Below are 234,020 nucleotides of genomic sequence, written 5' to 3'. Positions count from 1 at the left end.
AGGTTCCTCATAAATGGCCTCCCTCTCCCCCATGGGGGACTTATCTCTTCATCCCCATCCCTCATTCCCTATATCTCCACACCCTCTCTCTGCACATCACACCCTTCCTCATCCCCGCTTCCCATCTGCTACATGAATGCATCCTCCATCCCTTGACGGTCCCCTCTCCCATGCCAACCCAGAGGGCCTACTCCCTTCTTTTGAGACCCCCCAGCTCCTGCTTTCGCCAAAGCACCTTCCCCCACCTCCTCACACAGTTAATCTCCAAAAGGCTCTTTGGCCCCAGAGCCCCCTCAGTTTCCTACTCCTCACCCCCATCCCCTGTGCACCCTCCCTCCCCACTGCATCACTTCTATCTTCACCATCCCCCCCTTTCTCTCCTCACCCCAGTAACCTCCATCCCAGCTTCCTCCCGCCTGCACAGGATTTAAACTTCTGCAGATGTGCTCCCCCTCCTCATCCTGCCAAGGGAACATATTTGGGGGAGGGCAAACAGACCCCAGATGCCCCTACACACAGAGAGCTGATTCTCCAAGCAGCAAATTGTTATCTGAGCACCCCTGGTCCCTCCTGCACCTCCTTAAGGTCTATGAAAAGGAACTGGAGAATCAAGCGGTGTTTGGGGGCGGTTGTTCTGGGGAGACTTAATGTACATACATACATATATATTTATATCTCCTTTCCCAGCACCCGGAATCACAGAGGTGCTTCCAGGCCACAGGCAGCTGTTCCTGGATTGCTTCTGGTTTATGCAATATCCTCTCTCCCCTCCCATCCATAGTCCAACCCCCCCCTTCCCTCTCCTCTGTGCCAGGCAGAAAGTTGGGAGATCATGGACCAGGGTCTGCCCCTCCATCTTCCCTCCCACAGCACCCCCCTCAACACCCCACATCCCCGCCCATGAACAGCACTAGTGTACAAAGAGGAAGCCGGGGAGGGTGGGAGGAGGAAGAAGGATGAAAACATTTGGGATTGAAGGAGATGGGCAGAAGGAGGGAGGCAGCCCGCCAGCAAGCCTGGGAACTCATCCCTACCTCCTCCTGGGCTTTGGCAAACCCCAAGGCTTTGAGTTCCTGGCCCAGCTCCCAGGGGAAAAGCACCCCCTGCCCCCCCCTTTGTAAACGCCACAAGTGGGACGTGGTCAATCCAATTCCTTCAACCTCCTGCTGCTCCAGGGGAGGGGAGCTGCAGGAATCAGTGGGGGAAATTAGAAATGGGCTTTTACAGAGGCCAATCCACCTTCTTCTAGCATGAGTGGGTCTAATCTGATGCTGCCGCCTGCCTGGTGGTGCTCACCACAACCCACCCGCTTTCCTGCCCGGGTGCAGCACAAGGATGCTTGGAACTGCACCAATCTCATCCCTCTCCCAGGTTATCACAAAGGCTATGGGCACAGAGTGGGGGACCCACAGCACAGCCCCAAAAATGGGCTGAGCCTGGCCTAGCACATCACTGGAGGTACCACTAGTGGTGAAATCATCCCAGTGAATAGACTACAGGACGTGAGGGATCCAGTGCCCATAAAGCCAGTGCTGGCATCAGACCAAGGATGCACTGGGAAGATGCTGGGTGCCTCACACCTATCCCTCGCCCCAGGGCATCACCTCCTGCCACCACCCTGGCTTGCTTACCCTAAAACCGGCTCTGCCTCCAGCTCATCCCCAGGGCAGTGAGACGCAGGCTGGAGGCAGAACTGAGGGCCACGGGCTGGAAGCAGGGAGGAGGGACTTGACAGCACCAGGGTGAGGGGAGCTTGGTGAGGCCACGCTGGGATGCACAGTGAGGCAGGGGGCCCTAAGGATGCCCCTTCCCATCATGGCAGGGGTCTGGCCCCCACGCCACTGCTGGCAATATTTCCCATACCCATGCGGTATGCGCCCTCATGGCCGCCGCAAGGAGAATGGAAACATCTGGAAGTCACCCGCAAATGAGCAGCGCTCCCAGTTAATGAGGAAATATGAGCCGGAGACCCTGGGCAGCAACAGGATATCTGCTTCTTGTGCACAGAGTGAGGCACCCCCTTCCTGCTGAGCCCCCTGCCTGCCCTCCTCCTCCTGGAAATTTCCTGGGCTGGAGCTCTGGTAGCACTCCCAGAACCCCATCCCTGGAAATTTCCCAGGGAAGGACAGGCGGGAGGGCAGCAAACAGAAATAGCAGGGGCAAGCACCCCATCCCCAAACTGGGATGCCCCTATCACCTGCCCTCAACTCTCCCCAGTAGCTGGGGGAAGGGAGAAGGGGGGATTTTCCTTCTCCAGAGGGAATCCTGCATCAGCCTCCTTCAGGTGTCAGGTCTGTGAGCAGCAAGGGCTGTAAAGAGAGATGGGAGGAAGGACCAAGCACCTGGGGGTGTAGGGCAGAGACCTCATCTCCCCCAGCACCTTCTGTCCCTCTCTCCATCCCTGTCACACTCAGCCATTTGTAAGACCTCAGCCCCATGCCAGAGGGATGAGCACCAGGAAGAAGGGGGAAAATTTGTGCAGCTCCATCTTTGATGTTGTAGGAATCAAAGCAAATCCTCAGCCAGGAAAGCTGTGGGGCCACTTGTCTGCCTCCCATGATAAGCCCAATGGTCGGTCTCTCTGTAATGGCGAGACTAGTACTACTGCCTGGGGCGCAGGGTTACAGATAGGATGAAAGGTTGGGGTGACTGAAGGTAAATGAAGTAGCTGGGCGTCTGTGGCAATGGGGCTGGGAGGGGTCCAGGCATTAGCTCCTGCCCAGGGCATGCACGGGTGGTACAGTGGCTCTGCAGCACCGTCCAGCCCCACAGCCACCTCTCATTTATCAACCAAGGCAGATAAACAGGCTTTGAGGCAGGATTGTATGGATTTGCTTTCCAGGCAGCTGTATATGAAAGAAGGGGGTCTTAGGAGGGTGCAACCCCTGCTAGGGTACAGCTGGAGGGGCTGCACCACCTCTGCTCATATCCAGGCAGCCAACGGCCAGGATGGGTACTGAGTCCCAGAGCTGGCATGTACCCTGGAGGTCTCCAAAGCATTTCGGTGCCCGCCCCAGAAGGACAAAAGTCACAGCCCAGCTGGCATGGCCACAAGACCACAAGGCTTGGGGAGCGGTGCTGAAAAGGGGGGATTTCCAGCTGCTTTCCTGGAAATGGAGCCCATTCTGGCCCAGAGTGCAGAGATGCCTGGAGCAGGGGCGAGGAGGAGGAGGAGGTGGTGGAAAGCCAGCCACCCTGTTAGGAGCAGAGCGTGGCCCCTGTCCCATCTGGAAGAGATTTGTTCTGCATTCCCCAGCGGAGGCGGCTGCCGTCGCCCAGGCTCCGCTCCCCACCGCAGCCCCTGCTGCAGGGCATAGGGATGGGGATGAGGAAAGTGAAGGGGAGCCCCTTGGGCTGGGGGTGGGACATGCCCTTGAAGGTCATGCAGAGGGAGAAGACCCAAAGAAAGGGTCTTTTCCTGCCTCTCCACCACCCCCATTGGCTTCCTCAGGGTGGGACATGGGGGAAGAGATGTTTAGCGCACCTCTGACAAGCAAGAAGGATGCAGGTCACAATTTCTTCTTTTCCCTGCTGGTGGCACAGCTCATCCCCCTTCAGACCTGATCTTCCATCTCCTGCTGAGACATAACTCACTTAGAAATACCACCAAAATGCACAGTCCATGTGCTCTTAATCCTCAATGGAGAAGACATCCACAGAAGGGAGAAAGCCCAACTATCCCATTTCACAGAGGAGAAGCCTGAGGCTGAGAGGCTGAAAATGGTACTGAAATCCTACTGCTGCTTAGCAAAACTCTGAGCAGCAAGGTGCTCCTGCCTGGGCACCTCAGCACAAGCCACCTGAGCCTAGCAAGAGACCAGGCTCCATTTTGACATCTACTCTGCAGACATCTTGTCATCCCTTGTCAGGCCCTTCTTAACCCCAACAAGTCTCGTCTCGCCTTCACCAGCAGAGACACCTCCCTTCTCCTCCACAGGTCCCTGAATAGGTGCTTGTGCCTAGCCAAGTGCTCCCCAGCAGAGCCACCAAGTCTCGCCTGGAGGTCATGAGGTCCACTGATGTCACTGGTGATGCCTTACCCACCAGCAGGTTGCCCCTCATTGGCACTGATAGGGTCTTCTGCCCTGTGACCAGCAAGGGACAAAGAAATGAAGCACAATGCCAGAGGGATGCGGTGTCCCATGTATGGGCAGAAACCCTCCATGGTGCCACCAAGGACTACCTCCTCAAATTAACCTAGTGCCACCCCTTTACCCTGGTCTGATGCCATGACACTGATATGATGATTGTCCTGACCCTGTAATGTTTGTCCTGACCCCATAACACCCATGCGCCCCATCCATCCTCCAAGGAGGCTGTTAACCTCTAACACTCAATGCAACACTACCCACAGTTCCTGGCCTGACTGCCCACCCCCAGACCCCATTCCTGGTTGGCATTGCTACTTCACGGGCACTGGGGTCTTCCCAACCAACGTGGGATGGGGTGACTCCATGTGGTACATGAGGGGTCACACACACAGCAGTCAAATTTTTCCTTTGCTCCCTGGATAGACTCCCCTAACCAGGTTAGCCAGTGACCTGGGCTTCCCCCTTTCCCCAAATTCATTGAAGCAGGCACCCGGGAGCAGGAGGCAGCAAATGCTGGAAGACGGGAAATGGCACTGGGGAAGCGGGGGTGGGGGTGAGGGGGAGCGGCAGAGAAGTTCCTGAAGTTTTCTGTCCTGGATAGTTGGAATAAATCTCATTTTCTCTGGTCTCCTTGCCGAGGCAAGGATTGGCTCAACAGTGCTGCAGCCCGCCCTCCTCCTTCCCACGTCCCCTCCCCGCCAGCTTCGCTCCCTCTCTCCCGTGGCATCGGGTCGTCAGCCTGGGAGAGCCAGCCTTGGGGGGACAACCGTGGGAAAAGGGGGGGGGGGCACGCCTCCCCTTTCTCCCCCCCTTCTCCGGAACACAGAGCCAGTAACTCCTGGAGAAAGTTGCACGGGCTCACGGGGAGCGTCTCCCAACTTTTCGGCCGGAGGACGGGAAAAAAAAATAATAACCCTGGTTCGGAAGAGGTAAATCCTGAAAGTTTTGATTCCTCAGTTTGTAGATCTGGGGCAAGGTGGGGGGTCGGGAGCAGAAGGAAAAGGGTGGAGAGGGTGGTAGGAGAGGGGAGAAGCGGTAGGGGTGGCAAGGCGATGGAGATAGGGAGGATGGCAAAAAAGAAAGGGAGAAGAAGGCAGGAATGCAACAGGAAATGGGTAAGGAAAGCAGGAGCGAGGAGAGGGGAGACAGGCCGGGGGGGAAGCCAGGAGAGAAAGGGTGTGAGGAGGGGTTCCCAAGAACGGGGGAAGGGGGCATGGCACCCCCCCCAACCCCCACCCCACTGTGGATATCCCTCAAAGTCCTGCAGGCTCTCGGCACCTTGATTTTGGGAGTTTGGAGGAAAAAAGGGAGAACTTTTGGGCAACGGGGCAGGAAAAAGAGGCTGGAAACTGCCTGCCTTTGGAGCCCGGCTTCCATCCACATGCCAGTGTGTCTGCTTGGAAAAATACCCTCATTATATGGAGAGATATAACTATATATATATTAAAAAATATATAACTCTCTATATATATATAGCCGGCAGCACAGGAGTCGGACTCAGGCTTGTCTGCCTACTCCCCGGCACTGCTCCAGGGAAGCTGGAGGAGGCCCGGCCCAGCCAGTCAAGCCCCTTTCCCCCTTCCCCAAAAGCCTGTCCCCACTGGCTTTCCTGATCCCCAAGCAGTGACCCAACAGAGGAGCCTCTGCCTCCCTTCCTCCAGGGAAAGGGAGGTTTTTCAGCACTCAGGAAGGTTGGGAAAGCCTTCCTGGCCGCCCACAGCCATTTCCACCCGCTCGTCCCGCTGTTGAGACCACCCCAAATATCTCCTCGCCCTCTTTTGGAGTATGTCCCCTTTGGGGGGGGGGTTGTGTAAGGAGAGGAGGAGGGAAGAGGCTGCTTTCAGCAGCCCAGCCAACTAGACATCTGGATTATTTTCCCCCCCTTTCTGGTTTCCGCTCTTCCCAGCAAGCAGAACAGCTCTGGCCATTCCTGGCGAGTGGAAAACCAGTGGAAACCAGATGAACTCGGGGGGGAAATGGGGGAGGCCAGGCTGGGAGGAGGAGGACTAGGTGCCAGAGATTGGTCTTTAAGGGCAGGGGGCTTCCCAGAGGAGGCAAGGAGGGAGCCAGGGATAGGAAGCCAGGGAAGGGGAGGTCAGGATGGGCTGTGGGCTCACCATGTTGGGGGCTGGTTTATGCGGCGGGCTGCCAGACAGAAGAAGCATCCAGACAGATGGGTGGCCAGACAGGGGGGTCGCCTTGCCCAGTGGAGGAAAGGAGAGCACATGGGTCACCCTTTGCCCGCAGAATCACGAGTTTCCCCAGCATGGAGGAGTCCACTTGGGCAGAGGGGAGGATTCAAAGGGGCACAGCTGGCAGGGAGACACAGCAGGGGCAGAGGGAAGGAGGAAAAAGGGGGAGATTGGAGGAAAAAAATGCCCAGCACGCCTGCCAGGAACCTGACATCCAGGTAGGGTTGGGCACCAGCTGCCTCCTTCCCTCTTCTCCCAATGCTTGCTGCCTGCCAGCAGGCAGGGAGAGCCTGAGGCCAGGAGGTGCTGGCTTGCGTCCCCGTGGTGGCCAAGGGACAAGGAGGGAGAAACACTTTCCTTTTCCCCTCTCCCTGCTCAATAGCTCTCCAGGCAGGGAACAAGGGGATGCTTTCCCTCTGCATCTCCCCTATGCTTGCCTCCCCACTCTGTCCCCAGGGTGATGCCAGCCCCAGTGCCCCGCAGGGGTCTGCAGGGCAGCTCTGCTGTGCGGGAGACCTGGCGGGGGGGGTGTCCACCCCTCAGAGCAGCCCTGCCTGGTGCTGCACACACTGAAGGACACAGTCCCCACTTTGGGTTTCTCAGGAGCTCCAACATGCAGAGGGAAAGGAAAACTCAAGAGCTGTAACTCGCCTATTAACCTCTTCTGGGGTCATGTGCCTTCCTTGGGCACCCAGTGACAGCTCAAAAATAGGGTTTCATCTCTCTATGGTCCCAAGACCCCCATTATGCTGCAGGGACCACCCCAGTGGTTTCCTTGCACTCCAGGAGAGCCCTGACCCAGTGGCTATGGGTGGGCTTCTACCAGAGGACATTGCTCCCTAGTTGTCCTCCCACCCCAAATCTGCCACATGCCTGGCCCATCCCAGGTGCAAGGCAGCACCACATGGCCTCTGCGAGCAGGAGGCAGACATGGGCTGCGTGAGCCAGGGCCAGCAGGAAGGTAACCTGCCACCGTCCCTGCTGCCACCAGCTACTGCCACCCCGGGAGGCAGCCAATGGTGCTGGGAGCTGGCAGGGGAGGTTTGTTTTCCCTTCCCCAGGCAGTAACCCCTGGCAGATAAGAGGGGCCCCAGGTGAACAAACAAGGCCAGGGCAAGGCAAAAACACATGTAGCCAGCCAGGAAACAGCTTCAAGTCCAGGGCTGCCCCTTGCCAGAGACTTCACCACCCTGGCACTGCCTGACTGCTCCGAGGTGACCCGGGGACAAGCAGGGGAGGCAGGCAGCATGGCAGGGCAAGATGGATGGAGCTACAGAGCAATGGGGGTCCCAGCACACAGGGACCGAGGGATGCGAGGCTCCTGTGTTGCCTCTTGGTATGTTGCCCTCCACAGCCAGCCCTGCTGGAGGAACCCAGCTCCATCCTGTTCCCTGGCCCCTGAGTGGAGACTGAGCCGGGGGGGACACGTCCCCAGGCGGGCACCCAGACCACTGATGTTCTGAGGTGCCCTGTGTCCCAGATCTTCTCCTTTCCCCAGCCGACCTCCTCCCTCTTGCCACAGACTCCAACAGGCATCTGCTGATCTGAGTGTCCTCCCTGTTGACTGGGGAGGTCATCGCCCTTGCCGTCATGAGCCTAGCCGCTGCCTCCCCATCCCCCAGTGCCTCCAGGACCTGCCTGAGTGCAGGGACGCATCCCGCCTTCTCCTCCGACCTCGAGCAATCACCTCCCTTGCCGTGCCTCAGTTTCCCCTGCCTGCAAAGCAGCTGTCTTCCCCGCAACCCCAGCTCCCTGCTGCTCCGACATGTCTGGCCAGCACCTAAGGACCCAGCCAGAAGAGGACAAACAAACCAATATACAAATATTGCATTTTCCCTCCCCACCACCCCGCCTCTCCAAGAAGCATGCGGTCCCCAGGCCTCACCCGCTCCCCAGGGGTTCATCTAAATAGCAAAAAGGAGGGAGAGGTTTCTCACCCAGGAGCCGGGGCAGCTGGGCAGGGCACCTCTCTGGGAGGAGGGGCTGCCTGGGAGGGAAATCCTTAGCCTGCATTGCAGCATGGGTCTGGCAAAGCTGCTCTGCAGGCAGGGGAAACTGAGGCATGCCAAGGAAGGTCAGAGGGGTGAGGGAAAGCACGTGTTTTGGGGAAAAGCCTTTTACTCCCCCCCCCAAGAGGAGGGCCAGGCAAGGGGCACAGCCAGTAGCAACCTCGCCACCATTGCTCATGCATCACCTTCAGCCTCCTCAGCCAGTCCCAGGGGTACAGCCAACATGGTTGGGAAAATCCTCTCCAAGTGCTTCACCATTCCTCTTACCTTCTTTAGGTGACCGCCGAGGGGACCGAGGTGCTTGCCTTGCCAGCCCACCCCAAACTCCTGTCACCCACTGCCCCATCTGTGACCGGCTCCCACTCATCCAGAGGCAGCAGAAGACGGTGGATTAACTCCTAAGCCTGCAGCCAGACGCAGCTTCCAGTGACCTCCGCAGCACCAGAGGTGACCCCAGACACCCCCGGGGGACACCTCCACACTGCCACCATCCTTACCACAGGAGATGTACCCACTGTGGGTGATCTAATGAGTACAACATAGTGCAGCAAAGCAGGGGGACAGGCTGAAAGCCACCTGCTGAAAGCCAAGGTGACATGAGCCATTCCCCCAGGAGCATTGGAGCAGGAGCAATGGGGAGGCTGGGGATGTGACAGGCCATCCCAGTGCTGGAAGCCCGGTGAGGGCTGGTTTTTAGGGCTTTTTCAAAGGCAGGGGCAAGGTGAGGGGTGCAACATGAGCCTGGGGAAGCTGCCGGTGCTCAGCTGGGTGTCGGGGTCCCATGGCAAGCGGCGGCTGAAGTCAGAGCTGACGCCAGACATGATCAGCCCACCGCTGGGGGACTTTCGGCACACTATGCATGTGGGACGTGGCGGAGATGTCTTTGGGGACACCTCTTTCCTCAGCAACCATGGTGGGACTGACACAGCCAAAGCTAACAACTTCTTCACCCGGACACTGCGGCACGTCCGCCGGACACCGCTGAGGAGCCGGGGCAGTAGGGGACAAGCAGGAGCATCACCCGCCCCCCCAGCTGTCTCGCCGATCATCAAGAATGCCATCTCACTCCCACAGCTCAACGAGGGGATGTATGACGGCAATGGTGGCCGGGGCTTGACCAGCAAGTTCTCCTTCAAAAGCGCCTCCAACAGCTTCTCCAAAACGCACCAGGCCTATGGTGAGTGAAGCACAGGGCAAAGGCTGGCGTCCAGGCACAGCACCCCCTCTGCAACCCTTCTCCATTGCTTCATGCCTCAGTTTCCCCACTGAGGGACTTTAGGCTCTCAGCAGATACAGAACATTTAAGAGTCCCCAGTCCTGGTAATCAATGCAAGGAGATAACCCTAACCTTGCTTTCAACCATGAGGTTGCTCCTGCTCCTTGCTCCTGCCTTTGGAGGGTCTCCTCCCAGGGTGCCCCCAAAGTGGAGCATGGATGATTTCTCCTCCTCTCCCTCCCCCATAGCGCCACACAGCTGGCAACCTGTGTGGAGTAGTTGTAAGGGGGTGACCCCCATCTCTCATCAGCTCTATGCCTTTCCCAAGATGGTGCTGGGACAGCAGGGCAATGCCCACACCAAGGCTGCATGGTCAAGGAGACCCATGGCATGGCCTTCCCCACCTCCATGCAGATGCTCTAACTCTGTGCCTAGCTGTGCCAACCCACCCATCTCCATGTGCTCCTCGAGAGACTCCATCTCCCCCTTCCCCATTGTGCCCACGTCCCTCCCTGACGGCAGGGATCCAGGAGGGACCTTTGGGGAAGAGTTGTGGGAAGAATAGGACAGGACAGCTGGGTGGCTTTTCTCGGGCCTCACAGCACTGGGCTGCGGTCCAGCTTTTCCCCAGGGAGGGAGGTCTGGAGCAGAGGGTTTCAGGGCCGGAGGGATCTGGGGGGCCTGCAGCAGCCGGGAGAAGTGGCTGAGCTCAGAGGGAAGGCAAGCTGAAGCAATGCTGCCATCTCCTGGTCCTACCTGCCTGGCTCAGCCCCCACCAGCATCTTACCAAGCCCAGAGCCCACCTGGAGACCCTCCATGGTAACTCTGGATGTTGGTGATGTCCACACAGACACTGGCCTGTTCTTTAGAGGCCAGTGCCACTGACAGGAGTGTGACCCGCGCCACTTCGGTGGCAGCATCCCTTGTCCTCTGCAGATGCAAAGCAGGCTTCCTTCCACATAGCTGTGCCCTCCCTCACCATCCCTTCTCCCTCACAGGGCTGGAGTCCGGGTTTTGCACCATCCCTCGTGTCCCTCGCGTGGAAAAGGCCCAAGAAAGCCCCTTCCCTGGGGAAGCAGAGCTAAAGCGCTCGGACTCCCTGCTCTCCTTCCGCCTGGACCTGGGGCCCTCCCTGATGAGCGAGCTCCTCCAGGTGATGAGCTTCACTGAAACCAATGGGAGCGAGGTGGGGGAGGATGGCCCAGACCTCCCGAGTGGTGAGGGGACCAAGGACGGGGTCCCTCCAGCATCGGATGCATCCCATGGAGAGGACACAGCAATGTCCAGTTTCTGGGACTGCTCTGGGCAGAGCAGCCTGTCGGGGGCCAGCTCACTGCCAGGACTGTCAGTCCGTGCCAACGGAGAGGCACATGCCATTGAGGGTGCTGGAGAGGACCCTGCCTGGGCTTCGGGGCTGGGGGCAGCACCCAGGGGGATGCCATGGCGGGGGCACTGGAATGACTGCACCATCGAGGCGGGAGAGTTTGACCGGGCAGCCCAGGTCCTGGCCCGCCATTACGGTGGGACCAGCACCCCACGGAGCTCAGAGAAGGGTGAGGGTCCCCAGCAGGCCCGGACGCAGACCATGTGGGAGAGCCCCAGCAGCAGCTCATGGCGGTCGCAAGTGACAGGGGAGAGCCAGTCCCCTGAGGCCACCTGGAACCAAGGAGAGGAGGAGGAGGAGGAGGAGGGAGAGGAGGAGGAGGAGGCCAAGCTGTCCAGCCTGCAGGAGGGGTATGCTGGTGCCCGGGGGAGACACAGCAATTCCTTCGAGTATGCAAATGAGGAGGAGGAGGATGATGAAGTCAAGGTGTGAATGGCCATTCCTCCCATCATGGCCCCCCACCAGAGGCACCGGTGTCAGGGTCTTCACCCTCCTCCCCATCTCCCACCCTCAGGTGCCAGCATTACTGGCAGACCCAGTGGGCAACCTCCTTGCCAAGCCGGGGCACTGGGGGGCAGCAGGGGCAGGAGGAGAGTCCATCTCCTGGGGGGCTCCCCGAGACTGGGCCAGCTTGCTGAGGGGGGCTGGTGAGGGCTGTGCATCACAGCGCTGGGCACCTCAGCCCTTCCCCAGCCTTACTGCTGTTAGATGCCAAAGGGCCATTCCCATGTACCAAAGAAACTCCAAACCTCTTCCCAACCCATCCCGTTCCTCCTGGCATCCTCTCTCCCATCCCTCAGCCTGGCCCTGCTGGCATGTCTAGGGATGTGCCCCAGCTACCCTCTGCACTGGCATGGGTGCCCTGCCAGAGATATTCCTACTGATAGCTCTGGGATGTAGGGGGACTGGGGTCTCCCCAGCTCCAGCTGATGTGAGACCCTCCTGAATAGCACATATATCTACCAGGAGAGGTCAGCTGTGGGCTCATGGGGCAGGCAAGCTTACAGAGCTGGGCTTTCTTTTTTTTCTCAAGAAAAAAAGAAAAACAAAAAACCCAAAAGCCATGAGCTCAGCACTAAGGAGGTGAGAGCAGACACAGAGATAATTGCAGAAGTCTTTCCACTTGCCTTGTGCTGCTGAGCATCACTTAGGACATCTTTTCTGACCCACATCCCACTGCAGTAGGGAGGGAAGAAATTTCTTGGCTGGCTGGAGGCAGAGGCAGGGTTGTCAGGGCACTAAAGTGTGCAGCTTGGGCCCTAAAAATCCCTTCCCCTTGCCTTGGAATAAGGAGACTCCCTCTGCATCCACTCAGTCTGTGCCACCTCTTCCCCATTCTTGCCCTCTTTCCCCATCCCACACACACGTACCCCTCTTTCCAGTGTGCCCCTTCCCAGGGGTATGCATGGAGGACAGATAATGCCCCTCACCAAGTGGCCCCAAGTGACATGGCCGCCCTGGAACAAGCTGCCCCCTACGCTGCCCTGCGTGCAAACAGGCCCTCACAGAAGCGCCTTTGTGCTGTGGCGTGGAGCCGAGATGCTCGGGGGCTGAGGTCACAGGAGAGACCCTCACAGGACCCCCCTTGTTCTCCAGGACAGGAGGGGGTGTGCAGTGGGGGGAGATTCTGGACCATGGCTGCAGGGCTCCGCTCCCACACGGCTCACCCGCCGCCTGGCTGCTTCTGGCACAGAGCTCTTCTGAGCAGAATAAAGAAGCTCTGGCGTGCATGCATGTTGTACGTGGGAGTGCCACTCGCAGTCAGGCCATCGAAGTTATGGGTAAGCTGATCTCCCCAGCCTCCCCAGGCAGCTGCCTCGCACCAGCCAGCAGCAGCAAGCCGGGGCAGGCAGCAGCTTCAAGGTGTCCCCACCTCTGGCCACTAGCACCCAGCAGGATCAGCCTTCACCACTCCTGCTCCCTCTGGGATGGGGACCCTGGCTCTCAGGATGAGGTCCCCCTGTCCTCCGCTTCCCAGACCATAACACAAGCTCCAGACCAAAGACCCACATCCATGGAATATCCTTTCTGCCTCCACTCTGTATCCCATGCACTTATTATTGCCCTTATTAAAGCAGTTTTGATACTAACTTCTCTTCCAGTGCCTCCCCTCAGCTGCAGCGACCTTATCATATTCCTTGCTATGTCTGCCAGTGCCCCAGCCAGAAAATCCCACCCTCCCCACTCTTAGCAGGATTTTCCAGCACCTCTGAGATCCCTGGAGTAACTTGCCCAGTACTTTGCTACTCACGGTGGCTAACACACAAAGCAACGTCCTATCCACCCAGCCCCACACAGCACACAGGAGCGTACAAAGCCTCTTCTCCAGCCTGGCAACAATTCACTTGCAGCCTGAAGCAGATCAGTACCCTTCCCAAAGCTGGCTTGGCTACAGCCCTTCCAGCCCCTGGTGCTGCCTGAGTGCTCAGGCAGCAGCAAGTCCCATGGGTTGGGCAGCAAGGAAGTGGAGAAGGAGGGCAGGGGCCCTGTCACCTTGCCTCGGACCCAGCTCTCCATAAGATGCTTTTCTATTCCCCTCTCCTCCCACCCAGCCTAAAGAGCCCTGATGTTTGCTGTCATACATCGGTCTCACTTAAGGCTGGTGAGACACTTTTTAATTAGAGCAGCAGCAGCATCTGATAATCAGCACTAATTGCCTGTAGTCCTCTGTGAGGGACACGGACTGGGAAGTACTGAGCCACCTAACCCAGCCCAAGCCTTGTCCTCCCTCCCCACTGCCTTCCCCACGTCACTTTCACTGAGTAGGGTTCGGTGCAGAAATGTCAGAGTAATGGGTAACCCAGCTGGAATGCGCCAGCAAATAAGTGAGATAATGGGTAAGTCAGAGGAGATAACTCCTTATCGCTGGCAGGAATGCTGGCTCAGGGGCACACTGCTGCCTTCCCCGTGCCACCACTTCACATGGTACCGCTCCTGCAAGAGGGCAAGGTACCACTTCCTCCTGCCTGCTGGCTGTAATAGCATCCAAGAGGAACTCGTCAAAGCCATGCCCTGAGGTTCCCAAACCTAACATTTAATTATGCGATTTTGTGGCACCAAATGCCACATCACTCATGTCAATACTTTTCTTCCCCTTTCTCCTACTGTCCCTCCCTCCCTCCCAAAAACTCAGGTGCAGGAAGAAGTGGTGCATTGTGAAGAGACTACACAACCATTCCCTGAGCAATCACATATATCCTTGCCCTCCTGAACCCCACCTACAGCCTGCTTTGCCCTACCTACTATCTGTTCAACCCCACAACCTTGTCTGAGAAGCACCTGGCATTATCTGGGAGTTATTTCCATCCAACAAGGGTTCCTTTCCTGTTGGTGGAAAAACCTTGGGCTTTGTCAGTGTCTTACACAGAGCCACAGAGCCAGAGATCTCACAGAAGCCAAAGCAGCTGGAGCAAGCAGTCTCCCACTGCTTGAGTTTTTATTAGAGCTAAGAAGCTGCACCCATTACTCCAGCTTGAAGGAGGTGACCCTGAAGTCTCCATTGACACTCAAGTAGCTGATCTTGCTGTAGGAGTGCCGGTTGGGGAATTCCACTTCATGCCCATCTGGTAGTTTCACTCGGAATTTGTCTGCCATCATTTCAACGATGATCTGGGAGAAGAGAGGGGAGGAGGGGCAGGAATTGGGGACAAGGAGAGGATTAGGAGGCGAGCATCCAGGCGAAAGGCCTGACTGTGTTACACATGAGGGTCAGTCCTGGTCCCTACAGCCTTAAGCAAGGTGCTGGGGGTTGAGCTGAGTGTCGTGTAGGAAATAAGCAGTTGATACAGAATCATAGAACCATTAAGGTTGGAAAAGACCGCTAGGATCATCAAGTCCATCTGTCAACCCAACACTACCATGGGTCTGAGCTGGTATCTAGTCTATGATCTGGGGACCAGATCTCTCCTGGGGCTGTTTCAACTACTCAGATTGTAAACTTAGAGCCGTTAAACCCAAGTGTGTCTTTATCCACAACATGGCTTAGATCTGCTCTGAACAGGGCAGAATAAACCTGACACACTAATGCTCTCAGCAGCTTATGGGGACCTGGAAAAAGGAGCTTCGCTGATAAACACACGCAAGCAGACAGGTCGAGAACGCATTACTGATCATTGCAAATTAAAGGGATCGTTCCCCAAAGCCATCACCTTGCCACCCCTTCCGCAAGAGCCAGCCATGACTGAGGAAACAAGCTGCTTCTCCACAGCAATAGGAAGCAGACTGCTCTTAAATGCAGCCCTGTTAAACGTCTCAGGACATCAGATAGGGTAAGGCAGCAACTAGGACAGCATCCCTGGCAGGAGGAGAGGGAGGACAGATTGGCAGTGTGGATCCAGGAGTAGTGAGGACAGAAGAGCTGAAGGAGAGGTTTTTGGACATTGCTTCAAACTCAGGGTTGCTTTAAAGCCTGTCAGCCTTAAGGCATAAGAAGGAATTAGGGAGAGAAACAAGGTAGAGAGCAGCAAGATCCTGCTTCTTGGAGTCCCCCTTTACCTTCATACATGCCCTTGGTTCACTCACCTGCTGAGCAGGTATGGGGGGCAGGATGCACTTACAAAGCCTGCAACAGACAGGGCTCACGCAAAGTTCCCAGAGGAAGCGCTGGGGTTTTGAAGGAGGGGTGGAAATGGCAATCAAGACCAAAAACCCAGAGGATGAGCAGCTGATGGGAGGCAGCAGGAGGCATTGCATGGGACTGGGAGGACTAGGGTACGGGAGTCTGCTAACCAGGGGCTTTCCACCACCACACACACCTCCTACAATCTCACACCAGCACAGACACCTCACCTTGACAATGGAGCCCTTGGAGAAACAGAAGTGGTTATCACGCTGCTCCGCCTGCCAGGCTTTGGAGCACTTGGAGTTGCAGACAATGACAGACTCATTGAAGCGGGGATTGAAGTGAAATCCCAGATCCGAGGAGCTGTTGCCGAGATTGATGCTGAAGCTGAGAGTGAACAGGAGGAAGGTCAGCTGCACAGGCAGGACAGGGTCTTGGAAGACCTGAGATCCAACACATGGCTCTGCACCCAATTCCTCCATCAGCATTGTAGGTGCTTAATGCCTCCCCTTTCCTCATTCTGCTCAGGAACCAGGGGAGTTTGCATGGTGATGGCATAGGGGCTCCCCTAACACTGAGCTACGCTCACATTTTCGAACCTAGTGACTCTGGAAACCACATCCCTCTGCAGCCCACCTTCAGTCCTGGCAAGTCCAGGTAGTTTCTTTGTACTTACTTGTCAGCATCATCAGATATCTTGCCCTTGAGCTTCAGGGTATCCCCAGTCTTCATATCCAGGTTGAAGATTTCAAATTTTTCCTAAGGGAGAAAGAAAAATAGTCTGCGGGGCTCCTTCAGCCATTCATCCCCTGCCACCACAAGTGAGAGGGTGCTGCTTGGCAAAGGTGCCCCAGCCAGGAGAACATCTCATGCTCTCAGCTGGTGTTCCTCTCATGCTCCATGCTGGAGGTCTTGCATGGTCTTCTTGCATGAGGGAAGAGTGGGCTGAGTGAAGCCATCAAGCAAGCAAAGACATCAGAGAGGGGAGATGAAAACAGGCCTGTCCTCAGCAGCAAAAAAGGACAGCATGACAGCAGAGTTACAAAGAGAGTTAAAGCAGAGGGGGACAGCCTAGGATTTGGTGGGCAGCATTGCCTGCAGCCCAAGAAATCCAAGTGGTGAGAATGGAGATAACTGTGGCTTGCCAGTCCCTCGCTCAGCCTTGCTGAGCTGGGGACCCTGGGTGACAGAGGACAGGAGCAGCAGGCCTTACAGACATCTTTCTCAGAGGGCAGAGTAACCAGGAAGCAAGCCACCAGCAGTTTAGCTCAGAAATGCTTTGCACAGAGGACCTTACATCCCTAGACTTCCTTGTGGCTTACACATTAACAGCACCTCCGCCTCTGGAAGGCCCCACCAACAGCTATTAAGCCAGGAGACTTTGATCCATTAGGGACTTCAGGAAATTTAACCAATTCCCAGCCTCCCCAGTAGGCTCCCAGTGGAGGGTCCACCACACACAGCCCTTAGGGGTGCTACTCCAGTTACCACATAGGACAAGCATCTTCCCAGCTGGACATGGAAGTGTGAGACCACCACGTTCACTTCTTTTCTGTGTGTAGCAGCTCAGCCAAAACAAGCATCCCAGCTCCTTCCTTTTGTGGCAGGGAGCAGCCCCCAAAACCCACACCAGCACACCAAAATGGTCCCCACCATCCCTCCCCATGCTGCTCTGAGGAAGTACTCCAAGGGGCTCAGAGGAGAGGACAGCCGACAGATCCCCTTTACATGACACAAGTTATTCATGGCATGAATTTTGGGGTTGTCCTGTGCAGGGGCAGTAGTTGGACTCGACGACCCTTGCAGGTCCCTTCCAACTCAGGACATTCTATGATTCATTCTGTGAACAGTCCTTTGCAGGAGGGGCATGAGTGGCCTTTTAGCTCCTTCCCTTCTCGTGGCTCTAGATGCAGCCCCAGCTGCATGGATTGCACTAGCAATACATGGGAGGTCTCTGCAGCCTCCTACCCAAGCTCCATCAAGATGTAAACCTTTCAGCGCAAGGAGCCTTGCACATCAGGTTCAATAGCCCCATCCTCCCTAACCCTGAGACACAGGAATGTTGTCCTCAGAGGGGAGCATCACCCCTGCTGTCTTCTTCCCAGGTAAGAGCCACAAGCCAGTAGACAGTGCCCCAGATTTAGTTGAACAAATCGTTGGTGTTTTGTCAGGCTCCAGACGTCAGTGGGAAAGCAAGAAGGAGGAGGAGGCCAAGGCTCAGGAGACCAGCAGTCCCTCAGCCCCCCTCCCAATCCCTGCGGTGAGCAGCTGAATGCAGTCATCCTGCTGCTGCACAGCCAGCTGGGAGACAGCTTCTGCCCTTCCCCAAAACCTCCTGAAGAAAGCAGAGGTAAGTGCTGATAAGCACTCCATCCTGGGAGGTGCTTCCTCTTAGCAGAGGGTCATCACGCCCAGCAGGCTTGGGAACTTTGTTTGCTGTTGAGGTCACCGAAGTTGTTGGTAAAACTTCCTGGGGATGAGCACGGAGCCAGCAGAAGCAGGTGCTGGGCATGGTTGTTTCTGCAATTGGGTCTGTTTCCCATCACACTGCTGTGTCCCACCCGCACACATCTTCATGTCACTGCTCCCCCGCAGCCATCCTAGGGAGAACACAGAGCCCAGAGCCCCCCTCTCAAAATACCAGAGCATCCCACTGGCTGTGAGAGGTTTCTCTTTCCAGCATCTCACATTGTCCCTTTGCATGGACAAGGGCAGTACAAAGACAATGTTTGCATAGCCATCATCAGGATTACTTGCCTGAACTCACTTTAAGCCAGCGGGGAAGAACAAACACTTCTAGGGCTCAAGATATTACATCCCAAGACAGACCCTAAACTCGCTCAGGAATATCCTGTCCTACATGGCTGGCCAAAGTGATACAGGAATGTTGTGGCAGAGACAAGACCCAGGTGCCAGGCCAGCAACATAGAAGAGCCTTCCCCCCACTTCCCACACAGACCAGACAGAAACATCACTCTCACTGGGATTTATCCATCAATTCCACTGGCAGAGCATGAGGCTGCCCAGGTGGGAGAGCAGCATGTGTCTGAGGGATGGGGAAAACTACCCGCACAGAGAGTTACGTGTGGAGCCGCAAGTACCACAGATGTGAGAACATGCAGGGAGGGAAATGGGCCAGAAAGAGGCATGAACTGCTCAGAGAGGGGCTGTGAGATTTTATCGAGATAACATTAACCCCCCTCTTATAATGCTCAGCAGGGGTTTTCGCCCCCCACCCTTTTTATTTGCCACTGGGAACAATAGTGGGAAACCAGACAGCAACTCTGCCAGTGTTGGCAACTTCCTTCGTCTGCAGAGCTGAGTCTCTGCACGGTCAGACACCAGCCCTGTGCAGATGGCCTCCCTCATGCAGGGCTGTGTGCTCCCCACAGAGGAAGGGGATGAGACTTTAGGGACCCCAGAAGAGCCGAATTCTCTAGTGCAATTGGAGGTGGTGACTGGGATGTGTGAAAGGAGGGTGAAGGGGACAGGTTGATACTTCCCTGTAGACACTGGAAAGCAGAAAGCCTGAGGAAATGGTGATATGATGGGAACATAAATCCCAAAGACAGAGGAAATCCGGCTAAAGGGCATCTGCAAAGAAGGTGGAGGGTCTGTGCAGTGGTTATATAAGCAATGGTTATGGAAGCTGGCAGCCACTGGTGCAAGGGCTCCAGGAACCCTTCACCTCCCAGGGTGCTGATCCTATAATAGGGTATCTGCCTGGGAGTGCCTCTCCAGGGTCCCATATAGATGTTCATCCTGGCCAGAGGGCAGTTAGTCTGTACTGGTGTGGGACGCTCATGCTCACACCACTGGCACCGGAGGAGGCTTTGCTGTATTCCCAGAGGGTGCCTTGGGACAGCAGCAGACACCCAACAAGCAGTCACTGTTGCAAGGGTGGGGGCCATGCCTGACCCAATGGCAAGGTGAGCTTCCAACAGGGAGCAGGAAGGCCTGCAAGTTTGCATGGAGAAAACAAAAAAAACCCTACCCTGTTTTAAGAAGGGAAGAGACCACTGCAACTACATCGGCTTTCAGCCAGAAGGGTGGCAGGGCAGGCCCTCTAGCAGGGTGCTTTCACCCCTTGAAATGTGGCAGCTCCATTTGCAGAGGTCCCATAAGGTAGGTTTTGGGGTTAACACTCCTTCCCAACCTTCCTGCTAGTCCTGGGGAGATCTCAGGTCACCCACAGCACCCAGGGGATCTCAGGACCCTCAGGGAGGTGTCAGACAGCAGGACCTCATGTACCATAGCCTAAAGTCGCCACCTACCACAGGGCACCCACACAGCTGTTGAGAACAGACTGAATGCCACCCTCCCCAGAAGGCTGCCAAGATCCTCAGCAGCATCATTGCTGGCAGCAGTATTTATTTTGTCTTCTTACTCAGGCAGGAGATAAGCCAGCTAGGTGTGAAGCCCTGAGGAAAACCACAGGCTTCCCCACTTCCCAGCCAAGGTAACCCAACTGCCCTAGCTGTGAGAGGTTTCTCAGGGGCTTTTGTGGCAGGGACAGCCCCCAAAATCACACCAGCACTCCAAAATGGTCCCCATCATCCCTCCCAATGGTGCTCTGAGGAAGGGCTTCAAGGGGCTCGGAGTATAGGACAGCCAACACGTCCCTTTAGATGACACAGTCTATGAATAGTCCCTCACTGGAGTGATATGGGTCTTCACCAGGTGTGATGCTCAGTCCAAAAGAGGGAGAGGAAGGCGAGGTGGCCATGCCAGCTGCAGGAATACCTCAAACCAAGCCCTGTGAGAAGAGGCAAAAGAACCCCTTAGCACCCTAACAAAAGGCTGTCGTTTCAGCTTGGCGCCAATTAGTGGCACCAGAGGAGGACATCGTGGGGGGAAAAGGCGCCTGTCCCATTTTGCACCCAAGGCACCAGGGAGCCTGTGCTGTGGCCCAGGGATCGGCATCTGCTCAAGGCAAAGGGAGCTGGAGAGAGCAACCGTGCATTCTTTCTCTGAGTAGCAGCTGCTCACTCTGCTATTATTTCCTACTGCTTCATATAATTTGTACTCCACAGCAAGCTATTGTCCCTTTCCACTGGCTATTTATTTCCTTGAATAGCCTCTGGGGAAGGATTTCAGTGCAGGAGTAAAGAAAAAAGAAAAACTCCACACAATAAATATCGAGCGGTGACCTGATTTAAACTGTGTTCTCTGACCTCATCTGGGCCCTGGTTGCGGTTCCTCCCGGCAGTTGCGACTAAGCCACATTTCTGACTTGGTTTCCCCCTTTTATGAAGCCTGGCGAGGAATGCTCCCTGTCTTAGAGGGCTGTAGGGTGGATTTCAAGAAGCTGAGCTCTGGATTTTCAGAGGCCAGGGCTCAGGACAAGACAAAGAAGAGGCTTCCATCACCTCCCAGTGGAGCTGCTCAGTTCTTCTCCTGCCAGTCACAAAAATTCCCAGATAGGTTTGACAGGACTGGTTTCCCCTTTAGTTGAGAGATGTTGGTTTGCCTCTCAGCAGATAGTGCTGCAACCTTCACCCAACTGATCCCTAAGCTCTGAAAGCCAGCCAGCTTCCTAATGGAGGAGGACCAAGAGAACAAAAAAGTACTTACCTCAGCCAAACACTGAGGTAAGTAGGAGACTGGATAAGCAGGTCTGCGGATCTGGAGGGCGTGCACAGGAGAGGATTGTCCAGGAGATGCAGGAGAAGCCAAAGTGATGATGAACACAAGGAAACTGGTGCCCATGAGCACTAGCCTCCTGCCCAAGAGGTTAACCAGAGTGGGCGGCTCCTCCAGGGAAGGTATTGAAGTCTCCACATTCTGGTCAACTGAAATGAGACGGAACAAAGGACTGGAGGTGAATCTCCTGCCACCCCTTAACCCCAGCTCCCTGACAGTGCATCATCCAGAGTCCCTGTGGGAAGTATGGAAGCAGCATCCATGCTCTGAACCTGGGGACAAGGGATTAGAGGCCATCAGCCTCTGGTAGGTTCTCCACCAGCGTCACCCCACATCATCTGTAGGGAGCAATTTCTCTTCCTTATGATGTTGGGAATAAGGAGGAGGAAGGACAAAGCTATCTGAAGGGCTAAAATGTGGAAAAAACCCCACCTTTCTTCAGGGCTAGGGGCAGCAGTGAAGGGAACCTGCACCAAGGAGTGGGGCAGTTCAAGAACACAGGGGAGAGGTGTAGCCTCAGACTCCATCCCTCTCCCTACCCTATCAGAAAGGCAGTGGTACCACGGTGTCTGGCATCTCCCATCTCCATGAGAAGTTCAAATGCACTCTCTGATGGATGGTTTCCATCCCCAGGGCCAAGTTATGTCCTTATACCTTTGCAGGGGGTATCTCTCTTGGGCAGCTCTCAAGTCTGTGGTGACACTTTTGTGTGCTATGAGTTGTGCACAGAGAGCGGAGGAACGTAGTTCATGTGCACGGGAGCTGGCTTATAAGGCATCAGTGCCATTTCATCAATGCAAACAGATGAGTCACATCTTAAGGGTCCTCAGCTTGCCTGAGAGCAGGAGAATGAAGCGAACTGGCAAAGGGTGGGGAAGGAAAGTCAGAGGACTGGTTACCTGCCACCCAGTTCCATTTCCAGCCTTCATTTCTCTCATTCTTTCCCTCATGCGGGCATGCCAGAAATGTGGGTTGTGGGAAAGGCTTTCAAAAACATGCCTGGAGATAAAAATGCACTTGCATTGAAAGCTTCCCTACTGGCAAAGAGAAGATGCATAGAAGGCTCATGGCTTCCTGCTCTCCTGGACTTTTGGGATCTCCCAGCTTTACCCAGACTTCCTGGATGAGATATTATTAGCTTAATGGGAAAAGGGTCTTCCAAAAAGCTGTCCACAAAGGATCAGCGCCATGAGGTCTTATGCTCCACTTGCATCTTACACCAAAAGATTAAGATCTCCAACAGCTTTATCTTTCCATTGAGTAAGGAAGATGGCAGCCCCCTCATCCTGCACATGGGGAAACTGAGGCACAGATACCTAAGTTCCCATCCAAAAAACCCTCTTCTTGTTTAGATTCTCATCTTAAAGCTCCCGTGGACAGATTTTAAAAAAAATTTTTTTTTTAAATCTACCTTTGCAAACCTGTCCTAGAAGCTAAAAGGAAGCTGGGCTCCCTTGGCTAATGCAGCTTGAGTATCAGAGAGGCTGATCTCTCACCACACCATCTACTGTCAGTAGGAGGTACGGAGGCATTCAGTGCCTCTGAAAAAAATTAGCCCTTGGGTGGGTCCAATTAAGTCCGAAAACCAGAGGCATTAAAAAATGAACTGACACCTTCCAAGAGTGGAAGCCAGGGGACTTCCGAGATGCCCCAAGCCCAACTCCCCTGACTTCAAGGGGACCATTTCCCACAACAAAAACAGCATGAGGCCAGCTGGCTGGAACTCGAATAAGCAAAAAAGAAACGCAGTGTTGCACCATACACAAAAGGTCCATGGGGACCTCCTTCCATTGAGCTCCAAGCAGCCATCCTGGATTCAACCCCACAGGACAGTAAGGGCATGCAGCAAGAGTGACTGCTGAGTCCCTGCGCGCAGCGGTCCATCCCGCACAGGCAGAACAAGGCTGCTGGCACTGCACGACTCGCTTTGAGTGTGTTTCTCACGGGCTCCAGCGCTGAGCCCAGGCGGGTTGGGCAACTCTGAGGACTTGCAGGAATCCTTCAGACAAGCAGAATCTGTCTGAGTCACACGCACGAGGCTCAATGCCAAGGGTGGCTCATCCACTGGAAAAAAAAAAAAAGAGAGAAAGAAATGCTAAGGGAGAAATAGCAAGTTTTGAAAAGCCACAAGAATTAACAGCTCATAGGCTGGAAAAAAGGGGAGCAAAAAAACCATGTCTGTTCTCCCATGCTCACGTCCCTAAAGCCAAGTATCCTCCATCCCCACCAGGGAGCAGCAAGCCACCTTACCACCCATTAGCTTTGAGAGGGTCTGAAGGGGCGTCCCACCCTGGATCTAAGGCCATGGCTGAGGTCTGCAGAGGAAGGGGTTGTCAAGTCAAAACTATCTGTTGCTCCAAAATCAGCCTGAACAAACTCCCTTTGATGGCCCTGCAAAATGAAACAGTAAAAACCAAACCAGATGGAAATGGGAAAGAAAAGCTGCCAAAGAAAAGGGAATCCAAATCCCGAAATGACTGCTTCAGTGCAGGAAATGGGCATCTAAAGAGGGAACTGCAGGCATCTGAAGGAGACCTAAGAAAAGACCAGGCCCACACAACCAGCTCTCTCTGATCCTCTCCTCCCTGCTTCCAGAGGGAAGGGCACCAGAAATACATGAACCCGTGGACCTTCAGAGTGAGCCACAGGTCAAAAAGCTGAGCCTGCCCTGCTGCAGGAGCTCCAAGGACAACCAAAGTGCAGAGGAGGTCCCAGCTCTCACCGGCACAAGGAGTGCTAAATTACTTTTTCCCTGCTTCCCAGTGAGGACCTACAGCCACAGCCTTGCTTAGAGTGGCCACCAGGGTGAAGGAGCTTTTGAAGCCAGCACTTCAGCCTGCTGGATCTCAGCACTGCCCAGAGATGTTTCTTCTCCACACAGTACCGCAGGGAGCAGGGCAGCAGCTGCTTGCAGCTGCTCTGCACTGCTGGGACACCTCATCTCCCTTTCCAGCACTATACTGGGTACTAAGGGACACCCCATGCAATTGAGGACACCCTGTTTTGCCGACCAGTCCATATGGGCATCCTGTCCCTCCTCTGGACTGCTCCTGTGAGCCTCTACTCCTGTTTCTGACCCATCCCACGTAGCCAGTAGTACATGGGCCATCACTTGACCACAATGGATGTTTATTTTGTGTTCCCAGCAGTCATGCTAGGCTGTTTGTTCTCTCTGTCTGGCTCTCTTTCCCTTCCCTCCAGTTTGTGCCGCTTCTTGCTGTCCTTATTTTCCCCACCACCGGTGACGCACCCGTGCCAGAACCTGGCTGTGTCTCTCCGGCTGCCCCTAGGTTTCTTTGCACTGCTCCCCTCGAAAGCCCCCCAGCAGCAAAGCAGACACCCAGCTTTAATTGCAGTCAGATTCCTGGATGGAGAATGTTTGCTCCCTAGAGGGGAAAAGGGTATTACAAACTAAATGCTTCAAGCAGGACTCACACCAGACAAATCAATCTTACTGTATCCCAGGCTGAATAGCCCCAAACACATTGCCATTCACCACACAACAGACTTGCCAAGCCAGGAGATCTGATAAGAACAATGCGAGGAGGACCAGTGGCTGCAACTGCTAGGCAAGTTCCCACCCGCACGCAGATAGCTTATCTCTTCTGTCAAGATGGGACATGCATCAATGTCTGCTGCACAACAGCAGCGAAAAGCTAGTGGAGACCTGCTCTCTGGTCCTGGACATGCACGTAGCACTCCTTACAACATTGTCCCTGAGGAACGTCTTTATTACTCGCTCGGTCTCATTAGGAAAGGGGTGGGAATTGTTCCTGAAAAAGCAACAGCAAAGATGCAGCTCCCCAGGGACCCAGCTCAAGATGAGCTGAAGAGCGCCTAGCGCCTGCCCTGGACACCAGCAAGTGGCTGGTCGGCTGCAGGAGCAGCACAGCAGCTGGAGGATGGCTGGAGGGAAGATGTCTCATAGCCCACTCTTAGGCCATGTTGCGACACTGTTGCTTTTAACCCCATCAACTCCCAGCACGCATCCTCCTCACAAAATTCAGCCAGAGTGCCGCTACTGGGAGGCGAGCTACACAAGATGCAAAGCTACTTTGTGCAAGGAGGGAGGTGGAAAGAGGAGCAGCCTGTGCTGGGGAGCATCTCCCCCTCCTGCAGAGAGGAACGGGACTTAGGCTGCAAATCAGGGGCAGCAAAGGTGCAATGTAGTTCGGTGAGACCTAGAATGTGGACACTGCCTTCGAAACGCCTGCTGGCAGCAGCTTGCCGCTGGACCGCAGCCCCTCCAGGCAGAGGCAAGGCAGAGGCTGTTCGAATGCACCCAGCGGTGTGCGCCTGATCCTCCTCCTGGCTGGGGGACTTGTCTGTCAGCAGCATATTAAATGGGGGATGCACAAGCTCTGCCCTCGTTCTGCTCCCCCAGTGAGTTCCCAAACCTGATGTAGTTTGGGGTGGCAGGGGAAAAGGGACAGAGCTGTATGTGCATGGGAAGCCCTTTCAGAATCATGTTCTCCACAGGCAACATGATGGGTTCCTCACTCTGCCTGCTCAAGGCAGGAGAGCCAGAGGGGCAAATTCGACATGGCTGTGTACCCAGGCCTGTCTGATCCCTGCCTCCACAAGCTGGCCCCCACACCCCCATGACCTCATGCACTTGGGCAACGTTTCCTCATAGCATCTCTCCCACCCCACAAGGCAGGAGGTCAAACGTGGCCAGTGATCCATAGCATGGGGTATAGGACACTGAGTCACAGTCCTGCGCTCAGCCGTGCCTGGCAGACAGAGCGTTTCCCAGTTTCAGTCTGGCACTCACATTCCCACCCCACACACTCACCTACAAGCTGCTGCATGACATTTCCCATCTTTGGAGCAGGAAAAGTGGAAAATTAGGGGTTAAATATGCAGGCTGCAGGGCACTGCACTTCAAAAGCCTGCCGTCAGGACCTGGGCTTACAAGGGTGTAGCTATTTCGCTCTTGGCCCCAAAAGCAAGGAGCAGGGCACAGCTCCCACCCATGGGGTTAAACGCTTGGTGACATCAAGGCTCTGTTGGGAACAGTCCCCAGCCCACCCTGTCACCGAGCCATGCCTGGGCACTGCGGCACTGCTAGCTGGCACAGCCCAAAACCACGCCAGGGAGGGTGCTAACAACCGCACTGCGTGAGCCATCATCCCAAAGCAGCACTTGGGCCTGGCCCTGCTCCTGTTGTGTTTACTAAGACAGACAAAGCCAGAGGGACCAGAAAGGAGCCTATGAAAGGCCAGGTCCACCCTTGAGAAATCTGCGTACGCAGACTCTGTGTCTCCCTCCTCCTCCTCCTGGGTTGCAGTTTTCTTTTTATTCCTAACCCCACATCTGCCATGCCCTGGCAGTGGGTTCACTCCGCCCTGCTGCTCCTCGCCACCACCAAAAGCAGGGCTGAAGCTGGCTGTGGTGCCAAGCGGCAGAGGCTGAGCAGCCAGGCTGGAGGGAGAGCCACCGTACTGCCTCCTGCCATTTCACAGTCCGGACTTAAGCCAGTGCTGAAGTTTCCTAGGGAACCTGAGGCAGCTGCAGCGAAAGCAGGATTGCTGGCAATGGGGGATTTTCAAGCATGGGTCAAAAACCATCTATTCAAGCTCACCAGCTGCTAAACCTGAGCCAGCTGCACAGCCGAGAGCACGTGCATTCAGTGCTGGGGCACCCCGCAGCGGGAATGCCTCCTCCCTGTGCCGCGTTGTAAAAGAGAGGCTGCACACGGCTGCGTCTCTGAGCTCCCCGGGTGGCTGCTACGCTAAACATCCCTGGCAAACGCTTCGCTAAGTCACACTTCGTTGTCGCCGCAATGCAGTGATGTATTCATCATCCAGTCTTGGGGATTTGCTGCAGTTGGGCTCCCTGATTTGCTCCAGGATGCCTAGTTTCGTGTCGCTGATCTCAGCTCAGATCATGCTTGGATGCCTGTGAAAAATGCCTTTGCAATAGGATTTTTCTCCTTCTTCTTCTTCCTCCTGCTGTTCTTTAGAGTCAAACCATATCTCAGCAAAATCCAGGCTCTTAGACCATTTTTCCCCAATACTTGTGCTTTCTAATGATGCCCCTTCCATCTGCTAGCAATAACATGGCAAGTCAAGGCTGGAATGAGAACGGGTGATCTGTTCACCTTTCCAAGCGCCTCTCTCGACACCTGAATCCCAAGTGCACTATATCGGTAGCACATCTGTTCCAGCCTGGAGCTGATCTCACCAGTGGTGTGGCAAATTACTTCATCCAGGCTCCCCCTTGCAGGCCTGGGGCTTTTGATGCTTGCTTCAGCCCCATATATTTAAGCAGCACTCTGTAACCTGGCAGGTCTTCCTCTTCCTGTTCTGATTTCGGCTTACCCAGATACATAACCTATCAGCCCCCAAGCCATGACTGTGACTAGGGCTTCTGTCCCGTCAGTTTTTCTTTCATCTTTGCCTGCTGCCAATACTGTTGCTCAACAGCAAGAGAGTTCCCATGTTCTCAGAGCATCCCCTGACTGTCCTGGACTCTCTTGGGAAGATGCGGCAGCAGCAAATCCAGCTGAGCCTTGCCCAGGGGGTTAGTGAGGCACTGCCACTCCCTACACTGGCCAGGAGGACACTGCTGCACACTCGGTCAAGGATCAAGACACCCCTGAGTTGCCCAGTCTGGAAGGAGGGCTCAAACACAAGGAAGCAGCAAGCTGCACAGCTCACCTCTAACTCTGGTATTCGCTTCTCCTACTTGCTTGTCTCGCTGAGCCAGTTGCTTTAATGACAGAGCCAATGTGGAAAAGAAATTTAGTATACAGAGGTCAAGGCAATTCCCCAAAGGAAACAAGTGCAATTATGCCCATGCTAATGACCAGGGAAACTGAGGTAGCGAGCATAGATATGCATGTCCTCGAGTCTTGCTCTGAGACATGTTTAATTGCAGAGATCTAACCAGCAGGTTTTCTGATCCCTTATCCAGCATCCTGTTCCCTCATTCTGCTCCTGTAGTTGTAGAAGGATGCATTTGATCACGGGGGACAGGTCTTCCTAGAGTGAAACAGGGAAACACTGAAAGAAATGGAAGGGAGCAATCCTGGTAGATGACTGCATACCACAAGAAAGTGCTGCATATGAAAGGGAAGGACACATTTCCTATTAGATTAAAGGAGCTCAAACCTGCTCTCCCTCTAGAAAAGTATGCAACTCTATACTTGCCTCTCTAATTGCAACCCTCCGCTGGGAAAGGTGCTTAGAAGTATTGCGAAAGGAAGGAGATTAGCCAAGGTCAGGGAATAGCAGGGCTGCAAATCCCGAGGACTGCACAAGAGGTGCGTGATCCGAGGTGACGTCAGGAGAGGCGCTGCCAGCCCAGTTCTAAGAGAAAGCAGCAGAGGTAGAACTGAGCCAAAAACCCAGGAACTGGCTGCTACAGTCAGCCGGAGCAGGAAAACAAGAAAAGGGAACAAAAGACCACAGTACCAAGCTTCAGGAAAGTGAAGGTCCCTGGCAGAATGCCTTGCCAAAGAAAAAGGAATGTGACAGGGGAAAGGGAACCTCACAACCTCACATCACGGGCCAGAGCCGACAACCCAGCAGGAAGCACACAAAAGCTCTCACTGCCACGCACAAGCACATTCAAAAAAACATTGCAGGGTTTGCATAAACACACAAGGCAGAAAAAACCAAACAAATGTTGGGACAGAGCGAGGGTGACGAGGCGGTTCTGGCTGGCTGAAGACGACCTGGTGGGTGGAAAACCCCTCTCCCAGGCCACCCGGCTACTCCTGCAAGGCCGCCTTCCCTTCGCCTGTTTCGCGATTCACCTCGACTGTGCAGGCAGCAAATGCCCATTTGCTGTGCCCAGGTTGATCAGGCAGGAGCTCTCCTGCCTGCTGCTGCCCTCTGCGGGACAGCCTGCTGCAGGGCCTGCCAAACCCGGGATCCCGCACCCCCCGCGTCAGCAAGAGCTTTCCTTTCCCCGGCACGCCAACTCCCCAGGCCTCCGGCTTGAACGTAATCACTTTCCTCTGCGACCGGCTACGAGCTAATTATAGTTCCAGTACTTTCATTCTGGAGCGGTGTCAATTACAACATGGAGCATCTCACTCCATCCAAACCTCGTTTGGGATTCCAGCTGTCGGTAAAAAATAGAGGGATAGGAGAAAGGTTTTTCCTCACAAGCCATCTAATCACTGTTACCAGGAGCAAAATTCAGGCTCCTATCTCCTTTTTTTCTTTTTTTTTTGTTGTACTGAGGGTCCTTGTTATATGGAAAGCAGATGTAACCAAAAGGGGAAGAGACCCCTAAATCTATGAGAAATAAAAGCAAGGTTTGAAAAGCCGCTGCTGACACAACTGTCATGCATGAGTTCCTCGCTATTGTTTGCAACCAGCTGAAAAGAGGTGCAGCCTTCCATTCATCCTGGACTTGCTAACCACTGGGTGTTGCCAAAGAGAGGAAAATAAACAACCTCCAGACTCAGACGGATCGAAACCTGAGCAAAATGGGGCTGTGAAGCACCAGGCTGAAAAACCACTCCTTCAGAGGCATCGCTTTGTGGGTTGGCAAGAAGAGATGCAACACTTTCTACGCAGATTGTACATGACCTAGAAGAGCAATATCTAGGCCTCGGTCTCCTGGAGATGAGTTAAGGATTCTCAGAAAAATCAAAGAGGTAGTAGTGACAGGCAAAGCTGACTCACAAGATTAAAATAACTCATGTAAAAACGTGCTTGAACACAGCAGAGGGAAGGATGTGGCAATTTTCTATGAAAGGCACTTTAAAAAGGCTTTGTGATGCAAGGCTGTAACAGTTAAAAAAAGAATTACATTCAAGTGCCAAAAAGTACCTTTTAACGGCCAAAAAATCCCCCCTCAAAACAATGGCTATACATAAGGAAAAGACATTAGGCGTGACACCAGGGCAGTTCCCTCGCCTGCCATCTGTGGGATTAGCTCTGTAAATGAGTAACCCAACGCAGGACCACTCTGACTCACACCTCTGTCTCCAGGATTAGTGGCTTTGAGGCTGAACAGGCTTTATGGTACTCATGCTCTTATCGCAGAGGTTCTGGCAGGGCCAGCCCAGGCGGGTGGCTTTGAGCACCAGCGCTGATGAGGCGCTCTTCAAACAGGTGGAGGCCTGTGATCCCCGAAGGCCATCCACTTGGCACCTTTCACTGGTGTTATTTAAAAAGCAAAAAAAACCTACATCAAATGCAATAAACCACTGCAGGGACACATACGCACTGCTCCTTCCAAGACCACTGGAGCAGAGAGAAAACAAGCAATATTAAGTGACACAGTTCGGGCTGGCCTGGATTACCACAGCCGCAAGGAGAAAAAGGACAAACGGGAGTTTATATTCCTGGGGCCCTCAGTTATTTTCAGGGCTTCACCAACACCCCGCCCCCCGCCCCCCCCGCAGCTGCTCAGCCAGGCGCGAGGCGGCCAGGCCGGGCCCTGCCGGGAGAGAACCGACCAGGGCACAAAGGCTCCTTTATTAACATTTATGCCTCTAAACACCGTGAGGCGGCCCGCGGCAGCCCGAGGAGCAGGCGGGCCGGGCTGGCGGCCCCGCTTCCCTCAGGGCCTGACGGGCGCACACTGCGCATGCGTGGGGGCCGGCGGGTTCATGTCCTTTTAAAGGACACGCTGCTCCCCCCCCGGGGCGGAAGTGCTCGCTCCCCTCACCGGAAGTAGCTTCACCTGCCAATACAAGGTTCTTCCGGGAAGGGTTTGTTTCCGTGCGGCGGCTGGTTTCCGGCGCTCTGGCTTGCCCCGCTGTCTATGTCCTTCTCCTGGAGGCCTTCCGCTTCCTTTCGCTATCCCTCGCTTTTCTTTCCCCTGAGCGGTGAAAGCCGCTATGGTGGATCGGGAGTGCGTTTCGGCAGGGGGCGCGCGCTGGGAGCGGGGAGGTGGGCGGCGCTCTGCGCCGTCGACTTCCGGCTCTCTATGGTGAAGCCGACGGAGCGGCGCTCTAGACGGTTCGGTGTTCTCTCGATGGCTCGGCGGCGCCGGGCCGGGCGGGTGGGCGGCGGTGGAGTGGGGCTGACCCGCTGAAAGAACCGCCGGCGGCCGGGCGGGGCCCTCCGCCATGGAGCCCGAAACGTTGGAGGCGTGCATCAGTGAGTGCGGCCGGGACCACCCCTTTCCCTGATACGGCCTGATACGGCCCTGATGCGGGGCGGGGAGGGAGGGAGGGAGGGAGGGGGGGAGGGAGGGATGGGGGTGCAGGTTGGGGCGGGGGGGGGGCATTGGGGTGTGAGGGGACGGGGCCGGCTCGGGACGGGGCTGAGAAGGGGCAGGGGGTGACATGTAACGAGGTGTCAGGGCAAATGGGGGTGTTGGGGCTGAGTGTGAGGGGTGGGTGAGGGGTGGGTGGCCGTGTCTGTGGCCGCACCAGGGTGGCTGTGGGTGCACTTAGGTGTCTGGCCGTGGCTGTGGGTACACCTAGGTGTGACCCGCGGCTGTAGGCGCAGTTGGGGTCTGCAGGTGCGACCCCGCAGCCGAGCACGGAGCGGGGAGTGTGCTGGCAAGACCTCCGTGCGGCGAGGTTGGGTCGGTGTGTGTTGCTGGCCGGGAGGCGGTGGTGAGGGAGTTTGCGCACAGGGGCTGTACAAGTGGACAGGGGTGTGTATTTGCCTTCCATGCCATCCTCTGTTGATGCACCTGGTGGAGTTGGCAGGGAGGGAGCAGGAACAATATTGCTTCTCACCCCCACAGGGTGGGAGCCTGGGGAGGCTTTCTCACCATCCTCTTCTCCCACCCACAGACAAAGCAACAAACCCTCTGAACAAGGACCTGGACTGGGACGGTATTAATGCTTTCTGTGAGCAGCTCAATAAAGAGCTAGAGGGGTAAGTGCTTCTTCCTTCTCCTAGGTTGTGATTGCCCATCCAGTAAGATTCAGTGGGATTTTCCTGAGAGCTGAATAGTCATGAAGTCACTCAAAGTAGGGGTGGGTGGGGGTCCTGGTCAACTAGCAGAAGGTCCTCACACGGTTTTAGTGCCTTAAACTTGAAACATGGTTTTCAATCCTGCATTCCTAGACAGAAACACAGGTACTTTTCATCAATAACCAGCTAGGTTTTTTTTCCCCCCCTCGCTCCCTCCAGTCCTCCACTTGCTACCCGACTTCTTGCCCACAAGATCCAGTCTCCACAGGAATGGGAAGCTATCCAGGCCCTCACGGTAAGGGCATCTGCAGGCTGGTAGAACTAGATGGAGGGCTGGGGTATGGGGTTGTGCCAGTTTGACTGGAGGAGCACAGGAAGCTCTGAACTCCTTCTGGGAAAGCCCTGGAGCACCTGAGCCCATGGGCGGGAGAAGTGCTGAAGGTGGTTCCACAAGAGAGTAGGGGTGACTGGTCGGAAAGGCCTTGTTCCTAGGAAGGGTCATAGGCTGCTGAAATTGATGGGAAGCTTTTTGTTCTCTTAATGACATTGTGGATCCACGCTGTGAAACCCCAGTATTTATGAATTCTCTAAGGATATCCCCTTCGATGGGCTGTTGTCTCCTCCAAAGAGGAAAATCTTCTTGCTTCCCTTTAGGAAGGGTGATTGGCCACCTGGGAGGGAAAGGTGGTGTCCCTCCACACTGCTCTGAGGATGGCTACAGGCTCCATGCCTGGCGAGGGGTGAGCAGGAGGGAGCTGGCTCTTGAACCTGCTGCTGACCCCATGCTGGGGCTCACCTGGCCCCTCTCCCCAGGTACTGGAGTCCTGCATGAAGAGCTGTGGCAAACGCTTCCACGACGAGGTGGGCAAGTTCCGCTTCCTCAATGAGCTCATCAAAGTGGTGTCACCCAAGGTGGGTCCCAGGGGATGGTGCTGGCGGGGCCTAGAGCCTGGGTGCAGGGGGGCATTGGGAAGTAGTAGTGGCTGAGCAGAAAGGTCAAACACCCGCTGGGATGTGGGGGAAACAGAACGGTGCTAGTAGGAGATTTAATTTGCATTCCCTGGTGAGTTTTTCCCCCTCTGCTCCCAGCTGATTCTTGATGCGAGAAGCTGAGGGCCAGCTAGACATGATGCAACCAGCACTTGTGAGACTACTGAGCTCATCCGTGTGCCTGCAGTCACCTTCCCTGCATCTCTGTTGGGCTCTCTCTGTACTGCATGCGCTCGGGAACCTCCCCTAGCTTTGACATCGTGACCAGGTCTCTCTGGGGTGACCCAGCCTGGTTGAGACACTCTCAGAGGGCAAGCCCAGGCCTGGTCAGTGGTGCTCTGGCAAGTCCATCTGAAGCACCAAGTTATTACCTGCTCCTCTGCTGATGCTGCTGTTCCTGCAGCAGAACAAGCTGTGTGTGCTCTCCTTTTTAGTCGAGGCAGTTAAGACCAGCAAGTATGGAGTTAAGAGAACACAGGCTAAATATGACTAAGGAAAACCTTCATCTGCCAGTCACAGCTTGTGATCTGTGATGATGAATAGCCAGGGACGATGACAGCAGCATCCTAAAGTCCTCTTGCTAGGCACCCTAGAGAATGTCCTCTGTGTTAAGCCACTGGCCTCTTGTGGCACATGCACTCTTTCTACCACCAGTGCCCCCAGCAGACCCACAAGAGAAGAGTGAAGGATGATGGTATGGCAGGGGGAGACCTGTAATGTTTGGAGATCTCTGTGCTTGTCATCTGGGGCTCACCTAGCTGTAAAGGGTGCTGGAGAGTGCCCCTGAGAAACAGGGCTGGGTCCTGCTCCAAAGACCATTACTCACGGTCCTTCTCCTCCCAGCCCTGCTGTCCCAAGCTCGTTCCTGAAGGGCTGCCTTGCCAAGCAGCTTCTGTTAGCAGTACCCTTTCCTTCACAAGGTAATAGAGGCCCTCCTGAGCCTTCCTACCTGTCCCTGCATGTTGTTGAGGGGCTGCTGGTGCAGCATTTCTCCCACCTCTTGTGTTTTCTGTGGTGGAAACCAAGCACAGCATAGTACGTGTTGCAAGGGCCTCGTGAGCTTTCCTGCTTGCTTCCTCTTTCCTCCTCCTTGTGCCGTTGGGAACGGTCTCACTTCTCCTGGGGGAGGGGAGGAGAGGAACAGGCCAGGCTTGCAACGGCTCAGATCAGCTTTGAGCCACGTCTTCTCTCTTCCTCTAGTATCTTGGCAGCCGGACACCAGAAAAAGTGAAGTCAAAGATCCTGGAGCTGATGTACAGCTGGACATTAGGGCTGCCTCACGAGGTGAAGATCTCAGAAGCCTACCAGATGCTGAAGAAACAAGGTGAGAGGCAGTACTCTGGAAGGGGAAGGTAGATGGATGGTTTGCCCTGCCTCCTTTCTTGTCTGGGCAGAATCTGAAACAGACTCCCCTTTCCTATGCCCAGACCTAGCACATCCATCAGCCTGCCTGATTCAGCAGCAGGGGCAGGCGAAGGTGTGGGTGCCTTGTGGCCCCTAGCTGGGCGGAGGGGGTTGCTGGTGGTCTGAGTTGTATAATAGGTTGGAGGGGACACCTGCTTGCTCCTGCAGGAGATGTGGCACTGGAAGGGGCTGGGGCTGGAGGGCTGTGAGTGCTTTGGCAGTCAATGCTGGATTTCAAAGATGGAGAGTGGGAGACAGTTCTTGCATGAAAACACAATCCAGGATCACGGATAGTGGGAGCAGACCCAAACCCCCTCAGTCCCAGCTGGGTCTGGTGGTCCATTAGGGAAGAAGTTACCTAGGTGGCACTGCCATCCCCCAGTAGGTGAGTCCTCCTGACCTATCCATTGGTCTCTACTGCAGGGATCGTGAAATGTGACCCAAAACTGCCTGACGATGCTCCTTTTCCGCCTCCTCCCCCTCGGCCCAAGAACATAATCTTTGATGATGAAGAGAAATCCAAGGTAAGGGCTCTGTGCAAGGATAGGGACTGTGGGCAACATCTTCCCTGCTCCAGGATCTCCTGTCCTCCTGCAGTGGAGATCTAGAAAGAGTCAAGGCCCCTGCTCCATATGCTATACTTCAGAAAATGCATCACAGGAATGCTGAGGGCTTGCTTGAAAATCATGACAAAAGAAACAGTCAGACATGGGGCGTGTGGGTCTGTTTGACCTTTGGAGCACTTAGCTGCAGGATGGCGCAAAGGATAAAGTGCTTACATTAGCTCAGAAGTTTCTGGGAGGTTTGCTGCCCTGCAGTCTCCAGGCTTCTGAGTTACCTATGAGGTTTTAAGTCCCAGCCCCAGATGCTGCTGCTGTTCTCTCTACCCCACCCCCAGCACTGCAATCTGCTTATTGCCCAACTACTTACGCCTTCCTGGACCCATCCTATATTGCCTTTCCATCAGAATTGTATCGCCACTCAGGCAAACCTCTGCTGTACCAATGCTGATATATTTAAGCAAGTATTAGGCTCTTCTGGGTCTACTTCCACAGCAGAAGTGTGATGCCAGTTTGCTGCAGGGGATATATTTTGCCTCTGTGGGTCACAGTGTACAAATGAGGATTTGTAGGTGGCCAGTGGGACTGTGTGCTGACTATAGAAGGGGAGAGAAAGTGGGAGCTCTCCCTCTGCACCTGTGAAGAGGCACATGAAGAGGTCTGAGTAGGAGTCCATTGCAATCTTATGCCAATTCCTGCATAAACCAGGCTTTCTCTCTTTCTCAGTACTAGTGCTGCTGTGCTCTGGGGTCTCCATGGTGCATAATGGGCAGGCAGGAGCAGGTTTTGAATGCAGGGGATCTTCAGGAAAAGACCTGTCTTATATATAACAGAACCACAATGGGAAAAGGAAGAACAGTTGTACTGCTTCCCTCCCTAATCTCTGATAGCTCACAGGCTCTCATGGCTGGGCTTTCAAACAGCTGGCTTTGTCCGCTGCCTCTGCCAGGTGTAGGTTTGGGGCAGGGGTAACTGCTGGCTCTAGCATTGCAAGAGTGACTCTGGCTGCCACCCCTCAGCTTGGGCTCAGAGGTACCTTCTCTTTTGCAGATACTGGCTCGTCTCCTGAAAAGTTCCCATCCTGAGGACCTTCGGGCTGCCAACAAGCTCATCAAGGAGATGGTTCAGGAGGTGCGGGTGGGGAAAAGGGGAGCTGGGAGGTCATGGCCTGGGTGGCAACAGTCGGCACCAAGGGAGCAGTGGCTCTTTGTCCTCATGCAGACATACGGAGCTTCTGCCCAAAATTTTACGGCAGCTGCTAAAGAGTCCTTTTGTGATTTCTGCCATCCCTTGGCTATTTGGAGGAATGGCTCTAGGCTCTTTCTGTGGCCTAGGCCCTGCTGCAGCACTAGATGTGTGGCAATTCCATCCTGTTTGGCAAGTGCTGGCCCAGAGATGATGTGGAGTTTTCCACTGGAGTGGGAGCTGTTTTGAGGGTAGTGTTGCTGTGCCTTAGTCCGGGGAGTTGGTGTGTTGGCTGGCCCAGCCTTCTTCCTCTCCAAGTTGCAGACAAGAGCAAGGACATCCTTTCCTGTGTCCTTCCCCTCCAGGACCAGAAGCGCATGGAGAAGATCTCCAAGAGAGTGAATGCCATCGAGGAGGTGAACAACAATGTGAAACTGCTGACAGAGATGGTGACAAACTACAGCAGGGGAGAGACAACGGAAAGCAACGAGGATCTAATGAAGGTGAGGAAAGGCCATCCCAGCATCTTCCCCAAGCTTAGCAGAGATAGGTGACCTCGAGTTCTTCCTGCCTGTTTTGCACCCCCAGCTGAGCATACTGCTGCTCGCCTCAGCACCCCTTTCTCCTCTCCCTCAGGAGCTTTATCAGCGCTGTGAGCGCATGAGGCCCATGCTTTTCCGGCTCGCCAGTGACACAGAAGACAATGATGAAGCTCTGGGTAAGCATATCTGGCCTTTCTCATTCTGTCCCCTCCATCTTTAAGGGAGCCTGTGCTTGGGCTGCCCATGGCATGGCATCAGCAGCCACCACTGCTCTGTTTGGGGTGGCTGCTTCCTGTAGGTTAGTTAGTCTATGTCTTGGCACTAAGCAGGGACATGTGGCAGCAATCAGCAGCATTACAGGCTTCCTCCACCTCACTGTAGGAGCAACACTTGTGCTTGTCCTGCTGAGACTGCCACGGAGGTATCAATATACTCTGATACAGTTTGCAGCAGCAATTGAAAAAATGCTGTCTGCAGTGGGCTGCTGTCAACTCTTTGGCCCTTGCTTTGAAGGAATAAAAAGTCACTCTGTTTCTTCCCGATTTTCAAACTTACTTCCCACCTGTTCTATTTCAGCGGAGATTCTGCAAGCCAATGACAATCTGACACAGGTGATCAATCTTTACAAGCAGCTTGTGCGGGGAGAAGAGATCAATGGGGAGACGGTGGCTGGTCCCCTTCGAGGTGAGGAGACTTAGGGAATGGGGACAGGAGGGTAAAGCAGAGGCACCCTGTTACTGGTTTCCTGCAATGTAAGAGAAGACTGAGAGAAGTGGAAAGGTGAAACCTGAGGGAGGTCAGAGTGGGGCTGGTGAGATGAGGAAGTGGCTTGTGGAGGTGACTGATGCATGAAGAGAGGGAATTGGAAGGGAGAGCAGAGGGGGAATTCCCTCTCCCAGGTGTGAGGAAGGATGGGAGCTGGCCTCAGCACCCTGGATAAGGACTGGATAAGGTTGCTGTCTCAGCTTGTTCCTTCTCTACAGGCAGCACCTCAGCGCTTCTGGATCTGTCCGGCCTGGATCTTCCAGCAACAGGCCCTTCCTACCCAGCCTTGCCCACCCTTCCAGGTGGCTCAGCAGTCCCTGTGCCTGACCAAGCTGGCTCTGTCTCCTTGCTGGATGATGAACTCATGTCTTTAGGTGAGAAGGCCAGAGCAAAAGCTCTGTTCTCTCCTTGACTCTGGACAGTCTGCGTGGATGGTTCTTCTTGTGGCAGGAGCATGAATGAGGGAGAGCTCTGGGAGAGGTGAATAATGACAGACCAAGAGGTGGCTTTGACTTAGTGTGAGGGAGAAGGAGGGAAGGACCCTGCTATCATTCTGAACTTCAGTCCCATGTTGTTTTCCTGACTAGTCAGAGAGAACCTGCAGGGATGTGCCTTCTGACTTGCTCTGGGAAAACTGACCTGGCAGGTAAATCAAGAGTGATGCAATGGCCATCCCCAGATGGGATCACCAGGGTGGATCACCCCCACCTCCTTGTATTTACTCCTTACAGTGAAGTCATGAGCTAACAACAGACAAATGGGACTTCCAGAACTGTTCACATGGAAGTCTTGAGAGGTGCCAATCCTAGAAGGCTCTAGAATCCTGCTTTTTCCAACAAAGTGTCTGTTTCCTAAGATTGTTTACTTCATGCTGTTGTACTCAAAGAACCTATGTGGTCCGTGGGGCTTGTCATCCCAGTGGTATTCAGTTCTCTGCCAATTGCAGTGAGAACTAGACTGTAAATGAGGATCTCTGAGCAGAAAAAACAGCCTCCTGGATCTCCCCCATGCAAGGATGGGGGCCAGAGATGGAGACCACATTGGTGGTTCTTCCCTGCTGCTTCTGTGTCTTATTCAGGCCCCATTTAATGCTCTTACCCACTTGGTAGATAAGCTTCATGTTTGCCTTTACCCCTGGCAGGCCTGAATGACCCAGCACCGCATCCTGCTCAGGCTGGTGACAGCAGTGGCTGGAACAGCTTCCAGGTAATGTGCTGGGAGCCAGGGCAGAAGGTGGAGAGGGTGGTGAAAGCAGCAAATGGAGTAGGTAGGGGAGGGTTCCATGTTCCATGGTCGGTCCTGATATGTGACCCTGCTTGGGGGACTCTCCTGTGCACTCTTTTTACAGTCATCAGAGAGCAACGAGCTCAATATCACCCCTATCACAGCAACTCCACCAGTCAAAGCAGATGCTGGTGCATCTTCCCCCAAACCTTCTCCTTTCACCAGTGGCCTGGATGACCTGGACCTCCTGGGCAAGACTCTGCTGCAACAGTCTTTGCCTCCAGAGTCTCAACAAGTGCGATGGTAAGCAGGGGTAGTGCAATCTCACATATCTCCTCATTGTTTCCATTTCTGGGGTGCTGGATGCAACATTTCAGTACCCCCATCCCACTCCTTGCTCTCTCTCCCTACAGGGAGAAGCAGCAGCCACCCCCCCGGCTCACCCTGAGGGATCTCCAGAACAGGAGCAGCTCTGGCACCACAGCCCACAATCCCAGCACTCTGCCTGTGCTCCAGAATGTTTCCCTTAACCCCACGCTGCCCCTGACCTCGGAGCTGCCTGCCCCTGCTACACTTCCAAAAGCTGCCACCACACCAGCAGGAAGTACTGCAGTCCCACCACGGCCTCCTGCTGCTGCGCTGCCCCAGGAGATCTCGCTGGCCAACATCACTGTGCCTCTGGAGTCAATCAAACCCAGTGAGCTGGGGAGAAAGAGTGGGGCAGGCTTGGTGGGTTGGACTGTTTAGAAGGGGCCCAGACAAATCGGGGAAGAAACAAATGTACAGGTAATAAAGAAGGTGGAACAAACCATGTGCATATGGAAATAAGGAATGTGAGGAAACTTCTTACTTGTTGGATTTTGTGCAAGTTGAGGGGGAGTGGTATTTCTTGTCACTTGTACAGAGTTTGGGTGATGGGGAGAGGTTGCTGCAGGGCCAATTACTTCCTGGCTGACTGCTGCCTGTCCCTGCCTTCCCCACAGGCAGCATCCTCCCTGTGACAGTGTATGATCAGCACGGCTTTCGTGTCCTCTTCCACTTTGCTAAGGATGCCCTGCCCGAGAGGCCAGATGTGCTTGTGGTGGTGATTTCTATGCTTAGCACGGCCCCGCAGCCCATCCGCAACATTGTCTTTCAGTCCGCTGTCCCCAAGGTAAGGTGGCTGCTGGGGCTGAGGTCCCCAGACTGGGCTGAAGTGTCAATTCTCCCTTTGCAGGAAAGGCAGGGTGGGTAGAGAGAGCTCTGTGGGGATGAGAGCGAGTTGTGTTGCCTTCAGATTAGCAGGACCGGCACAATATTTTTCTCTTTGACTAGACCGTGGAAGCTCCCCAAATACAGGAGCAGGGCCTCTGTCTGCCAAGTCCCCGTCAGGAATGTGAGATGCTCTTATCTCTCCCTAGGTGATGAAGGTGAAGCTACAGCCTCCCTCAGGCACAGAGCTGCCGGCGTTCAACCCCATTGTCCACCCCAGTGCCATCACACAAGTCCTGTTGCTTGCTAACCCACAGAAGGTAACAGCACTGTCCCTGGGGCATGAGCAGACTGGTCTTGCTACCTGGGCAAAGCCTGGTTACCCTGTACCTATTCCCTCTGTTCTCTGCAGCTTCCTAGACACCTGAATGGTTTGTGCCTCGTGACTGACTGACCCTCCTTCTGACTCCTTATCCTTTTTCCCCTGTCTACAGGAGAAAGTGAGGCTACGGTACAAGCTGACCTTCACCATGGGAGAGCAAACCTACAATGAAATGGGGGATGTGGACCAGTTTCCCCCGCCGGAGTCCTGGGGAAACCTCTAGGGCTGCACATTGCAGGCACTACACTGCAGAGTCCTTGGGAAGCCAGCCCTGTGGGGCTGGAGCAGCCTGAGGAGATGGGGAGGGTGGGTGGGGGACTGCTGCTCACGCTCTATTCTCCAGATGGCCGGGCAAGGGCCAGAGGGAGCGTGCCTCAAGGAGGAGAGCAGAGATGCCAGGAGATGTTCATCCCACAAGACTAGGAATGGAGTGGAATGCTTCATGTGGGTGAACAGTTGCCTTCCCTGCTCTTCTGAAGGCATTGCTCCCTCCCCAGTCTGTCCAGCTTCTCTTCTAACCCTGTTTTCCCCCTGTGTGCAGTGGGGAAAAAGGATGGGGAGCTTTAACAACCTCAGCCTGGGGCAAGGCCTAGCAGAGGAAGATCCTTTTCTTTGTCCACTTCACGCTTCCTAGCCCTTCAGCTGCTTTGTGCTCTTCGGTGCTCACTCTTGTCCCCCTTGCCCCTTTCTTGGAGCTGGGCCCCAGTGGTTCCCTGTCTGGTGAGATCATGTTGGAGCTGGTGCGGAACAAGGCTGGACAGAGGCTCGGTGTCTTTCCAGCACCAGAAAGCAGGCAGCTGCCCTTGCTTTGTGGGGGATTGGAGAGAGATCTTCCTATATCCCCCTCCTTCCAGGTGTCAGTGGAGCTGTTGGTGGGAGGTGGGCTCTGGGGGGGGGGGGGCGGAAGCTGGGTTGCTGGGAAGGGCTTGCTCTGTGCCTCCCTGTCCCCTTCAGCTGGAGATCCTGGCCAGTGAACCCCTGCAGCAAGCATACCCTTCCCACATGCTTTATCTCCCGCAGCAAGCTTTGGGGACTGCTGCGGGACTCCGCATACTGGGGCGGGGTGAGTCTCCCTGCAACCTCCTGCCAGATGGGGAGAGGGAACAGCACATGGTCTTCCTCCCCCCTGGCTGGGCTGGAGAGCTTGGTGGAGCAGGGGGGCTTTCTTAGCTCTTCAGTGTCTTCTAACAGTGGGGTAGGTGATGGGCTGGGAGTCGAGGAGAGACGGGGGCCCAGCCCGTCACCAGGGGGCACCACTAAGCTGCACTGGGAGCCCAGCTCTGCCCCTGGGGAGTACAGGGGGTGCAGCTGTGCCTTGCCCACCTTTGCCCGCCACCATGGGCAGGCCTGGATCCCTGCGGCGAGGAGGGGGCTCGCCACAGCCACCTAATCACTGTGACACGAGAGCGGGGATCTGCAGGCACGGAGGAGACCAGGGGGTGGCACATCCTTGAGTGATCCACATCCCCATGGGACTTGCGACCACGGGAGCTGCTTCCCATCCCTAAGCTGGTTTTAACAGGGCCTCATCTTAAAAGCAGGGTGAGCTGTGCCCTGCGTTGGCTTGCCAGAGGTAGAAGGAGGCCTGTGTGAGATGGAGGTGAGTGGCGTGTTGGAGCTGGGCGCAGTGAGCGGTGGAGGAGAGGGCGAAGCAAGGTGTTTATGCTGGGGTTCTGCTGTGTCTTACTTCCCTTTCTGGTCTCTTTTCAGGGTTTTGTATGGGATTTTCTTTGCAGATCTTGTTTGGTTCTTGAACAGACTTGTATATATTTTCAGTGCAAAATTCTGTGAATGGAAGAAAACAAAGATTTAAAATGAAACGCCCGGCGCGAAGAATCTGCTGTATTTATGGGAAATAAAGAGTTCTTTCCTGATACTGTCCCTCTGTGTTTTGACCCAAGAAATGCCTTTTCCCCTCACCTTCCCTGACCACAGAGGAGCTGATTCCACCTTCTGAGGGGTCATCTCCAGCTCAAATCCTGCCCCTGCAAATGCTGTAACTCATCCCCCAGTCACATGGGGCCTTGGCATGATCATTTCCCCGCTCCTGTGAGCAGGGAAAGGGGATGGTGGAAGTCCCCCAGTTGGTCTCAATTCCTGTTTGAGAGCAGAGTCACTTCCAGGCTGGGAGCTGGGTGCTGCCTGCTTCCCTCCCTCCCTGAGGAGGGGCAGGGGGACAGTGGCTCCACAGCCCATTGGAAGCAGGGCTTGAGCTTGCTGTTGTGCCCTATGCAGCTGTTTGCAGCTTCACCACTGCCTGTAGCTGCACTTCCTCCTCATTCCCCGGTCTGCCTGTCAGAAGTGGCTCCCCAGGGCAATTTTGGTGCAGGGAGTGGGATCTGCTTCAGCAAGCAGCAGCCCAGAGCTGGGGGTGGTGGCTTGGGAGGAAAGAGACTTTGGCTTGGCCACCACCTGATGCAGCCAGCGGGTTATCTGGGAGATCTTGTCTGTGTCTTTGCAACAGGTGCTTGGGGCCCTTGCTTGCTTTCAGCAACCACACTGCCTGTTAGGAGTAGCCCCAGGGTGCGTGGCTGGGGGCTCAGGCATGCTTAGCCACAGTTTTAGAGCAACCTGGTGTTCAGGTGGGGACCACAGTGTTCACTTGCCCAGTCCCTGCTTGAAAGCAGGTCCAGGACTGTTTTGCTACACACTCACTGGAGGCTTGCATCACCACCAAGAAACAGCAGAGCATGGCAGCCCCCAAATTACTGCTCCTCAGGCTTTGGGGCACAGGTGGAGTGGCCCTTCCGCCTGCTTTTCCTTTGCTGCTTGTCTCATCTGCCCACAAGCTGACCGCTTCCCGTCTGGGCGCTGGTGCTAGTTCCTTTGCCAGCCACGTAACCCGGCTGACAGCAACCTCTTATTTAGTGCAGAAGGAGGAAAGTCCCAGCTGCAGGTAGCCCAGAGATAAGGCAAGGTTTACATCTAGTAAAGCCAGGAGCAAAGGCGGTGGTGGTGTGATGGGGATGTTTTTAGACAAAAAAAAAAAAACCTGAGCTGAGCCCTGGTGCAACTCTGCAGAGAGCAGGCAGCACCCGAGCCTGGGAACTGGGAGTTTGTGGTCTCCGTGCAACTGTGCACAGGCGCTGCTGCTCTGCGCCTGGCCCAGCCACCCTGCTTACAAGAGCCCTGCCAGCAGCAGGGGAGCAGGGAGGAAGAAGGGGGCCTCCCCAGGGTACGAGGCAACAGCCCTTGCCGCAGCTTTGTGGTGGCTCTGGAGGGCCTCAGCAACAGCAGGGAGGAAAAGCAGGTGGGGGCATGGAAGGGGTCGCAGGGGTGGCTTTGTTGCTTGCCCTCCTGCTTTTGTCCCAACAAGAGGGATGTGTCACAGGGGGAAAGAGGTTGGAGCTGCACCCACAAGCACGGAGAGGTGCCCAAGGGGTGTTAGCAGAGGTTGGGTGACCAGGAAGGGCAGGGTGTACATCAGGCACCGCGTATGCGCTGCACAGCCAGCTGGAACAGCCATGGGCTGCCCTGCAGCGCAGCTGGTGGTGGGCAAGGCAAGAGCGGGGGAAACCACCCCAGCTGAGACAGAGAGCAAGAAACAGAGCGTGGGCCCTTTGCTTGGGCTCGTCAGTGGCGTGTGCTTGTCCTGCCTTGTTACGTGCTTGCTGTAATAATATTTCCCCTTTAAGGCTGGGCTGAAGTTATTTATACTTGTGGGGTGGTGACAGGAACACAGAGCGGAGCTGGAGCCCTGAACAGCTCTTACCTGATCTGCAGCAGAGGGGTGGCCAGAGGAGGAAGGAAGCTTAGAAAAAGAGAGGGAGAAAGAGAAGGGAGTCCAAGGGAGGGGAAGAGAAAGCAGGCAGGGCATCCCCAGGGAGGGACGGGGGAGGGGACCAGCTAGGGAAACAGAAAAAGGGTGAACGAGGGAAGGAGGAAGGAGAGGAGTAAGGAGGGAGAGGCTCTCAGGGAAAAAAAAGTAAGGGGCAGATTGGCTTCGGGAAGCCAAGCGGCTGCTGGTGTCCAATGCCAAGTGTTGCCAAGGGGTGCTAAGTGGGTACAGCCAAGCGGAGCGGCTCTTGTGGTCTCTTCCCAGCAATCAGGATGATGAAGAGGCAGTTCAATAGGATGCGGCAGCAGCTGTCCCATCCCAACATCACCAGCCGGTAAGGACTTCTCCGCTACCTGTGCCAGAGGGGTGGGAGGGCTGGGAGGATGCAGGTTCTGGAGGGCTTGTACCAGGGCTGGAGTGACCTCCCAGGGCCAGTGGCCAGGAAAAAGGGGAAAGGGGGAAACAACCCCAGGTTTACAGCATCTTCAGTGTAAGCCAAGGGGCTGTGGCTCACTGGTGCCTGCAGGACAGCAAGAGAGCTGCACTGGTGCTGCTCAGCAGGGACGTGATCCCCAAGCTTGGCTACATCTCCCAGGGCCCACAGATGCTGCATCCGCCTGGAAATGAGCCATTCTTGAGTTTGGCTCCCCCAGGATGTGAGGGCGATGGGGAGGGACCTTTCAGACACATGCCCTTGGCTGCGCAGTGACCAGAGGGTGTTAGGAGCTGGGACCTGCCTTCCCTGCTGAGGCTGGGATGCCCCACAGGAGCCAGACACCCTGCACAGCTCTAGCCGACCCAGCAGTACGGGTGTCCCAGGACACCCTTCGAGGAGAGGACTGGGGATCCTTGAAGGACCCATGGAGGACTTACAGCTTCACACAAATCCCTCTGGCCCCATCCTACCTCTGCTGCTTCCTTATTTTTCTCTTTGGCTTTCCAAAGCTCTCCCCTTGCAAAACCCAGAACTGAAATTACAGGACTGGGCCCTCCCTTCCCAGCCCCCTCGCTCCCTCTTTCCTACAGCCACCTCCGCATATTCCCCAGCACTGGGAGGCTGAGTGGGACCAACCATGTCCCCTGGACCACTGAGGTCCTTCAGCCAGCCCAGCAGACCGGCCACAGGGAAGCAGCAACTACACCCTGGTATTCTCTTGCTCTTCTTTCATCCCTTCCCCAGAGGGGAACATGATGCCTTTTCCTATCCCTCCTCCCTCAGAATGTCTCATCTCATGTTGGATGCACCTCCCTTTCATTTAATGCTGGGCAGGCAGGAGGTCTCAAGCAACTCACGCAGTCCAAGAGCAAGCTTTTTACTCACTGCAGAACCTCTCTTCTGTGGGCTGCTATCTCACGTGATTTTGCTTGCCTTCAACCAAGCCCATTTCCTGCAGCTCCACGGCCTCGTCCCACGTCTGCTCTGGCGGGTGGTGAAAAGAGAGAAACACGAACTGGGGAAAAAGCAGCAGCAGCAGAGGGAAAGCAAACAGGGTCCCCAGGGTGTAGCAATGGCAGTGGTCTGTGAAGCGAGGTTTCCTCTATGGGAGATATCAAGGAGGTTTGGTCGTGATCGCAGCTAGGTTTGGTTTTGGTTTTGAGCAGAATTTGCTGCAAACCAGAAGTTTCCTTTGCCAGATTTGCTCCTAGTACCTGCTGCAAAACTGATCAGAAAGCTGGTTTTATGTAGGCATTTCTGAAGGGGCTGGTGTTGGTCTCAGTCCCCAGCCTGACTGCAAAGATATCACTGCTCCAGCACCGGTGGCCCTACACCTTCCAGCCACCCTGGCCTGCAAAGATGCATGCCAGGCTCCAACAGCACTGCCCTCGATTTGCCTTTATGGGGGAGGGGGGCAGGCAGGCAGGGGTAGAATGTTTCACCAGCAAACATCCCACCCTTGCAATGGCCCCGCTAGGCACCCTGTCTCCAAAAAACAGGCCACATTTGGATGTTTTGACTGTGGTGCTCTGAACTGGAATCCCTGTCTGATGGGGTGTCCACCAGCCAGCAGAGCTGCCTGCCTTGCCCTGCTCCTGCTGTTTTCACCTCCCCGAGTTCATTCTGCCCATAGCCTTGTGTACGATGGTCCAGGCCATAGCCAGAGTCTCCTGCTCCCCGGAGCACAAAGAGGGACAGGTGGGATGCATAAAGACTTGCCTTCCCAAGGAGGCTGGGTGGAGGTCACCCACATCTGCTGGTGGCTCTTTCTCCTTCTTCCGCAGAGCCCAAGAAGCAACCGAGCTCCTGCCGGAAGATTTGCTGCAGGTAGGGCACGGGCTGGGCCGGCAGGCATGCGCCTGCTTGTGCCTGCGCGTGGGAACCTGCTCTGATCCTGCCTGTGATTTGCACGTCCAAGTCATGGGGCTGGGACCTGCCAGCGTGCCAGAGCGTGACTGCAGGACCACAGCATTAAGGGAATGGCAGGCTCCTGCCACGGGAAAGGGCTTACCCAGTTGCTCTGGGCTGCAGTGGGATGCTGCGCAGGCTAACTCACGCCCAGAGCTGGGTGGTGGGGAGATGGCCTCGGGCACCCACAGTTGGCAAAACAGCTTCTCCAGTCCCACCTTTCCACCCTCAGATCGAGCAGAGGATCGAGCCAGCGAAGCGAGCAGCTCACAGTGTGTCCAAGAGGCTCCAAGCCTGCCTGCAGGGGCAATGTGGCTCCGAGATGGACAAGCGAGTGGTGAGTGGAGTTGTCCCTCCACAGCCTGCGCTCGCCCTGGCTCTGTCCCCTGCCAGCAAAAGGGATGTCTGGCACCTGCTTTGCAGGATTTGCCAGCTTTGCCAAAGGGTGGCTCAAAGCCCAGCCAGGGTCCCATCTCCAGCAGTGGCAGGGTAGAGCAGAGCAGGACAACCCTCTCAGCCATCACTAACTTCAGGCCTCCTGGGACAGAGATGGCATTTTTGCATTGAATAACCCTCCAAAGCCCTGTTGTCCATGTCCCTTCCTGAACCACTGTGAACCTCTGGCACCCACAGTGCCCTGTGGTGAGGAGCACCAAGAGCACGGCTAGGCACAGCGGTGCCGCCACTTCCTCCTCCTTGGTTTGAACCTGCCACCCTCTTCCTGGCTGGTGCTCACCAGCCCTCATCTGGGAAGCAAACAGTGAATCCTCCTGCACTTTCATTAGTCTCCCCATGATACTGTGGGCTCCTCTCTTCTTGGAGGCCTGACAAGCCCCAGCTTGGCTTAATTATTCTCCGTGATTAAACTGCTCTACACATTTGAAGCCGTGGCAGGGCTGGGCTGGGTGACAGTCTTCATCAGTGTCACAGTCCACCACAGGGGACTATTTTAGAGAAGGCTGAGGTTTTCTAACCACCTATGGAGCCTCGGTGCCATATTTAGCTAACTGGATCCTGGCTTTGGCTGAAGGGACATCAAGAGGGCCCCTCCTCAGCCCCAGGGCCAACAGGGCTGAGTGTGCCAGGGAAGGATGTGGGGACCCAGTGCAGGGTTTGGCCACCTGCTCCCATGCCATGTGGCATGCTTCATGGGGGGAGAGCTGTCACATGCCAGCTTACCACCCCTTTCCCGAAACATTGGCTCTGTGCAGAAGAAGCTGCCCTTGATGGCTCTGTCCACGACGATGGCTGAGAGCTTCAAAGAACTGGACACAGAGTCCAGCCTCGGGTAAGTGCCGGTGGGATAAAGGGCATGGGGCAACCCTGAAAGATGCCAGACCCTGCCAGAGCCACTGTCTTGGCTCAGGGGCTCCCATGGCTAAGCTGAGCAGTCAAACCCTGTCCTCAGAGCAAACATTTGTGTTGCAGGGGGAGGAGGAACAGCCAGTGCCTTCAGCCTCCAATTGCAGAGGGGGCCAGGGGCTGGCTCAGGGTCCCATGTGGGTATGGGTATGGTGGAGGATGTTGGGTCAGAGGGTGGCGTAGCTCCAGCCTGCAGTCATTTCATCTCTGTCTCCCACACAGAAAAGCCCTGGAGATGGGCTGCTGCATACAAAGCTTGCTGGCCAAAATCCTAGCTGAGTTTGAGATCACCCTGGAGCGCGATGTCCTGCAGCCACTCAATAAACTCAGCGAGGTAGCCCTGGCTGCCCTGCCGGCTCCACTATCCCATCCCACTTCCCCTTCTCGTGTCCCCAGGCCTCTGCAAGTCCCTCTGGTCCCTCTCTCCCACAGGAGGAGCTTCCCATCATCCTGAAGCGCAAGAAGACCCTTCAGAAGTTGATCTCTGACTGGAACAACATCAAGAGCCGGTATGGGGCACACCATGGCTGGGGGGGCCAGGGCACATGGGGCACAGCCCCCAGCCAGGTTGGGGGAGAGAGGAAGATGACTGTCCTGGGGAGCAAATTTCCCAAGGCTGGAGGTGAAGTCAAAGTGGCAACAGCTCTTTGGGAGTGCTGCCAGCCCCTCTCTGTGGGTGAATCCCACCCTGGGCTGAGCCACTGGCTCCGTGGCACAGGAGGGAAGGGCCGTGCTATTGCAAAAGGCAGCAAAGTGCCCTGGTGCTCCTCGGTGCCTCTGAGATCACCCCACTCTGACTTTTGCGGGGTAGCCCGTTCCATGATGGGTTTCTCTGGGAGAGTGGGGCAGCCATGGGTTGCCGCTGGCTCGTTTCCACACTGCACTCCCTTTGGCTGGAGGATGGAGACAAGGGAACATCTCAGGAACAGGGCTTGGGAAGGGTCCTACATACCCTGAGTGTTTCAGGCAGCTGTGCTGAGTGCTCCCCATCTTGACCAAGTTGCACCCCTTGGTGTGGCAGTGTAGTCCTCTGGGGGAGGGAAGTGAGAGGTGCTGGCCTAGGATAGCCACCACAGGGCAGTACTGTGACATGCCGTCCCCCTCATGGTCCCTGTACGCCTTCTGCAAACCCGTCCCACCCCACAACCCTGGTGCTGAAGCTGTGCCTCTTTCTTACCTACCCCAAAGGCTGAACCAAGCTGCCAAGAGCTCCAGTAACAATTCTGGTGCTGGCGCTGGCCCCGGAGCTTCTTCTGCTGCCAACAAACTGGAGATCTTGAAGGAAGAGGAGGAAGAGGTGAAGAGGAAGGTGGAGCAGTGCAAGGTGAGAACATCACTAACTCTCCTCCATGGGGCAGCTCCAGGGCTGGAGACCTGCTCCCCTCCAGCAGCTCCACCTGAGGTGACCCTACGCCAAGACAGATGCAGCCAGCTGGCACGTCCTGCCCTCTGCAAGCAAACTGGTCCCTTGAGGAGCAGAAATAGGGAGATGCCCCAAGCCCAGGGAAGAAAAAGAATAAAGGGTTCAAAGCACAAGCTGCTGCAGAGAGAAAGCTCCAGGGGCTAGAGCAGGGAGCTTATGGGGTCCCTCAGGCTGGGAGCTAGCCAAGCTGGGGTCTGTGCTGGGTGGCAGAGGTCTTTCACAACAGCGTTCTCCACTTCTGCCCTGTTTCTATGAGAAGCCTGGCACCTTGTCTGGCAGATCCAATGGGTGTGCTGGAGCTGGAATTGCAGGAACCTCTTGTCCCTGAGCCTCTTGTGCCAGGACCCTGATCGTAGGGCAGGTTGCTGAGCTACCCAAGTGCAAGTGATGGGCGCAAGGAGGAATCCCCACACGGTCCCAGCCTATCTCCCCACTGCACCCCAGAGACCCTGTCTGGGTGACTCATGGCCCAGACAGGGCTTTGTGAAGACATTCCCTCCTCCTTGGATGGCTGGTAGGAGGTGGAAGGTTGCTCTTCTCTGTGTCTCCCCAGGATGAGTACATGGCTGACCTCTACCACTTCTCCACCAAAGAGGACAGCTACGCCAGCTACTTCATCAGAGTAAGTCCTCTCTGACACTCCTCCATCTCCAGTTTGCCCTCTACCCCTCACTATAGCCATGGTCCCACAAACCCTGGGAGGTTCCCCTTGCAGCTCCCCCTTCACCCTGTCTCCATGTGGGTGCAATGTCCTGGGGATGGGGGCATCTCCAAGAGGGACCAGTGATGAACTGTGCTGTTTGCATGTTCCCTGTCTGGCAGCTTTTGGAAATCCAAGCCCAGTACCACCGGCAGTCCCTGGGATCGCTGGACTCGGCTCTGGCGGAGCTGAAGGAAAGCCACAGCCAGACAGGTACCTGCCGGCTTTCCATACAGCCTGGGGAGAGCTGCAGCTGAGCCTGGGGGAATGGAAGCATGGCTAGTGAGGCTGGGAAAGGCGGGTTTTCCCTCCCTGTGCCTGCTGCTGCCTCCCACATTGGGCTGGTGGGGTGGGGACAGCAGCCCAAGGCATGCTGGGGATGCTGCCTGCCTTGCCTCTGCTTCCACCCAGCCAGCCCTGGCTTGAAGCAAGATGTTGGCATGGTTGGATGCTAGATGGCCCCAGCAGCCACCATCCCTCCCGACATTCATCTCCCTCTTCCAGACCCCACCTTTGCAGCAGAGACCCCAGTGGCAGGGTACTATGGTGTGCCCCTAGAGATGCACCTCAAGAGCTTGGGCCGGGAGATTGCACTGCCCATTGAAGCCTGTGTCATGATGCTATTGGCCTCCGGCATGAGGGAGGAGGTAGGCAGTGCTCTTGACCCCCCTGCCACCCTTTCCTTCCCAAAATACAGCCTGCTGCATCCCTTCCCTCTTCACCCCATCCCTAGGGACTCTTCCGGCTAGCAGCAGGCGCCTCCGTGCTGAGGAAGCTGAAGAGCAGCTTGGCCAGCGGCTCCAACGCCCTGGAGGAGTTTTACTCGGACCCCCATGCTGTGGCCGGTGGGTACCAGCAAGGCAGGATGGGGGACACAATCAGGCAGTTCCTGCTTCCCCCCAACCACCATCACCCCCGCCACTCCCCCTCCCCTCCCAGGTGCACTGAAATCCTACCTGAGGGAGCTGCCCCAGCCTTTGATGACCTTCGAGCTCTACAACGAATGGGTCAACGTGGCCAGGTGGGTCCGGGCGTTGGGGCAGAAAAGCCTGGTGGGGCTCAAAAAGCCCTTCTGCCACCCTCCCTCTGTCCCCCCCAGCACTCAGAGGAGGGCTGCTCATCCTTGTTTGCCACATTGAGGAGACAAGAATGCAGCACCTGGCCCGTCCAATGCGCGGCAGAAATCCAGATTGCCCAAAATCTCAGAGAACAGCAATAAAAAACATGGCAGGGTGAGAGGAAAGGCTGCAGCCTTTTTTATTGCAGGAAGAGCTTAGTCTATGAAGACCCACTTGGTCTCAATGGTGTGAGCCCCATCTCACCGGCCCACCAGCCCAGTTTGCCTTCTTGCTTTCAGGGTAGAAGAGGTAGCAAAGGTGGCACAGCAAAAAGCCTGGGGAAATGGGCAAAGCATCTTTCTAAGGGATCATCTCAGTGCCATTGACCCCTCAGCTCAGTGCCGTTGACCCCCATAGTCATGATTGTTGATTGTGGCAAGGCAGTGCTCGCCCCCAGGCCTACCTGCAAGCTACACTTACATCATATTAAATCCCTTTGAGCCTTTGGGGTGCAATTTTGCCGATGCCTGGCTCTGCTGCCCAGTAAAGGCAGCAGCAGGGCATCTCCATCCCCACATGGCGCAGCTGACACTGGCCTTCCTCCCTTGCACACCATGTCCCTTTCTGCCATAGGGAGTGGGCTGAGATCTCTGCTCCTCCCTCTTCTCTCTTGCAGTTTAAAGGATGTTGATGGCCGTGTACAGAGCCTGAAAGATACCTGCAGCCGCCTGCCCCGGGAGAGCTACAACAATCTGAGGTGTTTTACAGGGATAGGGCTTCATCGGCCCCAGTCACTGGGGGCAGCTCTTCCCTCCCTGAATCCGTACTTACTACCCCTTTGCCCTCCTTTTATCCCACAGGTATTTGATCAAATTTTTAGCCAAGCTGGCCGAACACCAGGAGCTGAATAAAATGACCCCCAGCAACATTGCCATTGTGCTGGGCCCCAACCTGCTGTGGACGCAGCAGAGCACAGGGTAAGTCCTGGCTCAGAGGGGTGGGAAGAAGCTCAGGGTGCTTTGAGCACTAACACCACGGGAAAGGCTGATTCTGCAGCCTTCAGGCTGGTCTAAAGCACCTGTGCCTCTTCCATCCTCAAGTCCCGTCCCTTGTCAATGCACTCCCATGGCAGCACGCCCCCTCACCAAGCACATGTCCACTTAGCCGCTCTGCAAAGTAGCAAAGGAAGAGTCTGAGACCCAGAGCACTTGTGACATGGATGGCCTCCAACACCGTTGGCCTCCAACACCAAACTAGGGTTTCCAGGACAGGAAACAAGACCCACCTCCCACCCTACCACCCCCTCTTGGCTGGGATGTGTCCCCTTTGGGCTCTGCCCCCTCAGGAATGAATACCAAAAGGGTTAATTCCCCCAAAACCCTTTTCTGATCTCTCCCACCTCTGTCTCTCAGAGATGCTGTGCAACTGGACTTGGCCTCCGTCTCCTCCATCCAGGTGGTGGGCGTGGTGGAAGCCCTCATCCAGAACGCGGACACTCTCTTCCCTGGAGGTAGGGCCAGGGCTTCACTCAGGGGGCTGCAGCAGAGAGTGAAGGGGGGAGGAAGGGAAAGTGAGATTTCTCCATCCCCAGGACGAGGGAAGTGGGAGGCTGCTCTGGTTCCCCACCGTGGGGTCACCAGGGGAAGCTCTGCACGGCAAGCACTCCCTTGCAGGGTCTCCTCCTTGCTTTCCACCCAGAGGTAGATTTCAACGTCTCGGGCATGTTCACACCACCCACAAGCAGCGAACTTGGCAAAGCCACCCCAGTGGAAGAGCCATCACCTCTGGCCAGCACCCCAACTCTCCCAGATGGAGAGGCGTAAGTCCAGCAGGAGCAGGCGGCTCTGGCTGTCCCAGCTCTCCCCATGTCCTCCTTTCATCCCAACCCATGCCACAGGCCATATCCTTGCCAGATGGATGCAAGGTGCCTCACAGCCAGGACCGCCATGTCCAACCAAAGCCTGACTTGCCCTGTTCTCTGCACAGTACCTCGAGGGACCCTGAGGCCAGGTCCCAGCCAGCACACCCATCAGTGACCAGACCGTCTCCTGAAGCCACGGGGCCACCCACTCTGCAGACAACTGACGACACCACCCGCAAAGGTTAGGGTGCCCCAGATGGCACAGTGCTTGGGAGGTGACAGCTCCCAGTGCCACTTCCTCTGGTTTGCCTTCACCCCGCTGTTCCCCATGAGAAAGGGTTTTGGGGATGTCCCTGCCACCAAATGAGAGGAAGGGCCTCTGGCAGAGGCAGCATAGCCAGGATCTGGCCCCTCATTGCATGCTCCAACCACAGCTAAGGTGGGACTGCAGGGGCAGATGTGGCTGGTCCTTCAGTATGGGGGCGAACCCTCCCTGTAAAGAAGTGTCAAAGCTCAATGCTCCTTGTGAAGGGAATGGGGTGGGAAAAGCCCCCAAAAGCTGTAACGCGCTTGGGTCTCCAGCAATGGGAACCAGGCAAGGGGCAGCTTGTCTGCCAACCTGCCTGCAGCCTCCTGCTTGACCTGTGGCCAGCACCACAGCCCCCTCTGACCCGGGAAAGACCCCAGTGGAAGGGGCCCCAACCCACCCCAGCTTTCCTTCCAGGCAAGCGCCCAGCTCCAGCCCGACCCATGATGCCGCCACCGCCTGTGGCCCAGCCCCGGAGCACGGCTCCTGCCCCGGCAGCCCCCGAGCATGCAGCCAGCCCCAAAGCCCGGCCACGGCGGATGGCCGGGGTGCCCAGCCGAGCCCCCTCCGTCCCGCCGCCACTCCCCCCGCAGCCAGCACCCCGCCACATCCAAGATGCCCCGTTGTCCCCAAGGCCTCCCGCCGGTGAGGGTGACACGGACTGTGCCCCTGGAGCCGTGGATGAGGGGCAGCCATTGCCTGCGGAAAGAAGGAGCCCCCTGGCCACATCGCCGCCTGCAGGACAGCCCACGGAGAACTGAGCAGGGTGGGGAGACGTCGGGACACCTCGGGGCCGTGGAGATGGAGTCCGGTGTCCCTCGGGGACCCAGCAGGCACTGTGGAAACACCCGGGTATCCTGACGGACAGCACCCCCCTCCAGCTCCTCCATCCTGCTCCCTTGGTTCATGCCATTGGGGACACCCCGCCCGCCTCCCCTTGCTCTCCCATCTCCACAGAGCCTTCCCCCTGCAGCACCCTGTCCCTGCCAGGGAGCCGCGTTGGGCTCCAGGCCCTGCCACCCCTAAGGGATCCAGCTCCCCACCGAGGATCCCCCGATCCCAGGTGAGCCACCCGCCTCGGGTCCCCGCAGGGGTCCCCCTGTTCCCCAGGGGCGGGAGGGGGTGAGGCTCACAGGCACTGCCTAAAGTTATTGGGCCAGCGTGGGGCCATTTGCGGGCACCCAGCTGCGATCCCAGCCCCTTGTGCCCCATTTTGCCTTACAACGCATTGCCCCAGGTACACAAGGACAGACAGAGAGATATATATTGCAACTAAATTATTTAAAGAGCTGGTGTCACAGTCGCAAGCTGGCTGCAGCCGGGCGGAGGAAAGCGGACGGCAATGCGGCGCGGCACGCCTCAGCCCCGGGGCGAGAGGACCGGAGGGCATCCGGCCGCCCCGATGGGCGGAGACACGGCGCCGAGCGGCAATGGCGGCTCCGCCGCCCGCAGGCCCCGCCCGGCAGCAGGGGGCGCCCTGGCGCCGCGCCTCCACCCGAGGGAGGCGGTGGCTTTAGCCAATCGACAAGCGCGCTCAAGGTCTGTCCCGCCTCCTCACCGCCTCCCTCAGCAGCCAACAGGGCTGCGCGGCTGTCACTTCGGGAGCCGGCCTCCTGCCGCTCGGCCCCGCCTCTTCTCCTCGAGGGCGACAGGGCAGCGCGGCTGCCGCTCGCCACGCTCCCCGCTTCCCATTGGTGGCGGCCGGCGGGCGGGGGGCGGTGATTGGCGAGGCGGGACGCGGGGGCGGGACGCGGCGGCCGGGCTGCAGCGGCGGCGGCATGGCGAGCTGCCGGCGGCTGAGCGGCGCGGGGCTGCGGGAGGTGCTGGGCCCGGCGCAGGGGTTGCTCTTCGACTGCGATGGCGTTTTGTGGGCGGGCGAACGCGCCGTTCCCGGCGCCCCCGAGCTGCTGGAACGGCTGCGGCGCAGCGGCAAGGCCGCCCTCTTCGTCAGCAACAACAGCCGCCGCTCCGTGGCCGAGCTGGAGCGGCGCTTCAGCCGCCTGGGCTTCCGCGGCGTCCGCGCCGAGCACGTCTTCAGCTCCGCGCTCTGCTCCGCGCTTTTCCTCCGCCAGCGCCTCCTCGGTGGCGGCGGCGGCGGCGGCGAGGGGAACGGGAACGCGGGCGGCCGCGTCTTCGTGCTGGGCGGCGAGGGGCTGCGGGGCGAGGTGCGGGACGCCGGCCTGCGCCTGGCGGGCGAGGGCGAGCCCGCCCCCGGCCCCGCCGAACCGGTGCGGGCCGTCCTGGTGGGCTACGACGATCAATTCACCTTCGCTAAGCTGGCGCAGGCCTGCGGCTACCTGCGCGACCCGCAGTGCCTCCTGGTGGCCACCGACCCCGACCCCTGGCACCCGCTCAGCGACGGCCAGCGCACCCCCGGTGAGCCCGCGGCCCCGTCCCCTGCTGCCCCGGGGGGTGCGGGGGTGCTGGCGGCGGGGTCGGCCTCGGTTGCAGTTGGCCGTCCTAAGCATGGGCGATGTGCTTCCCTTGAGCATCGGGACGGGCAGGGCTGCCCTCACGCCTCCCTGCCAGCTCCCGAAGCCGTGTTGCCAGCACCCCGCTTGCTCGTCCTTCGGCGGGACGCAGGGTGCTGAGCTGCCCGCAGCCAGCACCCCGTTAGCCCAGAGCTTCTTCATTTTCTCCTCCTTCCCCCTCCCACTCCAGGGACTGGCAGCCTCACAGCCGCGGTGGAAACCGCTTCGGGCCGCAAGGCGCTGGTGGTGGGGAAGCCGAACACCTACATGTTTGATTGCATCGTGGAGCGGTTTGGTGTTGACCCGTCCCGCACCCTCATGGTGGGAGACCGTCTGGAGACAGATATCCTCTTCGGCAAGAACTGCGGCCTCTCCACCATCCTCACCCTGACGGGTGTCTCCCGCCTGGAAGAGGCACAGGCCTACATGGCCAGCGACAGCGCTGCTGCCAAGGATCTGGTGCCCAATTACTATGTGGACAGCATTGCAGACTTGATACCGGGCCTAGATGAGTAGCAGTCTGTACGTGTGAGGGCAGAGGGGTTGGGTTCCCCATCCCAGATATCCATCTGTTCCCATTTCTCTCTCACTGCCCTATTCCCTCGATTCCTGATTTCATCACATTCCAAAGCCCTTCTGTGGGGGCAAAATGGAGGGGTGGGAGGTGGCAGGAAGGGACAGGGCTCAAGTTGTCCCCTTTCTGCTGAGAGCTATCTATGGACCGAGTCCTTCTTTCCCTCATATGCCAGCTGCCAGCATCTCTGGGAGAGAACTGGAGGCCTTGAGGCCGACAGGGGGTTCAAAACAGTGTATCTATGTGGCCTCTCCCCCTGCAGGGATTAGGGACTGGCTGTCTTATTATTTTTCTCTTAGATAACCAGCGGCGGCCTTTTACTGCTGTCCCTTCACTCGTAACTCTCGACTTCTGAGCTGCATCCCTGCAGTCCTTGTGGGTAACCCCCTCCTTGCAGGGGGACTGGCTGGTGTTGTCACCCACCCAGGCTCCATCGGTGCCAGGGTGTGTGGAAGGAGCGTGCCAGAGCTCTGGAGTGGTGAAAGAGCACCACTGCTTCCCACAAGTGAAAGGGAGCATCGCCTCATCTCTTCTCTCCCCTGTTCCTTAGAGAGGTTTCCCTCACCATCTCCTGCCCCAACTCAGTTAATAAGTGTGCCAGTGTCCATCTGAAGGACTATATAAAGGGGAAAAGACTGGTTGGAGGGTTGGTATTTTTTTGTGCCAAACAGGCAAGCTATGACTCTGCACAGTGGGTCTGGGGGTGTACCTTGTTTTCAAGCACCCTTTCCAAATGGGCTTGTGAAGGAGAGAGGGCTCCTAGACCACGACAGCACAGCAGTAGTGAACTGTATGACTCTCCCCGGTTTCCCCTCCTCAGTGGATTTTGCCATAGTACGGTGAGAGAAAAGGGCTGATGGGGATCTGTGCTCCAGCTGCTGGCGTGCAGGTGAGGTGGTGGTGGTATTGTCACTGCTGTGAATGTGTCACAGCCCTCAGAATCATTCCTTGCTGCTTTGTCTTTCTATGGTTTTTTTTTTTTAATTTCTTGATCTTATTTATCAAACTTATTTATTGTTCAAATACCGTATTATTTGTATAAACTATGCTGACTGGTTGCACCAAGGGGACAGGGGGCAGTGCCTTTGGGCCTCCTTTACTGTCCATGTCCCATGTTGATGTTCTTACACTCACCATGTCTCTGTATATAATAAAGTGTGAGCGTAGGCTGGAAACGGCCTCCTTTTTTTTTTTTTTTTGCCTGTGGTCCCATCAAGATGACAACAGCCTGCATATCTTTGAGCCCTTGAAGTTGAGGATGTCCAAGACCTTTCCTCACTCAAGGGGGTGCTGCTGGGTAGACAAAAGAGGGATGGACAATGTCTTGTGGACAGTGTCTGTGTGCTGCTGTCTCTTACTGGGGTCTCAGAACTGGAGTTGAGGGTGGAGGTGGCCGGTGGGGTTCTGGCATAGGGCGTGGGGTCCAGCCAGGTGAATTGGAGCAGTGAGCGATGCAATCTTTGCCAACTGCCTTTGCATTTCACAGCACAGGTGATTCCCCACTAGGGAACAGTGACTTCTTGTGCTGTGCCTGAAGTCTGCCACTGCTAGTCAGGTGGACCCAGCCACAGTGGTGTCCTGCTCTGCTAGGGCTAGGGGTGAGGTGCAATCTGTCACCCGCATCTGGCTTGCAGAGGGCTGAGAACTGCCCAGGTAAGGTTTTGCTGTGGCCCTTCTGACTATGCTAGGCTTTGGGTGAAGGGGAGGTGGGCATAACTGTATCCCTGGAGGTGACCTTCTCCAGACTGTAGCTTGCCATGCCCTGTGTCCTCTCCCTGAGTTTGGCTGTTGTCCCAGGCTGGAGGGAAAAACAGATTGGGTAAGAAAAGCATTTGAAATCACTTGAAGGTACTTTGCCTCCCTTGCTCATACAGGAGCCAAATCCTTTGACCCCTTTAATGGCTGTTGGTGGTAACCAAGCATTACATCTCCCACTTGAGCGATCAACTGTTCAGCTGAATAACCAGCTTCAGTATAAGTGCTCTGTCAGCACACATGGTAGAACTATATGCAGCTTACTGGTTCTAGGATAATTCCAGGTGCTGAGTGTCTTCCCTTCTCAAATAACTTAGGAAATGGCCCTCCAAAACAAAAGAACAGCCAAAGAGCTCTCTAAGGACTGCCTGTCATCTTAATCAGTCTCCTTTGTAAGTGTCTGTCTCTCCCTTTTGTCTGCCCCATCTCCAATTAAACAACCAGAGGACTGGCACTCCCTTAATGAGCGCCTGACCAACACTTACATCATCAAGCAGAGGCAAGATCAAGACCTAATGTGTCTGCTAACTCCTGCTGCTTAATTAGAGATACCCAGATCCTGACTTATTTTTCAGAGCTCTCAGTTCTTGTATCAGGCTTAAACTCAGAGCACTGTTGTTGGGACTTGGGGCCACAGCTGAGAATGCTCAGTATGGCTGCAAATCGCATAGGCTGGGTTGGTTATGTGTGTGTACACACATAACACAGGAGATGGTGCACAGCAAAAGAATCCCCAGCAGTTGCCCTCTTTGTTTTTTTCTAGGGTGCTTTGAGGATGAGTCCTTCTCGTGTTCTCTGCCTTGTTTGCTCTGTCTTTTCAAGCAATTCCAACCAGCAGATGGGAGTTTGGAGGCTGTGGTCTCCCAGGCTGGTGCACTGAGAGGCAGAAGTGAACGCAGTAGCTAATCGGATCATAACAGCCTGCATTTGGACCCTGTCCATAGAGACTTTGGAGTTTGCCCCTTGGATCCCAAATGGTGAACCTCCAGAGTAGGTTTTCTTTTTCACACAGCTGCTGAAAACTCAGCTCAGCAGAGGCAATGGCTGATCCCTATCTCTTGTGACCATGTAACTTCTTTTGATCTGGTGCACCTCTCCCTGAGGGCTTTGCTGTGAAGCAGAGGTGGACTTGGAGCAGAAGGGTAATTGGCTTTATGTGGCCTTCCCTTGGATCTTCATGTAGCTGAGGGCACCAGGCAGGGGTGACCTGCATTCTGTAAATGCTTCCTCTCCCCAGCCATGGAACCAGAGGGACAAACACTGCCTCTAGCTACAGGCCTGCTCTTGCTTTGAATGGGGATGAGAGCAGCACTATGGGGATCCATCAGGTCTGGCAAGCTTTGGTTTTGTGTGGCTTCCCTCTGCTACTATCACTTCTGCACGTAATGAAGGCGAGTGTGAGCAGACCTTGTTAAAAAACTAGACTGGAAGGGTCCCTGAGGGACAGTGAGTTCTCCATCCAAGCCCTTCAGACGTCTGTTCAACAACTGACACTAAGGGGTCTGTGATGCTCATGGGGGTCAGGCCTTGGTTTCCTATGGGGTGGGTCTGGTGGGGTTGCAGAGCATATCTGCTATCAAAACTGAAAAAAGTGATGGTTCCTGACTGGGTAGGTTGATTTCTTCTTGTCTAAAGCAGTTTTTCTTCTTAGGTTGAGTGTTCAAGGAAGCAGTGCAGTTGCCAGGGAGCACAGGGCTGTGGAGAGTGGAGCTGCAGCAGCGCATGGGAGGGTGGAGCAGATGGGAAGCCCGGCTTGGTGTAGTGTAGGGAAAGGTATTTATTTTCTCACCCTCAGAAAACTGCATCGTCCTTTCCTGCCGTGCAATGGAGGCAACACCCAGGTAGGTGGCAGTCGTTTCATTACCCCAGGAACCTTGTATCCTTCATCCATAAGTGCGGTTACTGTGGCAACCACTGGCTGGATGATGTAAGCAGCAACCTGCCGAGCATTGCCTGCTCTGGGCAAGGCCTGGGGAGAGGCCAGGGATGCCTGTGTTCCCCTGTCTGGAGGAGAGGCAACTTCATCTTGCCTCCTGGACTCCAGCCATCCTTAAGCATGGATGGGTGGACAAGGCAGAGAGCTGTGAGAAGTCTCTCTGGGCTCTTGGGAGCTTGGGGTGATGTGGAAAAGGGTCAGATATATGAGTAGGTGAGCCTACTTCCATATGAAACTATCCCTTGAGCCAGAGTGGACTGAGCTATACTGCTCCCATTTGCGTGCAGCATTTATGATTCGATGGCAAGTAACCTGGAAGTAGTCTGTGTGTGCTCCTTCAAGGCCGTCCTGCTTTCCTCTACTGCTTTGTGACCTCCGGCTAGACTGCTGTCACCAGCCTGACTTCTAGGGCACTGAGGCTTTGGCAACCTGATGTCCCCTAGTTTGAAATGTTCTTAATCATGCTCCTATTTTCCTGGGATCAGCATATTAACAGGTGCTTCCTGTGTTCCTTCTCAAGCATACTGCTTTCTTCCCTTTCACAGAAGCACAGCATGGCTGGGGTTGGAAGGGACCTCTAGAGGTCATCTGGTCCAACCCCCATGCTCAAACAGTGGTCCCTGTGCCAGCAGCCCAGGACCATTTCCAGATGGCTTTTGACTGTCTCCATGGATGGTGACTCTATAACCTCTCTGGGTAGCTGACTGGGCAGTGCCTAGTCACCCTCAGAGTAAAAAAGTGTTTTCTGATGTTCAGAGGGCACATCCTGTGTTCCAGTTTATGCACATTGCCTCTGGTCCTGTCACTGGGCACCGCTGAGAAGATCCTGGCTCCATCTTCCCTTCAAGTATTTATATACATTGACAAAGTCCCCCCCTGAGCTGTCTCTCCTCCAGACTGAACAGTCCCAGCACTCTCAGCCTTTCTGCATAGAAGAGATGCTTCAGTCCCTTAATCATATTTGTGACCCTTCCCTGGACTCTCTCCAGTATGTCCCTGTCTCTCTTGTACCGGGGAACCCAGAACTGGACACAGCATTCCAGGTGTGGCCTCACCAGTGCAGAGTAGAGGGGAAGGATCACCTTCCACAACCTGCTGGCAACACTCATCCTAAGGCAGCCCAGGATACTGTTAGCATCCTTTGCTGCAAGGGCACATTTCTGGTCAATGTTCAACTGGTGTCCAGCAGGGCCTCAGGTCCTTTTCTGCCAAGCTGCTTTCCAGCTGGGCTGTCCCAGTGCCTGGGGTTATTCCTGGTGCCTAGGGTTATTCCTTCCCAGGTGCAGGACTTTGCACTTCTCCTCACTGAGCTTCACAAGGTTCCTGCCAGACCATTTCTCCAGCCTGCTGAGGCCCCTCTGGATAGCAGCATGACCCTCTGGTGTACCAGCCACTCCTCCCAGTTTTGTGTCATCAGCAGACTTGCTGAGGGTACAGTCTGCCTCATCATCCAGATCATTAATGAAAATGTTAAACAGGATCAGACCCAGTATTGACCCCTGGGGTACACCACTAGTTAGTGGCCTTCAGCTAGACTTTTTGCCACTAATCACCACCCTCTGGGCCTGGCCATTCAGCCAGTTTTCAGTCCACCTCACTGTTTCCTCACCTAGCCCATACTTCCATTGGCTTCTCAATGAGGGTCTTATGGGAGACAGTGTCAAAGGCCTTACTGAAGTCAGGGTAGACAATGTCCACTGCTTTCCCCTCATCTACCAAGCCAGCCATGTCATCATAGAAGTTTATCAAGTTGGTTAAGTGACTGACACTTCAGGAAGACAACAAATGGGCCCAAAGATATTAATCGGTGAGTAGATGTCTTTAATATGAGGAACTAATGATCATCCTGGCTGGGAAGTCGTTAGTGTTCAGCCACATGACGTGGTAAGAGAATTGGGAGGATCTGGAAGGCGTTGGGACTGGCAGGACTGAGGAGGGTTGGTTTGGTTTTTTTCATGGGAAAGTGCCTTTAGAGCCAAAAAAGGATCGTGATCCTAGGAACTCACTTGATACTTGCCCAACCTGATGTGAGAGTCACCTTTGCCAAGGCAGGAACCTCTGGCACCACCCTGTCCTGCAGCAGCTGGAGCAGGGAGGAGGAGGAGAAGGCAAGGAGCAGCAGCCTGTTACTGCCTGCCCTGGAGAGGCAGCCAGCATTTGCTCTTCCTCCAGCGGCAGTGTGGGTAGAAGTCCCTCCTCTGCAGCACAGCTTCTGTCTCCTCACTCCATACGCAAGGCATTGCCCCCTCCACCCATAACATGAGCTTTTGGGTACCCCTTTGCCATCCCTATGTCATTATCCATTTTTTCCTTCCTTATTGCTGCCTCATTCACTCCATGGACTCTGACTCCAGCAAACTCACCAAGCAGCCCAGGAGACTTGTGTGGCTATGCTTGTCCAGGAACTGCTGCTGTGTTGTTGGACTCTGCCTGCCTGGGAATTGTGTGTTGATGATGTATTGGAAGTGCTCCTGGCAGACAAGCTATTCTGGTGCTCCATATAATCCCTGGGAAATACTGAACAGCTGAACCTGCTGAGAGCAATTAAAAGCCATTAATAACTCCACCAACTTAGAGTTTTACTGGTCTTTGTAGCTTCAGTATACCAGTGCAGCAAAGTACTGTCAGCTCTGTAAGCCTTCAGCACGGAGACAAGGGACACACGACGCCAGAAACATTCTCAGATCATAGGGCAGCTGCCTATGACCATCCAGGTCATTCTGCCCCATGATTTAGCCTGCTAGATGTGCAGCTCCAGCAAACAGTAGTTTCCGTTCTGTAAATAGGATATTGCTGAGCACTGAGATGCTCTCTTCACTTGTTATGAGTGAGAGAAACCTGTCCTTTAAATGGACCCCATTGTCCATCAGGTTGCCCAAAGGCCTGTGCCAATCTTTCTGCCCACCAGCCCTTGCTGAACCTCTAGCCTGGCTCCCACAGAAGCTGCACAGAAAGTGGTACCTGATTAAAATCCAGGGGAAGGAATTGCTTCCCTACTTGACCAGTTTCAAGTAACCTGGAACAATTCAGATGATACTGTTTTCTGTTTCCTCACTCCACTGCTGTACTACAGCTGCCTGTGTGTGATTTAAGTAGATTATCCCTACAGCATGGATGCTAGAGAAATTGAGCCTTCCTGGGCTGTAGATTAGAGATTTCCCACCTGCTAGGAAAATGTTGATTGTGGCCCCTGCAAGGTGTCCTATCCTCAGAAAACAGTGATGTTCCTGATGTGGTGTCATTCTCTGGCCTAATACGTGGAGGATGCTGGTTCAGCTAACTTTGAGCAGAGATTAGGAGCAGTGTGGAGCAGCGCCAGTCCCTATTTGTGCACTTGTGAAGTTTGGGGGTGGAGGTGTGAAGAATGGCAATATGCTCCCATTCAGCACTCTGGTACAACTAGGGGACCACATGCCTGCCACAGCCTTGGTAACCTGGAGATTGGCACGTCTCATGAGATTGGGTGGCTGCACTCCTCTAGGGGAGAGTGTAGGCTGTGTTTAGGTTGAGCTTCCCAATGCTTACTGCCTTGTAATCCACCAGTCTCATTAGTTGCCTTCCCTCAACAATTTCAGGGGTGAAAGGACCTGTGTCATTAAGCAATCCCACACTGTGTTTGACTCCTGTTTGGCCACAAGCAGCTCTGAATGCCCTTGAGCCAATGTTGCTGGAAATCTACCTGTTGGTGCAGGTTTTTTAGCTGCTTTCTTCTTAGTTATCTGTTTGAGCAGCCTGATGTTAAGGATGCTCAGGAGAACTCTCCAGAGAAGTGGTCTTCCTCATCCCAAAGGTCACTTGCTGATGACCCAGCAGCACCAGAACAGTCGTTCCTTCTGGAGCACACTCGTTCCTCAGGTCACTCCGGGATGGAGGTGGCTGGTCACTGCAAGTAGCACATGGTCCTGACTGGCACGTCTTTTAAGTGTCAGGCTCTGAGGCAGACCCCCTGGTGCTGCTTGCTGATGCAATACAAAACTCTGCCATTACTACTTTAGGTGTGTTGTAAGCTTTCCAGAGCAGCATCTCCAGCAATGGGACACAGCAGCAGGAAAATCTGTCTGATCCCTCTAGTAACTTAGGAAGAGATACAACTCCCTGGAAAAGGAGTCTGAGAGTTACCCTGGGACAACTTCTGGCAGCAAACCTCTAAGCTCAGCAATGTGGAGGCATCCTGTCCACTACCCATATTTCTTCCTCCTACCCTGGCAATGTTCTGCAACGCAGAAGAGTAAGGCACCTGCGAAGGATCATCCTTATCTGATCCTTCTCTCTTGAACTTGGATGCTGTGCCAGGTGCAATAGGTAAATTAGACATCTCTAATAAGTCATCTGTCTAGGGCTCTCATTTTCCCGTTTCCTAGACTATTGTTCTCTGGGCTGAAAATAAAACTAGAAGTAGGCTGCTTCTGGCTTGTGTTCTCGTTACGCTGGCTGGAGTGCATTGACACCAGATTTTTCTTTCATTTTGTAATATCCATGTCAAACGTTCTCCTTCCTTTCTCCTTTCTATTCCAAGTACCAGGGGCTCCACTGCCTGTTATTTCCTTGTAAAAATGGAGCGTAAGCTGTGCAACTCCACCACCATCCATCCCACCAAGACCAGTTGTTAACCTATCCTTTAACACGCAGCTGGGTGATACCTAGAGGCCTCAGTGCTGGGCATGGTAAGAGGAAGAAATGCAACTGGATAGAAAGAAGTGTGGCTGAAATTGCTTTCCAGCAGACCTCACTTTCACTGTTGCCTGGGCCTCCTGTCTGTCTGTCTGTCTCAGTAGAAGGGAAGGAGTAGGCGGTTCCATGTCAAAGTTACTCCATAGATCTGCAAACCCAATGTAAGCTGGTGCTGCAAAAAACTCAGTTATTTTCACATTAGTCAGATGTTCAGCAACAGGAATCCTTTCACCACAAGAGAGGAGGCTGTGCCAGGCAGGGGCAAACAGCTGAAGGTTGGAGAGCAGGATGGGATGGTCTGGGCTGTCATCCTGGCTGATGTGAGCTCACTCACAGAAATATGGGTGGTAAGTGGCAGCTGGCTCGAAAATGAGTGTGAAGTCCTGTCCCTTCACACATTCAAAACCATTGAACAATTGAAAAATTGCATTCCTCTGAGTTGCTGAACAAGCCCCCTTCCCAAGAGCTGAAAAGCCAGATTTATAACCACAGACAATTTTGGCCATTCTTTGGGTGTCAGTTTCTTTCGCGGGCTATTGTTGACACTGCAGGGCCCCTAACTACTGCTGGCACCCCAAGTGCAGCCAGCCACCCTGCAGCTGCAGCTCTCTGCTCTGGAGATATTTCTCATCTCAGCTCATCCCTGCTTCCCCTCTCAGCTCCGGTCGGCAGTGGCTCAGTCACGCAAGTGTCTCTGCTCAAGACAGCCTGGTTGCTGGTGAGCAAAGGCTATGTCCTGGAGCGCAAGCAGCACACAATGTGGCTGACAGCCCTACAGTCTGCATCCAAGTCACGGCTCCCTTTTGTTCACGCTTAATCAGCTCCTTCTGTGCCGGGCTGTGCTGTGCTGTTGCTTGGCATCTTCTGTTACGCTTCCAGTTGCTCTTAGCAGGACCATGCACTCCATCTATGCCCTATAGTTTCAATGCTATGGATATATGTTTTTCAGCCTGCACATCATCGTCTCTTCAATACTTGTCTTACACAGTTCTTCATCCTCCCCTGATGAATGTCAGACACCCTGCTTGTTGCTTTACTCACTGCTCTACCAGCTGCACCAAAACAGGAATCTTATTTTCTATTTTCCAGGCCTGTAGCACATTTTTTTGCTTATCCAAGTTAAAGTGAAGGAGGACCCAATCTCTTCAGGCACTGCTGTAAAACCCTTAGCAGCAGTTTCATGTGCCTAAATCTCTGTGAATCAGACTTGAAGTCTGGAGCAGCAGGACAGGGAAAAGGGCTAGAGTGGCTCTTGCGAGAGATCTGTAACCCCTTCTAAGGGGTGCAGCAAATTTCCAGACCCATGTGGAGGCCAGTTATTGACGCAGGCTGGGTGAGCAGCCGAATTTCACAATGCAGCCAGGCAGTGCCCCTTCTCCTTTGCAGCTACACAGGCCTGGCCGGGCAGGCGGAAGGAGAGCACCTGGGACTGTGGTTGCACGATGCTGGGAAGCTGCACGTACGCAGCCTTGCTGTTGTAATGGCAGCCCTCACCTCCATCCCAGCTCATTTGCTGATGCCCTGCTGGTTTGCCCCTGAGGGATGAAGTTTCAACAGGAGGAGGCCACAGACGCGCAGCCAGAGCAGGGCAGCTGCCACGCCAGCAAGGCTGCCACCACAGCGTGCCCAGCCAGCCCAGCCCCGGCAGAGCTGGGGCTGAAGTCAGATGGCCTGCAGGCACAGCCGGCAGCAAAGTCAGGCTTGGCACCCCAGTGCTATGAGGAGAGGGAGCTCTCTGTTCATCTGCAGGCACAGCTGAAACACACTAGCTGGGCAAAGGCATACTGGGGAGCTGGGGCCTGTCAGTGCTTGTCCTGGTTGCAGATGGAGGAGGCCAGGGACTCAATCCATCCACAGCTGGTGTGGCATCGAGATGCTACCAGTGGTGGGAGCCTGGGGACCCACCTTCACAAGGTGATGGGGAGAGGCAGGATTTCCTCCAGACACCAAGTTTTGCTGTGATAACAGCTGATGTGGCAGCACTCTGCAAAACATGCACTCAGAAACTGTTCTGGGGTGTGACGGGGGGACCCAGAGCTGGGGAGGGTGCTGTGGCTACCAAAAAGGAGTGATGAGTGTCGGTGTGCCATGAACATTCTCCTCCCTTTGCTCAATGGAGGCAGGAGCAGTGCTGTATGGTACATCCACTGGGAGCAGATGCCTTGAGCAGTCTCAGAACCCCCATTCTCATCCCCAAGGCACCACTTGTTCAACCACTATCCTCTCTCCTTCTGGCCAGGCCAGCTCTGAGTCTGCCTCTTGTGCCACACATCCAAGCCTGTGCTCCCGTCAGCTCTGCTGGTGCTGCTGATCCATGGCTTTACAGTGCTGGGTGATTCTCCGTAGTGGAAGTCAGGGTGCTCCCAGAAATGTGCACACAACCCAGAAGGATGAAAGACATTGCATTGAAAAAAAAGAAAGCAGTGCATTTCACTCTGCAGCCTCTTGGAGGGACCAAAGAGTATCTTGTCTTCAGAAACACCTCCAGAAAGTTTAAAGAAAAAAAAAAAAAAAGTTTGGCTGTGAACTGTAGTGCTTGTCCTGCTTTCTGCTTTCCCTCAGGATTCATCCTTCCCTGCCCACTGCAGGTACCCTAACCCTGGAATGATGCTGGGGCTTTGCAAGGCTGAGCTGAGATGCCCTTCCCTGGGCACTCAGGACAGAGGGAGGCCCTGCAAACACACAGGGGTGTTATTCTTCCTTGGGCAGGCCTGTGCTGGGCCAAAAATCTGAAAAAGCAAGCTTTTCTGAGCCATTTGCAAGTCTTCCCTCAAAAGGGTGGGCACATTCCCAGCAAACCAAGCCACCCCATCTCTGGCAGCTCTTGCCCCTGCCCAGACAGTGCTGCTGACATGCTGCCTGCTGAGATCCTGCCTTTCTCGGAAAGCATCCCATTTCCCCATGGGGAGTATCGCTCTGAGCCAGTGGCCACCCTCCTGCTTGCAAGAGGGACAGCTGGCTCATGGCAAAGCTGGGCATCCTCACCCGCTTCTGCTTCTGGGAATAGCAGTGCAGAGCCCAGCATCTCTGTTTCACTCTGAGGGGTAAAACCATCTGTTCCCCAACCAAGCTGAGATGCAGCCACGTGCTGGGCACAGCCTGACCTTCCTGCAGTAGGACAGCACTGGTTTTCCAAAGGGGAAATGGCAACTCAGCGAGGAGTGGGTCAGCATCCAAGACCAGTCCTCAAGAGTGTCCCCCAAGCAGCTGCAGCCCACCAGCTTTGGTCAGTCATGCTCTTCACTTAGGTTGCCTGCTTTCAACAATGCTGAGCTTCATGTTTTTGAGGCTGGCCTAACCCAAATGAGAGCAACCCTGTGATCCCCAAGGGTGGGTATATGTGCAGAGGGGCTAGGTTTTCTCCAGCAGTGCTGCTCCAGCTGGCCCAGTGCCCTGGGCTTCACCGCAGAGCTCTACAGACACACTTTGGGACTATCTTTGCTCAACTAGAGGCTTATTATTAGGTTGGAAGGAGGCCTTCGTTCTGGGGACATGGTCTTTACCCCCATTTCCATGGACCTTTTCCTCCAGGGCTGAAAGGCTCTTCCCTTCGTCCCCCATTCCTGCATCCCAAAGCATGGAGTGTGATGGCTTCTTGGCATTAGGTATCACTCTCTGGGGAGATACAGTCTTTCTGCAAGCCATCTCCTTCACATGACAGCTAGCAGTTTTACAGGTGGAGTAGTCTTCATCCCAAATCCTTTTATGTGCCCAACAGGCCTGGGGAGCTATGGGAGCAGATGGTTGGAGACACCTGATGCTGACCCTCCAGCATCCCACTGCCCCATGCAGCTGGATGCAGCCTAACAAAGTGATTGCAGCAACCTGGCCTGCCTCTTCCCCCAGCCAAGGCTTTGACAACCCTGAAGCCACCCATCCAGCCCCATTGCATTCAGTGAACTGGTCCCAGCACAGATCCTGACCTTGCTCAGGCCACAATATATGCAGGGCCCAGGAGCAACTGGCTGGCTGTTCCCAAAAGACATAATTGCTCCAAAGCAAGGAAGGCTGCTGTTTTTCATCCCCTCTTGTGTCTGCAAATTCTTTAACAGCTTGCAGTACCTAAAGATCCTCTCAGTTGAGGCTCAGCTCAACTCACAGGGCTCCTCTGGCCAGTCTTGGGAACTTGAAGAGGTATTTTCCAGGAAACCTCAGCCTGATGGACATTGCACAATGCAAGAAGACATGAAGGCTGGTGTTCAGTGAGACCAGATCCCTGTAGCACAGCACCCTTCCCTGCCAGACAGCTGTACCAGACATCTGGGGATGAACACCATCATTCCTGGGCTCACTGCTCCTTTCTCTCTTATTCAGCCCCAGGGCTGTGCTTGGAAAATCTGAGTATCAAGGACAGACGCACTGGCCTTGGTGGTGCTCCTTGGAGGGTCCTGCCTGGGCCCAGGGACGTCAACCCACTCCCTTGCCCTGAGGGGTCCCTGCATGCAAGCAGAGGGACAGGGAACAGGTTCCCCAGGACTTGTGACTATGCGGCCTGTCACCAGGGTGGGGGGCTCAGCCCCATTGCCCAGCAAGTGGTAGTGCTGGCACTGGTGTGATGGGCTCCCAGCACAGCCAGAGAGCAGGAGGAGATGGGAGCACAGCAGCAGCAGAGGTCCTGAATGATCCCCAATCTCCTCTCCAACCCACCACCGTGTCACAAGGATGCTGCGTGGTTCAGTCTATGTGGAGGTTGTAGCAAAGCTCAGTAGCAGGTGTTTTGGCCAGAGAGATTTCTGGGAGGTGCCAGCTGCCGTCTGTGGTTTCTCTGCTGTGCGCGGGGTCTGTGCACGGCTGGGGGAAAGAAGAGAGCAGATAGCGATGAAGCAATGGAGAGTTTGAAGGAAGTCCAACTGAGACACCCTGAGAAACAAAGCAAGTAATAAAATCCTGGAGAAAAACAGTGCTCCGCACCCAGCTGAGCCCACTCCTGGAGCTCCCAAAAAGGCATCCTTGGCTCAGAGGCAGACAGTCATAAATGCAGGTAGAGACTTCATAGCGAGGAAAGGTTTTACCTGTCGAGCAAGTCCTGGACTACCTTCGCCCAGCAGCTGGGAGTGTTGAGCACCGTGGGGAGGTGAGGCAGGCAGTCCTCCACCACAGCCTTCAGCACAGCAGAAGGAAGAGGAGGAGGAGAGGGGGAGAAGCAGCTCTGGTTTCTCTGTGATATCCAAGCTGAGAGAGTGGCTGGGACATTTGGAGAGGGGACCAAGCCCTAAGGAAGGTGGGGTGGGTGCCTGGGCCAAGTGGCGTAACCACCTATCATTGGCGGGCAGCCAGCTAGGGAAAGCTGAGTGCCCTTGCAGGTTTTGGTAGCCTGGCCAGCAGGCTCTGTGTGTTTTCTGTCACCCTTCTTGGATTCAAACCTTCATGGCTAGAGAAGTGGTCCTGTCCACTTATAGGGCTGGTCCCCCAGCTGCCCTGTCCCACCAGCCCCGATGGGTCCTTCTCCCAGTCCCTCCCACGCTGCTCAATCCCAGTCATGGGCACAGGTCCTTCTCGACTTGCTCAGCAGGTAAAACCTTCCCTGACCACGAAGCTGAGCTCGCACCCTGAGGGCAGCTGAATAAAGTACCATGTCGGGGAAGGCCCTGTTCTGCTCTCTGCTGTTTTTCCTTCCCTGTTCCCCAAATAAACAGGCCTCCACAAAGAGAGACAAACATCTTTGTTTCCAAAGCGGGAAGGGCTGTCAGAATGGCATGTCTCCCTGCGTCTCGTTAGGGGTTAGATAAGTCCCAGAGGGCCATGGGGAGCCCTGCCATGCAGCACAAGTCCTTGCTGACAGTGCTATTGTTAAGAAGGGGTGCATTAGGTGGGGGCCGGGGCTTTTGCCCCTGCCTTGTTTCTCTGCGGGAAAGTCACGGCCGATGCCTGCTTGCACTGGGTGTCTTCCCTCCCTGATGGCTCTTACCCTGAACAGACACGAGCTTGGTGCTTACCAAGGGGTGTGCAGGGAGGCCCCCATTTCTGGACCTCTCCATGTGCCCCTGGGCTGTCAGACACCCCACAGGATGCCAAAACTAAGCTCAAAAGAAGTGGCCTTCTCTTGGGGCTGCCCAGGGTGAGGGTGAACAGGCATGAAAAACCCCTCTGGATCCAGGGGTGCAGGGGACACCACATGAACCATGTCAGTGTGATCTCTGAAACATTGTCACCAGCCTGGGTGTCTGGGGCAGGAGGGGAAGTCAGGCAGGTTTAGTAACCCTGTTGGGTAACTGTCATCAGTAGCTGGAGCCAAGGGGAAGTAATAAATGCCTCTCTGTACAGGAGGGAGCTTTGCAGGGGTCCTACTTCTGCTCCTCAATGCTTCTGTCTTGTCATGCCCACGGGGATGTGCCCAGCGCCTTCCTCCACCCTCAGAAAGTGCCTTCTGTCCTTCCTTTCCAGGCTGCACTCCCTTGCAGCCATTTACTTTGCTTTTGTCAAGAAAGAAGCTAAATGCATTAATGCCTTTCCCAGCTCTGGGGGAGCCTCAGGGATCAGCACCCTGGGGTGTAAAGGGTGAGCCTCCCACTGGTGCAACGGCCCTTGGCCTCGCGGTGTACCTGGTGAACCTGATGTGGGCAGAACAGACAGCACTGACCTGCCCCATGATGCATGCCCCACAGATTGGCTACCTATAGGGTATATAGCATACACCCAAAAATACCTGACTGACTGATAGACTCTCCCTTACCTTCTGTGCTGGGAGAGAAGAGCAGGCTTCATGCTCATGCGAGCAGCACTTGCCACCAAATCACTGGCGCACAGATGCTGCAAGCGAATGTCCATCCCTCTTCCCCCCGGCTCCTGCTGCAAAGAGGCTAAGGAGAAGCTGATACTATGTCTAACCAACCCCTTGCCCCACCTGTGACCCTACTCCCTACTGAAACATCACTCAACCAGCAGTGCATGGGCCAACAATGCTTTGTAAAATCCTTAAAGCTGTCCCACAGAAAAGCCCCCCACCCATGCACATGGCCAGGCAGTCAGCTGGCATGTCAAGATCTACCCCTCCAGCCAAAGTCAGGAGTTTGTCAGTGCTCAGCCTCAATGTCCATCATAACAAGAGCAAGACTATGATCCCATAGAACAATGCCATGTTTTTCACTTGGGTGCCAAGTGTATTGACACACTTCCCTCCTTTTTCCCAAGCCACCCAGTTCTGCTGGGATGTGAGCTGGTCATTGTCGTTCTTCCAGAAAAATTAGATGGTCCTTTGTTTGGGAAAGGCTGAGGAGCCCAACCCTGGAGCACAAGGTGGAAGAGAGGGAGAGTATGTCTGTGCTGCCAGCACTGGGGGTGTGAGCTTGTGCTCCTGATGAAACAGCTTGTATGACCACCCAGTTCACAGCTGCTGCTGTGAACCTACCCCAGCTCTGCATATGGAGGAAGGAACCAAGGAGATCCCGAGTGTGGACCCTATCTTTTCCCTTAAGGTGTGGACAAATGACACCCGGACTGCACTGAGCACCCGAGGCCAGTTCTTCCCAAGTGCTGCAGCAAAGCCCAGCTTTGCATCAATAGAGTGTTTCAGTGCCTGCTCTCTGCCCAGGGAGCAGAGCAAGCTGGAGAAGCCAGAGGTAAAGAAGAGCTATTTCTTGTGTGGGACATGATGATGGACGGGTGTGCTTGCTGGCAGGTGTAAAGATGGATCTGCAAAGGTCTTCCTCAGAGAGATCTGCTTCAAAAAACTCCTGAAAGAGTAACACAGCCTCACCACAGCAGTGATGTGCATGTACTCACCAGCCCCGGAGGGTGCCTGGGCCCCCTTGCAAGGGGGTGGGAACCAACAGTGTTGCAGGGGATGACGCGTCCCAGCACTTTCCACTGCCTCCAAACTGTGATAGCATCGGAGAGTAGCACCCTGCTCTTTCTCTCCCCAAATAGCACAAGCCTCAGGGAAGGGAGGCTGCGAAGCCGTGCCAAAACACCCTCCCATTTCAGCAGCCGATCCCAGTGGATAACAGACGGCTTACTAGCAAGAGGGTAGTTGTTCCAGTTGGCTGTAGGGTGGCAGGCAGCAACTGCCTAACAGGGCTCAGTACTACCTAACTGTTTGGGGCACCAAGTGAGGGATGGCACATGCAGCTGAAATCCCCCGAGGGATTTTCAGGGGGTCCCCAGTCAAGAAGCAGAGGGGACTCGTAGGCTGCACTGGCTTTGGGGCCAGGAGGATTTGTCCCCATTGGGGAATAATGAGCTGTACCACCTGCAGGACCCCAAGGGAGGGCAGGAGCATGTCCACCCAAGGCAATCTCTTTTCTCCAGCTACTGCTGGCTGGCGGGGCCTCATTGCCCCTCGGAAAGGCCAAGCTGGCATTTTGCCTGCCTTGGCTTTAGCTCAGCTCTGTTGATGCCTTGTGGTCTCATGTGCTTTGGAGGTTCTTCAAGCACAAGATGTGCCCCTAAAGCTGGCTCGCAGGCTGGCTGCAGACAAACTCATTTGCTAAAGCATATGCGATGGCCCATGCAGGGTACGTATCAGTCAGGAAACCCTGACGTGCTCCAGGATCCCTGCCGGCCTTGCCTCCTGAGCAGCTCTGATGCTGTTTCTGCTGTGTATGGAGACTATTACATGCCACTCCCTAGGTACAACTTTGCACGTACAAGAAAAAGTGTGTTTTCAGGCTTATTTGTCGTTCCTGCCAGTGAAGCCTACTCAAGGCAACCCTTTTCTTCAGGATTATCATTCCAGACTGGTTTTTACACACAACACTCACTGAAAAATGGCATGTGGCTGAGTTTCGGTCTCAAGGGTGTTGCAGGAGAACGTGCCTGTATTCCACAAACATACTTCTCCTGAGCACTCTCTCTTGGAAGAGCTGAAACCAGCATCTGGGTTGCTGTAACGTGTTCAAACACAACATCCACTTACAGTTTGCATATTAAGTACAGCAAACAAACCTCTGCCCAGCGCGTCTCAAAAGTCGCTTTAACAGACAACAATCCGAGACAGGGAATATGCCTCAGCAGGTTGCTCCTAGGCTTGAAATAGGCTCAATAAATGGCAGGTTTCTAAGGCACTGCAAGGACACCAATTTGGGTATTACAGCAGTGCAGAGCTGGTGGCCACAATCAGTCAATAGCCTGCAGCTCTCCTGCTCTGGCACATCTGACTCTCCCGCGTGGAGCCGCGTTTCCTTGCCCTTGAACTCCCAGCACTAACCAGCAGCCCAGGAATATTCCTTAGTGTAATATTTTAGCACAATATTCCCTCTCTCTCCTACAGTGGTGGCACTGGGCTTATGTTGCAGGCCCTCTGGAAGTCATTAGCCAATGTCCAGACAAGCGGTGGCAATGTCTTCCCCTCTATAGTCAGCATTTGCTGAGCTTGTAGCCCTGCTTTCGAAACATGTCATTTCTTCAAGGTTAGGTTTGAAGCCTTGCCTGCAATGCCTGCACAGCCTGAACTACACATGCTGCACCCCAACTCATTTTCACTTCTACCTTTTCCTTTCTTTCTATTTCTTCAACTTGATTTATTTAAAGAAAATTGGAAATTCACACCACTGCTCAGAAGTTGATTTCCTATTTTCTTTAAATGAGAAAAGTATTATCAGTTTCAAACTGTGTGGCAGAGTTGTACAAGATCCCTAATTATACTTTGCCTACAGGAGAACTTAAGCCTTACTCCATTCACCTTCCAGCTCCCCCCGGTCTGCTGTCCCCCCTCTGGCTCAACAGTGATTGTCTGACCTGCTGCAAGGCTTTTCTTAACCTGCGTTTATAGCTCCTGGAAATCCTCTATGTGTAGCAACTACCTGGTCTGGGCTGTGTCATTGCGAGCAACCTCTCTGTGTCAAAACCAAAAACATGCTTTCCTAAAACATCAGGCTGCCCCTCCTTGATTTGCTTTTGCTGTTCTGCCATGGACCATGTGCCCTTAAACTGGAATGCAGATGGGCTGAAGCCTTCCCGACCAGTCACCGCCTGGCTGGGATTAAAGATCTGCTAACTCCGCTGCTCAAGGCTCACAGTCAGGATCCTTCATGTCCAAGTTAATCAAAGGCTTGGTGCTTTTTTGCTGTGCTGTCAGTATTTCTAGCACATCAGGTAAGGAGTCCTCCCGCCCATCACCTGGGCGGAGGAGCTAACCCAAAGCAGTGGGGTGGCTTCTCACCATTCTCACATGCAAGAAGGGCACTTGAACGGCTTGGGCCAACTGTCTCTGCGGGCTGACACAGGCTGATCCATGCTGCCCATGGCTGTGACCCAGCACCTGGCTCCCTCCCTGCCCTCCCAGCCAGGGCGCTGTGCCCATCCCATAGCCACAGGGATACCACCCCAGCTGGCAGACCAGGAGCACTCCCTTCCCTGCTCTGCCCAGGGAGGGTTTACACCCCAGAGGCAAGATGGAACCCAATGTGAGCAGCCAGAGGTGCAAGGAAGGAGGTGGGGAGCACAGATTTGGGGAGCTCCCCTGATGCACTTTGAGGTGTGTCTAACACATCCTGGTGTCATTAGCATGAGCAGGAATCATTCCTGCTTCCCCAAGCTGTAATTTCAGGCTCAACCAGATAAATCACTTTGTCCAGGTACCCTTTGATAACATTTGCAGGATTATCTTCACCACTGGGGAACATATTTCCATACTGATTTAATGAAAGCAGAGATTCTAGAGTCAGCAGGAGCCAGAGCCTCATAGGTGGCTCCTAATCCAGGAAATTGGATGTGGTTGGAAATGTTTCAGCAGGCGAAGCTTGGGAGATCCTGCTGTGGCTCATTCCTGATGTGAGGCTCTCTGTCCGTGAGATAATAACTTTGAGTTTAGCACACCTAATCCTGAATTTAAAATACCACAACCCACAAAGTGGCTGAACAGGTACAAAGACACTCTCCCAGTGGAAAGATGTTGCAAATCATTGAAGGAGTAATTGCAGCCCAAACAGGCTTTTGCCAGATGGAGAGCAATGTATACAAGTGGATTTTGGTCACGTAGTCCACGGGCTTTTCAGCCAGGCCCTTTCCCAGTCCTCCAAGGCCCATGACTTGCAATGCCCTGTCTGTCGCTGCATCCCTCACAAGCAGATCTGGGGGAAGATCTTCCCTCTTTTGCTTCAGACACTTGGTTGACCAAGCTATTTCTCTGGTGGCTGCCAAACCACTTTGGCTAGATCCACCCAACAACTCAGCCCAGCAGTTCAACTCAGCCCCACAGTGTGCAGTAGCTGTACACCAGTCTTCAGCATCCAGGACCAGTCTGGGTATGCTGAGGCATACCAGTGCCTATCAGTTAGACCAGAAGGCAGGCTCTATATAACGAAACTCACCCTTAGCAATCATGTTTTCCTCTTCAACCTAAGCTGAATTACAGCTTGGAGGTTGGGAGGGGTGGGGTTGTCCACGAGGAAAGCTACAAGCTCAAGAAATGGTGCCATCTCAGCATGGAGAGATCAGCACAGGTTCTTTGGGTGTCAAGGTGACTGCAGGAAGAAGGCTGAGACCCTGGGAGAAGAGCCACAATGAAAATCATGGGCATCCCTGGCAACAGATGGGGGTGTCTGGCCCCTTCTACAGGAATGATGGGTCACCGCCAGCGTCAGGGGATGAGCTCAGGCCCCGAAGGCAGCAGCAGTTCTTTGAGGACTGTCTGGGATTGCTCACTGTACAATGGCAAGAAGCACTTTCCAAGAAGGAGTGAGCAGTCAGGGACATTGTGCAAGGAAAGGCTAGCGAGAGGGCAGCATGTCACTACCAGGAGCCAAGATGTTTCTGAAGCACAGGCCACAGGGGAGATGCCCAGAGTCAGGACCTGAGCAGAATGCCTAATCCCTAGCATAGGACATGCTTGGTGGGGTCTTTGCTATGATTTCTGGCCTTGCACACATGTGCTGGCTGTGAATTTGTCTGCCCCTGCCATGGCTGCTGGCTCTGCTGGCCCCATCCTGTCCAGGACACAGGTTCCCAGTTTGGAGAATGCAGGTGCAGGTGCAAACACCACCTGCCTCACCCTCATAACCAGAGATGAGGCACTGCTGAAGAAATACCCCACAGACATTACTCCCTTCTCCACACTTGCGGCTCCCTCTGGCCAAGAGTTTGGCTGGCCAAGGCCACTGTTTGCTGCAACAGCATCAGGTCCACTCACTCCCTTTGGCTTGGATGAAGAAGATCTTTTGCTTCCCAAGGTACAGTGCAGATCAGTGTCTCTCCCTGTAAAAAAAGTCAGGATTTGCAATGTGATGCAGGAGAACTCTCCTGGTGAGGAAGAGCCTGGCTGCAAGGGTGGAGGAAAAGTACCCTACCCCACTGCTGAGTTCCCACACAGCAGGATAAGCCTGTGCCACCAAGGTCTTCTGTGATCTGTCCTCATCTTCCTCATCGCCATCCTTTGCAGATCGCATGGACTGATAACCTGCTGGCACATCCCCTAGCTGGCTGACCTACCACAAACTGATAAGGAACGAGGTGATGGGAGTTGAGGATTGCCAGCTCTAACCAGCCTGGCTCTACCCTTCTCAAGCCACAGTAGCTCTTCCTATACCACATTCCTCCTGAAAATAACGGGCAGGCACCTCTGCATCTTCAGTGTGGTAAAGCAGGTGTCAGCATGGCTGCGGATACCGTCCCTGTCTGTTGTGCCATCATGGTAAGCAGGGACCCTCCCTCCCCTGAATTCAACCATACCTTGTGAGGACGCTGATCCTGGGGCTTTAGATTTTGTAACCTCATCATGGTGGCTCCAATCCAGAGCTAGGAAGGGAGACATGGCATTGTACTGATGAAGGTAGCCCATGGTCTACCAGCAATGGGATGCCCCATGGGCCCCTTGCCTGCAGTATTAGCCTGTCAAGCTAATGCCATTTAATTCACAGCTCCTCAAAAGCCAGTGGAGACACCTGGACTTCCAATGGACAAACATGGGCTGCCTGAGGTAGACTCAAGTCTGAAGGCTGAATTTCCTTTATGTGAATAACCCTGCAGTGTCTCCTCTGGTATGGTATCCCCTCCCTTGTTATCACCTGCTATCCATGAGTTGGTGTCTAATCTTAGCAGCATTTGGAGGATGGTCCCTGGACAAGTGTGACTGAAGGAGCTGGTGGCTACTAAGGCTGGGTTACAGTGCCCAGCTGCCAGAAACGCCGCAGGAAACACAGAATCTACCCCTGACCTTTTAAATGGCCTCCTCCATTTCCAGCTCTAAGTGAGCAAACATCTACACATTTCCTTTCCCTGTCCACCATTTCTTGCATAGGAACAGTCCCTCCTAGTCCTCCCTGCAACCTGCTAGACCATGGCTCCAGCAGCACCTCGTCTCCTTAAGAGATGTCCAGGGTCCTTTTCAGGGGTTTGGTCTCACAAAATCCTGCAGCTGAAAGGAATTTATTTATTTACACACACATTCTGTGCAGAGGAAAGCTGGCTCTGGTTACTTTTCCTCCTGCTGGTATGGAGGAATCCTCCTTTTTCTGCACCACATGGAAGGGATCAGGCTCAAGTGCTGCACCCTGAGGCAGGTTTCCAGAGCAGGAAAGAGGGAGTGGACATGTCAGAGCAGAGAAGCCCTCTTTGGCGTTTACGCCAGTCCCCTTTTGTTGAGGGGTGGTCAGCGACCTGGCTGAAGACTGGAGCCTTTCCAGGCCCTCCTCAGTTCCAGCAGGCAGGAGAGCCTCCTTGCTACCTGTGCTGGCATTGATGGCAGCAATGGGAAGCATCAATGATTGTTATTAATATATTAAATATTATACAATTATAAATAAGCACCAACCTGGAAAACACCCAGGACGCCTCTGGGGTTGTGCTCCATGGTGGTAGGGGGAATGGGGACTATCACGTCCTCAGGAGATGGGGAACTGATGGACCTCACAGAAAGGGAAGAATGAAGTGTTTCAGTGAGTTTCAGTTCTGGGCCTCTTAAGGAAATCACAGACCGTCTTGTGATTTAGACAAATATGCAAGACAAGGAGAGCTTTAAGCCACAGGCTTGGCTTACTGCCTGATTTTTTTCCCTCTTCTTTCAGTGTAATTACAGTTGAGCCATGTAGTAATTGAGTAACTTTTTCCAAAGGAATCCTTTCACCCGGAGTGGATCATACTTTCCACAAAAAGAACATGGAATCAGATAAAAGACATATAGAGCCTATGGCTTATTGTGATAGAGTGTTTCGCCCCCAACCCCTTGTTCCTCAGCACCCCAGGTGGGCTTAGGGTAGGTGCAATAGCCAGGCACTGAGCTTTCCTGGGTAATTCCTCCTCACCCCTCCAAGATGGCTTCCTCCTGGTTTGCTATACCCTACAGCCAAGATGAACTGCCTGGTTTTGAGAGTGTTTAGGGGTTCTGCAGAATAAGGACTATTTTCCCTCCTTTGGTTCCTGAACCTACAAGGGTGGGTGGTAAGGGCTGGGTCAGAAGCTGGGCAGCTTTTGGGGTCAGCAAGGCTTGATAGTGCAGCTGGGTGGCCCTGGATCCAGCTTCAATCCTCTGCTCCTGGGGTTTCACCTGGGCCACAAAGAGTTTCTGGAGTACTGTGATATCACTGTGTACTCAGTGATATTTCTTCTGCTCCTGATTTAACCAGAGCTGAAGAGCCCAGCCCTCCTCCCAGACCCTTCTCACCAAGTATCAATCCAACTGACCATTTTCCATGTGGGATAAAAGCCTTGGATAGTAAAACACTCGTTGTAAAACTATTTTCCATTGGCTTCATGGCCACACACAGCTGGATCTCCTCCTGGAGCGGCTGTCAGCCTGCTTGGAAAGGCTGGGTTTAGCATCCTGGAGAGGAGCCTGGGTGAGGATGGGAGGAGGCATCTCTGCCTGACAGGCCCTCCCTCCCCCCAAAACCAACCCCTCCCACCCTTTCCTTGGTCTCATTGGCGGGTGAGGCTGGAGAAGGGCTGGGACAACTCAGCTCTCCATCTATTTAAAGGCAAGGGTGGGGTCCCTAGAGTTACTTGCCTGGGACTGTTGCACCTTGGAGGAGAGGAGCATTAGCCTGCCAAGCAAGCACCATGTCTTGCGTGAGTAGAGAAAGGGATGGGGCACCTTTGCTTGAGGTGGTGTTTCAGGGGGTGGGACTATGGGGAATGTGTTGGCTTGGTGTGAGGGTGCTTGCACTAGCCTCCTCCAGCTGCTCATCATCCCCTGTGTCAGACAGTCTGCTAGCACTGGGTGCCTGCTGCTGGGGAGGAAGAATTCCTGCTGCATCCATTACAGAGAGGTGGCTGCTATTTCTTGTTCTGGCAGGAGTGGGTTTTTTTTTCCTCCTGCAGAATACCTTTGGGGAGGTATGTGGGGGGTCCTTGTAGGGCTGGCTCCTGAGCTGGGGTAACATGTTTTACAGCAGCTCTGCTCTGGGGAAGCAGCTGTGGTAATGTTTATTGCTTTCTGAGCATCTCCTCTTCTGGGCAGCCCTAATGCTTGCTTCCTGGCTGAAGTTTTCATGAGTCACTGAGTCATTATCTCTCTCTTTCGTGTAAGGAAATTTGCTGTATAGAAGTGTCCGTCTATGAGTGTCAAGGACAGCCAAGAAGATGCTTGTGTCAGAAGAGTGATTGCACTTCTTTGATTAATTTATCTTTCATTAGACTGAGGGTGATTAATAAGCCTGCACTTAGGGGACACTGTGATTAAAGTGGGATGGGGGCAAGACTCAGTATTCCTGGGGCCTTGTATCTGGTGTGATAGAAAATGAGTACATAAGGGTTTACCAGGATATTTTAGTTCTCCTCGAGAGAAGGTGGAGAAAGGTGTGTGCATGGAGCAGGAGAATGTTCTTGCAAGTACTGAATGTATGAAAAGAAAAAACACCAAGTGCTGGGGAGCAAAGTGTCTGAGCCCCAGGACCTACGCAAGGCTTGAAGTTCAAATCCAAGCCAGGGGAAAAGCTTGTGTGGGATGATGCGAGACCCACAAGGCACGTGGGTGTGTTTGGGACAGGGTGGGTGTGATGAGAGCTTGCCGGTACTTATGTTTCACTACTGTGAAATGCAGATATGTTGATGAGAGCAGCAGGAGAAAGGTTGGGAAATTGGGCACATGTCCCGTGTGACTGGAGTAACTTCTCTGGGATGTCCCTGGTGCAATGCCCTAGGGGAAGGGAGCTGCCCTGTCTCTCCAGTGGTCCAAAGCAATGCACTGTCTCGCAAGGCAGCAGGGAGAGCTGCCAAGTCAGAGCAAGTAAGCCAGCAGGTAGGTACTGAGCTAACACCTCTGCTTCCACATTCTCCAGGGACCAGTATGCACCAACTTGGGTCTCAAGCCTGGCCAGCGCCTGACTGTCAAGGGGAAAATTGCACCAAGTGCCAAGAGGTAAGTTGTGCTGTGCTGCCCAGGCATGACCAAGACACAACACTGAGCTGTGGGGGACGGGACAGAAGGAATCCCTCCCTTGCGTAGGAGAGGAGAAGCTTTAGAAGGGGTTAACACCAGCAGTGCTTCCCAGTGAGTCATTGTCTAATGCACTTTGCAGACGCATGCTACTGCCAAGGGGCTAAGCCAAAGCAGATGTGAAGCTCCAGTTGCATGCACTGGCAGTGACCACATCCTCTCTAGTGCAAGCTAAGGGAAATGGAAGCCGTGCCTGTACTGAGATTTGGGTTGAGACCATCCCCACAGCCACATCCTCTCCCCTGCATGAAGATGGCATAGAAGCAGGGACACTATTACAGTGCCTTGCTTCACTGGACAGGAGGACATTATAACCTAAGCAGCTGGGAGGTCTTGGATGCTCTGAGCCACAGCTCCAGCTAATGGTGCAAATGGAAAGGTTGCATGTTGCAGCAGGGGGTCTCAAGCTGTTGAAGCTTGCTTTCACCCAGTGGAGAGGCCTCTTAAGTGCTGGGGGGAGAAGGTGGTAAGTGGGCAGGTGGGAGTAAGTTGAAATGTGCTCCTAATGCTGCAGGGATCAGGGTGGCTGGGGCCCTCAGGGAAGCCTCTGCAGCAGCCTCCAGCCCTTGTGCAGGTCTGTGGCTGGTGGGGCCTCTTGGTGGGTAGCACTGTAGCCGCTGTAGCACTAGTGGTGTTCCAGGAAACATGTCCCAGCTCTTCCGAGTGCCTTTGAAGTTTGATAGCATCAGAGGGAAGCCTCCTGGGCTTTCTCTTGCCAAATAACATGCCTCCTCTCTTCTCATCTGGGTAAGAGGCCTGGAGGCAAGGTGGACACTGGGCTAGGAAGCGGCTTCCTCCCACTGCCATTGCAGATGCTTTGGGATAGTGAGTGACATGGTAATTATTTCAGCTGCCTGCAGGGTGGGGAGGAGGCAGTGGCTGTCAGGGAGGGTGCAGCACCAGCTAACTGTTTGGGCCTGAAAGGAAAATTGAAAAGCAACTGATTCCTTGGGAGCTGGTTTAGGTGCAGGATAACTCCCTGTTCAGGGCTAAGTGCTGAACCTTTCTCTTGTTAAAAGCTTTGTGGCAACTAAGCAGTGTCTCTCCCAGGGATGGTACTGAGGGGCTTGTCACTGCAGTGGAGGAGAGTACCCCTTACTGACACAGCAACACTCTTTTTTTTTTTTTTTTTTTTTTTAGGGAAGCTGTGCAGTTTAGCAAAGGGCTTCTTTTTGGTTACCCTCAGCTGGGCTTGAAGCAACAGACCCAGAGATGCTCATGGTAATGAGCAACATGCTACCATAGTATTGATTAAAACCATATTAATGTCTTTCTCTGCAGCTTTGTGATGAATCTGGGGAAGGATCCTTCCCACCTTGGGCTTCACTTCAATCCCCGTTTTGATGCTCATGGTGATGTGAACACCATTGTGTGCAACTCAAAGAAGGTGGAAGAGTGGGGTGCAGAGCACAGGGAGAGTGTCTTCCCTTTCCAGAAGGGAGGTACAGCTGAGGTGAGGCCTGGGATGCACTCTCTGTACCTGCCCTGGTGAAGGGAGGGTGTTTGGCACAAGGCACCCAATTGCAGGGGCTGTCTCAGGACTGTCTGCACAGGAGGTGGCTGGCTTCTCCTGCTTGGCCAGTGCCACCATCCAGGGCTCTGGGCAATGATGGAGGGTGGGGATCAAATATGCAAGCTCCAGCTAGCTCACAGGGATGTTATTATTGAACTGAGCAGGGAATAAGCATCCCTTGGGAGACAAGAATAACACTCCTGCTGTTGAAGAGCTGGTTATGCTGCTGAGCGTGTTCACACTGCAAAACAGAGGGTGGCACAGCAGTGCAATGGAGGGAAAAGGCTTGAGGGTGTCTTGGTAGAAGCTTTCTTTGACTCTTCTATTTGTCTTGCAGATCACTTTTGTTGTCAACCAAAACGATGTGGCAGTCCACCTGCCAGGCCACCAGTTCACATTCCCTAACCGGCTTGGTCTTTCTGTGTTTGATTACTTTGATATACAAGGTGACTTCACACTCCAGACCATCAGCTTGGAGTAACTTCCTCTGACACACAGATCTCAAAGATACAGAAAAAGCAATCAATAAATGACAATTTTGGTCTACCCAGTCTCAAATTCTAATCTGTTTCATACTGCAAGTCCTCATGGGTTAGTCACCTTGCTGGGGGCATGGGGGGGAGGCGGGTAGTCAAATTCACTGGAGTACCATATGTGGTGTCATTATGCCAGCCTTGGCCCTTTAAAGTCACACATGGTGAGGAGGGTGAAGGGCAAAGTCCTGGGAAAGCATGAGGTGAAAAGTCCAAGAAGAGTCTTGGGAGGAAACACTGGGGCTAGATGTGACTAGAGGGGAGAGTGGAAGGGTCTCTTAAGCAAAGTCAGCTGCTCTTGAGGTCTGACACCTTACCCTGCCCATTTAAAGTGGGTTGATGAAATCTATTTCTCCCTAAACTAAGCATCTGTGGCTGGCCTCAGGCAGCCTTGAGTTGCTGTGCTAGGTAAACCTAGAGGGGCACAGAGTGAGGGGAAGTCCTCAGTTGTGCCAGCTTTGGCCTGTAGCCCTCTGCAGTGGCTAGTCCCACTTATGACATCTTTCCTATGTCTTCTTGGGACCTCTTGCTGCTGCATGGGAACAGCAGTAGAAAAGGATGCTGTGGTGGAGCATACAGTGGGCTCCTCATGCAAATACTTTCTTCCAATAACTGCAGAAGCATGAATACTGTTGGGCCATAGCTTATGTGGCAGTAACCTGGCAGGGTCTGGTTTTATTCTGCCCTGTGTGCCTTTTCTGGTCCCTCCAGAGCTTGGAGAGGTAGCAATGCCCAGCTGGGTTGTGAGATGCTTAGGATGTCTCCACTATGTATTTGTTACCCCTTAACTCATTAGCCCAAATGAGCCTGAGCACTTCTACATCTAATCTGAGGAGACTAGAGGTGATGAGGCAGGTTTGATGTTACAGTATATTTCTCATTGGGCTGTGGCTGTTACCCAAGGTGCTACCCAGCAGCTGCCTCAGGGGCTATGTCAGTCTAATGCTACTTCAGCAGCAGTGACTACTGCTGTTGGGCAGGCTATGCCTGTGGGCATAGGAAAGGTGGGAGCTGCCCTTTTCACAGTGCACGGCACTTACCAGGTAGGCCTGGGATGGAAGGACCCAATCTCTGGGTCCTCACTTCCAGGCTTGGCCATGAACAACACAAAGTACAAACAAATTGATGTCCTACAAGGACTCCCTGCAGGCCTGGCCAGGCTGATTCCTCCCATTAAGCAGCTGCAGAGCAGCTGGAGCACAGGAACTTCTGTGGCAGCAGCACCTCCTGTTCTTGCTCCATAATTCATAATACTATTCCAGGTCCTGTGTCTCAGGTGCCCATGAAGAAGTAGGCTTGGCTGCTAGGAATTGTGGGGGGCTGAGAAGGAAGATAAGTTGGAGACAAGGACTCAAGATGGACTTGAGCTGGGAGGCAGGAACACTTAGGGTGTACAAGCAACTTGAGGCTTTACAGCTGGATCTCTCTTGAAGCCCTGTGTTGCGCAAAGCCAGTCTGCTCTAGATGATCACACCCTGCTCTTTGGGGCTATATCTGAAATAGTAAACACAACATCTAACATTGACACCCTGTGCATTGGCATGGCTGGGGGACAGTATAGGCTGACGACTCTTCTTATGGTGTGATGTGGACAAGGCCATCTTTTCTGGGGATGAGAAGAGAGTTTAGCTGTGTGGAAGTGAGCCATGCTAGGTTGTGTGGCCTCAAGATAAGATTCCTGGCCCTGTTTATGGAGTGGTGTTGACACAGTCTGGCAGACTGGGTTACATCTGGTAGGCTGGAGAGTTGGGGATTTCCTCAGTCACAGCAGGGACATGATGCTGGTGAGGGCCCCCTCCATGAGCTGTGCTGAGGAACATGTAGTGAAGCTCTCTCCTTGCAGCTTTCTCTGCTGGGCTGATCTTGAAAGCTGAGCAGATGTGCTGACCTCTCTGAGCTATGCTTAGAGGAAATCTCACAATGTCTCTTAACTGCACTTGGGAGTCTTTTTTGAGAAAGACTCTTTGAAGATTTAGGTTTTTTTTCTGGAGGATGAGGGAAGAAAGCTGAGTGTGAGCTTTACCACAACAAGGATGAACCTCATTCAGGTCTCCTGCTAGCGTGGCTACTTCTTGAAGTGACTCACTGATCCTGTGAAATCTGTGACTCACTGTTGTCCTGACTTTGTTATGGCTTGGCCCATTGCTAGCAAGGAGGTGAGGGGTGGTGAGGGCATCTTGGTGGTATAATTTAGATGTATCGAGGTTGACTGCTCCCTTCCACCCACTCCCTGGCCTTGCGCAAGGTGGAGGCTGGCATGCAAAGGATGAAGGACCTGAGGATGGAGTCAGGATCCCTGAGACAAGCATCCTCCACTCAGCTGAGGAAGGTGAGCAGCCTCACAAAGGGGAAGGCATGAAGGGAAAGGCACTGCAACAATGACAATGGAAGACACTGCACGCCAGCATGGAAGGTGATGCACTTTTATTTCTTGTCTCAACCCCAACCAAAGGCTGGGAGGTGTCCCCAGCATGGGGCACTGCTCACCCTTCGCTTTCCCCCCCAGACCCCAGAAACTCCCTGAAAGCTGGGGGGATGTCGTGGCCTCCCACTGAGCCCCCTGCAACCTCCAGGGAGGGTGCCGGGGGCCGTGCCGTCCCCATCCTGCTGCAGCCAGAGCGCCGGCGGTAGCTGCTGGTGAGCAGAGTGTAGAGGAAGGGGTTGACACAGCTGTTGCCATAGGCCAGGCAGGTGACACTGAAGTTGAGATAAGCCTGGGTGGCGGGGCCAATGCCCAGCCCCTCACCCCAGTACAACCCAGCCAGCTGCCAGGCCCAGAAGGGGAGGAAGCAGGCCCAGTAAGCCACCACAATGGTGGAGATCCTGGAGAAGAGCCGCCGGGTGGGGGCCCGTCCAGCTGCCGGCAGCCCCGGGCCCCAGGCAGAGGACCGGTACGCCTGGGCCAGACAGGCATAGACGACACCCAGCACCATGCCAGGCACCAGGACGCTGGTGGCGAAGAGCACTGTCAGGTAGAACCGAAAGACCACTGGTGTCCAGGTAGGGACGCAGATGCGCTTGTGGGGGCCACCCCCCTCCCGCAGCTGGGTCATCACCATCATGGGGGCTGTAAGGAGGAGCGAGAGGAGCCAGAGGACAGTGCTGGCTAGCTTGCGGTAAGCATTGCCGGCTCGCCTGGCCTGCAGCGGCCTGGCCACCGCCCAGTACCTCTCCAGGCTCATGGCGGTCAGGAGGAAGATGCTGGCGTGCATGGTGAGGAGGTCCAGGCTGAGCAAAAGCCTGCACCCCACGTCCCCGAAGAACCAGTCATGGGCGAAGTAGGTGCAGACCACAAAAGGAATGGTGGAGAGGTACAGGAGGTCAGCCAGGGCGAGGTTGATCACATAGACCCCCAAGGAGCCCGCTGAGCGGCCAGCCACCCATCCAGAGGCCACCGCCACCGTGTAGATGTTCCCCACCATCCCAGTGAGGCACATGACCAGCAGCACTGCACCCAGCGGCCCCGTGACCGGGCTGTCCCCTCCCAGGACACTGCTGCCATCACCCCCACCACTGCTTTCCTCCGAGAAGCTGCCACCCTCAGGATCCTCTCCAGGCCTTGCACTGATGAGGGAAGGGTCACAAGACATCTTTGGGTAGGGCAAGCAAGAGCAAGTCAGGCTGTCAGAGACCTGTTCCTTCCTTCTGCCTTCCCCCCTCGCTGTATGGCACACAGCTAGCCTTAACACAAGAGGGAAGAATGGTGAGAGTTTAGCAGACATAGGGTACTCCAGAGAAGTCTATTCCTCACCTCCAGCTGCCCAGTCCATTTTGCTTATCTTGTCCATCACAAGCTCCAGTAGTTTTCCTTAACCACCAATGGGCTGAGAAGGGGATAGGTGCAAAATAACCTCTGCCAGCCAGGAGGAAACGTCTCTGGTCTTTGCTAGCTCCTCGTTTGTTGCTTCTCCAGTGTTCGCTGAGCCCACAGAAACCAGCAGACTCAGTGGACAAGTGGGTTTCTCCTTCTCCCAGGTCTGTTTCCTCTCAGCTCAGAGAAACTCTGGAGAGGTGGGCTCTGTCCCCCTGCACCAGACCCCAGGGAGTCACTTTGCCCACTGCACGGAGGAATGCGTCTGACTCACAGCTTCACACACCAGTGCGAACGCAGTCCCAGTTTATACTGGGCGCTCAGCCACTAGCTGAGGAGCTGTGCTGGCTTCCTCCTCTTTCTTGCAGACGTGTTCCTTCTTTCCCAGTGCATTCCTCCAGCTCCCTCTTCCTTCTTGTTCTTTTCCCTTTCATTTTCTCATTTCCCCTTGCATGGTTTTCCTCATTTGAAAGAGGATATAGCTGAAAGCGAAGACTCCCTAATGTGGCAGGGGGAAAAAGCATTGCATTGTGGCTTTAGAAGGGAAACAAGGGCCAGCCCTGAAAGTACAATAGGCAGGGAGCTGCCACACTGCTCTCCCTGGCCCTTAGCTAAGCCAGGCTGAGAGGGCTTGTCTGCAAGCAAGCCCACCAGATGGTAGGACATCTCACATTTTCTACGATCTGGCCCTGTTCCACCCTTGTCACCCAATAAGCAGCAAGCTCCTAGAGACTCAAGAGGGCTGGATATTTTAGAGCCCTTCTTTCCTCCCTCTCCCCAGAGACCATCCTCCTTCTCTAAGCTTTCCCCCTCCTTCCCTCCAACCACCAGGACCTGCTGCCTCACCTCAGAGCAGGGAGCACTAGCTTGTTAGGTAGGCACCATTGCCTTCTAGCGGGGCATCACTGCATGACACCTGTGCCCCCACCCTTCTGCACCCAAAGCTACCCTACCTCTGAGCCTCATTCATCTCAAGGAACAGACACGGTGGGACAGAATTTGCAGAGCAGAGCAGAGACAGATGCACCATTACTAAATGTGCTCTGCTCTTAGTTCACAGGGGGTTTCAGGCCACTCCAGCCACACTCTTTGCATTGTAGCGTATTAGCTTCACTGTGGCTGAGTCAAACGCCTCCACTCATCTACAGCAGTGATAACTCAGCAGTGAAAAGGAGAAGGAAGCATCCCATCAGTACTGCCCACACTCCACCAGGATCCAAGATCCTTCCCAAGCAATGTACTGCATGCCACAGCAACAGCTTCAGCATGATCATGCCACATGAGCGGGCATGTAGTACACAGGGCATTGACAGAGGCAACGTGAGAGGCCTCTGAGTTATATCTGTCAGCTCTTGGCATGTCTGGGTCACTCTCTGTTACTCCTCTTCCCAGAGGAAAGCTGAATGTGCAGGTTGTTTAGATGGAGCGTAAGCTTTTCTTTAATGGACTGCCCCTTTTTCATGTTATCAGAACCAAAAGGCACTTCTTTTTGGAACACAAGCATTGCAAAGGCTTTCAGTTTTTAAGCAAGTCATGCTCCTAACTGGGAGAGATCAGCAAACTGCAGTGAAAATATACTGTTAGGTGGAATGCTCCATTGTGCCATGGCAGCAGGATGAGTGATGCTGCTTCTCATCCAGGAAGTTGATGCTCCCAACTCATGGTGGTCTCAGCATAGAGAAGGGTCCCCAGAGAAGCAGAGGGGGACCATGACTTTGCCCATTTGGCTCTGATGGGAAGATTCACAGTCCACATGCCCTGGGAAATGCAATGAATAGCTGTGGCTCCTTGCTCTGAATATGTATGCTTTTTTTCAATAAATTACTTCATGCCTTAGCAGTTAGCAGCTCAGCTCATTTAGGAAGTTAAAATAAATTACAATGGGCTCTTTTAATGCATTTCTTTAGGAGCTAATTAAAACACTGTTTGCTTCATTAATTCCAGTTTGTTCCCCTTAACATGTAAGATGACTACTCTCATACTGCCTGCATAAAACTGCGGACACATCAGATGCTACAGTCAGCAGCAGATCTCAGCTGGTGCTTCCAGCACGTGAAACACAGCTCTCCCAGGAGAGCTTGAAAAAATTATCTTTAAGATATGAATCATGGGTTAATTTAGTGGTTAGGACTAACTGTTACTAAAAGGACATGAACATGCCTACTTCACTGTTATACTACTACATAAAACTATATGTATATGTGATATACACTATATACATATGTAATGTATAGGGCAGAATGAAAGTGCCAGGCCTTTGACATACAGAGGAGGGAGCAGAGATCCATGTGCTACTATCTTCAGACATCAACCCCCTGGCTCTAGTAAAGACAACAGAAAGTCTGAACTCTGTATCAGACAGGCCATAAGCTGTGCTCTGCAGGACCCAACATCTCTCCATTGGTTTGGCTAGAGACTCAAATTTGAAAGCTGAACTTCAGTGGCATGAATATCCCTCACAGCATCTTCCCTAGGGCAGTATTCCACCTCCCACCACTTTTTGTTGCACACACACACACCCCCACATTATCGACATACACAAATGTATACACGCACATTGGTTTTGAGCAGATCACTTAATCTTCCCTGTAGGAATCAGAAGAAGGTCTCTACGCAAATGTGGCCTGAAGAATCTTTCAAGCCCATACACGTAGGAAGAAGCAGGCCTCAAATTTGGCTGTTAGATTAAATCTTTTACGTGACCTTTCTCAACTACAGCTCCAACTGATCAAACATCTAGATGTTTCATATCTCTGTTGCCAGCAGAAAAGCCATTTCTTGTAAAGGAACAGTCTCTCCTGGTCTAGCAGCCCCCACAACCCATTGGGGTGGAGCTCAAGCCAGGCAGCTGTTTTCTCCCATAAGGTAGGTGGCTGTCTGCAGTTTCATGCAGGAGTGATGCTAAGTCCCACATCCAACACAGCAAGTGCCAAGTTTTCAAGGCTCAAATGACAGGCAAGGCCTGCCAGCATCCAGTCAGATCACAGCAATTTAACAGTGACAGGTTTGCACTGAGGATTCAGACTCACAAAATCTTGCACTTGAAAGGAAGCAGCTTAATTTGGCTCCCAGAACAAAGTGGACCGTCTATAGGGAAAAAAAGTGCTTCAAAGAGTGCTTCAAGAGCACTGTGTTTCTCTGATGTTGATATCCTCTCCTTTCCTGACAGCCCACCCAACAGGACCAGGTGGAGTTGAGTCATAATGAGGTTCCCACATGGTCTTCTAGGATTTAAACTTGAAGTAGGCTTCAACTGTAGTGAAGGAAAAAGGTGGTGCATTAGGGCAATACACTGAACCAGAGTACCCCGAGGGGAAGGATACAGCATCCAGGCACTTACTTGCATATTCCTGTGGCGTCATGGCCTGGTTGATGACACTAGTGAAGGCTGCGATCCAGTCCAGCTGGTCAGTCTCCGTCTCGCAGGTGAAGAGGTATTCCCGGTCGGGGGTGACAATCGTGAGGCCATAGAGCCAAGAGAAGTTTCCCTGTGTCCCCGAAGGCAATCCCTTCTGGACGCTATAGCCATTCTCTCTGCTGCCCACAAATACCTCACCCTTAGCAAATGCATCCTGCACATCAGGAGGGAAAGAGAGGGATTTACAGAATCCCAGAAGAATCAGGGAATAATAGCAGTGCACCTAAGGACAGGAGGAGAGTGGGTGAGGGCCAGGGATGTAGCAGCAAAAAGATCTGAAGGTGGTCAGGAGATTCAGAAGAGCAGGGAGGCTATGCTCAAAGACAGTGGTGGAAAGGAAAATTTAAGAGCATAGATCTCAAGAGGTCTGAGAGAGGAACTGCTGCTCCTGCCTCGCCATGTCATCTCCCGTGACACTCTCCTCCCCATCACCACCTTTACACCGCTGCCCTCCCTGTTCTCATTGTCCACAGGCAGTGAAACAGAGAAAGCATGGGATTAACTAAGTGGGATGGAAAGGGGAAGACCTAGAGTACATTCCCAGAAGCTGGGGAACCTGCAAGCTTCTCTTACTGCAGAGAAAAGACTCTGGTTGCACTTTGACCCTGCCCTCAACACTGTTTCCTGCAGCTGCCAGAGGTCAGATCTCCCTCTCACCAAAGGGTCCTTGAAGTACATGAGCCTGCGGTGATCCAGCGTGAACCAGCGCTTCTTAAAAGCCTCTCTCTGCTGTGAAGGGAAGAGGTTATGTATGTAAGGAGACAGTGCCCTCTGCCGAAAGCAGTGTGAATGGATACCCAAAATTCATCCCAACCACTTGAACCAAGCCCCTGCCTTAACAGCAACCTCCTCCTCACCCTTTCTCAGCTGAGAGTGGGGAACAGTGTCGGGTTTTTCAGTCCGAACTGCTGTCCCCAACTCTTGGACTTCTGTGAAAGACCCCAGAGTCGAGACAGGAGAAATCTAGACACTAAATACCTGTAAGGTCACGAACACACAGACACATGCAGAGAGATCTGTTGTTCTGGGAGAAAGCAGGGACTCTGGCTTCATCTACTTTCACATGTGTCCTTCCCCTTCCTTTTATTCTCCCCTCCCTTGGTGCACACACACTGTTCCCACAGGTGTCTAAAGAGTCAGGGGGGAATGGGGAAACTGCAGGAGAAAAATATTGAAGTAGGGAAGGTCAGTGGCTCTTTGGCAGGTCCCTGATAGCTATTTTTTCTCTCACAGCAGCTCACCTTGGGACCAGTCTTCTCCATGTATCCCTCCTTCAGGAAGTTTCTTGTCAGCCGATTTCTGATCTGATAAAAAAAGCAAGAGTAACATTCCCTTAGCCAGGTTTCTTTGCTATTTGCTTTCACCTGCCACCCTTCCTTCTATTCCCCCAAATTCAGCCGCCTTTTAAATTCATGTTTGCATAACTGTCTAGCCAGGAGTCAATCCCATCTCCAAAGCGCCCAGAAACAGCAGAGAGCAGTTGTTCTCTGGCCGTCACAGCCACTTTTCCACACACTTTCTCATCCTTCTGACTAAACACTGCAATTTCCACTTCTGTAGCTGGGGATCTAATAGTAACTAATGGTCTCTCTTATCACATAACCGAGTACCAGTGGGAGACTCAGCACCGCGCTCTAGTGCTGCCTTACCTCATTATCACTGGCAATGGGAAATGCTACCTTCAGATAATGGAACTGCACAGAGCGAATGGCATTGAACCAGTCCACTACCTCCTGAGAATGGAAAAGGACAGGACAGAAAGCTTAGCCAGACCAACAGCGAGCCATCTGAACTCACCCAGCTGCACCCAACCCTATGTTAACTACAAATACAGCCAGCTCTCCCTCCCCAGCACCTACAGCATCTCCTTCACAGACACAAGGCCAGCACGGCTGCCCCATTCCCTGCATGCACAGGCAGCACATCTGCACATCTTCTATGGCAGCTCCTCCCACACAAACCAACTCAGCCAGTGCTCCTGCCCTGCTCCCTGCAGCAAAACTCTCCCACAGACACAGAAACACAGAGCCAGAATCCCCACCCTGTTACCTACAGCAACTCACACACACGTACCCCATTCTAGTCATGCTTCAGACTACTTAATACCAGCAGCTTCTCAAATCACCTCAATTGCTTTGCAGGGTTTGATGCTAAAACAAGATACCTTTCCACTTTCATGGTAGACAAATATATTCCGGGTCTTGTTGTCTTTGAGATAAGTGATCTGCAGGCCATTGGGGTTCCCAATCTTCACTGGCTGGAACGTAGCATTGATGACATCTATTTTAACATTGATTTTGGGTTCTTTGGCCTGAGAACAGAATGGCATTGGTTATGCATGAGCAATCCTAGTGGGAAAGAAACCTGAGTTGACTTAGTAGGGTAAGGCAGGGTCAGAGCACATTAAAAGGTAGTAACTACCCCTTCCCAACAAAACTGTAGTAGCACACGCTCCCTTCACTGTGTGGCATGCTCAAGCCCAAACAGTGGTTCAGCCCCTCCAATTCAGATTTGAGCTGTGCCTACTATGGAACTGCCAGTCGGACACTAAGAGTGCATCTGGCTTTACAGCTGAGCCAGTCTAAAGCCTAAGTGACCCCAAAAGGAAAGACCCCACTCCTGCTCCTCCCTACCTTAAGCCACTCCCTCCCTTGCAGCAGTATACTAGCACTTGCCTTGTTCATTTCAGGGAGGTGAACTAGGAGAAGAGCAGCCCTCCTCAGAGCAAACCAAACCAAACCATAGGTTTTTGCCAATTTGGCTCACAGTGGGGTAAGGCTGTTTCCAGTGATGGTGCAGGTTTACACAGCCAGGCAAATGGGTAGGGGTGAAGTGAAAGATCAGCCCCCAGCAGTGAGGGAAGGGTGTAGGGAAGTACAAAGGGAGGACATGGGGAAAATCTCACCCTGACAGTAGGAAGGGGACCCCTCTCCTCAGTGACATGTTTCTGTTATCATCCCTGGCGTGGGATGAGCAAGGCAACCTCAGAAACATGCGTAGGAAATAGGAACGCCTCTCTGACCCTGCTGCCCTGGGTGGAGTATACACTGAGGTGGGAGGTGACCACCATACTCACATCCTGCTTCGTGAAATACTTCAGGCATCCCTCTCTCTCAGACAAGAGGAACTTGCGGGGTAGGAACTGCCCGTTGTCTCGGCCTCGCTTCCAGAGGATGCCTTCCTTCACCCCTAGGAACAGAAAAGCCACTTTTAAAAGCATTCCCCTACAGGCATGGTAGGCATCAGAGAGCCACATCCAGCCTGGGATCCCAGCCACACTTCTGGGATAAAGCACATGATGGACTATTGCTGAGAACAAACACCTAAGAAGAAGAGGTCTCACCTCTGGCTTACGACTGAAGATGGTGTTGCTAGGTTTGCAGCCCAGATAAACAGTCACCAAAAGACATTCCTAGATGCTTCCCACCTCCTAGTCTGACTCCCACTACTGCCTGTGACAGCCATCTATCCTGGCCCACGGCAGACACTGGCATGGGACCAGAACTCTTCGCACTTGATTCTGCAGGCCCTTGGGCTCCAGCACCTTGTATCACAGCACTGGCTGTGACATTTCAAAGACAACCGCTGTGGTTGGAGGGGGTGGCATGCAGCAGGACAGAAATTCCTTACTGCAGAGATCTGGCTCCACCAGGACAGCAAATGCCTTTGAAAAAGGCCAGCTGGTAATACCAAGCTTGGAAGCAACCCTACGGCACTTGGGTAGTGCCAACATGTGCTGCCCACAACTTAAACTCCCCCAAAACAATGCCCTGTAGGTACCAACTGGATTCTCAGTATGTGTGGGATTTGCAACACTGACACTATGAGCTTTCTCCTCATGGTGCTCAAAAGCTTCCAGCAAAGGCAGCAGGCAGGATATTTTGATGCTGTGCTCTGCTCTTACCATCAGAATATGGCAGCTGTTTTCCTGGCTCCGTGAACTCTTTGCGTTCATATTTGGCCCGTATCCACTGTTCTCTCAGCACTCTGGAGAGAGAGATGACAGGTAGCTCAGAAACAAACTAGAGGAACCCAGAACTGCCCTTCCCCCTTTTCTTCTGTATGCAGCAACTTACTGGCAGTCATTGTAGGTTGGCTGGTAATAGTAAATAGGGATGTGAGCTTCATATGTGGCTTTAGTCACAGCATTCCCATGCTTGGCCAGAAACTGCAGAGTTAGACAGAGAGTTAGTGCCTTCCCTTTGATGCATTCTCATGTTGGGCTTTTTCTTTCCTGGCCCACTACAGGGCTAGATGCACAAGGAGCTCATGGAGCATTCTCCTTTCCTGTCCACTGCAACATCCCAGCAAAGTCTGGATACAGGAAGGTGGGTCTCAAATGCCTTGTCTACTCTCAGAAGTTACACTGATTGCACCTGAATCAACAGAATGCCATAAATGTCACTTCTGTGGGGCTGGGTGCACACACACGCTCAGTGGATTTGCTGCAATGCCCCACATCTCCAGGGAAACAGAGTTCAATGACAGCTCTGTAATGCCGTCTGGGAGGACATTCCAAACCTCTTCGCTCCTCTCCAAAGAGCGATATGATACAGATTATTTTCTTTGGATCTCTGGAAAATTTTTTCAGTTCCCTGAAGATTAATGGGTTGAGGGGGGTGTAGCGGGGAGAATTCAAGTTCCCATAAATGGCATTTTTCTCAAGAGATCACATTATATCTGAAAACTCTTCTCAGAGGACAGAATTCCCCAAGATTTTCCCTTTGGAACACTGAAACCAAGAGGAGACGTTGAGGCTGGATGGTGCTGGCAAGTGGGAAATGAGTAATCTGGAGCAACAAAGACCCTGAGCCTTGGCAAGATACATTGCAAGAGCTCTGCATTTGCCAAAAAGTAACAGGACATGGGGAGACATGTAAGGCATCATCCTTCTCCCAGTGGGTTATGGGGAGTTATCCTCACTTCAGTATCCAGAGCATGAGTAGCAAAGGGACTACGTATCAGATTAAATCTCCAACTCTGTGAGGCCAAAGGGCCGATTTTCCCAGGATGTCTTGGTGTATAGCCTATACCCAACCAACCTGACACACTAATGGGGATAAATATCTCACCTGCACCTGAGCATCATCCCAGTGATCCATCTTCAGGGATTTTACTTTGCTGATGCTAGGGATGTTGCGGTGAATTCCTGAGCAGCTGAGGCATATAAAGACACCCAAAGTAGAGGATGCCCAGTCAGGATCTGAGGGTATAAAAACAGGGTATGACTAGAGGTGGTAAATCTCCCTGGAAGATATGCCTCAACAAAGAACATAGTCTGGAGAAAGAGAGACCTGAGTGACCACAGTTTCCTCCGAACTGATTAATTAACACCCAAGGTACAGGCAGGAAAAAGTACAGCTATTAGTCCCTCATTCCCCCTGCTTCCACTACTTCCTCTGAATCTCTGTTCACCTGAACCTTGAAAAACTCTGAAGTGGTCTGCGAACTCGCTTTGCATAAAGGGTCACCCAAGATGAAACTGAAACTGCCTCTGGGAAAAGGCTCCAGGAGCTGTTTAGTGCAACGCAGCAAACCCCCAACAGTATTTAGCTCTGGAAGTGGAAAGCAGCCTTGGATCCAAAATTCTCCAGGGAATTTAAGAAGGTAAAGTGGTAATAATTAGCCTAGTCTTAATTTGGCTTGGGCAGTACACTCCACGTGCCCCTTTTAGGAGGAGTATGATGGGTGTTTTTAGCAGCACCTGTAGGACCTCAAACTGGATACCCTTTTGAGAGGGCAAGCACTTCAGTAAAAGAAACCTCTGAGGTACCTGTGGTACGTTGTCAGTTCATAGCTGAGTCACAGAGAAGACAATGCCCTCCTGAATCATGCCTTCTTTCTGGAGCAGTTAGGATTTCACCGGGAACTTTCCTGTCAGGTCCTGACTGGGCATGACCTTGATCTGTATTTGAGATCTGACATGACTACAACCCACAGTGCTGCAGCTACACAGCCCCTGTTCATCTGCACTACAATGTCCTTCTTCCCACCAGTGCTGTGGCAGCATCCCCTTCCTCCTCCCTTGCCAACTCACCTCCACGGAGAGGAAGCAAATGTCCAGACAGAGCAATATCTCCCTCTCTGCCCCAGGCTCCTGTGCAGTCAGATAGCCAGCACCAAACTGCTGCTAGAGATCAGCCCCCAGCTCCCTGCTTCTGACTCTTCCTCTAGCAACCCTTGGAGACTCACCTGGCTTCCCACAGTCTGCACACAAAGAGTTTTCTGCCCTTCTCCACACCTCCTTCAGGGCCTTCATGCTCCTCTCGCTGCCTCCAGCCATCATGTCCAAATGCTATTCCTCTGGGCAGGGCAGGTCAGGGCCAGGAGGGCAGCTGCCTGCACCTTCTGCACCTGTGGGCCAACCCACTGCGTTGCCCAGGGGAGAAGGAGACACCAGAGACCCAGAAACTCTTGCAGACAGAGGAAAAAGGGGAAGGCAGAAGCCGTAAGGTTAATGGAAGAAGTGTGGAGGCCTGACAGCACACCTGAACCAGCCAAGCACGACTGCAGGGGCAAAGAGGCTGGAGGCTGAAGTGCGCCCAGACTGTGAGTGAGGAGGAGGAGGAGGAGACCTGCCCCTTGGGCGTGGAGGGAAGTGCAGCAATTAACCACAGAACTGGTTTTTCCGCATTTCTGCTGGTTAAAGGACAGGCCAGGAAAAGAGCGCATGCAGCAAGAGAGCTGATAAAGGCGAGGCAGCCCTGGATGAGCAACCGCTGGGCCATGTCAGGACTCGTCATGCTCCGTGGGCCGGCGGGGGTTGGTTTTGGCTGCCCCCGCAGTGCTTCAGGAGCTTCAACCAAAGTCAGCTGACCACCGCACAAGCATTACATCCATTTTTAGGATAAGAACTGGAGGGCAAGAAAGGTTCAAGAGTTCAGCCGAAGTCACTTGAACCAGCAGCCAAGAACACAGCTGATGCCCCCACCTACTCACGCCGATACCCGTCTCCATCAATTACAGAAACGACAGCTGTTCAGCCAGTCCTGCATCTTGGAGACTCAAGTGTCAGAGCCGAGACGTGTCTCTGCACTTGCCTCCCCCACCTAAGAGCATCGAAGGTGCCACTGACACCAAGCAACAAGAACAGCTTGAAATAAACTCTCGGACCTTTAATGAAGAAATGCAGATGTTAACTATTTAGAGGAATAACCTTTATTAAAGATGCAGATATGAAATACTCAGAGCAGTGGCAGTGCCAGTCCTATGGTGAGAGATTGGGTGCTACGCTGAGGGCACAAGGCAGTGCCACAGGAGCCTTTCGCCAGGAGGGAGCTGAAGAGGAGTGGGAGCTGGAGGCACCCAAGCCTAAAGGATCACTCTGCCCACCCCAGGCTAGCAGCAGACACCTGTAAGGTCCACAACACCACCTCCTCCCTCCTGGCCCCAGCTTGGAGGAAAATGTGTACCAGGAGCAGGTGAGGGAAGAAGAGGACCTGATGCCAGCCCCGCAGCCAAGGCAGCGGCCCTACATGGCCAGCCTCCCTCCCACTCACCCCACCACCGGTGATACCTGAGAATCCCCTGGACCCACCCCATCCTCAGCCGACAAGGGCCTCCCACTTAACGCCTCATGAAAAAACCCGCCCCCAGCGAGGCGCGGGTGCCACAAAATGGCGGGCGGGGAAGGAACCGCCTTTCACGAGCGGGCTGCGGCGGAAGGGGCGGGCGTCGGCGGCGTCGGCAGCAGCAGCGTGGTGCCGCCATGGCCCGCAAGAAGAAGCGTTCGGGCGGCCGGGACGGGCGGCTGGTGGTGACTTTCGACGAAGATAAGCGGAGGTGAGGGCGGGCGGGACCCGGGGCGGAGGGAGCAGGCATCCCTGGGTGTGGGGGTCGCTAAAAGCTGGGGGGGTTCTGTGTTGCCGGTGGCAGGGAGTACCTGACCGGTTTCCACAAGCGGAAGGTGGAGCGGAGGAAGGCGGCGCTGGAGGAGATCAAGCGGAAGCTGAAGGAGGAGCAGAGAAAGATGAAGGAGGAGGTATCCCTCCATGCACCCCCAGACCCTCCGCGGGTCGCGCTGAGAAGGGGGCCCCCCTTCCCGCCATGGCAGGCTGGGACCGGGGCGGGGAGCGGGCCGCGGGTCAGGGGGGGTCTTCGGGCTTCCCCTGCCCCGCTTGCAGGGGGACGGGGCCGTCCCGGGCGGAGGGCGGGCGGCTGGAGCGGCAGAAGCACCGCAGTGACCTGTTTCCATCCCTCAGCGGCACCAGGAGTATCTGAAGATGCTGAGCGAGAGGGAGGAGGCGCTCGGTACGTGGTGGCCGGTGGTGGGCGCTGGGTCCCCGGCAGCGTGAGGGGCGGGAGGTGGGCGCCCGTGGTCTGACACCCTTGGCTGGGCGGTGGGAGCTAGAGTAGGGGTGCTCCCGCTTCACCCTGCGGGGTCGGCTCCTCGCCGTCCCCCTGGGAAGCTGGGCTGCGATCTGAGCCCGCAGCCCTCTGTCTCCGGCCGGCTGTGCGGAAAGGAACATGCAGGAGGATGTCTCCAAGGTGTTCGCCAGATCCCCTCTGCTGGGAGGAGGAGCTTGTCCTTCACGATTTGTAGTGCCAGTGTTCAAGCCACTCCGCTCTCTAACTCTGCATGCAAAGGCTGGGTCACCCACCCCCAGCGTGGCAGTGCAGAAACGTGTGAGGAGTTGGGCACTTTGTAGTGTAGGATTTCTTGTCTCCCCAGATGAGGCTGATGAACTGGAGCACTTGGTGACATCGCAGACAGAGTCTGTGAACATTGACCACCCAAACCACATTGTAACAGTGACCACCACCAGTGACCTGGACCTCTCAGGGGCGCGCCAGCTGGGACTGACCACTCCTGTGGTAAAGCCTCTTGATGCTTCTCTGATTGTATCAGCTGTAAGCATTCCTGGGGCTGGTTAGGTAGGACTGGTACTCCTTGCATATGCCCAAAGACATGCAGCTGCCTGGGAGCAGGTATGAAAAGGGAAACTTGTAACTTTCACATTCCTCCACAACTTATGTTGGGCCTCTAAAGGCGAGGAAATATCCTGTGTGAACAGCTCACTCCAAACCTCCCTGGAATCCTTTGCTAGTCCCAGCTGATTCTGTGTAAGTGAAAGGTGCCACAGGGCTGGATGGGGGAGAATGTAGTATATTAAAAGCAGCAAGATTTCAGACTTTGCTTCATGTACTGTCTTCAACCTCTTTCCTGTGTCCTGTCCAGGAAGGATTACTGTTTGCATGAGGAGGGATTTCTCTCCATTAACCTGTTTGGACCACATATAAGGAAACCATTCAGTTTTGGTTGTGGTGGCTTTTATTCTCAAAATGTATTTTAACTGAGATCTCATATTTTTTCATAGAGGCTTTCAGGCCCTGGTTGACTTGATCCTTTTCATCTTTATGACCCGTGGCTGGATTTGAGCTCTCTGGGGAAGTGTCTGTGTTAACCTCTTATACTTGCAAGGTCGTCATCTCATCTGAAAATCCACTTAAATTGGTTTTGGTGGTAATTTAAGAAAAAAGCTGAAACCTTCAGTTCATAGTTTAGACTTCAGTTGCATGGCCATTAAGATCATGCTGAAGTTTTTGGATCTTAGGGTAGATTACTGTAGGACTTCTTGCTGGTTGTCCCTTTCTGAGTGGCTGCAATAAGTAAGCTTGATATTTGGACAGCAAGGAATGTGGAGAACTAGAAAAACTTCATCCATGACTAGATGGTTCCCAAAACAGAATAAAACCAAGAAGGCAGCAGAAACACCAGAATCTCAAGACTACCTGTTTTAATGTGTCTACAGGGATTTTCTCTTTTCCTTCCTTTTCAAGGGAAAAAATGATGGATCGGAAGAAGAGAAAGGGGAGGAGGTGATGAACAAGCCTGTAAGAGCAATGCCCAAGAAGTCCAGAAACCCATTCCTTTCTGAAAAGTATGTATAAATTCATTCAACTCTTCGCTGCTAGGCTCTGCAAGCTGATCAGGAAGATCTTGTGTTCCCAGATCAGCAGCGTGGTTGCAGGAAGGGGGATACTGTGCTGCCTGGGCGCTGGTGAGCAGGAGCCAGCAGAGGGCACTGGCAGAGCACAAGCCTGCCCTGGTCTCTCCATTCCCCTCACATTGATCCCTGGTGACAGCGGCAGGAGGAGGAGGAAGACGACGCAGTGCAGGGTGGGCTTTGTCCTGAACTCTTTACCTAGTCTTTCTCCAGATATTGCAGGCAAGGGTGCGTTGCAGGGTGCAGAGTCTGAAGGTCAAAAGACCCTAAAGCTTTAGCATTCTCCACATTTTTCAGTATCCAGGATTTACAGCTGCTTTGGGCATTCGGAGAATTACTTACTCTGCAGTAGGTGGCTACTGCATATGTAGACTTGCAGGTTTCCTGCCCTGTCAGGATGATGCCCAGCATAGTGGAGTTCCCCTGGGGCTTACCGTGGCTGGTGTCCACTCCTGCTGGGCCATGCAGGGCTCTCCTGCTATTGTTGTGGTATTGCCTTGCAGACTTTGGTCCCCAAACATTTCTCTCTTCCTGCCCTGCACAGGATCTCTTCTCTTACTGCCACGCTGCACATGCACAGCCGGAAAAAGACAAAAGGAAAGAGACCCCAACGTGGGCAAGGCCCACACAAGAAAATCCAGAAATCCAGCTCAGGGCGAACCACTAAGACACAGCGACGGAGGCTGACAGGGAAAATGGGCCGTGACCAAGATTAACAGAGAAACTAGTGCTTGGACCAGCAGTTGAGACAGTGTTCCACATCTGGCCTGCTGCTCTTTGGAGCCCCTTGATCATGGTCAAGGGCCTCGTTTACTTGGTTTTCTGACCAGCAGTGAGCCCATTTCAGCCTTTCTCTCACCTGTGAGCACTGGCCGGGGCAACTAGACACTTTACCCATTTATTTCTGCAGTGATCTCCACCTAAGTGTCTGGGTGCCATGATGTCTCTTAACTTCTACTGAGGCTCAGATTCTCTGTTTGGCATAATCCTTCCATCCTTGGGTCTCCCCTTCCAGAGCTGATACTTGGCTTTATCAAAGGACATGATCTGGGGCTGAGTGCAACAGGCACATTGTCAGGGCACATTGTCAAGAGCTCCTCTTCAACTCATGCCGGCAGTACCCTGACATTTCTGCTGTGTAGCAAATCATTTGTCCATGGAGACATGGTGTTGTCTCATGTTTCTTCTCCAGTGCCAAACCTGAATGTAGGGGTACTTTTTCTTTGGTACCTTTGCCAGGTGAAAGTTGGTAACTTTGTGAATAAATTTTTTATGAAGTCGTTTTGCTAAGAGAAAAATATTTGTGACTTATTTGAAGCATAACAGCAACAGCTAATGCCAGTACTAGCTGGAAAGAGGGGAGATGATTCCTGGTACTTAAAGGATATTGAAATCCACTGGTCCTCGGGAAATGGAATAGTTAGGAGCTATTTCTGTTGTAACACAGAGCCGGCCAGAGCAGGAATGGCTCGTTGCATTGTCTGCTGAATGTGCTGATCTTAATTGCGATAGCTGGGAGTATGAAATGCCCTAATGCCCTTGCTGTATGTGTGTGGCCCGCTCTGGGGTGGGAGGGGCAGAGGCTGCCCTTTACCTCAGTGCCAGTGCAGTCGTCAGCAGTTAACTGCCTTTCTTAGGACCTCCGTATATGTGTTTTAGCATGGATGCCTTGCATGGTTGATGTTGAGGAATGCCAGTGGCAAAACCGGGAGTCAATCCTCTGAAGAAAGCAAGCCTAGGCAGCATGCTGGCCTCTGTCCTCGAGTATCTGTGGGAGACTCTGGCTATTCTGCCTTTGGCAGCCAGGCCCCCTCCCTTGCTGCATGTGTACTGGTGAGGAAATGACAAAGGGAAAAAGGCCTGTGTGGCCAGAACCCACACCAGAAAATTGGCAACCCAGCAGTGGGTGGGTATGTAGATTCCCCATGCCAGAAATGGGAGTGTGGGAAGAGTAAACCAGTGCCTGGGGCTTTACGGAGGAACAGAGCAATGCTGATGGCTGCCAGCTGCTAAAGCTAACAGCACCAGCTTGATGTGTATCTCCTCATTTCTTAGAGTGTGCACATGCAAACACACAGAAATTCTTTGGAGTGCACTGGGGAGGGGGGGTCTGATCTCAACACTGAGAGCAGCTATGCAAGTTCTGCTACAGCATGTTCCTCTGGAGGGAGCTGTGTGATGCACATGCTTGTGGGGAGGAATGGGGTCTGTACCTCCCTTTCTCCTCTGAAAAAGGTAACTGGCAGGGAAGTGGACACTTATGCCATGTGCCACCAGTGCCTTGTGTGCTTGGACTCTGAGTCCCATCCTGAGCTGAGGCTTGGTGCTCTTGGGCACTAATTCTGAATAACACTGGCCACATCATAGAAGTCCTCACTTCCAAAATAGCGACAGTGAGCTTCTCTTGCTCTGCTGTAATGGTCATTCCAGAAAGCTCATGGGGTTTAATGTGTGACTTGCCCACCTTCCTGTCTTACCTCGGGGTGTTGAGTGTTTCAGAGCTGCAGAAACACAGCTCGGGGGGGAAAGGCCAAAAGCAATGCATCCAAAGTGTCCCAGTGGTACCATGTGCAGAGCACAAAGCGTTTCTTGTTCTGGTTTGGGAGTTACATGCTCTAGAGCCATTCTGTGGTGGTTGGCTTTGAGAGGGATGTAGGAGGGAAGAAGGAAGTTCTGTTTGGAGCAGTGTGCCACACCAAGGGGACTGCGGCTCAAAGCTGGAGGGCCGTCCGACGCCCTTGGTCGTACAGCAGCTTTCTCCTCTCTGGGACCCAGTGCCTTGTGGAATGACTGTGGGCAGAAGGCGACTTGCACTTGCCCCCACCCCAGAGTTCTCCCTGGAGCTGGAATGGATGCTGTTAAGGAAATGTACAGTTCATGTGTTTGTGGAATCTGCTGAAGTGTGGAGTGTGAACTGTAGGTTGGGTTGCCTTACGCAGCCTGTAGATGGCCTGGCGTGCTGGCTGGGACAGCGCTGGATTACCTCTTTATAATCCTGCTGAGATGGTAAGAGTGACCTCAATAGCACTTCAGTGTTATTTTGCTGCTAGGTGATTTAGAAGAAACTCTCTTTTAGTTTGTTTCCCCAGCCCTAATAACTCTTGCTTCTTTCTCAAGTGTCAGCCTCCAACAGCCTCTGCCATGCTCTGAAGACTTCCAGTTCCTGCTGGAAGTTGTGTTTTTCACATTTAAAAAAAACAAACAACACATGGAAAAACTGAGAACAGAACTGTTAGATCCTATAGGGAGCTAACCATCAGGATTGTTTGCTGCACTATTGATTTCTTAGTTCGATCGATTAAAGCTTTATTTTGTAATGTAAATCACTGACTCAGCCCTAGCCTGCTGTCTTTGTTATGCACAGGGTGTGCAGTCAGGCTACCCCAGGATATATCGGATCGAGGATATGAGCTCCTACACACAAGTTAGTGCATTAAGTGTTTGCTGGACACATCACAGTTCATACCAGGCTGTGGCTTAAATTTTTTTTTTTTGCTGTTTCCCCTGGTTTTCATGATGGATTTGAGCATTTTTTGTTGTTTTCCCTCCCCAGCTGCTCACCAACAAGTTCCAGCTGTTCAGGAGAAAGCTGGTTCTGAATATACGATACCTGCAAAAATCAACATGCCAGTGCAGCCACTGCTCTGAAAAGGAAAAGCAGAGAGCAGCGGTTCCCTGTGTGCTCCCCCTTCCACAGCCTGTGCACACACTTTTCACGCCTGCCTCTGCAGCTCGGCCACCTCGGGCACATGCGCATTCCTCATGCTCGTGCGGGAGGGCTCGCACGGAGAGGTGCAAGGCTTTGATGTGGGCTGCCACGCTGGGGTTTCCATGCATGATGGCTTTCACTGGCTAGACTGCAATTCCGCATACATGCACGCACAAAAATATAATCAGGATTACAGAGGATCAAAACCAGTCTGGGAGCCAAAAAGGTCAGACGGTTGGGGAAAAATAGGAGCGCAGCACAAAGGAGGCATGGCCGCAGCGTGTGCCTGCACTGTGTGATAATCGGTGCACTGTATCTGTCACCCTTCAGTAGCATATCGAGCTCAAGGCTGTACCCAGCAGAGTCCCGCTGCTGCTTAGAAAGGAGCTGGGGAAAAAAGTTACTGGGAGAGTGACAAGAGCTTTTGAAGATTAATGGAGCTGAATAACCAGGGTTGTTTGGGAAAAGCAAGGTTGGAGACGGAATTGCAGACTGCCTTCAGTTGGTAAACAAAAAGTGAAATTACGCATTTTTTTTAATGCTCACCAGGACCGGAAAGAGAAGGAAATTGAGTTGTAGCAGGGGCAATGGAGGACAGGTGTTAGGCACGTTTCACTAGGAGGCTTAGGCAGGGCTTGAGCTTGGCAGGTAAAACAAACCTCTCTGAGGAGCGCTGTGGGTAGGGATGACCTCCCATTGGAGCTGTGCTGGGGACATGGTGACGTTGGGCTGTCTCAGTGCTGGCAGATGAGTCTGCTGCTTTGGCCTGAGTTTAGGGTTCAAGTTAACTAATTCTTGGGGTGATGCCTGTGGGGGAGCGCGGGGGCAGACCCCTCAGCAGGACGGCAGTGAGGTGGTCCTGGGGAGGCATGGCACGGATGAGGTATGAGGGGGCAGGGCAGGGGGATGAGCCGCTACCCCCTGGCCCTGGCCCTGGCCCCCGGCCTATCCTCCCCCGGCCCAGCCAAGCCGGGTCGGGTCGATCGCCCGCCCGCTGACACCGACACGTGCGTGCCCGCGCCCGTGGACGCCATGGCCCCGCGCGTCCGCCAGCCACTCACAGGGCGATATTCAAATCACTGATCGGTGACAGCCAATGAGAAGGGGAGGGGGCGGGGCCTCGCTCCCCGCGGTTCCCACGGCGAGCTTCATTGAGGGGGGAGCTCGGCGGGCGGCGAGGTGCTGGGAGCCATAGGGAAGCTGAGGTACTGGGGGTACTGGGAGCATTGGGCATGGTTGGCTGCATGCATGCATGCATGTTAGAGGCCCTGGGGAGGGCAACATTATCGTGGCAGTAGGCCCCAAGCACCCCATGGGATGTGGGGAGTAAGGATTTGCCCATCAGGCAGTGGGATGCTGTGGGTTCTGGCCATGGGTGGCACTCCGTGGGTGGGGGTGGGCAGGCAGCGATGTTCTGGTGTTTTGTGCTGCATCCTTGGCAGGTGAGTGCTTAGGTTCCTGCCTGGTATTTAGTGTGAATGAGTCAAGAAAACGTGCCCCAGTGCAAGGAGGGAGGCTGCAAGGTTGGCACTAGTGCAATTTGCTGTATTGCAAGTGAGTGCATTGACAGACAAAAATTATGGCTTGATTTTGGCCTTGACAGTTCACCCTGGGTGTTCTGGGGAGCAGCCATAGCCTTGATCAGCTGCTCTGGCTCAAGTGTCCATGTTTAGGGGAGCAGTGGCATGTTTACATTGGGTATGCTGGACTCACCCCACACTGATTTCCTGTCCATCTGTTGGTGCCTCCTCCGGGCAAATTAAGTGGAGCCCTCCCAGCACAGATCACATCCTCAAATCCAAGGACTTGCTCTCAAACCCTGTGGGACAGAGGAGGTGACGGTGGGCAGGATGCTTGCAAAAAGTCAGGACAGAAGTGTGGAGCCCAGCTGTTGTGCTAGCAATGCTTGTTGCCCTTCAGTTTTGCAGCTGACTCTCCTACAGGTCTCAGAATTTCAGTGGGATCAACAAGTTTAGGAAGAGTCTCAGTAGGCTTCCAAATTTCCTAAGTTGCTTATAGCTATCCCTTTATGAGTAACATAGTCAATAAGAAAGGTTTCCTTTTTTACCTTTTAAAAGAGCTTGAAGGAAGAAAACTTCCATCAAACAAAATATCAAGACATGAGCATCATTCCCTCTGTTCACAAGGACTCCCAAATTTGGGGGTGTCAGCAGTCATTTGAGGGTGCAGTGCACCCTTCTAACAGAGGTCCCTGCTGGAGCATAGCCATTTATTATCTATAATTATATGGATCACACTGATCACCTTGCACCTGGATGCCCTTTGATTCCAGTATTGCCAGCTGAGAGCAGCAAACATCCATCTGGGAATAACATTCCTGCTTCCACAGGAGCCTGAGGCTGTGGGACCCTAAGCTCTGGTCTTCTGCTGCTGTTCCTTCCTCCTTTTCCTCCTGGCTGCCCCCTGCCAGCAGCCCATCAGCCAAAGAACTTCGTCCCTGCTATGGACGATGTCTGGTTCAGTAGATGACGTGCCCTGCATGAACTTTGAAGCCAACATATTTGCAAAGAGCCTGTGCCAGCACTGCTTCCGAGCAGCAGGGGCTCACCAGCACACTGTCCAGGTGAGCTCCTCCATCTCACCTGGAGGCTATGAATGCTTCATTAAGGGCCTCTTTGTTCCGTGTTGGGACTCCCTGTGCCTCTGTAGAGATGGAAATCCCTAACACAATGGCTCAGCTGGGCTTTCTAGATGTCTCTGGGGGAAGGCTGCCTTTGGAGAGTTTTCCCAGGCATGAGAATCCACCGTTTAACCATGCAGAGGCCAGAGCTGGGGGCTGAACACTGGGTACAAGGGGCTCGATAGATCCTGGAAGGGAGAGCAGCTGCAAAGCTACAAGGACGGAAGGGGGACTGGCAGAGCAGAGACCCACTCTGGCTTAATCTCTGCTTGATGCCTGCTGGCATTTACATCCTGCCTCACTTAAAATGTGGTCCTAGTGGATGTCCTGAGTCCTGTCCCTGAAGCATCTGCAGCGAGCTGTTCCTGGAGGGGAAGGCAGGAGGGGGATGAATCTCACAGGACTTTGGGCTCCAGATACCTTGATCCAACATGGTTCTTCAGCACAGGGCCAAATGCACAAGCTGCTTGGCTGCCTCCGACCGGGTGACAGCCGGTTTCATGTTCACGGAGGGTTTCGTGTTGTTCACTGTCCTCCAGAAGCAACTGGCCTGAAATGATGAAATAGTAATGAGCTTCTCTCTCTCTTTCTCACCCTCTCCCTCTCTCGCCATGGCCCTGGGCCCTCTAAGGTTACCTCAGCCCTTCACCCATGATCTGCTCAGAGCTGTCAACTCTGAGCGAATCCTGGTGCGGGGGAGATGCTGGAGGGAAGGCAACATGGACAGCCGACTCCCTGGAGCCTCCCCCCTTGCTGCTCATAAGCCCTGCAGGTAATGGGGCTGGGGAGGATGCTGAAATGCCTGCAAGCCCCGACAGAGAGAGGCTGGAGCTGCAGCCTTCCCCGCAAAAATTGCCTCTTGGCTCAGTTGCCTCTCCCCGGGCTATCCGGGTGGCAAGGGAGAGCAGCCGCCAGCAGCATCAATGTCGATGCTGGGGGAGGGAGGTTTCCCTGAGCCTTCATCAACACGTGCTGTCTCTGGGATGCCTGCAGCATTCAGCATCAAATAGGAACGTGCTTGTTCTCTCTGGCCTCCTGAAGTAGGAGAAAAATCTCAGCACTGGGCTGGGTGAGGCATCAAGAGCCCCAGAGGCCAGGCTGCTCTTGGACGAGGGAGAAGAAGCAGGCATTTTCGAAGGGCAGCTTTCCTCCTCATTCTTAACAAGCTGATGACATCCTTGCATCCCCTTCTTCCTCACAGGAGCATGTCGCGGAGGTCGCAGGGTGCGATGTTGGCAGTGACACAGACCCAGGCAGGCCCTGGGAAGCCCTCCGCATTTTAGCCCCTCAGTGTGAGGTATACGTGTGCGTGGGCCCAGCGGAGGGGACAGAGCGGTGAGTACCAGCCGGGAGCCACACTGCTCCAACAAGCCCCCTCGGTGTGAAAAACGGAGGAGGGGGAAGCAGGAAACAAAGCAGAGGGAAATCAGATGCCTTCTCCCTGATGCTCTGCACACTGGTGCCTGGGAAAAAGGTCTGAGCTACCCCCACACCATGCCGTCTAACCCGTTCCTCTTGGCTGTCCCAGGAGAGGTCAGGGGCCACCAAAAAGGTCTCCTTCCTCCTCACTGCCTCTAAAGCAAAGCTGGTGACCCCAGAATGGGCTCTACCAGCCTGTGTCCACCCAGTGGAGAGAGAGCTGGCTTGGACTGGGCTGCCAGCACTGCCACCTGCCCCTGACCTCTGTGGGCTGTGCTGACCACCAGCTGTCCTCTCTCCCTGCCCCACAGCTGGCACGAGAGCAAGGGATATCCCCCGCTCAGCCCCGGAGCTGAGGGTGAGCACAGAGAAACCGGCACCGACCCCAGCACCTGTGCTGAAGCCAACTCCGCACTCGCCAGGGTGAGATGGGGATCTCATGATTTGGGTTATTTCAGTCTCCCCAGTCCCCTTAGCCTTTCAATACCACTTCTGCTGGGCACATTCAGAAGGTCCTGAGATGCAAGAGGGGAAGAGCTGAGAACCTTAGTCCCCACAAAGGAGGCTCTCCTGCTAAAGAGCACGAGATTCACTCCTGGATTTCCCTATGTGGACTTCCCTATGTTGTTTCTTGCCATGCCCATTTATATTGCACTGGGGTCATCTTATGCTGACCCAGCTCCTCTCCTGGTTCCTTTTTATCAGACCATTTGGGCTGAATGAGCTGTAACTTCTCATATATGCTTTTACCTCCTCCCAGCCCACAAAAGCTACCAGTCCCCATTGCAGAGATCTGTCCTATCTTGTCTCCCAGGATGGGGAAATGACCCGGTTGTGGGACAATACTTTGGGGTCGGGCAAACGGGACTTGATGAGCTACACGGGCCACAAGGAAGAAGTGCGGTCACAAGCCCTGCAGGCAGACAGACCCAGGTGGGCTCAGCCCATTCCTTCTGGATCCTGGGTGAGAACCGAGGCCCAGGGCTTTAGGAAAGAAATCTGCCCACTGAAAGCAGGTACACTTGGTTTGCTCCTGTGTGAGATCCTCATTCTGGTTTGCTTTCCACCCGGAGGTCTCTGAAGTTCATGGCAGATCTCTCTTTAGATTTAGCATCTCTTTACCCAGTTCTGGTCCCAGGAGGTGTGTGACACCTCTGTGGGCACCATGTGAAGGGATGAGGCCCAGAATCCATGAGATGGCAGCTCTGTGTGCGCTGACCATGAACTGTGGGTCTCGCGGGTGTTCTCTGTCTGCATGGTTTGGTTGCCCTCAGCTTGTAGCACTGTGTCCCAGCACTCCCACCCTGCCTGGAGGGAGTCTGGGTTTTATCTCTGCCCTCCTGGACCGTTTCTAGCTCTCCTCCGAAGACCTGCTTTGCTGTGGATGTGGTGGCATCCCACGTCGCTCGTGCCTCCCCCAGTAATGGCCTTCTCCCCGTCCCAGAGCGCTGTCCTGCCAGCCAGAAGCCTGAGGAAAGCTGGCCGAAGCACCGCATAGAGAGCGGCTATTTCTCCCTGGAGCGCCGGAAAACCGACCCTCCCTGGGCATCCGCCGTGCCACGTGTCCCCACCGGCTCCTCGCCGGCCCACAGCAACCCAGTGGGCAGTGGCAGGCGTCTCACCAGCTCCCAGGTTCAGGAGCCCCGCAAGCACCCCAGCAGCGGGGGCGTGGAGGGGCGGCACGGGCTGGAGAGGCAGGAGTACACAGTGCTGGCAGACCTGCCCAAGCCCAAGCGCCTTGGCCAGCGAGATGCTGTTGACCGCTGCAGCTCCCGCACTCTCAGTCCTGGCCGGGTGGAGGTGGAGAAGATATTTGGCTGCGAGCGCAGGTGAGAAGCAATGGGTCTATGCAATGGTCAGAGGTGGGGGATTTCCCCCCTATGCTGTTGGGGGGCCCCCACCTCTGAAATGCTGTGCCTCATGGAGAGAGCAGGGCTAGACGGCAAAACTCAGCCTTCAGCTGTGCTTAAATTTGCCTTAGAGCAAGGGCTGGGTTTAGGCTCAGCACCTCCTGGCCTGGGGAGCTCCACCAGCACAGAACGCAGGCAGCAGACACCATTGGAAAGGGAGCAAAGCTGTGCCACTGGAAGTGGAGAGAGTAGTCTACCCTCCTCATCCTCCCAGCTGCCTCCTGGAAGCCACAGGATGTGCTTTGGAGTGGGGGAAGCCACAGAAAGGGGGAAGGAGAGCAGTGTTCCCTGCTCCCAGAATCGGGCTCCTCAGGGATCCAGGGTCTGCTGTAGGAGCCGCTCAGGAAAGGATCAAGGATGCCAAAAAGTCCCCAGTTCTGCTTGGGTCTTGAATGGAGAAGCATGAGTGGCTCCAGTGTTGGTGGCACAAGGCAGGAGGGGACACAAATGGTGATGAGAGAAGTATCTTGGGGCAGGTGGGGGAGATGTGAAGGAACAGATGGAGGGAAGATTAAGGAATAGAGTGAAGAAGACATGAGAGAGGCGGCAGAACATGGAAGCTAGGGTGGTTGAAGCGATGGGGACAGGGCAAGGGAGATGCTATGGTGCACACAGTATCTGGGGCTGGTAGAGGTCTAGGGGGTCAGGCTCAGCGGAAGCAGGGTCTGTGGGTGCTCTGCCTCTGAGCTGAGCCTGGTGGCAGCCGGACAGATTGTGCATGCCCACAGGAAATCAGAGACCTTGGAGGCCTTTCAGGCCCTGGAGGAAGGCCGTGTGGACCGGCTTGATGGCAAGACCCCAGTGCCACCCAGCAAAGGCCGCCTAGTTCAGAGGCAGTTCAGCCCCAGCCGGCCCAGGGAGGTGAGGTTTGCCTGCATGGCAGGACCCCATCCCAAATCCCTGAGCTCTGTTCCTCTTTCCTGCCACGTTTTCCTATATTTCTGCCACATGCTTCTCTCTTCCATTCCCCTGCTCCCCCTTCCCTGTATTCCCAGCCCTCCCCCTATCATGGACCAGGGCTCTCTGTTCTTAAATGGTAGCAGCCCCTTCACCCCTGGGGTGCAAGAGGTGTCTCTTCAGTACAGGCTGGCTCCATGCACGAGGATGCAATTGCTGTCCGGGGAATATTTAACCAAACAATCTCCCAACCCTAATCCCATTTTGTTCCCGCTCATTGGCATGTTTTTTTTTAAGAGAACTCTGCTTTCTCTCCCCCGTGTCCCTAGGGCCAGCGACTCTCCTGGCACCTTGAGCAGCGCAGCAGAGACCCCAAGGAGCCCCTGCGCTCCCCTAGCCCAGCTCAGCACCCAGAGAGAGCCAGCAGGAACCAAGGGGATCTCCTGCATCCCACCAGCCCCAGCTGGCTGCTGGAGAGAGGCAGCCGGAGCCCACGCTCCACAAGCCCGGCCCACCGGTCAGAGAGGAGGGCAGGGGAGCCCGTGAGCCCTCCCTGGCACTTGGAGAAAAGCTGGAGGGGCCGAGGGGAGCCCAGCCACCCCCCAAACTTGGAGAGGGGCCGAGGGCAAGCCCCAGAGAGGAAGAGCCGAGGGGACACCCTGCACCCTGCAGGCCTCGGGAAGGCCTCGGATAACAGCAGGCTGAGCCGGGGAGGGCCACCGCCGCGGTCCCTCAGTCCTGGGAGACATACGGAGAGTACGTGGAGAATCCAAAAGGAGATCTCCCCTCCTGGCCCAGTGCGGGGGGCAGAGAGGCAGCGGGTGAAGTTGGGGGAGCCACTGCACCTCGGTGGGCCCAGGAAGCCATCTGAATGCAGCTGGCAGAGCCTTCAGGAAAAACTGCCACCCTCCCACCCTGGAAAGGGTGCTGGCAGTGACCGGAAAGGCCAAGGCAAGCCCTTGCACTCTGTGAGCCCACCACAGCCACTGGAGCAGGACTGGAGGGTCCGGGGAGGTGCCCACCAAGCACAAACGTGGGAGAAGGACTGGAAGCGCCAAGAGAAGCCCATGTGCCATGTGGACTTGATGCGCCAGCTGGAAAGGGACCGGAAAAGCACTGCTAGAAGTCTGGATGTAGGACTACAGCCAGACAACAGCTGGAAAAGGCCTGTGAGTCCAGCACAGTGGCTGGAGGATGACTGGAAGGCTCCCGAGCACGCCCAAGTCACAAGCAACCCAGAGAAGCCATTGGAAAGCAACTGGGGGAACAAGAGGCTTCTCATTTATCATGTGAGTAAGGCAGGAGCCAAACCTGATGGGGACCTTACCCAGTAAAACTGGCAAGCATAGAGCGGGTGGGTCCCCTGGGTTGCAATTCTGCACACCCCAGCTCCCCTGGATCCTCTGCTTCTCCACGGGAACCACACTGCCTGCCTGGCGCTGGGAGGAGGGAGGATGCTCCTCCCTCTGGCCAGTGCCAGAAGGTGGATGCTCGAATCTGGGAAACTGAGGTGAGGACTAAACCCCTGTGGCTTCAGCTCCTGCTTTTTGTCCCTGCAGCCCCAGCTAGATGGAGGTGCCTTCCCACTGCAAAGCAGCGCCAGCTCCTCGGGAGGTCTGCAGCCACGCTCAAATGCCCGTGAGAAGTGCAACAAGGTAGGGGCCAGGCCTGGGAATGGTGAGGAAAGGCAGCTGCCCTTCCCTGGAGGTCACCTCAGCCAGCACCTGCATCTCCAGCACTTGATATGAGTGGGCTCAGCATGGTGCTGCCTTCCCATGACCTCCTGAGCACCACACTCACTAATACCCCCCCTTCCCTTCATCCTTTGCCCACTTCTCAGTTGGGGAAACTGAGGCATGGAGCCTTTTTTTTTAAAAGCCAGAGAGGGGTGAGTACTAGACCTGGGACTAAAATCTCAGCGTAGCTTCTTTCCTTCCCTTTATTATTGCCTGGTGATAAGATGGCACCAAGGCTTTTATGGGGATGAAGTGGGCTTAGTAGTATGAAAGAAGATACGGTAAATTGTGTTGGCGTTCCTGGGATACCAAAAATGGCACGAGAGCAGCTTTGGAAGGCTGCAGAAAGTGTCCTGGGAGCTCGTGTAGCTGGCAGCTGTGCCAGAGTCCCTGCCTCCATCCCTTCCGTGTGCGTCAGTTGTCTTGGCCAGGTTGTCCCCTGCTAGGGCCTGGCCTTCTGCTTTAGACAAGGACAAACTGACCTGGGCAGGAGGCTCCAAAAAGCCTCTGAAACTGGAAACTGGTGACGTCCCTTGCCTTGCCTCCCTGCCCCCAGGCAGATGGGAGCCCAAGCCCTGAGCTACCCCTTGCAGCTAGGGCTGGTTCACCCCAGCTATCCCAGGTTTCTTTGATGCTGAGTTGGCTTTGGCTTGCAGCGAGCAGCATTGCGTCGACATAATTGTGCAGTACAGCGTGTGCATGATGCTCAGCCCCCTCTCCCCACGGGGACCCTCTCTAGCAACTCCCTTTACCTATGCGGGGCTGGCTTTCTGGGGGCACCAGGGCCCCCCCCCGGACCCGCTACCCCCCCTGCCAAGACTGCAGATATCTGCTTTAGGGGTTCATTTGGGTGGGGGGTTGTGTGATACAAAACCAAGCAGCTTCAGTAGCAAAGGTGAGGACCCCGCTGTGTGCACACACACACCAGGCCTGCTTAAAATCCCTGCCTGGAAGAAAACCCTCCCTGGGTAAGGGCTGGGCTCCCGGCGGCCCCTTCCTGGGGCAGGAGCGGCTCAGCCCGTCCCTCCCCGGGCTTCAGCTTTGCCTGGGCCAGCGGGGAGGGAGCGGGACGCAGCTCAGCTCCGGCATCGCCCCCGACCCGTCCCGTCCCGTCCCGTCCGGTCGGGTCCCACCGGCCACCGCCGCCCGTCGCCCCGGGGCCGGCCCCCCCGCCCCGCTCTGTGCGGTCCGGCGGCCTCTCCCGCCCCGGCGGCTCCATTGGCTGCGGGCGGCCGGGGCGGTGGCGGCTGGCTGCCATTGGCCTGCCCGGGCCCTCCCAGGAAGTTTGCGGGGGGAGGAAAGAAAAGTTTTTTGGGTGGGTTTTCCTTTTTTTTTTTTCTTTTTTTTTTTATTAAAAAAAAATTTTAAAAAGAGGAAAAAGGCGAACGGGGAGCGCGGGGCGGGCGGCGGAGCGGGCATGGTGGGGCCGCGGAAGCCGCCCCGCCGCTGAAGCCGCCCCGCCGCCCTGGCTGCCAGCGCCCGGCCCCGCCGCGACCCCGGCCCCGGCGCCGGCCGCAGCGCCCCCGCCATGACGGTGAGTTAGGAACGGCCCTCGGGGTTTGGGTTTAGGGGGGTGGGGGTGTCCTCTATCCGGCCGCTCTCCTTCCCCTTCGGCCGGGCCTTGGGGGCGCCCGGCGGGACCCCGCGGGGCTGGGAAGGGGCGGGGGGCCGGCGGGGACCCCAGCTGTCAGCCGCCGCCTCCCCGCGGTCCCTCCGCTCCCTGCCCGCCCCGGGAAATCGCAGCTCCCCGGGGGTGTCTGGCCCCTCCGGCTGTGGCTGAAGCTCGGTGCCTCCTGGCCTCCCTTGCCCATCCCGCCGGGGTCCCCACTAGGGTTCCCCGTGGCTGCTCGGTAGATTCCTTTCGTTAGCGGAGGGCCGCACCCCACCTAGATAGGCATCAGTAACGCTGCCTGTAAGAGTGGACTAGGCTGAGGCCTGCCAAGCTCACCGCACCAGTGACCACGGTTGGGTGCAAAATCCGCATCCCCCCGGGCATGGGGAGCTCCTGCTCCCTGTGGGAACCTGATGGAGTTTCAGGGCAGGGAGTGTCGCACCCCTGGAGCCAGCCTTCCTGGGCGCGGATGTCTGCCAGCCCCGAGAGGAAGGCTGTTGAGCAGAGCTGGGTAATGGAGGTAACAGGCCAGGCTGTGCCCACTGGCGTTTCACACGGGGGTGGTGGGAAAGGGAGAACCTGTCGCCCACTTGCTTTTGCAGCACGTATATATTTGGGAGCCACATGTGTGCTCTAGCTTGGGAGCAGTTTTGCTTCCACCAAATTGAGCTGGAGCAGTTTTGCTTTGTGTTTTGGCCTAGGGCCCGCGCCTTGCGGAGCAGGTTCCCTTTTTAGAGGAGAGGAGACGTTGTGCTTTCCGGGAAGCTGAGAGCCCCTTGCACCACCTCTCAGAGGTGAGAGGAAGCGGTGCTCCAGGACCTGTGGCCCTGAGGAGCTTTTGAGAGCAGGAAGGCTGGCGATGGAAGGAGCACACCTGACCACCTCATCCCTCCCCTCGGACACTGAGCTTTCTCATCCTGTTGCAGCCTCTTCTCCTCCGCTGCTTCATCCTGGTGCCTCTGTACAACCCAAGAGCCATTCCTTCGCTCCCACCCCATCCCCTTTCCTTCTTTGGTGTTTACATTCTTCAGATACTTGCAGGCTGTTATCACCTCCCCTGTAGCCCTTCTTCAGCCAGAGCAGGCAGCTGCCTCTCCTTAACCTGCTGTTGTAAGCCAGTCCTTCCAGACATCACCTACGTCCATGGCTGCTTAGGACACCCTCTGATGCCTCTACCTGGCCAGCTGTGGGGCTGAACGTACAATTCTGGTGGGTACGGATGCAACCAGGCAAAATTGCTGCTGCCACCTCCTGAGCCAAAGCCTCGCCATCCCACAGCCCTGAGCTGCGCTGCAGGGCCGTGCATTTTGCCAGGGGTGCAACCTGCCGCATCCTTGTGTCTCCAGCACCTGGATCTCTCCCAGTGGTTCAGCTTTCCTGGATGTTTCCTCCTCCCACTGCCAGGCCTTTTCCTCTGGGTGGGGTGATGGGATTGGTTTGAACCCTGCTCTCTTCTCTGTCAGTATTCTGAGCTCTTTATGCCAGATAAGGGAGCTGGATTTGGTTGTTGGGAGAGGGAGAAAAGTGGCTTCAAGCACTGTGTGCATCAGCTGATGCCTTGTCCTAAGGTACCGGCCCCGCTATGACAAGAATAGTTCAACGCCAATTCCTGAGCTGCAACTCTGCATCTGGGGTGGCACGGAAAACAGGGCCAGCAGGGAAAACAGGAGCCCTGTGCAACTCACCTGCTTGGGAGAAGCCCTCTGGGGGGATTTTCTGGCCCTGGCATTGCCTTGGGGGCAGTAACAGGGCAGCATGCTGTGGCAGCAGTTCTGGCAGGTGTTTGTGCTGGTTTTCCCAGCATCATGCATCCCTTTAATGTTCGTTATTTCAGCACCTGATGCTTTGGGAACATAAATCCTGAATAAGACAAGACCCAGCTGATCCATACAATAGCCCCAGCCAGGAATCCTTTCGCTCCCTCTCTCCCTCTAGTGTTTTTTTGCTTCTGCACAGCCTGTCTGGCTCTCTTCTGCTGAGTGCACGTGTGTCCTGAGAGGGGGGAAGGTTGTGCTTTGACGTTTCGTCTCCTTTCCTTCCCTCCCGCCGCTCCCAGTTCAGAGCCGGAGCTGAAGTCACCGGATTGGAAGGGATAATGGGAAAAAGGGTGGAGCTGCTGCCACGGGGAAGGAATTAATTTGCAAGGAACTTTTTCAGGGTGGCAGTGGGGCTGGCGAGATGTCTGGGTCTGTAGGGACGGGGATGTACACGTCCCCCTTGTCTCCCAGCCACTGGCAGCGCCTGTCACCTCTGCGGGAGGTGAGCTGTAGGAGCCCGCCGTGCCCTTTCCCTTGTTTCCCTGTCTGCCTCCCTTCCTGGGCAGCTCAGGGCTGCCGTTAGACCTTCTGGTTGGGCCTGAAGCTGCAGCAGCTGGTGACCCTCCCTTTGGCGGGCCTCCCTGTGCCTGCTTGAACCAATAGCTGGAGCGCCAGGGTGGGCTGGCATGTACTGGGCTCTCACTGCCCCATAACCTTGGGTGCAACCCAAGGGTGGCAGCTCGGGGAGACGAAAGCAGGGGAAGGCTTGGCCCGGCTGCACGGCCAGGGAGCTGGGCTTGTGGAACAGCCACAGCCGGCCACCAGGCTCATTTGGGGGGTGTGGCGTGGCCATCGGTGTGCCAAGCCACCCCTTCTCACCAGCTTGGTCTCGGATGGTGCTTGTGGCATGTGGGGACTGCTGGTGCTTCCCCAGGGTGGGCAGGTCTGGTGCAGACTGCTGGGAGGTCCAGCTCTGGCACTGTCACCCTTCCGGCACTGTCCCCACCTAGGTCGGCTGCAGAAGAAGGGGCAGATCAGCAAACTGGCTTCCCAGGGAGAAGAGGCGTTGGGCTGAATTATTTGGTGGTGCAACTTCTCCAGAGCCAGCAGGGTTGGGAGGAGGACCCGCTCGAGCCTGTTTGGCTGAGGGCAAAGCCAGGGAGAGCAGTTCCCCTGAGTCAGCTCTCCAGTGCTCCACCTTGGGAAGGAGATAAACTGGTTGGGATGCTGCACGAGTGGCGTGAGGTTAGGAGGAGGTGGGCAGTGCGGGGGAAATTTCTTTCTAGCATGGGGTGATCTGGGTGAAACTCTGTTCATCCTCATATTTGGTAGCTGTGGCTGAGGCTGGGCAGAGGGCAGGCTCTGCAGCAGGAGGGAGCAGAAAAAGCTGGGCGGTAAGAGAGGAGCCTCCAGCTCTCCCGAGTCTCAGAGATGATGGAGTGCTGGTTGTGACTCTGATTTCATCTCTACCCTGGGGCACATCGTTTAAAGGCAGTGTGTTTTCACAGCTGTTAAATTGCCTCCTGTATGTTTGTGGTGAGGGCTGTTTCGTTTGCGGTGAGGGCTGTTTTGTAGAGAGCTGCTTGTGCCTTTAATAAATGATCAGTGGTGAAGTTGCTGGAGGGACGTAGCTCTGAGGCACAGATGGCCAGGGTTTGGACAAGGCGTGTCTGGTTCTTTGCAACTTTGCCTCCATCTCTGAGCCAAGCAGGGCAGCACTCCTTTCTGCCTGCTCTCCTTGGCTTCCCCCTCTCTGAATAAATACCTCTGAGACACCTTGTGGAAACCTCCCTGCTACATATTTTCCTCTAATTTTTTTTGAAACCTCTTTCCTTATCTCCTCCTTCCTCTGCAGGAATGACTGCTTGCTGCTGAGGGCTAAATCCAGTTCTCCTTTGCCACCGGGTCCTATATTCCCATGAGTTTCCTAAAAGCGATACCTGGCTGTTGCTGCCCACTTCTTGTTCTGCTGTTGGAGACTTGCCTTCCACCCCCTGGCATGAAAAGCCCTTTTGCGGGTCACTCCCAGACAGTAATCCTCTGTTTTGTCCTTTCCTCTACAGCCAGATCTCCTCAATTTCAAGAAGGGATGGATGTCCATCCTGGATGAGCCGGGAGAGGTAAGCCTGAGGCGGGGGTCTGCCTCTTCCCCCAGCCTCCACCGCTAGAGATCTCCCGGCGAGCAGCCAGTTTCCTCCCCTCTCCCTTGCTGAAGTCACTCCCGCTGGGAAAGGCAGTGAGAAGCCTTTGGTGGAGGTGCCTCGTTCTCTGTGTAGGCATGGAGGTTCATCCAGCGCCCCTCTCCCAGATGAGGGGCACAAGGGGGATTCAGAAGGGACATGGAGGAGGGGGAAGAGAAGGCCACAAGGTCGTGGCACAGAGCGTCCCTCCCTGTTCCTACGCTTCCCCTGGTAACTGCCTATCCATTTCCCTCCTGTCTTTTCCCTTCCCTCCCCCTGCCTGATCCGCCTGCAGTGGAAGAAACATTGGTTTGTGCTGACGGACTCGAGCCTGAGGTATTACCGGGACTCAAACGCAGAGGAGGTAAGCATGGCCAGCCTTTCTCCAGCCCTCTCTTCCTTCCCAGCCAGGGGGGAGAGGAGCACAGCACTGGTGTGACCAGCCCACTCCTGGGAGAAGTGGCAGCATCCTCTCCTGAAAGGCTCCAAGGGTGGCGAGCTGCTCTCTGCCAAAGGGTGACAAGGATGGGGGGGGGCTGTCAGTGGTGGGAGGTGAGGAGAAGGGCTGGTCCTACGGCTGGGCATCTCTGACGCTCTCCATCCGCACTGCTGGCTGTCCCTCAGGTTAAAAGAGGTCATGCTGTGCCAGGGAGCTGAGACTGGCTCCAAGAGAGCTGTGGGGTAAAGGCAGAGGCCGCCTGCACTTCGGTTAGGGTGCTGGCAGGTGACGGGGACTTTTTCAAAGCAGAGTTTGCACTGATGTCCTAGTGGGTGGCTGTGCTTGCAGGCTGATGACCTCGATGGAGAAATCGACCTCCGCTCCTGCACGGACGTGACAGAGTTTGCAGTGCAGCGCAACTATGGCTTCCAGATACACGTGAGTGTCCGGCACCTCGTGGACACAGAGCAACAGCATGAAGGGACACGGGGTGGGAATGCATGGTCCCTCCCCATACCGAGATGCTGAGAGGCAAGCCATGCATACTTTGTGCTGGGGTGGTGGCCCAGCAGCGCTGGTTGATGACACATGGGTGGCAGCGCTCAGGGACACAAGTGCTGCCTGCCTGCAAAGGAAGAAGGAGGAGGCTTTGCAGGGCTGGCCAAAGGCTGTGCTGGAGGCAGCAGAGAAGCCAAGCTAAACGTCAGGAGTGTTTACTTGACCTGTTGGCCAAGGCGGCTTTTCTAGAGCCATGGGGAGGGAGTGGTGAGCACAGCAGATCTCAGTGTAGCCTGGCTGCTCTGAGTAACAGCCTGAACCCTGGATCTGGCCCCAGTATAATCCTGTACTTGGCTACTTGCTGTAGCAGCAGGAGATGGCTGCTAAGGCAGCACGAAAGCCAGTGCATGTGCAGGTTGGGCACTTCATGGTCTGGGTTTCCCTGCTGTACCCCAGCACTGGTGCCCAGCTCCAAGCACCTGAGTGACCGGGTGGCACCAGCTCAAGTTTGGCCAAATGTGCCAGCAAAGATTCAGTTGCCTTTCCTCGGAGATGGTGCAGCAGACTTTCCTGCAAAGACCATGTTTCCGCTCCCACCTCCCCACCTGACCCCAGGAGCATGGGAGTCTTCAAGACAGCACGTGGTCTTTCTAGCACTGTCCACCACTCATGTGAGCAGGTGTCCGGGGTCTCGGGGAGCAAGTGGGAGCTGCCTGCACCTCTGCCAGGTGCTGACAGAGCCTCCATCACCTCCCTGTTGCAGACAAAGGATGCTGTCTTCACTTTGTCGGCGATGACCTCGGGCATCCGGCGCAACTGGATTGAGGCCCTGAGAAAGAACGTGCCCCCGGTCAGTGCTCCGGATGTCACCAAGTAAGAGCTGCCCTGTGCTGCTTCTCCTCTTCTCCCTCTTGTTGCCCTTCTACCCTAGCAGGCAGGGACCAGGAAAGCCTCTCTTGATATCTGGCTGCTCCCAGACCAGCCCTTCCCTCCACTCCTCCTGAAAATGGCCTGGAGGCACCAACTGGTGGGAGGGGTTGAGAACCTGATGATTCTGCTCTTGCACTCGCTTTTTGCCTTGCCACATCAGTTTAGCCCATCTTATTCACCAGTATGGCTGGAACTGGGAGGAAATCCTCCCTGCCCCATGGAGGAACCCATTTCCCTGTGGGATGGGATGCTACAGACCCAGCTCCACGCTGAGGGTGGGATTTTGTAAGACTGGGCTGAACGAGAGCTGAGCCTTAGGCAGTTGGTTGTGTCTCCATCAGCACCCTTTCCTGCACAGCACCTCTCCTTCACCAGCCGCTGCTCTGCTTTCAGGCTCTCCGACTGCGATAAGGAGAACTCCTTTCATAACTGCGTTCCCCCGAAGGGCTCACACCGGACAGAGGAGCAGCAGCAGCGGGGCTCGGGCTCCGAGGGGAACTTGAAGGGCAGTCACTGGAAGGCGGACGGGCAGCGCCATGCCTTTGACTATGTGGAGCTGTCTCCCTTGCCACAGGACCCTGGGAATCAGGGGTCCTCACAGAGGACAAGAGGGAGCTTGAGGATCTCTGACCGAACTCCCAAGCATGAGGAGCTGGAGCGGGATCTGGCCGTCCGTTCAGAGGAGAGGCGGAAATGGTTCGAGACCACCGATGGAAGGGTCCCAAATAGTGATGGCCTGGTGGGGGAATCTTTGCTCAAGGCAGGGGAGCAGGACCTGCCCACTCCCCCACTTTCGGAGGACCAGCAGATTCGGCTGAATGAGGAGATAGAGAAGAAGTGGCTGGAGCTGGAACGCCTGCCCTTGAAGGACTCACGGCGGGTGCCCTTGACAGCACTGCTGAACCAGAGCAAGGTTTGCCATGGAGACACCACTGAGGCACTGAAAAAGGAGGTAAGAGCATCCCTACTCTCTGAAACTGGCATTCTGGTGGCCCCTTAGCATGGTCGCTGGCAGCAGGAGGCTCTGCAGAGGAGCAAGGCAGCGGTGTGGGGAGATGTTCATTCTTTCTGGCTCCATTTGCCACCCCTTGAGTGCATGGGAGCTTTTGCAACCAGGTAATGTAAGGCTGGACACCTGCTCTCGCATGGCTGGAGAGGTTCACCAGGCCAAGTTTTGGTCCAGGATAAGTTAGTTGGCAGCACTGCTTGCGGGAGTCTGTGTTTCCTGGGAGTACATCCGCAGCCTCTCTTCTCTGGCTGTTCTCAAGCCTGCAGGCACTTTACCTGCCATCCCAACTACGTGTGCAGCGGTGGTTTCCTCCAGCACAGATCCACCTCTGGAAGTTGGGATGTCTCCTCCCTTCCTTGCTAGCGCTTAACAGGCTGGGGCTGGCTTTGCGGTTTGGTCCCTTGGCAGGCTGCTATTCCCATGGGAAGCAGACATATCGGTTGGCCCTGCATGGTTCACCCCATCTCTAAGCCCAGGGTTCAGATGTGGCACGTTGGTCGGGTTGCGGCACTTTTCCACCCCTGGCTGAGCATCTCTCTCCCCTCCTGGGTGCAGGTCCAGTCACTGCGGGCACAACTGGAGTCCTGCCGGGCCCGAAACGAGAGCCTTCGGGAGGCAGCAAAATCCCAGGGAGATGGCCATGTGCCCCGGGGGTACATCTCACAGGTGAGCAGGGCACTAGACACAGGACCCTGGGGCCACTCCCAGTCCCAAACTGGGAAATGCCAGGACTCAGCTCATTGCTGAGCTGGTATCACTAATCACTGGGTTGCCATGGTGACCTTAACTGGGTCCACTTGTAATCAATGTTAATTACATAAAGGCTGGTGCATGCTGCCTGGCCTTAAAGGGGCCAGAGTATAAAAGGAGAGGAGGAGAATTAAGGGAGGGGTGCAGGATCTGTGCCCTGCTTTGTGCCTGGGTGCAATGCTGGCCTGGTCTGGGCTGGAGTAGTGAGTTGTCCCCCAAAACAGGAGTGGGTCAGCAGCTTTCTGCTGAGCGGCCTGTGCATTCCCCAGTGGTTTGCAGCTGTTGCTGCAAACCAAAGTTCTTGCAAACAGGATCTCCTGAATCCCTTGTTAAAAGCAGTCCATCAGGCCCTGGGGAGCTCCTGTCCCTGCCAGAGCCGCCCAAGCCCTGAAGGTAATTTTGACAGTGTAGCCCGTTTGTTTGCTGGGACGGCACGTGGGAAATCCCACAAAGCAGAGTTTGCTCAGGCTTCAGCCTCTCACTTCTCTTCATTTATTTATTTTCCCCCCCATGGACTCATCCAAAGCAAGCAGAGTCACGTCCCGCAGGGGTTTCCTGGAGGGAGGCTGCTGTTCCACCACACTGTGGGGATTTCAGGATGTGCCATATGTGTTGAAAGATACTGGGGCGGCGGGAGGGAGGAGGAAAGGAAATTGGGGCTAGCAAAGCCTATTGCAGCTGGTTGGCTGTACCTAGCCCAGAGAAAGAAACCCACGAGTCCCATGGTGCCCAGCCCAGCCAGTTACCAGTTGCTCTGTCATCTTCATTTAGTATTTGCAGCTCACAGGCCTCTTTATGGTCAAAAACAGCAAAGGAGTGAGGAGGAATGGCACCTTATCTTCCTGATAACTTAGCTCAAAAGGTCAGCGTTTCACATTTGAGGCCAAACTTGGCCGTTCACCAAAGGGCTTGTTCTCTCTCAGTCTGCTTAGGTTTGCAGCCAGCCCATGGGCAGATCACCAGATTGATCCCCCACCTTTTCCTCTCCTTTGGTCAACCAATGGTCCATCTATGAAGCTTTGCAGCTTCCCCATCTCAGTAGGGAGGAGTAGCCAGCAAAGACTTGCTTTCCCACAGGGTGTTGCAGTGCCCTTTATGTCAGCCTTTGCCTTAGTACCAGGAGAAGGAACAGGATGGCAAGGGCCTGTTGAGGGACACAATGGCTTCTTGGCTCTTAGCTGACATCTTAGAGGCCTTGGCTTTTTAAAATAGTACTCTGGCAATGTTTGGTGGTAACAGTTCCTTTCCAAGGGGCTAGGGGTGGTGCTGTCAGGGTTTGCAGGGAGAGTGGAGGCATAGATCTGAGGTGGGAAGTGCTTGCTTTGCTATGACACCAGTTAACCACAGTGCTTGGTGTTGAAAGAACCGTCCCCTTGGTCTTAGACCTGTCAGAAAGGAGGGCAAGCTTTGTGAGGAGGATCCCTAACCATTAGGCTTTAAGGAGGGCTCTTTGGCAGGCTCTGTCAGGCCTCAGGGCAGTGCAAGGTGTCACTTTGCAGGAGAAGAGGCTCAGTTTTCATTGATTCCGGGAGATGCTGCTTCATTTAAAAGGCAGATACTGAAATGTGGTTCCTGCTATTGATCTCCTCCAGGCAGGCAGTGCAGCCTGGTGGAGGGGTCTGGGCTGGGGTGCTCGGCACATTATTCCTAGCTCTTGGCCCAAGAGAAACATTCCTGTGTTGCTGCTTCAGTTTTAAGAAGAGGAAGAGGAACATTTCTTCCTCCACAAAGCATGTGGGGCTTGCAAGATGTGTGGCCCTGTCAAATGGTTGCGTTCTGTGATAAAAGTGCCACCTCACTTTCCCAGGATGGTCTTTTCCTTCTGAAGTGGTCTTGCTTCTCTCAAAATGGCCCTGAACTTGTGTGAGGTTTGCAAAGCCAAACCATCAGCCTGGCCAGGTGCCTTCTGTAGCCTGAGCCCCCTCATGCCTAGGACCTTTGAGTCCCTCATCCCTCCTTTCCTCGGCACGGCAGGAGGCCTGCGAGCGCAGCCTGGCCGAGATGGAGTCGTCCCACCAGCAAGTGATGGACGAGCTCCAGAGGCACCACCAGCGGGAGCTGGAGCGGCTGCGGCAGGAGAAGGAGCGGCTCCTGGCAGAGGAGGCTGCGGCGACAGCAGCAGGTAGGAGCAGACATCAAGCTGTGCCCTCACTTGGGTGGGTCTCTCCTTCTTCTCCCAAACATCTCTTGCAAGAAACCAGTCATCCCAGTCATCTGGAGCCACACTGCTGACCCTACTGGCGTGAGGCTGATGCTCAGTGCCTTCTTCTAGGCAGGCAGGACTGGCAGAGGTGGCAGGGAGCTCCCATGCTGCCCTGTGCTCATCTACTTGGCAGCAGTTGGTGCATCAGGATGATCCTGGGGCATAGAGAAGGTGGGGGATTTCCCAAGGGCAGAAGGGATGGAGGGGGAACCTGCAAAGACAGGTTTAAGGGCCTGCACCAGCAAGAACCTGGCTGGTTCCCTGGCTTGGTTTCCCCTAGATGTGACGGAGCTGGCACAGCCTCATCCCCCATCTCCCATTGTCCCCCTCCACAGCCATCGAGGCACTGAAGAAAGCCCACCGGGAGGAGATGAACAAGGAGCTGGGCAGGACACGAAGCTTCCAGCAGTGTGGCTCAGTCTCGGATGCCCTCCAGAAGCAGCACCAGTAAGAAACCACCTCTCACACTCCTCTTACCTGATGCTGCTGCCCTGTGCTAGTGTCATCACGCCTCATCTGTAGTTGTATCACGCAGCTGTCCACCCTGCCACCTCCCCAACTCCCTCCCCAGGGACGGTGGGTGCCCAGCCGTGACTGCCAGGGCTGCTGGAGCTGTAGGACAGGGAGGTTTATCTCCTGCTTCATTAATTTTCCCTATAGCACCTTCATTTTCCTCTAGCTTATTCCATCCGTTTTCTTTACAGAAAGGTCCTCCATTTCTCCTGCATGGCTTGAAGTTCCTAGAAGCACCATGCTCATGTGTGGGAGGGTGGGAACTGAAGCCTCGGTCCTCAGGGGATGTTACTTTATGCCAATGACTGCTAATGTGGGCAGAGGCTGCCTGTGGCAGGGGGAAAGGCAACGCCAGCGGCCAGGGGCTGGCGAGGATTGTGGGGCGGCAATGAGCTGGTGCCTTTTTGACAGGTTGGATGTGGATTCCCTGAAGCGAGAGCTGCAGGTGCTTTCTGAACAGTACTCCCAAAAGTGCCTGGAAATTGGGGAGCTCACCCAGAAGGCCGAGGAACGGGAGCAGACACTGCTGCGCTGTCAGCAGGAGGGAAAGGAGCTCCTCCGGAAAAACCAGGCAAGAAAGGGGCTTTCCCTGCCAGTAGAGACCATGGACTGTGTTCCTCCCTTGCACGGCACAGGCCCTCTGTTAAAACTCCCCTGTTCATTCATATTTCTTCCCTTCTGAGATTTTATCATCAGAAAGAAAAAAAAATTAAGGGTTAGAGGCTGTAGATGAGCCTGTCTTAACTATGGCATTAAATACCATACCAAATGAGTGTATTCTTTGCTGCTGGTTGTAGGTGCAACCGTCATGTATGGGCAGGGGATTACAAGGAGGTCTCTAAGCTGGGGCAGGGCTGGCATGAAGATAGAGAGGTCAGGACAGTAGAGAGGCTTGTGGTCTGGCTACCCTGACATCTTTAGTTTTTTCCTGCAGGAGCTGCAAACCCGCCTCTCGGATGAGATCGGGAAGCTGCGAAGCTTTATTTCGTCACGGGGCTCTGGGGACCGCTCTCCGCACAACAATGAGCGGAGCTCCTATGAGCTAGAGGTAGGGTCGTGTCCCCAGGCTGCCCCGCTGCCTCCCTCCCCTCCTCGTGCCAGGGGTCTCTTCCTCATGGCGGTTTTGGGTTGGAGCAGGCGGGAGCGGGGGTGCCGGATGGAGCAGCAGGGCCGGTGCAGGAAGGAGGTACGCAAGCTTCGCCTCCGCTGCTCTCCTGGGGCGCTCACGCCGCTTCCTGCCTTGGCCCTCCTGGCCCTTCCTTCCTTTCCCACCGCTGCGCTTGCGCTGGGCCTGCTGGCCTTTCCGAGGCGGTGGCTCTTGAGTCACCTCTGGTTCCTCTTCCCCCTCCCTGGCCCAGGTGCTGCTGCGGGTGAAGGAGAATGAGCTCCAATACCTGAAAAAAGAGGTGCAGTGCCTCCGGGAGGAGCTGCAGATGATGCAAAAGGTCAGTGTTTTCTGGGAGCCATTGGGAAAGCAGCAGGAGAGGGGAGGGAGTGGAGCACCAGGGCTGCATGTCAGCAGAGTTTGGCTGGGTTTGATGGGATGATCAGGCCAAACTCTCTTGGCACCTGTGTTCCTTGTTCGTGCTCGCTCCTGAGCACATAGGAGCCACGTGCTTCAAACAGCACGGGCTGGTGTAGACTTATCTTGTACAAGGGAAATGTCATGGAGACTTTGCTGCTGGTTTCCCCAGATGTGTGTGCATATAAGCTTGGACAAGCCAGGAGCCCTTCTTTCCCAGATGGGAAGCCTGAATGAAGCCTGCCTGGCACGCTGCTTACCCAGCCACCTTTTCTTCCCTCTGTTGTCCCCTCACTGGGTGGATGTGTTTGCTTGGGCAACGTTTCTGGGTGTGCTGCTCCCTCCACTGGCAGCAGCTCCTTCAGAGGGATTTTTAAAGACCCTTGCCAAAGGGGAACCTGAAGGAGGCTTTGAGATTCAGTGATGCTCCAGGAGTTTATAACTTTCTCACTGCAGCTTTTTGCTGTGTAAGTGGATGGGACTGGACTTTCAGCAGCCTGCATCTGTGGTGGGGTTTATTTTTTCCATATTGCTGGCCCAAACATGCACAGGGCATGGTAAAGCCCACATCACTACCTCTTTCTGACACTGCAGATCCCCACTGCTGCAGGACCAGCGACTCTGCCTTCCTGCTTGGCCTGGGGTTTGGGAAGCACTATCTCCATGCTCTGTTTCTGAATGGTTTCTGTGTGGCCTGGATTGGGACAGGCTTCAAATCTGGGGCTGGTTCTCCCCTCCTCACCTGCTGGCCCTTCTGCTGGGCTCTCCTTGCTGCTCCTAATCCCTAATATCAGCCCTAAAACCTGCTGACCCCTCTCCCTCCCTTGCAGGATAAGAGATTTGCCTCAGGGAAATACCAAGATGTCTATGCAGAGCTCAATCACATTAAGGTGCGCTCAGAGCGAGAGATTGAGCAGCTGAAGGAGCACCTGCGCCTGGCCATGGCAGCTCTGCAGGAGAAGGAGTCACTGTGCAACAGTGTTGACGAGTAACGGTGAGCACCAGGGATTATGTGACATCCCCTGCAGGTGCAGGTGGCTGAAACTGGCTGCCCAGCTTTGACAGGGGGATGGAAGCTGCCAGTTCCTCCTGCTCCAGTCAGTGCTGAAACTTTAGGCTTAAGCTCTTCCTTCTCTGCTTCTTGCATCCTCTCGTCCTGCACCCCTGACCCTCCTCTTGTCCCTGACGTTCTCCCGAGGTCCCCAGCCCCCTTCTTGCCATGCTGCTTTTGATGCTCCTGCAGCCAGCACCAAGCACTGCTTAACCAGGCTGGAGGTGGGAGCCAGCCACATGCTGGCCTTCACCCCATGGCTTGGGTGACAGCATGGGGGCAGTTATGCGCTACCTACGTAGGTGATGCTTCTGTGTTCGCCTTTGAAGTGGTTTCCCTATCGCAGCATGGAAATTTTAGGTCTGCATCAAAGCAACCCTGACTAGACCCAGCCCTCCTCCCACGCTTGCCTGCAGGCATCCCTGCCACAGCTGGGGAGGGAAGCAGGGTGACAGGAATGGGGGCATCCTGTTGTCTGGAGCACTTCTGCTTCTTGCTTGGATGCCGTGGCCATTGGGATTGGGATCACCTTGCTCCGCCAGCGCTTGCTGGTGGGCGCTGAGATGAGTGGGTCTGTAGCAGGGCACCAGAGGGCCATCTCCGGGTGGAGTCTTCCTAAACCTTTTCTGGTTTTGTCTTTCTCTAGGTCTGCTCTTCGTTCGTTTATCTGTTCTTGTTATGTATTTGCTCCATTCCTCACTTGCAGGGAGGGGGAGGTTGAATCCTATCCGTTATCGCCTTGGGAGGAATCACACCCACCCCCCCCCCCAGCCTCCTCACTCACCTCCCAAAGCTTTTTTGATGAACCCCTTTGCTGCATACCTGAGCACATTGTTTGGACTGGCTCCTTACATGCACCTTCTTCAGGATTTTATATGTGAAAATTATATTTTATAGATGAATTTTTCCCTCTGGGAAGAAGGCTAAGAGGAGGGGGAAAGCTTTTACTACATCACCAGCATTTTCTAACCTGAAAAAGAGAATCTGGTTTCCCCCCCTCCCCAGCCCCATTGCTTACAGCCACCTTCTGCACGTATTCCCACTCTTCCAAATGTCTTTGCGGCCCCCTTGGGATGTACGGCGAGGACCACGCTCCATGCCACCCCCAGGGACCTGCAGAGAAGACATGCAAGGCATAGGAGGGAGCTGCTGGGGCAGTCTGCCATGGACATGCTTGCCTGGGACTTTTGAAAGAGGAGACCTTGGCAAGAGTCCGCATGATCGAGCTCTCTCCGTGACTGTCCTTTGGCTCCTTCGAGAACCCAAGCTGGCAGGAGCCCAGAGCCACGGGGCCTCTCCTTTCTGGGATAGAGGAGCTGTGAGGCTGCTACTGCACCCACTGGAGCCAACCCCCCTGAGGTGGCAGCTGCTGCTGCTCTGCTGCACCCTTCAACTTTTAACTTAATAAATCTTCCCCTTTTGCTGAGAAAAATGTATTTGTCAAGGGGAATGTGTCCCTAATCCAGTGCGGTGGTGTGGGCAGGTGGGTCGTTTTTCCAAGTTCCTCTGTGATTTTGGGGCATCCTGGCCTATTGCTTCCCTGTCTCTGGATTTGGGGTGGGGGCGGGGAAAGCAGCAGGAGCAGCTCAGCTGGAGAGCAAGAGGAGCCCAGTGGTGCTGTTATCCAGCTGTCTGCTCTACCCTGGGGTTCGGGGGGAAAATAGTCTGCTTCACGACACCACTCCAAAAATCCCACGTGGACCCTCAGCCCCACAGAGGAAGAGCTGAGCCTGGGCTGTGTTAGTAAATCCAGTATTGGGGGGTGCAGATGGGACTGCAAATTACTGGCAGAGTAAACAGTATATATAGGTCCTGGGGGTGATTAGGGGGATCTCAAATGCTTTCCTCCTCCTGTTTTTGGGTGAAGTACATTGCTTTTTCATCAGGTTGGAGGACCTGGGGGTGACTGCTTCTTGTTCAGCCCCATCCCAATATAAATGTGAGCTGTTGCTCTGCAGAGAGGCTGCTTGTGATTACGGAGGAGCCCTAATTTTGCTGGGTCTGGAGGCGCTGCCTGAAGAGGGGAAGGTGAAAGGTGCAAGGAGGACCCTTGGGCAGAGGTGGCAGATGTGTTTGCTGGGAGGCTGGAGTACTGCGAGTTGTGGGGATGGAAGCAGGGTGTAAGGACGTGGTGGCAGCTGCAATGAGGAGAGTTAGGGCAGCACACCTTCACTCGGCGTGATAACCTCGCTGTGGCAGCGGTGGCCCCCGGAGCAGGGTGGTGCAGGCAAATACAGACCCACTCCATGGGCACAGCTGTGGCAATTGCTTTCCCTAGGTAAGGCAAGCTGCTCTGTAAGTCTCAAATTCTGGTAAAACTGGGTTGCAGGCTTTTGTCACGTGCACGAGGCCCTTGGGCAACCCAGCGGCTGGTGCAGGAGGCCAGGCGCTGAGCTCAGCAGCTGGCTCCCCACTGCACTCATGCAGAGCCAGGGCTTGCTCTTGCTGGTGCTTGGCCTCCTGCCTCCAGCCTAGAAACCTTCCTATCCCTGCGCTGCCCCAGGTCCAGGCAGTGCCTCTGCCTCCCAGCAGGACATGGCTGTTACCACTGAGTTTGGGGCATTTGGCATTTGGCATGCCAGGGGCCTGAGATGGGAAGGAAAGCAAGAGGCAATAGAACAGCTCAGGGCAACTGCTTTCAGGCTGCAGGTCTTGGTCTTGCCATGGGGGATTGGTAGGGACCAAGAGAGGAGTGGAAAAAAGTGGGATTCAGGGCACGGTGTTGTGAGTTGGGGGATGCATGCATGGTTTTAAGAAAAAACAACTGCTGAAGCAACAGTCTGTGTGGTTGTACCTACCCCTGGGGGAGGAAACCCCCAAAAGTGGGGCACTGGGGGCAAGCAGAGGGTGAGCGAGGGGTGAACTACAGTCTGCTGATACCTGCAGCTCACCAGCCCCTTCTCCGAGGGGTTTGCTATCTTGTGTTTGTTTGGGTTGGATTGTTGGCATGCTGGGTTTTTTTTTCCTTTCCTGACCAGGGCTGCTGACCTTGATAAACATGTCGCTTGAGCACAGGCAAAATGTGTGGGTGCCTGACATGCGGTCAAGCCACCCCTCCTCAAGGCTCTGTGGCTGCAGATCAGCTGCTGACTGGGCAGGAGCGTCCCATCATCCTGGGGTGACGGGGGACCGCCGCCTTCCAAACTGGCGGAGCGTTAATCAAGCGGCTCCTGTCTCCCCTGCGGTGGGGCGATACGGTCACCCCGTCGTCTCCGCTTTGCTATCTCCTGGGTGCAAGGGAGCTGGGTGGGGTGAGAATGGTGGGGAGAGGAGACGACTAAAACGCCTGCGGGTGACAGGCATGATGGCCGGCAGAGCCCAAAAATCATCCCAGCCTGATGCCTGTACCCCATCGACTTGCTCTCAGCCTGGTTGTGGCTGCGAGAAACGTCCCAGCCTCAAGCACAGGGAAAACCCACAGCCATGCGGCACCCTGGTTGCATGAGAGCCAGCAGCCACAGCTCACATAGGAGCTTGCCCTTAAAAAAAACAGCTCATAAATCTTTTAAAACAGTAATCGATCCAGCAGCCAGAGGCAATTCCCCTTCACCATTTATTGGCATTGTTAAAGTCTGCTCTGCTGTTAGTGGTGGCCAGGCTGAGCAGCTTTGTGCTGGGCTGACTGCACTGCACTGCATGCCGGGGCTCCGGGCTGAAGCTCTGATGAGCACGGCTAGAAAATCAGCTAATTTCCCTGTTTTGCCACTAAAAAAACACTGAAGGATTTGGATCTGAGTGCCAGCAAGGCCAAGTCCCACTGCTGGGGATTTTATACCTCTTTGAAAATGGAAACCAGGTAAAATAAAATGTTGTCTCTGGCATTAGTTGCCAGAAGAGCCCTGGTGTGCTTGGATGCCAACGAACTGCCATCCTGCCCCTACAAGGCAGGGGCTGTTACCCAGCAGATCCATAGCACATCCACGATGGACTCAGTTTGACCAATTAAAACAAAATCCGCAGCTGGGAGTGTATAAATCCCTGCAGGGTCCATTTGAACACAGCGCAGGGAGAGAGGGGAAGGTAAATGGGATTATGGAGAGGATTCCTGTGCCAGGCTCTGTCCTCTGGGGTTCAATACTGGGAGAAGCAGTATTTCCCAATCTCTGCCACCTAATACCAGAAATGGGAGACACAGGAAGCTCAGAGCAGTTGGGTAGCTCTCCTCGAGGAGAAAAGGGGGTACAGGTGGTAAGCTACCCCACCCTGGGCATGGTGGCAGGTTCCTGTGGCCAAAAATACAGGCATGAGCCTAAGACAGGGATGGGGGACTGGGTGGCCCATGCAAATCATTTTTACTTCTGGATGAGCCCCCCCCGATACCTGCAGTAGGGTGCTGGTGGTGCTGGACCCCACTTCCCAGCGGTAGCGGGGCTTGCATTGCCCTGCAGCATCTGCGTCCCACCTCCAGCCCTGGCATCCTGCCAGGGGCTGGAAAATCCCTCTCGATCCTGGCCAGCTCATGTTAAGGATGCATTGGTATAACAGTGCAGGGTTCAAGGGGTACTTTCCAACATCAAGTGGGGCACTTAGGGGTTACCTTGACTGGGATCTCCACCATGTGCAAGGCCAGCAGCAGCCTGATGAGCTGTGACCACCAGTATGCATTCCCTCCACCGAGCCGCTTGTCATGGGATCTTCCCCCTATTTTGACTGGTTAAAATTTAGGGAGCTAGTCTGGATGAAGGGCTGGAACCCCCACAGAGAGAGGGTGTTTGCCTGCTGGCAGTGCCACCTGCCAGAGGAGGCTGAGAAGCCCTGGTCGGCTACAGGAGCTGCCCAGGTGACTGGCTGAGATTAGACCCCTAATTTTCAGCTGTCTAAAGTTAGGTAAAGCATCTGCTCTCCTCCCTGCCTCCCCCCACTTGCCTCTGCATCACTGCGCTGCCCTGATAATGGCAGCTTGGTTTTTAAGGCTGGAGGCTCTGCGGTCGGCCTGCGGCACTGTGCCAACCCAGAGGACTTGGGTTGTCACAGGTTGGCCGATGCTTGTACCCCACTCCCATGTCTACCTTCAGAGCCTGCCATACGGGCGAGCTGCTTCTGACGGTTAAAACCTTGGATGCAAATAAGAGCACACGGCACCTTATCTGTGCATGCCTGGGTTGCCTACGTGAAGGCAGACAGTGTCAGCAGATTATTCCTGGCTAGGAAAAATTAGAGGTCCTGCAGCTGGTCAAAGCGCTATGCAGAGGCCACCAGAGCTTGCTGCCCATGCGCTCCGTATGGGATGGAAAGCAATGTATTCGTTAGGTCTTAAGCAAAAAAAAAAAAAATACCCAGGGGAGGTGGGAGAGTGGTTATTCCTCTCCACAATGAGGAGCTTTTTGCTCTTAATAAAATCAAGTGGTTTGCAGGTGCTGTGAACATTTCCCACTCTCCAAATGAAGCAGGGCATATGAAAGAGCAGCACCAGGGCGGGAGGCACGAGAGGATGCCCCAGTGGCCCTTCCACCAGTGGGAAAGCATCAGGGGGCCGAGTGCCTCACCCTGGGACAGAGTGTGTATGTCAGGGAGGGGGCATCAAATATTTCTATTTTCTATTTCTACTATTTCTATTATTTATATTTCTATGTTTATATTTATTTGTATTTATATATCTATATCTATTTTTATGTATACTTCTGTGTGTCCCTGGCTGGTGATTTTCATGCCCCTGGGCATCCAGGGTGCATCAATATTACAGACAGGTTTTGGCTGTGTATTTTAATGGCCCACTGAAGTGCTGCGGGGTTTGGAGGTGCTGGGGTTCACCTCTGAGCATCACACAGCGTGTCGGTGGGCACCAGGCAGCTGCACCCGCGTGTTTTTAAGAAATAAGGAGGAAAACATCATCTAAACCCTATGGGCAAGGTGATGATAGCAGCTATATTTAATCTCACAGGAACAGCCGACTGCTCACTGAGCTGGGAAAGGATGGTTGATTGTCACTGTTGTAAGTCCCTGCTCTGCCTCCTCACAGGCAGTTTTGTGTGTCCCCCAACAAGGGGACAGCCTGTTATTTGTGACCCCTGCCACACACATGCGAGGGCTGAGCTGATGTCCCCAAAACACCTGGTGGGGAGCAAAGAGGGCAGAGGAGGTGGTCAGAGGCATTGGGCTGTGGAGTACTGCTGCTGAGCCTATTTTGAGCCCAGCGCTTTCCATTTCTCCTTGGTGTACCTCCCAGTGTCTCCTCTAGTGTCCCTTCTTGTGCCCCAGTGTAGTCCCCAGTGTCCTTCCTTGTCCCCTGATGTTTCTACCTGTGTCACTCCTTGTGTCCCCCTAAGTTTCCCTCCACATCTTGATGTTGCTCCAAGTGTCCCTGCCATGTCCCTCCCTGTCTCCCCAGTGTCCCCCTGTGTCCTCCTCCAGTTTCTCTCCTTCTCCCCACCCCAAATGGGGTCTGTCCACCACTCCCCAAGCGCTCCTCCTTGTCCTGCTGTTGTCCCCTCTAGTGTCCTTCCTTGTCCCTACATAATATCTCCCCAGATGCTCCTCCTTGTCCCCTAGTGACGCCCCCAGTGTCACTCCTTGTCCCCACCCAGTGTTCCCCCAAATTCTCTTCCTTGTCCCCCAGTGACACACAAACACCCCCCAAGCCCCCTTCAAGTGTCCCTCCCCATCCCCCAGTGTCCCTTCTCAGTGTCCCTCCCTGTCCCAGCCCGGTGGGTCAGGTCGGGTCGGGGTTTGGCAGGGGGACACACGGGGACACCGGTGGCGGCGGCGGCGGGCGGGCGGGCGGCGCGCGCGGGGCAGTCCTCCCCGCGGTCCGCGACCCGCCTTTAAAGGGCGTCTGCGGCGGGCGCGGCGGCAGAGGCGGCAGCGGCACCGGGAGCGGCGGCAGCAGCGGCAGCGGGAGCAGCGGCAGCAGCAGCAGCAGCACACCAGCTCTGCTGCTGTTGTTACCCACCGCTTCTTTACCAGCCTCTCCCTGGTCAGGGACAGGGGTCCCAGGCCGGGTGGGCCAGGTTTCCTGCCGTGAAGGGATAGCGGGGCATCACCGGGTGAAGCTCTAACCATGACAGAGACCCTGGTCCCGGCCCCAGCTCCGGCTGCCAAACCCAAGCGGGCCAGGGCAGCGCGGCGGCCAGCAGCCCACCCCACCTACTCGGACATGATCGCAGCAGCCATCCGGGCCGAGAAGAGCCGTGGCGGCTCCTCCCGCCAGTCCATCCAGAAGTATGTGAAGAGCCACTACAAGGTGGGCCAGCACGCTGACGCCCAGATCAAGCTCTCCATTCGGCGCCTGCTCGCCACTGGTGTCCTCAAGCAGACCAAAGGGGTCGGCGCCTCCGGCTCTTTCCGCCTGGCCAAGGCTGATAAGGCGAAGAAGTCCCCGGCCAGGAAGAGGAAGAAGGCAGCCAGGAAATCCACATCACCCCGGAAAGCAGCTAGGCCCAGGAAAGCCAAGTCACCAGCAAAGAAGCCCAAATCTGCCGCTGGGAAAGCCAAGAAGAAGTCAAAGGCCAGCCCGAAGAAAGCCAAGAAGCCAAAGACTGTTAAGGCCAAGTCGCTGAAGGCATCCAAGCCCAAGAAGGCAAAGCGGTCGAAACCCAAAGCCAAGTCCAGCGCCCGGAAATCACCCAAGAAGAAGTGAGAAGTCTAGAGGCGTTTCGGTACTCTCCCCTTTGGTTTCTGTAAATAGCTTTTGCCTTTATTTTTACCCCTTTCTATTGCATTTTATAAAAAATTGATCTACTCCTGTCTGGAAATAGCTGAAACAAGGCAGTTAATGAAAGAAAAAAGGAATGTCTTTGGTACGGAGAGTTCAAGTTTTTAAGAGTTACTGGTCTGGGTTTTTATTTCAACATCTCAGAAGTTTCTTGTGTGTGTCTGGTTTTTTTTTTTAATGCTGGGCTGCTTGCTGTGGGTTGGGAGTGATGGTGACTCCGTGTGTCTGTCAAGGCTGTACATGATTTAAATTCCTGATCCTGCCCCAGCTCCCCAGGGGGTTGTGTGTTTGATGGGGCCGGGCAAAGACTCTGCCCATGTTGGGAGTAAAGTGGGAACATATGGCTGCAAAAGCCGCAGCCTTCCCAGGATGAGGAAAAGGGGCTCCCCGCTTCCTCCACCACCACCCTGGCACCCTACCACGGGGCTGAGGCAAGATGCGCTGGGTGTGGGGTCTGGCTGGTGCTGGAGATAACCAGCCAGCCAGGTGATGGGGCTGCCCGTCTGCCTATGGTGCAGTTGGCTGGCAGCAGGGACTCCTGGGGTAGGGATGGGATGGAGCAGGTGGAGCAGGGCCAGGGTCTGTCTGTTTGCTTTCAAGGAGTTGGAGGTGCCCAGCAAGCGGGAAGGGGTTGATCCCTGGGGAGAAAGGACAAACATGGCTATGAGTGGCTTTGCTCCCTGGGGAGCAACGGGCTGGAGCACAGCAGTGGGCGGCTCTGCAGGCAGGCTGGGGTGGGCAGTCAGGGCAGGATGAGGCAGGACTGCTGGACATGGCCCCGCTGTCACCCTGGGGCTCTGGCATGGCTCCAGGGTCTGCCTGGCCCTGCCTGGCCCCGCCTGGCCCCTGCCAGAGCCTCTCTCCAGGCAGGGCTGGGCGATCCTGACAGCCAGAGCTGGCAGGGAGCCTGCGGGCCGGCCCTGCTGCTCAGCAGGGTCTGAGCCACAGGCAGGAGGTGCCTAATCCCCCTTAGCTAGACACATCTAAACTGCTTGGATGTCAGCATCCCCAACCACCCAGGCCAGGAGCTCTGAAATCCCAAGGACTGTGGGTGCCCAGTCCCTTTGGGCTTGCTGTGCCTACATCTTGTGGGCCCAGGGTCTTGACCCTCCCCGATGGTAGCTCCCAGATCCATTGGCCTGATGATCCTAAATCACTTGGGCAGATGGCGCCTGAGCCTTTTAGCCATCGAGGATCCCAAATTGTGTTGTTCAGGGTACTGAAATCCTTGGCCTGGAGGCACCTAAATCCCTTTGGGCTCTTGTCTCTAAGACCCTTGGACCAAAAGCCCCCAGACCACCTAGGCTGAGGGCCCTAAACCCCTTTTAAGAGCCTGGTGCCTAATCCTCCTGGAGATGAGGGGCCTAAACCACTCTGACCACAGGATTCCCCAGTCAGCTGTAGTAGAGGATGGAGGTACCTGATCCAGCTGGCCCCTGGGTCTAAACCCTGTGGGCCTCTGGGTCACGAACCCCTTGGGCCAAAGGCACTCCAATTCCTCGGGTTCAGGTATCTTATCTCCTTCAGCTGGTAAATCCTAAATCTCTCACACCAAAGGATCCTTGGTCACCGCAGCCAGGTGCACCCAGATCCTATAGACCCTTGGTTCATTACTCCTATGGGTAATGGTGAGCACCTATAAACCAGCTACATGCGAGGATCCAAGTCCCCTGTGCTGAGGACCCCAAATCCCTTAGGTGGGGGCACCTAATACTCCTGGGCTTGTTGATCCTCAAGGTCCATGATGGCTTGTTGCTCCAAAATCCTGGGATCTTAGTACGTGACCACCCCTACAGTTCCTAAATCCCATGGATGGGGGTTCCCCTAAGACTCCAGGGATCCCAAATCACCTGGATTTGGGGTGCCTACACCCCTTGGGACAGAGCCTACCCCGCCAAAAACAAGGCTTGAACACCTACAGAGCATGCCCGAGCCCCTTCAGGCGGCAGGAGCCCGGGGACGGGGCGGAGCCACAGCGGCGCCCCGCTCCTCCCTAGCCCCGCCTCTCCACGCTATTGGCCGCGAGGGGGGCGGGACCCCGGCGGCTAATTCCCATTGGCCGTCGAGGCCCCGCCCCCTGGCCGGCCGGCCGGGGCGGGGCGGGGCGGAGCGGAGCGGAGCGGAGAGGGGGGATGTGGCGCGACGCGGCGGTGAGGCTGCTGCGGGGCGGCGGGGCCGGTACCTCCCGGGCCGCTTCGGGAGCGGCGGCGGCTCAGCTCCGGCGGCGGCTGGAGAGCGAGCTGGAGGACATCCGAGGCGCCGGCACTTGGAAAAGCGAGAGGGTCATCGCTTCCCGTCAAGGTCCCCACCTCCGCTTGGCGGGCGGCGGAGCCGGTGCGTACGGGGCGGCAGGGAGGGTTGTCGGCCTCTTTCACCCGGTGCGACGCCCGTGCTTCTCTCTGTCTTCCCGCAGGGATCCTCAACTTCTGTGCCAATAACTACCTGGGGCTCTCCAGCCACCCCGAGGTGATCCGTGCTGCAGTGGAGGCCCTCGAAAAGTTCGGCGCCGGGCTCAGCTCTGTCCGCTTCATCTGTGGTACCCAGGTATTGGGCACCGGGGCAGCATCCCCTGCTGCGGGGTAGTCTCTCTCAAGGAGCTCTGCTCAGGCTCCCGTTTTGGCAGTTGCATGGGTGCACAGTGCTAAGGTACACGTGGCCAGGCAGAATAACAGCCTGCTGAGTCCCTGTTAGCCGAAGATCTGGAAATATGCCAATTTAAACCCTTAGAACCCCTCAGAGTGCAAAGAAACAAAACACCCTTCTGAATTCAGAAAATGAATGTCTTTTTCCCTCTCCTAAAGGTCAGAATTACAGCGAGCCTGACTTGAAACAGCTCTGTCAAACCCACCCCAGTTTATCTCTGCTGGAGCTCTGAAAGAGCTCCAGCTGGTTAAGTGCAAAGAAAACTCAGAGCTGGTTCCCAGTGGGTGGGGAGCTTGGAGCCTCCCTGCTGCGCTTTTGGCATCCAAACCCACAACCGCATTTTAGGGCCGTGCTTGCAAATGCTTTCTGAACAGAACTAACTTCTCCCATGAACACACACCTTTTCTGGATGAAACCTGGCTGTTTCCTCCCTTTGCAGTCAGCGTCTAACAGCAGTGGGCAAGTGAGAACTTGTGCTGTGCCGCCATTGATGCTTGCTCCTCTCCTCTCTTTAGAGCATACACAAGGACTTGGAGGAGAAGATTGCACGTTTCCACCAGCGGGAAGACGCCATTCTGTATGCCAGCTGCTTTGATGCCAATGCTGGCATCTTTGAGGTTTGTAGGGCTTTCCTTGTGTTGTGCATGGAGGAGGGAGGCAACGGCGATGCGCCTGCTGTGTGTTCCAGAGGCTCTGATGAGAACTCTGTGCCACAGAGAAGATGGCAGTGACTGGTGGTGGAGAACCCTGACTTGGTGCCCTTGGACTGGGGAGCCATGTGGAGCTGTTTAATCAGCCCTCGCCTTTCCCTTTCCCAGCCACCTCCAGGTTTTGGGGAGGGCTTCCATTTCCTGGGAGGTCTGTACTCCCCCTTGAAGCACAGGCAGTGGGAAGGGGTGATCGCCTAGGCTTGCTAGGGAAGGGGAGGGAGGTTTTGAGTTCAGAAGCCACAAGCCTGGCCTAAGGAAATTGGGGAATAAGGTGGCTGGGAAGGAAAGTGGAAAGTTTGGCAGTGCCAGGACTGATGTGGCAGCTGCAATCAAATGCAGCCTTGTCCTCCGCACTGAGATGCGGGGAGATGTCGGTGAGTTGGCACCCTGGCACAAAGGACGATCCTTTCTGTTTGGCATGGCCAGGCCCTGCTGACCCCAGAGGACGCAGTGCTCTCAGATGAGCTGAACCATGCCTCCATCATTGACGGGATCCGCCTGTGCAAGGCTAACAAGTACCGCTACAAGCACATGGACATGCAGGACCTGGAGGCCAAGCTGCAGGATGCGCAGGTATGGAGGTCTGCTCCCACCCCAATGTGAGGGTGCCTGCTTAGCTGTGCTACCTGCACAGTAACCAGCATGAAGGGTGAGCTGCCTTTTCCTGTGCAATAGGCATTGTTTTTGCCTATAGGCACAGGTAGGCAAGGTGGGGAAGCAGCTGTTTGCAATGCAAAACCTCCGTCTTGGTTAGATATATCCACTCCCTACAGGAGCTGGACTATGTCCCAGTCTCCTTTGCCAGCCCATCTCCTCAGGGAGACATCTTCACCCTGGGGATGCTGCTCTCCCTCCCATAGAAACATCGTCTGCGGCTGGTGGCCACTGACGGTGCCTTCTCCATGGATGGTGACATCGCACCCCTGAGGGAGATCTGCCAGCTGGCCCAGAAGTATGATGCCCTGGTCTTCATTGACGAATGCCATGCAACAGGCTTCCTGGGACCCAACGGCCGGTAAGTGGCCATTTCACCTCTGTTTCTCCCTCCCCGACCCTGATTAACTTTGAAGCAAGGCCAAAGGTGCTGATGACCAACATATTTTTGTGTGGGGACTCCTGGAGCCACTGGTTCTTGAAGGCTTCGCACCCTATCTTTGGGGCACATGAGGGGACAGGTACTTTAGCAATGACCCATCCCAACAAGACGGCTGCTTCTCTGTAAGGGATGGTGTGATCACTTCACCTGCCTCTTCTGGCAAGCAGTTAGACTTCCTGATTTCTGAATCCTTCTCCTCTCAGCCATCACTTTCAAATGCTTAGGTCTTGGGTGTTTTGTGCTTACCTTTGATTAGTTCCCTCAGGGCAGCTTTTTCCTCCACCCCTGGACATCTTCCAGTGTCAAGCAGTGCACTTGCTGCAGGTGGTTACTGAGAACAGGTTGTTCACATGCTTGTTTTGTGTGGGCACATCAGCACCAAGCACTCCATTGTGTGGTCCTTCCTGCTCTCTACTGGAAGGTAGAGATCTGCGTGAGACAACACTTGTAGGAATGAGCAGTGGGTCCCTCCTCAGATGGAAGGATAGAGCAGGAGATGACAAGAGAAGAAAGTCACCTCTGAAAAAGCCAAGAGTTCTGTCTGAAGAACTCCCTTCCAGCTCTCTCCTCTCTAGGCAGATCTCATATGGGAAGCTGGCAAGTCCATATCAAGCTGTGAAATGGGTGAGAAGTGGGAACTAAGCAAGAAAACTTGCCTCATTTTCTCACCAAGGCCATGGCAAATGTTTCATCCTGGATCAAAATGATGGTGCAAGAGGCATCTTTTAAGAGAAGAAATGCAACTCCTTCTGGTACTTCATCACTAACAAGAGAGGTGGTCCTGCTGATCTTTAATATAACCTGGATGCTGTAGTTGTACTGAGCTTTCTCAAATTTAAGTCTTCATAAGGAAGAAATCATGGGAGGTCTGTTTGTCTTGTAATCTTCTTTGGGGCATGGTAGCCATCCTGTGAGTTGAGACTCATCATCCTGTGAGTTGTAGCTCTGTCCCAGAGGGCTCTGTGGTCCCACCAGCTGCCAAAACAACTGTTAGACTGCACTGAGGTGTGTAAGTGCACAACAGCTTGAGGAAGATGGAACCATTACTGAGCACTTCATGAGCTGTGCTATTTCTAGTGTGAACCTGATGCTGTTATCTACAACATTGTGCTTCAAGAGAGCCAACAGCTGGGTGGCCATGCCCTGTCCTGCCTTTTTGGGCTGGAGGACATGAAGCTGCAGAGTACATTTACCACAGCTGGTTGGTTCCACTAGCGTAGGCCTTGACACGGATGCTTTAAGCCTGTGTGTGTTTAGGGCAGCACATCAGCAATGTGCACAGCTCACCTCAGAGGACATCGGCTACTTTAGCCAGGCAACTGTTTTTCCCTGGTGTATGCTAACAGTGTGGCATGCCGCAGGCATGTGCAAGACCTACATCAACAGCTAGTGCTCTGTTTGGGCTATTAAACTTCTTGTGGGAAGTTTGAGCACTCTTGCATCTGTAAGGGTTGAAGAACCCATACTCTTACCTTGGGAGATCCCAGCCCAGCCTTTCTGCAGGAGAAGGGAAGGTCAACACTTGGGTTGAACTACCACAGCAGGTTATTATTCCTTTACCTGAACTGGGGGGCATCAGAGACCTGGCTGCTGGCACTTTGTTTCCCTTGTGTCATCAGGAGTAGAGCAGCTTCCCTGGTGTGTGCTGGCACAGCTGATAATGTGACATTCCTTTTTCTGCAGGGGTACGGACGAGCTCCTGGGAGTGATGGACAAAGTCACCATCATCAACTCCACCCTGGGAAAAGCTCTTGGAGGAGCTGCAGGTGAAGGCTTTTTCCTGTCCAAGACCCTCCGTGCCTTAAAGAGCTCCACAACATTGCTTTGATATTTTCTTCCTTGGCCTAATGATAGAGGAGCAAACGCATGTTGTCCTGTTCTACTGGTGGCACCACAAGGCTCAGTGTCAAGGGTCAGGGGAGGTCCTGCTATGTGTCCTTCCACTGTCATCTTCCCCATACATTTGGGGTCAAGGTCAAAACTTTTGACAAAAGGCATCAGCTGTGATTTTTTTTTTAGGCCTGGTTTGTACTGCTGTTCCTCCTGTAGGTGACAGGTTAGCTTTACTGAGGGGGCCCCCCTCTGAACAGGTCACTCTGGGGTGTCTTGTCCATTTCTCTTTCTTCCATCTGCAGGCGGGTACACAACTGGCCCCAAACCTCTCATCGATTTGCTCCGCCAGCGTTCCCGCCCATACCTCTTCTCCAACAGCCTGCCCCCTGCTGTGGTGGGCTGTGCATCCAAGGCCCTGGACCTCCTCATGGAGAGCAATGCCATCGCACAGTCCATGGCTGCCAAGACCCAACGGTGAGGGGGCTGTATTGGGGTGGGAGAGGTTCATTAGGAATGAGTTGTCCATGTGTGTTTATTCACCCACCGGTGATAGCGATGAAGGTAGTCTGCAAGCCATGGCCTGGGGATGCTCAGGGAAAACTGCAGGATGCGCCTCTGTGTGTCAGACAGATGTGCAGACAGTGTGTCACATCTGGATGCTCTGCATGCTGGAACACATCTGTCCCTCAGGCAGCTGCAGTCCCATGGAGCTGAGTAGGAAATGGCAGGAGGCCACTCCAAAAAGAGAGATCCCTTCCCTGCACAGAAGATGCACAGTGGAGCAGAACCACATGCAGCCCTCGGTAGCCAGGGCTCCCAGGGGAAAGCAAGCCAGTGGTTCCCAAGAACAGGGGTGATGAGGTTTTGCTCATCCTCTTGTTCTCTTCACCAGGTTCAGAAGCAAGATGACAGCAGCCGGCTTCACCATCTCGGGGAAAGACCACCCCATCTGTCCTGTCATGCTCGGGGATGCTCGGCTGGCTGCAGTGATGGCCGAGGACATGCTGAACAGAGGTGAACCAGGGAGGGAGCTCTGGATGCAGACGCATGCCCTGAGGGAGGGGACAGCTGGTGGTGGTGCCACCACTATACCTCTTCCAGAGGATGTTCCTGCATTAAATCTGTTATTTCTGCAAATGTCCTCCTGGTCTCCCCCAGACATTGCTGGCTTCACTTCCTTTCTCTGTTGGAGGGGTTTACGTTAGTCCTCTTGTCCTGCCATGCTGGACTCCATCCCTGTACTGATCCTAACCCCCATTTCCATGCTTGGGAGCAGATGCCACTTGAAAACCCTGAAGCCTAGAAATGGTTCTTGAGAGGGGAGGGAGGATCCAAAAGCCTTTCTATCACCCAGTACCACCTCAGCCTCCCTCCCAGCCAGCTCTGACTCTCCCTGCATTTCCTCCCCAGGCATTTATGTCATTGGCTTCAGCTACCCTGTGGTCCCCAAGGGAAAGGCCCGTATCCGGGTCCAGATCTCAGCCGTGCACAGCGACGAGGACATTGACCGCTGCGTGGAAGCCTTCACCGAGGTGGGACGGAAACATGGAGCGCTGCCTTAAGGGGCCAGGAAACACCTCCTCTGGCACCCTTTCTGCCCACGACCAAGTGCCTGTGCCATGGAAAAAGGCTTTACAAGCATGCTGCTGAAAGCAGGACCGAGCCTCAAGGCATCACAGCCTGCAGGAGGCTGTGGGTGTTGCAGCATGCTGGCAGCAGCACTGACAACTGGCTCTTGTGTCATTAAAGGTGTCCTGCAGTACAGTGGGTATTTGTTCAGCTCTTGTTTTCTCATCGAGAAGCTGCAGCCCATCCCCATCCTCTTTTGCTGTGACATGACACTCCGCTGTATCTTCCTTGAAGCCTCAGTCCGCGCGCTGAAACGCTTCTGCTCTTTCCTGGCAATGGAAATGTAGCATTGCTGGTATGCCCAAGGTCGCCTGCTTCCTCTGTGCTCTCCTGTGGGTCCAGCAGCATCACCCCAGCAGATCTGCCCACTGTAATTCCCCACTGAGGCGGGGGGGTTTCCCAAGCCCTTGGCAACCCCTGCCACTGGCAGCTGGTTTGGGAAAGAGGACATGGGCCAGCCGAAGCTCTGTTGCTCCTTTCTCCTGTTTTCGCTTTCAGGTGTTGGGTGTGAGGCTTGCTTAGAACTTGGGCCAGCTCTAATGCTTTGCCCATTGCTGCAGCACTCCCAAACCTGCCCTGGGAACTGCATCTCACCGCAAAGCGGCTGTCAGGCAGCAGGCAAGCCGAGGTGGCAGAGGCCAGCAGCTTGGAGAGAGGGCCTGCGTCTGCCTGGGGCTGAGGCTGGGGGCAGAACAGGGGACAGAAACCTGCAGTTTTCCTCCATCGGCTGCAATTTTCACACAGCAGAGAACGCAGCAGGCTGGAATCTCTGGATTTGTTCTTCCAAGCTGTGTTGGGGTAGTGATTTAGCACTCTGGCAGGAACAAGTGGGTCCTGGGCATCTCTCAGGATTGCTTTGTTTGCACCAGTTTTGCTCCAGATGAGAAGTCACATGTGTCCTGCTGTCTGCCCACGTGCTGAACTGAGTACCAGCCTGCAGCCCGGGACAGACTCCAGCCAAAATGAGGCTGTGCTGTGCTTGGGTGCTGGAGCACTGGGTTGTGTCAGCAAAAGACCTGCTCCAAAAACACTACCTGCTGTTAGGCAGTCAGGGACTGAGCTATGGGGTGATAATGCATCTGACCTGAACCAGAGCAACTGCAGAAGAATACAGAAGTTAATCCAGGGTTACAGTGCTTTACGGGATGCAAAAGGCAGGGGAGAAATGCATTTTCTGTGGGGCTGCCACTGGACCTTGTTAGAGCACCTGGTGGTGTAACCGTGTGCCGATTTTATTTAATTTTCTGTCTCCACAGGGCCCTGAGCTCAGCCTGCTGATAAAGTACGATACAGAGTTCCCTCTGTGTGGCGCCAGGCCCTCACTGTGTTGCAGACTCTCCCTCCTTATCAAAAGGCAATATTTTGGGAATGGGGAATGTAATGGGAAAATTGCAGGGGGTTGCACTCAGGCCTCTTTTGCAATCTGGAAGAGATGAAGCTTCAGCCAAATGGGCTCTGGTACAGGGGGTTTGAGTCCCTAAACCAAATCACTGCTGTTCTGAGCCCAATTCACATGCTCCCCCTTGCTCCCCCCTACTTGCACACCTCCATTGCACACTTGTACTATGCTCCCCCACGCCCCTCCCTCCTGCTGGTCCCCAGCCCAAGCCTCCCCCTCTCCCCTGGGCTTCTGCAGGCAGACCTGACAATGTCTCTGCTCAGCTCAGGGCAACCAACGCAATCAGTTTAAGCCTGCTCCAGCTTTCAAGTCCTCCCTCAACAGGAGAGCAGTCATACAGACGTCTCACTGCTCAGCTGCAAGCAAGAGCAGCAGCAGCCTTCCTCCCCTGAGATGCACGCAATTCTTCTTGTACACACACACATGCTTCCCCCCTTCCTCTCCTCGCCAGGCACCCTGACGTCCGTCTCCCCTCCAGTTCTCCCAGGCCTCTCAGCAGCAGACCCCCGTGGTCCTGCTGCCTCTCTGCTTGCTTCAAGGCCAAGCTCTGCAGCACACTGCAGTTTGCATGGCAGCGCAGGGAGTGCTAGAGCCTGGGAAAGGCAGGAGGTTCAAGTGATAGAACAGTAGAAACGAATAATGCAGCGGCCATCGACTGCAGGTACATGTTAATAATGCATTCCCAGCAAAGCCTCCAGCTCTTCGTTTCTTCAGGGCCTTCCGACCTAAGTCTGGTCTGCAGTTCTTTGCAGCTTTTGGCCCAAAGGACACAGTTCCCAACCTAGGCTCGCCAACCCACCCCAGGCACCGTATGCTGCGCTGCCAGGCTTCTGCCCAGGTCTTAAGCTGTCACGGCCACCATGTGGGATAGGCATCAGATCCCTGTATCTCACCTGTTGTACCTCAAAGTAGGGGACTGTCCTGTCCCATCCTGTTTCCATACACCCCAACCCCCCCAGATGCTTCCAGCCCTGGGTCCCTGCCCACCCCCCACTTCTTCCACCCTCGCCAGGCTGCCTCGTTGCAGTCCCAAACCTGCCTCCCTTCCTGCTGGTGCCCTCCAGCCCCCACACCACTGCTTCCACCCTGAGCTGTGACCCACCTCCTTCTCACCCCTTCCCTGCCAGCACCCCCATGCCCTTTCTCCCTGCCCAGGCAGACAGGGAAGCCCCAGCTTGGAACAAGCCTGCTGGGGCTGATGCAAATGGGGTCTGAACCTGCCGTCAGGTAATATGATTTTCCCATCCCACATCCTTCGCTGGAGATAAACACCGTGCAAGGGCCTCCCACTGGTGCTAATGCCTCCCCACACCGGTGATGGGTGAAGCAGTCATCCCCCTCCCACCACCACTCCAGGGACTTCAGCAAGAAACAGCAATGCCTGCAGCCACTCCCCACTTCCTTCTGGTGGTTTATTTCTCCAGTTTGGGTAAACCCCGCCATCCCTCCAACCCGGGCGGTGAGTCCAGTTGGCTGCTCGCCTCTTCAGGCTGTTTGGCTGCAGGAACAGGCACCGGGGGGGGTCTCTCCACAGCCCCCTCAGCGGCAGGAGCACTTGCAGGCGGCCACGACAGGGTAAGGGATCTGCCGCCAGGCGCAGTGCGGGGAGACGGGGGACCGGGGCACCCAGCAGTGCCAGGCCAGCAGCTTGATGTGGGTGAGCTGTGCGGGGCGGCAGGTCATGCCGGGGGGCCAGGAGCAGCCGGGGGTGCCGGTCTCACAGGCAGTGTGGCGCACCCAGCGGGGCCAGAAAATGGGTCCCAGATCGACCCAGGCAGAGGTGAGGCGGCAGGCAGCCCGCTCCACCAGCCACTGCCGCAGGCGGCGGGCCAGGGCCTCTGGCAGCTCAGGGGGCAGCCCCAGGCCAGGGGGAAGCAGGGTGGGCAGCTCCAGCCCCTCCGTCTCTCGCCACAGCTTGCGGCGGTAGCGCCCGGCTCCCTCCGCCAGGTCCCGGCTCAGGGACTCCAGGTTTTCCTTGTGGATGCTGCCGTTGCGGCTCCGGGGCTCCTCAGCTGACATCCAGAAAGGGTCAAAGGCTGAGCCCAGCAGCCGGCGCAGCCGCCCTGGCCGCAGGTGCCGGGGCTTGGGAGAGTAGCGGTAGTCCTCGGGGGAGAGCGAGAGGCTGTAGGGCCGCACCGGGGCTGAGGGGTGGCCACGCAGCAGGTGGGCAGCAGGATCAGCAGTGACAGGCGGCGGCGGCAGTGGGTCCCGGGGTTCCGCCGGTGGTGGGCCCAGCATACCTGGTGGCAGGATCAGGCAGAGGAGGAGGAGGAGGAGAAGGCAGCAGCCCTGGCGGGGGCCCTCCATGGCGAAGCAACACTGCAGCAGGCTGTGCCAGGTTGTGGGCTCTTGCTCCGCCGCATCCCCCTGGTTATCATCACGTCCCAAGGCACGGCCTTCCCCTTTTCCCTGGTTACAGCAGCTGATAGTGAGCCAGCCGGCGGGGACACCTCTCTCCCTCCCACCAGAGGGGCAGGCGGGGAGGGCAGGACACATTGTCTCTGCCGCTCCACATCCTGCCCCATCATTGGAAGAGGCATCCAGGACCTTCCCAGCAAAAGGAAGCTGTTGGCCTTTGGGTCTTGCTGGGAAAGGACCACCAAGCTGTGCTCAACCTCAGTGGACTTGGAAGTCCACAGGGCACAGGACCCATCATGGGGGTGGACACAGCAGTGGGGCAGGAGTGCCGTGTGGGTCACTGTCACCTCTCAGCACATCAGTCAGCCCACAGGCTGTCCTGGGCAGCAGTGAGGGACCTGAACCTCTGGAGATGGCCTCACTGGACGGCTTGTCCTCCCTCCCCACACTGCAGTGCCCCAGCAATGCTGCTGGAGGGCAGACCTGGGCTGGATGGAAACCAAAACCTGCTTTCTCCTCCTTCCTCAGGTCAGAAATTGTGGGAGAGGCTCGATCTCCTCTGTGCTGTGCTACTAACAATTAGTTAATAATAGCTAGTAATAGCAATTAATTGCTTGTGTTCCAGAGGGTTTAGACCCATGTCCCAAGGACAGAGCAGGGGCCAGGCTCACTGTGGTGGGATATTCATGTTCCCCAGAGGTGTTGGGCAACATGTCCTGAACACCCACATCGAGGGGTGCCCACAAGGCCCATTGGGCTCCATGGGACCCTGCCCCCCTCCATCCTCCATCTCCCACCAAAGAGCAGCAGCCTTTTTCTCTGCTGACCCCTCCTCGATGGAGCGGGGAGAGGCTGAGCTGTCAGGAAGGCTGGGCAGAGAGGAGTTAACTCCAAACCCAACCTCAGGGCGAGGGATTAAAAAAAACCAACAGAGATCAGTGGATCAGTAGCAAGAGAGGAGGGAGGGAAAAGGGGGAGACAGCAAGAGAGAGCAGAGTAGCTCCAGGAGAGAGCTGTGTGTGGGAGCCAGGAGAAGAGAGGGCAGAGCTGGTAGCAGGCAGGGGGAGGCAGCAAAGCACCAGGCAGGGGTGACGGCGCTGCCCAGACAAACTCTTCGGTGACCCGCATCCTTCTCGCTGCTGCTGCCCAGGCTGGACCAGAGGTCTCCCACAAGCGAGCAGCAAAGCTGCAGGCCCTTCCTTGCTGAGGTAAGTACCCGCTTCCCAAGCAAAAAGTAGCCTCGGGCTCCCAGAGCAGGGACTCGACAGTGCCCAGAGATGCCTTGCTGTCTATGTGCAAGTGTGTGCCTAGAGGGTGACTGGGGTCCTCTGCTTGAGCAAGGAGATCCTACAGGGCCAGGATGGAGGAGCCAGATAGTCATCAGTAGGACAGGGGGGACCGCAGAGCCAGAGAGGCAGGGATGACCTTTCAGTGCGATACAGAGAGGCTGCTCAGAAGAAGCGGTGTGAGCTGTGGGACGGGAAAGTGTGGGGCAAAGGAGCTTGCACAACCCAAAAAAGGGCTAATTGCATGTCGACAGTTGCTAGATAACAGCGTCTTTCCCTCTTGTTTGCTGCTCAGCGAAGGACAATTTGTTCTAATGATAGCACAACATGGGGAAGGCTCGTTAGGAGATAGGCTGTTGGCATTCCCCACCTAAGCGCAGCATTACTCAGGGCTGGAGGAAGTTTTGCAGCAAATCACAATATCTCGAGCTGCAGTAATAATTATGCTCCTTCACAATGATCATCGTGTTGTTTTCAGGAGGCTCCAAGGTCTTCCCCCATCCCCTCCTAGCCACCACCATCCAGCCCATGACCACCTCTCAGCATCAGGAAGAGCTGCCCTGAGTCACCTCTCCTCTGTGGAGCATAACTACTGCAGATGGAGCAAAGGGAAGCCAGCTCCAGGGTGGAGGTGGTCCCAGCTGAAGGAGCTTCCTTGAGGCAGGAGCATGGCGGGATGCTGCTGCTGTGAGGTTTCATCCAGGCATCACGTGCCTACTGCTAGGAGCAGCACAGCCCTGGGGCAAGGGTGCCAGAACCACTCACAGTCCCTACGGCCTCGTGTCCCTTGCTGAGCCCTGTTGAACACCTGCCATGATTTAGACTTGCCAAAGCAAGCAATCCCAAGACGATTGTAGGAGGAATGTAGGGGAGGGCAGGTGGCAGGGGAGGGGTCCTTCATGGGGCTGGGACCACAGGAGGTGCTGCGGTGGGGCTGTGAATGCAGGCAGGAGAAAGGGGCATTGGCCCCACTTGAGCCAGGCAGATGTGGGCTGACTGATCCCAACACCTTTCTTGCCAGTGATGTCACGAGGATCTTGATGTCATCATTTAACCAGCTGGTTGGGATTGGCATCTCTGGAAGAAACATGGGTGTCTGACAAAGGACGGGATCAGGAACATTAGGGCCAGAGCTCTGGTGGCCAATGTGTTCAACACCAAGAAGCACCCACTTGCCTACCTCTGTGGACAGGTGCCATGTCTCCCTTTCTCCCCTTGCAGGTCCCTGCAGTCAGATGGGGAGATGCCGGGAGGCTGGAACACCTCCTCTGACAGTCTGGAGCTGCGAGCTGCTGGGATTATCGTGCCCATCATCTTCTCCCTCATCTTCCTCCTGGGCACTGTGGGGAATGGGCTGGTGCTGGCTGTGTTGCTGCGGAACGGCCAAGTCAAGTACAATACCACCAACCTCTTCATCCTTAACCTGGCCATAGCCGACCTGTGCTTCATCATCTGCTGTGTCCCCTTCCAGGCTACCATTTACACCCTGGATGGGTGGCTCTTTGGGGCCTTTGCCTGCAAGGCTGTGCATTTCCTGATCTACCTCACCATGTATGCCAGCAGCTTCACCCTGGCCGCCGTTTCTGTTGACAGGCAAGCATCCTCTCCCCTTTAAGTCCCTCAGCTCAGGGACAAAGTGTTTGCCACCCTTGAGCTCAGGGGTGGGAGAAAGGCCAGTCCTTACCCTATTGAGTGTCCTGTAAAGAGCAGGCAGGGTCTCCCCTGAGGGAGGGCCAAGACAGACAGCCTCCCTATCTCCCTGTGCCCTCTTCCAACACCAAGGTAAGTTCTCGGACTGGTTACCCAGCCCTCACTTAGGAAGGAGGAGTGCAGGCACATGCTGAGGTTTGGTGTCCGCCATGCAAAACCAAGAACAGCAAAACCCCAGGGCAGCAATGCACCAGAGGAGAAAGAGGGAGCCCCCTGGGTCCTGCTCCTGCCCTTCTCTTCCCTGGTTCAAGAGGCATGCTGCTTGCCTTTCCTGAGCTAGCACAGCAGAGTGGGCAATGGAGATCCCAGACCCACTGTTGGGATGACCCTGACGCCTGTGTGAATTCACTGTAACCCTCTTGGTAGAGGTGGGGAGGGGAAGAGATGGGTGGCTGCGTGGGAAGGTATGCACAAATGGCATCTTCACAGGGCAGGAGGGCAACAAGGTACCAACTCACCCATGTTGTGTTTGGTCTCTTCTTCATCCCCTCCTTGCCAGGTACCTGGCCATTCGCTACCCTCTGAAGTCCCGGGATCTCCGTACCTCCCGAAATGCAGGAGTGGCTATTGCAGCAATCTGGTCACTGTCGCTGCTCTTCGCAGGGCCTTACCTCAGTTACTACCAGATTGTCCATTACCACAAGGTGCCCATCTGTGTCCCTGTCTGGGAGGACCAGCGACGAAAGATTCTGGACATCCTTACATTTGTCTTTGGATACCTTCTGCCTGTGACTGTGGTGAGCCTGGCATACGCCAGGACCATCAAATTTCTGTGGACCTCTGTAGACCCCATAGAAAGGATCTCAGAGTCCCGGAAGGCCAAGCGCAAGGTCACCAAGATGATTGTGGCTGTGGCCATCCTCTTCTGCCTCTGCTGGCTGCCCCACCACCTGGTCATCCTGTGCTTCTGGTTTGGCCACTTCCCCTTCAACCGAGCCACTTATGCTTGCCGCCTGGCTTCCCACTGCCTTTCATATGCCAACTCCTGCCTCAACCCCATTGTCTATGCCCTCATCTCCAAGCATTTCCGCAAGCGTTTCAAGCAGGTCTTCACCTGCCTCTTCTTCCAGAACAAGACAAGGAAGAAGAAGAGAGTTGGAAAGAAAGTCCATGTGGTCAATGTGGGCAAAAGTTTCACCAACAGCACCAGAGGTTTCTATGGAGGCAACACTGAGGTGACCCAGGTCCCAGAGCAGAACACCAGGAAGAGGGACCCTGAAGGTACCAGTCATGATGCCAGAGCATGGACTCACCAGCTACAAGATGCTACGGTCTCTGTGCTGAAGGAGCTGCTGGAGGAGGAAAGTTTGGCAACAGGTGGCCATCCCCTAGCCATGACCCCTGCAAGAGGAACTGAGGAGTTTCTGACTGTTCATTACAGATAAGCAAAGTGAAGAAGCCTGTTTTCCAGCCTGTGAGTAACCACTCCATTCCCAAATGGGCAGAATAATGTGGGGCAGAGGGGAATGGATGCAGCAGAGCCACCAAAACCTCTTGTGGCAATGTTTAACCCATTATTCCCTCTCACCTTCACTCACTGGCCCACAGTATTCATTTAGGAATGGCCTATAGGCATTCATATAGGAATGGCATATAGGAATACAATCCACCCATGAAAATGCAGAGTGGAGGGGCATGTTAGTGTGGCACCAAGTGACCTGGCTGGCGTTCCTGCAACAGGTTTTAAGGTCTCCATATCCCAGCTTCTTAACTTGCTAGTTTTGTGCAGCACCTTGAAACTCTAAGAGGGGGCAACCAAAATGAAAACATCCTGGTAGGAAATCCAGGCTGTTAAGGGCACATCAGAGCATGGTTGGGAAGGGTGGAGAGAGTGCATGGGGACCTGAGTGTCAATAGAGTAGCTGGCAGATTTTCTCCCTGGCAGGGCTGGGGTGCTGTGCCCAACCCCAAGTGATAAAACACTGTCCCCTGCCCACATGTCCTTTTCCCGTGGTCCAGGGGCAGCCCTAGTCCACCTCCATCCCTTTCCCTAGCCCCTGCGTCCAAATCAGAGGGCCTTTGCCACACTGTCTCATATGCAAGGAATTCAGCTCTCTGTGCCAACAGCTTGATGGTGCAAACTCTGCGGCAGTCACTAGTCATACTCAAATTATTTATGCCACAACAGGTGAAGATTGGAAAGGCTTGTGTGCTGACACCTCTGCGTCCCTCCCCTCTGTACCTGTGGCTTCTCTGAAGTTCAAGGAGGAAAGGACCATCCGTCCAGTCTCTTCCCTCCACCCTGCCTTACCAGAAGTACTAACTGGAGGATATTTCCTAGAGCTCTGTCCCACCTGGCTTTAGCTCTTGCAAGCAGATCCTGCAGGACACCATCCCACTTGCTAATGCCACTTGCAGTTCAGAAATATTTCCTGATATTCCCATTCTTCTTAAACAAACCTGGTAACTCCTCCACCACGTTGTTCCACTTGATTCACTCCTCTGCTTACTTTCTTGTTGCCTTTTGCAAATTCCTGATGGATCGCTGCTTCCTCTTTGATCTTTGCTTTGTACTCAGAGTTTCATCCCTTCCTTCTGGGGCTGAAGGGCCTGTTGGTCTCAGGGCAGTGACATTACTCATTGGTATTAGCCCCATGTGTGTGGTTTACTGGCTCGGCCTCACAGTTTTTTTCCATGTGATGGTGGTGATTGTGCATGAATTGATGGCTGTCACCAAAGCAGAAGAAAGAGGCTAAGCTGCAAAATGAGCCGTGGAGCCGGGTGACAGTTGTAGTGAGGCAAAGGAGAAAGAGACCCATGTGTACTTAGTTCAATCCTATCTCCTCAGTGACCCTTTCTACCTAATGGAGAGGGTTTCTAGGAGAGCATGAGGCTCAGCAGGTTGGGACATCTTCCAAGACAGCCATTGCTGTGAGACCCATGTCTACCTTGGAGCAAAACTTTCTCCTGCTCTGTCCCCTGCTGGCCCAAGCAGCCGTGAAGGAGCCTTTGGCTGTGGTAGCAGCTCAACGACACCTTGCAGCAGGGCCAAGCATCCCCCTGGCCTGACCGTGGGAAGGATGGGAAGTGCCATGGGGATGGCGTGGTGGGACAAATATGTTCACTGGAAGGTGCTGGAATGTCTTCCCTGTTTGACCTGAATAAACCCCAGTAATTTCTTTTGCCTGCTGCATTTGCTGTGTGCTGGATACAACCTCTGCCCTGTGTGGGGCTCTGCAGTTTGGGCTGGAGGCGGTGGAGGCTGTACCAGCTGTCTGACCACAGTCTGGTGCTTGCAGGTCACTAGCAGGGTGTCATTTGTTTTATATGACTTTGCAGTCGCTGCAGAACCATACAAAAGAAGCAAAACTGAGGGTTTTAAGATGGATCCAACACTGCTGGTGTTCAAGAGAAAGTTGTAGGAGAGGGAGAGTCAGAAGCAGAGACAGGGAAAAGGAGGGGTGGTGAGACGACAACATAAATGATAAATGTGTGATAGAAGCCTTCCACAGGGACGTAAAAATGGCAGTCAGAAGGCAGGTCGAAGTGAGGGGCTAGAAGCAGAGGGCAGAAGGAAGGATGAGGGGGCATGAGGGAAGTGTGTAGCAATGTGCTGGCAGAGCACGTGCATTTTGGCAGGAGCCTTCTCCCCACCCCAGCAGCGTCACACTGCTCCTGAGCTGGGGTGAGCATCAGTCAGCTGTGTTGGACCCCAGCCCCCCAGCAGCTTTCTCCAGCATTTTTCTGCATCATCAGGTTGCCAGAGAAGCCCAGAAAAACACCATCCATCCAAGCAAGGCCTTTGGTCAGCCTAGCATATATGGGAGGGAGGGAGCCAGTAGGATTTGCATTGCTGCAATGCCATGATTTGCTGTGGTGCCTGGCAGAGCTAGGCCTGGGCACATGGCTGACTTCACTCAGCTCCAGTTTTGTCACATAGCCATGATGTGAGTGGAGAGGTGAGAGGGACTGAGCAGGGTACTCAGCTTCCCCAGCATGCCAAGTCCATGTGCCAAAGGTAATAGTGCCTGAGGCCATCCTCTGCGGGGATGTGACAGCTTCAACATGAGGACACAAACTCTGTGATGCCGCCTGGCTTGTGAGTGCAAGCAGGACAGGTCCTGCTTCATTTGCCAGCAAAGGTGCAGCCCCTGAGCATCAGTCCTGTGGCTTGGGAGCTTTTGGTGATGCCTTAGGACAAACCCAGGAAGAAGCCCCAGTAAGAGGAAAAGACAAGTCACCTGGGAGACTGGGAGGTGGGAAAGGGACTGCTTTTGCTAGCCAGGCAAGCCCTGAGGAAGGGAAAGGGACCAGCCCATAGAAGGACCTCCATGGTGAGAGGCAAGGGAGAAATCTCCATTAGGACCACACTCCCTAACCACATCCCAGGGGCTTTGCTTTCCTCTGGGAGAGGCCAGGATCATAAGGCCCACACCTTATCCTCACTGAGAAGGTTTTCTGTTGGCAGAGAAAGAGATGAGCGTGCTCATTCAGACCCATTAAACTGAGATCAAGCCCCATAGAGCTCCTCAGTGACCTCCTCTGCAATCCTGCAGCCAGGACTGGGATGCTTCAGCCGCAAATCATCAGACCTGCCACCGTCCCAGCTCAATATTTACAGTAAACTTTACATGATTGCAATGTCCCTCATTTTCCTTAACGACATATGGTGGTTAATTAGTCCTGTGTGGCTCCTGAGTGTGTAACTCTTAACATGAAGCAGATCTTCACCCACAATGCCCTGAGAGCAGGTGAAAGAGGGAAACCTTGACAGAAAGTGTTTAGTGAAAGCAATGGCATTGTGGTACACTCCAAACTTCCATACTGAAGCTAGGAAGCTTCAGATTGTCATGGCAGCAGTAGGTTTCAGAGTGAACGTGTTTGCCCTGAACAAGGGTGATCATTCTCCTTCCATAGCAGTTCACTCCCCCAGCCCTGCTGCCCACAGCCAGCATGTGCATGGAGATATCCTTTCTGGCAAAGCCCTATAGGCTGATTTTTGAGGAGGAGACACAAGGACTGGATGTTATGGCATTATCCGTAGCCTGGAAATCTCCAGGGACTGCTTTCTGGTTAATTAAAACAGTGAGGGAGCTAATACTGGGGAGCCCCAGCAGGCAGAGGAGCCATTTACTTCCAGCCCGCTGATTGTCGGGATCCAGTTGCCTACATAAGCCTGAAGCAAATGTGAAGTTTTTGGAGGCTGTGCAGCCCTGTCAGTGGTGTCCTGAGCCCCACATGGGCTACAGAAGCTGCCAGTGTCCTCACTTGTCCCCATGCACAGTGGGACCTTGGCAAGGCAGCTGGAGATTGTGTCTAAAGCAAAGGGGTTTTGGCCCCATCCTTGCACTTTGACACTCTTGGTGCTGTAGGCTTTGTACAGTGGGGACAAGGGACATCAGGCAGCAAGGGGCTTGCAGAGCTGTGGTGTGTTTGTGAGCAGAGCCACGAGCCCCCCCTTTATTTCTCTTCTCTTTCCGTCCCCTGCTTCTGCTCGCATAAGTCTTCCCTTACTGCTTTGTCCTGCCCACTCTTAAAATTCCCAGGCAACATGGCATTTCTAACCCTCGCTGAAGCTGTTGCACGCCTTGCTAGAGCTCAGCTCCAAGGACACCCCTTTTCCTGTGCAGAGGCCAAACAAAGTGGTGCGTTGGGAACCATTTTTCTTTTTCTATTTGAGTGTTTGTTGTTGCTCTCTGCACCTCGAGCCTCCCTCGCCTGCTACCCCTGTTTCTGTTTTCTGTAGCTCCCTCCCTCTGCAGGGGCTGCTGCTCCTCTGCAGCCGATGCCTTTCCGCACGGTGTCCAGCGTGATTTGTCTACCTTCCCGGGCGCGGCTAGGTCTGCAGCAACCTTTGCATGCAATGCCATGGCTGGTTGGCCAGCTCACATGGCCACAAGCAGCCTCCAAGTAACACGAATATCTGCATTGTTTCTCAGGGTGAGGCCCCACTTCACAGGCCAAAGCATCGGAGGGAGAAGGGAACAGCGGTCCTTAGCAGTGATGCAGCCCGACACTGTCTGTTCTTGCCCATTTGTGGCTGGACTGTTTCTTGCCCCTGATGCTGGTCCTGGCTTTCAAAGGGACTGGATCAGGTCAGGAGTCACTGCTGCACATCGGGGTGAAACCTATATAAAACAGGACAGAGAACACAGGGAGAAAACCTGGGGGAGCATTTAGCACGTGCATTTAGCATGGTAAGTATCTGCAAACTCTGGCTCCCATCCCTAAGCTCTGCCTGGTGTTAAGTTCTGACGACCTGGACAAAGGGGCAGAGTGTACCCTCAGCAGGTTCACTGATGATACAAACTGGGAGGAGTGGCTGATACACCAGGCTGTGCTGCCGTTTAGCGAGATCTGCATAGGCTGGAGAGCTGGACCGAGGGGAACCTCATGAAATTCAGCAAAAGCAAATGTAAGGTCCTGCACCTGGGGAGGAACAACCCCAGGCACCAGTACAGGCTGGGGGCTGAACTACTGGAAAGCAGCTCTGTTGAGAAGGACCTGGGAGCGCTGGTGGACAGCAGGCTGACCCTGAGCCAGCACTGTGCCCTTGTGGCCAAGAAGGCCAACAGTATCCTGGGGTGCATAAAAAGGAGTGTGGCCAGCAGGTCGAGCGAGATTATCCTCCCCCTCTACTCTGCCCTAGTGAGGCCACATCTGGAGTACTGTATCCAGTTCTGGGCTCCCCAGTTCAAGAAAGACAGGGAACTACTGGAGAGAGTCCAGCAGAGAGCTACAAAGGTGATCTGGGGACTGGAGCATCTCCCTTATGAGGAAAGTCTGAGAGACCTGGGTTTGTTTAGCCTGGGGAAGACTGAGGGGGGATCTCATCAATACTTATAAATATCTGAAGGGTGGGTGTCAAGAGGATGGGCCAGACTCTTTTCAGTGGTGCCCAACAACAGGACAAGGGGCAATAGGCACAAGCTGGAACACAGGAAGTTCCACCTGAATATGAGGAAAAACTACTTTACTGTGAGGGTGACAGAGCAGTGGAACAGGCTGCCCAGGGAGGTTGTGGAGTCTCCTTCCCTGGAGACATTCAAAACCCGCCTGGATGCAGTCCTGTGCCCCCTGCTCTAGGTGTCCCTGCTCAAGCAGGGGGGTTGGACGAGATGATCTCCAGAGGTCCCTTCCAACCCCTACCATGCTGTGATTCTGTGATTCTGATTTTGGGAACGCATGAGCAGGAAGGGCGGGTGCTGAGCTTGGCTTAAGGAGGCTCTGTAGCCGGGACGGGATTCCTGTCTGCCCAGTAACAGTGTACATGCTCCAACTGGTTTCACAGCTCAACGGCAGAGGTGAAGAAAAAGTGTCATGTTCTTGATATAGAGTGGGTTTAATTAAAACTGAAGGAGCTTGGTTGCAGCTTTCCACACAGCCGCCCCTCCAGACTAATTAGCATTCTGCAGTCTCCACTCCCAGCTTCTTGCCTTAATTAATGACTCCTTACTTGTATTTTCTTTCCTACTTGTCATCACTCAGGCCGATGAGCTTGGCTTTAACCCTGCAGAGGCCGGTTTGCCACACCTGCTGAGTGCAGCCGCGCCAGGAGCTGCCATGGGGCAGAGGGAACGGAAGAGGCAAGGGCAAGCCAGGGCTTTGCAGCTAGTGGTAGGCACCAGCTCCCCTGCAAGCTGGGCATAGCTATGCTCTGCGAAGCAACTTAGTCCTACCAGTTGTGTGCTGGTTCTGGTGCTCAGGCATTTCCCCAGAGTGTGTGCCAGGAGTCTGATGCTTCTGGGAGGCGTCAGACCCAGGTACCAAGAAGCTCACGTGCAAATATGGCAGCCCTGGTGGGGGTTCCCCTGTCTGCAGACACATGGGGCTGAGGGAGGCAGAAGGCCAGAGAAGCTGTTAGGACAGCTCCTGTTTCCTGGCAGAGCAATTGGCTCTAGTGCTGCCCTTGCACTCATGGGAACAGGACCTCATACACCCTGCAAACAGCCAGGACAGCACTGCAAATGCACCTCGCAGCCAGCAGCCTTGCCGGCCAGAGAGATAATGGTGTGACGGGGTGGTCAGGGAATGTAGCACTATTAGCTACGGGGAATTCTGCTTATTTGCTTTTGGGTTTAGCTGCTGGTTCTTAATCCATGGCCAGCCTTAGCAGGTTGCCAGCAGATTATTTTAATTCTTCCAACAGCCACGTGCTTTCTTTGCCTCTCGGAGCTTTCAGAAAAGCCCAGAGGAATGTTATTTGCTGTAGCTCCTTTATCAGCTTCCTAACTGAAACACTCCCACCTAGTTGCCCCATGGGCCCTGAGCTGCCCAGGGCTGCCCTCCCGTGCTGGCCAGGCACAGTGCACAAAGAAGGCATCTTTCTGCAAGTACCTTTCCATGTTGGAGGAGATTTGTCTTGCTCACGGAATGAGCGGAGGAAGCAGCTGAAAGGGTGGCTGGTTTGCCAGAGATGCTTCATGGGGCTTCTTTAGCAGCGCAGATGATTACAATGATGGATTTGGAGTTTGCTAGAAAGGCAAAGGTGGAGGAAGTAATAGAGTTCAGATGTTGGCTTAATACCCTGGAGTTTAATGATTTCAGCTGCTGAGAAGTGGAACAGATTCTTGATGTTTGCATATACTGCAGGGTACACTTTGCGTTCACTTGCATGGGTGAGTGGCTGCTTCAGAGAAAGGTCTTTTGCTTAATAACATCCATGCGGCTTTTTTGGGAGGTTTTGTTCAGGGCTGTTGCTTCTCCTGTGGGTCCTTGGTGAGACACAGGCAGGTTTTCAGTCTTCACTTGCTTGGATGAGCCAGATCCTCAACCTGACTCGTTCTGGTTGTGTCTTACAGCACAGCAGCGGCTGCCAAGCCAGGGATGTTGCTGCTGGATTCAGTAGCTGGGGATACAGCATATCACTGCAGAGCCGTGCTCTGAACAGGGATGGGAAATGGAGTGTATTTGAAGGCCAGGCAGTGGTGAGGGGGAAGCAGGGCCCTGGGTCAAGTCCCAGTTGCCAGAGTGTGCTGGCAGACTGACACCAGGGCCCCAAGGAGAGGGAACGCACCACTGCTTGGGGAGGGACCTGGAAGGTGTGTTTGATGGGGTAGCACAAGAAAACTGAGGAGGTTGCATTGAGTTTAATGACAAAATAAATAGCAGGGGAAACCTGTGCTGTTTTCATTCTTTGTTACTGCAGCAGACACCTCCGGGATATGTGGAAAGTTGCCACCAGCCTCACATCTATGGGTTACGCAGGGAAATCTGTGGCCCAGGATGCAAGGGCGGGGTAAAAGTTGCTGGGAGAGGCTGAAGACTCTAGACCAGGAGCAGTGGAAAAAGCAAACAGTGCCAGTGAACAGCTCTTGGCACAGTGTGAAGCCACACTTTCATCCTTCCCTGGAACCAATTTGTTCCTTCTTTCCCTCCCCATCACCTAACTGCCTTTTGAGATACAGCTGCTGAACATGGCAGGGTAGTCAAGGCTTTGGCATGACCAGCCGACACAAAGAAACCTAAAACTTTTCTCAGTCCAGTGCCAAACATGTGACACGGCTCTCAGCAGCTCAGTGCTTCAGCCCTGCGGCAGGAAAGCAGAACTGGCTGTGGTGATTCCTAATATGATGCTTTTCCCCCCACCCTGAAAACCAGATCCACTTTTCTCTTTCTTATCTGGTGTTATCACTAAAGCAGCAGCAAAACTTCTTACAATCCTGCTCGTTTTATTTGCCTCAGCTCCTTGTCTCCAGGGAACTGCCAGCGCTGCCTCACCTCCCATGGAGGGAGCAGTGCTGCAAGAGGCAAGGCAAACACTTGGCTGGCTGCAGCACCCCCACCTTTCCCCTCCAAGCTCAGAGTTATAAAAAACTCCAGTGGCAGGCAAGACAAAGGTCTGATTTGCTGTGGACAACAATATCACGTGTGCTCAGGCTAAAAGCTTTGCTCTGAGTCCCAGCTGGGTGTATTCCTGGTTTTGAGGAAAGCTTCCAAGTTGCCTCTAGTTAGCAGACATCATCAGCGACTGAGGTAACTGCAGCAATAAAGAACATTTCATCCGCCTGCTCTTTGGGCATCTTAATGGTCTCCTCAGCAACAAGGCTGTTGAGTGCAGAAGCGTTGGCAGCTGGGTGTACGTGGACACCAAGACTAGGCTGTGAAGACAGGAAGAAACAAGGTAAGTAAACACTAGAGATGAAGGTCACCCGCTCCTCACACAGAGACCACTCTGGAAATTCTCTGCCCTGCCCAGATGCCCCTCCCCAGCCCCTCATCCCCTTGCTATCTCTTTGCAGCACAGCCATTTTATCTGGTATGGGGAAAGGCATGAATTCTGCCACCTTCTCCCCACCAGCTCCATGCTTAGGCAGGAGTGCAGACTGAGCAAGGCTGCTTTTCTTCTTCGAAAAAGATTCCACCTTCCAGCTTGAAGCAATCCGACTGAGATTCTCTCTCCTCTATTTGTACAGCTTCACAGCAACTAACTAGATTTGAAGTTTGGATTTCTAAGCTGTGGGAATCAAGATCAGAAGGTGAGTCAGCAACCATGTGCTTTGATCTGCAAACAGACTGGTGTTTGAATTCAAACAACTTTGTGTTGTCGCTTCTAATTTCAGTACCGGATATAAGAGTACCAGTTACCTAGCCCGGTGCTGTGCCTGGGGCCTGGAACATATGTAAAGAAAGAGGAATGAACCACTCTGAAAAAGAGAGAACTTGGCTGAGGAGTCTGAAAAGGCTGACAGGATTTTATTGAAGTTCAAAATACAAAAAAGTCATATTGTCTCCAACCCCCTCATTATCCTTCCCATCCAGCACATCATAAAGAAGTATCAGTATTCACAGTAACGGCTCCAGCCAAACCACAAGGCTGCTGGTCCCAGCCACAGCATCCAGCACCCAACAGGTGAATCCATCTGAAAGCCATGCATATTTCTGGTATCTCAGCTTTGAACATGGAGGTCCACTTAGCCTTTTCCTGGACAAGAGGCCAGATATTAGAGAACATGCTGACCTGAAGGTATCTGAAGAATGCTCCAAACTGTGGCTGTTGCACGGTCAAGCTGAATCCTAAGAATGGATACTTCCAAACCAGCAGTTCCCAGGCTGTGGGATGGGTATCGCTAGCGGCACACCGTGCATTTTAGGTGTAGCACACAGGTGGGAACTCAGATTGTTACTGGACGTGTTCTTGTGACCCTGCTGCTGTTCGCACCCTACTGATAAGATTTATGGATCCCTGCTCCAAAACAAAGCTATCTGTAGCTTCACTACTAATCACCATGGTGCAGAAGCAGGAGATTAACAAGGGCAATTCCCTGCATCCTTCACAGCTGTATCACTTCAGGCTCACAGCAGAAGTCAGAACTCATTCCACACTTAAAGTCCTGGAGCAGCACCTCTCCATGACAAGCAAGAAACACAGTATGGGTCAGCTCTGCATTTGGTGCTGCTGAGGCAGCCATAAATCCACCTCCATCCCAGCCCAATAATACACCACCTCCTATTGCAACTGGACCTCTTGCCCAAGACTGACAGTAATAGGAAACACCGGAGTGTGGTGCTTTTTTTTTTTTTTTGTAAGATACAGATGTCTGCCTAGAACTGTGCTAAGATTAAGTCGCTCCCCAAACTTTACTCTTGCACCAGGGCAGCTTTGACCTGCTACCTGGGTATTTCTTTACAAGTGTTTCACTGCAGTATTTAAGCACTAATTTGCAGCAGTGATTTAAAAACCAGGGCCAGTGAAAGCTGTTAGTCTAGTGATTAAAAGCTTTGTATCCCATTTGTAACCAGCCAGATTCTCTGTCCCCTGACTGCAAGCTCTGGGGAAGGTTAGGATTAAGCCTCAGTGCATATTTCTCAAGGCAATATGTTTGCTCAGCTGCTACCATGCAGAATTAAGTGTGTGTTCTTCTCACAGCACAAAGCCTTCTGTTGTCCAAGACATCCACTTTCCCCCTCCATGCAATTGAGTAAAGCAGAGGTGGCAAAAAGTGCCTGTTCCAAGCATTTCTGTGATGTTGGTCAGCTGCTGATTGCCCTGGTCAGGACTAGTGACTGCACATGGCATCAGCCACCACCTACACTGAGCTGAAGTGCTTAGGAGAGGCAGAGTATCTCTGGAAGGGGTATCCTATTCAGCGCCAGCCCATCTGATAAAAAGAGCAGCTCTTTTTTTCCAAAAGTCTCAGCTGCAGCACTCTGTTGTCTGTTCTCCAAAGCCTGCTGCCCCCCCAACAAGGCAGCTCTGGCAAGGCCCACAGGGACAGTCTGAGCACCACTGGAGCGTGGATCTGTCAGGAACGGCCGTTGGCAGCAATGTTTATTCAGCGATCTGGGAAGCAAGCTTCAGCTTCCTCTTTTTCTCTATAAGGCTTCTCCTGCTGCATCAGGAAGATGATTTGGAAGCCCATTACCTCTTCTCCATCTTCTGCATCTGCAAGCTGAGTGACGTGAAGCTGGCCAGGAGGTCTGTAACCTCATCCACCTGACAGAATACAATTGGCTGTTAGGCAGTGGAATGCAGTCGTGTGGCTGACCACCAACACAGAAGAGACCCCCGAGCAGCAGGGACCACCCTTGCACCAGGACTGCCCGTAATGCCCACAGTGAGCTTATACTAGGACAGGATCGCTTTGGTCCCTCAACTGTGTAGGAGGGCTCCTGTCCTCACATTCAAACAAGTCCTAATCTAAGGCAATGCCTTAGCTTAGCTTATCCCCGTTCCTCAGCAGGTTGATGCCTGACCTCCGCCTTGCACGATTTAGTCAGTCTTTTAAAACAGAATTGTGTTGCTGCACTATGCACAACTCAACAGTGGTATCAGGGCTGTTTCCTCTAAGCCTATTTCTAAGGACCAATCTTTTGTAGAAAAAACAAACAGGCCCTGCAACCCTGTGCGGTTGTGCTGATCCTGGCCTTAAAATGCCTCTGCCCTTGGCCCACCTGATCTTCAGCTGCTCTGCTGAGCTGCCAGGCAGTGATGCTTTCTGGATTTTGAATTCCAACCCAAAGGAGTACCACGAGTCATCACATAACTTGCCCACTCTACCCAATGTGAGTAAGAACTCTTCCATAACTGGCTTCAGTGTCACCTTGCTCATGCAGTTGCATTCTCCTAAACATAGGAGTCTCAACACAAGCAGGTGAGTCACAGTAGCTCAACGCTGCCTACCTGCTCCTTTGTGCTAGTCATCTGTAACCTGGAGCAGAGGTCATCCAGCTGTTCCTTTTGCTCATGCCTCCCCAGACGCTCTAGGTATTCCCGCAACATCTGGATAATCTGAAACCAAGAGGCAGAAGAGGCAAACATGAGACAGCTGCGCCAGGCTAGGATGTTTTTACAGGAAAAATTAAATTACAGTTAAATTGCCAAGCACAGCCTTGACGCTGTGGTACGTGGCAGAATACATGACCCACAGAGAACAATACATGCAAAGCAGCCGGAGAGCACTAATGGCAGCATCAGAGCCCAGTGAGTCACCAGAGGCGTTGCCCAACCACAGGCGGACTAGTCATGATCCCTATGCCTGGTTTAAGAACAGGGAAGAGAGACAGGCCCAGCTGAAGAAGCACAAGGTCTAGCCCTGAAAGCACCAAGCTTTTTTTAACGTCCAGCTAGCTTCCTTCACTGTGAGGAGCAGGGACTTCCCATTCCAGCAGGATCTGTTTGTGCACTGAAGATGAAAATTTTTGTGGCTCCTATATGGCTCCTGAAGTGAGGCCCACACCCCGTGCATTTGTGATGCAGCCCCCTGTGACTGCTTTCCTATCCCATGCCACCAGGTATCGGAGCAGGGCAGACCGTGCTAGGAATGCAAAGTCCCTGCTGGAATGCGTACGCCATTATCTGAGCTAATGGGGCTATAGCCCCATGCTGTGGTCCCTCTCCTGCCACAAGGCATCTGTCTTACATGGTGGTTGAAGAAAAGAGAGTGCTCCATACAGCCTGAGAATTAAGACATTCAATACATCCTTGGCCTACCAGAGCCAAGAGAGGTCCTGCAAAAATTCAGAGTAGCAGCTGGGAAAAAGGAAGGTCTCTGAAAACAGAAGGAAAAAGTCAAACTCTCCCCCAGAGCAGCTAAGAGCCTACAGACAGGTATTTAAATAAAGGGTGCAGGAGAGTGCCAGGGGCTGCAACATCTTACCGGATCATGGGGCTGTTTCTTTTACCTGTTTCACTTCAAGTCGTACGGCCTCCAGGCTGTGGGAGAGTCCTTCCTGCAGGATGTTTAGCTTTGATTTAGCGAGGTGCAGTGGGGTTCTGCCAGCTCGATCCAAGGCATCAACTCTGGCCCCTGCAAGACACATGAGCAAGGACAGAAAGTGAGGTCTGTCTTCAAGGCTTAGTGTCCCTGGGGAGCAGGGCAGGAATGGAACAGGCTGTAATTGTTATAGAGGAAATGTTACCTCCGCGCAGCAGCGTGGTGATGACAGGAACATGGTTCGTGCAGGCAGCTGGGGAGGGAAAACACAGGACACACGACTCAGAGGCACTAGCAAACAACAAAGGAGTTTCTGCTCAAGTATGGAGCTTGCTGCTTCCCAAAGGGCTCTTCGCCATGGCAAAGAGGAACAGCCCAACTGTTAAGGGTAACCTCACGTAGAAGCCTGGGTACTCTCTCTGGAACAGATGTCATGCTCCTTGGGGCTGGCAGAGGGAGGGAAATGGAATTTCTCTAGCTCTGACCCTTAAACCTTCATGAGGGTTGAAGCTAATGAAAGGCAAAGAGTCCCTCCTAGGCTCTTAAAGCTGGGAATGCATACTGTGATGCACAGGAAATAGGAAGGTGGAGAGGAAAGAAACAGCAAGGTGGTGTTCACCTTACCTGTCTGCATGCAAAGCTTATAGGTATGGCACTTACCCAGGTGTAAGGGGGTGTTTCCCAGCCCATCTCTCTGGTTCGGGTCAGCTCCGTGGTCCAGAAGCAGTCGCACTGGAAACAAGGAAATAGAGCCATGTCAGTGCCTTCCCTTTGCCCTACAGGTCAGGCCCACACAGGTTGCAGGTCCACGCAGCAGCCATCAGGCTGCCCTAAGGATGCTTCTGTTCAGCTCATCAACTTCCTCACAGAAACAGGGGACGGAGGTTTGTGCAGCAATGCAGAAGGAGCCAGCACAAAGTCAGGCAGCACCACTGCCCCTGGGCTCCCTGAGGGGGAAGAACTGGGATTGAGGACAACCAGTACAGCCCTTCCGCACCAGTACAGTCCTAGAGTGGGAGCTCCTGCTCCCCCTTCAGCAGGGGAATGCGGCAAGCCCTGGAGCCAGAGTTCAGCTGGCAGCTTTGTCACAAAACACACAGAAAACAGCAAGCTCTGTCATGTGCTGAACCAAGATAAAGAGCATCCTTTCAAGTCTCTGCCACAGAGAAGTCGGATGACAGAACTTCCCCTCCCCACTCACCGATGTGATCGTTGCCATTGCAGGAGGCAAAGTGCAAGGCTGTCCGGCCTTTGTCGTCTGCAGCACAAGGGTCAGTTCCATCCTCCAAAAGTTGCTGCACTAAGCAGACCAAGGAAGACAAGAAAGCAGGTAAGCTGAAAGGGCACCTGATCAGAAAGGTGTAACGCTACCTGCTCTGCTGTGGTTAGATACACACTCCGCTAGCTGTCAAGTCAGCTGGACTCAAGCCAGCTCCAGCCAGTATCCTGGCTCAGCAGAACCAGCCTAGACAGCGTACCCTCCGCCCTCTGTTACAGCCTTCACCAGCTTCCACATACTGCCATAGAGACAAGCCAACAGCTGCGGTAGCTAAGGCTAAGAATCCATCTAGCCAAATACTCAAGCTCCTACGACAATCAGCAGCAAACACCTACAGAAGAATATAAAAAGATGGCAAGGACGGAGGGCTAACTCTCACAGGCTTTAGTCAGCTGCCCCTCAGGCACTTCCCAAGCCAGAATTAGCATCCTGTGCTTACTAGCCCTCCATGGGCTTTCTCCATGGGTTTGTACAGTCATTTTCTGCATCTGTGTAAACTTTTCACATCAACGTGGATCTGCAGTGAGAAGTTTCACAGTGTAACTCCATGTGCCAAGAAAAAACATCTTGTCACACCTGTTTTGAGTATGTCACTTCCTAGATTTATCTGAAACTCCTAGGTTCTGCCACACTAGCGGTGGCTACTGATTGGGAAGCAGACAGGTGAGTGCATCAACCTGCCAGCAGCAGTGCAAATATATCCTTAGGAGACAATGTATTGAAGTGAGCTAGTGAACAGCCTGAGAAGCCATACCATCATCTACTCACACTTGTTCCCCCTGCTCTTCCACTCAGCTACTTCTTCAGTGCCACCACTGGCATTTCTGGTAATCTGATCTACTGCCTTTCTCAGATAAGAAGGAAAAACCTGCTCACACAGAAAGACAGAGAAACTAGTATGACTCTCCAGCATTGGATATAACAAAGGCAAAGAGACCAAAAAAAGCTGAAAAGATTAGACATAAAAGTAGCACCTACAGTAATATGCGTAAGGGCAACTGTAAGGGCTATCACCTCTGTTGTTTTGAGATTATCCTGATGTAGTAATTAGCGTGCGAGATAAAGTTCATTCTGTAGCTGTTAAAAATACTGACAGAATCACTATATTTTGAGATCTTTCACTGCATATCCTGCAGCCATCAAGACTAACCAGTATTGGAGACAAGAAACTAGGTAGCTCAGACCACTGAAAGTCACCATTGGTCTCAGCTTCCAGAGATTGAATTATAGTCACATATTAATTTCTTCCTGTACACGTACTGCTTTAAGTGTGGTACAGAAGTGAAAGCGACACCTGGAAAGGTGGAAGTGAGGAAGTGAGATTAACAGGGAATTTTTGATACTCCAGAAGAAAAGACAGAGAGACTGACAGTGCCACCAGTGAGAACCATTAGTGGGGAACACTTTACCTAGTCCTCCCCTGAATCCAGTAGGAAATGATATAACCTCTCCCACCCAGTGCCACCACAGGAAAGAGCGAAGATTTTCACTTGTTGATGAAGAATAAATTCATGATCAGACACTTCCTCAAGTTGCACAGCACACAAAAGACAGCAGGACTGTAAAGAGGGGAACCTGTGTATCAAATACAGGTGTAAAACCCTAATACAGATTGAAACCAAGACTTACATAAAGCCTGACTCTTTCATTCTTCCTCTTGACTTGCCCACTGAAGCCAAGCCTTTCTGTACTGACAGAGCTCACAGATGAACTTTATCCATCAGTTCATGAAACAAGGTATATTGTGGAGCCGAAGGGTGAAGCACACCAGACAAAGCCCCATCCTTATATATTGGGAATTTCTACAAGTCAAACAAGTTTCCAATTCTGTTCACAGAATGGCTCGATGAACAGTTAGGCCAGCACAGCTGAGGGGACAGTATAGTATAAGGAGGGACAATGGTAAGGGACAGATAATATATACCAATATCGCTGCTGGAGACTTCATATCAAACCCCACCTAATCTACAGTATAGAGGGGTAAAGGAAGTCACAGAGAGGCCACAAGCCTTCTCTGAAGTCACTGTGAGAGGCAGAGTAAGGCACTGTTCCTGGTTCTGATCTACTGGGTCAGCACTGTCTCATCACACAGGGTATGGTTTAGATAATCGTAACTTTTCCACCTTACCAAAACACTACTGTCTTGCTGCTTACAACTGGGCAAAAATTTACATACCAAAAAAGCTGGATTAGTGCAGTGCTGTTTTAGCTTGAGCAGCTGGAAAACTAACACTATGAACAAGACACAGTGAAAAAGGGAATATTATAACCAGCCTCACTCTGCTCAGAGAACAAAACAAGGCTCCAGAAAAGCAGTTTCTAGTTTTGCTGCATCTAAAGCACCATGTCTGCAAACTAACTGAACCCTCCTCCTCTCCTAAAATAAAGATCCTTGACAACATTGCCCTTCCAGGAAGGAGTCCCAAGCAGGATTGGGCAGAAGCCTTACCTGTGTCCAAGTCGTTGCTGTTGGCAGCTTCACGCAGCCTTTTCAGAGCTATGGAGAAAAGAAAGCAAGTACTGGAAATCACAGAAGAAAAAGGCGCGTTTCCCTACCAAAACATCCCACCCCAGCGCTCCAGCCCAGGTGTAGAGCCCAAACAACGCTGGTGCTGGCTCAGCCCTGAGAAGGGGAGACATGAGATCAAGATGCCAGGCAAGAAGCGCTCTCCTTGTCCCCTCCTGAGACCGGCCACGGGGCTCCCCCATCCCGTAGGGCACCCTCCCCTGGCAGGAGCAAGGCTGCCTTCCCAAAGCTGCCCACCGAGCGGATCCCACCTCCCCCCGGAGGCCCCGCGGACGGGAAGGCCGGAGCTTTACCGGCTCCCCAAATGTGAGGCTCCTCCCTCCCCGCCGGGGCCTGGATGACAGCGCCGGCGCTCCCCGGCCGAAGGACGGGCCGTCCCAGGGAGGGGCGCTCCCCGCCGCTCCCCGCCGCTCCCCGCTCACCGTGGCTCTCCTTCCCCGTAGGCCCCAACCGGCGGTGGAGGCGAGCGGCCCTGCGCAGGCGGCGGGCCGGGATCTTGCCCGCGGGCTCCTCCCGCTGCCACAGGACATGCAGGAAGCCAAGTGGGGCGCCCGCCGCCGCCCCCAGCGCCAGCCCAGCAACCGGCTCCGGTCCCGGCTCCGGTCCCGGCGCCGCGTCGGGCGCCGCCGCTGCCCCGCCGCCACCCTCCATCCCCTCACGGGCCTCCCACGGGGAACGGGGAAGGGAAGGGTCGTCGCTATAGCAACGGGGCGGGGCGGGTCCTCTCGGCCAATAAGAGGCGCCGCACCCTGGTGGGTGCAGCCAATGGGGAGTTAGGGGGACGGGGTAGTAGGAAGGTGAGGGGAGAGGCGACAGGCGGCGCGGGAGGCGGCGGTAGTGCTTCGGCGGGGCTGATGGGTAGGCACGCTCTCCAGTCGGAGTGGGGGGGGCGGGCCATAGACCACATCAGACCCATCGCAGCTCTGCAGGCTGAAGACAGACAGTTGTTTCGACCAGTGGAGGGGCGCATCCCCGCCCGGCGCCGGGCCCGCGTTGCCGCCCGGAGCCCTTTCTCTGCTGCGCTGCGTCGCCGCCATGGCTTACCCGGGGGAGGACTACGACAACGAGGTGCGGGGCGAGGCGGGCCGGGGCCGCGGAGGGGGGCCGGGGCCGCGGGGTCGCGTCCGTGCTGGTCGCTGTGACTCGCTGCCGTCTTCTCTCCGCAGGCCGCCTACGATCCCTACGCCTACCCCAACGACTATGATATGCACACGGGTGAGTGGGGGCCTCGGCCGCGCCGGCCCCGTTACCGCAAGCGTGTATATTCTTCTTGGATGAAATGGAATAACGCAGGGGTTAGTAGCCGTTAAGGAGGGATCGTAGTTAGGAGTGGAAACTAACACCTCAAAGTTTTAACAAGATAGTAAATAATGCTTAGGCCGGATAGGGGGGTATTAGCAATGTGTGCCTCATCAACAAGCACCTCCTCAAAAAAATACATGCCAGTAGAACTTCCAAGGACTGATAGTGGAAATATCCTGCTACAAAGAAGGTTGTGAAAATAAGGGAAGGCCACAAATCAGTCAAAAGTGATAAAAGGGAACATCTTGTCCCAGAAGGTGCTGAAGCACAAAACTGGGGGAAAAGTAATTCTGGCAGGGGAGGAGTGTGACCACCGACTCAATTGAGGGATGAAAGGAGTACCCCACCCACCTACTTTAAGCATATGCAGTGAATTAAAATCACACTGTAGCTTTAAGTTTAAGCAGAGAAGATTCAGACCAATGGAAGAAGAGGATGCTCAGCCAAGGCACGATTATGTATTCTATAGGCATGGTGTGTTAACTTTCATGTATAAATATCAAAAATGAACTCCAGTAGGTGTGCATGTTAGGCAAAAGGATTCCCTGTGCATCCAGTGTGGCAGTAAAGAGAATGCCTGCTTCTTAATGCTATATTGGTGTTAAGAGGTCTATTCCCAATTCCGGTGATGGCCCCTTGCTGGGCCTGCTGGAGCCTGGCTGGGTCTGTAGGTCCAGGACAGGCTGTGCAGCAGCTGCCTCACTGCTCCTCTTTCTCATCAGGAGACCCGAAGCAAGACCTGGCCTATGAGCGCCAGTACGAGCAGCAGACCTACCAGGTGATCCCTGAAGTGATCAAAAACTTCATTCAGTATTTTCACAAGACAGTGTCAGATCTCATTGACCAGAAGGTGTATGAGCTCCAGGCCAGCCGTGTTTCCAGCGATGTTATTGACCAGAAGGTGTATGAGATCCAGGACATCTATGAAAACAGGTACAAAGCCATCCTTCCTGCAAAGGGGAGTCACTGTTTAAACTGTGATGAAAGTGCATTCTGCTCTTAAATGGAAGGGCTGACTACTACCTGTGTTGTTCCAAACTTGGACTTTCTCTAAAATACAGCATGAGGTTTGATTTGATTATTGGGGAGAACCCCAGATATTTCCAGACCATTAGGCTAATGTAAGTATAGGTTAGTTGTGACCTGTGTGAAGGAAAATACCAGTCCTATGCCTATCAGCTACAGAGGCAGCAAAAGGTGACTTTAGTAGTGCTAGTTAGGCGTTTGCAGAGAGCTGTTAGATGTAATTGTTGTGCCTGTTCCCTACAGATAATCCCATTCCTGCTTGTAGCTGTATCACCTTACCATAAAGGGGATGTGAAAGCAGCATACACAACTGTTCCGTACTTCAGCGATAAATTAAAGACTTTAATTGCCTAGTTTGCAATTCTCATTCTTTGCTTCAATGCTGGACTTAGCAAAAGGAGATGGTGGCAGTGTTCTACTCTCATCAATTCCAAGGCCTCTCTATTGTGATCTCTAACTCCAGCACTGTCATATTGAGAAATGGTTTCTAATACCACATGTGTGTCTATCTTTCAGCTGGACAAAGCTGACAGAAAGGTTTTTTAAGAATACCCCATGGCCAGAGGCCGAGGCCATTGCCCCTCAGGTTGGAAATGGTAAGTCTTTTACTTTCTTTGTGCGTGTCAGAGAGAGGAGCTAAATCACTTTTGATACATGAGCGAGCAGGTGTGCTGTGTTGCTGCCACCTGAGTCAGTTGGCTTTGTTCACTCTGGCAACTCCTTCAGCAGATGCCTGGCAAGAAGTCAAACTTGAACGAAGTAACCTTTTCTGCCTCCCTTTATAACTGTGGCAGGGGGGCATGACTGGCATATCCGAGAGACCCAGTTGCCTAGGCCTTGTGGCTTGCTAATGTCCAGCTCTGTCATCTTTTCCAGATGCTGTTTTCCTCATCCTATACAAGGAGCTGTATTACAGGCACATCTACGCCAAAGTCAGCGTGAGTGTTTCTCCCATGTCTTCCTGTTGGTCATGTGCTGGTTTCTCTGTGCCATAAAGCTTGCCAAATCCTGCTGCCACCATGATATCAGTGGTTCCACAATTTTTGCAAGACAGGATTGGATAGGTTTTTGAGCAGTAAGTCAAGCTGCTTTTAGGGAAGCTTAAAATTCTTGCCTTTTGTTACTTTAATGATTTGCTGATTGCTGAAAAGCAAGAAAGACTTGACTGTCTTTTTGAGGCTCGTTAGCGGTCTCATCAAGCTTGATTGTAATGAGTGTGCAGGTTTCCCTGGAAACTTACATCAATCAGAAGGCGTGGCCTAAATTTTCAGGAGGCTGTTGTGTAAAAGTTTGTAACTGACATCAAAGGTAGTGGTTAGTGAGTTCGGGAAGAAGGAGGTCTTGGGAGGTCATGTAATTTTCTTTTCGATAGAGCTGTAATTGCAAGACCTATAGATCAGCTGGATTTGTGTGTTTCTTTGACTCTGTTTTTTGGATTAGCAGGTGGGTGAGAGGGGGGTGTCACAGGAGGAAGGTACATTGTGATTAAAAAAAACCACATGGGGTCAGAGAGCCTTGCAGAGAGGGAAATGTGGGCACTATAAAGGATACAGGAGAAGGAAATGAAAGGAATAAGGTTCTGTAAAACAAAACAAACCTAAGGTTTTTTTCATAAGCTAATTTGAAGTCAGTGAGAAAATCACAGTATTCTTGGTTTATTAAGGAAAGAAGCTGAACAGAGCCATAACTTATGGCGTATATAAGTAATAACTGCAGTTTTGTTGTGGACCAGAGGGTGGAGAAATAGGCACTTTAAAAAGGCTGCTGTATTAACCCAAGCCATGCTTTAACAGGATAGACTGGTTTCTCAAATTGTGCTGTTAGTGGTTCTCAGACTGCCCTCCAGTGCCTCCAGGTGAAGCAAGGGAGATGATTCTAGGTAGAGGGTGATTCCCTACTGTGTTTACTGGTCTTTCAAAGCATTTAGAAACACTGTCCAGAAGCAGAATTGTTGATTTATGAAGGCCTCTCGTGAGGGGAGAAGGAAAGCTGTTGAAGGTAATAGGAAGCTCTTAAGTCTGGATGGCAGAGAGGAGGACAAGGAAGGTTAATGCATGCTATTCACAAAGGTTTGAGTGCTCAGTTCTCCTTGGAGAAGCTACCTCTACATGAAAAGTCAGCCCTATCTATGTCAGCCCCTTCTATGGGACAATAGTGATACAATTTTAGGTTTTCTGGGTGGTGCTGCTGGGTGTCCTGGTTGGGCATTGGCTCTAACACTTCTGAAATAGACCATCTACTGCTGTGACTGTCCTTCATACGCTGTTGCCTGTAAACTCAATCCTGGCGTGCTTGAAACTAAGCAGGCTGTGCTGACTTCTCATTGCAGGGGGGCCCCACACTGGAGCAGAGGTTTGAATCCTATTACAACTACTGCAATCTCTTCAACTACATCCTCAGTGAGTTACTGCAATTAATTTCTGGTTTGTGAATTTTGGAGGGGGAGAGTGGATGGAGAGGGCAGAGCTGGAGGAAGGGTCAGAAGAAGTGGAACATGTTTGTCTGTTAATCGTATAGGGAGAAGTAGCCTTCAAGCTTTCCATATGTTTGAGTTTGCTGAATGAAAAGCACTTTACATCTATGCATTTAAAACCACAAAAAGCACAAATAGTTTCCAGTGCTTTCTGAAATACTGTAAAGAATAAAACTAAACTTATTTAGCTTTGTCGTGCTGAGAACTTGCATGAGAGATTGCTGACCTGAGTTGAAATAATCTGTGGTCTAAGATCTTGACGCTAGAAAATATCTTTATTAAAAAGCAAAGTGAAGCTGTGAGCTAGAGAAAACTAGAGTGTTTCACAACCATTTACTGCTGTTGACTCCCCTTGGAACAAATTTTAGTGTTTGTTTGACTCCCTGCCAGACTTCTTGCGGAGAATAGATTGGTTAGGATAAACCCCTACAGTCTGTGCGCAGCTTCTGAGAATTGCTGCTGCTGAGCCGTCACACTCCAGAGATTAACCCCATACATGCTCATATTCTTTGCAACTGAAGGCAGTTGAGGGAGCTGAAGCTACATATCACTGCCATACTGGAAGCTTCATTCATCTGCTGCTGCATCTCCCATTTCAGGGAAATTCTTGTGTTCTCTACATTTGTCTATTCCTTCAATTCTGCTGCTGTTTTTGATCAAGGTACTAAGCCTCTCATCTGTTACTTATGTTTTTCTGCAGATGCTGATGGCCCTGCTCCTCTGGAACTGCCTAACCAGTGGCTCTGGGATATCATTGATGAATTCATATACCAGGTATATGTCTATAAGACTGGGCTATTTTGGGGTGGCGGTGGCCTTGCCTCTATTAGCACTATAAATTTTCCATCTCCTCTCTCTGTGATTTTCATTGCTAGGATACCATTGCAGGTCAAAAAACTTTGAGCGCTGTTATTCCTGCACCACCAGGTAGATGAAGTAGCTGTATAGATTTTTAAGTTAGAGGGAGCTCTTTAGGGATATATCTTTTGATATTTCTGCTTCAGTTGCTGTTTAGGGAATTTTTTTTTCTAACTCACCTTCAGTTCTGTGCAAAGCAGCCTGACTGAAGTCTGCTGTAATCGTAAAGGCCTTATGATAATACTTGTTCAAATTAGTTTTATTGTGTTCTATGGTTTTACTTTAGTTTTGTATTTCTTAGTCAGTAGGGCCTTTATACTTGCACTGAGAGATTGCTGAGCTGATTTGAAATCACATATGGTCTAAGATCTTGATGTTAGGAAATATTTTCCCATTTATTGTTCTGAAGAAAGCGATACAGATCTCAAGTGCTATTGGTTTTTCTCTAGAGATTACTTTCTCTGTAACTCTTTATTATAAAGCTGCCTGGAATTCCTCAAGTGCAGCCTTGTCAAGCTTGAGGATGAAAAAAGATGTGTGCATCTAGAAAAAGATGTGTGTATGTGTGCGGGCACATCTTATGACTTGGTCATTCTCTTTGCTACCTGTTTCAGACAGCAAATTTGTGTTTAGTTGCCTGTCCTAATTGTCTAAGAGATCCTTCTCTGCTTCGTTCTGTCTTCTGGCCTTTTCCTTCTGCACTATATAAATTTTTTTCTAGGAGCTTTAAAGGTGCCATTTGGATTGCCAGGTGATCTCACATGAAACTCTTTTTCATGTGACTTGTACCTTATTGTAATGCATTTGTGTGATCAACTTGTAAGCTTACTGCACTTAGCTGAATATCTCCAAACTAGGTTCTCATCATTGAATCTCTGCCTTTTCCTGTAGTTCCAGTCTTTCAGCCAGTACCGCTGCAAGACAGCCAAGAAGTCTGAAGAGGAAATTGATTTCCTTCGTTCCAACCCCAAGATCTGGAATGTCCACAGTGTCCTTAATGTGCTGCACTCTCTAGTGGACAAATCCAACATCAACCGGCAGCTGGAGGTCTATACAAGTGGAGGTGAGCTAGCTGGGTGAAGCCAAGCAAGACTGGTGTCTGCACTGCCTTGCTTTGATTTGACCAAGCTCAGTTAGCTTTGTTTGGGAGCTGGATCAAACACTTAATCAGTGGATGGATTGACTGGGAACAGGTTCTGTTGGCCTTACGTGAGAAGTGATGGTGATTACACTTGAGGTCTTGCTCCCTCTGCGTGTAAACATAGAGGTGTTGAACGGGAAGCTTGCTTCCTTGGAGGAAAGCATCATGGTTCCTTTTTTCCCTAGGTGACCCTGAAAGTGTGGCTGGTGAATATGGTCGCCACTCCCTCTACAAGATGCTGGGCTATTTCAGCCTGGTTGGGCTGCTGCGTCTGCACTCTCTGCTAGGGGATTACTACCAAGCAATTAAGGTTCTGGAGAACATCGAGCTCAACAAGAAGGTAATACAATGTGTTTTAAACCCTCCATTGCAGTTTTCCAAATACGTCTGTTCAAACATGCTGGAAAAAGATTGCCATAATGAATCTTCCAGCTGAGGAGCTGTTTGTAGCTGTTGTAGTTGTCAGGAGTTTGTAGTTGAACACAGCTGGAGCTTTGGCATTAAATCAAGCCATATGATAATGCCATGTTGCTGTTGCAGCACAAATGCCAAGTTTTTTAGGAGGTTTGCTGTGTTGTGCAAGGCAGTGTTGTTATAGGGGATATTATTTGAACTGTAAGCAGTAGCGCAGTGGTAGCTGAACGCATTGTTCCCACCTTGGTCAATGGCTCATTCCTTTATTTTTGACTCTGGTTCTCAGTATGCCCACTCCCACCTCATGTTTTTGCCCTAGAATTGGTGCTGCTTCTGGTAACAGTGGCTCACAGGAGTCCAGCTGCAGTATGGGCTTGGCCCCAGGGTTGGCACAGGTCTATGTATGTGTTGTCTGGCACAGGACGTGGAGTGAAAGGGGGGGAAAGGGAGCTGAGCAAAGCAATATCAGGCACAGTGCAAGAGTCCTCTGCTTGCAGGAAGCAGAAACTGGAACAGATAGGAAACTGGATGATCTAATAAATGGTGAAGAAGTTGTTGCAGGGATGGGTGGGAGGTGAGGTATCCTGAATTAACCCTCTCCTTTCTATATTTGGGATGGGAGTGAAAGCAGAGGTGGCTGGATTCTGGGTAACGAGTTGTTTGGATCAAAGGTGGTTGTCTTCCCCTCTAACATAGCGTGTTGATCCTTCCTTCTCAGAGCATGTACTCCCGAGTGCCCGAGTGCCAGGTGACCACCTATTACTACGTGGGCTTTGCATACCTAATGATGCGTCGTTACCAGGATGCCATCCGTGTCTTTGCCAATATCCTCCTCTACATACAGAGGACCAAGAGCATGTTTCAGAGGACAACCTACAAGTACGAGATGGTAAGAGATAGAATAGGTCTAGACTTACCAAAACAAAAATCTGCTGCCGCCTTTCCTGCCCCTTCTCTGTCACATGATAACCTACATCTGATAGTCCAGCCTTATTTTCCTGGAATATACCGGTGGTGGTGGCTGTGGATTAGGGATCCTTTGAACTCCTTTGCCATGACTGGCAATATTTTCTCTTAGCTGTATTGCTAGTTCCTTTGGTTGTTCACCATACAGTTACCCTGGCTCCATCTGCACTCTCCCTCTAGGCAGTGTTGTTAATGAATATCAGTTGCTATGATATTCTTGTCGATGGTTCTTCAAACTCAGTCCTTTTCCTAGTTCAGTTCTGCATTTCAGGTTACTGTCATTGTCGGATATATTTCCATTATCAGATAATCATTCACAGACTGTTTTAATTCGGCATGGCTGAAACAAAGCTCCTTTCTCTTTCCACCTAAGCTGTCTCTACTGCCCGTTTTACCCCCTGCTGCTGCTGTCTCCTTTTCATCCTTATGATTCATTTCTAACTCTTTGTGTAGCCAAATCCTGCTGTTCTTAATTCCATGACACTTCAAAAATTTGGTATGTCTGTTTCAGCCACACAGCTGTCTGCTTCATCCTACACTCATCTTCTCAGTCTTTTCTTCATTGGCCTCCCTGATAACTGTCCCTTGTGAGGAGATGGTTGTTAAACTATCAGCCTTGTGTCCTCTGCCCTTTTTTGCACCAAAGCAGTCAAACCTGCTTCTGGACATCGAGGCTCTGTATGGCTCTGGATACATTCACTCTGTACTTTCCTCTTGTCCAGCCCTCTTTTTGATTGATGAGAGCCTTGATATGGCATTCATCCATCTGCTTTGCCCAGAGGCACTGCTGCTTTGTGCTGTTCCCTGAGTATTAAGACCATCAGTGCTCTGGGTAAAGGGTCTTTCTCTCAGAAATGCAGCTTCCAGCTCCTTCCAGCACCATAAAGCCTGAGCACATTGGCAAGCTAACAAGTTCTTCTCTTTGCCTCAGATTAATAAGCAGAACGAGCAGATGCATGCACTCCTGGCCATCGCCCTCACCATGTACCCCATGCGCATAGATGAGAGCATCCACCTGCAGCTGCGAGAGAAGTACGGGGATAAGATGCTGCGCATGCAGAAGGGTGATGCACAAGTCTATGAGGAGCTCTTCAGTTATGCTTGTCCCAAGTTCCTGTCCCCCGTGGTGCCCAACTATGACAATGTGCACCCCAACTACCACAAGGAGCCCTTCTTGCAGCAGCTCAAAGTCTTTGCTGATGAGGTTCAGCAGCAGGCCCAGCTGTCCACCATCCGTAGCTTCCTCAAGCTCTACACCACCATGCCTGTGGCAAAGCTGGCTGGCTTCTTAGACCTCACAGAGCAGGAGTTTCGTATCCAGCTGCTTGTTTTCAAACACAAGATGAAGAACCTGGTATGGACCAGTGGCATATCTGCCCTGGACGGGGAGTTCCAGTCTGCCTCTGAGGTTGACTTCTATATTGACAAGGTTGGTATCTGCCCCTTGATGGCTAGGAAATTCCTTCACCCAGGAAATTCTGGAATTGGCAGCACCTGGTTTTGTTCCAGCCTGTAGGAAACATCCCCTCCTCCTTTGCCACTTGGCTGCCCACAGTGAAGCTGTAGCCCTGCTTGGTAGAAGTGTCAGTGGATGAACAGTGATGGGATATCGCAGGCAGCTTTGATAGTTGTTGTACCAGGGAAACAAAGGTCCCAGATCTCTTCCCCAGGACAGAGAGAACTATCTGTCAGTGCTCTCAGGAGGTGACAGCTGGGTGATGAGTAGTGCTGTCAGTGTGTCAGGTGGTATTGTCAGCCTTGTAGGTCTCTGCCAAATCTCCCCTTTGCTTGACAAAGCAGGGATCTTGCTTGGTCATATTACAGGTCTGTTTTTCACTGGAGCAGCATTTAGCCCTGTCTGCTCTAGGCGGAATCTAAACACAAGGTATGGTCCTTTCACCCTCCTGGTCTTGGAGTTCCAGGCAGTAGGAAGTGCTGGAAGGAGTCTTTTAGGACTTCATGTTTTTGAAGATGATAACATTTGGTCTCTTGCTAGGAAAGAGACCGGATTGCCCCTTGTTCTTGGTCCTTAGAGCAGATCTCTTCCTGCAAGGTCTCGTGCTTTGTCTTCCCTGTTTACCTGAACCAAACTGCCCTATGTCTGACTGACTTGCATTGCAGCCTAGCTCTCCTGGTAGGTAGCACTACTCTTAAGTGCTGGTAGAGGGAAGCAGAGCATGAGTCGGGGTTGGGACTGTCAAACTGCTTCAAAGAGGGATGAAAATAGGCAGAGAGTGCAAGAATGTGGGAAGTGAATACTATGTGAATTTGAAACCCATCCCAGGCAAAGGTATAAGGAAGGCAGCCCATGGAAAACTAAATGGTTGCTGTGGGACTAGCATGGGTCAGGCATGTGTGATGCTGAACCAGGGCTGGAGTGAAGCCCTTTTGGTTGCTTCTGTTTGGCAGTGCTTGCTGTCTCCCTGCTAGCGCAGTCCTTTCCCTGACCTCATGCTGTTCCCTCCCCAGGACATGATCCACATTGCAGACACAAAGGTTGCTCGACGCTATGGGGACTTCTTCATCCGCCAGATCCACAAGTTTGAGGAGGTGAGGCCTGGGTGGGAGAGCTGCAGCAAGCATGGGGCTGTGCAGGGCCTGGAGGAGGCATGCTTAGTGAGACAGCTGTGCGATGCCTTGCTGGGGTGAGCCCCAGCTCTGCAAGGCACTGAGCCGAAGGCAGGTGGTTTAAGCAGCAGCTGCTAGCTTTTGAGGAATGTAAAGTTTTTGTCAGAAGTGTTCATTCAGTTGAGCCACGGTGGAAAAGGGGGAGGGTTTTACTGTGTAAGGGTGCTGCCTCCATTGTCCCTAGACAACTGTGGTGTTCCTGTCAGTAGCACAACCAAAATCATATCTTTATGTTCATAACTATGGCTCTAGAAAGTGGTCTCAAAGATTTCTGGAGCATAGATGACTTGAGCATTGTGCTCAGCCAGGAGGTAACGTTCTTGTCACTGCTCCACTCTCCTGACAGAGGCTGCTGTGCACTGGAAACTTGGGCAGCAAAATCCTGAGATGTGGGGACTTGAGCAATACAGGGTTGCGATACCACTGCTGGAAGTTCGCACCCTCTCTTCTCCCCACATCTTCCTCTGCTGTCTTGGAGAGGAGGAGGGAGTCTTAACTAGTTCCCCTTCTACTTCCCACTGCACTTGCGTGAGAACTCTTTTTGTCAGATTTGTAGAGGAAGGAGTAGAGGCATTGGATAAAGGCTGCTGAAGGTTATGGTCTATGTCAATCACTATGTATTTTTCTGACCTGTGCTTTCTCTAATTCCAGCTGAACCGAACCCTGAAGAAGATGGGGCAAAGGCCCTAAAAATTCTGTGGATGCACTGATTGGCCTGAGCAGAGAAGTGGGTGGGAGAGATTATTCTCTTTGTGGCGAGGGAGGGGAGCTCAGGCTTCTGGCATTTCTGGAATCTCCTGTGACTCTGAAGGTTTTTTGTACTTAAATAAGCAGATTTGTTTGGCTCAAACTATGCTACGAAGGACAAGACATCTAATAAATCAGTGGAATTTTCCTGGTAAGCATTCAGTATCTGACACTCATTTAGTTTTCTTCTCTGTCGAAGAACATAATTGCATCTGGAGACATGGACAGCTGCTGCTGGTTTGTGCTCTTTGGTCCATGCTCTTGCAGGGAACAGTGGGGAGCAGATCTCCTTCTGTGCTCTTTACAGAGCATGTGCAGAGTGAACAGGGAAGGCTGCAGAACTGATTAACAGGGAGAAAATTAGCTGTTCCACAGTGTTTCCACAGGATATGGAAAGAGATACAGCCTAAAGTATTTCCTTTTAGCTCTTGCCCCACACATTGAATGAACCTGAGTTGTAGTTGCTTTCCTAGTGGTTGCATTTTTGCCTTCCCGACCTGCTCCCCCCCCCTTTTTTTTTTGTTTTAGTTGCTGTGAAGTAGAAACGCTCCAAAGTGGATTGACAAGTGTTTAAAGGAAAGGGGAGGATTTTTGTAAACATTCAACCAGTATTAACTTTGGTCATCTGATGAGATGTCCTTGCTGGAGGTTGTGTGTTATTTCAGCACAAGTGATGCCCAAGTCATGGCCCTTAATTTAATGGAGTTCAGTTTCTCCAGAAAAATACCTGAGGGCATTTAATTTATTAAAACACTTCAAATGCTAGTTTTTCCAGCTCTCCAGCTACTTTGGGTTCTTCAAGGAAAGCTTCCAGTGCCTTGAAAGAGAAAAAACTAGCGCTATAAAGGGAAATCAAGGAGCTGTAAATATTGGGGCAGAGAATGCAAAGAATGAATTGCATCTCATCTGCCATCCACACCCTCTGTCTCCTCTGCTTTGGCTTTCTCTAAATAGTTTGGTGTTTGAGTGGTAGAAACAGGTGCAAGAGAAAAACCTGTGTGTGTCAGAGGAAAGCTACACAAAGCGTGCTTCATATATACCATCTGCCTCTTTGTACCGCTCCCTCTCATTCCTTTCCACTGAGAGAGGGGTCCTAGCAGTCCAGCTTGGCTTTGTACGCAATTCTGTTTAGAAGACAGGAATAATTAGCCTTTGTCAGATTATACACCGTGTCTGAATGAGGGTCAAATTTCTAGTGTCCTAGATATTGCTCAGAAGCGAGCTGTTTCCCATCCCGAAGTCGTGTAACTCAGGCAGGCAGGGTACAGGCAGCACAGGGTGAGATTAAACAGGCAACTTCTGTTGGCCTTCTAGCTGCTGCCACTAGCATTATGCGTGCTGAGAACTTACTGCTTCCAGTTCTGAAGGGTCTGAGGCAGCCATATCATTATGAAATCAAAGGACTAAGATGCCACTGCATTGCAGCAGCCCACGGGAGCTGGGTTTGTACCAAGAGAATCTTTTTATTTTCAGGGCTGGCACTTTTGCCTGTGTATATTTACCAACAGCAGCTCAGTGAGCATAGCTGTCAACAGCAACTCTCCTCCTACTTTTTTGTTACCCAAAGCCTAAATCTTTCCTAGAACATGTGCTAAGATAGATGTGATGTACAACAGGAGAACCTCTGGCAGGGTGGTATCTCCGTGATCAGTTCTAGTTCATAGCATAGCAAAGGAATCCAATATGTTACTGGGATTTGGTCTGTTTTTAATCTGTGATTGGCATGTTGGAATTAGACTTCTAACACATGTAGGTATCATCTTAAACCCTCCAATGGTTACAAGATGTTCTCAGGTATGTGAATACGCTGCTGCTTGTGTTTGTGCCTGCCAGAGTGGTTTCCAGAGGATGCACAGAGACAATCTGCCTGGCTCCACGCTGTGTCTGAAGGACCACTGAAGGTTAACTGATCAGGACTGGCACTTGATGGAACGAAGCCAGGAAGAGCTTGCAGCTCTCTCGCAGGGCGGAAAGATGGGCTTAGCGAGCTGCGGTGCCTGGCACTGCTTGAAGCTAGAGGAATACAGGGCGTTCAGCAGCATCAACAGAGCCCTGCTGCTGCTGGAAAGACACTCCGCAGGGAGGCGGGGTGGGTTCGTTAGAGTTCGAGCCCTTGCCTGCCACAGCAGGGTTTGGTTAGTGGAAGTGTTCCTGGGTGATTCTGGCCAAAATGGTTTTATCAGAGGGAACCACAGCACAGGGTTATCTACTGTGTCTGTGTCTCTGACCTACAGTTGTGCAGGGGGTGAGTGTGATTATAGACCCTGGAAAAGACCATCAAGAAAATGTGCCTGATCCTGCTCTCCCTTAGGATACATCAGGAAGACGCTGTCAGGCAGGTCTGGCAGATCCTGAGCAGCCGGCTCGGTCGTTACAAAACCGAGACAATACTTCATTTCCTTTTTCTCCAGTAGTAGCTTTACTTGTGATTTATACCGCAGCTTATCTCGGGCACTGAAGGGGAGGCTGCGCAAGCCATTCAAAGACAATTTATTTTTCACTTGTTAGACCTCTGGGGCCATGGAGTGATAGAAAGAAACTGTGTAATAGAGGGAGGAAGGTGCTAAGCATGAGGGCTGACTGGAGAAAAGAATATAGAGCCCATTTAAAAAAAAAAAATTGAGAGAGGAGATGACTACTACTGATTTGGGACTGGCAGCAATGAGCTCAACATCTGTGTGATGGATCAGCCTTCCATAGAGGTAGTTATTGCAAAGGGGGCCTAATTGGAGATGAAAAAAAGTGTTAAACATGATTTTTGCTAAACACTGTGCTTCCCTCCCTACCCCCCGCTCCCTGTGGTGTTGTCAGACCATCACGCTAAACATGCAAGCTGGCGCTCAGGGGCGATCCATCTCCTCGATGTTGTGGGTTCCTGACATTGTATCGCACCCTTCCTCCACTTCTTCCAGGGCTTCCTGTGAAGTACTGCCTGCAACTCCAAATGTCCTGATCTTCAAAGCCCTCCCTGGCCCAGTGCCTACCCCGGGGGCCACCTATGTCCCACATACTCCACTGATGTTTCCAGGCCCTTGGCTGCTGCGGCTGATGCCCCTAGGACGGCCGTGAACAGCTTCTGCCTAGGGCAGCCTACGTCGAAGACTGAGGAGGATCCAGAAATGAGGTTGCCTGGGTTTTTGTTTTTCCTTTAGCTGAAGTTAAACTTGAGTTCAGTCCTAACTGTTTTCAGTTCCTGCTTGCAGTCCTCCCTTTCCTTCAAGGACGGAGCTGGTGGGGGGAGAAAAGGCTGCAACTTTAATTCAGGGCTTTTCTCTGAGAATTCGGCCTTCCCAGAGCTGGGGAGAGCCGCGGGGCAGGGGCGTCCCCCCCAGCCTGCTGCCCCGCTCACCTGGGAGCGCAAAGCCCCGGCGCCCCGCCGTTCTCGGGGTCGGCCCCGAGGCGGCGGGGAGAGGAGGGGGGTTTCGGGGGGACCCGCCCCTGCAAGCCCCGCCCCATAAGCCCCGCCCAGCCCCGCCCCTGGCCTCGGAGCGGCGGCGGCGGCGGGCGGCGGTCGCAGCGGCCGCCCCCATGTCGGGCCCGCGGGTCGCCCTGCAAGCCTGGTGCCGCCGGCAGTGCGAGGGCTACCGCGGCGTGGAGATCCGCGACCTCAGCGCCTCCTTCCGCGACGGCCTGGCCTTCTGCGCTATCCTCCACCGGCACCGGCCCGACCTCCTGTGAGTCTGAGCGGCGGCGGTGCAGGCCGCGCGGCACCGGCCTCGCCTCGCCGCGCCCGGCGGGGCGCCGCGGGACCGGCCCCGGCCCGCCGCCACTGCGGGCGGCAGCAGGACGAGGAGGAGGGGGGAGCGGGGAGCCCCGATTCTGGAGGGGCTGAGCCGTCCGTGCCCCTTCGCCGCTCTCCCGGGGGCTGCCGGGGCGGGCGGGCGGCTCTCAGGGAGCTGGGGGAGATGGAGGCGCCGGAGGGAACGGCTCCGGGCCGGCTGGCAGAGAGGGACGGAGTCTTCCTGTGGGGGGTGTGGGGGGCAGAGAGCTGCTCTGGTGCCTCCTGAAACCATCGGGTACGGGGGTGAAGGATGCTGCGTTTCGGTGAGCACCTCTCTGACCTGGGCTTGGAGACCAGTCAAGGTCAGGGTTAGCAGGAGTCGTGTGGTTTAAGGGTGAGGAGAGCATGGAGGCAGGCTGCGTCTGCCCCAGAGCTCGTGTACTGGTACTGCTCTACTCCCAGCTGGGAGTGGTGCCTGTTGGGGAAGAGGCATGGCGCTGGCATCTGGGCGTGTTTCGCCTCTTCGAGGGCTGGGCATTCCCACTTCCCGAGAGCCAGAGGCCTTCCTGGCACAGGGGTGTTCCCAGCTGCCAAATGCAACCACTCTGAAACATGCAGAGCTCCGGACCAGGTCACTTCATGCCTTTGCTTCCAGCTTGCTTGCTGTGGATGCCACAGCAAAAGCAGGAGGCACCAGGTACCAGCAGTGCTATCGAGCTTTGCTAGCCTCCCCTGGCAAATGGCTTGGAGCTGAGTTTCCTCCCTCAGCCTCCCTTTTGCAGGGTGACTCTGAGGGGGGATGTGAGTTTCAAGAGGCAGATGGTAAGTTTGGGATTGCCTGGGGGTATGGTGTCAGGCTGGAGAAACTAGCTGAGCTACTGGAAGGAATCTGCCCCGACCTGCCGCCATAACCCTGCGTGCCCTGGCGCTGCAGGGAATCCGCCTCCCGTCTGCTCTAATCTTCAGTGTCCCTCGCAATGCAGGTAGGCATCGCCCCACCTTGCTGTGCCTCTGGCATGCAGGCGCTCCTCACCTGTCAGCAAAGCCTGTCACATTCTGCTCCAGGACTGGCGGCTCTTCGTCTGAGGTTGCCTGAATTGACCAAATCCTCTTTTCTGAGCTGGTCCCGGGACAGCCTTTTGTCACAACAGCAACCTCTAGCAGGCAGAGGTTTGACAGTGACTCTGCTGTGGAGCTGCAGTGTCCATGAGAGGGCAAAACAGGCCTGTACTCTTACAAGCAGAAGCTGAAGAGGTGGGCTATAAACCAAACTGCTGCCTGCTGTGTTTCAGGTGGCTGCCACAAAGCCCTGAACGTGGCGTTTGGGAACTACTGAGAGCCGAGATTTATGGTGGCTTTGCATCACTCTGAGTCTTGAGGGAGCCACTGAACAACTAGAATAGAGTCTCTGAAAATGCTGTTGGTCGCAAGGCTGCTGGACAGGAAGCAGCAAATGGAGGATAGAAGTGCTTGCAATTACTGTGTTTCTGAAATTTTAAATTTTTTTTTTGTTGTTGTTGTTAGTGGCACAGTAACTGGGAACTGAAAAGCAGACGTTCAGCAAAAGCTTGCAATAAACACCACTAAAACCACCTGGTGGTTTTCTGTTAACCATATTTACCATCCCATTAAGGAGCAGCCGCTGCTCTTAAGTTGGCAGTGGGCTTAAATCTGCTCCCAGCAGATGTCCTAACTAAATGCTTCACAGGTCCTCTGCACAAGCTGTAGTGTAGAGACAAAGCCCAGAGCCTTACAAGGACATGGCATGTTGTAGAAGGATTTTCAGAGGGTGGTCAGGAGAGTAGCATCATCATCTGATTCCAGCTTCTTCAGCCTGTCCTGATTTGGAAGTGGGAAGATCGGATCAGAGGCAGTAAATCTGATAGTGGAGGAAAAGTAGTTGCCCTTCTTTTCTTCTAAACTACTTTCAATGAGCCCAGCAACGGGACTTGGCAGAGATCTGTGAGTACGTTTCTGACCTTGCGTGGTCTTCCTTTGTGTGGGGCTCTCCTGGCCCGCGTGAGACGGCTGCGCTGCTCCCTGAAGGCTGAAGTTCCTCTCTACTCAGCTGCTTCCCCACTTCCTGCTGGCTTCCCCTTGGGTCACAGCGGGGAGGAACGAGCACATCCATGCAAGCACTGAGCTGGAGATCTCTCCTCTATCTGTGTGGCACCACTCCTCTGGCACCCTGATCCTCCAGGCTTTCTTTTGCTGCTGTGGTGGCTGTTGGTCTGCCCAGTTGACTGATGCTGCCTGGATGCCCCTTTGTTGCGTTGCTGTGCTGGTAGGTGACACACTGGGCAAGAGACTGTCATGAAAGGCTGTATGGGCAAGTGAGGCTGAGGACAGCTTTCCGTATGACCCCTGATTTGAACACAGTAGCCTTGAGATAAGGCAGGTGGCATCGGAGGGATGCTCCCTGGAGAGCTTTGGAGCAGCTGCTGCAGAGCTCTTGGAAACACTAGAGTTTTGGATTTTGTTTTGTTTTAAAAGAAGTAGATTGGAAGTGTTTGGTGTCTACTGAATCCAGCTAAAGGTGTCTTGAACTGACTACCAAGGTTGGGGTGCGTACCTGTGGGACCTGTGTTGAACCATGAAGCTGACTCTAGCTCCGCTACTATGGACACCTTGCTTGGCTTCACTGCTTCTTTCTCTCAGTCTGGGAAATGAGAAACCCGGATTTAGCCTCTGACTGCACTGCTGGCTGGGTGATCTCAAGGCGAGACATTTAATCTCTTCTTTTCCCTTGTCAGTTAAGCTGGAAGCATCTAGGCCAATTTGACAGTGGACTGTGGGGATTAATGAGTGAGTTTACTCAGTGCTCTAGAAATCTAAAGCATGAAATTAGTGTTTACAAGGCATTTGCTGCAGCTTAGTGAAGCAAAAAGCATCTTTCAGCGTCCAAAGCTGTGCAGCCTCCCTGGAGCTCAGGGAAGGTTCTTGGCATTCAGGGGCGAGAAGAATAAGAGAGCATGGCACACGCCTTTCGAGTGCCGAGAGAGAGGCAGAGGCTTGAGGAAAACAGGAGATGAGAGCCGTGCATTAGAAACGCTGTTTTGTGTCCCTGGAGCTGTGGGTTCGGTTACAGGCAGCATCACAAAACTCATTTGTTCCTTCCCATGTACTGCCTGCATTTCCCTGACAAGACCAGGAAAGCTGAAGGGCTTATTATGTAGCGCTGCCGTTAAACTGCTTGTGATTTATATTTGAGGAATCCAGGAATTTGTTCTGGTTTTAGCTATACAGCATACCCTTCCCCCTTCCCTGGGTCTGCTGTGCTCCCTGGCAGCTGCCCTGTGGCTCTGTATGTATCTAATTAGGTAAGTGCTTGGGATGTTATTTGCATGGAAATGTTACTCCAGGATATGCTACAATGCTGGAGTTTGCTGAGTCAAGACAGTTGTTCAACCGGGATGGCCAGAGTCTCGCCTATTCTTATATCCGATCCCTTGGACCAGTATGCTGTCAGGAGAGGAGCCTGAGCAGGGCTGGATGAAAGGCTGCTGAGATCAGGGCAAGGAAATAAAGTGACATGCAGCCACATGTCACGGAGCTGCAGAATGGCAAGTTCTGGTCTTTCTGCAGAGGAGGCAGTTTATAGAGAGGGAAGAGTTATGTCTGGGGTGACTTTCCCCCATGCCTCAGAGGCCACGCTCCTTGCACGTCGGTACAGGAAACGTGCCCAGAGCTGCAGGGATGCCACACGACAGAGTGGCATGTGGGAGTGCTCATGTTGGGAGTGATGGAGATCAGCGTGGTCCTGCTTGGCTCGTTCAGAGAGGGTGCTGGAAAATGCAGCAGAGAGGAACTGAGTAAACTGTGATCCCTGGGGCCTTGTACTGATGGACTTCAATATCTCGGGTAAATGCTGAGGGTCTGCAATCCTATGTTAGTGGAAAAAAATCTTCTATTCCCTTGCTGCTCTGTAACCCCCCTGTTACCTCTTGAGCTTCATGTCCTCTCTGCTGGCATCTGCTTTCCCAGGCAGATTTGCATTGGTTTACTAAAACAGCTTTGGTTTGCTGGGGCAGAGTGGAATGGACATGATGTTTTCTCTGTCAAAAAATACTCTCCCAGCCCAGGCCACCAAGGAGTCTTCAAGCTTCCAGCTGCACCACTCCCATATCCTGAAAGTGAGGGCATACAAAATGAAAGTCATGAACATTCAGAGGGCAGTTGATTTATCAAGTTTGCTGTCATTGCTTCTCCTGTGTTCCCAAGCTGGTATTTTCTTTAAGGGGGGGGAAGAAAAGTGAGGTTAAAGATGTTCTCTAGGCACAAAGAAAAAAAAAAAAGACTTAGGGGAAAAAACATCCCCTGGTGAAAGCTAGTCATAAGTACAAAAAAGGCACTAGTTTTCACATTGAAGTGAAGGCTGCGGCCGAAGTCCTTTCTCACCAGCGTGTAGAGAGGGAAAAGTTGGCGGTATTCTTCACAGGCTGAGTTCTGTGTATGTATTTGCATGAGCTTTCAGAAAGGTGCTTACAGAGCTGAACGTCCAGCCCATCTTCTGCATGTCTGCTGCATTCGCTCTTGCAGCAGCAAGTTTCATTTATCTGGGAGGAAACAGCACCAACAACCTTTTGCTTTTGAACACAGGAAGTGTCATTTTATGGTGGCTCAGACAGCTGGGAAAATCTTCCTGAGCTCATCACGGACTTCCTCTGCAGCGTTGGGAAAGGCATGCGAGGGGCTTCGAGAAGGGGCTAGTTGCCCTGTGGTGCGGCGCCGGGGCGGGTTGGGATGGTGTTACAGGAAGAGGCAGTAAAATCCAAAGAGGGGTGGAGGAAGGGAGGCTCCCACAGCCCCTCTCTGTGGGCGCACAGCTGAGGATTCACCTGCTCACCTGATTCTTGCATACCACCTTTGAGGTGGGGGACACACTCCCCCGCCTTTAATCTGAATTGTCTTTCTGGGTCGGCCTCCCAAGCTTTGGCACCTCTTTCTGGTCCTTCTCTGTGAATCCAGCTCGCAGGCACACTGAGCTACTGCATGAGGTTTTTTTGGTAACAAATCTGAGATCCTTGGCAGGAAGGGGCTGTAATCAGTTTAGCATGATGCTGTTTTCACACATACCCACGCGCACATGCAAAAGGCATAACTAACTCCTTCCTGTATTTCTCCTCTACTGAAAACCTGCAGACTACTTTAACCCTTGATCTGCTGCTCCTCTGATGAAGGCAGCTAGTCGACCTCTGTGGCCGGGCTGATTCAATCCCCCAAAAGGGATCCAGGGGAACAAGTGAAATGCCACAACGTGCCCAGGCTGGGAACTGCTGGGGTTCCTCTCTGTGCTCTGAGCACCTTGCGTTTAGCAAGCTGCCTCGCTGTAAAGGCTGCGGCTGAGGATGGTTTGCTATGTACTGCAAGTGTTGGTGGGCAAGTGAGGACAGAAGTGCAGTTTAAGACTGTTTGTGTCACCCCAAATTCTGGGGTGACCTCAAATTCCTTAAGATGGTACAGGGAGGCTTATCTAAGGACCTTTGTAGGAGGGAGAGATCTAGTGCAGACGGCTCTTTCTCTTGAGGTGGGGGATCTGCTTCCCCATCCTCCTCCTGCTGTGTTGTGCTGGTGGTCTTGGAGGAGCACGTTCGGAGTGATGTTGGCACTCGTCAGTGTAGTGGCATGTGGTGCTAATTGGAAAGTGGCTCTGGTATTTCTGCAGCCTTTAATCGTGAGGGCAGAAAAAGCAGATAACGAGACAAGAATATTTTAATTTCCTGGTCACCACTCATTTGGGACTTGCTTTCTTTTTTAAATTGCAATTTCCCTTTGGTTTCTTTGTCTCTTTACAACCTGAATAATGCTTTGCCAAAGTTTTGTTTATCTAGGGTCTTATATGTTGAGTTGTTGTAAGGTTGTCTGTCCAGAGAACCTGCACGTAGTGGCATTGGGTGCTTTTCCTCTGTACCTCATGTGGCTTTTTTGTGGTTTCTCATTTCAGAGACTTTGATTCTCTCTCCAAGGATGATGTCTATGAGAATAACCGCTTGGTAAGTCCCTGTCATGAAGTGCACAGAAGGAAGAAGGAACATCAGAATGGCCTGATAGAGGTCATGTAGTGTGGGAGGACTTTGTGATGGTGGTGAGGGTGTAAGAAAAAAATCTGTGTTTGTAAGTAACAGGCAGGAGATTCTCTGGAAACATAAGGGAATCTAAAACATCAGCTTTCAGCCTGTACTGAAGAGAAGATGGTTATCCTGATAGTTGCCAAGACAACATCTCAGGTGAAGGTTAAAATGGTGCAACATCTTCTTGACCTCAGCTGTTCCAGACTTGCAAGCAATGGAAGAAGGAAGCTAGCTTTACTCCAGGCATAAGCAGAGAGGAAGGTCATGCCGGACCTGGGCTGGTCTGCAGTGTCCCCTCCTGCATGGGACAGCTGGAGCTAACAGCAGGAGCAGGCAGTGGAGAATGGGGAGAAGCCCAACCCCAGGGGCTAGAGGTAGGACAGAGCAGCAATAGCCTTGGTGGTTTTGCTGAGAGAAAGACCTCATTGCTGCAGGCTCCATCTGATAGTCTGTGGAGGCACATGGGCCATTACCTCCCCAAGACAAGTTGAGCTAGGACATTTGGGTTTTCAGGGTTAGGGCTCTCTAGTTGGGTCCTGGCCACACCCTTTCCTAGACCACTTGGCCCCTTTCAGCCATTAGCAACTATCTTTTCCTATTCAAGAGCCACCAATGGGTTTCTTGTCCTACTAGTGACCCCTAAGCTGCAGTCTCTCCTTTCTCCCTGCTGCATGCAGCCTCATGTTCAGCAAGGCTCAGCCCAGAGAACCAGCTTAATGCCAGGCTGAGCAGAGCTGAGTGTCCAGAGGAGGCATTTTACACCCCAGTTACTGCAAATATACATTTTCATTTATTTCTCCATTCCTTTTCTTTAGATCCCACACCGTGCACAGCATCTTGTATCCCAGAGACCAGGCACCTTCAGCCTTTACCCATACCCTGCACCTGGTACCTCACCATTCAGTGCCCACACCATTCTCATCCCCTCCTGACTCGCTTTCTCTTTGGTCCCTGCCATAGTCTTGCATCCCCCTTCCCTTGGGGATTAATGTGGATATGCTGTCCTCGGCACAACAGTAGGATGGCCAGCATATAGCCAGTAATCCACATACACCGCTAAGTGGAAATCTCTCAAACAGCTATTTTCCTCCTTCACTCCTTCCTTTCAGGTAGCTGTGTATGCAGTTGTAGGAGCAGTGTGATTCTTATCACAATGTCCTTGTAATTTCTGCTTGCGGAGACACAGAAAAGTACTGAAGTGGCTTGTGCGTGGCAGGCTGCTGGCTGTTGATTCAGGATGACTATGTTAACTGTGGGAGGGGAAGATGTGGCACCCCAGAGCATGAAGGGATGGACAGAGTTGGTGTTTCTGTGGGGTGAGCATTTGGGGTGGCCAGGGACGCTGCTCAGTAGAGCTGGTGTTTGGCTGTGTTGCTGGAAGTATCTGCCAGGCCTAGGCCCTTCATGGTGCCAGCCAGCGCTCTGCCAGGCTCTTGCATGAGGGCACGGTTGGTGTGTCTGTTTCACAGGTTGAAAAACACTGGGGTTTTTTCCCAGTGAAAACTGAGACCTCCTGAGAGTTACCCTCCCTGTCCCAGTGCAGCAGCCAAATGCCAAGACCCCTCAGGTGGGAGTCACAGGGGCACAGGCAGCTGAAATGACTTGGAGGAAAGGGCATCTGGAGCAACTTGTTCCCTTGTCTCTGATGTCTCCTTTCCAGTCAAGTGGCATGTCTGGAAGCCTCTGTCCATCAGGGATGCCATAGGCTTACTACTTAACCTTCCCCAGGGTCCCTTCCAACCTGATTTCTCTGTTATTTTTCAGAGAGCATGTTTTCTCTCTTTAACGCCTCTCTCTGCTATTCATACAGGCCTTTGAATTGGCAGAGCGAGAGCTGGGCATCCCAGCCCTGCTAGATCCCAATGACATGGTCTCCATGAAAGTCCCTGACTGCCTCAGCATCATGACTTACGTGTCGCAGTATTACAACCATTTCAACAACCCCAGCCAAGGTGAGTGTCCTCCCATCCCTCTGGCTTCCAGTTTGCCCCCACCTGAGTACAGGAAACCCAGCAATACCTTGTGCTTCCTCCTTCCTATGGCAAATGGGAACCATGTGTTTGTGAGGAACGGGAGAGGGATGGGTAGTACTGGTGCCAGTGAGGAAGGCCTGGAACAGGGATAGGAGTAGGCTGAGGTTTCACAAGAGGTGGGGAGTGATTTAACAGCTCAGGCTGTGGAAAGAGGAACGCCTTGTTTCTCCTCCCTCCGTGCTGCATTCCTGCCCCTTGGGTTGGGCCACCACCCCTGGTGCTCATCAGACCCCTTTGTGATCTGCTTTAACCCACTAAAATGGGAGAAAGCTAGATAGGTGGTCCGCCTACCACAGCTAATTTTTGTCACATTGGTAAGTGTAAAACCACTGGAGGACAGAGGGAGGGGAACCAGGGTGGAGTGTCTCAGATCAGCTCATCTGTCCTTCCAACTGCAACCTGAGCTGAGTGCTGCTGTGATACAGCTCTTCCAGGGCCTGGGTGGAGATGAGGGCTCCAGGTCTCATCTGCTTTGCTCTCTAGCCACAACGTCAGATAAATCTCTTCCACATGTGTATAGTTCTCCAGGGATGCTGGCCTCCCAGCCAGGGACTCCTGCTAAGGACTGGTGTGTGAGTGCCAGCCCTGACGGGCAAGGGATGCTTTGCAGACCTGCTGACAGCTCGGAAGCTCAGGGACCCAGTGGGTTGCAACAATACATCAGCAGCTACCTGAGGTGCTCTGGGCTTTAAGCATTGCTTAGGGTGTTGGTTACAAGGAAGCCAAGCAACATTTGATAAGTAAATCAAATCACAGTGAGAGGCTGGTGTCCCTAGGCCACAGAAGGGGATCCACAGCAAGGCCAGGCACTCTGGTAGCCTTGTAGCTGGCCCATTATTAGATTGTGTTTGTCTCTTCCACCTAAAATAGGCAATGAAGTGTCAGGAGTCGCAAGTCCCATCCTGTGTCACAAGGCTAGATGATTTTATCTTTTTATTCCCCTCCCCTTCCCCCACATGGGTGGTGTGAGTCACCGCTCCGCTCTGTGCCTGATCCTCCTTGCCTTCTGCCTCCAGCCAGAGTCCCTCCGCCTATGAAGTGCCCAGCTGCTGCCTCCTCACCTCCTCTGCTGTCCCACAAGAAGCCTGTGGCTGTGGTCGAGAGTCCTCCGGCACCACAGGTACCTAATTTCTTGATTCAAAGCCAGCCTGAGGCAGTGGTGTTTCCTGCGCTGTGGGTGAGGAGATGGGAGAGATCCCATCACAGCAGGATGGATCTTTGCAGGGAACTACCTGTGTATTTTGGGGTGGGAGGGGTGTTTGGGATTTTGGTGCCTTGGGGGACCCAGCTGAGAGAGTGATTTCTCTAGGAGTCTGGACTGAAATTTGTCCATGGCAGGCAAGAGGTTGGGTGGATTGGTGCTGGATGGTTTCTTGAGCCACCCAGGGCACAAGCACCCTCCATCCTATAGGAGAATAACTCTGTAGATGAGGAAAGAGCAGAAATGTGGGACTAGAAGAGCAGAAAAGATGCCTTTTTCTTTCTTGGCCCTTTATTTCAGGTTTTAGCAGATGTCTGGGATGGCACATTTTCCAAAGAGAGGGGGTTCCTCATGCAGGTCCCTGCTGCCTGGGGTTTAGATTAGACCCTTCCACAGCGTTTCAGCCCTAGACAGGGACAAGGCATCTTTTGGAGTGGCCCCTTCTAATTTGGGAAGAGGCATCCTGCCTGTGCCTGGACTCAGGGGCAGCTGTTCTGTGCATTGTCAGACCCTGAGGTCAGCCCCTGAGCTGTGCCACAAGCACTCAGTGACGGGCCTTGCACAGGGAGCAGCTGCTCTGGAGGATCCATGGGCTGGGGAGCAGCTTGTGGCCCCCATCCTGAGCACCCTGTGCGTTGTGTCTCAGGATGATGCCCCCTCGGACCCATTGGAGCGGTCCCAGCGCACCACGCTCAGCAGCACCTGCGCGGCCTGCCAGCAGCACGTCCATCTGGTCCAACGCTACCTGGCTGAGGGCAAGCTTTACCACCGCCAGTGCTTTAGGTATGTTGTGGCCAGACCTGGTGGGGCGGCTGCTTTCCTCGGTGAACTGGAGGTCTGTGGTCAGCTGCGCCCCATCTTTGTGCGTTCATGTCCTCGGGCAACATGGACCATCGACAACAGTGCCCAAAATGATGCTGAAGAGGGTCTATTTGCCTGGCAGCCCCCTGTCCCAGAGGTTTGACTAGCAGCTTGTGTCCAGCCCTGTGCTGCTTACCTCCCCTACTCTCTTCCTTCCCTGCTCTTTTGTGCTTTACTGTTTCACTGACTTGGGATCCCAGCCCCTTGTGCTTCTCCCACCTCCATAAATGATGATGCTCTGCCTCTTTACCACCTGCCTACCCAGAACCCCCAACACAACCTTCCAATGAGGTCTAAGCCAGGACCTCAGCCTACAAACTTCCATCCACCTACACTCCACATCCTCAACTGGATATACAGGCTTCCACTCTGCCTGGGGCGATGCTTAGCTCTCAGGAGCATGTGAAGAGCTGCAGACTTACCAAACCAAGGAACGAGGGATTAGACGTCAGCAGCTCTGTGGTTACTCCTTGGGTACAGGTCTTTACCTGCAGCACCTGTGAAGTCATTTCACTTTGCTTTCCCTGCTCTGATGATGAAGGGATGAGATCTCTCCTGTGGGCCACAGGACAAGAGCTGGCAAGTGGGCAGCTGTCATCTGTGGACAAAAATATTGAGCCACTGGGAAGATACGGGAGGCCTCATTTACCTGTATAAACAGTTCCTGCCTAAGCTAGCTGGGGATGTGTCATAGAAACAGCATCACAGGAGGGGAGCTGGGCTGGGGCCCATCAAGCTTTCCATCTGCAGGTGGGGCAAAAGGAGGAGCTTTGGGGTGCAGGCGCAGCATTGCTCATGGGGCAGGAATGGGAGAGGTGCTATGTCTGCCTTGGCACAGCTCATGGCCCTTCAGACTGAGCAGTGAGATCCCTGTGATTTTATCATGAGTGTTTTGCCTCCTTATGCTTTTCTTTTCTTTTTTTTGTTTGTTTTTTTTTTTTTTCTCCCCTGCTGATTCATGGGTGCTCTTTGGTCAGGAATGTTCTGTGGCACCATTTTCTGTGGGTTGATGGAGATAAAACGAAAACAAACCTCTTTCTTCCCTTGCCTGAACTTGCCACCTCTTCATTTCATCATACCCCTTCTCTCTAGAGTCCTCACCCTTCTCTACATTTCAAAGGAAATCCCAGTCAGCTGGACACCCGGAGCAGAATTCCTCACCAAAATTTTCTGCTTGCAGTGTAGGGCAGCCAGCTGCTGTGAGCACCGGGTATTCAGACAAGAAGGAACAAGCTTGGTTTTCATGGGAGTGCTTGATCAGCCCCTTGGCTCTCTTTCATGTATGCTATCCACCCTCCCGTCCCAGGTGGAAAAGGGCTGACTTGGTTGCTAGTGCTGTGTATTACGCTTGCGCCTGGAGGGCTTCATTAGGGAGGATTCAAAGGCTAAGTGGGGAAAGAGCAGATGATCCAAAGAGATGTGGCAGACAGTGAAGGATGGGGAAGCTATTACCCCAGTTTCAACAGGCAAGGCAGAGTGTAAGAATGGCCTTACAGCGTCATTCCCTCGTCCCAGCCAAATGCCGTGACCCTGGTGGGTGCCATGGTCAGCACCTGTGAAGAGGGGGGTGAGACCAGGCTAGGCTTGTGTGCTGCTTCTCCTGACTACTCTTCAAGCCCCCAGTGTAGGGGTTTCCTGAGTTGGAAGTGGTGTAATTTTATTTAATATTCAGAGGTTTGATTTGGTTGGTTGTTTTTTTTAAATTCCCCACCCCCAATGTGTCTGACGGTTCTTTAACCTGCCTGGACCCTTTGCCCCTGCAAGGCAGCCTGTAGCTTCCTGTGTGGGTTCTGAACCAGCTGCTCCCTTATTCCAGTTGATAGTCCCTGTTTCGTGTCTGTGAATGGTTGATCCCTCTCCCCCTCCCAGGTTCACCTATGATCTTGTAGTGCTCTCTCCTGTCCCCTACCAGCTGCATCTTTTCCAGGAAAACTGTGGGTTTCTACTTTCCCAGGTTTGGAAACCATGCCATATCCCAATACCAATTGTTGCCCTTCTACATCTATTAAATCCTTTCCAAGTTGAAGGAGAAACCCAAATGCGTTAGGTATTTGAGTTGTGAACTCTACATGGGTTGATACAGTGGCACGGTGATGTTTCTCTGTTCCTCTCCTTTCCCAAATGATTTCCCCAAGACTGCGCTAGATTTAGTAGCAGGAGTGGGAACTAACTCTGTGGCCCAGCAAGGATGTCCCAGGCATGTTGCCTTCCCTGAGGGGATGGTGTCCCTCATCTCATGGGGCACTCTCTTCTCATTGGCAGGTGTAAGGAGTGTTCCAGCACGCTGCTCCCGGGGTCATACAAGCCTGGGTCAGAGGCAGGAACTTTTGTCTGCACGCAGCATCGTGGTAAATTGGCCATGAGTGGGAAGGTGGAGAGGAGGCCCAGCCCAGACCGACGGTCACCAGAGCTAAGAACTGAAACTGGGGCTGGCAGTGTGGATGAGGATGCCCTCCCCGCAGGAGCAGAGGTGGGGAAGGACAACGGTGACTCTCTGCAGAGCATGGCAGAGACCCACATGCCTGCAGAGGGGCTAGCTGGCCCAGCAGAGAAGGACAGCACACCCAGCAAAGCAGAGACAGCAATGCCCCCTGCTCACACAGGCAGCGGGGCACCTGTCTCCCAAACTCCCCCCAGACCTCCCCTTCCCAGCAAGCCCACCGTGCTCACCCAGGACAAAGGCAGCTCGCTGGACGGACGGCTCAGAGACATGCGGCCCACCCCTGCCCCAAGGAGGGCCACCGATGTGTCAGCCCTCTCCCCTCCGGCCTCTCACCCCATCCCCCGGCCCAGGTCCACCCTCCAGGGCGAGGGCAGCGAGTGTGGGCCTGGCATGGTGAACGGTAAGCGAGCACACTGGTGGCAGGGGTTACCCTCCACCTCCCCAGCAGCCAAGGTCATCAGCTACAGGTTGGATGAGTTTCATTCCTTCTCTGCAGCCTGATGCTCTTCTGCCTCTGAATAAATCTCGGGCTCAGGCACTAAGCCTTTGATTGCCAGCCATCCCTATAGTGGGGAGAGCAGCACTAGGTTTCATGCCTGCCTGCTCCCTTATATTTCTCCAGAGCTCTCTGGGGGGTGCTGCCAGCATGGAGGGAATGTGGCAGTGCTGGAGCAGTTTGTAGGTGTGGGGACAGAGGGGCATGACAGTTGTCCAGGTGCAGCTTCTGGGTTGGGGTGGGCAAGGGGGATGTTTGGGATTGACTGCACTGACTGGGAGAAATGCCATGAGGTCTTCAGAGAGTGGGAATAGCTAACCTCCCGCAGGGAGATGTGTAAGAGGAGCCTCATGTTGATTTAACCTCTTTCTTCATGTCCTTTTGGTGTTGTGACAGTCTGACCCTGTGTCTTTCTAGGTAGGGCACCTGAACCCAGCCCCCCTGTCCCAAAACCCCGAGGGAGACCCTGCTCCTCTGATCGGTATGTCCTGTTCACAGATCACCTGCAAACCCCATAGTGAGGTGGGGCAATGGGGATGGCTCAGCTGGGTCTCCTCTCCCACTTCCATCAGCCCCTGCTCTTAGGAGGATATAGGCTACGACGAGACCCCTTCCCTTACCTAAGAGGTGCCAGCCTGGTATAGTCTGGCTGACACTGTCCTTACCTCCCAGAGTTTTTGTCTCTTAGGATTTGTGAAGAGTTTGGGGTCCTCAGGTGTTTCTGTGGCACATGCAGACTGCCAAGTGCCTTCTGAAATGGCCTTGCTTATGAGTACTGAGAAGGGGACACTTCTCTGCCTTGTGGAGGATTTGTCCCGGCAAAGGTCCAGTGCAGGGACTTTGTGGGTGCCTGGCTGCAACCTTTACGCCTCCTGGGCTCCCAGGAGCCCGCTGGTTCATTCTTGCCTGCTCTTGGGACAGAGGTTGCACAAGCACCCCACATTCGCAATGGCCAAAGAGCAGGTGCGTGTGGCAAGTGGTGGCCATTTCTCTGATGAGCTGTGATTCACTAAGCCGTGGTGCGGGCTTGCCGTGGGCTGTACCCCCAGAGGAGCAGTGGCACTTCCAGCCACGGGAGTTAGCAGAGTCGTCCATCCCTGCGATGCTCGGATGATAAGGTGGTGAACAGCCCTCTGAAGGGAAGGAAGGGAGTGTGACCACAGAGGGCAGGTATCTGATCTTGACTTCCCTTCCATTTACAGCCTGGGGAGCAGAGCTGGGTGTAGGAACAGTGTCGGGGAGAGGAGAACAGCTGTGGCCATAAAGCTTAGCCTTTACCACTGCTTATCAGATGGAGGCTGTAATATTCAGAAACAAAAACCCTGGGCCCAGCGGGCAAGTCAGGCAGGCCATGCTTCCCCCAGGTCCATAGATTTGCCCATAGAGGATGAGGTGCTTTGTGTTTGGGGAGACTAGGGCCACCCTTGGATGAGAAAGTTGCTTCTGCATGGGAGACATCCTGCTCCATCCATCCTTTCCCCTGAGTGCTAAGTCCCTCTCCTCTGCCTCACCATCCTGGCTTGTCTCTGCTCCCTGCCACCTCAGTCTCTCTTTCTCTTCTCCCAGTGCTGGAGTTGCTGCGAGAGCCAAGGACCCACCATGGATGGCCTTAGTGCAAGCAGAGCCCAAGAAGAAGCCAGCTCCCCCTCCTCCCCCGGGCAGCAGCCATGAGACTCCAAGTAGGACTTCAGAGGAGGAGGGTGGGGAAGAGGTGGGGAAAGCCAGGAGTGAGGAGAGCAGGTCTGATGCCACAGAGCCCAAATCATACAACCCCTTTGAGGAGGAGGACGAGGAGGAAGAGGAGAGTACTGCTGCCCAAAAGAGCACACCTGAACAGGAGCAGAATGAGACTGCTGCCAAGCCTGTCCACCCCTGGTATGGCATCACTCCCACTAGCAGCCCAAAGGCGAAGAAGCGGCCAGCTCCGCGAGCCCCCAGTGCTTCCCCGCTAGGTGAGCTTCCCCCCACTCCTTTATTGCTGCTCCAGAATCCCTGCACAGCCGCTTGGAGGCTTCCCCTTCCTAGGCGCTTCTGCATCACCCTGGCAGGCCAGGCTTTTATACAGTGATGGTTGTGCTGGGGCTTGTGTTAGCCATGTCCTCTTTACCCACTGGAGCACAGCATTTGCAGGCAAGATCTCTGCGCTGGGGAGTCCCTTCCATTTTTCTCTGAAGACGGACAGACATGGGTTCCCTTTGCACTCGTCCCTGCCTCCAGTATATACCACTCTCCCCTTCTCTCCTGGCTGCCCTGCCCCTGTTCCTCCCTGAGCTCTCCCTTTGCTTTGCAGCCCACCACCCCATCTCCAGGCTGTCGCACTCCGAGCCATCCTCCTCCACCCCATCTCCAGCCCTCAGCCTCGAAAGCATCAACTCTGAGAGTTCGGCCAAGGTGCTGGGTGACACCGATGAGGCCTCAGTGCCCAAAAGCTCCTCCGAGCCCACTGTCCACACGCCAGCGGCCACCAAGACCTCTAGCACTGACACACCGCTGGCCAGCATCTCATCCAGTGAAAGCCCTGCTGCCCCAGCCAGCCTCTCCACCAACTCCTCCTTCTCCTCCTCCAGTGAGCTGGCCAGCTTCAGCGGGGAGGTGCAGCCCAGCACCCCACAAGCCAGCAGGAGCATCTCCACTGGCAGCTTAAAGACCAGTCCCAGCCAGCTGCTCCCCAAACCTCCTGCTGGGGCTAGCCCTACGCCCATCCTCTTGGCTCCAGATGGGGGTGCTGGGAGCCCCAGGACGCCCTCCTCGCCCAAGCCACAGCTGAAGGTGAGATGGTGACCTTCTCGTCCAGATCAGGGGGCTTTTCTTCCCTGTCCATCACTCGGTCACAGTGGGGATCATGAGTCCAGGCTTGCCCCGTAGGTAGGTTTGGTGTGTGACCCCCTGAAAGCAAGCCTCAGGCATGTGCATGTTAAATGGTGGCTCTGCTCATACTCTGCCTGCCCCATGTGCTAGAGAAGAGGTGTCATGCAGTCAGAGCAAATAGGAAGGGAGCTGTGAAGGGAGATAATTCAGCATGCTTGTTAGAGAGAAGCTGGGGAACTTGCGCCAAACAGGAGCACAGCTGGTTTTTGCCCCATGGCTAGGCTACTGGTGGAGATCAGTGCTGTGCTCCTCCTCTAGGAGGGTGTGGGGCAGGACAAACCCTAGGGCTGCCCTGTCTGCTCAGTCCCAGCTGTTGGGATGCGATATCCCTTCCCTTTCCTGCACTCATGTATCTCCTTTTGTCCCCCACTCCAGTCTTCCTGCAAAGAGAACCCCTTCAATCGGAAGCCATCGCCTGCCGCCTCCCCCTCCGCAAAGAAACCTCCCAAGGGCTCCAAGCCAGTGCGTCCTCCTGCACCGGGTCACGGCTTCCCACTGATCAAACGCAAGGTAAAAGGGCTCTTGGGAGCAGAGGGGCAAAAACCAGCTCTGTGCTATCCCCCCAGGGCCACAGCTGTATACATGCACCCTGCTGATGCATGTGTGGGTGGGGATTGCAGCAGGTGGCTTGGCTGGGGAGGATGGTGTCCAGGCTACACCCCACTGATGGCAGCACCATGGTCTCCCTTTTCTCCAGAGTGGGGTGGGAATTTCAGATCCACAATCCACACTTAGGTGGAGTGGTCTGTTGTCCCCCTGCCCCCGTTAGTGTTGAGCAGCCTTAGGGTTATCCCTGGAAACTGGAGGTTGATGGTAAGGAAGTCTGCTGTGTGGTTTGGCAGGTGCAGACAGATCAGTACATCCCTGAGGAAGACATCTATGGGGAGATGGATGCCATTGAGCACCAGCTGGACCAGCTGGAGCACCGTGGGGTGGCCTTGGAGGAAAAACTTCGTAGTGCTGAGAATGGTATGTGGGGTGGGCTGTCCATGGGTGTGGGGCAGGATGGACCTAGGGCTGCCCTGTGTCCAGCCAAGGAGATGGCAGCAGTGACTTCTTCCCTGCTGATGCTGGGGTTGGAAGAGCAGAGGGGGCTGTGCTGGGCTCCAAGAATGGTCACAGCCATACCCTGGGCATGGAGATGTCCCTGGAGTGGAAACAGGTGGGAGAAGAGATAGGTCTCTGTGGGGCTCAGGAACAGACTGAGGTCAGGTTGGCTGTAGCCCAGTGCCCCTCTCCTGGCCTGGCAAAGCCCATCCTGCTGCAGGGTGCTGGGATCCTGCAGGGCTGGAGATGGCTCTGAAATGTCCCTTTGCTTGGCAGATAGCCCTGAGGACAGCCTGCTGGTGGACTGGTTCAAACTCATCCATGAGAAGCACATGCTGGTGCGCCATGAGTCAGAGCTCATCTACATGTAAGTGTGTGCAAGCATGTGGGGAGGCAGTGACGCTCTTGCAGGGAGCCCTGTCTCAGCCTTCCTGAAATTGTGCTTCCAGGGGAGAGCCTGGTATGGCCTCCTTGTCTGGAGAAGGGAGGGAAAGAGGGCAAGCAGACAAATGTATCCAAATGCACTCAGAACTGACCCACTGCAAGGCACCAGAGCCCCTGCAGCATCTCCTCCAGGAAGGCCTTGAGCAGCCAGGGCTGGTCCCTACTGGTGCTTGGCTCCCTGGCCCTTTGGCCATACAGGACAAGATTAGCATCTTGGTGGTTCTTTCCATACTTACCCCTTACCCTGGGATGATGTTCTGCCTCTCTGGAGCCTTGCCGTGGTTCCTGGCAGTGCCCCCTTCCCTTGCAGCTTCAAGCAGCAGAACCTGGAGCAGCGGCAGTCAGATGTGGAGTATGAACTGCGTTGCCTCCTCAACAAGCCAGGTAAAGCAGCACTCTGGGTGCAGTTACCTCCGTTTTCCCCCTGGGCTTCATCCCCCCTCTGTCTTGGTGGGTCTCAGGCAAAGAGAGACAGATCTTTAGGGATGCCGGTGCAATCAGTTGGCTCTAGAGCCACTGTCACATCTCATTGCATGCCCTAGCCTTGTGCAGGGACATGCTCCTTTTGTCCCCATGCAATGCACCGCTAGCCCAACTGGCTGCGCAGCATGGCAGGGTGGCAGGGGATCGTGCTAGGGGTTCTCTGCCCCAAAAGCTCTGAGTTTCAGAGCTCCTTCAGCCATTTAATTGCCTGTCCTTCCTCGGGGTTTGGCTGGGTAGAGAAGGACTGGACTGATGAGGACCGAGGGAGGGAGAAGGTGCTGATGCAGGAGCTGGTGACCATCATTGAGCAGAGGAATGCCATTGTGAACTGCCTGGACGAGGACCGGCAGAGGTGAGTGAGGAACGGGGTGACTCTGGGGAGAGGGGAGAAGTGTAGCCCGTCTGACTCAGTGCCGTGTAAGTGGCTCGTGGTGGGTGTCCCAAGATGTCCCTGTTGCTGACGTCTTTCCCAGGCTTCCCGATTCTTCTCTCTTTCAGTGCTTTGTGTGGGAAAGACAGGGCTGTACTTCCAGCATGTGGGATTTATCCTGCTGGTAGAAAATGCTCACAAGATGGTGAAAGATCTGCCCTTCCACAGCTTTATAAGTAGGAGGATCTCTAGCCTTAACAATACAGCAGATGTTTCCAAGGCTGAATTGCTTAACCTCTTTCCCATTCTTTCTTTCAGAGAAGAGGAGGAGGATAAAATGTTGGAAGCCATGATTAAAAGGAAAGGTAAGAAACAATCAGGAAGTTTTTTTTGGAATGGTGTTTTCACCGCTGATCCCAGCAAGGGGCAGCATAAGCCATTCATGAAATTGTGCACAGAAAGTGAATCTATTCTGTGTAGACTCTGGAGCCTTTCCTGTAAGGCCATTGAAGTTTGGGGCATGGTTGTGCTGCACACCCATTATCACAGAAAGAAGTGTGCATACAGTGGAGGGCTTTGACGCACGGCTCTCACCCTTGCTCCTGTTGTCATGCGTGTGCGTGAGTATGTGTACAACCATCAGCATCCTGCAGTAACAACCTCCCTTTGCAACCCCAGAATTTCACAAGGAGACGGAGACCGAGAGCAAGAAGAAGGGCAAATTCAAGCCCATGAAGGTGCTTAAGCTGCTGGGCAACAAGCATGACTCCAAGAGCAAGTCATCCAAGGAGAAAAGCTAGAGCTGGGGAAGACCCACAGTGGGAGGGATGTGCTGCCCAACTGCCCTGGCCTCTCCGCAGCTGGCTGGGATGCCTGCCAGGAAGGCGGGCTCGTCTCCCTCCGCTCCCCTCGCCTCTCCCCCTGCTTCCTCCCCAGGCACCAGAGCTGCCTCCCTGGGGAGATGCCAGCCCCCTGCCCGAAGTGGGGAGGTCTGACCAAAGTGCTCCCCTTCCTGAGGCTGCAGAGGAGCCTGACCATCCCCTCTGCGAAGCCTTGCTAGCGAGGTGGGGAGAAGATGGATTCGCTTTTCAGATACCTTACCCCATTGCGTGTTCTTGTTTTTAACTGAGAAGCAAGCCAAGGAGTTTGGTGTTTGTGGAAAAACTTGCACTAACTGCCCCCCCATCCCTTCTCCCACTCTAACTGTGACAGTTCTACGTGCCTCCGACCTCTGCCGGGAGGGGACTGGGCCTGCCAGTCCCTCCCTGCCTGCCCGCTCTTGTCCCTTTCCTGCCCCATTTTTAACTTTGGGAGAAAGCTCTGGCATTAAAATCGGGATTCTTTGGGTTTTACTGTCCTAAACTAAAATGTTAAGAAAACACTCCCGCATCACAAGGCTCTAAAGCCATAGCCAAAAAAATAACTGGTGCCCTATTTATTTTGAGCTGTCCCCTCCCTCGAGTGCCAGGGCTGGGTGGGCTCTGTTACAGAGCTGAGAGGACCCAAGGGGATGGCGTACAGCTGCTAGGACATAGCTCACAGGCCCTACTCAGGACATCTTACCCCCCCACTGCTGCTAAACGCCGCTGACTCTGCTGCCTTCGGCAGGAGGGAGGAACATTCATTTTCCAGGCAAGGGCAGAAATGCTCAAGACTGACTCAGTGCTGGCAGGGGCCTTGTTCCCCTGCTCACCAGTGCCACCCTTGAGTGGCTGGTGAGAGAGGCATGGTCAAAACTGACCTTTACCCAGCTTTATCTATGTATACTTTTAAGGGTGCACAGGGTTTGGCTGGTTATTTTTTACACCTCCTTTACTAGATGAATTCAAACCCACCCTAAAACTTTTTAAACCCCTTATTTTATTTGTTGTGTGTGTGCGTGTGTGTACAAGGGAGGAGGGAATGGGAGGGGGGGTGATGTTCTTCCATCCCTTCTTCCTTCCATTTTTGTTTCCTGCCTTCTCCAAGGCAAGGAGTTATTTATTGAATTATTGGATCAGTCTGCATTAGTGTTTCATGGGTGTTTGGTTGGTCAGCTGTTCATCATGCCTTCTTGTTAGCAAATTAGACATAACCAGCCTGAAGCAAACTGCTGCAGTCTCTTCTAAAAACCCAACAGCCTTTAGCCAAAATGCTCTCAGACCAGTGCCTTGCAAGGTGGCTGGCGTAGCGTTCTGGAAAGGGATCCGTGTTTCCCCAGACCCGAGGGATCCGAGCCCCTCCACAATCCCAGCGTGGCCCCCCTGGCTGGGAAGTGGCAAGCTCAGCCCCATGCAGGTGATGCCATCTCACTCTTGCCAGCAGGCTGATGAGGAAAGTGGGAGGGGAGATCCCAAAGCACAGCTTCTCCAAGGAGAAACAAATCCACTTTCGAGCCTGCTGTCATGTCACTTTTGTCAAAGGTCTTTGGGATCACTGCAGCCTGATACCCCTTGGCCCTGCGCCTGGCCAGAACTCTGATTTGTAAATTATACTGTACTAACTCCCTGCCTTCCATTCACCTGAACAGAAATAAAAGAAACATTGGATTTAAAGACAGATAGCAGCTTAAGGTTCTGATTCCTTTCTGTATCCATGCTTTCCTGGGGACAGAGCGCGCTGCCTGGCTTTGGTGGGGTGGCCGAGTATTGCGAAGAAGCACGTGATGGGATCTTCAGGAAACCGGGAGGTGGACTTTATGCTGGGCTTTATGCAGGAATAGTAGGGCATCATGCTTCAGCCTCCTGGAGGACAGAGCTGGGGGTATGTATGAGGTGAGCAGCAAGCCATTTCCAGGCTCTGTGGGAGGCCAATGGCTGTTCTGCATACCATGCTTTCAGGAACCAAAAACCGCAGCAAGCCCGCAGCAAAGAGCAGCGTGCACTGGGCTGAAATCCCCTTTCCCTCCTCAGCACAGCTGTGTTCCTGTGCGCCTGCCCAGTTCGGCTGCTGCCGAGAAGTTTTGCTGATGCACACAATCACGCTGACCTGCAGCAATGCCAGAGGCTCCTGTTTGCGCAAGGCCACATGGCTGCATCTTCCCCCCTGCTAACTGCCTCCACAGCCATTCCCAGAGCTGTGAGGACAGGAGCAGGCCGTAGATGTGGGTGGCAACACGCATGTTATCATTGTCCTGTTGTGAGAAACCTCCACCTCTGGGTGGATGGAAAGGAGTGATATTTTTATCGGTGGATTGCTGTACTCTGAGGCATTGCATAGGCAAAAGGCGGCTCTGCTTTGTCATGTTTTGGTAGCTGCTGCTGCTGCATGTTTTCACCTCTTATATCATTGAGCAAGAAGGGATCTGGTGCGTGGGTAGTATTTTACCACAGCTTTCTTCTGTTACCAGTTATGCACAAATCGCTCCTGCCTTCTGGCTTTAGGCAACAAGGGGCGCAGCCCCCTCTTTGGGCACAGCCATAGACCAGCCCTTGAGACTCTGATGTGGAGAGTCTGGGAAGAAGTGGGAACAAACTTGCTTGTGTTTTCCCCTTGTCCTAGTCATGGGGATCAGATTTGTTCCCACCAGGGATGTCTTTTGTCATGATCTCTCTTATTTCCTCACTTCTCTTCTTGTCAATGATCTCCATCTCACGCATTTTCTGCAAAGTACAAAAGGGAACAACAGAGCAGGGAGAACGCCGGCAGCTTTTTTCTTTTGCCAGCCCCAAGAACAAAACTTCTATTTCCCTGATTAAGTTAGACACAGACATGGAAAAAAAGAGGCTGAAAACCTCTATCCCCCAAATTCCTGTCTGTCCTGTGCCACAAAGGGAAACACAGTTCTTTTTCCTTCCCTGCTCAGGTAGCAGAGGGAGACTCTGTTTTAAGGCTTCTGACACTAGGATTCCCTCCACGCACTGCACGGCCAATGTCACCAGGGCCCTTGTGTACCTGTGAGATTTCAGTGAGGACAATCCTTTGATACTTCTTGCCCTGTCCTAGGGCTTCCATCTCTGCCAGAAACTCCTTCCTCTCCTGAACTTCATTCATCACTGACAGATAAGAGAAAACACTGTGGAAACAGGATTCAGCTAAAGGCAAGAAAACATGTTTCTGTCCAGATCTGAATGCCTAGTTTCCTAGCTCTGCTTGAACAGCAATCCCACCAGGGGAAGGGTGACATCTGCTGTAACGCTCACCTCGAGCATGTCATCAAAATACCACAGCAGGGCCTTATGCAATGGAAAATGTCCCCCTGCCCATCTTATTACCACTCCCCATCTTGCAGGAAAGGTAACAGACAATTCTCTGTTGCTTGTGGGCAATTTAACTGTCTGTGGATGGAGACAGAACCTGCTTAACACCATTGAGGTTCATTAGTTGACATGCGTACCCAGTGTCCACAACCATCTCTGCTCCCAGGACCAGCACAGGCACAGAATGTCAGCTGCTGCTTTGCAGCACAGACCTGCAGCCAGCTGGTCCAAACCTTGCCACGGTACAAAGTACCTGGGTATTTCAGATGTGTCAAGGACAGCACTCAGCTTGTGACAAGTTCTAGAGGACAGAGAGCATGCATGAAGCCAGTTGCACTGGCTTCCCTGCAGCAGGGACCAAAGCACCCCTTCTGTACACATTATTCTAATGTTGTCCATCTTTGTGCTGCCCTGGTGAGTGAAGGGCTGACTGGGGTGTACATGCACGTTGAAGATTCAAGCACAGAGAGGTATTAGGCAGGGTTTTGCCATCCCAGAATACTCTGCAGGCCAGGGTCATCACTACTTAAAATTCTGCTCAACATTTAAGCTTTGCTAGTGTAACTGCTCTGATTGTGGAGTGAAAGAGAACAGAGCCCAAACCACGGTCAGGCTGGCAAGCGTCCTAGTCTATATTGAGTTACACTGGCTGGAAAAAGGACGTGCAGTACCTGGGCTTCCTGCCCAGGTCACCCTGCGCGTCCCCAGGGTATCCCCTGCCAGCAGATTTCAATTTGTGCGGACAGCCCAGGGAGCTTGAATCTGCCAGCAAACTCTGGCAGTATAAGCTCTGCAAGGACAGCTGGATCACAGCATCACAGCAGCCAGTCCTTTCTCTTGGAAACTGGGCTTTGTGCCTCCTTCCACAACAGGCTTCAGGTTACCAGCAACAAGGCCTGCCACCCCAGCCCTTGGAGGGAGCCAGCTTCCCAGGCTTTCTGCCTGCCTTCCTCCAGGGTACATAAAGACATACATTCTTCAAACCGGTCAGGCTCAGGCATCTCCTCTTCCTTTGTCTGAACCAGCATCTGCTTCACCTTGTGCTCCACCACATCCTTCCCTGTCGCTAAGATGTTTTGGAGCCTTTGCTTCTCCTTTTCCAAATCTCCTGTGAATGCCAAGGGGGAAATAAATTATTAGCAGCCTGTCTCCTCAGGGAAAAGCCTGGCCACACTGCTTCTCAGCTAGGAATGCCAGTGCAAGGGTTACCTTAACATCAGCCCATCCCCAGACTGAACTGTGCAAGCATTGCGCATGGGTACCTGTGGTGAAGAACCAACCAAACTGGCATCAAAGGTTCGATTCACATTTGTAAGCTAGAAAATCACACAGCGCTCCCTTCTTATGCAAGGATTGTGCAAGTCCTGTCACCTGCCCGAGCCTGCTGGTATGCAGAACAGCCATTGGTCTCCCATGGAGCCTAGAAATGGCTGTTTGCTCACCTTACACATACCCCCACCTCTGTCAACCCCCTAGCCAGCAGGCAGAAGTCAGCAAATACTTATAGCAGATGTTCCCTCAGAGATCCATTTTTAAAGCATCTCTGAAGACAGAAAGCTGGGGATGAAGAGCAATTAAGATACCCCCTGCAGCTGCTGAGAATGAACATGAGCCAGCAGTGTGCCCAGGCAGCCAAGAAGGCCAACAGCATCCTGGCTTGTGTCAGGAACAGTGTGGCCAGCAGGAGTAGGGAAGTGATCGTGCCCCTGTACTCGGCACTGGTGAGGCCGCTCCTTGACTACTGTGTTCAGTTTTGGGCCCCTCAGTACAAGAAGGACATTGAGGTGCTGGAGCTTGTCCAGAGAAGGGCAACGAAGCTGGTGAAGGGTCTGGAGAGCAAGACTGATGAGGAGCGGCTGAGGGAATTGGGGTTGTTTAGTCTGGAGAAGAGGAGGCTGAGGGGAGACCTTATCACTCTCTACAACTACCTGAAAGGAGGTTGTAGCGAGGTGGGTGTTGGTCTCTTCTCCCAAGTAACTTGTGATAGGATGAGAGGAAATAGCCTCAAGATGCATCGGGGAGGTTTAGATTGGATATTAGTAAAAATTTCTTCACCAAAGGGTCATCAAGCATTGGAACAGGCTGCCCAGGGAGGTGGTGGAGTCACCATCCCTGGAGGTGTTCAAAAAACATGTAGATGTGGTACTTCAAGGCATGGTTTAGGAGACAAGGTGGTGTTGGGTTGACAGTTGGACTTGATAATCCTAGAAATCTTTTCCAACCTTAATGATTCTATGGATGGACGTAAGGGGAAGAGAGGGACTGGGTGGCATAATTTATTTATTAGTGGAGTTTGCCAACTTACGCCTTGCCCGTGGCTTGAATTTCTCTCGGGTGTAGGCATCTCCTGCCTGGCAGACCTTGGCAGGTCGGAGATGTGGTTTTATTGAAAGCCTGCTCGGCTGACGAACTGGTGGGGAGACAGCAGGCGCTGGCTCTTTGCTGGATGTTGGGTGGCACTGGAGGGGTAGGGTATCTCCTCCTGGAGAACAAACAAAAAATAACAGTAAGTCAGATGGAGAGAAGCCTGGATGGATGGCCCCAGGCTACCACCAGCAGATCTGCCTGTTGATCCACTGTGCCACCCACCACAAGCAAAGACCCCAGGTGCCACAGGTGTCTCACCCTAGCCGCTGGTAGGTGCTGACATGAGACAGACTGCGGTTCAGGTCAGGCCATTGCGTTTCGTTCCCTGGATGACCCTTGGGGACACCTCACCTCGTCATCCCCGTGTGCCAGCAGCAGTGTTTTAAAGCCCTCGCCCATCCAAGCAGGCTGCGGGCGAACACCCCGTCTCACAGCGAGCAGCAAAAGCTCTTCACCACTCTGAGCCAACACTCACGTTTCACGCAGTCCATCAGGCATCGCCTCTGGAAATGCGTCAGCTTCGATTCCTCCATCATCGCTGAAAAACATGACGTCTGGATGACGGCAGCCCGCGGGGGCTCCGCGGCCCCCTCCGGCAGGGGGGACGGGCCGGTGAACCCGCCCCAGGGGATACAAATCCCTCCTCACAACCCAACCCCAAAGTGGGAAAGAAGCGGCTCCGGGAGGCTCAAGCCGGGGCGGCTCCACCGGCGCCGGGCCCGCCCCGTTCCCCTGCTCCCCCCAGTACCTCTCAGCAGCTCCCGCGTTCCCGGGCTGTACCGGCCCGGCCCCGCCGCTCCTTCCCGCCTCCCGCCGGGCTCGGCCGGCAATAACGTCACGCCGCGGCGCTGTGATGTCGCCATAGCGTCACCCGGGAGGGAACGGAGGGGTGGGAAGGGGAGGAAGGGCAGCGCGGCGGCGCGTCGCCTTGGCAACGGAGCCGCCGGGGCACTTCCGGTGGCGTCACAGCGGTACCCGGAAGCGGTTCGTAGTTCCGCCGGGCAGGAAGGTGGTGGGGAGGCAACATGTCCGACAACGAGGACAAGTGAGCGCGGGGTCGGGAAGGGGAAGGGAAAGGGAAAGGGAAGGGAAAAGGGGAGGCGGAGGCGTATCGCGTCCCGGGGCCTCGGGTCGCGGGGAACCCGTGGCGGAGGAGGCCCGGCCCGACCCGCCAGGCAACGCGCGTGTCCCTCCCGCAGCTTCGACGGGGACGACTTCGACGATGTGGAGGAGGATGAGGGCCTGGAGGACCTGGAGAACGCGGAGGAGGTGGGTGATCCGCCTGGTAGTGCCGCTGGCCGGCCGTTGGGGTCGGGGAGGCTGCCGGGGCTGTCGCGGCACGGCGGGGTCTCGCTGGAGGGTGCAGCTGGGCTGCAGCCATGGTCTGCTTCCCCCAGGAGGGACAGGAGAACGTGGAAATCCTCCCCTCGGGAGAGCGGCAGCAGGCGAACCAGAAGCGGATCACCACCCCCTACATGACCAAATATGAGCGAGCCAGGGTCCTGGGCACTCGTGCTCTCCAGATAGCGTGAGTATCCCAAGCATCACCACACCTTCTCCTCCCTTCTCTGTCAGAGCTGCTTTGGTCCTTCCTTAAAAACTCCTGGATCTCACTTAGTCCCTTATATAACTACTGAGCTTGCGGATCACCATCTTGGTCCCAAAGCACAGGACCGTGGAGCTCTCAGTTGCATGTGAAGTCTCCATATCTCTCCCCAGCTGGAACTATGGTCCCTGTGCCTGGAAAGGGGGGCATTCAGCAGCTGCAATGAGCCTTCCTGGGTCATAGGCAAAACAAATAGGGGATGTGACAAAGTGATCCCGGTTTCTGCCTTTCATAAGGGAGCCCACGTGGCCTGGAAAGCTCAGAACTGGTTTGCAAAAGCCAACATTGGAGCGAGGGGTGCTCCAGAATGTCTTCAGTCAATGCCACAGGGATGTAGGAATTAGGAATGGAGTAGCCTACCTGAAACCTGCTTTAAATGCAGTTGCATTGTGGCAAGCTGTAAGTTTTTTAAAGTATTTGGAATAGTGGGACCTCATTTATAATAGGTAATAACACTTAAATCCTATTTTAAGAATGCTCTTAAGTTTGGCTGCTCTCAACTTAATCCATATACCTGTCTAGACTTGTTTTAATAATATGTATCAAACATTTTTATGCCTTTTGAAAAACTGCTTTATGAGCAAGACTATTAGGCTGTGGTGAGGTTTGTCTGAAAGCACATCTCTGAGTTTCATCTTGGTTATATCCACCCTCAAAATAATGCCTCTCCTCTACATCATTTAGAAGCTTGTAGGTGCTGATCAGATCTTTCCTTAACTATCACTTTGCCAAGCTATTCTTTGTGCAGTGTTCACTCTATGAAGCTATTTTGTGCACATTCTCTCAACTGGTCAAGGCCAGAAAATTGGTGGAGATGAGAGAGGCCTGTGGCAGGCCTTTAATCCAAAACATTCTGGTGCCTGGTTATGCTTCACCTACGTATTTTGCCTTCGGTGCTGAGCCTAGGCCAGCAGCAGCCCCCAGTGGTCTCATCTACGAATAACGTGAACTTTCTTTGCTGCCACTGTCTAATGGTCAGACATCACCACCCGTGTTTGCTCTGCTGTTACAATCCTCTGCAAAATGCTGCGTTTTTTATTTCCTAGAGGTAGAGTGCGTTGTAAATCCAGGCCCTCATTTTCCACCAAACAAAGCCTAGAGGGTGTGAGCAAATGGGAATGTAAGAGATGTGCTGGAGTTGTAGGAGGCACGCTCATTTTACAGTGTTTCCACCTTTATTGGATTAATTTTAGAACCACTCTTTTCCTCATATTTAAGTACAGCAGGGGGTGGCTAGAAGGGTGTGGATCTGACCAGCTCTCAAGCACCAGCTGGTCAGCGGAGGCTGAGGGATGGGGCAAGAATAGTCAAGTAAAAGCTCAGTCCATAACCATTTGGGGAAATTTTTGACCCAAAGTGCATAAGAGAGCAAATCAGACTTGCCAAGGTGGTGTCCCACCCTCCTGCTTTACTGGCTGTTGTTCAGGTGACATAGGTAGATGCGTGCTTAGCTGTCCCTTTCCTTCTCTGTATGTTGTCTCAAACGATTGTTCTGCCCCAGGATGTGTGCCCCTGTGATGGTGGAGTTGGAAGGAGAGACAGACCCTTTGCTGATCGCCATGAAAGAACTCAAGTAAGTCCTAGGCTTTGACGGTGAGCATATTGATTTCCATTAAGCAAGCAGTCCCCTCCTCATCCCAGCAGTTAGCAGCTTATTCCAAGACCACCTTGTCTTCCCTCGATAACAGCAAGCACTACAGTTGCCTTCCCCTCTTTCACCTTGGGACTTCTCTGCAGCTGCTCTCTCCCATCCTAGTTGCTTGTGCAGCATACTGATGATGAGGAGTACTCCGACCTCTTTTACTTCAAACTGTTTTTTATTACTATGATGCGAACCCAAGATGCTCATCTTTCTGGAATCAGTTTAATTCCCTGAATGGAATTGATTTGAAGGAAGCATCTGAAGAGACCTGTATTTAAATGAAGTGCTCACAAACAATAAAATAAGGGTCAGGCTGGTGGTATAGAGACCTTGCTAAGAATGTTATTTTCTCACACCCTTCCACACTTGGCTTATTGTGCTTGTGGGGAGGCATGTCCCCTCCTTACAGAAAGATAAATAATTCCTTTCGGACTGTAGCAGAGGCAGGCTCTGGATGACCAGTTGCACGTCCATCTTTCCACAGCAGACCTCCCTGCTGGCCCACAGTTTGTCTGCATGGTCAGTGACCTAGACTTCAAGCAGAGCAACTGGACTCAATTACTGATTGAGTCTCTGTTCTTGAACTGAATTGTTCCTCTGCTGCCCTGGTTTCTCAGTGCTTTGCAGTTGCTCTTGCAGATTTTATATCTGTTACAGCTCCCATTATCATTGCTAAAAGCTCCTTAGGACATGTTCTTGTCAGATCTCCAAGCTCAGTCTGAGTTGCTTCTGGTCACTGAGTGTGAACTCTAAAAAGTTAAGTGAGGGTGTGACAAAGTAAAGTGGCATCCTCCTCTGTGCCAAAATTCCCTTGTAATTCTTGGCATGAGGGAGCTACTTCACTACTGGAAAAACAACGGCTCTGAATGTGATTATTAAAGAAGTTGTATTACTTTAAGTCTGATATGGTTGAAACCTGATGCCCTGATTGGATTCCAGACTGTCTGATTACATACTGCTGACTTAAATCTATTTCCATTAAGTTAAATTTTGTTCAGCATTTTAGTGCTTTCTAATTGGAACCACTGTTAGCAGATGCTGTGCTCTACCCCAGCTGTACCAGGTTTTGCTCCCTGATTAGTCAGTTTTATGTGGCTTTCTTGAAATGTAACTGATGCTTTCAGGGTGCAAAATGCTTTGTAAATACCAGATTTTCATGAAGGTTCTCAGAGTTCTGCCACTTCTGTAGTGTCTTGTGGGGAAAAAAGTCTTCCATCAAACAAAAAGTGGATTTGTTCTTTGAGTCCCTTGATTCCCCCCCCCGCTATCTTAGGTGCTTGGTGTTGTCTCATAGTGAGTTCTGATCACAAGGCTCGATTCCTGTGGTAGCAACAGAGGGCTGACTTTCTGTAGGTTTTTGGTTGGTTTGAGTCTAAGAGTGCTCAGTGCTTTGCATCCGCCAAAGAGAGGAGGTTGTTGTGAGTTCCCTCTACTGTATCATAGCAAATCACTGGTGCTACACTGATGAGCTTACTGAAGCCACTAAGTCACCTCAGTTCCCGTTGCCTGCTGAAGCAGTATAGTGAAGTCTCTGGCATTTCCGTTCACCTCTCTGTCTTCCCTTCAGAGCACGCAAGATCCCCATAATCATCCGTCGTTACCTACCAGATGGGAGCTATGAAGACTGGGGTGTGGATGAGTTAATTATCACGGACTGATCAGCTTCCAGCCATAGTTTTGGTTCTTTCCTTCTCCAGAGATGTTTCTATTTTTGTTTATATTTGTGTAAATAAACTATAAACCTCCCCATTTTAAATTAAATGTTGGGGTTTTTTTGTCCTGCCTTCTCTTTTATCTCAGTCCTACATGCTCAAGAGAAGACTTTCTTCTTTCTGCCAGCTTGGTCATTATTCTTTCTGTGTCCTGGGCTATATTAAATAAGATTAGGGAGCCAATGTGCCATGCTTTTCTTGCAGCTTTTTTCACCTGCAAAGGCCATACCTTTTAGCTAGGCAGTCTTTAGACTGTGATAACTACTTCCTTCTCCTCCTCCAGTACTGCTCCTCCCCAGTTATAGGACCAATAGCCAATTAAATTCCTGCTGTACAAAAATCCTCTTGCAGGTACTTTGGCTTCAGAAAGACTCCAGCCCTCTACCGCTGTCCCTTCTTAACGCAGGAGTGCTGAGACACCTCCGTTGCTTCCCCCTAGACAGTTGGGCCTTTGTGCCCTGAGCAGGTTGCTGTGGAAACCCCCAATTTCCTCTCTGGCCAGGGCTGGCTGTAGGGCTTCTCAGGAGTATCGTAGAGCAGCTCTCATCAAATCACCTATTGTTTCCCTGCTCCTGCTGCTTATCAGAGGTGGGGATCCCCTTTCAGTGGCACTGCCCCAGCCGGAAGCGTGGTCGAGGCTCATGGTCGCACCAGCTCAGCAGCTGTAGGTTGTTGCTGCATTTGCTCCTCTTTCAGCCATTCTCTGACATGCAGATGGAACTGATGGCCATGAATGTGTGGGTGCTCTTCAGCTGTCTCAGTTGTACAAACTCTGGTGGTTCTTACAGTGGCACAACAGTAGTTAAATCCTCAAGTTCCTTTAATCTGTAGTGTGATGAAAGATCAGTCATTCGTCCCCTTAAGGCACCTGCACTGTAGCCTCTGATGTGCAGGAGGGTTACTGTGCTCAAATCAAGAAGAGTTGAGTGGATGCATTACAACCTGCAAGGGCCTCCAACCAGCTGCTACCTGGTTTCCATTTCTTGATCTTCTGTGTACTCCAAGGCTCTTGCTCTGCATGAGGAAGATCAAGCTCTTGGGCAGAAAATATTGAGTCTTTCTCAATTATCTTATTAAAATGTGCCCATGGAATTTTTGTTTTCTTTATTAAAAGAGAGGAGGAAAGGTGCACCTATGGTTTCTGCTTTACATTGATTTTCCTATTTATGTTGGTCCAGGAAGAATCTTTCCAACTTGTTGGTGTTAAAGCTTGTGGTTATATATAAAGTGTGTATTCTCTGTGCTGTATGTGTGGTCGGTGGCTGCAGATGAGCATCCATGTCCCAAAGGGAGTTTATATGCACCTGCCTCGGAACTCAGCTCATATAATTAGCCATGTATGTCATTCTCTCACTGCTCCTTGTAAACGCACTGGTCCATACTTCCTCTGTTGGTGTGCACAGGAGGATCTGGTTTTGGAGAATGCAAGAGCTGAATGGGTCCCTGGGCAAAATGACAGGTCAAAGGGAATGTGGAGATTCTTGCAGGTGTGGGAAGGGGGTTGACTGTGAGGTACACAAATGCTTCCTGGTCCAGGCGATTCCTACCAAGAAAAGGTTAATTTGCAGCACTGTGGCCTTCAGCCTTCTCCCCCCACCCTCCATGGAATCCTTTAATCACGTTGGTGCGGTGAAATTTCAGCCCTGAAATGGTGCCTTTGTGCAATAGTTTTGGCGTCTGCCATGGAGTGCGGGGGTCGTTTTCTTGTCCTTTTTTTTTTTTTTTTTAAATGGCTTCTTTGTTCCCTACCCGCCTCCCCTCCCCAGCCTTGCATCTGTATCAGATACGATTAAAGGGATAGGGAAGGATGCTGGGCCAGCTCCTGCTAGGCTGCAGGAGGAGTGGTTAACCCCTCTGTTACCAGCAATATTCTCAGTCCTGTCTTAGTTGTGAGGACCCTCCTAGATGAGAGGAGACATCCCTTTCCACTAGAGAATGGTTGAGGCAGAGCCCACTCACTTTCTTAATTTGCTTTTTGAAGAGCTGGAGCAGGTACTTGTGTGTGGTGAAGAACTTTCTTTTCCTGCTCTTCTCTTCATCCACACCGTGTCCCTTCTCTCTCTCCTACCCCTGTGATCAGCTCTTCTACCCTGCTCTTCTCAAGCAGGGGGGTTGGACAAGAGGATCTCCAGAGGTCCCTTCCAACCTCTACCACTCTGTGATTCTGTGAACTCCGCCATGGCTTCCCTTCTTCCTCACACGTGTTCCTGACCTGCTCAGCAGTGCAGTAGTTCCCTTCTGGACTCTTCCCACAGCCTGTAATCTGGGGTAGAGATTTCTCTTCCTCTCCAGTGAATGGCCACAGTCCTATTTTGCATGGAGCCCTTTAGTTGGCATCACTATTGTTAGATCCATTAAGCCATTCTGCTGCTGATGCTCTTGGCCCTATACAGGACTTCATCCAAATAGTGCTGTGAGTTTTAAAATGCTTTGAATGTGTTCCACAGTTCCTAGACATCTTGCTTATTCTACTCACCCATAAAGCATTTAGTGAACACAAACTCAGTGGATCGATCACGTGCATCTGCACTGAAACCTTTGGAATCAATTTGTAATTGTTTTGGAGTCTCTGTGTTAATTGGGATCCTACCTTGCTACCATTGACCTTGAGAGATGTTCTTAAGCAGAATGATATGTGCTGCACGTTTTCTTTTCAAACACCTTCAGATAGCCTCCCAAGACCTGACCACACCCAGGATGTCTTCTTCAGCAAGTAAGATGGTGTAGACATCTGTTCTTGAATATACTCTGTGTGTGTGAGTGCTGTGTGTATTTAGGCTCTTGCTTCTGGAAGGCAAGAGGCTGTGGAGGTGAGTTTCTATGGAGAAGCTAATGGTTGCTTCCAAAATACACAAGTTGGTGTATGTGGGGAAGTGTGGGGTTCCTCACCACCTGGTGATGAGGAACCAAGGTGAGAAACCCCACACTCCGATCTGGAAAGCATTAACAATCACACTAAGAAACTATTGGATGAAGCACATGCAAAACAGCGCTTTTCTTAATTGCATGTGCTGAATCTTAGCTGAAAACCAGAAATCAGCGTTTCTCACTGAAGATGTGACTGGAGCTGGGGTGTGAACAGAAGATGAGTCTCCTCTCTGTGACGGAGTTTGGTGAGCCAGAGTTCTGCCTGTGTCCTCATCATGACAGGCAGAGGAAGGCTGTGCACAGGATCCATGTGGTGGTGACACATCATATGCTTACTGAGGGAAAAAACAGGGACTTTGAGGAAAGAAGTCTAAGACACATGAAAATGAAACTTTTAAGTTTATTATTCCATATGTTTAATGCAGAGTTAATGGTGCGAGGACAGCATAGAGACTGGGGAAAGGGAGGTAGGGGAGGAAGGTGCTACTTGCATAAATAAGGGGACAGGGCTGGAAGAGGTTACATGTGTACAGGGAGCAAACATTCTACATGATCTTTTCAGACACCACAAGGAGAAGTCATCCATAGCTAAGGGAGGCAAGACGGGCATCTGACAGTCATATCAGCAGAGGGAAACAGTGGCACCAATCACAGTCCACGTGTGGTCAAAGTATTTTGTCTTTCTAGACTGGAATATCCATTGGAAGGTCCCACAACATGTCTCTGTGATCAATTGCCAGGAGTCATCTTTTCCTGCAGCAACTTTTGTGCCAGTTCACTCCCTAGCATGACAAACCACCCCAGTCCTGGAGGTGACAAAGGAGAAGTAAGCAGACTGTCCTCAGGTGTTGGGCTGAAAAAAGGAGGTTGATCTGAGTGCGAGAGCTGGTTGTTTCCAGTTTGAAACCCAAAGGGGAAAATGAATTCTTTTACACCTAAATAGGCTTATTTTCTTTACACTCATCCCAGATTGGGCACATATCTACCTTGCTTAAAGCTGCAGGAGTATCTTTCCGTCTTCAGCGTAGGTAGGAGGGAGGTGTTGACTGACTGGAAGACATGATGAACAAACAAGCAGGGATGCACACCCCATTTGCCTGAGTTGGGAGTGGAGATTCAAACAGAGTACCGCAGTCAACTTGGGACATTGCAAGTGCACAGTAGCTTTCTTGGTGCCTCTTTGTTTCAGGCAGGCACGGTCAGACACAGAAGAGCAAGGGCCAAGTTTGTTCAGAGGTTGTTTGGGATACTGAAGAGATTAGAAAGGACTGAGATGCCAGAAATGCCAGACACAAATGAACAATATAGAGTAATTGTAAGAAAGGAGGATTCACCCACATTCATCCGCCAGTCCTTCCCCAACTCTCCTACACCTCCATACATGAACACGCATGCACACACAGGCTATGATATGAGTAACGCTAAGACCAACAATGCAGTTCCTGAGTCCTACACATTGTTCAGGCAAGCCTTAAAATCTCCATGCAGGAAAAAGCGTGGGATTAAACAGACACAGGATGGAGAGAAGAAGCAGGGAGAAAAGCTAGGATGCAGCTGTGGAAATCAGCAGGGAAGCAAGCATCAGTTGGTCTTCCAATGGGGTTCAAGATTCATGCATGTGTGAATCTTAGGCAGGACTGCTGCATGACGCTGATCACGAGGAGCTGGCCGTGCCGTCCTCCCTACTACTCCTCCCATAATATGTTCGCCAAGGCTGAGCAACCACCCTTCACCTGCAGCAGGTGAGTGTTGGCTGTTGTGGCCTGTTGGAAACACTTGCAAACTCCCTGGAGCAGTTAGGGGAGGGGAAGGAAAGGACAGTCTCTCTCATGGTACAGTCAAGGGTGCGCACAACGAAACCCACCATGGACCAGTCACTCCATGTCTAGAATCCTCCTCATCTAGAAGGCCAATAAGGTGTCGCAAGCCAGTCGTGTGGCCTGCGTGAAATTGGTAAAGGGCGAAAGGACGAAAAACCTCCCTCTAGGCGGGTGAGCCAGCGATAGCCGGGGTCAAGAAGGGCACTTCTGTATACTCAGTGGGTTCTGGTGGCTGGATGGCACTGAGTGACCTCGGAGTTCGGAGGCTCTTCTGCCTGTGCTGATTCTTCGGAGCCTTTCCGTCGCTGCTTCGGTCACTGTTCCCCATTCCCTACGGTCTGGAGAGAGTCGTATACACGGGCTGTTCCCAATGTGTGGGGCTATGGGACTGTGGCACAGAGGGTGCAGGGTCAGAGATGGCAGTGTAAAGGGGACGTTGGGAAGGTCCCATATAGGAGAAGGCAGAGTAGAGGCCAGAGGCTTGGCTGGAATGGCTGTAGTAGGGTCCTGAGGGCTGGTGGTCCGGGTAGTCAAACTGGGGCCTGGAGATGGAGGGGAAGGCCGAACCGTAGTGGGGCAGACTCAGGGATGTGTAAGCTATCTGTGAGGTGGAGGGCTGATCGGTGTAATGGCCTCCAGGGGCGGACCCCTCTGTTTTCACCTGGGCCTTGGAGTCTACCACCGATGAGGTGGCACTGGACAAGGAGACTCCATGCTGCTTGGAGATCCAGGCAGAGTGTCCGCTGGCTGCAGCCAGGGCGCTCCCGAGGCCGTAGCCAGCAGCTGCCGCTGCTGCATAACCCCCAACGTGGCCTGGGTGGCCGGCATGTCCATTGGGTGGCAGGTATTGGTCGAATTCATTGACATCGAAGGTCTCCATGTTGGACATCACTTCATGGCTGATCTCCCCAATGTCCACATTGCCGAAGTCAATGTGTGGCTTTCCCCCTTCCCCCAGGGAACGCCCTTCTCGTTTGGAGTCAGCTTTGCCTGCCTGCAGCTCAGTCTTAGGGGTGGTAGGAGGGGTGGGGGGCCCGTGGCTCTGACCTACAACATGAAAAACATTTTAAGGAGGAAAGAGAGAGAAGAGGTGAGTTATCACTTTATGGCGGGGCTTTATGCCAGCTCCACTCCTCCCAGTTTGCCAGCAACTGTCCAGCTGGAGACTTCAGTGGAGGGAGACAAATAGCCAGCCAAACCCAAACCTTTTTATATCATCTTGTGGAATAAGAGGGAGAGTGCAACAATACCCTGCCTGACCAGAGGAATGCAAGTGCCTGTAAAACTTGGGCGTGTCCCTATACCACTGACGCCAGCAGAGTTTGTTGGGTCATGAGCAAGGTGTGAGCCACGTTGCTAAGGCTTTCACCGTGATGACTTGGTTTTTTTGAGCCTCCAAGTTGGCTGCAGCCTGTCAGGAGATTCACTGAGACCTGGGACTCACCTGAGGAATGTTCTGGGTGCCCATCGGACATGGGCGACCCCTCGCCAGGATGCCTGTGATCCAGGTGGGCATTCTTGTAGTGGGCCTGGATGGCAGCAGCCCCACCAGCCTCCCCCTCCACCTGGCCTTCGCCCTCGCCCTGTGTGGCCTTGCCGTTTTTCCGCCGGCGGGGCTGGTACTTGTAATCAGGATGGTCCTTCTTGTGCTGCATCCTCAGCCGCTCCGCCTCTTCGATAAAGGGCCGCTTGTCACTTTCGTTCAACAGCCTGCAGAGGCCAAGGTGGTAAAGAACAGAAGAGGGGAAGGAGAGGGGCAGGTATTTCAGAAAAAAACCCACCTATACACAGCAGCATGGTACACAGCATGTAAATCCAGATGTCAGGGTGTTACCCCAATGAGGGTATTTCCCAGAACAACAGGGACAGCTTGGAAGTGTTTCAGTGGAGACAGCAATGTTTTCCTCCTCGTTAATTATTAAGCCTTGACACTAGTTGGTGCCAGCACTGGATCCCCCTTCCCCAGCTGCGTGGTGCTTCTCACCTCAGTAAGTTCAACACCCTCACTTACATTGCCCAAAGGCAAAGCGCAACCTTTCATAGCTGTGTAAAATAAGGCTGGACAAGCTGCTTTCAAAGCCTTTGGGCAAATTTAAGGGCAGTTCAGATCATCCTTCAGACTAAGGCAGTGTGGCACACCCTTGCTAATTGTAGTGCTGCCTCACACATGTCTCTTGCTCTTCCCCAGACTGTATTTATTCCAGTTTAACCTCCCACCCTTCCATAGGCTCTGCTCAAAGTTTGAGGCTCTACTAAACACAAATGGCAGCAATTGGTATTGGCTCCACAGTACCCATGTTGCTGCATGAAGCTTGCTGGGCCTTTAAGCATCTTGCAATATCCTAGAAGGGAATTAAAGAATATTTCAAAGAGGGGGAAACAGTGTATGCTGCTATTCCTGGAGCTCCTGTGCACGTTAGACATGGATAACGCAAAAGGCTGAAGCACAAAGGACTGGACCTTCTTGAATTTAGCCAAGCAGTTGTAAAAAATTTAGCTGCTACATTGCTAGCCTTGTAGAAATAGATGAGCTTTGGCCTCTGGATGAAAGCCACTGCAGAAATATAAGCTGCTTCTCTGTATTCCTGCCAGATCATGGGCTGCTCTAGTTAAGATAGGCTCTCCAAGGAAATGGTGAAATGTGGGGGCAGGATGGCTCAGGGCACTTGAAGATGAGATCAACCTCATTGCTCAAGCCTTTAGCAGCGTCTCGGCTGGAAGCACTTCAGTTTCATTTTATGATTTTTCCCCTCAAATATCCTTGTGACTCAAAGTCATCCTGCTTCCAGCCAGAAACCAGTGCTCTCAGAAGAGACCAGTCTTCCCATGACTTGCAACTCCAACAGCCATTAGAAATGGCAGGGCTCCCAAATGGCAAAAAAATATTCCATTTATGAGATGTCATGCCCTTTTTCTCCTCAACAAAAGAACTACCTGGGGATGGGGCTGTGCCAGCACCTTAGTAATCCCAAAGCCTTTAGCGCTAAAATGTGACCAGTTCTGTTAAGCCGTATGCACTGAGGAAGATACAAAGGCCTGAACTGGCCTGAAAAACTGAAGACAAAGAAGAGTCATGGCTCAAGGAGCACACAGATAAATCTGGTGGGGCATCAAAGGGGTTGCCAGCTCTTTGTGCATCTCCTCAGCTGGCAGCCAGGTGTGTGGCATGGGCTGGAGCCCGTTATGGTGCTGACCTGGGTTCAATCCAGGCAGCCTGAGAAGGTTGCAGCTGCACACCACATTCCTCCACTGCCTTAATCCCGGAGATTAAAGCAACTGAGCCACCATGAATCCAACACCAGCTTTCCCGTCTCCCTCCTGCCACTGTACACCATGCTCACACGCTGTGGAGGGGTCTAATTCCTCAGCCTCTGCTGCTCTGGACAGCCCTCCAAGGGGTCCAAAGGGACATCATGGTGAACCCTCATAGGCATTGTGGACTGGGAAGTAGCCATGCCTTGGCAAAATCTTCATCCTTGCAGAATGCCCCATCTCCATGAGAGATGGAGAATAGAGGCAAAACCTGCAGCTTTGCAACCCAAGTCACTTCACTATCCAGCAGCCAGGCTCCAGCGTCCCTGCATTCCCAGCCCAGGTGGTGCTAAAGCTAATAAGATGCTGTGGTTGGGAATGAAAGGTCTCTTTCTCTGTGAGCACCTCTTGGTGCAAGAGGGCTGTAGGCTGCACAGCCAGCTTTGATCTGCAGGGCAGACCACACTACGAGCTCAGAGCTCAGAGCAGACACTCCCATGGAGACCAAAGCTCAGCCTCCCAGATCCCTCTTGTGGATGGTGTGAACCAGAGCCGCTCAAGGCTATGCAGGAGTCAGATCCCTGCTCTCTGAGCTATGCCTGAGCACCTCACCTCCTCTCCCCTTGACAGCAGCCCACAGGCAGTGCCACCAGCAGGACAGTGGCAAGTCCACTCCCCGCATCTTTGCCTTCTCCTTTCCAAGGCTGCCTGCTCCCTCCTCTCTGCCGCTGGGATCAGAGCTCAAATCGGCTTTAGCAAAGTGAAACTGGTGCAAGCAGGCAGCAGCCAGGAGATTTGGGGGGATTTAGATTTCACTTGCTTCCTGCCCTCCCCCTTCTGTCCCCCACACTACCCAGGCCATAATGCAAAGGAATCTCACACAAGCAGAGAAGTTAAGGCTCACAGAGCAAAGCTATTCGTGGGGCTCAGCCGAGCCTTCACCATCCTCCCTGGCACTGACTGCTGTCCCTCAAGCGGAGGGGAGAGGGGCAAGCATCCAGTGCCCCATTCCAGGAGGAGAAAGAAGGGCTAAAATCTTTCTGCCCGCCTCTTGCGGCCTCCCCTTCTGCCACCTGGCATTGCACCGTGCTGCGTGCTGGGCGACTGGCTCGGCAGCCAGAGGCCTGACCCTGTGCTGGGACTCGGCTGGTGACAAAATGCAGTGATGGGGTTGGGCATCAGGGCTGATGCAAGACAAGGGCTGGCTGGGAGCAGAAAGCAGCCAGGCAGGCTCTCCTACATGTCCACAGCCCGGATTTTGTGGGTATACCACCCCCATACAAAGATCCCTCCATTGGGTCCCCTTGCTTCTCCCTACTGAGCTGTCTTCCCATGCCTCGCTTGTTTTTAGTCCCGGAGGTGGTGCTGGCTGACATTTTGGCTGAGAGTCATGCCGACATTTTCAGCAGCTGACCTCCATTTGAGAGCTGCTCCCTGTCCCACCCCAGGGAAGGAAAGCAGCCAAGGCAAGATTTCATGATCACCAAGCACAGAAACCCTCCCTTCTACTTCTTTTTTTAGTACATTTGTTTTGTCAACTGCACCACTCACGTGGCCTGAGTGGGTACAGACTGGGGGAGGTGGATGGGACCATAAGCCCCCTGGCACCCCACTTGGGGCCAGGCAGGTAGCGTGCCCATCGGGGCATGTCCTGCAGCCCTTCCCAGCAAGGGCTGGGGCCCATGGAGGACGTGGCAGTGGCACAGAGATGGAGCAAATGCCAGGCTTAAAAAACAACAACCCAGTTTTGCAGAGGCTCACGTGGGATGGTACTGGGGTTATTGCTCAACCTGCTAGCTGCCTTTCAAGATTTCTCAGTTTCTGCCATCCCCACCCAGCACCGATCGCTAAGGACATGCTTGGTTTAACGGTGGTCTGCAGGCAGTCTCTGCTCACCAGTGCTCATCTCTGCCTAACATGCCCTTTACCTGTATAAGCTCAGAGCAGCCCACATCGAAATATGTAGCCCACGTTTTCCAAAGTGACTAGCGATGTAGGCTGTGGGGTTTGGGTGGCCACCTTGTAAGGGTGGGGATACATGAACAGCGAGGGCTCTTTGCAGGGACCCTCATCAAATGTTTGAGACTAAGCTGAGACTGAGACTAAACTGAGACTGAGACTAAGACTAAGAGGAAAAGCTGGCTGCTCACAGCTGTACAGACATGTAGGAGATATACCTTGGGGACAGTGTAGATGAGGGCTGTGGGAACCTCAGTAGAGGAAGACCCAACCATACCATGGCTGCAAGGCAAGGCTTGGGGCTACTATCCTGCTAGCCTTTAGGCCACATCCCCTGGAGTTTTGTAGGCTGATATTTCCCCACTCCAGCCGAGCAGAAAGACACATGCATGCGGTCCTACCCAGGCCAGACACCGACTGCACTCATAACCCAGCTTACTCTGCTGTATGGTCCCCATAGGGGTTGACATGGTTCAGAGAGCTGCAGCCTGCACTAGGGATACTCGGAGAGAAGACGTGTTCAAGCAAAGCAGCTGGGTGGTAAACCCAGAAGCACACAACAACCCTGGGCCTGATCCCGCAACCTTTTCCGCCTGACCCACACTCCCCGGCCACACGGTGCCCTAAGAAACGCCAGGGGACCTTGACCATCATCCAAGTGGCAGCGTCTCCCTGCTACAAATCCCATGCAGCCAGCGGTGGGAGCCGTGCCCTGGGAGCAGGGAGGCAGTCAGGTGATTGAATGTGGCCGTGAGCTGTGTCTCCCTGCACTCTGAATGCAATACCTACTGAGGATTTCACTGTTCTGCTGTATTTTCAAGGGAAATGCACTATCTGGAGGGAGGCTGTTGCTCTAAAATCTGGCAATATTTTACAATAAAGGAATGATACCTTGAATTAACACTTTGGGAACAAGAAAAAGGTGGGTTCCCCCCCCACACACCCCCCTTCCAGCACAGCTTCACAGTCCAAAGGCTGGCAGCAGAGCCGCAGGCAGGAGCAAGTGCCGTCATAAAGGGAAGGGAAGGCAGGGGGGACAAAGCGGGAAAAAGCATCAGACGAGACAACTGCAGTCATGCTCTGCCTTCGACTTCCCAGAGAAATCCCTTTGCTGGGGTTGCACTAGACAGTGACAGGTCGGGGTAAATGGGCTGATGTAGCAAAGGGAGAAACTAATGCCCAAGGGCTGGGTTCCTTGTGAGCAAGGAGGTTTGAAGCCAGGAGGAGACCTGGGAATCAGCCGATGGATGGGGTGTTTTGCTTCTGCTTGGAAAAAGGTCTCTTGGCTCACCCAAGGTTGAGGGCTTTCTCCATAAAATGCCGTCAGGGCAGGAGAGAGTATGAGTTGGCCCATTTGAGTGAGCCTTGGTTTGCGCTGGTTGGTGAAAGGCAAGGGGGGGATGGCGTGGGAGACTTGCGGCAGAAAATATTTTAACAGGTTTATGTGGTTATCAGCAGAGACCATCAGATGGGAAAGAAGTGTCACAGCCAGGCTGACATGCTTGGCTTGGGCAAAACGGCTCTCCGCACAGCCACGGGCCGGCTGCGATCAGTTGGGGCAGCTCGTCAGTCTGCTGGAGGAAGGAGGAGCTGGTTGGGGAGGGTACATAAAGGACCTGGGGATCTGCATGAAACCAAAATGAAAATGGGTGCAACAAACTGGTGGGGCCAGAAGGATGAGCGTGTGTGGGCCGGCAAGAAGGGAGGGCATCTCTCTGTGCAAAGGGAGATGGGGCTAGTTTGAGCCAGCACGTTGCAAGAGAGCCAGCTAAGGCTAGGACTGTTGCAGGTCTCTTTCTACTAAGCCTCAGCCTTCCTTTCTAGCAGGGTCTCTCCTTGTCCATCTTGCTGCACCTGCATGGCCTGCCAAAACTGGGGCCATCCTGGGAAGGACAGGTGTGGGGTTCTGACTGCCTGGCTGCCTTCCCCTGACTTTTCTCCTCAGCTCCAACTGGGTTTCCTGCTTGCTCTGTGGCACTGCTTGGAAAATAACCCCTGTTGGCACTGGGACCCGAGTTCAAACAGGCTTGAGGCAGCCACCAGTGAGTCAAGTTGGATGGGGCTCAGCCCAGTTCCTGCTCATGCACAACTTGGCCCAAGAGGGAGGGAGAACCAAGAAAACAAGATCTCCCCTGGCAGTCAGGCAGAAGAGGACCAGGACGAGAGTGAACTGGTCAGAAACAACAGGGGAAGTTAGTGGGAAATGTGGAAAAGGCTGCTGCCAAGGATGGAGGTGAGGAAACCTTTACTACATTCAAACACTGCTCTTGCCCCAGTCAATGGCTATGCCTCCTGTGAGGGGGCTTCCCTCAGGGAAGGCAGTCCCCTCAAGGGAGACCCCTTCCATTGCGCTAAGTCTCCATCCTTCCATGTGACCACACAGTCCTCTCCAGGACACCTCTGGACCTCAGCCCTCACACTCCCCCTCTGCCCGCCTGCTCTTACCTCCAGAGCTTCCCCAAGGTCTTACTGAGCTCAGCGTTGTGGAGGTGTGGGTACTGGTCAGCCAATTTCCTCCGGGCAGCCTGTGCCCAGACCATGAAGGCATTCATGGGCCGTTTGACATGGGGTTTGCTCTTGTTACTTCCATTGACCCGGACGGGCATGGGTACCAGGGTCCAGTCATAGCCGCTCAGCACCTGGCTGACTGCCTCGCGGATGCACACCGGGAACTTGTCATCATCCGCCTCTGAGTCTTGCTGTTCCTTCTTGACCTTCCCCATCTCCCCGTTCCCGGAGCCGGCAAGGTGTGGGGAGTTGTCTGATGCCATGGAGGGTCCTGGTGAGAGGCAGTGGTGGTCTTCAGAGCCGACCGGGCTCATCTCCACCTCCGAAAGGTCTTGGTCATCAGCCATCGTTGCTCTTGAGCCCTCTCTCTCTTCCTTCTTGGTGTCCTTCTTCTCACTGGTGAGGGGAAGGAGGAAGACAAAAAGGAAAGAAAGGAAGGGGCGGGGGGGGGGGAGAAAAAGAGAGAAAAGGAGAAGAACCACCAAATCTGAAAGGGACTCCAAGGTCTCTGAAGAGCTGACCACGAGACAGGGGCCACTCGATAAAAGCGCAAGCAAAGCAATTGCCATGCACACCGCAAAACCCGTGATCGATGGGGGTGGGGATGGGTTGGGGCCCCTGATTAATTGGGATATCGCTCCCTATCTCTGCAATCATCTGGAGCTGACATGTGCGGAGGGGCCTGTGGCAGGATGGATAAGGGGTGGGTTGGGGACCTGAAAGGAGAGAGAGATGGACCATCCTCCCCAGATGCAGATCCCCACAGGGAGCGGGATAGAGGGGATGGACACAAAATTTGGGTGGGGAAGTGCCCCTTTCTCTTGAAGATCTGTGCCTGGGGGAAAGCATGGGAGGGAGAGAGCCAGTACCATATCAATAAACCTGAAGGGACCTATATCATAGAATCATGGAATAATAGGATTATTAAGGTTTGAAAAGACCTCTAGGATCATCAAATCCAACCATCAAATATCCCAACTACCGGAGAAGCTGAGCGGGCGGCACCACTGGGCAGGGAACGAGTCCGGGACCCGGAGCCGCACCTGGAGACCCCAATCCCAGCTGTGGGTAAGTGCCTCTGCAGGGACCCCCCCATCCCTCACCCTCCTCTCACAGCTTGTAAAACAAAGAATTAAAATACATCTACACTGCATCCCCATACACACGCCTGTCCATGTGTATATGTGCATATACATATTCTCATTCATATATATCATATACAAACACAAACCAAGTTTAACTTTGAGACCCAAGACTTGAGGCAAGGCTTTGGGTTGCCTGCTTCACACACTCCTCCTCTCTCCTTCTGTCCACATTCACCTCTAAAAGTCCCTGCTGTTGTGCAGCGGTTCCCCCCTTGGAGAAAGAAACAATCTAAAAATAAAGGCCTCTCTATCCCCCCATCCAGAAATAAAAAAAATAAAAAAGAAAGAAATTAAAAAAGAAAAAAAGAAGTGATAGAAAAGCATGCCTCTGGCATAGCTGAAAAAGAGCTAATGCAGAGCAAGGACTGCTATCCCTCCAGTTTCAGAGGGCAACACGGACCCTTGCTGGGGAAATTGAAAAAAGTAATAGAAAGTAGGGGGGGAAAAGCGCAAGCGAATGTGTGCGCTCGTGCAGCGAGCTCAGGTAGGAAAACTTACATTGCTAGCTGGTGTGCCGGGCAGATCCTGTGAGGGCTGTGATTTGTATCCCAATAGCCCCCCTGTTCTCCCTCCCAGCCCCAGCAGCGTCGGGGCGCGCGGTGCGGGGAGGCTCTCAGGCGAGTGCCATTCCTAGAGGGAGGCTTGGTTTTTACTAATACCCCTGCTGGATGTCTCTAGCTGGCTTTGCTGCTTAGCACGGGGGAGGGAAGGGCGGAAGGTGGAGCCAAGCACTCTTCAGAGCCAGAATACACTCAGTCGGGGAGGGCAGGGAGGGGATGCGGGCAGCCCCCCACCCCACCTCAGCCCCTGGCACGTTCCCTGCTTTCCCCCATGAGAGTCACCATCGTTGGACTGTTCTCAGCGATGTGGCTGCCCCAAAGATGATGCTGGAGGATTCAACCCCAGGGATTTTGTGGGGGTGGTGTGCTGCAAGGGGTCTGGGGTGGTCTGGGGAGAGAGGTGTGCACCCCAGGCCTGGGATCCCCCTCCTTCCCCCTGCTAGCATGGCTGCTCCTGCAGGGTCTGGTGCCACCCATGTGCCAAATGAGTCCCCAGTCCCCATCACAGAATCTCATGGAGATCACGCTGTGCTGCAACGAATTGGCCCAGAACCCCAGGATCAAGATGCTGCTAAAAGGGCATCCTCATTCAGACCTGAGTCTGTGGGATGGGGAAGGGGATGCAGGAGGCCAGGGGTGTCCCAAGGATGGAAGATATCAGGTCCAGGGAAAATAACGTGCTGCTGGACAGCAGATACCAGTTTGAACCTTCTTAGGATGTTTGCATCCTAGGGATGTGCTTGTCACAACATGTTCGACTCTGTAGGGTCTTGCCAAGACAAGCAGGCTCTGCTTCCTCTGACATGCTGAATTGCTGCTGAAGGCAAATGTGGGGTCTTTCATGAGGAAAGACGGGTCTCCTGACAAGAAAGGCTCTTTCGCGCTCACTCACCCTCATTCTTGCTGCTCATGCACTGGGACACGTAGAGAATCTCAGCACTCAATTGGTTAGGATGTTCTCCATCACATCTTCCATTTTCTAGCTCACTTTCCTTCCCAGATGCCCCTGGTAGTTGGCTGCTTCTGTTTCCTTTGTTGCTGGGGCTGGTATAGACACACACTAACCCTGTAACCATGAGAGGTCATGCATGGAAAATCTGATGATCTTCCTAGGTCCTCCTAAGTTAGCAATGAGATAAACCTAGCTTTTGCCCCAGCTCCTCGCTGCAGAGCCAGCCTGAAAATGCTTCAGTGCTAAGTCAGAAAATACAAAGACCCAGGGAAGCAGCTTCAAGGGCTTTCAAGAACATTTTCAACTCCTGTAGCAGATATCCACTCTCCAGAAACTTTGTGTTAGAAATACCCAGCAAAACCACCGGCTGGTACCACATGAAGCATAAGGGAACCGGTCCCAAGGAAGGGGCTGAGCACATGAGCTAAAGCCCTCAGAGGAAGCCTGTCAGGCTGGCTGCTGCCCTTGCAGACCTGGCTGATACCACAGGGCCATTTCCCTGCACCTCTGCCATTGTATGGAGTAAGTAAAGCTGTGAAACCTCACTATAGCCCAGTGATAAGTCTTTACTGAACAGAGCTGGGAGGGGGAATGCTGGCATGCCATTGGCATCAAGCAAGTACAGGTGCTTAAAGGTGCCTCTTGCATCCCTCAAATAAACCTCTCAAGGGTTCATCTACCTTTCTTCTCTTCAGCATTACCTACTCCAGAAGAAAGATGGGCTCAGATACTCTTCTTTACATGATGCCTTTTTCCCTTTGGTAGAGAGGAATGTGGGTGCCTTTCTTTTGGATGCCAAGAAAACCCAATGGAGAGCCTAGAAAAACAGCATCAAGGGTCTGCTTCCTCAACAAAAGCAGCAGCTGGTGAACCTCAAGTCTTGCAGTCTGAGATGAGTTCTCTCACCAAGACAGACCCCAGTCGTGGTTGTCCTGAGAAAGGGTCTTGCAGCACAGACGGGCAGTTTGGCAGTTCACCCTCTGTCTGGCAGACAGGTAGCCAGCAAAAAGGAACAGGGCAAGGTTGTGTCATACAAAGTTGTCCATGGCCCCCTCAATGCAGGATCAATGATGCTGCAGAGCTCATGGCATCTTCCCCCAGCCAGCAAGGGTCATCCTCAAGCTGCAGGGAGCCTGCATACGAGGTGTGGGAGAACTGGAGGGAGGGGAGGGTTGGTGTTCTGTCCCGCAGGGAGATAGACACTGCTGAGAAACGCTGTCCTGCTTGTTGCCCTGGCTGCAAACAACTTCCAACCCAGGGCAGGGAGGAAGAATGCCACAGAAAATGGCCAGAAATGGGTGTTTATTTGCCCACCCTTCAGGTGGCTGGTTCCTGTGGACTCCTTGAGAAAGAAGCAATGGAGCAGGGATTTCTCATTTCCTTTCAGAGTAGGGATACAGGGTCTGGGCACCAAGTGGTAGGGAGCGAGAGGTTGGGGGTCCTCCTAGTGCTTTGATGGAGAAGATCCCCAATCAGGAGCCAAAGGAGCCTCGCAGGGCACTGACAGAAGCTTCACAGCCTGCTCATCTCATACTCCAAATGCAGCAGCCTCTTGGCAGACTCTAGGAGGAGAACTAGATGTTGCTTGATCCCAGCAAGACAGTGGAGTGGTGGAGCTCACATCTTCCTGCATGCCCACAGAGTCTGGGTGAGCAGAAGAGTGTCTGACCCACCACTCTCAGTTGGGGCAAGAAAGGGATCAAACCTAGAAGGGATTTCAGTAACCCCGAGGGCTCTGGAGCAGTATTTGTCCCATTGCTTACCATCCCTGTCTGGGGCTGCTGCCACTGGCCAGACAGGAGCTAGGTCTGGTTCACGCCTTTTTGGAAGCGCTGTGGGTGCCTCAGCTGGAACAAAGGATGTGTACTGGCCACACAGTTTCTGCAATCTGCAGTCTCAGTGTCTGCTCACATTTAAATGGCACAGAAGGGTTTTCTCCCTTCATTCTGCCTTCCTCCGGTTCTTGCTTTTTGTCTTCTTTCATTCTGCCTCATCTTTTTGAACCCTGTTTCCCTGTCACACCTTTTTTCCTGTTTCCAGCCCCGTCTCACAGCACTGACTGCGTGTATATGCATTTCCAAGTCTCTTCTGCCCATGTGTCATCTTGTCTCTTGTGTTATGAAGAGGTAGATGCAGGAGAGCAAGCTGTGGAAAATATACCACTAAGGCAGCAGGAAGAGGTGTGATGCTTTCTCTTTGGTTGAGGTGAGAAGACAGGCAGAGGGGAAGGACAAGAGCCCATCCCTGTTTCAGGAATCACCGGGATGGCATGTCTTTTCCTCCAGTGTCCCCTGGGAGCCCTTTTTAGAGACAAGAACCCTCCAAGAGCCACCACTAGCCACAGCAGCTAACATTGCAGATGTGGTCTTTCTACACACAAGTCTTCCTAATGACTGGTCCCTGGGGAAATGCTCATATAGCAGGTTTCCACCCCTACTTTTCAGCATATATTTCTAACAATGAAGTGTTCCAGGTCCATAAAAAGGGACAGTCCTTTGCAGATGATGGACCTACCAGTGAAGGTAGTTCATGAGCCGGAGACCTTGCTAAGCCACAAATTTCCTGTGACACATCAGTGAAATGCTTTCTTTGGGCCTCAGTCCCCAATAAGCAAAGGTGGAAGGATGCTGTTTCTCCACCACAAACCCATAAAGTGGGTGGGAAGTGGAGATGTCCCATCATAATAGGTGCCCCTGCATCCACACTGCTCCCAAGAGCAATGGGAAATGTGCCCTACTCTGGGCTGGGTGCTTGGCGAGCAAGGTGCATCATTGCAGGAGCAGGCAGGGGCACCTGCTCAGTAGGGTTTCAATGAGGGGGCCATGTTGGTGGGACATTTTCACCACCAAGGAGAGGCATTTTGCTAGGTGACACCCATCCCCTGCATCTGTGGCAAGGGAGAAGAGGGGAGAGCCTGTCCGTAGTGGAGGAGCAGCAAGATCCCCAGCACAAGAGCCAGGGCCAGCTTTTGTCCCCTGCTCAGCCTGGGGGCACAGCACCGGTATTGTCCCAGGACTGCCTGGGAAAATGGGAGGGGTTCCCCATGAAATCTTTCCATACAGTAAAACAGCGTCAGAGCTAGGGAGCGAGGGGGGGGCAACACAGACATTCAAAAAAATACACACACATACACACACCCCCAGCCAAACAATACCCGCAGTGTGCTGAGGGAAAGGGAGACCCATGAATTGGGAGTCTGATAAGGATTTTCTCCCGGGCGCGCCCGCTCTCTCAACGGCCCCTTCAGTTTTCCCAACACCCCCCCTCCTTCCCTTGCCAGCTTTCTTGTTTGGGCCTTAAACAGTGCACCGTCTTTGTTCAGGATACAGGTGAACGACAATCATGTGATTAACACACACTCACACACACACGCGCGCGCACACATAAAAAGCTTTTTAAGAGCGTCCAGCTTGCTCCAGACCCGAAGACGGGAGAGGAGACCCGGGCTAGGAGGAGCTGAGGCGGCAGCGGTGGCCGGGATGGGGACGGCCACTGGGATGGACGAGCAGGCACCACCGCCTCTCTGCAAAATCCCCTTCCCGTGGAGGTGGGCACACAAGGCAATGAGGGGCAGGAGGGGAGGCGGGGGGCAAGGTTTGGGATTTGGGGGTGGGAGGGGGTCTTGCCCCTGCTGCCTTCTCGCCCATGCTGGGCAGGCTGGCATGGGTTTGCACTGGCTGCGTCTCTCCGTGACGCTGCGGGAAGGGCAGGGGTTGACCATCCCAACATTGTGCCAGGGAGGGGGATGCAGAAGTGTCTGCTCCTCTCCCTTCTGGGGAGAGGAGCCAGGTTTCCCACACCAAAGCCAAGCCCTCGACTCTCCCCGGCTCCCACGTGGGATTTGCATCTTTGCTGGCATGAGGTTTGCTGGTCCCGCCATGTCTGGAGGAGAGGTCTTGGTGAGGAAGAGGAGTGGGGCAGCCCTCCTGCTAGAAAGGTGGATGTCATCCCACCCAAGCTGTGGAGCAGGGAGATCCGAATGGATTTGCTCAGTCCCATGGTGGCCCAGGAGGGAGAAAGAGGAGGGGAGAGTACCAGGCAGTTGTGGGAAGATTACAGGTGGCAGGGGCAGTTGACCCATGCTGGAAGTCCTGCTGCCCTGGTCAGAAATAGTATATACAACATCCTCAGTGAGGACTGCATGTTCCCCTTGGTGCGGAGATGCAATGGGGCCCTATCACACCTCATCACAATGACCATAAAATAGCTGGGAAGCTGGTTACTCAGTCCTGGGGGGAAGAGGAGGCTAGTGAGGGGAGGGCCAGGTGACCATCTGAACCAACCACAGAGAAAGTCAGGAAAGAATTGGAAAAAAAAGCAAGGTTTCAAATGGTTACTCTTTTTATTTGAAGCTTGCCTGAGCATGATGCTCCAAGGAATAGCAGGAAGGAGCAAAGAAAGAGGCCACCATAACGCTTGGAAAATCTTTGGATCTGCAGCTGGTCTGACTCGTGAGACATCATGGGATGTGATTGATGACAGCCTGGGAGAGATCAGGACCAGGCCGTACCCTTTGCCGAAGCACCCAAGCCCAACCCCGTCTCCACCACTTCCTCATGGCCTTCTCTCCAAATTCCTGCCTGATCCAATGTCACAACCGCCTCCCCAGCATGCGGGTCATTTTCAAGGCCTCTCCATGAACAGGAGAAGCAGAGGATCCCCGAAGCCCACGTTTGTGTCACCCTCCATGATTCTCTGGCAGCTGCAATCTCCAAACAGCCCTTCAATTTGCCTTGTGCTGTAGGCATCCTCCCAACAGAGAGCTGGGCACAGGCACCACCACCAGGCTCTGGTCTGCACCAACCCTCACTATTTTTGGCTGAAGCTCACAATATTGGTCCTAGACCGTCCCAGATGATTCTTTGCTTCCAGTTATGGGCATAGGTGAACTGGCTGCCTGCAAGGCAGCCTGAGAAAGAAAGTGATGTCGGTCCCTCACACACAGCAAAGAGCTGCCTGCAGCCGTGCCTGGGTTTTGGCAGCACTGCACCGCATCCAAGCGGTTACAGGACAGCTGGCTGCAGAGGTTGTACAGTAATTTTTGTCATGGGGTATCAGGGGAAACAAAAGGCACACAGGGCCTGGAGTTGTTTACTGCATGACCAGGCTATTTGTCTCTCTCTGTCATACTGAGAGTCCTGCAAAAGAAACATCATGGTGGTTGCTGTCCTCCAGCGTTATCATTCCCCACAGGCGACACAAGCTGGGTGATGCCCATTGGCACGTGGCCCTGCGCTTCCATCACCCCAGGATGGGAGACCTCAGAAAGCTCTTTGGGGACTGGGGCTGGGACATGGTTGCAGAGTCCTGCCCTGCTCCAGAGCAGGAGAAACCCCGTTCCCTCTCCAAGGCACAGTGAGGGCTGCCACACGTGCAGGAAACCGCGCCGCTGCTTGCCACTTTTGTGCCGCATTGGTGTGGCCGAGCAGGAGACTTTGCTCAATGGCATTTTTTGCTATCAAGCAGTGGATTATGGTGCGAGTTGCTTCAGAGAGGAGGTGTAGGGAAAACCTCATGGAAAGAAGAGGGGAGAATCACCTCCGAGCATCACAAAGGCCCCAGGCATCTCCTGGCCTGGGCTGTCTTGGCCAGCTCAATGTTTCATGAGCATGAGGAGGATTTGCAATGGCTAAACGGGACAATTTTCCTGCATTACTGGGGTCTGGAAAGATCAAAGAGGAATGGGGCAGGCATGTCTGTCTGCTACCTGCTTTGATGGGTGGCACAGAGCCTCCCTGGCTGTTAACCCCTTCATCTCCTGCCAGGGAGGCCAGGTGCACTTCCAAAAAGCAAACCCCAAAAAGCAATTGCTGAAGTGGTGGAGAGCTGGGAGAGAAGGGGACTGGTTTTGCCCTTTCTCAGATGGAATCTGGCATATCCAGTGCAATGTAATGGAGGGAGCTGTCTGCGTGACAGAGGAGAGATGCCCAGAGGGGAGAAGGCGGCAATTGTACAAGATTGGGCAGAACAACCAGAAAAGGGGGACCCTCCCAACAGGACCTCTGGTTGTAGCAGTGCTGGGTGACCCCGGTGGGATCATCAAGCAGTGGCGGAGGTGGCTCCAGGGTGATCTTTGCCTCTGCCAGTTGTTTGGATCCCGGGAGGCTCCTGGGGAGCCGGGGGAAGGGTTAAGTTGGGAAGGCTTCAGCCTGCTGCCTTGGCCCCTGTAATTCCTCCAGAGAGTAGGACTGGGAGAACAAGGAGCCCTTTCTGTTCACAGGAATTAATAGCAAAGAGTCATCTGGGGTGTCATTCAAGCCCTGATCAGCTCCCGGAGGAATGCAAGGGAGAGCGAGCGAGAGAGCACAGCCTGAGGCCGAGGCACCAAAGCCAGGGCAGGAGCAGTTCAGCTGGTAACCAGCGTTACCGGATGGCATTTGGGCGGCGGGACCATCTTCCCCTTTACCCCAACCTCCATGTCCCCTCTGCCCTGTGCAGGGGCTTGCCCTGATACACATACTCAGAGGGATCCCACCAGCTCCTAAGCTTGTCCCTTGTTACCCATCACTTCATCCCAGGGGGGAAGATGTCCCAACCTGTCAACACCACAGCCTCCCCTTTGCTGAGCCAGGAGGGGTGGGCCAGGCAACCAGGCACCAGCACAACCCCACTGCCCCCCTGGTGGACATGAACTCCAGCAGACACCCCTTCCTCCAGGGCTAACCCATCACCTCCAGCCTGTGATGGCTATGGGGTTTGTCCTCCCAAGCAAGATTGCCCATGGAGAGGGTCTCCAGGGAGCCCTCAAGCACAGCCAGGGACATGGGGCTGTAGCTCAAGGGACCACGAAGTTCAGTGCTGAAGCCTTTGCCACTGTATTGTCTTGCCCAAACTGACCTTGGTCACTGCAATTTCAGGAACAAAATCTCAGGAGAGTAAGTTAGGATGCCAGCACTTCAGTGTTGCTTCACAGCCAC

The 234,020-nt window shown here is 53.6% G+C and overlaps 20 protein-coding genes and 1 long non-coding RNA gene across 33 annotated transcripts; 13 read left to right on the top strand and 8 right to left on the bottom strand.

Moving 5' to 3' along the window:
- Positions 1-4,736: 4,736 nt before the first annotated feature.
- On the top strand, positions 4,737-12,982 carry CDC42EP1 (CDC42 effector protein 1). Its single transcript, XM_064454940.1, has 3 exons — positions 4,737-5,020; positions 8,569-9,469; positions 10,507-12,982. The coding sequence occupies exons 2-3, from the start codon at positions 9,028-9,030 to the stop codon at positions 11,322-11,324; spliced, it is 1,260 nt and encodes a 419-aa protein (XP_064311010.1). The 5' UTR covers positions 4,737-5,020; positions 8,569-9,027; the 3' UTR covers positions 11,325-12,982.
- A 1,294-nt stretch (positions 12,983-14,276) lies between these two features.
- LGALS2 (galectin 2) lies at positions 14,277-16,759 on the bottom strand. Of its 2 annotated transcripts, none has more exons than XM_009502505.2 (4): positions 16,667-16,759; positions 16,130-16,212; positions 15,681-15,840; positions 14,277-14,501 (listed from the first exon to the last, which is right to left on the bottom strand). In XM_009502505.2, exons 1-4 carry the CDS (start codon positions 16,670-16,672, stop codon positions 14,355-14,357), a joined length of 396 nt encoding a protein of 131 aa, XP_009500800.2. In that variant the 5' UTR covers positions 16,673-16,759; the 3' UTR covers positions 14,277-14,354. The 2 variants fall into 2 exon arrangements, with proteins under 2 accessions (XP_009500800.2, XP_064311032.1); XM_064454962.1 differs by lacking the exon at positions 16,667-16,759 and adding an exon at positions 16,303-16,659.
- Positions 16,760-20,116: 3,357 nt separating this feature from the next.
- On the bottom strand, positions 20,117-30,845 carry LOC135313931 (uncharacterized). Its single transcript, XR_010373431.1, has 3 exons — positions 30,745-30,845; positions 21,028-21,245; positions 20,117-20,209 (listed from the first exon to the last, which is right to left on the bottom strand). It is a non-coding gene; the product is annotated as an uncharacterized LOC135313931 (long non-coding RNA).
- A 179-nt stretch (positions 30,846-31,024) lies between these two features.
- GGA1 (golgi associated, gamma adaptin ear containing, ARF binding protein 1) lies at positions 31,025-42,051 on the top strand. Of its 2 annotated transcripts, XM_064454917.1 has the most exons (17): positions 31,025-31,163; positions 31,811-31,895; positions 32,154-32,229; positions 32,748-32,846; positions 34,125-34,248; positions 34,752-34,852; positions 35,939-36,019; positions 36,439-36,576; positions 36,710-36,791; positions 37,192-37,299; positions 37,599-37,754; positions 38,522-38,586; positions 38,729-38,907; positions 39,018-39,301; positions 39,588-39,757; positions 40,005-40,115; positions 40,290-42,051. In XM_064454917.1, the coding sequence occupies exons 1-17, from the start codon at positions 31,133-31,135 to the stop codon at positions 40,398-40,400; spliced, it is 2,001 nt and encodes a 666-aa protein (XP_064310987.1). In that variant the 5' UTR covers positions 31,025-31,132; the 3' UTR covers positions 40,401-42,051. The 2 variants fall into 2 exon arrangements, with proteins under 2 accessions (XP_064310987.1, XP_064310996.1); XM_064454926.1 differs by lacking the exons at positions 31,025-31,163; positions 32,154-32,229.
- Positions 42,052-43,940: 1,889 nt separating this feature from the next.
- Positions 43,941-54,298, top strand: SH3BP1 (SH3 domain binding protein 1). Its single transcript, XM_064454890.1, has 18 exons — positions 43,941-44,289; positions 46,176-46,218; positions 46,532-46,636; positions 47,511-47,587; positions 47,884-47,995; positions 48,094-48,170; positions 48,850-48,985; positions 49,638-49,706; positions 49,907-49,997; positions 50,289-50,431; positions 50,518-50,629; positions 50,724-50,805; positions 51,519-51,599; positions 51,703-51,819; positions 52,255-52,352; positions 52,541-52,661; positions 52,829-52,944; positions 53,428-54,298. The coding sequence occupies exons 1-18, from the start codon at positions 44,228-44,230 to the stop codon at positions 53,769-53,771; spliced, it is 1,986 nt and encodes a 661-aa protein (XP_064310960.1). The 5' UTR covers positions 43,941-44,227; the 3' UTR covers positions 53,772-54,298.
- Positions 54,299-54,743: 445 nt separating this feature from the next.
- Positions 54,744-57,230, top strand: PDXP (pyridoxal phosphatase). The gene is made up of 2 exons (XM_064454903.1): positions 54,744-55,386; positions 55,672-57,230. The coding sequence occupies exons 1-2, from the start codon at positions 54,789-54,791 to the stop codon at positions 55,995-55,997; spliced, it is 924 nt and encodes a 307-aa protein (XP_064310973.1). The 5' UTR covers positions 54,744-54,788; the 3' UTR covers positions 55,998-57,230.
- A 22,017-nt stretch (positions 57,231-79,247) lies between these two features.
- LGALS1 (galectin 1) lies at positions 79,248-82,785 on the top strand. The gene is made up of 4 exons (XM_009508199.2): positions 79,248-79,357; positions 80,569-80,648; positions 82,008-82,179; positions 82,577-82,785. Exons 1-4 carry the CDS (start codon positions 79,349-79,351, stop codon positions 82,718-82,720), a joined length of 405 nt encoding a protein of 134 aa, XP_009506494.1. The 5' UTR covers positions 79,248-79,348; the 3' UTR covers positions 82,721-82,785.
- A 2,470-nt stretch (positions 82,786-85,255) lies between these two features.
- On the bottom strand, positions 85,256-87,109 carry LOC135315017 (urotensin-2 receptor-like). Its single transcript, XM_064460562.1, has one exon. The coding sequence runs from the start codon at positions 86,492-86,494 to the stop codon at positions 85,256-85,258; it is 1,239 nt and encodes a 412-aa protein (XP_064316632.1). The 5' UTR covers positions 86,495-87,109.
- A 164-nt stretch (positions 87,110-87,273) lies between these two features.
- LOC104047893 (arf-GAP with dual PH domain-containing protein 1) lies at positions 87,274-97,513 on the bottom strand. Of its 3 annotated transcripts, XM_009508308.2 has the most exons (11): positions 96,194-97,512; positions 95,074-95,204; positions 94,078-94,169; positions 93,906-93,988; positions 93,078-93,190; positions 92,166-92,312; positions 91,651-91,734; positions 91,243-91,305; positions 90,659-90,730; positions 89,924-90,155; positions 87,274-89,836 (listed from the first exon to the last, which is right to left on the bottom strand). In XM_009508308.2, the coding sequence occupies exons 1-11, from the start codon at positions 96,285-96,287 to the stop codon at positions 89,808-89,810; spliced, it is 1,140 nt and encodes a 379-aa protein (XP_009506603.2). In that variant the 5' UTR covers positions 96,288-97,512; the 3' UTR covers positions 87,274-89,807. The 3 variants fall into 3 exon arrangements, with proteins under 3 accessions (XP_009506603.2, XP_064310935.1, XP_064310926.1); XM_064454865.1 differs by lacking the exon at positions 91,651-91,734 and having other exon boundaries at positions 96,194-97,513; XM_064454856.1 differs by lacking the exon at positions 90,659-90,730.
- Positions 97,514-97,649: 136 nt separating this feature from the next.
- Positions 97,650-101,246, top strand: NOL12 (nucleolar protein 12). The gene is made up of 6 exons (XM_064454877.1): positions 97,650-97,783; positions 97,877-97,982; positions 98,203-98,251; positions 98,673-98,815; positions 99,782-99,882; positions 100,493-101,246. Exons 1-6 carry the CDS (start codon positions 97,710-97,712, stop codon positions 100,662-100,664), a joined length of 645 nt encoding a protein of 214 aa, XP_064310947.1. The 5' UTR covers positions 97,650-97,709; the 3' UTR covers positions 100,665-101,246.
- A 4,761-nt stretch (positions 101,247-106,007) lies between these two features.
- On the top strand, positions 106,008-128,156 carry TRIOBP (TRIO and F-actin binding protein). 5 transcript variants are annotated; one of them, XM_064454778.1, is made up of 19 exons: positions 106,008-106,241; positions 107,500-107,633; positions 109,073-109,546; positions 110,356-110,488; positions 110,854-111,813; positions 112,084-112,179; positions 117,693-117,749; positions 118,105-118,173; positions 118,597-118,686; positions 119,510-119,619; positions 120,070-120,628; positions 121,241-121,351; positions 123,410-123,557; positions 123,974-124,085; positions 124,563-124,722; positions 125,086-125,199; positions 125,510-125,596; positions 126,504-126,667; positions 127,371-128,156. In XM_064454778.1, exons 1-18 carry the CDS (start codon positions 106,128-106,130, stop codon positions 126,663-126,665), a joined length of 3,690 nt encoding a protein of 1,229 aa, XP_064310848.1. In that variant the 5' UTR covers positions 106,008-106,127; the 3' UTR covers positions 126,666-126,667; positions 127,371-128,156. The 5 variants fall into 5 exon arrangements, with proteins under 5 accessions (XP_064310848.1, XP_064310868.1, XP_064310857.1 ...); XM_064454798.1 differs by lacking the exons at positions 106,008-106,241; positions 107,500-107,633 and adding an exon at positions 108,001-108,140; XM_064454787.1 differs by lacking the exons at positions 106,008-106,241; positions 107,500-107,633 and having other exon boundaries at positions 109,358-109,546; positions 110,364-110,488.
- A 5,335-nt stretch (positions 128,157-133,491) lies between these two features.
- Positions 133,492-134,524, top strand: LOC104049219 (histone H5). Its single transcript, XM_009509859.2, has one exon. It carries the CDS (start codon positions 133,722-133,724, stop codon positions 134,298-134,300), a length of 579 nt encoding a protein of 192 aa, XP_009508154.2. The 5' UTR covers positions 133,492-133,721; the 3' UTR covers positions 134,301-134,524.
- A 1,947-nt stretch (positions 134,525-136,471) lies between these two features.
- Positions 136,472-142,424, top strand: GCAT (glycine C-acetyltransferase). Its single transcript, XM_064454829.1, has 9 exons — positions 136,472-136,709; positions 136,789-136,919; positions 137,534-137,635; positions 138,155-138,301; positions 138,589-138,743; positions 140,508-140,590; positions 140,960-141,131; positions 141,550-141,671; positions 142,068-142,424. The coding sequence occupies exons 1-9, from the start codon at positions 136,508-136,510 to the stop codon at positions 142,217-142,219; spliced, it is 1,266 nt and encodes a 421-aa protein (XP_064310899.1). The 5' UTR covers positions 136,472-136,507; the 3' UTR covers positions 142,220-142,424.
- Positions 142,425-144,543: 2,119 nt separating this feature from the next.
- On the bottom strand, positions 144,544-146,299 carry LOC135313916 (noggin-like). The gene has a single exon (XM_064454755.1). The coding sequence runs from the start codon at positions 146,179-146,181 to the stop codon at positions 145,225-145,227; it is 957 nt and encodes a 318-aa protein (XP_064310825.1). The 5' UTR covers positions 146,182-146,299; the 3' UTR covers positions 144,544-145,224.
- Positions 146,300-146,675: 376 nt separating this feature from the next.
- Positions 146,676-152,140, top strand: GALR3 (galanin receptor 3). Its single transcript, XM_009505815.2, has 4 exons — positions 146,676-147,251; positions 148,551-148,922; positions 149,539-150,453; positions 151,168-152,140. Exons 2-3 carry the CDS (start codon positions 148,573-148,575, stop codon positions 150,422-150,424), a joined length of 1,236 nt encoding a protein of 411 aa, XP_009504110.1. The 5' UTR covers positions 146,676-147,251; positions 148,551-148,572; the 3' UTR covers positions 150,425-150,453; positions 151,168-152,140.
- Positions 152,141-159,646: 7,506 nt separating this feature from the next.
- On the bottom strand, positions 159,647-167,633 carry ANKRD54 (ankyrin repeat domain 54). The gene is made up of 8 exons (XM_064454722.1): positions 167,364-167,633; positions 166,864-166,911; positions 164,337-164,435; positions 163,796-163,867; positions 163,341-163,388; positions 163,104-163,228; positions 162,103-162,210; positions 159,647-161,415 (listed from the first exon to the last, which is right to left on the bottom strand). Exons 1-8 carry the CDS (start codon positions 167,590-167,592, stop codon positions 161,341-161,343), a joined length of 804 nt encoding a protein of 267 aa, XP_064310792.1. The 5' UTR covers positions 167,593-167,633; the 3' UTR covers positions 159,647-161,340.
- Positions 167,634-167,784: 151 nt separating this feature from the next.
- On the top strand, positions 167,785-178,651 carry EIF3L (eukaryotic translation initiation factor 3 subunit L). Of its 2 annotated transcripts, XM_064454700.1 has the most exons (13): positions 167,785-168,009; positions 168,108-168,156; positions 168,966-169,176; positions 169,786-169,865; positions 170,146-170,207; positions 171,599-171,668; positions 172,443-172,516; positions 173,492-173,663; positions 173,927-174,081; positions 174,874-175,044; positions 176,053-176,550; positions 177,591-177,671; positions 178,401-178,651. In XM_064454700.1, the coding sequence occupies exons 1-13, from the start codon at positions 167,977-167,979 to the stop codon at positions 178,437-178,439; spliced, it is 1,695 nt and encodes a 564-aa protein (XP_064310770.1). In that variant the 5' UTR covers positions 167,785-167,976; the 3' UTR covers positions 178,440-178,651. The 2 variants fall into 2 exon arrangements, with proteins under 2 accessions (XP_064310770.1, XP_064310779.1); XM_064454709.1 differs by lacking the exons at positions 167,785-168,009; positions 168,108-168,156; positions 169,786-169,865 and having other exon boundaries at positions 168,971-169,176.
- A 2,718-nt stretch (positions 178,652-181,369) lies between these two features.
- MICALL1 (MICAL like 1) lies at positions 181,370-202,392 on the top strand. 4 transcript variants are annotated; one of them, XM_064454677.1, is made up of 16 exons: positions 181,370-181,620; positions 188,162-188,210; positions 190,099-190,240; positions 191,338-191,441; positions 192,169-192,305; positions 194,646-195,226; positions 195,740-195,803; positions 196,889-197,274; positions 197,613-198,091; positions 198,566-198,700; positions 199,033-199,159; positions 199,514-199,604; positions 199,992-200,065; positions 200,402-200,516; positions 200,853-200,899; positions 201,213-202,392. In XM_064454677.1, the coding sequence occupies exons 1-16, from the start codon at positions 181,616-181,618 to the stop codon at positions 201,332-201,334; spliced, it is 2,658 nt and encodes an 885-aa protein (XP_064310747.1). In that variant the 5' UTR covers positions 181,370-181,615; the 3' UTR covers positions 201,335-202,392. The 4 variants fall into 4 exon arrangements, with proteins under 4 accessions (XP_064310747.1, XP_064310728.1, XP_064310737.1 ...); XM_064454658.1 differs by lacking the exon at positions 181,370-181,620 and adding an exon at positions 181,962-182,170; XM_064454667.1 differs by lacking the exons at positions 181,370-181,620; positions 200,853-200,899; positions 201,213-202,392 and adding exons at positions 181,962-182,170; positions 200,663-200,841.
- A 681-nt stretch (positions 202,393-203,073) lies between these two features.
- On the bottom strand, positions 203,074-208,021 carry C1H22orf23 (chromosome 1 C22orf23 homolog). Its single transcript, XM_064454731.1, has 6 exons — positions 207,828-208,021; positions 207,555-207,617; positions 207,018-207,194; positions 205,686-205,820; positions 204,408-204,508; positions 203,074-204,115 (listed from the first exon to the last, which is right to left on the bottom strand). Exons 1-6 carry the CDS (start codon positions 207,940-207,942, stop codon positions 204,011-204,013), a joined length of 696 nt encoding a protein of 231 aa, XP_064310801.1. The 5' UTR covers positions 207,943-208,021; the 3' UTR covers positions 203,074-204,010.
- POLR2F (RNA polymerase II, I and III subunit F) lies at positions 208,017-212,088 on the top strand. The gene is made up of 5 exons (XM_009508045.2): positions 208,017-208,124; positions 208,279-208,348; positions 208,477-208,607; positions 210,187-210,258; positions 211,895-212,088. The coding sequence occupies exons 1-5, from the start codon at positions 208,105-208,107 to the stop codon at positions 211,983-211,985; spliced, it is 384 nt and encodes a 127-aa protein (XP_009506340.1). The 5' UTR covers positions 208,017-208,104; the 3' UTR covers positions 211,986-212,088.
- A 3,201-nt stretch (positions 212,089-215,289) lies between these two features.
- SOX10 (SRY-box transcription factor 10) lies at positions 215,290-226,158 on the bottom strand. Its single transcript, XM_009508046.2, has 4 exons — positions 226,090-226,158; positions 224,384-224,842; positions 218,172-218,437; positions 215,290-217,774 (listed from the first exon to the last, which is right to left on the bottom strand). Exons 2-4 carry the CDS (start codon positions 224,791-224,793, stop codon positions 217,059-217,061), a joined length of 1,392 nt encoding a protein of 463 aa, XP_009506341.2. The 5' UTR covers positions 224,794-224,842; positions 226,090-226,158; the 3' UTR covers positions 215,290-217,058.
- Positions 226,159-234,020: the final 7,862 nt, after the last annotated feature.

Source organism: Phalacrocorax carbo, chromosome 1 (assembly GCF_963921805.1).
Source record: "Phalacrocorax carbo chromosome 1, bPhaCar2.1, whole genome shotgun sequence".
Lineage (NCBI taxonomy): Eukaryota > Metazoa > Chordata > Aves > Suliformes > Phalacrocoracidae > Phalacrocorax > Phalacrocorax carbo.
The sequence above is the reverse complement of the archived record's forward strand: the minus strand, read 5'-3'. Positions and strand labels throughout refer to the sequence as shown.

What these genes read in the sequence shown, in the direction of transcription:
- LOC104049219 (XM_009509859.2), top strand. Translation starts at nt 133,722, where the DNA reads ATGACAGAGACCCTGGTCCCGGCCCCAGCTCCGGCTGCCAAACCCAAG.
- PDXP (XM_064454903.1), top strand. Translation starts at nt 54,789, where the DNA reads ATGGCGAGCTGCCGGCGGCTGAGCGGCGCGGGGCTGCGGGAGGTGCTG. An exon ending in CGACGGCCAGCGCACCCCCG is followed by an intron (nt 55,387 to 55,671) that starts GTGAGCCCGCGG and finishes CTCCCACTCCAG; the next exon opens with GGACTGGCAGCCTCACAGCC.
- SH3BP1 (XM_064454890.1), top strand. Translation starts at nt 44,228, where the DNA reads ATGATGAAGAGGCAGTTCAATAGGATGCGGCAGCAGCTGTCCCATCCC. An exon ending in TGCCGGAAGATTTGCTGCAG is followed by an intron (nt 46,219 to 46,531) that starts GTAGGGCACGGG and finishes TTCCACCCTCAG; the next exon opens with ATCGAGCAGAGGATCGAGCC. An exon ending in GGACACTCTCTTCCCTGGAG is followed by an intron (nt 52,353 to 52,540) that starts GTAGGGCCAGGG and finishes CTTTCCACCCAG; the next exon opens with AGGTAGATTTCAACGTCTCG.
- TRIOBP (XM_064454778.1), top strand. Translation starts at nt 106,128, where the DNA reads ATGTCTGGTTCAGTAGATGACGTGCCCTGCATGAACTTTGAAGCCAAC. An exon ending in AGAGGCTTCTCATTTATCAT is followed by an intron (nt 111,814 to 112,083) that starts GTGAGTAAGGCA and finishes TTGTCCCTGCAG; the next exon opens with CCCCAGCTAGATGGAGGTGC. An exon ending in AGCTGCAGATGATGCAAAAG is followed by an intron (nt 125,597 to 126,503) that starts GTCAGTGTTTTC and finishes CCTCCCTTGCAG; the next exon opens with GATAAGAGATTTGCCTCAGG.
- GGA1 (XM_064454917.1), top strand. Translation starts at nt 31,133, where the DNA reads ATGGAGCCCGAAACGTTGGAGGCGTGCATCA. An exon ending in AAGCTATCCAGGCCCTCACG is followed by an intron (nt 32,230 to 32,747) that starts GTAAGGGCATCT and finishes CCCTCTCCCCAG; the next exon opens with GTACTGGAGTCCTGCATGAA. An exon ending in TCAAGGAGATGGTTCAGGAG is followed by an intron (nt 36,020 to 36,438) that starts GTGCGGGTGGGG and finishes CTTCCCCTCCAG; the next exon opens with GACCAGAAGCGCATGGAGAA.
- LOC135315017 (XM_064460562.1), bottom strand. Translation starts at nt 86,494, where the DNA reads ATGTCTGCTAAACTCTCACCATTCTTCCCTCTTGTGTTAAGGCTAGCT.
- LOC135313916 (XM_064454755.1), bottom strand. Translation starts at nt 146,181, where the DNA reads ATGTGTCCTGCCCTCCCCGCCTGCCCCTCTGGTGGGAGGGAGAGAGGT.
- ANKRD54 (XM_064454722.1), bottom strand. Translation starts at nt 167,592, where the DNA reads ATGGAGGGTGGCGGCGGGGCAGCGGCGGCGCCCGACGCGGCGCCGGGA. An exon ending in CAGCAACGACTTGGACACAG is followed by an intron (nt 164,436 to 166,863) that starts GTAAGGCTTCTG and finishes TGGTCTGCTTAG; the next exon opens with TGCAGCAACTTTTGGAGGAT. An exon ending in TACGACTTGAAGTGAAACAG is followed by an intron (nt 162,211 to 163,103) that starts GTAAAAGAAACA and finishes TCTTGGTTTCAG; the next exon opens with ATTATCCAGATGTTGCGGGA.
- EIF3L (XM_064454700.1), top strand. Translation starts at nt 167,977, where the DNA reads ATGGCTTACCCGGGGGAGGACTACGACAACGAG. An exon ending in CGACTATGATATGCACACGG is followed by an intron (nt 168,157 to 168,965) that starts GTGAGTGGGGGC and finishes CTTTCTCATCAG; the next exon opens with GAGACCCGAAGCAAGACCTG. An exon ending in TTGATGAATTCATATACCAG is followed by an intron (nt 172,517 to 173,491) that starts GTATATGTCTAT and finishes CTTTTCCTGTAG; the next exon opens with TTCCAGTCTTTCAGCCAGTA.
- NOL12 (XM_064454877.1), top strand. Translation starts at nt 97,710, where the DNA reads ATGGCCCGCAAGAAGAAGCGTTCGGGCGGCCGGGACGGGCGGCTGGTG. An exon ending in TTCGACGAAGATAAGCGGAG is followed by an intron (nt 97,784 to 97,876) that starts GTGAGGGCGGGC and finishes TGCCGGTGGCAG; the next exon opens with GGAGTACCTGACCGGTTTCC. An exon ending in CGAGAGGGAGGAGGCGCTCG is followed by an intron (nt 98,252 to 98,672) that starts GTACGTGGTGGC and finishes TTGTCTCCCCAG; the next exon opens with ATGAGGCTGATGAACTGGAG.
- GCAT (XM_064454829.1), top strand. Translation starts at nt 136,508, where the DNA reads ATGTGGCGCGACGCGGCGGTGAGGCTGCTGCGGGGCGGCGGGGCCGGT. An exon ending in GCTTCATCTGTGGTACCCAG is followed by an intron (nt 136,920 to 137,533) that starts GTATTGGGCACC and finishes TCCTCTCTTTAG; the next exon opens with AGCATACACAAGGACTTGGA. An exon ending in AGCTCTTGGAGGAGCTGCAG is followed by an intron (nt 140,591 to 140,959) that starts GTGAAGGCTTTT and finishes TTCCATCTGCAG; the next exon opens with GCGGGTACACAACTGGCCCC.
- LGALS1 (XM_009508199.2), top strand. An exon ending in ATTGCACCAAGTGCCAAGAG is followed by an intron (nt 80,649 to 82,007) that starts GTAAGTTGTGCT and finishes CTTTCTCTGCAG; the next exon opens with CTTTGTGATGAATCTGGGGA. An exon ending in AGAAGGGAGGTACAGCTGAG is followed by an intron (nt 82,180 to 82,576) that starts GTGAGGCCTGGG and finishes TTTGTCTTGCAG; the next exon opens with ATCACTTTTGTTGTCAACCA.
- C1H22orf23 (XM_064454731.1), bottom strand. Translation starts at nt 207,942, where the DNA reads ATGGCGACATCACAGCGCCGCGGCGTGACGTTATTGCCGGCCGAGCCC. An exon ending in AACGCGGGAGCTGCTGAGAG is followed by an intron (nt 207,618 to 207,827) that starts GTACTGGGGGGA and finishes CATGTTTTTCAG; the next exon opens with CGATGATGGAGGAATCGAAG. An exon ending in ATTCAAGCCACGGGCAAGGC is followed by an intron (nt 205,821 to 207,017) that starts GTAAGTTGGCAA and finishes TGGCATTCACAG; the next exon opens with GAGATTTGGAAAAGGAGAAG.
- LGALS2 (XM_009502505.2), bottom strand. An exon ending in ATATCTGATGATGCTGACAA is followed by an intron (nt 15,841 to 16,129) that starts GTAAGTACAAAG and finishes GTTCACTCTCAG; the next exon opens with CTTCAGCATCAATCTCGGCA. An exon ending in CCAAGGGCTCCATTGTCAAG is followed by an intron (nt 14,502 to 15,680) that starts GTGAGGTGTCTG and finishes CTCTTCTCCCAG; the next exon opens with ATCATCGTTGAAATGATGGC.
- MICALL1 (XM_064454658.1), top strand. Translation starts at nt 182,025, where the DNA reads ATGTCGGGCCCGCGGGTCGCCCTGCAAGCCTGGTGCCGCCGGCAGTGC. An exon ending in GAGTCAGAGCTCATCTACAT is followed by an intron (nt 199,605 to 199,991) that starts GTAAGTGTGTGC and finishes CTTCCCTTGCAG; the next exon opens with CTTCAAGCAGCAGAACCTGG. An exon ending in AGCCATGATTAAAAGGAAAG is followed by an intron (nt 200,900 to 201,212) that starts GTAAGAAACAAT and finishes TTGCAACCCCAG; the next exon opens with AATTTCACAAGGAGACGGAG.
- CDC42EP1 (XM_064454940.1), top strand. Translation starts at nt 9,028, where the DNA reads ATGAGCCTGGGGAAGCTGCCGGTGCTCAGCTGGGTGTCGGGGTCCCAT. An exon ending in CAAAACGCACCAGGCCTATG is followed by an intron (nt 9,470 to 10,506) that starts GTGAGTGAAGCA and finishes TCTCCCTCACAG; the next exon opens with GGCTGGAGTCCGGGTTTTGC.
- SOX10 (XM_009508046.2), bottom strand. Translation starts at nt 224,793, where the DNA reads ATGGCTGATGACCAAGACCTTTCGGAGGTGGAGATGAGCCCGGTCGGC. An exon ending in ACCTTGGGGAAGCTCTGGAG is followed by an intron (nt 218,438 to 224,383) that starts GTAAGAGCAGGC and finishes TGGCCTCTGCAG; the next exon opens with GCTGTTGAACGAAAGTGACA. An exon ending in GCACCCAGAACATTCCTCAG is followed by an intron (nt 217,775 to 218,171) that starts GTGAGTCCCAGG and finishes TTCATGTTGTAG; the next exon opens with GTCAGAGCCACGGGCCCCCC.
- GALR3 (XM_009505815.2), top strand. Translation starts at nt 148,573, where the DNA reads ATGCCGGGAGGCTGGAACACCTCCTCTGACAGTCTGGAGCTGCGAGCT. An exon ending in GCCGCCGTTTCTGTTGACAG is followed by an intron (nt 148,923 to 149,538) that starts GCAAGCATCCTC and finishes CCTCCTTGCCAG; the next exon opens with GTACCTGGCCATTCGCTACC.
- LOC104047893 (XM_009508308.2), bottom strand. Translation starts at nt 96,287, where the DNA reads ATGATGGCTGGAGGCAGCGAGAGGAGCATGAAGGCCCTGAAGGAGGTG. An exon ending in ACAGCTGCCATATTCTGATG is followed by an intron (nt 93,191 to 93,905) that starts GTAAGAGCAGAG and finishes TTCTGTTCCTAG; the next exon opens with GGGTGAAGGAAGGCATCCTC. An exon ending in TGTACTTCAAGGACCCTTTG is followed by an intron (nt 90,156 to 90,658) that starts GTGAGAGGGAGA and finishes CCTGATGTGCAG; the next exon opens with GATGCATTTGCTAAGGGTGA.
- POLR2F (XM_009508045.2), top strand. Translation starts at nt 208,105, where the DNA reads ATGTCCGACAACGAGGACAA. An exon ending in ATGTCCGACAACGAGGACAA is followed by an intron (nt 208,125 to 208,278) that starts GTGAGCGCGGGG and finishes TCCCTCCCGCAG; the next exon opens with CTTCGACGGGGACGACTTCG. An exon ending in ATCGCCATGAAAGAACTCAA is followed by an intron (nt 210,259 to 211,894) that starts GTAAGTCCTAGG and finishes TCTTCCCTTCAG; the next exon opens with AGCACGCAAGATCCCCATAA.